The 234,127-nt window shown below is 48.2% G+C and overlaps 5 protein-coding genes and 1 long non-coding RNA gene across 20 annotated transcripts; 4 read left to right on the top strand and 2 right to left on the bottom strand.

The window, feature by feature from the left end:
* Positions 1-7,894: 7,894 nt before the first annotated feature.
* CHCHD6 (coiled-coil-helix-coiled-coil-helix domain containing 6) lies at positions 7,895-130,281 on the bottom strand. 7 transcript variants are annotated; one of them, XR_011812439.1, is made up of 11 exons: positions 130,107-130,280; positions 128,770-128,893; positions 127,569-127,638; positions 126,129-126,273; positions 97,199-97,219; positions 92,160-92,243; positions 72,135-72,205; positions 56,578-56,713; positions 43,791-51,045; positions 33,897-42,130; positions 22,110-22,655 (listed from the first exon to the last, which is right to left on the bottom strand). XR_011812439.1 is itself a non-coding variant. In XM_027467501.3 (9 exons), the coding sequence occupies exons 1-9, from the start codon at positions 130,194-130,196 to the stop codon at positions 8,308-8,310; spliced, it is 759 nt and encodes a 252-aa protein (XP_027323302.1). In that variant the 5' UTR covers positions 130,197-130,279; the 3' UTR covers positions 7,895-8,307. The 7 variants fall into 7 exon arrangements, 3 of the variants coding, with proteins under 3 accessions (XP_027323302.1, XP_027323301.1, XP_071900342.1); XR_011812441.1 differs by lacking the exon at positions 43,791-51,045 and having other exon boundaries at positions 130,107-130,279; XR_011812440.1 differs by lacking the exon at positions 97,199-97,219 and having other exon boundaries at positions 130,107-130,277.
* Positions 130,282-132,405: 2,124 nt separating this feature from the next.
* Positions 132,406-149,603, bottom strand: TPRA1 (transmembrane protein adipocyte associated 1). Of its 8 annotated transcripts, none has more exons than XM_072044234.1 (11): positions 149,581-149,603; positions 145,557-145,759; positions 145,237-145,369; positions 142,659-142,745; positions 140,970-141,042; positions 139,884-139,963; positions 138,622-138,732; positions 138,173-138,233; positions 137,012-137,114; positions 136,319-136,399; positions 132,406-135,245 (listed from the first exon to the last, which is right to left on the bottom strand). In XM_072044234.1, the coding sequence occupies exons 2-11, from the start codon at positions 145,745-145,747 to the stop codon at positions 135,011-135,013; spliced, it is 1,155 nt and encodes a 384-aa protein (XP_071900335.1). In that variant the 5' UTR covers positions 145,748-145,759; positions 149,581-149,603; the 3' UTR covers positions 132,406-135,010. The 8 variants fall into 8 exon arrangements, with proteins under 8 accessions (XP_071900335.1, XP_027323347.1, XP_027323349.1 ...); XM_027467546.3 differs by lacking the exon at positions 149,581-149,603 and adding an exon at positions 148,992-149,149; XM_027467548.3 differs by lacking the exon at positions 149,581-149,603 and adding an exon at positions 148,914-148,937.
* Positions 149,604-152,638: 3,035 nt separating this feature from the next.
* MCM2 (minichromosome maintenance complex component 2) lies at positions 152,639-164,606 on the top strand. The gene is made up of 16 exons (XM_038186043.2): positions 152,639-152,771; positions 153,197-153,387; positions 153,887-154,062; positions 154,556-154,819; positions 155,810-156,029; positions 156,336-156,543; positions 157,170-157,304; positions 157,516-157,707; positions 158,725-158,818; positions 159,467-159,717; positions 159,896-160,022; positions 160,154-160,266; positions 160,389-160,631; positions 161,401-161,583; positions 162,578-162,733; positions 163,601-164,606. The coding sequence occupies exons 1-16, from the start codon at positions 152,766-152,768 to the stop codon at positions 163,709-163,711; spliced, it is 2,670 nt and encodes an 889-aa protein (XP_038041971.2). The 5' UTR covers positions 152,639-152,765; the 3' UTR covers positions 163,712-164,606.
* A 5,495-nt stretch (positions 164,607-170,101) lies between these two features.
* On the top strand, positions 170,102-202,080 carry PODXL2 (podocalyxin like 2). Of its 2 annotated transcripts, none has more exons than XM_038186026.2 (8): positions 170,102-170,129; positions 183,112-183,405; positions 190,348-191,243; positions 192,291-192,365; positions 195,001-195,157; positions 196,665-196,726; positions 198,201-198,380; positions 198,710-202,080. In XM_038186026.2, the coding sequence occupies exons 1-8, from the start codon at positions 170,117-170,119 to the stop codon at positions 198,917-198,919; spliced, it is 1,887 nt and encodes a 628-aa protein (XP_038041954.2). In that variant the 5' UTR covers positions 170,102-170,116; the 3' UTR covers positions 198,920-202,080. The 2 variants fall into 2 exon arrangements, with proteins under 2 accessions (XP_038041954.2, XP_027323314.3); XM_027467513.3 differs by lacking the exon at positions 170,102-170,129 and adding an exon at positions 173,338-173,650.
* Positions 202,081-202,953: 873 nt separating this feature from the next.
* On the top strand, positions 202,954-233,211 carry ABTB1 (ankyrin repeat and BTB domain containing 1). The gene is made up of 12 exons (XM_027467514.3): positions 202,954-203,193; positions 204,821-204,883; positions 205,977-206,032; positions 206,845-206,989; positions 208,973-209,132; positions 210,057-210,102; positions 211,113-211,229; positions 218,225-218,340; positions 223,499-223,597; positions 224,198-224,365; positions 227,562-227,762; positions 229,585-233,211. Exons 1-12 carry the CDS (start codon positions 203,138-203,140, stop codon positions 229,789-229,791), a joined length of 1,434 nt encoding a protein of 477 aa, XP_027323315.1. The 5' UTR covers positions 202,954-203,137; the 3' UTR covers positions 229,792-233,211.
* Positions 211,239-216,093, top strand: LOC140003582 (uncharacterized). The gene is made up of 3 exons (XR_011812476.1): positions 211,239-215,409; positions 215,764-215,815; positions 215,858-216,093. It is a non-coding gene; the product is annotated as an uncharacterized lncRNA (long non-coding RNA).
* Positions 233,212-234,127: the final 916 nt, after the last annotated feature.

Genomic DNA, 234,127 nt, shown 5'->3' on the forward strand with positions numbered 1-234,127 from the left:
ACACATGGCTTCCTCACGGCCCTACACACGGCTCCCTCATGTGTATAGGGACACATGGCTCCCTCACGGCCCTACACACAGCCCTATACATGGCTCCCTCAGAGCCCTACACACAGTTCCCTCATGGCCCTACACACAGCCCTACACACGGCTCCCTCACGGCCCTACACGCAGCCCTACACACGGCTCCCTCAGAGCCCTACACACAGTTCCCTCATGGCCCTACACACAGCCCTACACACGGCTCCCTCACGGCCCTACACACAGCCCTACACACAGTTCCCTCACGGCCCTACACGCAGCCCTACACACGGCTCCCTCACGGCCCTACACGCAGCCCTACACACGGCTCCCTCAGAGCCCTACACACAGTTCCCTCATGGCCCTACACACAGCCCTACACACAGTTCCCTCACGGCCCTACACGCAGCCCTACACACGGCTCCCTCACGGCCTCTCCATGCGGCAGGGCCCAGCGCAGCCTCCCCAGCCCAGCCCAGCCCGGCAGGGGCCGGGGGCGGCCGGGAGCCGCCTCAGCTCAGCTCAGCGCAGGGCAGCACCGCCAGCCCGGCGGCCACCCCGCCGATAAGGGCAGGACTTTGTTCTGCAGGGCTGCCAGCTCAGCATCTTCCCGCTGGCACCGCATCCGCACCGCTTACGGCTAAAATCACGAAGGGGAAATATAGTAAAAGCCATAAAAAAGATGAATGGGTGGTCTGAGTTAATTATTTGTCTTTTTAAAACACGTTCGGCGCCAGCCATTTTTATCATCTTCATTATCCCCCTTTCTTCATTTCGCCTTCACGCCAAGCCGGGGCATGGCTGCCCCGTGCCCACGTGCCCCATCCCCAGCACAGCACCGCCCCGGTGTCCCTGCGTGGGTGCAGAAACCGGTGACCATCCCCCTCTGCTCCTGCATCTCTCAGCTGGGAAGCGACCTTTTTAGAGGCAATCAGAACTAAATAAAGTCCTCATAATCAGGCCTGCACCTCCACTCCTTTCACCGGTGAGACGCGGGATATAAATGGCGTGGAGCTCTCCTGCCAGGAGATGGAGCGGTGGCTCGCTGCAGCATGGGGGCGAATGATGTCCCCCAGCTTGGGGCTTCAATCTTAGTAGCCCTCCAGCCACAAAACCCACAGCCGACCGAGGCAGCAGCCTCCAAACCCCGACCGCAGGACAGGTGGGCATCCAGGCGCTAGCGCCATGAGGGCACCAGACACAGCCCAGGCCGCAGCCAGCCAAATCTTCATCTCCACCGAATTGCATCACCAAGACACGCTTTGCCCTTCAGCCTCGTGCACACCGCTGAATTTTGGGAGTAGCCAGCCGTCAGCTCTGCTGCAGTAAGGCATATACTCACCTTGTGTGGACGTGTAGACGTGCTCAGGGAGACCTCAGCCTCCAAAACCGAGCCCGTGTGCTTGCCTCCACCTGTGCTAATGGTTACAAGCACGTACACAGCTCCTACCTGGGCTGAAGTAACCTTCATGAAGCCATGGAGAACAGGAGGCCTCCTTCAGCCAGCAAAGCCCAGAGGCCGCTCTGGCCCTTGGGAGAGGACAACGAAGGAGAGCAGAAGGTTCCTGGTGAACCTCAGGAGCCAGAACAGAGAAGAAAAGTAGACCTTGGAGGCTCCAGCGAGGGTAGGAAGAGAGGATGGGGTGGAGAACGGGTGATTCAGACAAGTACACCAGGCGAGGTGCTCCCTACTTCCAGCCCTCAGCACCAGTTGTGTCTTGTGCAAAGTCCACCTGAAAGCAAAGACGGCATCCCTAGGACTCGGGCCAGAGGTCCCTTCCGACTCGAAGAGAGCCCTCGTCACAGGTTTTCCTTTTGTCTATCTCCCCACCCTGCCCTCGTCAACATCTGTCATGTGGGGGCCAGGAGCTGGGAGCTGTCAGATTCCCCCTGAGACACCGGCGTCGGTGCCTGCCATTCTCCCACCTCTTATTTGTGCACAGGCACACATGGGGCCCAGACTTAAAAGCTTTTGAGACAGAGGAGAAAAGAACAAATCAGCTCACTCTGACGGCAGGGAAGCGGCTGGGGTTTGGATCACTTCCCCCAGATTGAAAGAAGCGGTTCTCTTTTTTTTTTTTTTTTTTTTTTCCTTCCCCTCCAAGAGACTAAATTTAGTGAATTCATTTCACATTAAAAACTTGTCAGGTATTCACATCCGAAGAGGCTGCTACTTGGGCCTCTCAGGGGAGTTAGCGAGACAGCGAAACCTCTTAAACGCATAAAGAAGAAGGGAGAGAGACTCAGGCAGGCTCCCACCGCCGCCTGTAAATCCGCTCGCTCCCGGGAGCGTTGCGCGGGCACCTTGCTCTCTCGGCCACTATCTCATGCTGCAGGCGTGGGGAAGAGGGGGGATTAGCCCTGTGCTCGCACTGCACGCAGGGCAGTGTCACACAGCCCCGCAAGGCTCCCAGTGTCTCCGCAGCTCCCCTTCCCCAGCTCAGCACCGGTGGGGAGGGAACCCGAGCGATTTGTTCTTGCTGAGGGAGAGGGTGAGGGGCTGACAGAGCGGTGAGGGATGAAACCAAGGTGGAGGAGCTCAGGAAAGAGGCCTGGCACCCTGGCACACCTCCAGCTTCCAGAGGTCCAGGCGTGACAGTGTCCCCTGGGGACAGGTGGGCTGTCCGGGAGGCCTGGGCAGAATGACGACTGGCCACGGGGCTGTGGTTGTACCTAGGGTTTTATTGAAGATTTTAGCCAACGGGGCAGCTGTTTGTCATCCACGGTTTCCAGTAGTGAGCACAGGTTATCATTGCAGGAGAAAATGGCACTGGTTATGCAGAACGTGCTGCTGGAGGTCAGCAGCAGGGGATCACAAAGAGGAATAAAAACAGGCAAGAAAAAACAAGAGCCCCCGTGCCAGGAGCCCGGGTGCACAGCAGGAAGGTTTTTGGGGTTCAGACGAGGTGGGGAGGAGCCGCAGGCTTGCAGCAACCCACAGAGCTCACAGCCCCCCATGGCTCCTCCAGCACCGTGCCCAGAGCGCGGGGACACTCCTCACTCGTGCCTTTCCCCAGGGTCTGGGCACCTCACCCCTGCAGCTGGCCCCCGGTTAGCTCTGCAAGCCTCATCTTTTTCTCCTGCCTCTGATGGCTTTTTAATTGCTCTGCTCCCCCTCAGCCCTCGTGCCTCCTCATCCCCCTGCAGCTGACGAACCTCCGGGGAGCGGCAGGCTCGGCCGTGCTCCCTCGTGCCCCGAGGACAGCCGGCGTGAGTGGCACCTCAAAGGCAACTCGGCATTTCAGAGCGCAGCAGGGCGCTGGGAGGAAGGGTTTGAAGCAGAAGATGACTCCGTTCTCAGCTGGACCAAAACCACAGAGGTTACGAGTTCGGCTGGCTCGTCCTCATTATGCTAAAAGCATGCGGCTGACTCTGCACTTCTTCCACAGAACTTTGACCAAAATTACATTTAGAGACAATCTGTTCTCGGTGTGTCGGGTGCACTCTCCTATGTTAGCGAAGAGACCGAGGGGCATTTTGTTCTCTAAAAGCAGCCTGACAACTACTATGTAAAAAGAAACTAATTGGGAGAGGATTAGATCGCCAAAGAGAGCCAGAATAGATGGGAAAGCTGTTCCGCGCAGCTCACTGGGTTAATCCAGTCCAACTGAGTGGTGAGGGGCTATAAATAAGCGGCTAAATTTGTGATTTTTCAACCATTTTCAGCTTCTGACTGCTAAAAATTTCCCGCTGGGAACACAGGCTCCTGCACGGTGCACACAGGTCTCCAGGCACAGATCGGCTCCCCTGTTCACCTCCCGGGGACCTCCTAAAAAGGTTCCCCAAGAGTCTGCGACCACAGGTTTCAACCCTCTGGGCTGAGCAGTGATGTGTGGGGATGGGATAAAGCCAGTGCCCCTTTCTGCTGTGACATCTGGCTTCCCGGAGAGCAAATCTGATCTTTGGGGACATTCACACCCAGCCCCTGCAGCTCAGCTCCCAGGGCATCCTCTGAGAGGGAAGGGGCCTGGAGAGGAGATCGGCTCTGCACAGATGTCAGCGGTGGGGCTTTTTCTCTCCTCCTGTCCTCGCAGACATCGTTGCTAATAAAGAACTAGGGAGCGGAAAGCCTGGGCAGACAGGCTGGGGAGGCAGCACGGTGCCCGAACAGAGGGTTTGTCAAAGTTTTCCAGGAGGCGTCAGCAGCTCTTTAGGCTTCTTGACAGCCAGGATAACAAAATGTGTCTGCAGAGCTCTGGGGATCCAGACTGAAATTAAAATGGGTAATGAATAGAGCCATTTTTCAGGGGATCACAGCTGCAAACGCAGGCAGGGCCAGCAGGCAAAAGGCACTGGAGAGGCACATGGGGAAGGGACGTGGGGTGGCACGGGGGCTGTCACTCCTCCTCTCCCCGGCCCGCCTGGCGAGGAGGGCACTTTGCTGCCTGCTTTTATCCCGTGCCTGCTGCTACAGACGCCCTCTGGATCCACAGGCGCCCGCAAAGCATCACTGATGAACGGCCCCTTCCTCCGCCCCGCTGTGCTTATGTTCCTTGAAATGGGGAATTTTCTATTAGAGGCCTCGGCGGGCAGGCAGCGCTGCCATTAATTACAGAGAGAAGCTCCCCCTGGCCGGGGCTGGGAAGGGAGAGGTCAGATGGGCACAGGAGGTCACCTCGAAGGATAAAGGGGGATTGGGAGAAAGAGAAGTCTGGGAGCCCTGTGATTTCTTCAGCTTGCTGGGCCGGGAGCGATGCACCCAGTGGTTTGGGAAGGGGGTCCCTGCTGCAAGTGATTTGGTGCTGGGATGGGTGTGAGATGTGCTGGGGTGCTCCTGCGAGGTCCCACGGGTCTGCAGCGGGAGCTCCAGGAGCTGGTGTGACCCAAAGAAGAACACCCGGTGTGGTGGGAGAGGTGGGAGAGGATGGGCACCCAGCAGGACGTGTCCTGAAGAAGCTCTGCCCCTCTCCAAGCTCCCTAAAGACTCGCCTGCCCCGTGACTGCTTATCCCTCACCTGACAGCGCCCTGACACGCACCAGTCCTTCCCACAGCTCTTCCCCAGGTGGGAGGGAGCCCCTGCAGAGCCCCCTCCCCAGCCATACCTTCACGGGTGAGCTTCTTCCCGGCTCCTCCATCCCTTTGCCCGTGCCTCACGACGGCGCTTAATTAGCAGGAAGGCTGATGCAGACACCTGTCAGCTCCTGGGAGACAACCAGCATTTCACGTTAGCTGCCCCGGGGCTGCTCGGCAGGAACAGCTCTCTCTCCGTATTGATATTCCTTCATCTCAGCCTATTTTCCAAGCCGTCAAGCTGCCATCTCAACCCTCCCAGGCCCAGGGAGAGCATCCTCATGTCCGTCAGCTCCTGGACTCCGAGCCCACCTTTGCAGCCTCTGCAGAACCACTTTTTGTGCTTCCTCCCGGCAGCCCGAGGGCTCCCTACTAAGCAAATCAGACATCCCTTGATGAATCACAGCCAGGTTTCCCCGCGCAGCAGGAACCAAAAGCAGACAGGCCTGACTTTGAGTCGGGGCAACTTTGAAGGGAAGAAAGAAAGCGAGAAAGTCCTGACTCCACCGCTCCGCAGAGAGCCCGAGAGGCACCGTCCCCCACCCAGCACCGTGGACGTGGTGCCACCGCCTGTTTGGGGGCTCCCACCCCGCCAGGAGATGGAGCAGAAGCCAGGCAGAGGTGCCCGCTGGAGCCCACGCGGCTGCTTTGGTTTGTTGCAGCCTGCAGAAGGGCGCAGCGCGATGGCTCAGCGCTGGTGGCATTTGGTGACTCAGCCACACGTCACGGCCGGCTGCAGCAGGTTCCCTGGCATTTTCCTGGGGGAGGAGGAAGGGAAGGAAAGGGGCAGGCAGGGGGTTGCTGCCGGCCTTGCAGGGATAGGAAAAGGCGAGATAGATTCACCCAACGGCTTTAAGAGAGGTGTAAAGAGCCCCCCTGCTCACTGCCACAGATGTTGACTCTGAAACCTAATGGCTGAGGATGGTGGCTGGAGGTCAGGGCTCACCATTTCGGCTGGGACCAGGCAGCGCATCCCTCCTGGGGAAATTCAGAGCCCCCTGCAGCCCCCGTGCTGCTGCTGGCTCCCACCTGCCCGATTTCCCCCCTGAACACCCTTTTCACGCAGCCCTTTCTCCACCTCGTGCAGAGAAGGCAGGAAATGACAATTAAGACCAGATGCGGCACGAGACTAAAACCGAGCCCCCTGTTCTCCCCATCACCTCCTTCCAGGAGACATTTGCCCTAGGGAAAGGACCCGTGGGTTTGGGCTATAGGGCAGCGTGTTCCCATCTGCCACAGCTGCCCCTGCCCCTAGGTGCCATGCTCTGTCTCCCGGGCTGGCTGTCTCCTCCACCATCCATGTCAGCAGAAAGACGAACACCAAATCCTCTGGAGCTGAGAAATTCATCTCCTCCGCGTGGGACAAGCGAGACTCCAAGGAGCCCCTTCGTTTTCTCCGGTGCCCATGTAAAATTAAAACGGACAAGGAAGAAGCTGCTGTAAATAATGCAGTTGCTGTGCACTACACGGCTTATAGAGTGCATATTCATTGTCTAGTCTTATTTAAAGAAACCCAGCCCTGCCTGCATCATTAAAAATGCATCCTGGTTTCAGCTTCACCCCGCACACACTCACCGCTGTGAAGCAGGTGGCTCGGTGGCTGTTTTCGTGCCTTCCTGCTCTCAGCTGCTCCTGGGCAGCCCCATGCTGGTACGAGCGAGGCCTCCGGGTCACATAAAAAATTCAGGCGCCTGGCACGAGGCGCTTTGCATCCCCCTGCTCCCCGCTCCTCCCTCGCACCTGGGCCTGGGCCGGCAGCAGGACTCGGGGCTGGCTCCCCGAGCCCCCAGCAGCATCCTCCAAGCCAGAGAGGGCTGAGTGGCAGAGCCCCAGCCCGGCCGAAGCATAAATCCCTCCACTTTCTCATTCTCGTAAGAGGACTTCGGTGCTTTGAGGTGCTAGGCTTAGCCAATACAAAGAGCACCACCTCCTGGCACTGCACCTCCCGGCCTGCTCCATGCACGCAGCGAGGTGCTGAGCATCGCCTGCACCCCAAAGCAGGGAGACCCCAAAGCAGAGAGGCCACTTTGGTTCCCTGTGCTCAGCACTGAGCACGGGCAGAGGTGTTCTCAGTGCTGGGGAGCCCAATTTCTGATGGGGCTGCCCCCCTGCCCTCCTTCTGGACAGTTTTAGCTCTCCATGGTGTGCTCGCCTTGCCCGCACCCTGCAGGGTGTTAGTGAGCGGTGGGAGCTGAGCCCCTGGGGAGGCCGTTTCCCTCCAGCCTCCTCCTGCCTACCTGGGGATGGCTGTGACAAATCAGGCCCCTTCGGAAACAGCAGGCTACGGCATCGTGTTTGCTCGTCATCATCATCCCAGGGAAACATCGCACAGCTCCTGGCGAGCACGGAAAATGAAGCACCCCCGGTGCTCCCGAAATGGAGCAGGGCTGCGTGCAGCGGGGCGAGGAGGAGCCAGGAGGAGCCCAGCACCCGGGCACCCCGAGCTCCTGAAGGGACGGGTGGCACACGCGGTGGCACTTTGCTGCAGGAGCCAGGCAGCCCCGGCACCTCGCAGCCACCAGGCTACCCCGCAGGGCACAGCACGGGCACCTCCAGGCACCCAAAACCCAGACCCAAGGGGGCTCCTCGGGGAGCTGGGGGAGCCCCGGATGGTTTCTAGCCCCGACCAGAGCCCCCATCCATCCCAAATCCCCACTCCTGGATCTGGCGCCTGCATCCGGCTGAGCCTTCCGCTTCCCCCCCGGAGCAGCTCCTCCGGAGACACTGCAAGAAAACCTGGGAGATAACGCATGCCTGCGACATTAGCAATTAAGGAACATTAATTATAATAATAATAATTATCACAAAATAGCATTTTTATGGCACAATATTATGCTGAAGGATTTACAACAGACTGAATCATGAAGTTCGTAATTAAAGTTATTTTAGTTTCTAATTCCGCTTTAATTTTATTCAATAAAAGATATGATAAATATACCTTAAAAAAAAATGCAGAAACCATTACTTAAGACAATTTGCCTATACAGGGATGTGTTATTGCAGCACAGAGATCCCCCGAGAAGCATCACACACCTCGGCGAGGACGAAATGTCCGGCCCTGTGAACTACACGGCAGGGTGTCCAGGCTCCATCTCCCATCCGTGAGCCCCCGAGGATGGATTTTTAAGTCACCGTGTTTCTGCTGCTGCCAGAACAGGGGGAAATGACGAGCCTGGCATCAGTGGGGCAGGTCCCCACAGGTTGCTGGGCCCCACAGGAGTCCCGGCCATCACTATCCCATTTGTGATGTGCTGCCCGGATGGAGCGGGGACGTTTCACTTCAAGCCATGCACCTGTAAGAGCAGGTAGGAAAGAAAGAGCAAAGAAAAAGGCTCAAATCCAATCCGCCCCAGTCTTGAGCTACTTTTTCCCCTCCCTCAACTTTATTCCATCAGAAAATGGTGACTTGCTAAAGGCTTTCACAAAATTAAATAAATAAATAAAAAAAAACCAACACCACAAACCTGCAACTGTTTTGATGAACATTCATCACCGCGGTAAGGAAAAAAAAAAAAAAAAAGAGACAGGAAAATTCTTTAGACATGGTTGAAGAGCCGTGTCTTGGCGGAGAAGAGTCTGCTATTTCCATTTTAAAAGGCTGTTTCATTTCCATTTTTTAAATAAACTCCACAATATTAAAGATGCCAAAAATCCGAGCAGGAAGGCTGGCGCTTACCAAGGCAGAAAGCTCCGGCTGCCCCGTACCGTGCCGCACGGGAACTTCACGGGGAAAGCCCGTCAGCCCTCTGTGCAACGAGACACATTTCAAAACCTCAGATTCTCCCCCAAAATAAACCTGCGCTTTGCTGGACCCACACCAGAGCCTGCCACCAGCTGAAGCCTCTCTGGAGCCGGAGCTGGGGCCTGGCACCGCCGGGAAGGCCGGGAGCCCCCACTGCCGGTGACTTCATTTCTTCCTCATTAATTTAAGTGCTTCTGTACCAAGCGCTGCCCGCCGGGGCCTCCCAAACACGGCTTATCTACCTCGGTGCGGACGCAGGAAACATTACAAGCGGGTCCGGGAGCCGCTGCGTCCTGGCGCTCTGACATCCTGTAATGAGGGCTGGTTTGGGAGGCGACCAGGGCAGCCCGGATTCCCAGAAAAGCAGCGGAGCTGCTGGCAGGAGACGCTGGCACCGGCAGTCCCAGACAGAGCGGGACCCAGCGGCAGCCGGCAGGGAAGGCAGCGGTCCCCGCAAAGCAGAGCGGGGATGGTGGGCGTGCAAGCGGAGGAAGGGCAGGAGCTTTAACTAAAAGGCGCCGAAATTACTAGCAAGGCCTCTAATTGATTCTGGGAGAGTGATTTCTAAATTATATCCTGACGTGTTCACTGCAATCAATAAATGCATTAAAGAGAAGGAGGCTGCGAGCCCGCGGCTTGCGCTGCTCGCTGCTGGCCCCGCAGCGGTGCCAGGAGGGTCCCCGCAGAGGTGCAGGCTCCCCAAAATGCCTTCAGGTCACTGCAGGGCTCACTGGTGGAGACAAAACCAGCCTGGTACTTCCCTCACCCCGCTCCCCATCTCCTGGCTACTCCTCACAGGGCTGTAGGGCCTGGAAAAAGGAGAGGTGCGGAGCCGTCCTTCCAGCAAGCGTGTGCCAGAAATCCTGAAGAGCTCAGCTGCCTGCGTATTTTGGGGATGGCAGATTTAGGGAGGGGTTCAGCACCCTCAGGAAGGGCTTTCGTGGTGTGAAGCGGCAGCCCAGGAGTTCCCTCTCTCCATCCTCGCTTCCCTGGCAAATCCCCGCCACCCGAAGGGAGCGCTGGGAGCCGGGGAAACAAAAGCGACTACAGACACTTCAGCCTATTTATAAAAAAAGTTTACAAAACGATGAGTGAAAGACAGTTAATGATGCATAGTACAGTTAGTGCCAGGGAAAATGCTCTAAATTAAAGTCCTCAAATATGAAAAGAAGCAGCATTTAATAAGACAGTTAATGTATGTTATTTAAATGTCACTTCATTATTAAAAGTGTATATTTTTTGAGGTTTAATAACCATGTAATTGAGGCATCTTTTCTATAGTTAAACCTTGGCAAATATGTTTTTCATAATTAGCTGGTATTTATTTAACATGCAATAACCATCCCATTAAATTTAATGACTTCAATTAATAGGTACAGAGGGGCCTTTTTTAATGTCAATATGTGTTCTTAAAAGACGGCTGGCAGCGCGGTGCCACGAGGGAGCTCGGCTACCTGGGGGTGACCGGGGCACGCAGGACACCATGGCCAGGGGTATTCATTAGCCAGGCACGTTCGTTAGCTGGGCTGTTAATGGGCACGTGGCCCCTGTCACTTGCAGCCAGGAAGGGGAACTGCGGGGCACAAGGAGGGTGATGCCTGTGGGCACTCCATGGGGACCCCAAACCTGCCAGGCACCTCCTCGCCCAGCCCCATGGCCAGGCACGACCCCAAAGGGCAAATTTTGCCGCTGGTGGTGAAACTGGAAAGGCTCAGCCCTGTACGGTCTCGGCCGAGCCTCGCAGCCTAAATTAGCAAATAGTCCAGGGTAAATTAACTCCTTTAACAAACCATCCAGTACGGAGTTATTAACCAGCTTGTAATAAAGCCCAGCACGAGGCCGCGTGCGCTGCAACCCGTCTGGGCTCCAGGCTGTAAAAACCCATGCAATTAGGGAGGGAATCCCCCATATATCCCCCAGCCTCCATCACCCCGGCACCTCCCAGGCCCCCAGGAGCTCCCCCCAGACCCCAAACACCTCTTCTCCATCCTTCGGGCCCCTGCAGCCCCAGTAGCCCCATGTGCTCCCTCCTGCCCAGCCCCAGTCACTCAGGACCCCACAGACACCCAGGTCCCACTGCTGGCTCCCCATGGACATCACCCGAGGACCAGGGACTGGGACTTGCCGAGTCCCTGCTAACCACAAACCCAAGCCCACCACCAGCTGCTGAAAGGCAGGCACCGAGCGCTTTTTCATTTTCTTCTTATTGCGTTTTAAACATTTGTTCAATAAAAATAAAATCAGAGGGATTAAACCTTCGCCCCACACGGGGCACCTGTCTCAAGGAAGATCAAACCGGCGGCGCAGCGCTGTGCGTGGGGAGGTCGGGATGCTGCTGGCGAGGGGGGCAGAAGCTTCCAGCACTCCAAGGGACAGTGCCGAGGGATGATGCGTCCCCAAACCTGGACTTGAAACCCACTGAGCTGCATTTTCTTCCCAGCCCCATGCTGTTGGTGCAGGTACCAGCAACCAGCCTTTCCCTGCCAGGGAGAGGGGCTGTGGTTAACCTCAGCAGGCAGGGCTTGAGCAGAGCCCGGTGTGGGGGTCCCAAAGCGACCCACCGGGAGGCAGAGTGGGGAAGGGTGCACGTCTCCCTGCCCTGCAAGCTGCAAAGCGCAATCAGGAACACGGAGAGCAAAAACCCTCAGAAACCAATTACTGCCTGTGAGATGCGACATGCTAAAAATACCTCGCCTTGCTGCTCCAGAGAAGGTGCCGGGGAGCAGAGCCGTGGCAGCTGGCCCCGGGGCACCCCAAAGCCCCATGGCCAAGGGCAGCACAGCCCCTGACCCCGGCCCCACACAGAGCTCGGGGACCCCACAGCCCCCCAGTGCCCCTCAGCCAGGGATGTGATGCTGGATGCGGGCACCAGGCCATGTCCTCCTGTGTCACCAACTGGTTAGGTCACACCAAATGGACCCGATCACTGCCTCAGTGCCTCTTTGCCATGGGAAACCCAACAAAAAGTACCTGAGGCCATTCCCAGGGCACGGCCACAACACCTCGGGCAGGGAGCGGACGGGGGAACCGCGCGTCCCCACACGGCTCCCCTCACATCCAGCGATGTCCCCTCAGCACCGTGCAAGGCAGCTGCTGCCCGCACTCACCTGCCCCATTCGCAGCCAAGAAGCAAGACACAGCGGTGGTCAGCAAACACCTTTTAATTACGGAATGAGTAATTAGAGATCCCGACGGCTGCCACAGGCATGGGGATCCCTCAGCACCTCCAGCTATCGCCTTGACCCTGCTCCCCCCGCCTCAGGGTTGAGCCAGCACCGGGCTCGTGGTGCTAATCGTAAATAAACCAAAAGCCTGAGCGTAATTCCTCGTTTAAACTCAAAAATGCCACACGGCCCTGAGGGAAACCGAGAGATTGGGGCGAGGCAGCGGGGGCAGCGCTGCCCTTCCCCTCAGCCCCAGCAGCCGCCATTTGCTCGGCCGGGGGCGGGCACCGCGGCCTCCCCGGGGCTGTGCCCTCAGCACCGGGCCCTGCCCCTGCCTCAGGCCGGGCTGGGGACCAGGAGTGGCCGCAGGGGGCTCGGCGAGGCCCCGGCATCGCCTCAGAGCCCCGCGGAGCTCGGCCCCGGGGTCCCGGCCCACAGCCGGGGCGGCAGCGCCATCTGGTGCCGGCTGCGGGGGGCTCCCCCATCCCGCTGTAGGGGCGCAGACCCCACACATGTCACCCCTATGTCCCCACAGCACAGCCCCGGGTCCCCATAACCCCGCTTTGGGGTACCCCAAAAGCAGAGGGGCCCCAAAAGGAGCCCCCCCAGTACCCCATAATCCTCCCCCCCCCCAGTCAGGATGGTGGGGAGGGAGGGAGGGGGGAAGGAATCTGCCTCGCAAATTACCGCTCGCACCAAATGTCCCTTCTTATCAAGACTGGACGGGTATTCAATTTTCTCTTCAAACGCCTGCCTTCTGAAATGGTAATAGAATTTCAAATCTAGGGGAAAAGGGAGGGGAAAAAAAAAAAACTGAATATGCAAGGATTAACAATGAGAGAGAGACAAAGGGAGAAATTATACCAAAAAATATATAGTCGGAGCCTTTGCAGGAATTAATTAAATACAAATTTAAAGAGAAAATTAACAGTCTCATGCTTCGGAGGGGGGAGAAAAGGGATATTTTCTGAGTTTAATTAACCTTTTTTTGCCAAGAATAAAGAGGCAGGGGGAAGGGAGAGCAGAGACTCCTAATTGTTCGGGCTCGCAGGAGATGCCAGCGGGGTCGGGGGCTGCCCACGCAGGGTCGTGGCTGCGTGGGTCCGGCTCGAGCAGAGCACGTGTGGGGGCCGTGTGTGCACACACAGCTCGGCTGCTCGGCCTGAAAGGTCGCTTGGTGTGGAGAAGAGGAGGAGGAGCAGGGAAGAGCCACAGTTCCCCTGCTGCCGGGAGGCTGAGGGGGGGCATAGATCCCCTCCTGGGGGCTGGGGAGCACTGGGTGGCACGGGGAGGGGGCTGGTGGCTGGGGATGGGTCCAGATCTCCGTCCCTGTACTCCCATCGGCCCTGTTTGGAGGTTGGGTACCTGTGGTGCTTGGTGGCGTCAGTCAGGGGGTAGGATGGGTGTTTCGAGCAGCTGGGTGCCAAATTAATGCCCAACGAGGGGCCCAGCCCAGTCTGCACCCAGGTGCTGCGGGGTTTTGAGCACCAGGAACCAGTGAAGCAGAGACATCACAAGGACTCATCACAGGTAATGTCCTTCAGCTGCCACCCGAGGAAGTCCTGCAGCCCTACACCACCACAGGGCTCCCCACGGTGCGTGCAGAGCCCCCTCCTCACCCTCCGCCCCACGACGGTACCGTCACCCATCACATACACGGGCGGTGATACCCAGGGACGCAGCCGAGCAGTTTTTCATGTGGAAGTCAGCTTTGCTAAAGCCTGGTGAGATGGAAGGAGAAATCCATCATTAGCAGCCCGGCAGTTTCGGAAAGGGCAGGACAAACAGCTGGGTATCAGCGCTGGTCTGGCCCCGCCAGCACGGCACCGTCGAGGATGAACACGCGGGATGCAGATTAGCCTGGAAGCGGGACAGGGTGATTAATAAGTTAAACCCAACACCAGCACACGTCTGTTTAACAAACTTGGCTCCTTATCTGTCCAGGAATAGATTGCAAAATTATTCAAGAGTCTTCAGTGTAAATTGTTCTTAGTATAAGGATTGTTTAAATTGCAAACTGGGAATATTACAGTGAAGTGTACAAGGTATGTGGTAAATTATGTAACCAATTTGTGTAATTTATAAATTGAGTTACATAAATTAGCTACACAACATACAGCATGAATGTCAAATTGTCACAATAATAGCTCAGCATCAGATTAACTTGAGGATTAATCCAGACAGTACAAAGTCTGGATATAACAAATAAATATCAAATTGTATACCAACAGCTCAAGCTAGAACGTTATTGGCATCAATAAAACACAAACACTCAATTACTCATGGGGCAGAAAAAAAAAAAAGGAAGCAGAGACAGCAGCAGCAGTTTGCAGAGCTATCCTCAGCCCCCATGTACCCTGGATGTTATTTTTCCCCAAGGTAACAGACAAAGGTTTATTTCTGCCACTTCTTTTCCACAAGTACTTTCTCACCTCTCCCAAAAACTCAGACTCAGCGTGAACAAGACAGCGCTGGGCCAGGCTTGGCCCTTTTGGACACACACAGAGGCATCGTGAGATGAAAGGTTCTCCTCTTGCAGTCTGCAGGTAGAGCCCTGTTCTAACTTGAAAACCCAGAAAGGTTTTTTTTTTAGGGAGGATTCATGGGGATGTGGAATAACAAGAGAAAATGTTACAGACCCCTTTATAAATTGCTTAACCAAAAATAGAAGTCTGGGTGGAAATAACTCCTCTGGACCAAAGCACAGAGAGCCAGGAGCTTTGCCTGGGGAGCCCTGGCTGACAGTGGCGGGGTTGAGCCACGTTTCCTACTTCTTGCTGCACTGCCCACATTCACAGCGAATGCTAAAGGCGTCCGAGTTTCAGAATCTTTTACCTTGTACTCTTTATTAAAATTTAATTTTCTTTCAAGTTAAGAATGGCAGAGTTCTGTCTCCCAAGATGAGCTGTGATTATATTGTCATCTACTTGCCCAGGAGTGCTGGAAGGTCTGTAGCAGCGTTAAAGCATCAACTTTCAATCCCAGGGGTGACTAGGAAGTGATCTACAGCACAGTTCCCTCTAAGCACAACTTATTACAAACCTCCTCTGCTAATAGGTGGCCTTGGTTTTCCCAGAGAGCTGTGATGGCCCGAGCCTCCCAGGCAATCGCCCAAGGTAAGCGCTGGTGGGCAGCGACCATGGTCGTGCTCAGAGGGATGATATAAGATCGACATAAAATTATGGTGGGCACCTGGGCCTCGTTTTTCTGTGAGATTCCTTGTGCTGCCAAACAAAGATTTTTAGCCAGCAGCAACAGAACCATGCTTTGAAACAACTGAGCCATTGGTCGGAAGGAAAAAGCAAGCGTACCTCTCTCTCCTGATGCCACATAAGTATACTGTCACCTTGACATCAGATTCCTATAACCTATACAGATCTATCCCCATTCACTGGCTGAAAATACCCTTGAACAAAACTACTCAAGTTTTACATCAGCAAAGAGCAACACAGGACCACCCACAGCACCCAGAGATGACGTTTTGTTCTTCGAGGAACTGAAGAACCAGACCCTGAAGTCTGAGGGTGCTTCCAAGAAGATTATCGGCTTAGACTCGAGCTGAATTTCTCTCCTCTGCCTGTTTGGACACAGACTCAACTGTGACCCTTTCCTTCAGGCTGCACAGTTCGTTTTCCTGGCAAAGGGGAGGCGAGGCCAACCACTGGCGGGGTGGAACCGACAGCTGGCACTCACCTTTCTTGGCTGGGTTTCATTAGGACTGCAGGGAAAGCAGCCACCGAGCATATTAAAGGCATCACTGTGGGTATTCCATTCCCTAAACTGCCCCCCCAGCCTAGGAATGAATATTTCAGGGGACCAGAAGTCACTACATAAAACAATGAGAACATAGTAGGAAAATAAAGAGCTGAGCATTTTCTCATTCTTTAATTTCTTCATCTCAAAGACCCCCCAACACCCGATTTAGGTTTGGAGTAAGCCCCCAGGTAAGCCTCAGGTTGGACAACCCAGCCCTACAAGGCTGCCAGCGCCACAACAGCCTTCTGCTGTGCCCTGTCCCAGTGCCAAGATGCGATCCCTGGTGGCAAAAGGTGGCCTTGGAAACCTGTGACACACGGGGATGCCGGGCTCAGCCTACGTGCCATGCGGGGCATCACAGCTGTGCGGCGCTGATCCACTTAATCCAATAAACGGCGGTCCAAGGAAGTTATCACGAGTTGGCAACGGCATGCTGGAAGCTCAGGGGTAGAGGGAAAAACTCGCAGCACAAAGAAGGCTCGCAAAAGAAAAATAAGTAAATAAGGATTAAAGGGACTATGAAGGCTGTTTCACTGAAGCAGCCCATAAAGAGCAATTTCTCTTTCTTTTGTAAGCTTTTATTTTTGCCGATATGATTTAAGCTAAGTCCTGAACTGGCATTTCCCCCCCGGCTCGTTAAGAGCCGCAAAGCTTCGTCACAGTCACCAGCCAGGCTTCTTCAGCAGTTGAAAGGCTACTGAAGGAAAGTAAAGAATTAATTTTTAAAAAGCCACGCTCGCTCACTGCTTTATCAAATGGCAAAAACTCAAATCTCTCCCTTGGTTCAGCCGCTCGGAGGGGGAATGCATGGCAGCCCTGGCAGAGTTCCTGTTTACTTGTTTTATGACGGTTGTAACGAGGAACCCATTAAATTAATAGCCGTGCTTTATTTTTAATGTTATGTTTAGCTAATCCTGACTTACAGTGGCACTCCCCATTCATAGAAAATAAAAATCAAACTCGCTATGACGATGGACTCCATCACCGAGAGAATGGATACAGAAGGATGTTCAAGCAGTCGTAGGAGGGAAAAAATAACACCCTTTTCATTCTTGCTGAGGGAGTGTCACTCATGTCCCTCAGCTGGTGCCCATTATAGAAATTAGCTCAGGCAGTTCAAGAACTAAATAATACAAAACCCATCTAAAGCTGCAAGAAGAATAATTGGCAGATGGAGCCATTCCAGCACCTCGGCGAGTGCCCAGCGCCATGCGGCAGAACAGAGCCCCTCGGAGCGGGGCTCCGGGCAGCCTCACGGCATGAGAGCTGAGGGTACCCCAGCACCGGGGGTGTTCTCATTGCCTGCAGGGTTTGAGTTCTCCATTCACACACCTCAGAGCACGTATGGAGGTTAAGGATGCAATCGGTCAAGGCGTACCCAAGATCTCGCACGCAGCTCCTTGCGCAGGGCTCTTGCAAGGCAGCGGCTGCCCCAGAGCGGGTGCAGCCCGTGGAAACGACTCCTTACTGCTGAAACCAGACATTTAAAAGGGCCAGCAGCAGAGAACCCAAAAGGATTCCAAGTTTCCAGTGTGATGCTCAGAAAGCCAAGGCAGAACAAGGCTTCCTAGAGCTGCGCCAAGCCCTAGGTCCTTTCCTGCTCCGCATTCTGGGTGACCCACTGTTTTTTCCAGACCTTAAACAGTGATGATAACTCTAAAAAAATATCTGTACAGAAAATAACTGGAAACATATTTAGCTGCGTGCCCCAGTTTGCTATAAATGTTAGCAGTAGGAGATGGGAGATGAAGACAACTTCCTCCACAGCTATCAACCCCCTGTTAACTCAATATTCAAGGAGGGTTTTGAAATTTAAAATTGAGTTTAATGGATCCATAAGGATCCTAAGTCTCCAAAAAAAGCCTTGTACGCCAACAGGTTTTGATTGGGCTATTGTTAATTAGTAAATCTGTCCTAAAGATAGCAGAAATTGTATTTATTTCTAAACAAATTTCCTGAAAACAAAGGAGGAGGCAAGGCAAGAGCCCAAGCTCCCCCCAGATCCCCCAGCAACAAGTCCTTCATGCTACAGCCCCCACAAAGAGCCTCGCAGGGCAGCAAGACAAGCACTATCAGCAAACATCTCATAATACTCTGCACAAAAAGGAACTGCTGGATCAAGCACAAGCTCCTCCACCGAGGGAGAGCAGGAAGAACATCTAATTTAGGCCATTTGCAAGGGGAAACCAGCTTCAGGTGCAGCTTGTTACATGGCCCGGAGGGAGCAGCTGATTTCATCTTTGACTTGGAAACTAAACTTTGTTTGCTGCTCTCCCAAGCAGGATGACAAAGGAAAGTTCTTTGCCATGTGCTTGCTGACCTGTGTAAAAAGTCTGAAAAGAGCACGTGTGTCATTAAATTCAAGGCACTTTTGACATGGAGCCCTCCTGAGACCAACAGCTGCTCCGTTTGCTCCCTCCAGCTTTGCCCCAGGCTGTGCAACCACCACTCTGCCGGCGTAATTAACACCGGGGCAGGAGGCAGAGGGGCATCATTACTGCCCTGAACAAGCTCAGCACGCAGACAACTGCTGGTCCAGGCTAATCACTTCAGTCCAAATCACCCTTCAGTCCCCCAGCACATCAGCCTAGGAGACCCAGGGAAGTGACGGGAAGCCAAGGCGTGCACAAAGAGCAGAGCGATAAGGCTGACAGATAAGGAGGTCGTGAGAATTGGTGCAGGAATATCACATCCATCCCCTCCCAGGACGATAAAAATGAAAATCTAAAACTAAAAGGGAGAGCAGGTGTGGGGCTGCGGACCCGCAGGGCTCTGAACAGCCCATCAAGGCTGCCACAAGTTTCCTGGGGTGCTGCGCCAGCTGAAAAGAGAAAAGGGTGCGACAGCTCCCTGGGGTGGCAGGAAGAGCTGCTGCAGTTGTAGGCTGTATTTTAACCAGGTGCATCTAATTACAGCAGCTGTTCGAGGCACTGGGAAGGGAGGAGAGGAGAGGCCTTGTATCCATACTGCTTCTAACCTGAAAGGAGCAAGTCACCAGGCAAACTGAAGAACGTGGTCCCGAGATGCGCAGAAGGCTGGCAATGAAGCGTTTTAAGGGCATCAGACGTAAACAATTCAGCGACAAGCTACAGACAAACACTTTTAACCAGTTTGGAAATAAAAAATAACAACAACCCGAAAGACAAATGGAAAAATTCCGCCTAGGAAAGGAGCGCACAGCACGAGATCACAGGATTCAGCAGACTATAAAATAGGAAATGAGACTTACTCTTCTCCCCCTACAGCTACACAAAACCCTCCTACATAGATTACAGACACGCTTGGCAATTGCCTTCCTCCTCCAGCCTCTCTTGGTGTGGACAAGGCAGAGTTGGTAGAAGGCTGAATGCAGAGAGGATATTAGATAAAACATCTTGCAAAGCCAAGTGTGAAATATTAACAACAGGAGGCAATGGGTTGTGTTTATATGCAAGATCACAAATTTGGTGCTTAGAGAGCCTGAGATGTCCTTGCACGCTGGAAACTCAAAGTGCTTGTTGAATGTTTCATTTAAAAAGCTACTGAAGCCGACTGGAAAATTTCTATCAGTTCTGTTATTTGCTGTATCTCCTCTAACTTTGCTGTTTGTGTTCTTTTTCCTTCCTGCAACACCAAGAAATGATGCACGAATAAAAAGGTTGTTCCTTCATTCATCTGGCCAGTTTTAAAACAATTCCTACTTGTAAAGCAGGCTCTCCGAAAACCTGTGTTTTTACATGAAATTACCACAATTGTGCACGCTGCAGCTGAATTACTGGATGCACTCGTACACCCAATTACCCAATTTGCACACAGAACTGCAGAAACCGGGCAGGCAAAATGGACATGCAGCTGTTTGGCTGAATGGAGCATTGAGCCGAACTGCATCTGGCACTGGGCCGTTTGGGTTTTAGTAGGTGAAAAAGGTCACAGATATTCCTGGGCACGAAAGAGCTCCTTTTCATCCCGCACGTGCAGCACAGACAGCAGTGTGGCTCGCTGCCCGTACCCTACCTCAAACTTGCCTTGGAGGGAACTGCCTCCAATTCAGCTCCTACAAAAGCCTCAGCCCGTGCTTATCCTTGTTGTCCAAGCTTCCCATTAGTGCCAACTGCGACGGGGGCTGTGTCATAAGGACATCTATTCAACACCGGCCACCAGGCACCAGGAACAATGATCTCTGCTGCTCTGGAATGTAACTGACACCTGCTGTCACAATCCTGCATGGAAAAAAAATAATAATGCTCTGGATAGCCAACAGGCAGTCAAGGAGAAACGGAAGGAGAGGGAGCCTAAGAGCAGATGCGGGGCTTCTTCCTTCTTTGCAAGGGCCTCAGTAATACGGTAGCAGAGAAAAAAAAAAAAAAAAGAGTAAGAATAGTAGCAGGGGGAAAAAAAAGAGTAAGAATAGTAGCAGGGAAAAAAGAAATACACTCAAAGCTGTACTACCTGTAGATTTTTCACTCAGGTGGCTTCTGAGGCTCTGCAAATTGAGCTTCATCTTTGGCAGTTTCCTATTGACATCTCTCCTCATCATTTTTTTTTCCCCGAGGCTGAGATATTCAAGCTGATGATCAGGGCAACAGCAGCAACAAATCCACTCGTGGGCCCTATGCAACACCAAAGGAAGGGGCTGTCTGGAAGGCAGACGAGACCGCAATCCCCACAGCACAGGATCACCAGGAGGTTTGCAGACTTTCATCAGAGAGTTATCCAAAATCAAACCTAGCGTGACCAGACAGATTTTCCAACTCTAAGGCTACACGATGAACCAACTTGTGGCCTCAGAGGCTATCAGAGACCGAGGGTTAGGCAAGCCAGTACTGAAGGGGGATGATGTGCAAGAGGTGTATTTTCAACTAATAATCGAGCAGTCTCTCGTCTGGAGGTGCTGGATGGCCTGAGAGTGCCTCTCTGTCCTTGTTGGGCTGCAAAACAGCCGCAGTGCACCTGGCCAACATTAGCTGGAGATGTTACATTTATGATTTTATGGCTGATTTTTTTTTCCCCTACCCTCTATCAATTGAGTTCACTGTCTGAACGATCACATCTGTTTATGTTCCACAGACACCTGCATATCTTGAGATGACAGCAACTCCCTGAATGCTGTAATCAGTTATTTCTCAACAGAGGAATTGCCAATTTGGTAAATAAAGCTCATTATAAAAGAACATGGAAATGTATTACAGTTGCCTAACAGAGAAAATTGTCCAGCGCCGCCACATAATCAGCCCTGGCATCATAGTCCCCCCCAATTTAGGGCAGCTGAAATAATGACATGCAAATAACTCATGCCAAAGCAACACTGGATGGGGGCAAGAGGAAAATGAGGAAGAGACAAAATAGGTATTTTTCTCTTCAGACCAACAATAATTTAAAATCTCGTCAGCGACAGGCCTTGCTGCTCCAAATTTCCACACGTGGTGTCAGAAGTCCTGCGGCTCTGCAGAACCTGACTATGGCAAGCGGATCCAAAAGCCAGCACGGCAGCCACAGCAGCAGCCCACCCAACGCTGCTACAAACAGGTGTGAGCGTACAAAGTGTCCTACTTTGGTTTGGAAACTTCTCTTTCTTCCTCCGGGGACAGCAAGTTTGACCTGCACGGTGATAAAAAGCTGGAGTTTTTGCAAGATCTGAGACTAACAATGAGCCACGGGTAGGCAAACACTTCTGAGGGAGGAGAGAGCATCAACGATCCATAAGAAGGAAAGGAAATTTGTTGTTTTAATGAAGAGATGAAGCTCTAAGTTAATGCCTAAAGGAAAGAGACGAAGCAGGGAAAACAGTTTTCAGCCCCCCTCATTCATTAATCATCCTCCATCCATCCATCCTCATAAACACTGCCCTAAACTCTGACATGACCTCCAAAAATTCACGTTCACACTTCAGAGTCCGTCAGCTACAGTCAAGGAGGACACGAGCAGCAAACTGCCAAATGGAGGAGAGGCCACAGCCAGAGAAAGGGGATGAAGTTACCAAGCCAGACCTGCTCCCCTGTTTTGCTGACAGGTCTTCAGCAAATCTGTTGCACCTACCTCTTGGGGGATGAGATGTCAGACACACAGCTCCCAAGGCTCCACAAGGAGGGCACAAAACCAGCACAAGGCTGAAAGGGATGGCGTTTTGTGGCAGAGAAAGGAGCTGTGCACAAGAGCTGGTGCAAAGAAAGATAACCAGGGCCCTGCATTCAGCAGGAAAAGGGTTTTTCAGTATGATTCACCAACACCAGCCAGGACTTTGCACTCTTCCAAGTACTTTCAAATAAGCCAAACTCATTCAGCCTGAGACCAAAACGAACGAGTTCTGTGATTTATAAACTACGACTGGAAATACTTCTATTCCCCACACTTGGTGGGAGTTTTTGTTGGCACAGGTAGGAGGCAGAAAATGGCAATCTGCAAACTCATGGGACTGAAAGCATCTCACAGCACGCAGTGACCATTAAACACTTTATTGTTTAGGAGGGAACCTTGGAAGGGAAGGAACGAGCCTGCTGGTGTAACCAATGGGAGCATGCTAGGAACAGTTAATCCCAACAGGCTAGTCAGGGTTATTTCCAAGTACTTCAGACCCTTTTTTTCTGGAGCAAATGGACAAAGATAACAGCTCTTGAAACTCAGACACGGGTTGGTGAAACAAAAGCTAGCACAGGGTGAACTAGGCCTGTGCAGGGCAAACCTCCAAGCTACAAGCTGTGCTGGGGTCAAGACAACTTTTTGCATTGTATTACAGTAAAAAAAAGGAAGCAGTAGTGTTCCCCTCTCCCAGGACCCTCCTCCCAACTCCAGAAGCATCCACCGAGACCAATACATGCAGGCAATCAGAAGAGGAATCACGTCGTTGTCTTGGACCGCGAAGGGCAGAAGGCACCAGATTTGGTCAGCGTCTATCCAGAAGGGTGCTGGGCCTTCCAAAGGCGTCTGTGGTCCCTGTCCTCTGCTCCTTGGCGGCTGACGTTTACCCAGAGTTAACTAACAGCTCCTGGAAGGAAAAGGAGACAAAGGAACAGGCAGCAAGTTAGCTATGCGGCTGTTGACCTTGGACTGCTTCTTTCAGGAACAAAGGAGCGATGCTGGCTGGGGTGAGACCCCAGAGAATCCCTCAGAAAATTTATCAAGTATTGCCTTCTGCAAAGCACAGTAAGACACTCAGGGGGACAGAGGACTGCAGAAGCAAGAGAGCAGGTCATGATATCAAAGGCAAGACTGATCCTGTGAACTAGAATATATGGTCAGTTGTAAATGATTGGGACTTATAAATCTGATGGCCTGCAGGAGGAAAGGCTGCAGGTTCTGCTAAGCGGTAGGAGTAAACAGAGCTCTAAGTCCCAGCCTCAGCAGGACACGGGAGCACTTTGATTAGCTGCTGCCAAATGTGCAAACACCTCTCATACCAATGCTTGGAGCAGGACCAGTGTAAGAGTGAGCACTACACAGGGGAGAGAAAAGAGAGGCACTCAGAGACTGCCCTACTGATAGCCTTCTGCTTAAGACCCAAATTTTCCAAAAATTCAAAGTAAATTCATGTCTGCTTTGTCCACACAGCAATTGCCTGTTTTGTAAATGATACATCCTCAGATCCTGCAAGTATGTGCTCATGAGCTGTGGCCTTTGTGGGGGTAGAAGCAAGAGGCTTTAGACCTTTTGAGATGGAGGTTGCAGAGCTAGCTGTGGTCTCTTCCTATTTTATCTTCTCACTCCTAAAATTTCAAAGAAATAATCCAATAGCACTATCACCTGTGGACGAGCACACACATGGCATCAGCTGTAACACCTCTCCCCACTGGGGATCTGTGGTATTGACGTTGGACCCTACCCCAAAGCCCAGGTAATCAGCTCTCGTGGGGCAGCACCGACACCTCTGTGACAACGACACTAACAGCAGAACCGTATGGGGTGATCCCATCAGCTTGCTACCTTCTTCTCATGCTCTGCGGGAGGCAGAGCAGAGAGCACCTACCCGCATTCAGAGGACCTTGCTAAGGCCAACTACAGACAGATAACCGCAGTGAGCTGCAGGGGATTTCGTCACCCAGCTGCCTAGGGCTGGACTGGTGCTCCTTCTACTCCTTGTGTAACAAGACTTTCTTAGGAAAGAGGCCGTGCTTCCTTGAAAGTGCATCAGAAAGGAGAACATCACAGATTAATGCTGCTACCACACTCGGCAGAAGGTGATGGTGTCATCTGGGCTACGTGTGCACAGCAGGCTGCTATTCAGTGCCTTACGCCTGCAGAGTCAGCGCATTCAGCCCACACTGACCATGCATCTCCACAGACAGCCCCGTCTCTAACAACAATGAACTGGAAAGGCTTCAAAGGATTTGAGAATTAAGAGAAAATTGTTTGCCAAATTATTTAGACAAAGCTTATCCAGAAATCTGACAAATGAACCATCAATATTACTCGACTGACTCTAATTTCCCAGGTAATTTTTCTCATCATTACTGACTTACAAGTTTTGCACAGAGCAATACATTTTAAAAACTCCAACAGCATTCAGACAAATTGTAATGAGCAAAGCAGCAACAACTCACAATCAATTCTGCAATACAGTAATTTGCTGCATTCACACTGTAACACTTCAGTTAAGTGTCAAGGAACGCTACATTCTGTGACAAAGCCACCGATGTGGCCACTCCGCCGTTAACCCTTACAGAAGGCAATAAAGCCTTTTATTTCAAGCAATTTAAAAAAAAAAAAAAAAAAAAGCACAGTTACACAATTTCATGTTCTTAATCATAACTACATTCTTCTACGTGTTTCAGGAGAAAACGCGAAGAGCCAGCACTTAACCTCAATCAATTCTTTCCAGCCCAGCCCATCCACGTACTGGGGACACGTCCAGCTGGAGGCTCGCAAGCGCTCCTCCTGCAGAAACACCAGGCTCCGTCTCACTGGGGATGACTAAGCTTTCTGCAAACCTTTCGCACAGTGAGCGCTGGCCCCAGAGCTGATGAGATGCCAGACAGGCGAGACACCAATTTCCTGCCGTGCAGCTCGCACCAAGGGAAGTTTCTGTGAGCGAAGGATGCAGGTAACGATACCGTCAATCAGCCCGCACCGATCCCAGTAGCAGCCAAATCCAACTGCCTCCAAGCCCAACCTGCGCTGGATGGAGTGAGTGATGAATTTCCCTTCCCTCCTCAGGGCAGGGTGCTCGGGGAGGTTGGCACTTCTCGGGGACTGGAGCTAACAACGTGGGGGCCAGAGGCAGAGAGAGCAGAGGTCTCCTCTGCCAGCCACCGCCGAGTGTCACACAGCTGCTGCACGCTGCATGGAGGAAGCTCTGAAGGCCTCGTGGTCTGTTAGCACATCGTATAAGAATATGCTCGTTACCATATGCACATCATTGTCTTCACTGTTCCCGGGCCATCAGTTCATAAACCTGTGGCTTACTGCTGAAAAGCACAGTGGCTCTGATTTCATGCCTTGCACGCTGCGTAGGAGGATGCCACAGCTCCAAGACCAGAACAACTCCTCGCTCAGCCAGCTGTTTACACGTGTTTCATTTCCAGCTGGCTCTGCAACCACGCTGAGATGGATTCGGTGCCCCTCGGTTCCCTTCCAACCTGGAACCCTCCGTGCAAGATGCCACCGGACTGCCACAACACCTACCTTGGGCAGGAGGAGCCCAGAAAGGGAAGGAGAAGCCTTTCCTCCAACACACACCCTTATCTTTAGGTCTGCACCAAGTTGCGCATGCAGCAAGCCCAGGCAGCTTGCAACCACGAGCTGTTCCCACACAGCGGGATGCTCCCGATCAATCGAGTTGAGGCTCAGCCTGAAGTTGAGATGCATCACACAGCTGCCCCACAGCTGGCAGCTAGCTGGCTCTGCTGCAGCCTCAGAAAACCTTGGAGAGTGCCCTGTGCTCAGCGATGAGAGGGGACGCTGCCCTTGCACAGAGAGGACTGATAATTTTTAATGCTGCTGCCAACGCAACGCCAGGCAGAGCCCAGGTTCCAGGCGTGAGGAACTCCAGTGCCTCTACACACAAGAGCTGTGTCCGTGCAAAAGGGATCGAGGCAATTTGCCACGCTGCTCAGCCCCACAGCCAGTCCAGCTGGAGGGCAGGCAGCGACCTCCTCCACGCCTCTCCTGGCACGCAGGAACCCGAGGCACCAGTCCATGCTCTTCCACCCCTCTGAGACCCTGGTTTTGAACTGACCACAGTCAGAGCTGGCATGTGCAGCAGCTGAGGGGAAACCAGTAGCTTCCCAGTGCTGGTTCCAGCTGAATGAGGAGGAAGGGTCAGGCTCAGAAAGCACATTTGCTCCGCATTTCTTGTTTCCCTGAGAAGGGAGCCCAAAGCCCAGCACTGTGCTTCTCCCACAAGGGACAGCAGCAGCCTCAGGGCCAGCGAGCCTCAGCGAGAAGATTTGTCAATGCAGCACTCTCGTGTTCTTCCTCCTTCGCTGTCAGCTTGCATCCCAGAGCCACAGCTCGGGCTGCCCGGTGTCCTCTCCACCTTTCCCTGTGCTTTGGCTCTTGGCCTCACCTGCCAGCGAAGGAACCTTCCTCCCCAAAAGCCAGGCCTCGAAGAGCGTCCTCCCCCTAGGCTCTCCAGGATGCTGTTTGCCAAGCCTCAGCTGTATTTATTTACCCAGCCTTCAGGCTCACAGGGGCAAACCCTGCAGGTTTCCTCCAGCGAACACGGCGCCTTTGCTCTGATGCTCCTTCAGGCGGTCACACCAGGGCGCTCGCACATACGGGCTCTGCGGAGCTACGAGGAAATCAGAAGGCAGATCCCCATGATTAATGACGCCGTGCACTCGGGGTGTCAGTGACAAAGTAGAAATTAATCTCCACAGCTCCCAGCGCTGCACCGTGCGCAGGGAGCTTTCTCCAAACCAGAACACCCGTTGGCACGCGGCTTCAGGAACACGACCGCCCGACTTCTGCACCTCTGTTAGTCTGGGAAGAGGCACTAACAAACTACCACAGTCCTCACCTGTCCTAAGGCGGGTGTTCAAGGCCTTTCAGCTGGGGAAGGCATTTGTTGTGTGGCTATTAGCGCCCCGACGCCTTGCAAGGGACATTTGAGTCACTTTGCGGTGATGGATGCTGGAGGTATTTTTTGGTTATGTGCAATTTGTCCTGTTGCACGCAGGGTACTGGCCATTTTGCAGAGCAGCTGTGCTGACGGATGGATCCCAGCCCTTCCCTGCCATGTAGCTCTCGCGCACAGAAGCCGCTCCGTCTCCCTCATCCTTCAAGAGCCCAACACTTGCTGTCCTTGGGCTTGGAATATGAAGGGGCAGCAGGACGCCAGGCAGCAACAAAAAGCATTAATTCAAAAAGCTATGAAGAGAGTTTTGTTTTCCCTCTTCTCTGTGCTGGTGTTAATGGCTTTGCACAGCAGAGAAGTTCACCCCGTGACTTCTTGGCTGCTTCCCCAGATGGTGCCTCCAAAGCCAGCCCACCGGCGGAGAGGGCGCCTTCCAAAACGCTTGCAGGACGCGCTGTCACAACGCCCTGGAGTGCTTCCACATGCAAGTCCCCCGGTCCAAATACCTCACAACCAAGAAAGAGAAGCAGTTTTTCTGGTCGCCTTCCCCCTCCTCGTTTTCTCTTGACTCATGGAGCCGCCACGCTGTTTGCTTTGCCCTGCCCTGACGCCTCCCATCGCTTTGCATTGCCGCATCGCAAGTTATTTACTAGCACGGCTCGTCCCTGGCAGTTCGGAGACTCACCTGTTTGTTCACGCATTATAACATCGATTTCCTCCAGCCGATTGTTCTGATCGTTGTTCTAACTCGGAGAGAGCTCCCGTCATTAGCCTTGCTTAACGGGAAATGTTTTGCCACCGACCGAGCAGCTCGGCAGTCACCAGGCTGCAGGAAAAATCAGCCCAGCTGGGGGCTGCACCTCCCCGCTGCGCCGCGAGCCCCGGCCCTCGCAGCGGGGAGCGGGGAAGGCAACGCTCAGCTCTTTTGATTTTGGACACGTGCTGGAAAATAGCGGGGCCAGGAGGAACAAACAGCCTTCTGCGGAGGGTCACCACTGAAAGGATGGCTGTTAATTAATCAGCGTACAAACCGAGGACGGGTTTTTGTTCGATCGGTGTTAATTGCGTTTAATCTTGTTCTCACCGTTAAGAAAAGCCACCGGGCCGGGCTGATGTTGCCGGCGCCTGCCCTGCAGATTCCACCCACGTTCAGGAGGCGAGGCAGGAGGAGAAAAGTAGCAGCAAGAAGGGAAATAACCCTTCCTCGCCCCTTCTGCATCGCTGCACAATTCCATCGGGGCTGTTCCATTATTTAAACAATTTTTGTTTTCCAATAAAATTACACAGGAGCTCAAAGGATGAGAATCAGCCATGGAGCATTTCACTGCTTGTTGTTCTTGCTCTCCTGGGTACCGGCTCAGAGCTTGGCTAACCCGCACAGCTCTGGCTATCCGGCCTCCGTAAAGGACTGAAATGAAGAAAATCACTTCTGTGAAGCGGTGCCTGCTTTTCGGGGCCGGGCTGATCCCAGCAGACCTGCCCATGCCCCTCCGAAGGATGTGCAGCTGCTGACTGCCACGGCTGTCAGCTCAGCCACAGCATCCCTCCTCTGCTTGCTGCTGCCCACAGCTCCACCACGTGCCGAAGGATGCCGAACTCTGCCTTCCACGAAAACACGAAGCAGTATTTGCTACTGAACAACCTCTGAGCTCATTTGCCTCGTAACTCAGGGCACGTTTGAAGCCTGAATGTCTGAGGCAAACCAGCAGCACATGCACAAGCAGCTTGGCTTTGATTTCGGGACAGGACCCTGTGCACAGCTGCCTGCTCGGGAAGGGAGAGGACCCGCTCCCACCTGCAGGAGCCCAGCCTCAGGGCACGGGGACAGCTCATGCACAGCACGGGGAGCCCAGGGTGGCAGATTGCACACCTACCCTCTTATTGCTTCTGCGAGGGCCTTGCATTTTTCCAAATCAGTCTCAAGAACAATAACAATCGAGGCTGGGCACCGTCTGCACCTTTCCCCCGCGGCAGCACAGCACTTGCCCAAGCCGGTGCTGCAGTTGATCAGATTTCCCTTATCCCTCGACGAGTGTTAGTCCCATCGCCTCTCGCCGCATAAAGAGGACGTAGCACAAGTGCCGGGAAGGACTGGCTGAGTTTTAAGTGGTCTGAAATGGCTCCACTAGACTTGGTCAAGATTGCTTTAAAATCATTTCCCTTTAGGACGGCGACCCTCTCTCTTTACAGCCGGCATAACGATTCTGCCTCGGGGGTGGTAATTACATCCCGCTATCTATCCCCATCAGAAGTGCACACTGCCAGCACAATACCACGCTTCTGCAACGAGCTGAGAGACAGGAATGCAAGGGGAAAGGGAGATAACCCTGGGCACCCCTCTGCTCCACAGCCGGAGGCACCCCTCGCGTTTTGCAAGCTCAAGGATTAGCCCCCGGGAGGGAGGAAGGGCTCCAGGATACGGAGCGCGTTTCCAAAGCGGAACAACGGGAACTTGTACAAATTCAGCTCTGGTTTTGTAAGAATTAAAATGAACTTCACCCAACTGTGAACATCCGTTGCCAGAGCCAAAAGGAATGGAAAACCACTCACTGATGCAACAGAATTTCATTATTTCAAACCCTACGCCCGACGTAGCCAAAAATTAAGGACAGGCAACAGTAGCGTCGTTGCTGGGGACAATTGGCTGCAGGAGTCTGACTGCGGAGCTGCCAAGCTGTGCCCTGAGCAATGAAATACAATGAAACAGCATACACAAAAAAAGGCACCTTCCCCCTACTCATTCCTGCTCTTGCCACCAAGCCCCAGGATAACCAGGGGGAAAATAAAAGGAAAAAAATAATCCCAGAAAACAAGAGACTTTGGATTAAGTTGTATAAATGACCTGTTACCTCCTATCAGGGGGAAGAAAGAGATGCAATAAATACCTGCAAAGCCATTCCAGTGCTTCAGATTGAATGAATTCCAGAAATGGAAAGTACATGATGCAAGATGTACAAAACAAGGTGCCAGGAAAGTGCAGGAATTTGAATCAAGCTAGCAAATGATCCCAGCAGACTACTGAGGAAAATTAATAGAGAGAAAGTGCAGAGAAAGGATACGGTAACAACACTGACTGATGAACACTGCTGTTAGGACGTGTAAATTCAGGATGTCAGACTTGTATCTACTTCAGTCCTAGAACAAAAACAGCAAATCCTTCCAAAGAGCCTTGGAAGTACAGAAGTCGGATACGCCAAGCCTCATCTCAGGACAGGTTTCCCCCCTGTATCCCTCAAGATTGAAGTTTGTGACTTTAATTACTCCTGGAACATTGTGTACGCAGGGATTCAACGCAGGGATTACTGGCAGGATCCTTGTTATGAGCACCACTTCTCAAACAAATTACACTTCACTGGATGTCGGTAACACACACAAGAAAACAAATTAGGTGAAGGCAGCAGGACAGCAAGATACGGATCTGGTGCAAGGAAATTTCACAAGGTCACCCAGAAAAATAAATGCACTTTGAACACAAACTCATACAACAACGTTTCTAATCCCAGAGTGCATTAAAGCTTCGTGTGCCCCAGACACCATACATCTTCGACACACTGGTGGCTCCGTGCAAGTCTGAGACAAAGCGCAGCTCAGACGTGATTTCTTGTGAAGAAATGCCTCCAGGACAAGAGGGAACAAAAGAAAAGGAAAAGAGAGAGACAGAGACAGAAAGAGCAACCCTGTTTGTCCTCTGAAAGCCTAGGGTTCACCCCCCTCATCTCCTGCCTCTCACTTGTCACACTGAACACACACCACTGGGAGGAGAGGATGGCCTTTGGCTTGGAGGCAGTGAGAGCAGCTCCTTCACTGCTGGACCTGCACAAGCTGATCCCAGCTTCACGTGCTGTGTTTTGCATTTCCAGATCTCGCCCTGGAACAGCCTGCCACCTTGCACTGGTTCCACCGAGCACGTCTTATCTCCGGGGATTTTCATGAACACGAAAGCAGAGGCCAGGCCAGTCCTTGGGCCGAGGCACAAAGAGCTGCTGAGAACAGCTCCCAGCCCTCAGCCGTGGCACCGCGTCTCCTCGATGGGAACTGGAGTGTTTGTTCAGTTCTCGCAGGAATTTCACCTGCCACTTGTGAGTGCCACCAAACCTTGCAGTTGTCCCTCAAGCTGCAGCGAGGTCAACTCTGCCTGGAGGGCGTGAGCGGGAGTCCTGGGCTCTGCTGTCAGGCTTGTCCCAGCAGCTGTAGGTAAATCCCCATCTGAATTTCTCTTCCTGTACGTACATGTAAGAGCAATGCTACTTACCAACCACACAAGTGTGCAATAACACGAGCAGAAGATGCTAAAGAAACGGGAAATGAAAGAATGAAAGGAAATCACACCGTTGAGGGATTGATCCCCTCTGTACAATTTGCACTGAGGTTTCAGAGGAAATCTAGTGCTTTAACTTGGCCCTTCCTACCTTCCTTTAGAAGGTTCCTGCACTGGATAAAGAGATTTCGTCTCCATGTCAAGGGGAGCAAGTCCACATCCACTCAGCCCTGTCTACTCCAGCTTCATGCACCAAGCACGGCGAGGCAGGCAGAGATGACTTCTGCCGATACCCTTTTTCTGTGTCTAATTCTATTTCTGCTCAGAGATACAGTGAAATTCCACGCAGAAGTATTATGAGCTTGACTGGCTTTATTTGTTTAACAGTTCACATTTTCATTAAGCTGTTGCTACTCGGCAGCCAGTAATTTTATTTGTGTGATAGCCATATTCATCTCGCCCGTACGGGTGTGGGCGTCACTCTCCTTTTCTTCTGGCAGAAGAGACAAAAATCAGCTGTGATGGAGCAGGGGGAGGACTGCGACTTCACACACCTGTTGGCACGTCACTGTGGGTCACAGCTTCTGCTTGGTTTTGGGCCACAGTAAAGAGACTGCAGGTAAATTAATTAAATAAATAAATGCAGAGGGAGCCTTCCTCAGCTGTCCAGGTGCAAACCCAGAAACTGAAATGGTTTTGAGCAGATTCAGCCCCTTTGACTCACCATTGCAACCAGCTGAGTGTTGCTGACCAGGCGTTTATGCTATTCGAGTATCAGATTTTTGAGAATTAATTATATGCCTAGCTCTTGGCAATCCTTAAATATCTTCAAATACCTGGTTGCAGGAGCTGCAAGATCTGCGTAGATCCCAAGGAAGAGAAGCCTGGTTGTTTAGCCTGCACCGATTTGACAATCCTGCACCAAGCTCAGGCAATCAGAGAGAAAACCAAGAGACGTCCTGGGATGTTAACGACCTGCGCTGAGACAGCCAGATGAGTCAACCACACCTCTAGACAGAGATATCAGAAGTCACTCAATAACCCGAAATATTTCACCCTGCCACTCCCCTTTTACAACACGACACCAAGGAGCCCAGACGTGCGTGCGCCATCCCCGCTGCCAGGGCACAGGGCAGAGGATCCGCGGGCCAGGCAGGCGGGTGCTCTGCCGGGCACGGCGTGCGAACAGGACTGGAGAGGATGCAGACAGATTTAAGGGCCGTGGAGACATGCAGCCGTGCCATTACCTGCGGGTGCCCAACCACAGGCACACCCGGCAGCAGCACGCATGACGCCTTAAGCGCAGGAGCCATCCCCGCCAGGATTTCTGCAGGATGGATTTGCTCTGAGCAACTGCCCACCGGCGTCCCACAGTGCTGACGTGGTTAAGAGGAGTGCAGATAAGATGCCCCACGACCTTACGCACGGATCTGAGCAAACAAAGGGGGAATGGCGAAGGCTGGGAGCCGCGTCTCTATTTCCCAATCAACGTCTCCCCACACAGAATCCCAAATCCTTCTTTCAACATCAAAATCCTTTCCCAAGTGATAAACAAGCTCAGCGTTTCTCTAGCTCCTTCCTGCCCCTTTCCCTCCTCAGAAGGTGCCCTGGTAGAATGCCAGATGCTGGGAAAAAAAAAAAAACAACACAAAAGCCTCCTAAATAATTATCTCCCCATCTTCTCCGCTCCAGATTTATAGTCCTGCATCTGCGTCAGGACAGAGACCTGCTTCCATCTGTCTAGAACACATCCTTTACAAACAGGACCTGAGGTGGAATGTTTAACCGGAGCTTTTTACAACGTATTAAGAAACTGGAAAAGAAAATGACAGTTTCTGAGTGTTCTGCTTGCTTGTCTTCTGGACACCGCTCAAGTGGAGGGGGAGAATTTTTATTTTTTTTTCCCTTTATGACAAATGATGCCGGGCCCATCCTGTAAGTTCTCTCACCGTGCAGCGTGTCTGTTCATGATAGATACCGGCACAGCTGCTTAGGTGTCGATTTATCTGCTAGAAAAGTATTGTCTGCTTGGAACTAACTCATCCTAAAAGAGTAGCCCCAGAGGGGGAAGAGAGAAAAAGGAGGGGGAAAGAGAGACGAGGAGCTGTCAGCTGGGAATATGGCCATGCTTCTGCTGCAAAGGATTTGGCAAAAAGCAGGCATCACATTTAGTTTTAGCTTCATCCTCTCTTCCCACCTCCTAGGCCATTCTTTTCTAGTGTCACTCAGCACCTCTTTCCACCCTCTTCCCACAAAGGCCTTACCATTAACATGCGTTTCGGTTCATACTTGCAACCTGTGCAAACAAAAAGCCCACAGCTTTCTTCCACGGGTCCGTGCCAGCGCAGCGCAACTCTCAGGTCCCAACCTGAACGGTTCAGAGCTTAAGACAAGTCGTGCTTAAAAGAAAATTAAAAACAAAACCAAACAAAGGAAGTAGAAGGAGATAAAGGGACAAAAAGAGAGAAGGAAAAAATGCCCTGCAATCACAGGGTATTTATATTTTGTGTTTAAAGAGATTTAAAGCAGGAACTTGCCAATTTTCTGCAAGCAGGATTAGAACAGAACCACCTCAAACCCTTCGCCCTGCTGCAGAGCCCTCCGAGCTGAGCTGCATCCCCCCCAAAATACCCAGTACAGGAAGAAGCTCACAAATCCTTGCGCCCTAAGTAACTTTGCATTACTTTGGGAGAAACAGAGGCAGGGACAGATTCGTTAATCCAAGTAAAGGACGCTGTGGAGCAGCCTGGCTTGTTGAATCCCCACACAACAAACAGCATTCGGTAGTCCCAGGGCCCAGCAACTTCCATGCCACCCTGCCTGGCAGGAGGCAAAGCAAGAAACAGGAACAGAAGAGAATGTTTTTAGAAAGGAAAACCTATGGTCATTAACCACAGCTGGTAAGCAAGTGTTCCTATTAAAACATGTTTCATTACATCAAGCCTTAAAATACCTACCACCATTTCACTCACTCCATCATTAGTCAAAGACCAAGGTCACATCTGTGGGCCCTGCTGAGCAGCAGGCAGCTCCAAAACCTGTCTGAAAAGGTGGGTACATGTTCCAGTGGCTCCACACCGCCAGGTTTAGCCTGCTGGTGATGCCAAGCGAGCACGGTTAGAGCTGGTGCTGATATCTCATGGCCACTCTGCAGCCTCGGTATTTCTGGAGGATGCTCCTACAGGCTGGTCCTCTACCTCTGGTTTACTGAACACAGTTTCCACGCGTGTGCTGAGGGAAGCTGGGTCTTTTAAAGCTGTTCAGATAGATACACGTGCACAAAAAGCTTTGTGAGACGCTGGAGTTAAAGAATTGCCAGAGCCAACACTGAAATAAAGACTTGACTTCTAACGTAAGAAACTGCCCGTTCAAATCTGCGGGTTTTCTCTTTTCCCCACAGGCAGGGTGGGTTTCTAGGCATGTTTGTTTTGAACATAATTAAATTCCACATGTTAGATGCTATCAGTCGGTTGAGCTTAACTTGTGGAAGGTGGGTGTCAGTGCCGGCTGACTGAGACCCGGGGCTTGCACTCAGGAAGCTCAGCATTTCTTGTGCCGGGGAACTGAAGCCAACAGAGAAGACCTGCAGGAGGAGGGCTAATCCCACCGTCTCTTACCACCATCAGTCAACAGCTTCGTTCTCACACACCACCAACCTTCAGCGGATCCACTCCCAGCTGCCAAAGCCCCATCCTTGGACGCCGCCGACCAAAACCCCGCGGGCACCAGGCTCTGAATTGCACAAACCGAGCCCAGCCCCGGTGCTGCCAGCCAGCCTTCGCTTTTCACCCCACGAAGGCGAGGCAGGCGGGCAAAAAAATGCACAGGCACACACAGCCCAGCCCACCCAGCACGTGGGGGACAGGACAGGCCCTCGATCTGCAGAGAGCTGCTCCACTCGTGCCGCTCTTAGCGCGGCGTTGGAGCAGCCAACCCGCTCCCCTTTCAGCCGCTCCGCGGTGGCCGTTCCTCCCGAGCTGCCCATCATTTCCTTATCAAGCGGTAACAACGGAGATCACTAGAGACGCGGCTCAGCCTTGCTGCGATTTCACTCTCGCAGCGGGTTGTAAATGCCCCTATAATGTTGGCTTTTTTAATCTCGTGTTATTATTACCCGCGGCTGCCATTCAGTCTGCGGAGAATAAAGCGCCGAGGCTTTCAGGACCCGCACAATGGCTCTGTGCATTTGCCAGCGATTGGCCAAACAATACCTCTGTGTTTCAGCTTTATTGGAAACCTTTATGTTGTGGCAGGCTGGCTGCATGTGCCCCTCCGCTCAGGCAGCGCAGAGGTGCGAGTGTGTGCCTGCAAATCCATCTGCAATTTCCAGGGCACGTGCCTCCGCGGCTGCCTGTAGGAGCCTCTCCCGAGGGACAAAGCCACGGGTCTGCGATGTCCAGAGCAGCCACTGAGACTTCTCCATAGCTCCTCTGAGGGGCACAGAGCCCAGCAGGCCCCCTCTGTGAATCACTGCCTTCAGCTCCGCGTAAATGGTGTTGCCAGCTCGCGTGAAGTCTGCTGCTCTATGACATAACCACGGAAATGTCAAAGCTCCGGCGCCCAGAATCATGTTCCTACATGAAATCTTGGCTCCCGTTGGAAAGTACAGAGCCTGAGATCCACACGCTTGCAGGGAAAGCTTGGGAAGCGGAACAACTGAAAAAGCACAAATTAGAATGCAAACGAGATGTGGAAACGCAGGGCTCCTCGGATTTGGGGAGACGGATCGCTTCGGTCGGTTCCTTACGGCTTGCAGGGGACGCCGCAGCGGTGGGAACCCCTGCATAGCTGCAAACACTCTCTCACCCAAGCAAATGAGCCCTGATGCACACTCTTCACATACTCCAAACCCAAGAGAGAAGCAAGAAACTCCCCCAGAACCACAAGGTTGACTTGTAAAACTGTTCAGAAATGCTCTGGGGTCATTTCACTTGCTTTCTGCTTGTAAGCACCTGAGTCATTCTCAGACCGCTGCCTTCTAGGCAGGAGGGTGAGAAATACATTTTTTTTTTTACTTAGTTTTTATTTTTGAAACAGAACTGAGGCTCTCGTATATTTGTAAAACTTCGGGAACAACTCTACAAAACTAGGGCAAAAGAAAACATGCCAAATACTTCAAGGCTTGGCAACAGCGAGTGCCTGCCTGCCTCTCCGTGGCAGGAGGAATGTCTGTCTGTCTCAGCCAATGTTTCTGAGCAAGAATGTCTAATCCCGATAGCCCGTGTACATATAAAACACCTATCCTGTCAGCTCTCTAGGAAAAGACCTTGACATTTTGCAGAAAACCACATCCCCATCTCCCCCCGAATATCAGCATAAGGCAGAAAAAAACTCGGCAGATCTGAGAGGTGTAAGAATCAGGTGCTGCCTCCGGCAGGAATTAAAGTTAAAAAGGGAGAGGCAGCGGGGAAACGGGCACGGGATGAGCTGGAGGGCTGAGGAACCAAGTGCCAGGTTTCCCAGCACCGTGACCACAGCCGGCCTGCCCATCTCCCTCTCATGAGCCCAGGGGGGAGATCTTGAACACGAGGAAACGAGCTCGCTCTCTGCACAGAGGGTAACGGGGCTGCACCGCTCTCCTCCAAAAAGGGGCAATGAGGTGCCCAGAAACACGGGTTAAACAACTGCTCAAGGTCATCCAAGGACTACGAGACAGACGCACAGGCGTCTAGCAAGTGGATTACTCTTCCCTTTTGAAAGGCACATAGGCGCACGCACAGGGGGATTGAAACTGCTTAGCCAGGTGTGGAGCCTGCTGTGATCAACGCAGCTTCACTGAGCAGCGACTCCTCTTGCTGCTGTTTCACTGGTGCTGAAATGTAAAAACCAAACCTTTGTAACGAGATTCCTTCAAACAGATGCAAATAGGGATGGGGGATTTTGCATCTGGGCTAAGTTTCCACAGTCTATACGTCCTATTTGTCTGTTAGTTATTAAATTACCCACAAGCCATCAACAACTCAAGTCTCTCCGAGAGGCAGAGATTAACTAGGAATTGCTATGCAGAAATGCTGCTCATCTCTCTCTCCAGCGAGATCAGCCTCATGATGAGTTGCGGACATTTGGGAACAAAGGTGAGCCTCCCTGCGAGAAACGAGTGGCACAGAAAGATGGGAAAACACGGCTACAGGGAGGAGAGGATTTGCAAAGCAAGAATCCATCAGGACTGGCTTCCTACACGCAATGCAAAGCAGAAACTTCTATCAAGCACACACAAAGCTGGAGCGCAGAGAGCTGCGCTTCTGTCCAGGCACTGATGCAAATGAGATTTTCCGTGAAAGACAATGAAGCCAGTATGTAAATATTAATTTAACAATCTAGTTGACAAAGCCTCGGCTGATCTATAAATAGCTGGTTTATTAGCAGGTGATGCTGAAGGCAGCTATCCCGGCTCCTCTCCCCGCAATCCCCCGTGCCATCTCGTTTTTAGTGACCCTGGAGACGCGACGACTCTCAGCTGTATGCAGCTTGCTTCTCCGCTGCTACCTGCAGAGTAGGTACAAACACTTGACAACACAATACATATTTATCAAGGCCCTTACAAGATGAGGATCCTGCGGCACTACGCACACAATGGCTCCCAGCGCTCAATTAAAAGAGAGCAAAAGGTTCAGAAAAATAGAAAAATCAGGCAGCCTCGCTTCGAAGCGGGAGGTGGTTGGGGAGCTGGTCATCAGGTGCCATCAGGCATTTAGGAAATGATTGAGAAGGATCCAGTGGCAGGCACGTACACTGCAGATTTGGCAAAAACGCTTCTTTGGTGGCCTAGAGTTATTAAGGTGATGCTGTCCTAGGTGCTTAGCTTTGCAGGAAAAAAAAAAAGTCAAAATCCCAATCTCTTGTCTCAATTATGTTTCTTCTGGAATTATTATTTCATAATGCATAATCAACCCTATAGCTCTTTCCCCTCTCTTTGGGCTGCACACCCAGGAAGCCCTTCTTTCGCCCAGGTACAGGACAGCTGTTTTAAAATGCTCAGCAACACCACGGACGAGTTTGGGGCCAGCAGTCAGGACCACTGCGTCCCGGTAAATCTGCTGCGGCATTTCCATGGGCACAACAGAACTGCCCACACTGCGTTATGGCCAGCATCCATGGAAACCATGTGAATTATCATGCTTTAGGCTATTCACATGGATTTGTATATATCCTCCAGAAGTCTTTTAAAGCTTCAGTCTTCCTCTTGCTGCAGAGAACAGTGACAACATACTTGACGGGCTGGGCTTGTAAATAGGCAGATTGAATTAGAGGAACAGAATGGACTTTGTTATCCTTCCCTCCCACTTGCTGCAAGTTTCTAAAGAAACCTTCTGAACACAAGAAGTCACTATGTAGCTGCTTATCATATGGCTAGGAAAAGGAAGGGGGAAAGGAAAAAAAACCACCACACAATCAACACTTTTCTTCCATAGGGTCCATCATATTCTTCCAGCTTGCGCAGCGGCGCGCTCTCCAGTTACCCGACGGGGATGCTCCTGGGCCGGGCACTGCACCACCCAGGCAAGGGCAGCAGCTGTGCTCAGGTAGGCAGGATGCATCCAGAGGGGTGCTGGAGCTGTGTGGGCGCAGGATCCATCCACAGCCCGGGCACACGGCTTGTCCTGCTGCTGCACCATCGCTTCTCAGCACCACGGCACGGCAGACGCGCTCCAGAAGATCGCAGTCACCCATGCCAATGGGCGTCAGGACTGCCGTGCAGCCAGCTTTGGATGCCGGGTTGTTCCTTCCTTTGACTGGATAATAAACATTCATAAATTGTGTTTTAAAAAGTTTTAAATGCAAGGGTTAAACTGGTGTTTGTTTGATTGAAGCCCTGTGACAGTCGCACAGTCTGACTTATGACCACCAGGTACCGTGGAAAGGAAACTTTCGCAATGAAGTTCACTCAGTAAACAATCTTTTTCGAATGGACTTACTTCTGTTTTCCATTATTTATGGAAAATAGGATAGACGAGTTTGGTTTAGCAGAATAGAAACTTAAAATAAAGCCATGTTGAGAAACCCTGCAGAATTTAGCAAGAGAAGTGCTATACACTGCCAAATTGATCATAAATAAAGAAATGAGTCATTCTCATTAATCAACTAGAAAAAGACTAGTGTAGTAATAGACTTGCAATCATCTTTACTGTATTATTTACTCTAATAAAACTTTCATAAATCTAATAGCAATAGACGAAAGCAGTGCCAAGGAAAAACTGAAGCATTTTTATGTCGCTCAGAAAATGGAAGATGCTGCAACAAGGCTGCAGAAGAGCTTTCCCAGGAGAAATGCAGGCAGCTGCTGACTCCTCCGTCTTTGATGTGAAGTCCCATATAAACCTGCAGTGTTAAATGACCCAGCAGAAGCTTCTTCTATTCCCCAGACCTCTACACATGCCATATCCTGTAGCTCCTGCAAACGTGCTGCTTCCCTTTGTCCGGGGTCTCCTTTCCACACCAGCACATCCATTACCCACATCCTTCACTTAAGAGCCCAGCAGTTCTTTAAACCAGGACCCGAAGAAAAGTTTAACTAAGTTTGGTTCTCTCAAAGTACATTTCAAGCAACTAGAGCAGAGACGAAATCCAACTTATCCAGAGTAATTCGTTCTTCATGCTTGTTTAAGCACGGTCACTCACCGCAGACAGGCTGGCAGCCTTCTCTGTAGGTTGCAGACTCCGCTGCACTGCGAGGAGCTGTGCTGAGACAAGTCCACATCACACGTCAGTGGAGATGGACTGCACCCTTCAGCTCGGGGATGGAAAGATCAAACTGCTAGATAGGTTCTCTTCCTTGCCAGGTACCCTGATTTTTATCAACGGGAAAAGCCAATTAAAGTTGATAAAGACACATCCTCTGCTGATTTTTCCTTACTGCCCACTGCTCAGTGCTAGTATAATGGATAATGTTCCGCCTGTGGGTGTATTTTCTAAGATCTGTCAGTTCTGACAGCATTTTGGCACCTGGATAACTCAAGATTTATACCAAGGGTCCAGGAATGCACCATTTCTCAGTAGCTGATGGGTACATTTTTCAGCAGGGCTTCCCTAATTAAAGGGCTAGAAAGAGATGGGATCAGATTGATAGGTTTTGCAGTCAGATGTTCTACGCTTAGTTTGATCAAATATAAATCACCTCTTGGAACTTTCTGAACACGTGAGAAAAGCACGCGAGAGAAACTATGGCAAGGCGTCCAAAGTATCCCAACATAATCACTTAATTTCAAACTCCACCTCTGTCCCTATGGCAAGGCCATTACAGACACACTTCAGAAAAGCGATGGTCATTGGGGGAAAGAAGAAACAAACATGAAAACCGGTGCTATGAAAGGAGACCTTGCTGCTCTAGAGGTTCACCCAAAGTGTTTTGCCCCAGACAGCACACAAAAGGTGCTGCCCTCCGAGCACCACGCGGGGCTGGGCACACCGTGCTTTGCTGTCTCCTCCCTACATACCGTGAAATGTCACCCGGAGAGGTCAGTGGCAAGGTCTCTCTGAACAATCCCCCTTTGTTCTGGTCCTAACGGGATCTGCAAGTCCTGAGCTCCACTCTTGGGGTGAGAGGGAGAAAAAAAAGAATCGACAAGCAGGGTGTGAAAGGCCAGTACCACATAGCGGACGTTCACAAGTTCCTTACTCCCAGGGTCTTGCTCAGACCGACCCCTAAAGCCACAGAGAAGAAAGTCTCAGAAGAGCCATCTGGAATAAGGAAAAACGTTTGTTGGTAATGTAAAACACGAAACCAATGAAATACAATGCAGAGCAAACGGGAATGTGAAAAGCATTTCCAGACACTGAGAGGTTAAAACAATTATTTGAACAGCTGGGAAAATTAAAATGGTAAAATAATAGCTACCCTTCAAAATTCTACAGATGCAAAGAGACTCTTCAATGAATAACTGATAAAGGGGAAAAAACATTTTAGAAGAGAAACTGTTTCATGCATGAAGGTCATACAAGTAACAGCTCCTCGCAAGTACCTGGATTTTCCGACCAGGCAAGAGATGAAGGAGGGGGGTTCATACAGCAGCCTTTCACCTCTGGACATCCAGTGTCAAATCCCGAATGCTGTACGTTACACATGAAAGCGACTTTAGATGTATCCTTTCTACCAGTTTTTTGGAAGCGTTTCCACCCCGCAGCCCAAAAGGTCGCATACCATGCTGCCCGAGCTGTAGCAGTTTGTTTGTTCCCCAAGGACTCCTCCTATCTCCAGCACAGCCTCCATGGGTGCAGCGGTGGTGGCAACGTTTGAGCAGTTCTGGCAATTTTACCACCCCGGCTCCCCCACGTACAGACCCGACGCTGGGAAGGACGTGGTGGTTATGTCGATTTTCAGAAAAATCGAGTCTGTAAAGAATAGCTTCACTGTTCAGGAAAGGTCTAAGAGGAAGAATAATACCAAGTCAGGACTGCAGTGTGTGAGCAACAGTTTTATGTCAGGACAGAGGACATGGACAGGCACCTCCAGGGGGCCCAAGGCTCCAGCAGAGCCATCTTCAGGGTAGAAAGGGGCTGAAAGCACACAGCTGGGGAAGGTCTCTCTGCCACCTGGCTCCAGCAACTCTTCTCGCAGGCAATGAATCCTCTTTCTCCACTTGCTATTTTAAACCACAAAACTAAAAATTTTCAGAAAGTAGAGGAAAATTTGACAACTGAGCGTGTAGCACTGCAGAGAAGAAATCAGCTGTACAGTGCCAGCTCTTGTTTCCATTCCCCACCCACTTCAAATGCACAACCTCTTCCACAAATACTGAGCAAACTGCTACAAGGACAGCAACCAAACACACCTCTTCACAGTCCAAAAACCACGGATCCTCTGGCAAAAAAAGGCAGAAGCAGAACAGGAGGCCAGATCCATCCACCCCAGCAGTCAGTTCTTCTATCACTCACACACATCTTTTCGCTAATGGAAAGCAGTCTCCAATTGGGATGTTTTAGCCACTACTTTTTTCCTTAACTAAAGGGAAGTCAGAACAAACTGAGGTCCTACAAGAGTGCTTTTTCTCCAATTTATTAGAGCATTTCTGAAGAACTGAGAGGTAGCCTCCTCCTTCTGCATATTTCTTCTCTCTCCAGAGCAGAACCTACTTTATTTAACCTACTCTGAGCATGGTCATTGTCTTTCTCCAGTTGGCAACCACCTGGTATTGAGTCCTGATGCTGCCAGGTATCTCCTCAGATGGGTTAGGCTCCTCACCAGTCAATGATACTAAAAGAAAACATGAAAAGGACGAGCTTGCAGCCTCTCCCCCACTTCTTGCCGCAACTACCTTGAACACCCTCAGTAATGCAGACCATTTTGACCACCTGAAGAATCAGAAAGTTCCAATCTGTTGCAGAAAGAAGTGTTTATTCCCCTGTGTCTGTGCTAAACCAAAGCAGCCCATGTAGCAGAAAGTACCGTGGCTGGCAGAAGGTTTCCAGCAGAGGTCTTGACCTTCCCATGCTCCTGCAGGACTGGGACATTTTTACAAGAATCAGGACCCTGCTATTCTGCCAAACTATATGCATTTGGTCCAAACTAAAATTATGGCTGCAGCTTTAATTCAATATACTGTCCTTCTGATCCTAACGTGCTGGTGAGAGCTGCTGAACCATTGCACACATTTTTTGGTTTGTTCTTTAGGTGGGTATGTCGCGGTGCTGCCTGAACAGATGCCAGCAGCGAGAGCTGCACAGCAAAACCATTTGGGGAATACACCAGCTGGGTACGTAGCCTGCCTTAGGAGAGTTAGTATTCATCCCAGGAAAGCAGCAAACCCATCTCCTGCATCTTGCCATGGCACTGCTTGTGGGAAGGACACAGAAGAGGGATACCCCAGCTTGTCTCCGTACCATAGGAGCATCACCTGCCCAAGGTTGGTATGCGGTTAGGTAATGCACTTTGGGATCCTTCAGGGTTAAAAAAAAATGCATTTAAATCTGAAGAGATGAGAAGGAAGCTGAAGCAGAAAAAGAAGGTGTGATGCTTACACAAGCATGCACACCGTTCTCCCCTCCTTTGACTGGGAGTCTCTCAATCTTACCCGCGGTTCCTGGAGCCAGCCTCCCCCGTGCCAAGCAGCTTTCATGTTCACTGAGGGGCGCAGGGGGATGCAGAGGATTACTCTACGTCATTATGAGCTTCCAGTACTCAGAGCCCAAAGATTTCTCTGCTCCTCTGATCAGCCATGTTAAGATGCACATTTAAAATAAGACAGATACTGAACTCTGCCTTGCCCCTAAGTGAACTGCAGCCTCCTCTTGCCAAACCGCCGGCTCAGTGCTGCAGGGAATAGGCAGGCTGGTGTCAGCTCCAATACTGATTTTAAAATGAAAGGAACTCAAACGAAGGGGACAGAAGAGAGGAAAGGAGGGAGGGAGGAAAGGAGAGGGTGCAGAGACACTGGAAGGAAGCAGGTAAAAAGATGAACACAGAGGGAGAAGAAAAATCTGAGCCTAGACTCTAAAAAGAGGTGAGTAAAATAATAGAAAGCAGACCCCTGGTTTGAGCTCCCATCACAGAACAATTTACCCCTGCCCATAGCTCAAACATTTGCTATGCACTGTCCTGAGCTAACGGAGACCCCCTACAGTGGTAGCGTGGCATTCCTAACAGACCTGAATTCAGCATACCTCAAAACAGTCCGAAAACAGCAGAGAGAGTAACTTGGAGAGAGTAACTTGGCAGTCCTACATAGCACTTGATTGTAGTGCCAGTGGGTCAAAGTTGGGGTTCCTCAGTGACGCACTGCTCTAGATCCTGATCAACAGGAATGGCAAATTTCTGGGTGCTTTAATCTAAAGGCAATTATTCCAAGTAGTTAACTTCAGGGAAATGGCTTTGAAAACCTTAAAAAAAAAAAAAAAAAAAAAAAGCAAGTGCATACCTGAAAGTAAGCTTGCAAATAATACATCCCAAATCAGAAATCAGGACAGGTTCTTACAGCTCTACAACCTGCAATTAAAGAAGCCTGTCAAAACTTCAGGGGCACTTCTTGAGAAATTTGTGCCAAGATAAAGAAATGCTTTCAAATGTTGATTCTAAAGCAATCATCAAGAAGAATGTGAGCTTGATTGAGGTGTAACATGCAGCGTGGCATCGACTCACCGACCTGCTGTCAGGATGGAAGTGCAACCAGGTACTGTGGTCAAACAGACCAAGACTGACAGAGCCAAGGAAAGAAACAACAGACAGAGCGAGGCAAGAACAAGAGGGAGCAAGAACCAAGGGTGGTGAAAAAGAGCAGGCGGGCCCTGGATGCACACTTAGAGCCCGGAGGCTTGTGGAGCAGTTCAGAGCTACTGGAGGAATTCCTTTACATACCTGGCTGGTGGGTCCAAACATCAGCCAGATTCAAAACGATCAGAGAGATTAATTGCAGACTGCTCCAGATTAATGCCGAATCCTTATGGCCTTTTATCCACATGACAGTGTACTAGGCTGCTGTGCTTTGGAAGACACTTCTCAGGGGAGGATGTCTACTTCAGCCTTCAAGCAGCACAACGCTCCTACTGCTTTGTGTTGTCCCCTAAGAAAAGCTTTTCATAGCAGCAGTGAAAGCTTTTTGCCCTGAACAGCTGGAACCAAAGTCAAAGCACAACCTGGCAGTTTTCTTGGCTGCACAGAGCTGCCACTGAACCTGAATCACAGGCAAAAAGCCCATGTTGACAAAGGTTTGAGACAGCAGTTCAGGATGCTAAGAGAGTCAGAGCTCCAGTTTGCAGTGTTTACAAGAAGAATATTTTGTACCCTATCCTTCTGCCACAGCTGCCATCCAGGAATTATCTTGCTTGCTTCTGTTCTTTTTAAGTATTTTTTTCCCTAACACCTATCAAAGCCACCATCTTCCCAGCAGGAGCAGTCAGGACTTGCTGTCAGGTCTCCCCAGGAGCTCAGACTGCTCTCTCCTCCACGTGGGATCCCACACACCCCACAGCTTACCGATGCAAGAAGCTGGATCTGAGATTCAAGACGCTACGAGGGGATTGCTGTTGTCAAAGCAGATCTGGTTCCAGACACAGCCACTGTGAACTGAATCCTCTCCTCTCTAATTCTGCCGTGTGATCTCGCTCTTCATTTCTTCGCATCCCTTTTTTCTGTAGTACTGCAACAATTCATTGATTCAACACAGTCAACAAGGGAGCAGGAAGGCAGAGGCAGACTCTCAGATTGGAGCAGCTGGTTTTCTTGATGGTATCACGTCCCAAAGAGAGGTAAGGAATCACAAGAAAAGAGACCGCTTATTCTCAACAGCAAACAACTCCACACCAGAGAAGAAAGCACAACCCTGCTGACTGCGAGAGAAAGGCTGCGCTGGGATTTTAAATATATTTCATACTCCTTGATGGATCACGCCTGAAGATTTTGTGGGAAGGCGAAGCGCGGAGGAAAACATGCTTCAAAGCCTATCATTGTACTCACAGGGGCTGTGAAAACTCCATAAACACCATCCCCTGTTACCCTGCCCGAAGCCCACGTGCAGACCTGCTGCCACCAGCAATTCCTCGACGGCCACGCTCCACAAAGCTGCTCCCCGCTGCCACGAAGCTTTGCGACACACTGCCGTCAGACACACCGAAGTGTGGCTAATGATAGATGGGTAAGGGTGACCAGAGGGGACCAAAAAAGATGCTGACAACTGACAGCTGAGCACAGGTCTTGGCAATGTGCAGGAGAAGGTGCTCCGGCCAGCAAGGTCTGGTCCAGGGCCTCCAATTCCCGGTGAAACATCTGCCCGGGTGGCACAGAGAGGTGTGCGGGGTTTAAAGCAGCTTGTGGTCTTGCTCCTGTGAGTGCTTTTCTCACACCCAATGCTGTGTCTTTTATCTCATCCTCAAAAACAGAACCTGTATTAAAGGATCAGGCTGTTAATGTGCATTAACCGAGGCTGGGCCCTCTCCGTAGCCCTCCCTTACAACAAAAAGTCTGCTTCCATTTCTCAGAAGCGAGCAAGGAAATTATTACACAGACAGAGAAGGTTTATTTCAAAGGACCCTAAAAACCAGGCTGCTCTCTCATTTGTACAGTGCCACCCTTGCCGAGCCCCTCAATGAAGCTGATAGCAGTGAGTGCGGGTGAGCCCCTACATTTAGGAAAGCCTAACACTGAAACAAGCCCTTTCATGAACAAAACCAATGTCTCTTGGATTCTTCCAGATTCACTTCTCAAAGTTAAGTTCCTCTGTGACCAAACTGATGTCTAATAAAGGGTCAGTCGATACAATTCCCCCTGCGCAGGCACCACTGGGGTCTCTTTCCTCCACCTAATTGCCTGCTTTCACAAGGTACACAGGAAATTATTACTTCAGAGCCTTTGTGCCTTCTGAGGAACATCGCCGCAGCTCACCAGCAGGTTTGGAGAGCGGGACGAAAAGCACGCTCACCGGCACGCGACACGAGTCCCGTTTTCTTAGCTGGGGTAAAAATCCAGACGTGGCTGCAGGGGAGCAGCCCAAACAGCCCCACGTGAGGGGACGTGCCGGCACATCAAGCTCAGAGCAACGTTACCCGGGACACTCGAGCAGGTTTTGCGCTGCTCTGTGTATGGCAACGCTCCTGACCTTCCAACATCTGTTCAGTTTTTATACCAAAGCAAGTCAGGGCCCTGTAAGGCAGCGCAACATCTCTGTTGACATTTCAGTCCCTGAGAGAGCAGCTCTCCTCTGGCTTTGTATCAGGCACCTTTGCCTGTGTCAGAAATAGCGCACAGCCTGTGCTCTCAAGCAAAGCCATTTGTGTGTGCAAAGGTTCCCAGCAAACAGGCAGAAGGTGGCAGCTGGAGGAAGGAGACCTGGGATCACTGCACACAATCTCACCTTTTATTATTTATCCACATTTACCGAGCACAGCCTGGCTTTAATCCATCAGTGCAAGAAACCTGCTAATATGCCTACATGATTGGAGAGACCTCCCCGCATTTTACAGGTCTCTGTTGCAGCAAATGTCAAGGCTCAGCAAAATGAAGCACGAGGAACGGTCTCAGGCAGCCTGGGACCTCTCTTGCCCATCTCCCAAGCAGCAGATATTCGATGCTGCATTGAACAAGAAACTTGAGACCTCACGTCCACGACAGAGCTGTGTGAGCGCACAGCTCCCACATCGGCACAAGCTGGAGCAGAGTAAAGGTTCACGTTTAACAGTGTCCAAAGTGGTTATTCTTCCTGAACAACGTGGTGCCCCGTGTGCTTGGCTTCTGCAGAGAGGAAGGTGGCCACTAGGTGCAGTGCAGGGTCACCACAAAATTCCTCAGGTGCACCCCGGCCCTATCAAAGCACCTTCCCCATAGCAGCTCATGGTGCACGCAGCTGGGATGAATCCCACCTCAATCACTGGGTTCTGTATTTCTAACAGGACTTCAGAAGATTTTTTGAGCCTCGGGACACTCCTAGCACACTTAGGCTCATGATATACTGGTACTGCCAGCATCCCAGGGCCCAGAAACCTTACCGAGCTTGTTGAACAACGGTAACCCTACGCAGGCCACCTCTAGCACTGCTGAAGACAAAAGCTCTCAGCTGTTCCTGCTAACATGGCTTAGGGCAGCACATCTACAGCATAAAGATCACCAGAACGCTTGCAGTCACCCTTGCTGGCACTCTCTAAGAGGAATCCAAGGAACAAGTAAATGAAGAAAATATTCTCCATTGCCACATGAAGCATTCAGACCAGGTAAGGACTGAAGCATGCTCCCCAGACAGAAAGCTGGATTGATCACTGTGCATATGCTAACCTGTTCAGGAGTCAAAAAAAATAGAACATAAATCTCATGATCTGCATTAACCAACGCTGAATTCCTTCTCAGAAGGGAGCGAGGTACATGCAAACGCACCGAAAGCCCACAGATGTAGCGGCTGTTGTTCAGAGCTCCCAGTCCCCCAATAAAGGAACAGCACAATAATGCTTCACCAGCAGGCTGAACCAAGTAACCCTTATCTCTCTGTTACACAGCTCGGTGGAGTAACCCAGCAGATGATCTGCTCCGAAAAATAAAACCAGTCCTTGCGGGCAGCAAAGGCGGCCTGATAAACCAAGTGGGAGAGAATGCAGAGGCAGATGGGTGGAGGTAATCGGAAACGACAGGAAGATAAGCAGGCAGAGGGCGAGCAGAGAGCTTGAAGGACGTAGGCAGAAGAGCTGAGATTTTACAGAGTATGGATATTTGAAAAGTTAAATCAACAGCTTTCCAACAGCGTTATTTTTAAAATCATTCCCCTTAATATATGCAGGGAGCCAGCAGCTTGCAAAATGACCTTTAAACCCTTCCTACCTTACCTTATTAGAGCAAATCGGAGCTGGAGGTTGGCTGATCCTAAAATCCACTTACACAGGACAAACAGGCATTCAGCAGGGACAAAGAGCGAACACATTGTCAAAATAATTTTGTCGGCATTTCTGGACACATTCAGGCTTAACCCAGCAGAGCAGCACACTTCTCCAGCTTCAGAAACAACGAAATATGGGATGCTGCACCACCACCCTGACTCAAGACTTCACTACCTGCTTCCCTCGCATTACAAAAATAACAAATCCTAACCCAAACAGGTGCTGGTTTTCTGGACAGTTTCTGTGAACGCTGACAGAGGTCTAAGAGCCTTTCCCCAACCCTTAAAACCCCCCCCAAAGGGCTCTAACCCAAAAAGAGGTTAGAACCTGAAATGTCTCTCGCCAACAGATCAGCGTAGCGGCAGCAGAGCTACCCTGTTACCAGATGCACATCGCTGCAAGGGGCTGTCTGCGACACGTCCTGCTCCTGTACCCGCAGCCCTGAAGCCCAGTAACATTACTTCACCCAGCCTGAGAAAGTCCAGCTAGGACTGATGGCTTGAAAGCGCCATGGAAGCACTCCAGGCATAGCAGGTAACACCTCCAGGCAAGGAGGCCTGCTGGGCACAAAGACAGGGCCACAAAGGGATGAAACCCACAATTAACACAGGCAGGATTCCCGAGGAACACTCCCCACTAAGTTTAGGTTTTGTAACAGAGGAATGCTCCCCGGCCTCGGGCAGAGAGGCTCTGGGAGAACAAATGCAAGCAAGCAGCATCACGACAACTTCCCTAGGCCTTCTCCTTCGATGTGCCATAGCTTGGATGAGAAAAGGGTTGGCATCCTGCTAGTAAGAGGGCTCGTGGGGTGCTCATTACCTTCCCACGTCCTCCTTGGCACTGCAAAGGTCTGGGTGGAGCGGCCTCGCTTGCTTGGCAGTAACTCTTCCACTTGATGAGCACCGGTGCCACCAGAATAACCCCTGTACATGCTATCCACACAGACAAATCCAACGGATTGGGGAAAGCAGCAAATCCCATTAGTCCTCAGGGTATTCAGCCCCAAGAGCTGCTCATAAAACAGCTGATGGATGGTGTGTGAGAACCGCGCGCTGCGTGAAGCAGGAGACCTTCCTGCACGGACTGAGACCAACAGCAAGCATAACAAATCTTCGGTTTCCCCAGTTTGTCATGAAGGCTTTGGCATCGCGGATACAATTTCCCAAGTTATGGCCAAGTTGTCAGGGAATGGATCTAACATTAGCACCAAGTTATGGAAGTCAGGGCAATTCGGGAACTTCCTGGGAGTCTGAAGGCATTTGACCATTGACCTTGTGCTTCTCACCAGCAGTTGCTATCGACAGCAATTTTTGTGGATCTGTTTCAATCTAACTTCAGCAGCAGAACACACCGTTTAAAAATTGGAAATCAACTTCTTTCTGTCCAAGACTGCTTGGTCATCAGTCTCCCGGAATTAATCTGAGTAAGAATTTCCACTTCCAACTTGCCAACACAGTGCTACAAATCTTTTGTGAAAAAAATCTGGCATTAAAACAGCATGATGTATCACAACACTCTCGCACCCCCGAGCAACTATTTCCCATAGTAGATAAGCCTGGCTGCAAACAGGCTACAGTCCTCAGGAAAACACTGCCTAATAGGCCATACAGAGAGCCCAGAGTCTGGGAAACCTCTTAGACGAAGTAGATCCACGTAGGTCTCATTAATTGAAGCTAATAAAGGAATAATTTTAAAAGACAGAACAATAAATGAAACAAATCCTTCCTTTTTGGGTAGTGGTTGGCCCTACTCTGCTTGAAATTTTGATGCCCCAACTTTAAATGCCCATTTTCAGATCCACCCTCCCAAAGACCACACCACGTAAAGTCAGCTCTGACTTCTGTTCCTCACTGGCCAGCTCTCACAGTATCTTTTATTACAGAGTATTTTTCAGGCTGCTTTCAAACAGATTCAGGCAAACTAAGTTTTAAATCAGAAAGAGCTGCAGCACAGACCACATTTTAAACGTAATGAGATGCCATCTAGTCCAACTCCAGAAACTGTAATGATGTTCTGACTTCTTTCCCTCTTTTAACAGCTTCCCTCAAAACCATCTGTGAAACATGCACATTTAGATTAACTTTACCTGTAAGTATATCTGAGAGTGGAACCATTAAGTGAGAAATTAGACCCAAAGGCAATTCTGCCTCGCTGCAACAATGTCAAAAAATAAACAAAAAGACAAACAAGCAAAAGACAGAGCCAAAATAAATAAATGTGGGCTGTGAATTAGATTGTTAGACAATGGATTGTTTCGGAGGAGAGAAATGGGGTCGGGCAGTCCTCCTTCCAGACCAGGCAAAGGCTACAAGAACTCAAGAGAAAAATGTTGGAGGGTATGGACAAAATATCTCTAGAGGAGGAGCCTTGAAGCATGGCCAACTGGGCAAAATAAAGTTTTAAGCTTATTTGTGCTCTTGTTTTCCATGAAGATGGCAAACTCCAGAATGTGTCATGTTTGGGCTTTATTTATATTTATTTATTTATTTTTATGTTTGGGCAAACAGCAGAGAGAGAAGGTAGTTGGGTTAATAAGTGCTGACGATATGCCAAGCTGTGGGGAACATCAGGGCTTTGTGAAGTGCTGAGATACAGAGCAAATAAAGAACTTATGCCTCCAGTTTCATGAATACCGGGTATATGCAGCAGCCATTTCCATTTTAAGTAGGCCAGCATTTTATTCCGGGACATGCCTCATATATTAAGATGGCGGTTTATGTCCTTCCAGGCAGCTCTGTATTTTTAGTTTATCAACTGATGAACTCCTGGGGATCGGAAACGTGGAAGGACCAAAGGCTCGCCGGAACCAGGAATCGCAGCCTTGAAAAAAAAAATCAAAACAATAACCACTTCCATCCTTTATAAATAGAAGCAAAATATGGATCATTTTCACCTTTTGCAAATAACAGGTCAGGGGCTGCTTGGGTACAGTTAATCCAGCGCCGCTCTCCTCTGTGTTTACGACTAAATAAACAGCAGCTGCCTGCAGCTTGCGGCCTCTCCACCGATTCCCTTGTGGGGGCCATTTATTGAGTCATAAACTCCTCCGATAGTGTTATCACCACAGCATTTGCACAAATAAAGGTTGGGAGAGAGAAAGATTAAAAAAGAGAATTGACTTGACGGAGAAAGCAAGGAAAACACTTTGCTGATATGTTTGCTTTGAACAAGGACAGACGGACGAGAGGCGGGGCGGGCAAATACCTGGCTGAGGATGGCTGCGTGCATCACGCTCCTGATCTGAGCACAGATTTATCTCAAACCACAAAGTTGGATTTCAGAAAGCTCAAACAACCCTAGAGCCTTCCAAGTTAGATATACTGTATTGAAAGCAGCATACCGTGTGATGTATTTTTATCTTTTCAGGGAGACTTCGACAGCTAAGATCTACCTCTGCAGAATCTCAGGGAGGGAGACAGATCCCAGCATTTCTCACTATACCTGGTCAAAGCTCCCCCAGCCACGCACGCTGACTACTGGTCTCTACATAAAGCAATCTGTAAAGCATTCTGGAACCCATCCGAATGGCAACAGCTCTAGACATGAGTCTAATGATACCTGCTGGCCAGAGATACCCGCAGCACAGCCCGCGGCACCCAGCGCCTCCTGGAGCTGCTTATCTTCAGCAGAGATTTGAGGTGTGGAAACTTCCCAGCAGGATCCAAAAAGCTTGAGCAGAACTGCTCCAGCAGGCTGGGACGCCGCACGGCTATCTGCTGTATCTGCTCAGTAACACCAACCTAGGTCACTGCCCACGGAGCAGGAGTCAACTTGAGGCAGAGCTGCAACGCTCTGCTCTGTGTGTTAAACGGGCTCTCGCTGGGATCGCTCGGGAAAGTAAGAGCAGTAAATTGACCACGTTGCTTTTTATTACAGCCAAGGGTAAAGGAGAAAGCAGCAGACTCAAGGTTACGTTACAAGGCTACCTCTGCTGGAATCTGGGCAGCGTTTTGCACGGGCTTGTTTGCAGAGCAGAGTGACTCACGGCAAACGAGGGCGAACGCTCCCGTCCTGCCATTACCAACCAAGACCGTTCACGTACAGCAAAGTTGCTGCACAATAAACTCGCTCGCCAGTTTATTGCATTGTAATTTCCTTATGTAGACAAGCCCTAAAGCCTTGATAGAAGTGGGTTTACCTTTGTCTGTTCTGAATAGCAGGCTTGTGAGAAGCTGGATGTAGAACAGGGAGAAAGAGCGTGGAATTACGAAGGGCTCCCAGCTCCGTGTGTACCCCTCCTACTGACAAGGGAATACATGTGTCTGACTATGCAGCTCTTTATAACTTGGTTTGGCCAGGAGCTAGAGCACAAAAAAAAATCACCTTGGTCCCTCTGCGAAAGACAGGCACCTAGAGACATTAAGGGAACACCTGGGAAAAAAAAAAAAAAAAGGCTACATGCTCCTTACCAGCAGCCATTTCTTCGCACGCGGTTGCGAGGAGCAGCACTCTTCCAAATCGCACCTCGCGTTAATTCGTGGTCACCAGAGGCCACAGTTTTCGAGTGGCAGCTGGTCGGAGATTCCCTCGTACAGCCACCAGTTACATAACAAATTAGCGAAGTGAAATCCTATGGAAATTCAGATTTGCCTTCTGGTGTGAAGAGGACGCGGAGGAAGCAGAAGGGGGTCACAAATATTCGGCAAAGCTCGCATGTGAGCGCGCCTTCGCAGGGTGGGGGAGCAATTCAGTAGTAGGGCTCTGACTTCAAAAAAAAATAATTTGTTTTTCCCTTCCATCTGGGCTCAAAATAAGAAATTACGCAGATTTCCACTGCCCACTCTCCTTTTTCCTTCCACACCCTCTTCTCATTGGCACAAGATAAAACCTCGGGGAAACAGCAGCAGCAATTTTCAATTCTCATTATCTAGCGGCAGCAGTAGCTCTTGGTGAAACTTGCGGTCAATAAACTACAGGCAATTTTAAAAGACACAATGGGAACTGCCCCTCCCACAGCTGTCCCATTATCCCAGCTTTTATTAGATTTAAAACCAGCGATTCTTAGGCTGTAGCTGAAGTTCTGCAGAGCCACGAAAACAGACCACCAGAAAAGATAAAACACCCCTAAATTAAACAGGAGACATTACGGCAACGTCCTCTCAAGTCAGAGGGCTTCAACATAAGCAAAGCCCAGGATGCAGAAAGCAACCCAGAGCCCAAGCAGGCTGCTGCTGCAGCGAGCCCGTGATGACACAAGCAAAATTTAACATTCAGGAGAGCAAAACCAGAAAAGCTCGTGAGCAGGTTACACAGAGCACGTCGACAGCGTGCTAGCCACATCCAGGAGAGGATCCTGCTCCCCTAAGCCTCGTAGCATCCAACTGTACATGTTAACTTTGGAGTTCACAGGCTGGGTATGGCTCCTGTGCAGCAGGGAGGATGCTGCTCCTACTCACCCAAGGATGAAATTCAGCTGGCCTGTTTTATGTGCCTGTTTTAGGACCAGACACACCGTGCTCTAGCCGTGCCTCTTTCTCTCCCGTGACTGCAGAAGAAGCCCTGATGACCACATATGAACCAGGTAACACCATTTACGTCTCCATCCTGCACTACAGTATGTAGCAACCTGCTCCAGTGCGAGCGCCTCTACAGGAAACGGGAGCAGAAAATCAATTTCCAAACTCCTGAAATTATTTCCTCGTCTCTCCGTCCGTGGGGCTGAAGTAACCGAGGGTGCATCTCACCTCCCGGACCAGAAACGCGCACTGCGATAGGCAAAGGGAATCGGGTGCCCAAAGGAACGGTCTCGGAGCAGCACAGTTCGGGGGAAGATGCAAGGAATTACAGTAATCCGCCGTAAACTGTAATTTTCAGCCTAGAAATCTAGAGCTTGCTTTCTGTGAGCCTAATGTATACCATGCCTTGGAGACATTTAACCAGCCATCAAAAAGAACTTGCAGAGAACCAGATGCTTCATTAAAGAATATTCACCAAGCCTTATAAAATCTTTAGTAAGAAGCAGAAGAACAAATCACCAGCATGCAAGTGAGCTAAGTCCCGCATCCAGCTTTGATTACAACATCCTCTATACTGGCAAACGTATCATGTTAAAAAAAAAAAAAAAAAAGGAAAAGAAAAAAATATCAAGAGATTCTGACCCTTCTTTCCCACATTCCTCCAACCCGAATTTCCTGAATGAGGAATGCGTGAGACAGAAAGCCATTTGGTAGAAGATGCTAATTTAAACTTAAAGAAAAATAACAGCTTAAATGGGGAAGGGAGGGGGGAGTTTTATAGTCCTTCATGAAAAAAACACAACAGCTTGTGATCGTTACATACATATCTCCCGAGTCAGAGGACTCGGTGAGAGCAGTAAGGCAAAGTGTCAGGGCTTGAGCTGTCCTGGGATAAAGGAAACCACAGAAGATGTATTTCCTCGCACATTTTTTGGAATTTGCACTTGCAGAACCCTTCAGTGCCTATATCCTGCTGTAAGATTTAGATACCTGCACCTGAGTATCTCTTGCCCCTTCTTAAAGCAGGGCAAGGAAATTCTCTGTCATACTGCCATCATCTGCAGGGCAATTTAGTGTCCTGTGTACTGCTCCTTCCAAGAAGTTTCCAAAAGAGCGTGGAAAAAAATTTCTGAAGTTCAGTGAACTTTGGGAACCCAGACCACCCCCAGCTTTTGGTTTATAAAGAAAGCATGCCCCCTCCCCCTAAAAAATAAAAAAAATCACACAAATCCAAACAAGCTCCAAGTTAATAGGATCTTTCACTGCCCTCTGCTGTTACCAGTCATTTAGCTTCCAATTTACTCTTTAATAATGTCGGGCTGGGGCTCGGGGCTGGCAGCATCCCAGCCCCTTTCTCAGGCGGCTTGGAGCCGCAGCTTGCAAATATGCTGAAGTTTAATGCAATCTGTCTTCTTTGGTAATCACATTCCGCCCGCACTGCATGCAATAAAGATGTATTGGTAAATGCATTTGCTAAAGATATACTCCACCGAAAAGGCTACAAGCCTGATTTACAGGAGGCAAGGAGGAAGCATCAGGTAACGGAGGCTGGCAGTAGATGCGCCAGCGCTCTGCACACAGCAACAGAGGGCACGGATTGTGCAGCAGCAAAGGCACTGCTTTACTTTAAAGCTGAGAAAGAAAAAGAAACCACACGTTTTGGGAGCTGGGGACTTTAAAGATATCAGAGAAAAGCCCTTTCCCTGGCAGCTTTAACCTTGCTGATTTGCAGACATACAAAGACCTTCTTTGTAAACAGGAAGGAAAAAAATTCCACCAGGACTAGCAACAACATTTGGTCTAATATATCCTGACAATTTTCCCATCTCCTTCTGTCGGGCTTCTTCTGGGAGCCGGCTGGCAGCTTGTTTCATATTATACTTAAATCAGCCATACAGCTTCCCCTCACAATGCTAATGCGACAGAGAAGGACTGCTTCGACAAGATCTCCACCTCCCCCCACCCCCTGCCTCCATATTAATAATCCCAGGAGAGGAATCTCAGCTCTCTATTCCCAGGAGGCTCTATCCTTTCCCCAAATCCATCTTATTACAGAGTTTCAATACCCTTCGAAGAATTAAAAAAAAAAAAAAGTCTGCCCTTGAGGGACAGCTGACTGAATTCTCACATGGAGAACATCCTTTACACTTTGGACATCCCAAGCAGCAGCTTGTCCTGCCATGCTCTTTTTTCCAAGACTATATCCTCATTGTAACATTCAACTACTGTTTTTTTTTTGTTGTTTGTTTGTTTTTCTTTCTCCTTCACTTGCTTTAATAGCCACAGATTTTTCCAAGGTGCTGAGCAGTCACTGTCCTAAGGCATCAACAGAAGCTAGTAGGGCTCTGCAGCTCTGACGGCAGAGCCGTGGCCTTGCTGGACCTCTGCACAAGACAAAGCTTTCAGGAGCGTGCAGTTCTCTCAAGAGACAGCACCTCTGCCCAGTAAAGCAGCTTTCCTCATGCAGCCACGAAAGGAAGCAAGACCTCCAATTGTGAGGTCCCAGAATGGGAGCGAGGTTGTTCGGAGCCCATTCGAAACATTGCCAACACTGGCAAAATGGATTTGCCTACCACTTGCAGAATGCAGCATCCAAGAAGGCAAAACTTGGGAAAATCACCGTGGCTGACTTTGAAACCTAGGAGCATCAGTGCTAATGTTTTGGTAGCAGCTTGGGACCCCAGGACCCACTGCTGGGACACACCACAGCACGACTGAGAAACGTGGAATGAATGTGAATGCACAAAATGGATCCCGAGGAAAATTTGTCTCGTATGAACAGCACAGTTTAACTATCGGATACTACATATCTCAGAGACATTTCCCAGAAGAAAACACCATGCAAAACAAGTCAGCAAAGCCCACAAGTATATCAGATCAGGGAAGCTTTTGTTACCTTCTGAGCTGCACTAACACAGCGCTGATACTCCTTAGCCAGTTCCGAGCATTTGAGCACCTCACATTTGTTTTCTTGGTAGCACTTCAGGATTTCAGACTGCAGACTTGCACAGACAGGATCGGTGTTCCTCCTCCTGCAGGGAAAACAAGAACAGAAAGATGTGTGAAGGGGAGTTTTCACCCACTTACAACTACATTACTAGTGGCACAGTCACTAATCTTGTGCTGGAGTCACCTAGCCCTAAGAAATAAAGAAACCAGTAAAAACAGAGATCACGGAAATGGGTTAAATGACCAACAGTGTCTTTCGGCTGAAAAATCCAGAGTACTGAGCAGGAAGAAGGAACACATTCTTTCTAGGTTGGTGTGGAAGGCTCTAACCCAGAGATAAAACATCATATCTCCTCTGCAGTTAGGAAAAATCAATTCCAAGAGGTTCAATGATTTCCCCAAGTCACATTGGAAATCTTTGGCAGAACTCTGGAGTCCTGGCTGGGCCTGCGCTGGATCTGTTACAGGCTGACAGGGAGCTGAATGGACTTGTTGAATGAGCCACCTCCACCTATCGAATCCTCATCTAGTTAAACACTTCAAAAAAAAAATCCAACATGGTTGGAAGTACTGTAATTCTCCGAGTGACTAGAAAAAACACAGAATAATAGCGAGAGCAGATATCTGTTTGTTTATTTCTGAAGGAAGTGGTACTCAAACCCCGTAAGTGGCAATGACAGCTACCCAGGAACAATTAGGGAGGATGCTCTTATACCATCACATGCCTGCGTGCATATGGCACAGCACAAGCAACCGCACCGATAAAGGGAAGGTCACTGTAAAACAATACGGGCAGCAATGGCACAAGCAGAGTGACAACAGTGGCATCAGCTGCACAGCCACAGACGCAAATTGCAGGAATGTGCAGCACAATCGCCCCGGTACATTTTAGCAGAGAACATACGCTTAGGTGTAGCAGCCCTCAGATGCTGCCTTCTAAACCCTAAATCCATTTAATTCCTTGCATTTCCTGCCCCAACGTGCTTAAAGAGATCTGTGCCCAAATATCAAATGCAGCTCTTCTTCCCAAAGCACCTGATGCTGCAGGCAGGCACGAATGCCATGCCATGATGTATTCATTTCCCCGGGAACAACAACAGGCACTCATTCAGCAGCAGCGCCTCATAATCAGGCAGGAAGAAAACATGACCTGTTCCTGGGCACGTCTCATTCTCTCAGGTGAAACAGATTTCTAAGAAACACGAAATCTTCAAGCAAGATCATTGCAAAATTTTTGGGGAGAGCGCGGATATGAGTTTCCAAATCAGGCTCGTTTCTGGAAGGTGCTCAGGAAGGCAAGTGGAAGGAGCAAAGGAAGAAAAAAGAAATTGTCCTTTCCATATCAGCAACCCCGCTGCTTCCTCCACATAGTTTGGCAGGGACGTACTCCAAAGGACGTTTCTTCAGCCCTCAGCCCTCCTCTGCCAACAGACATGGACAGGCTGAGGCTTCCTCAATACCAGTGTGACAGCCACACCCTAAAACACCAATATTTGGATCAGAAACCACCAAAATATGACACAGACTTCTTTCTCCAGCTCTTGTCTAACCTTACAGCTTTTAGAAGAAACTCATTCTGCACACAGCCCCTAGAGGTTAGCATGCATTTGTAATTTCTATGTTCTACAGCAAATCACCTTTAAATCCCCTAAAAATCCATATTCCAAAAAATCTTCAAATTTTGGAATAGGAAAGAACTCAGAGGGAGCTTCAGAAATTCATAATGTTGGCATTTTGCTTTGTCACTAACTTTAATATCACTCTAATCAAATCAGCGAGACAGTGGAAACGATACCAAACAATACCAGGTCAGGAAATACCACCAAATCCCTCCATTCAATGAAGAAGTTAAGACTTTTAAAATTAGTTTTTTTTAAACTCAGCCATGTTAAACTGAAGGGCATTTTGTAATTTTCATGCAGAGGGCTGGGGGGAGAAAAAGGGAGAGCCCGCCACAAAACGCTCTGTACCCATCACAGCTGAACAACACGGCACAGATGTCTTGGAGAAATACAGAGAAGAATGCTCGAGGTTGCCACTGTCAGCACGGAGAGCTATCATAATTAAGCTACCATAATTAAGGGGTTTTCTATGTTTTCATTCACTGTGTCTCCTATGGCATCAGTCTGCATTACCAGGAGTAACAACAGAGGTAGGAGCCAGCTGGGGGTCAGACAGGAGCGCAAAGTCGGTGCCCCTCTGCTCTAGGAGCCCCCTGGTAGCCAGCCTGCAGCCCAGAGGGCTATTTAAAAGCTAAAAAACGATAAAAAAGAAGCCACCGAGCACCTGCTACTGCCTCAAGCCTACCAGAGGCAAGGGATCACTGAGCATAAAAGGGCAGGTTGCCAAGCCAGCACCTTCACCAGCACTGGTACATGGGTCTCACCACGCAGAGGATTTCTTGGGTGACTGAAAGGTGGGTACCCAGAGCCATAAACAAAATTCTCCTTGCATCAGTAAGGTGCTGTGTCTTCAGAATAAAATCTCCAAGTCTAGTTCTGCATCAATTGCACCATCTTCTCAAAGGAGATTTAGAGAAACTGATCAATGCACCACGAAGTCAGCCGGGGTAATTATCAATACGAATCACACAAACCAATTTACGCGTGCGTTCGTAAGTGAACTGGAAACTCAAGAAAACCAGTTAAATCCTACTGCGAATGACATTTCACTTCGAAACGGGACGTGACTGCTGCTCGGGGAGAACTGTCACCATGCCCCACCATGCAGGGGGACCTACGACACGAGGGGATGAGAAGTGAGAGCCAGCTCGGCATGAGGAACCACTCATCCATGACACAAGTCATCCATGTCCAACAGAGCGGTTCCTATACCCATTTGGACCCCCAAAAAAGGGTATTTGGACTGCTCTGGTGAGCAGTTTTGAGAAGTTTTCCTCCCAGCACAGCATCCACTACTCTTGTCCCAGCTACTGACTCAAAGGGACGTCACCCTCCTGCTCCCATTAAGCCTTTTTTTAATTTTAGGTTGTGTTTTAGGTGGGAACTACAGCCCCACACACCGGTTGCTGCCCAGCTCTGCATGTCTGTATCTGCAAGGAAAAAGAACACAAAAAACCTGGCGGAGCCCAGCAGCATCTAACTGCAAACATCTTTTATTATTATTTCTTAAGCAGTGATGGGAAAGGAACGCGGTGGAGAAGGGATGAGCTTTGAATACAGGAAGAGCAGAACAGCAGCAAGCTTTGACCCTTCTCCTAAAACGGGGCACGGTTTTAAGCATAATATGCTCCCACCAAGAAAGGTAGGCAATTAGCCTCTGTCTAAAATAAAATGCATTGTAATTGCTGCTGCTATTATGAAAACAGATGCAAGAGGCTCATTTGTAGGAAAAAAGGTAAAAGAGAAGGGCTGGGGTGGGAAGGGTAGGGGAATGCACAGGCGGGGAGGTAGGGGACGGTACCTCAGAAAGAAATGCAGGTCATACAGAATAGGGAAGATGAAACCAGTAATGCAATGCGTGCTCTCATCTGTTTAAAGGAAGAGAAAAGGAAGAACGGAGAAAAGATGACAGGTGGAAAAAGACAAGGATGAATCTAGGAGTAAAACTCATTAGCAATGCCTGCCCCGTCACAGTGGGGAAAACCTCTGCTGCTCTGCAGCGGGGCAGAAGGCGAGGTGAACGGGGAATCCGTGATTGCAGATCTCGCTCCCCCCTCCCAGTGAGGGGGCTAAGCCAGGTCTGACTGGAAAAGAAGGAAGAGGTTTTCGTAAAATGAAACAAAGGGCATCCTTCTCTCTGCTATCCCTCGAGGTACGACAGAACGAGTGTGATCTCGCTGCATTTTGACACACCAAGAGTTACCAAATCCTCTCTATCACCGCGTATTCCCTTTACTTTATTTAATAAATGAAATCTCATCAACTTATCCTTCTTCTATTATCACTGCTGACATCAATCTGATAATATTGGCTTGGCGTGGAATCGTGCTATTATATGTCCTCTTGATATTTAATTTAAGAGAAACGTCTGCAGTGGGGTGAATATGTGAAGCAAGCTTTTTATTACTGGCAGCAGTAAGGACGCTGGGAGTGAATTAGACATTCATCTTAGTCGGGGCCAATCTAGTGGCTCAGAAGAGGTTTTCTTCTTAACCCTCTCCTACCTGTTCAATAGCGGCAGGTAACTGCTGCTCCAGTCAATAACTGCATTCATTTGTCTTGGCAAATTCCTTTCTACGTGGCTATAAACCCCATGAAGAAGTGCCGAGCGTCTGGGAGGTTAAAGCAAGGTTCTTCGGGAATTTCCATCATGAGCTCTGCAACAGTAGGCAGAGTGCTGGTCTAAATGTCCGCCGATTAATCAAGGAGCCACACAGCACTCGAAGACAAACATACAAACTCATTTCAAGAGCTGATTAAGGCAGTATCACCAGGATACAGATCCCACAAGCAGGTTTCAAGCATAGCACGATGGCTACTACCTAGTGCTGCTGACAGCTTCCCTTTGGGGAGGAGAATTAGGGACAGAATTGGAATGCAAGGGGAAGCTGGAAGATGCGTATATATTTGCTAGTGCTTCCACTCTGCTGATGGATCACCCTAGCCAAGTGGAGATACAACTTTAAAGCGTTAGGACTTGGCAGCTCCTTAGACTAGTGCAAAATCAGGAGCTCCACGGTGAGCACCGCACCGCCGCTTGGCTCTGCCGGGTAGAACAGCGATTCCAGATGGAGGTAAAAGCAAGATCCTCTTCTTACCTTTTACTCTGGGAAACTATTCAAGCTGAGAAAAAAATCAAGATAGAGACGGAAGGTATCTAAACCTAGACACATTTAGATACCTCTACTCAGTAAGTGAAAACCAAAGCTACACAGGGTCCCTTGTACGAGCCAACTTGAGGGCAGCTAGCTCCGGCACGTAGCTGCAAGAAGCAGCCTACACGGTGCAGCAACCTGGAATTTCCTGTGGGCTGCAAAACCCCACAACAACAGGCTGAGCTACTTTCGGCTGCATTATTTGACTGCAAGCAGTGCCTGAGCTAACTCGAGCAAACCACATTAGTCACCACGGTTAGCACAGCGCAGAAAACCTCAGAGGTCAGCAACGAGGTGCACAGGTAGCACAGAGCAAAGCCCAGGGCAGGCAGCAGCAGCTTCTGCGTGTCAGGAAGGAAGCAGAGACGTGTCAAAGAGTTGGTTAGCACGTCTGCACATCCAGGGTAGGCCACACGCGTTTCCGAGTAAGCTCGGTGATGTTTTGGTCACATAATGTGGTGTGCAGCCACGCAGTACTGTACACACACAAAAGCCGCTAAGTGGTTAACTGACCTGTAAAACTGCTTTCTCCCCTGGGTAGCAGTTGGCTCTGATGGCTCCTCTTTAACATGTCAGGGAAATAACTCCAGACAGATGCAGTACACAGCACATAGAAAGGTTCCATCCTCTCTCATTATTGCATCCTTGACATTTACAGCAGAAAATTAAACACAATTGAAGCATTTCATTCACATGTAACAAACTCATCAGCACAGAACAAACAGCCAAGAAAGCTCACTTCCATCACAGGCTCCAGGATGCGGCACCGTCACAAAGCAAACACGATGGCCTCACCACAACCGATGGAATTCCCTGACCCTGGACGTCAGACTGATAATGTGGCTTGAATGAAAGAGGGATGAGCCATTTTGCCGCTGTTTGACAAGAGAAGTAAGAGATGAGGATGCCTAATAGATTAACCGAATATCTACTAAAAACTCAGTAATGTTTTAGCTAGATAACCTAGCAATGTGTAAAAAAACTGCATGCCTCGTGAGAATAACCTAACCTGATCAGGAAGGAAGCACCTCTGATCAGCCTCGTGGACTGAAAACACTGAGCACCAGGCTTTGCACTGGTCCGGATGGAACACACGGCGCGTGGAGGTAACGTTGTGTAAAGGAATAGATAAAAAGGAAAGGTGAAACCTCATGACAATTTTCATAATAGGGGCACCATCTCCAAATTTCAGCTGTATTCCTAAATCCTCCCCACATGTCCTTCCTCGCTGGCTGCAGCACGCCACTGCACGGTGCACTAATTCCCCTCTCCCTCTCTCCCCCCTGACAGCTGCACTTCAGCACCAGGCCACCTGATTCTCTTTTTCCCTACCTTGTCCGTGGAGCTGCCTAATGAATACATATTCATGAAGCACCGTGCGTTTCTGTGTGACTCTGTGATCCTAGAAAATTTGTCACTCAAGCACTTCCCAGTCTCCTTTCCTCTCCTGACAGCTTGTTTGAAGCTGTCACACAATTCCCCGCTGCAATTTGTGCACTCGCTGCACCCTTGTCCTTTCCAGGACAGATAACTCCTTCCCTTCCAATCACGGATACTCAGAAACTGTTCTGAAATCTTCTCCCGTGTAACTAATTAGATTCTATCACCGAGACCCAAAGCTAAAACAAATATCCAATCTCAGTAGTGTCAGCAACTTGTTGTGTCACCGTGCTGCTCAAACGGTTTGGCTGTCAGTGCAAACAGCCGAACCCAGCCACATTTTCTTTATAAAACAACAAAACCCGCTCCAAAACATACAGACTGAAGTGGAATATAACTAATAGCACTTTTATATAACGTGTAATTTTGAAACGTCCATGGAAGGCAACAAGTCTCTCCATTACGGTGACGAAATTGATGTAACGGGGTAGTGTGACCCCTCCAGTGCAGGTCCCAGCTGTGTCTCACTTACCCCAATGCAGCATCAACTCTCCTGTCATCCTACGTGGCTGAACCTCATACACAAGCAGTTATTTCCTATTTGACCAAATAGTCCTAAACATCTTACACTTCTTTGTATAGGTGCAGTTGTAGCCAGATTTAGCTGGCTTGCCCAGAAGCACCCCGAAAGCCCCAGGTCCTGGGGTTTGGCGGTGGGCTGTAGGTCTTCTGGGGTGGATGGCAGGGAGAGCAAGATCCCACTGAACCTGCAAACCCAACAACCACCCAGCCCTATTAGTATTCCGCACGGGAGATGGCAAGCGGTTTGGAATAATGAGAGACTTTTCCCCACAAGTGGATAATTTCAGCGTGCGTTTGGATGTGAATTCTTTACTGATTATGATGGCAGAATACTGAGTTATGAGAAACTGTCAGCTTGGAAGATGAAAGGAAAACTACAGCCTCTTCCCTGCCTTGCCAAGAGATCCAGAAGTTATCAGAACTGGATCTCCTGCCCACAAAGCCATGCACCATTTTTTCCCCAAAGATGCCAAGCTACAAAAAGTTGACTAGCAGAGATGAAGAGCCTAAAGTTAGCAGCAAAATGGTCTCTGGAAGCCAAGCAGGAATGAGTCAGAATCTTGTTGCTGGAAGGAGTTCTCTGAATCAGAAAGGAAGCTGGCTCAGCTCCCACAAGGCAGAAAAGCAATATAGCAAGCAATAACTGCATCTGAAAACAACACACAGCCCAACAAGTGACCCGAATAGGGATTTTCTTTCTCAAGATAAAAAAACATCATCTAAAAACTGGTTAAGATCTCAGGTCAGGAAGCAAACGCATGCAGCTTATGGAATGCATTCAGCGGTGACCCTAGGAACATATGGGCTGTGATAATGCTGTGTGATCTCCGGGTTAGCTGGGGAACTGCCTGCTGAAAGAATGCTGGACCCGTGTTCTTTTTGGTATATTAAGCCCCTTCCCAGAAATATCCTTAGGTATCTGTTATGCTAATTTCATATAACCACAGGACATGAGGGACAGACAGGTCCAGTACGTTTTTTTTTATATAAGATCTTGTAATGATGTCAGACTGCTAACAAAACCCTTCTTTTTAGAAGCTCTGTTACTTCCCTAAATTTTCCAGCAGTTACTTCCCTAAAATGCCCCCAAGCACTGCGCTAGGTCCCTTCACTGCAGGCGTTACAGCAGGCTACACAAAGGGACACCAGCGATGGCCAAAACCACGGCTCCGTTCGGATACCCAGCGCCGACAGCGACGTAACCTGCTGGAGATGCAGAGAAATCCTGGGAGGAGAAGGAGGCTGCCAGCATTCGAGTTCAGGTGGGATCTGAAGCTAAACATCCGCCTTATTAAAACATCCCCTCGGTTCCGTGCGCGTGCTCTAATCCCCGAACCCGCAGTGCCCCCTGGCACCACGCTGCGCAATTTGCCGAGCACTGACTCAGCACGGTCCCCATTAAGCAGCCACTCATCCCCCCAGAGAGCGGGGTAATGGCGCTCTCACAGAGGAAGCACAAAGCCTTCACGTTTGGGTTTGGGGGAGAGGTTGGGATTTTTTATTTTTCTTTGGTTTTTAAATAAATATTATAATTTCGAGAAGCCCTCGGAGAACTGAAAAAGCCCTTATTGAAAATCATTTTGATGATTAAATTCCTTTTAAATTCCGAGATGATGTGAAATGTCTCGGGCGTGTTAATGAGGCCAGTGCCCACATTGAGCTGCCCCACTGCGTTGTCTGTGGGGCTCACAGGCAGCTTCAGCCCCTGGGAGCACATCTCGGTGTGCTCTCTCCAAGGAAACAATATTCTCCCCCGAACAAGGAGTGCTCCCGTCCTCCAAATACTGCTGGTTTGGGCCAAATCAGTCACAATTCTGGTTGGTGTGGTGTACGTATGCTCCAGACAGGCAGAGGGGAGATGCTTAGGCAGGCAGGAGATGCTTCCAGGACTAAAGAGGAAAAAGGAAAGGATGGAAAGGAGGAAACAGCCCCAGCAAAGTGCTCTGGCAGCAGGCTGAGCATCGCCTCATCTTGACTTCAGAGCTGACGGAGCCCCTTAGCTCATAAACCGGTGGTGTCAGAGTAACCTCAGGAATTACCAAAAGCACACCAAATGAAGAAAGAGAAGACATCGAAGCCTGGTGTGGTGGCAGGGATGTTTTTTCTGTCCCTTTATAAGGGTTGGAACAGACCTCAGCCTCTCAGCAGCCTCTAATATCAAGCCCCAGCACCTTCCTCCCTGCAGGCTGACCACCATGGGGTAGGGTGACCACAGCCATCCCCGTCCTGTAGCCATGGTTATCACCCGGCCAGGTGGAGCAGAGCAGCTCTGAGCCACAGAACCAACTATTTCTTCAAACTTCCCGCTCCAACACTTGCCTTCGGGCTCTGCCCGCATCCCCCCACCCCTCCGGGAGGAGCCTGGCTCAGCAGCAGCAGCGACGTTTTGCACGGAGCGTGTAATCCAGAATCGGGAACACAATTACTGCTCAAAACAGCAACACTGCCCTTGAAATCAGTTGTTAGTGAATTAATGACCGGATTGGTAGGAGCGTTACCTCAACTTTGCTTTAGGCTGCTAATTAGCAAACAAGTCATTAATTCACTGGTAACAAGTGGTTTCTCAGGCATTATTGCTACTGACATCTTTAATTCACCAGTCTTTTTGGAAAGCTTCCCCAGACAACTGTAAACCTCAATCCTTTACAAATCAGCCCCGTGCCACTACCAGCAGCACGCGATGTAACACACACGCAGGAAGACAGAGGCACAGAAACACAGCGGGAGCGAGCGTGGCTGGGCCCTGAATTACTGCTCACAAAACCTCTCCGAACCAAAGCCAAGGGGAGGGATGCAGCAAAGGCACAGAGAACTCGTGGGCTTGGCTGCGGACCTGTCATTCCATCTAAAACCACAATAAAAAACTGTGAACCTTGGAGAAATCTCCCTTCCACCAAGGTACCCAGTGGCATATGTAATTCCCAAACCGAGGGCAGCGATCTGCTTCAATTTTCCCTGCGTTCACCGCGATGGAGAGCTTTGAACCGAAATACTTCGTGTACTCCGACGCACAAAGCACGGCTGGGTTTTGTTTTAACAGCTGCACAAATATCCGTGCTTTTGAAAACAATCTGCATCTGGCCTGCCAACAAACCCTGATCTAAGGGTTTTATAATGGCAACATTACTGCAGAATACAAGTGCTTTCCATGTAAAAATCGATAGTAATAGAAACATCCCTAATAGACTACATGCAGTCTTTGGCACCTCTTCCTTTGCTATTCAAGTCTTATTTTATAAGCTCCCAAGTTCTACCCGTGTACCTGCGAAGAAAAAAACCCTTGCAGATTTGAAAAGATGTATTAATATTTTACACCAGTTTTTCAGCACTAACAGAACTGCAATCTCAGTCATCGGGCTGATTTATTAGTCATCCCTCTACACACATAAGAGGAAAGATGATATTGTGAACGCTATTTTTTTTTATATCAGAACGTTATTTAACACTATTTTTTATTAGAACATTATTTTACTAAGTGGGCAAAAGGAAAAAGTTTGAAAGCAGCAGCTTTGTAATCTTCAAGAGCTGGATTTCAGAAAGAAGATGCAACAGCTGGGTGAGGTATGCAATCCAATCAATTTTCAGGAATTAAAGATAAGTCGAAAAAAGGATAATCTGGCACAAGTGGAACATCTACAAAACTCTGTTAGATGTATTTGACTCTGTTACCACAAACTATATTCCTAAAGTAGTAGGGGAACAATTCAGCTCCTGGAAACCAATGCACTGGTAGACACAGCTGCTTAACAACACGCCTTCCACAATTAGTAAAGAAAATGTTTAGATACTAATGTAAATGAGACAAAATCATCTTCAGTTCTGCCTCACAAAGACCTGGAAGGTTTTCTTTCAGAAATACTCACACCATACAAAATGACACAAAGTCAAAACTGACCCTCCTCCTCTTTTACCTGCTGTTGCAATAACTCAGGGGAAGCTCGTACCGTATTGTCTCTGACAGCAACATTCCAATCTCCTACAAGGACCAACTTAATAAACGTGAAAAAACAGCAAAGCTTTGACTAGTAACTCATCTCTATTTAGAGATCACATGGAACAGACTCGCCACTGACAGAAGTAGGAACAACCAACACAAACCAAGCTCTGAGGGAAGAACAGGACTGGGATGGAGCCAAAACATTTTTTGAAGGTGTAATCAGTGCAGCGTACAAAAGCGCTGTGCTGAGATAAGGCTGAGGATGAGCTCCAAGTACTAATCAGTCTTTTATTCCTGAAAACTCTTAAACCCCTATTGCAGAGGCTCTTAATTTCAACATTGAATTAATCATCTATCTAATCTAACGACACAAGAAATCCCAGAGCAATTTTGTTTGAAAACTATGATGTCTTTACCCTTCTCCTCAGGCTTCATGGCTGTCCACATAACTATTTTAGAGCTTGACTCCTGGGCACAGCCCTCTGTTGAAATAGCTGGGGCCTTGGAGTAGATTTCAAGATTAATAAATTCAAGTTTCACCACGTAAGTATCTTATAAACTTTCCAGATCTACACAAAGGGGAAAAAAAAAAAAAAAGGAAGAAAAGGCAGTTTCTGGAACTGGAACAGTGAGGTTCCAGTTACTGATGCCATTTTATTTGAGGGACCATCAGCCTCATAAAATCTGTTGCAATTCAATAAAATCTTTGTTTCCGTGAGTACTGAAAGGGAGCCATAAATTCCCAGTTCCCAGCAGACAGTCCATCTCTGAACTTTCTCCCCCTACCCCCACTGAGTCAGTTTGGTTCTCAGCTCCATGCTCAGCCCAGGAGGATACTTACGACTTGCCAATTTTCCTAATGTAATCACCTTAAATACTGATGTCCATTAAATTTAAAGATCTCAGGACCATTAAATGGAACTCTCAGATACGAAGTCCCATATGGAGTAAATCTCCCTGGCAGTTTCTCCACTGGAAAGCTGCCTTGGATTCAAGGCTGATCTCTATCAGGATAAGATACCGGCGTTCTTTATGCGCTCCTCGATAGCAGCACGGAGCCCGCTCGCTTCTCTCAGCACAACACGCAAAGCAACACGGCCGTCGGTAAGCAGCTTCAGGGAGGGTTCAGCAAGCTCTAAGGAGATCTCGGAGGGAAACTCAGCTTCAGAACAATTTTATCTTTTAACAGCTTCCTAATCCCCTCACCCCACTCCCGCTGCTATACCTTGCAGAGCAAGTCACACCCCCGCCCCCGGCAATTCTTGCATCCAAATTTAACAGCCACGAAAATAAAATAAAATAAAAATATGATAAGGCAGCCTTCACAAAAGAAAATAAATCACATTAAAAAAAAAAAAAGCATTTTGAGGATAAATCTAGAGTGCCTGTACTAAGCCATAACCTCTTTACTGATGGTTTTTTTCCTTCCCCTTAACAGATTCAGGGACTGTAATAACATTTAATCCTCAGAAGCTAATCTAAATGTAACACTCAAAAGAAGACAAAGACAATGCAACAGAAAAAAAATTTGGCCACTGCCTTTTGGGAGTGCTGCTTTATCCCCGGAGCGAGCGCATTAATAGAGCTTGGAATGAAATGCCATTTTATTCTCTGTAGCAGGGAGGGGATTAGCAAGTTGTCTTCTCTAAACCCAGTCTGAGTCATGGCTCTATGAACACCGAGAAAAGGATGTGGAACGAAGTGAAGGGCGGAGAGCACTGGCTTTTTATTTACACGCTGCTTCTTTTGTGGGTGGTTACTGATGTGCAGTTTGCTAAACAGGGAAGGAAGGAAGGAAAAAAAAAAGTTCTAGGTCCCTAGACTTTAATTCTGCTGGTTAACAGAAGAGAAAAATAATAATGCACCAATTATAATAGCATCACAGAGACAATATGTCCGTGGCAACTGTCCAATTCACCACAGCATGTGAGCAACAAGGGCAAGTTGCTTAAGGTGCTGAAAGCTGTGTTCAGTGGTTTCTTGTTGCTAGGATCTTCTTCCTGGGAGAAAGAAACAGGTTGGAAAGAGCCCAGAACAAAGGACGAGATGCTGTGGTGGGGGAATGCAGAGAATGGAGCAGGCTGGGTTCAGGCAAAGAGATGGGGAATGAAGTGCATCACTCCATCGAGCCTAGCATCCTTCCTTGAAGCAGGAACCAAGAGCTGATGACCATGTAGTGTTGCAGTATGAAGCTCCACGCTTCTGTTCCTATAAACTGGAGCTGGTTTACCTGCCTACCTCACAGGCGTTCTGCAAAGGGTCGCTGGTAGAAAGCTTGCACGATATCCTCAAATGCAGAAATGCTTGATAATCACTAAGGAGAGGAAAGAGTCCACGGAGCTTGACCATTTGTGCAGAGCTGTAGGTACTGATAATGGAGTTGCAAAAGTCAATAAATGCCACGAAAACAATTTTGTTTCAGGTATTTCTTATCTTTGCTTCAAGACAGACTCTGAAAAAGCAGTGCACTCCCTGCAGAAACAGCCCCAACTCCAGCCCCCTCTTCCTCCATCAGCTACACTTCGATCCAGGGGCAGATGGCAACAAGTACAGGGTAGACTGGTCTCATCGTGTTCAAGTGCCAGAGGCAGGGCTAGGAGTTCACAGTGAAACACAAGGATAGTGTAAAGCCAGGGATGTGACACTGCAGAAAGGAGATGCATTCTTCCCGTTAGATGGAGAAAATGCCACTCCCGATTTCCCTTTGTTCCAGGAGCTGTCGTCACCCAGCACTGCGAGCAGGCGGACCTGTGCTTCGTTCTTAATTTGGCTGTATTCCAGTTCTTGTAATTTTCCTGGAGTTTCAGTTTATTCGTGTCATCCAAGTTACTAGATCTGCATAAATTAGCCTTACCTAGCTTAGCACTCACTGTGCTTGTATGTCTAACATGAAATTGCAAACCAAGATGAACAATTATTTCCACTGAATTCACAGGATCTTGTAATTTATGGCCATAAATAGGCTGCACAAAGACTTGAATGTGCAAAGCCTCAGACAAGTATTCACAACATTCAAGTCCTAGCAAATCAGCATGAATGCCAATGCATGAAGGAAGTCCCCTAACCCTGCCCCATATCACGACCCTCACCTGAAGCACGTGCACTCGGTGTTTGATCCATATGTTCTACACCTGAGCAACAATCCCAAAAAGAATGGCTGCATACTGCTGTAGAGTCACGCACACTGCGAGCTGGTAGGCTAAAGCAAAGGTTCTTCCTTCACATACAATTATCAAAGGGCATGATCAGTCCTAGACTGTGTGCTCCAACACACAGCTCAATGCAGTACCGGTTATGGCCGACAAGATCTACTGTAAAGGAATAGAAAATAACATCTCCTCTTCCTCCCTCAGCTTCACTGGTGCCACACAGCTTGTCTGCTTTCAAGACAAGTGGAAGGGACCCCTAAAAAACCATAAACATGTTTTTTGAATCTTGAAAGCAAGAAGTCATTAACATTTGTATTGGTCTCAGCCACTGCCCCTGGTGAGAAACACTTGTTACCAGAGGATTTCCTACATTGCCAGTATTCAACCTCATAAGAATCAGAAGACACCAAATAAAACCTCAGGAACCCAACTTACAACTGCTGTAAATATAGATTTGTTACAGTCTGTAATAGCAAGTAAAGAACATAATCCAAGGTTGTGCCTCTTCCTTTACAAAGTTGTAAGAATTGACATCTGATCACACACCTGTAGAAGCAAATTCAAGAGAAAACTGAACTGATCAAAGACTCTCAGAATGTTATGGACTATAATTTTTTTTTAATTTTATTTAAAACCAAAACTTAAGAATTCTACTGTGGAAAACCGTATGAAAACGCGTGTGATGTGTTAGCTGCCTTGTTTTGGCTTCTTTAGCAACTTAATACTTGACTGTCCAAACAAAAATGCGAAATTACAACAGGTTATGTGATGCTTTGGCAGCCAAACACAATTTTAAATAAAGACAGCACAATGTACTGCACACCCTACTAATATATTCATCATTGCTATATTATCTATTTATGCAATTAAGTATCATACAATCTGGACTGGACCCAACTGGACTACATATGTTGCTACTCCAGTTTACTGCGTGTTGGCCAACTGTTTACCCAACTGAGATCTGAGCGCTGCTCGTGACAGTGTAATTGCTTTGGACTCATTAATAATAAAGAATTATAGAAAATATTTTTTCTTGGACAGCTGTTAGTGCATGTGGAACAATAAGCTATGCAGCACTACGTGCAAATACAAACGGAATTTAGACACTAAATATGCTCCTGGTAAAAAGACAGCATTAAAGGTCCACTAATTATGCCAAGGCCAGTTAAAGAGGTCAGAAAAATCACTGTGGCCATTCTAAGAAAATATTTATGATAATTACAAGTCTATTTTGATTGAAATTTACAGGGCTGATTTAGGCTATTTACCTTTTTTATTCTCTGGACAATGAATAACTTTAGAATTGACATATTTCATACTCCTATATGCAAGCCCCGTGCTGCAACATGCAGGCTAAATACATTGGGTCAAAGTTTGAGCAGATTAAGCAGGTTCTATTGCCTCTTAGAAAACCCTGGTAAATATTCCCATTTAATTTCAATTTTCTATTCCACGTCTTCCTTCTTGCTCTCCCTTTGCAAGATCTAACATCTTTATACTACATTCTGACAAGTTTGGCACAGAAAGAAAGGATGCTGGCATACAGCTCCCCGGCCCCCTCACTACCTGACACGAGGTAACTTTGCACTCTGGTTGCAGGGATATCCAGGGGCTGTACACACACACAACGTTAGAAAATGCAACCAGAACTGTAGAAAAGAACAAAAATGGTTTCTCACTTTATCCACTCCTCTGCCTTGGTGGCTGCCTCCTGGTACTGCTCAGACGTCAGCTTGTAGATTTCGGCATTCTGAAACAAAGAACATAATGCTCAGCTCAAAAAATGAAAGGCATCTCAGATCTTATCCCGTCAGGTAGTTATCTTCTATAATTAATAACGATTTCCAACAACAAACAGCATATTCAGTTCAAAGAACACTAAAAAAATGCACAAAAAGTTCATTTTATTTCCAAGAAAACGCATCAAGGTTGCAACATGTCCTCCGTTATAAGCTTCACCTTTGTGAAGGAAAAGAGGGGGGGAAAGGTCGCCAACAACCAACAGTCAGCTTTGATTACTCCATGCAACCACCAAAACAAGGTGTTTCCCGCGCCACGTTATTTCGCGTTAGGCTGTGTTTTGTTCCCTTTCACTAATTGCCATGAAGAATGTTGGAAGTTACTGACTTGCAAGTATCAAAATTGGCTGCTAGCACGGGAAAATCCATTTTACATTTCAGTGCCTCTGCTTATGTTACTTATTCTTTAGAAGAAAATTATGCAGCCTGTTTCCCTTTTAACGACGTAGGGAGGCGTATCAGGTATCAGTTAAGGCTCTGCCAAACGGAGTCTGGAGTGCCTTGCTGCAGGGCTTAAGACGTTTGCATTAAATTCTCCTGAGCTTGCACAGAAAGAGTCTTAGTTCAGAGCTGCTCAGCCGCTGAGCATGGAGGATGAATTCCTTCTCTCTGCTGCACCGAGGCCTCCCAAGCACAGAGAGCAGGAGGGAGCCGCCGCACACCCCCAGCGACTTCGCTGCGAGGGCTCGTGTCACCGAACTGCTGATCAAGCTGCTTCAGGCAAAGCCCCTGGACTCCATCCTGAAATAGCTGCAATTGCCTCACTCAAAGCTCATCTGCAAGGCCCTTCGTCTGAAAAGGCACATGCAGAAAATATGCAACGATCAATCAAAAAAGCGACAAACTGGTATTGAAAGCAAGGACAGCTATTCATTTAGGGCCAGTCCTAGCTGCTGCCTCGTCTCTCCTCAAATTTGTGCATGCTATATAGAAAACTATTCTTGCCTTTCCTATTCTTGCCTTCCTTCATTTATTTTCCCACAAATGCAGCTGTGGTCCTGCACATGATGAGACTCCACATAAGGCTCAGTGGTTAGAAAGGAAAGGACAGATATAACTCAAGTTCTGTTAGCGGTTCTGCCACTTGGGCAAGCCACCGTTTTCCATCTGCAAGCTTGGGATAACAGCTGCCTGTATCGCTGAAGTTGTGTGAAGCTCAGCTAATTGGGAGGTTTATAAAGGTTTTCAAAGCCTAGACTTCAAGGTGCTATATTTAAGCATTTATCTCCGGTGCCTGAATTTATGTCACATACTGAAAAACAACCAGAGCAGGCTTTGCTCTGCCAAACTTTGACCTAGGAGACAGACTTAAAGTGAAAAATCATGGATGAGTAACCACTTCAAAATGCATTTGGCCAGCAAAATTGCCATTAATGTTTTCTTTTACTTGCTTGTTACATAATGGCCAAACTTCTATGCTGTTAAACCCATTTTACTCCTTCCTATAACGAAAAGTTCAGCTTTTAATGGAGCCTTTTTCTCTGTCCTGTAAACAGACCTCATGACTTTCAGATCCCTGCTGTTACTTATTCACACATGAAACCACAAGACCTGTGTTCCATTAATTAAATTTGCCATTAAAAATTAAATAATATGAATAAGTAGATGTAAGCGCTATCTCCATGGGTTTCGTAAGTCTCACCGTTCTCCAATTACTAACCAAGCAATTTTCATATTTCATACTGTCTGATTTCTCAAAGGGACTGGATTTGAGAGATCAAAATGAGAGAAAGTGGGAAAGAGAGAAAGCAAGGTAGTAAAATTAAACATTTTTCAGGCAATAGGAAGTAGCCCCGTCAGATACTATTAGCTTGCAGCACTCTGCAGTGAAACAGCAGCAGGAGAGGAAAACAGGAACAAATATGTTGTACGTGAGACCCAGCATGAGGTTGGCATTTAACCCGCCTAGGGAAAGAAAAACTAGCCAACAGATTCATTTGCTGGTTGCACCGCTGATTAAAGTGGTTGTGGCACAACCTTGCCCGGGTTATTAGAGGGAGCACTCGCCTGCCCGGTGCTATGGTCAGCCCCATCTGCAACAAAATCAACTGCACAGGGACAAAAAGAGCTGGGAAAGAAAGCAGTACGGAATAGCTCTGGATCCCAAGGCTGATGAAAAGAAGGCAAGTGAGAACCTGAACGGAGAGGCAAGAATCTCAGCGTGGGGAAGGAGGGGAGCCCTGGCCTCCAAGGAACCGCGAGGAACATGGCACGATGCAAAGATCAAAGAGGGGCACAGACCATGTTCAACCCAGAGCTCAAAGCTGCTCGGTCGTAAAAATAAAAAGGAAACATCCTTGCAAGCAATCCAAGTGACCCTCTTGTGTTGGATCAAACCTGTCTTCTTTCTTCTGACCGTGAGAAACCCAAAACCCGGTGAAGCAGTATTTCTAACGCTCTGAATCATTATCTTCAAATGCTTCCTCAAGTAAGAAAAACAGAGTTTTACCATTTAAACCCAAGTTTGTTCACCAAGCGGGCTTGTTGAACAGGTTTCCCTTTGCCTCCAGGCCTCTTCCTACCTTGGGAAAGGGGCACTGACTTCTGTCCCAAAGTGGGGCTAAAGGAGCAGCAGGCAGAGGGCTTCCAGCGTGGGCAGTCACAGAGGGCTCTGTGATGGGGGGCCTCTGCTCACAGAGAACAAGTCTCCAGGTATCCTCACCTACACAAGTTGAGATGCAAAATTTCCTTCGTTCCACTGTTCTGCCCCATCACGCCGCGGCCGTGCAGAGTGTTTCAATGCCGAACAAAAACCTAGGACTTATAATAAGGTTGCAAATGAGGAGCCCCGCCAGGAATCACCGCTAGACTTCTGGTGACTAGAGCAGAGCCACCTGCTCCTAAAGGCCGCTCGGCAGCACCGAGGGGTGGTGTTTGCACTTGAAATGAAGACTGAGCTGCCCATACTCTTAGTGAAGTCCTTCAGCTTCATAAAATGATATTCAGCCGCGCAGTAAAACAGAACTTTCAACACAAAATTACAAGACACCGACGCTGCTTTTAATTTACTCTCGCAATATTTGATGCTTGAGATAAAGTGGCAGCTCACAAAGAAAAAGTTGAACACGAGACCTCAACTATTATTAAATAATGCTCCTGGCAGTCTTAGTTGCAGAAATAAGTTTAAAAACATGACCAAAGGACACCATAAGGGCTCAAATAACAAGAAACAAAGAAAGAATGAATGAACCACCTAAAATGTTTCACTTCTCTCAATAAAGCTGAGCCTTAGGGGAGCCAACTCCAGAACATCAGAGGTTTGTCATATGGGGAGAGAGCTCTCCAGAGAGGACAAACAACCTAAACAAAGAAATGTTCGTTTGAAAGATTTTCCCCTGCTATTAAACGATGGTTCGTAGCAAATAATAAAAACACCGAGAAGTTATAAAAATACATAACTAGAGCCTAAAGACCAACAGAGCCATTTTGTTTTACGCTGCTGCTTTCCTACAACAGCTTTGCTGCTATGCCCTTGCTCCCCACTCTTCCCAAAAAACCCTGGGACTAAAAATTCCCTTTCCAAAGGGAACTGATTTTACAACTTAAAGCTAAATTTGGAGTAATTTTAATTCAGCATTCCTCCGCTGCTGCAAACACACAGAGAAACTCCGACACTCGCAGCTACATCTCACTACATTGCCCAGGTCTTTTCCACAACACACAGCAGAGGAAGCAAGAAAACAACACAGCAAAAGGAGTTCTCAAGGCTATTTCAGGAGGGAAAGTAATTGAAGCATAAAGAGAAAACCCTGCCAGCTCATTCTCACACTGACATTAAACCGCATTCCTTACAACTTCAGCAAAACATGCACTACTTGCGGTAACACGTAAAACAGAAAACCAAGCAACGTGAGCACGAGGAACTAGAAATGAATCAGATTTTAGGCAAAATCCTTTGTGAACATCAAACAACAGCAAAAAAAAAAAACAAGACCGGGATACAGATTTCTCCACCAGGTTCAGGCCGGGTCAATAGATCAGAGCGTGTTTGGATTAAAGAAAGAAAGAAAGAACAACCACCACAGCTATCTTCAGATATTTTGACACCTCGGAGTACAGAAGCTTGTCAGTGGTCACAGTGCTTAAAGATACAAAGAGGATTAGCAGCTGTTGAAACGCTGCCAGCCTAGATGATTGCTAGCGATACCTCTGGTGAAACGGAGCGGGCCAGCGGAGGCCTTGACAAATGCTGCAGACGACAGCCGGGGGATTACGCGGCGCAATCTGCCTCGCACCTGACAGGCACATCGCCTCGAGCCCCCTCCTGCTCGGCAGCTTCCAGCAAACCTCCAGGAACGAGCCCCAGTGGGGCCGGGAGGAGCACGAGCCCAGTGCTGTGTCACGGGGCAGGCACAGTGTGCCCCAGGGGAAGGGAGAGAAAAGGGAAAGGAAAGCAGAGGGTACTGCTCTGTATCCAACATCAGCTGGAAGACGTTCCAGTTCCTCCTTCCAGCTGCTTCTGAAGGCAGAAATAAGACCTCGTATCTCCACAATGAGCTGGTACAATTGCTGCCCGCCTGCCTGGGGACAGGGAACACGCACGTGCCTGGGACACGGTGGCTGCTGCGGGCAGTAGCAGAAAGGTACCCAAAAACCTCAGTTAGTGCAGGTGTTGGAAATCTGCTCGCATCGCTGCCGAAGGGAAGCGAAGGTACACCCAGGGCCCCAGACTTGCCCAGGCTGCTGGTTCACACATGCCATAAATCAGGCTGTTCGTTCTCATCTCTCCGAAGCCTCATGCAAACGGCTCCTAACAGGTTTGAAAAATTACCCCGTCTGCTCGGACCCCTCCCACAGGTACGCAGGCAGATGAGCTGAAGCGATCTTTTCGCCGGCTGACCCCTTGGATCTGTTGCAATCAACCTACACCATCAATCACTGCTATCGGCCTTGGTCCAGAACGGGGAGCTCGGGAATTTCAGGACACGTTGCAAGAAGCAATCTCTTCACCTCCTGAGCTCGCTCCTCCCGAGTTCCTGCTCAGCCCATTTGCTGGGATCAGCCGGCGTTTAGCTAAAAGACACCGCTCGCGTTTTCTCATTCCTATCAAGCACAAGTGCTCATACACACAGAGGCTGATTAACAAGGAAGAGAAAATTGCATATAAAGCACATCAGAAGAGCACAGAAGCCAAGGGTTAAACTGCTTTTATGAGAATTCAAGTGTTTTTTTTTTTCTCAAAAGGTAATAAAGAAGAGATGCAAGCAACTACAGCTTGCTGATAAGGAGAAAAGATTTTTTTTTTTAGCCAAAGCCAACTTCTAAACACAGCCCTGTTGTTTGCTGTTCATGTGTGGGTTCATCCACTCCTCCCGCTGAGACCAATAATGAAATGAGAGCATTGAATTTGTGTCATTCTATTCTTTCCTTCGGCAATAGGCTGTGAGATCATAAATTTTGGATTAAGATTCAGAGACGCCAGAAAAAGAGCAATGTCCACAGTAACAACGCAGGGAAGTTAAACTAGTTCTGGGCAGAACTACGTTCCTGTTCGAACAGATCTTCTCATGAATGTAATGTTATCTTGCAATTAAAGCAAAATATTAACTCTGTAGCATATCTAGACAGCGTCTCAAAGATAAGATCCCACAAAATACCAATCCTCACGAAAGTTTAAGGAGGTAGATCTGGAGAGACGTGCCACAGCCAGGTTTAATGCGTGGATAACAAGCTAGACACAAAAAGGTCAAGCTACTGGCCCTGCACCACACACTGAATCAACAAGGCTACACCCCAAAAACTGGGTCCCACGCTGAGATACACCATCAGGGTGAGAATGGGTTTATAGTCCCAGACCAAGTCTGCACACCAGAGCCTGACTGTCTCCACGCAGGTACCCTGGAAGGAGCCCAGTAAAACACGTACCTCATGGCAAGACGATAGCAGCGAGACGAAAAAGCTGCGAGCTTGGGGAGCGCCTCACTGGAAACGTGCAGAAAAGCCTCGCATTATCTTCACATCAGAAAGACAGCCAACAACATTAAGAAAGTATTACTATAGAAGTGATTAAAAGGCAAAGAAGCAGCAAAGAAAAAAAAAAAAAAAAACAGAATTAAACGCTGCATTTCTATGAGATTGCTTCATGGCACACTGTTCTAAAAGACTGCAAATATAGCATTAGTAATTCTTTAAACACAAACTCTGGAAGGTAAAAAGCACCTTCAAAGAGAAAGGCCATAAAATGCCAGCAGGCAACCCATGCTTTCTGACAAGGACAGCACTAGCAATGTGAAAGGCCCAGATTAATGTTAAAACCGTGCCGGGAGAGCATCGCTCCGCTCTCTCCTAGCAGAAAGTTTAATATAGGAGCAAGAAGTCCTAGGTGAAGAATTCACAGTAAATGCCCGAATCAATTATACCTGACAAGTGCAGGTAAACAGGCTTCCCAGGCATCGATTAAACATCAAGGGTTTTCAGCATCTGCTTTGGAGACCTCGGAAACCCGGCTGAGCTGCGCAGATAACGCAGTGCCCGCAGCCCGTGGGCACAGCCAGGGCTGCCGAATGCCCAGGCTGGGCTGCAAAGATGCACCACCACTCATGGACTGACGTACGGGTCCTGTCTGCAGAGCTGTCACAACACCAGGAGCAAAGTACAGGAGCACAGGATGCTGCCTCTACCAGCTAGGTGTTGTCTGGGAGAGACAACGGCAACGGAAGGGGAGGAGAGGGGAAGAAGCGAGGTACAAGAATATCAGCAGCACCAGAGTGAAAGTTTCACTAAGAGGCTGACCAGAGCTCCAAAGGGGAAAAAATAGAAAGTTGGCAGTCATCAAGTACTTGTCATACATTTAAATATATATATATATATATTAAGTACATTTCCCTGTCAGACCCATCACGGAAGCTTATTTTGGGAAGAAACAAGGAGAATATTGTAGCTAAGGTTTGCTGCCATCACGCCAAAGCTGGGATTTGACAGAGCCTCCAGCAGAACTCCCACCACCTCGGACGGGAAGGCGGCAGCTCAAACTCCCTGCTTTTGCTGCTGAGAATATCCCTCAGCCCGTTGCCGAACTGCAGGCAACTGGCCCTGTTAACAGCTCCTGTCCCGTATCTCAGAACCTGAGTTGCATTCGGGACTCCATCCCTTCCCACGGCGGGTAGCTCAGGGAAGCAACGCGCTGCAGTCCCAGAGGAAGCCAGAGCAGGAGGAGGGACCCAGGGCAGAGAAACGTGCAAGAGGACTACAAAATACTGAAGCAAATGCATCACATCCACGGGTAAAGGGAACTGCAAGGAAGAGAGTCACTGTAAGAAACAAACAAACACAAAGCCAGAAGCACGCCAAAGCCTGCAAGTCCCACCCCCCTCCCAGGGTCTTTCCTCTACCCCCAATCGCAAATCACTCTCCATGTGCAGCTTGCAGTAAATCAAGCTTTGCTAAATAACCCCGACATGTGCGGGGCTGAGAACCAGCCAACAAGCAATGATGAGATGTCCCTGAAATGATTAAGGAAAATGCAGACATCTCTCAGGTTACGAGGAAGCCTGTTGTACTCTCCCCTCAGTGCATATGCAATGCTGCAAGCACTGTTCCGAAAACCTCTGATATTCAAAGGCTCATTTGGTTGACAAGGAGCCTGTGGATTCGTGGACAGATTGTCACACAAACTGTCAGGTTTTTAGAGAGACTATCAGACCTCTCTTTGCCTACGTTATGGAGCACATCAAAGACACAGAAGATGAACCAGACGCAGACTGCACAGATCTGACAGAATGGTGGGTGTACATATTCAGAATACTGTACTGCTGGGGGGGGAGGCTTAATGTGAATAATCAGGGGCTGAAAGTTCCAGAAATGTGACAGTTTTTGGCAGCGATTCTCATCTTTGCATTTATTTATCGAAGGGAGAGAAACTGCCATACTAGAGGCAAACTTGGGAGAGGAAGAAAAATCATAGCAGCAGCAATTTATTTTGCCACCATACTTTTTCTTTATTATTATTACTCCCAGAGCATTTTCTGGAGATATTTGTATTTTCAGGCAGGTTTCTCTCACTCTGCTTGCAGCTTCTCTCCCCATTTTCTCCCGTAGTAGAGGCTGGTTTAATGATTACAGCCAAAAAGACCGCTAGGACTTTACAGGTCACTGTACATGGTTAATGACACAGACAAATCCATACTTTCAGAAGTGCCCACTGGCTCGTGGCTCTGTCTGGAGATGCTCAGGAGCTCATTATTCAAAACTTCAAGCTCAGGTTACTGGTAATCAGCACATCTAAAAAAAATAAGCTGCACACACACAACCAAAAAGTAACAAAAGCCATTATAGAAAATACTAACCTTAAGCATTGGGGTCTCACTTTTTTTAAAAAAAATGGAGACAATGTTCACTTATCTTTCAGTGAGATGGAAATCTTAGTTAATGAATAGCTGGAAAAAGCTCCCATCTCCACAGCTCAAAAGTAGTTTTACTAGGATGACTCGATTTCATACCCCTTTATTAAAAAATACATAGACAAACATCATAAAGTAAGGATATATTAATCTTACAGCTGGAAACAACTTATTAGATGATTTCTACCAAGAAACATTGATTATTATATAAAAAGGAAAACAAAATACAATATAAAATGCTGCTAACAAGAACAAGAAAATGGAGTAACACGTATTCTTTGGGCCTGTCTTTACAATACCTTTGTCACAAAATCGCCTGTTCTCCCCGCAAGGCAGCAGCTATTCCAGAGAAAAGAACACCAGTATCATTTTGTATTTATTTTGCTATTCAAAATGGATTGAAATCCTCCCCACAGTAAACTGAAAATAAACACGATGTTTATCCTGAGATAAAAAGCCAAGGAGGACAAAGGAGGAGGGATGGTGAAAGGGATAAGAAAGAAATCAGAAAGTATTTGTAAGCAATTTCCTTTCCATCTTTGGCAGTCTCATTCTCTCTGCTTTTAGTGATCTTTTCTTTCACGTGGTTTTCAGCAGAGTAGTTTTGCCTCCTCTGAAGAGGACAAGGCATTGAAGAGACATCTCCGCAGCTGGCAAAGAGCTTGTGAAGTCTCCAAAGAGAAGCCCCTCCGAGCAGAAGGACCGCGGGCTGCCAGAGAGCTGAAAGGCACCTTCACAGGGGGGCTGCTGAGAAGTAAATAGTAACATGGAAATCAAACACCCCCGGGCAGAGCACACGGGTATGTTCCTCTGTCCCCTGATAGACTGCTCCCTCCCAGACAGAGGCTGCTACAGCCCCGGTACACGACATCTCCTCCAGCCTCGAACACCATTTGGGCACCACCAGCCTCGAAGTGCCCAGTACAGAGCCTGGGCGGAGGGACGGGATCGAGGCATTTCTCACTTTTGGCCCAGCACAGAATAATCATTTATTAACTTGACACCAGAAAAGTATCCCAGACTTAAGCTAAATCTGCTCGCCAAACCTAAGCCCTGAAGGATCTCTCACAGCAAGGTGTTCCACATGCAAACTGCACCGGGCTTTTTCTTGGGGCCTAAATGAGGCAGCAGTGAAAGGAAGCTCAAAGCTCCCAAAGAATTATTTTGGCATAAGCATCTGTATTAATTGGGGTTTGTTGCCATAGCTGATAAAGGATATTATAGGAAAAGACTTGGGAAATGGTGCTGTAAGTGGATTTTTCAGGCTCATAAACAAAATACTTTTTTTTTTTCCCTATAACTATTGACCAAGAGCATCCTGACCCTTCAGATGGGGGTGGCTTGAGCCCAGAAATCAGGTAACAGGAACATTAAGAGGGGACACAACTATACTTTTGCTGGAGACTGACAGGAAGAAAACAAGAAACCAAGACAAACACTGCAGACCTGAAGCAAAATCCTCTCTCCACAGAGCAAACGCTCACACACTTCCAACCCAGCCCTGTCCTAGTTTCACCTCGCAAGGACAACCTCGGTATTCCTCACTGGGACATGTGCTGCCTATCACAGAGAACAGCCAGGACACTTTTTTTCCCTTGCTGCAACAAACACTTGCCTCTAACTGGAAGAAGAGTTATTATCTCGGTGCCACCCAAATGACTGATTAGCCCTCAGGATAATGGCTTTTTGCTGCTGCCGACGGGAGCAGTGTCTGAAGGAATGACCTAAAGGTGAAAGGCCTCCCGTGCTGTTCTTAATCCCCTGAGAGGCCAAAGGAAATTTTATGGTATACATAGCTGCCATGAAAATGAAAGTTTAAAAATAATGGCTGTGTAAAGCAACTGAAGGTTCTCGATTCATACACAGGCCCAGGCGGGGACACGACACAGCAGTTTCATACAGCCGTACATGAGTCTTCTTCCCTGGTTCAGAAACCACGGCCCAGCCAGTTCAAGGCTTGCTGCATGTCGGGGCAAATTAGATGATTTCTGTATACCAGCCAATACATCATGAGACATCTCCAGGGGAAGAAAATCCAGGCACTCCAGGACTGACCCAGGCATGCGAGCTCCCAGCAACATCACAGCTTGGAGTTATATAAGCAAAAATGTGGCTTCTGTTGAGAAGAATGGGGAGGGAAGAGGAGGGAGGAGGAATTAAGCCTTTTTTCCTTATGAAAAGACCTGAAATGCAGTAATTGGGAAGGAAAAGCAAAGCTAGCTCTTCTCGTAAAATGACCTACTTATTACAAGTCTCCTTAAATCAGGGCTGAGGGCTTTATCTCAGCTCCTACATTTACTTCTCCCCTCTCTCACTCCCCCATTGCCCCTTGCAGACAGAGAAGTGGCCACCCGGCATTTTCTGGCTCTCGCTTCTCCCTGTGGTTACCCCCCGTGCAGGGCAGCTTCTTCTACCTGGTGGCTACTGGTGGGCACATAACGGGACAAAACTTCCCTCTCAGCGCTCGTCAGGGTTGGACTCCGCACATGGGTGTCTAAGACACGTTTATCTTCAAAACAATATAAACACCAAACAAAATCAGTCGTTAGTTTGGATTTATTTATAATGGGGCTAGTCTGAGAACGGGTGACTCGGGTAATCCTCATTAGAGTCAAGGTGTTTAATGGTGAAGGGAGATGGGAATCATTTGGGGACAGCAGAACAGGCAGTGAAACAAGCAGCTACCCCCCCCCCCCCCCCCGAAACAAGCACGCAAAAGGAACCCAGCAGACATCATCCCGGGGTCTGGAGATTGAGACAGGCAAAACAAACACAAGTTGTAGTGGTTCAAGACCTCACAGTGAGCCTGACGGTGCCCGTATATTTCAGAACATTAAAACATGTTATTTACAAGCTCCTTCTGAGTCATTCTGGGAAGGAGCATTATATGTTCAAGAAACTGGAATAGCTCTTATTTGTATGTTTCTCTAAAATGACTGACAGATGGGGGAAAACCTTCGGAGAAGAGGCCCTGGGCTGTCATGAAACATGTATTTAACACACCCACGGCAAACCACTAAACACCCTCACTTCAGGAGGTAAAGCCACTGTAAATGCAGAGTAGTCCCTTTTTAAAGCTCCATCTCTGGACTGCTTAATTCAGCACAAATTTGAGATGTTCTGTGGAGTCTGCCCAATTTTCAGATTAATTATTAGCTTCATTTTCCAGCAACATGACGAAAGCATATTCCATAAGGGCAAAGCTAGAATTTCGTGGACATTTTCGAAATGGACCTGGGTCTCGGTCTCAATATCGATGCCTTTTTTCCTGCCACACGCGGAAGGCACGCTGCGGGCTGAAACAGAAATCTCACATTCCCCAAAGTCAGGGTCTCATACAAGCGGATTCCGCACACAGGGAAGTTTTGTCTACCTGAAACAATTTCCAAGACCAAGTCTAAATCCGGAATGTCCCAAGAGGAACGCAAGCTTCAATCATCCAAATCCCAGCAGACACACAGACTCCAGCCTAAGGTCTGGAACATATTTAATCAATTCACTGTGCTAACTCTCCACAGTTTCATAAAGTAGCCAATACTTCAGTAACAGGGCCAAAAATTAATTGTACACTGGTTGGCCAATTACACAGAAATAACAGGCAGCACTGGTATTTATTGCAGCAGGATAATGTACTTGGTGCTAGGGTACAACTACACCACAGTAAAAAATAGCTGAGAGAGTGCGTGTGTGTGCGCATGTGCGCCCTGCTTCCCACCAGAAAGTAGCTCTGTCTTCACTGCTAATAGTGCGCCCTGTATGTACACGCATTTATAAATACCTTTCTGCTAATAAACAAGCTCATCAACAGCAAAAAGACAAAACAGAAGTCTACGCTAATAGGCAATAAGCAAATGAATGAATGAAGGGAAAATCGGGGTGAATATAAATGGGGGGTGGTATCAGAAATGTCAGGTAATGGACAAAGCTTCCAAAGAGAAGACAAAATCAAGGCTTGTTTTGCTCTTTTTGGACCAGACTGGACGCACACTCTGGTGCTCGGTTCTAACAAAGAGGCAAGATTACATTCTAGGTCTTTTTGTTCTGCCTTTAACAAGTCTTCATAGTGATACACTGATGAGACCAGATACCAGATTGTTATCTAAATTCAGCTGCTAAATTCAGTGTTAAGACACTAAGTTCAAACCACACGTTGCCACATTTATTTCACAAGTCGAGCCTGAGGATGGATTCCTTCAAGATGAAGCAGCCCATAAGCATCATTCTCCCTCTGCAAAGGTACTCGAAATGCCAGGGAAACAAAATCACCCGTGAGGCTCTGACAGTTCACCCTTCAGCACACAGACTGCAAATGCATCTCTCCACTAATCGTGGAGACTGAAAAGGAAGCAAACACTTAGTTGCTGTTTGCATAGAGGCTGCTCGTAATTTGATGTAATGTACTGTACATCAGTCAACACATATTGAAGAGAGAGCGCGCACGCTGCAGAGAAGGCAGAGAGGCAGCGCTGACATCTAACACATTTTATTTACCCTATTATAGATGTTCTTTGAGCTCATCAAATTACCAATCAATTTATCTGATCTCTGAAAGCTGGTGTACCGAGGTATATTAACTATTAAACTTTACAAGCTTTCAGCAAAACAACCATTAAAGGGCTGGATGGAGCACAGGGTACCCAAGTCAGCTCGCACGTTGGCCAGTGGCGACAGCGAAGCGACCTCTCCCTGCAGGCAGCGATGGAGAGGCAGCTCCTCGCTGTGCTCTTCAGCCCTGCCAGACTCCAGGGGAAAGGGGGAATTAGGGATGGATGCTGTGTGCCCTCCTCCTACCCTGTATGATGACATTTAATGTCTGTGAATAAGTGAAAAGAGGAAGAGGATGGGGGTCAGGAGCAGTTCAGACGGCGATTCCAGGTTCATTCTGTTTTTCCATTTTGTTCCTGCTCAGAAATTTAATTCACAAACAGGACAAAATCTTCCTAAATACAGTCCTTCTCTAAGGACCGAAGGCTGTGCCCTGAGAGACTGCTAGAGCCACCCGAAAGGGAACGTCACAGCCTCGGACGGACAGCCCAAGCACTGGGAAGTGATCTGGATGATTAGGAAGGATCTTATCAGCCCACTTCAGCAAACCTTACCGGGGATTATCCTTCTTGTGCTCAGAAGATGAAATCAACAGTTCGATGAACTGGGTGCTTCGCTGCATTGCTCCACTGGCCTGAAAGGCAAACCGCTTTTTTGGATCGCAGCTGTTGCAGGTTCACATAAAACTGCGGTTTTAGCGGGGGGAAGGGTTTGTAGCAGGCCTGAGATGAAATTTCAACAAATTCGGTTAGAAAAAAAAACAGAAATTGTAAATTCAGTAAGACTCAGTTATGAAGGAGGGGACAAGAACTACTTCCGAACAGCAGCAGCTCACGTGCAGCCCCAAGAAGTTACAGGCCATTTTATTGAGAAAATAAGTGGTGTCTTGGCAGGTGACACCTACCAAGACGTATCATCTCCTTTCGAAAAGGGCACTGAATCTTCAACTCCTACCGAGAGGGCAAGGGGCCCAGCTGAAGACTGACACCTTAATGCTGCTTTCTTTTTCAAACCAGGTGTGTGCTCTTCAGGTCTCGTGGATACAAATGCATCCGGGGATCCCAGCTGAGGAACAGATTGAATTCCCTGTGCCCTTCAACAGACACCCCCCTGCCAGCTTTGCCAAGGGCCATCAGTTGGTTCAGCCCCACAGAACGGGTTGAAAATCGATTGTGAAGAGCCCACATGAACAGATCCATCCTGGAAGGTTTTTTTTTTCCCCTCAGGGTACTGTCATTTTCTCTGGCAGGATGTTTATTGAGAGGAGTTACTGGCCAAAAGGCTCAGAAGTGACAGGGGACTCACACGCAGGGGTGGCCCTGGTGCATCTGAAGTGGGAAACAGCTCCAAGAACAAGCACCAAGGCCAACAGCAACAAGCTTATTTTGATAAATTCACCTCCTCCCATTCTTTATGCACGCTAAACGCCTTACAAACGCGAATTAAATGCTAAGTGCAAGGGCAAAAGGAGATTAATTTAACCAAAACAAACAAGGTGAGCACTACAGACAAAATTACAAGATTTGTGAAGCTGTGCAGAGAAAGAGGTGCAGTCTACCTTATTAATAAAAAATTGTATTTGTTTAATGCATTCCTTTCCCCCTTGCATAAATACACTACATCTTGTGAATGCTTTTGCTACGGACTGCTCTGAAAAGCTACGAGCAGAAAACGTTGCATATTAATGTACCCACTGCTCACAGTAGTCCACAGCCACATAATAAAAGATAACGTGGGAGCTGGAGCTTAGGAAAATCCAAACAAAGAAGAGACATCAATTTATAGCACGGAGTTCCACTTCATCTGCTGAGATTACCTCCAGCCTCTTTGCTGTTTTACGTGGCTCCAGAGAGCTACCCGGGTTTTTTGGTAGTAGCACCACCCTTACCTTTTGTGAGGTTAAAGCGAGTAAGAGGCCAAACAGCAAAACAAATCAAACGTATTTATCTGGGAGAACACATAAAACTAATAGGCCAAGTGAAATCTCCTGGTACCTGCATTTCCTTCTGACTGTACTTTAAGGATGTTTCTACCATTAGGAGATGGCAGAGCCACAAATACCCAGCATCCCGAATACAAACACCAGCTCTCAGCAGTACGTATGCTAACCAGCGCTACCGAGCTCCTTTCACCTCCTTCCTGCCCCTGCTTCTCAGTAACATATACAGGCATGAAGCCACGTCAGCTTAAGCTTCTCCAGGTGCATGTTTCTAAGGTTCTCCTTTCTGAGAGCCAGGCCCAGCTCACATCCCTTCTACCCAGAGGGACTCCACAGTACAAAGCCGCCTTCAGAGCAGTTGAGACAAGATCCACGTTTTGGGAAACAAGCCCAGATTACATGGATGACGTGTAAAATCACTCTGACAAATTAGAGTTAGAAGTTTAACCACTTCTACCAAATTACGCAGGTCTCATTACTGTATTACTTACTGGAGATTAAGAGAGCCAAACTGGAAATATCAGCCTGGAAGGGAATGTCTGCATCATCAGCTTCAAACTCCGCCAATTATACAGTCACGTAAGAAATGGTCGGTTCAAAGGATCCATTTCCTGCAATTTTCCCAGTTACCAAAATACTTCAGGCACTCCAAAACAAAAACTTCCAAGCAACCCAAGAGACTGAAACCCACAACTACAATCAACTACCATGGAAGATCAAGAGCACACCAGTATCCCGATCGTCTGCAAAGTATTTATTCAATAAAAGTTGCATTTGTTTGTTTTTTAAAAAAGTGAAAAGATCTAAAAAGCATCCACTGCAGGCAAAACAAAATCTAGCAGCCCTTCACACACCTACAATCCCTGAAAATATGATACATAAGTCCACCCTAAATAAAGGTGGATTGAGGAGAATATCTCCCAACAACGAAGGACAGTCTGGGTTCAATCCTAGGACAGCTGCTTCATGCACTCAGAAGAGCCGAGTGCTGCTAGGAGCAGTGGCGAGCAGCGTTGAACATTTACTCAACAGAAGTCAGAAATGCAAATCAAGCATTAGGTACCCCATAGGAAAGAAGCAGAACAGTTCTCATAAGGCTACCGTATAAATTTATGGTCCACTTGTATCTTGACCACTGCACATGCAGTTCTGGTTCCCACCTCTCAGAAAGGATTAAGTAGACGTGGAAAAGTTTCATACATGAGCAGCCAGGATGATTAAAGTATGGTAAGACTTCCATAGGGAGTAACTAAGAAGCCAGAACCTTTCAGCCCAACTGGAGAGGGCATCAGAAGATACGGCAGAGATCTACAAAACCATGAGGCAGGAAGGAGAAGAGGACTTACTGTCACTGATCCAGCTGTCATGAAGAAAGGACATCAAATGAAATTAACAGGGTCAAGCTTTCTGGTTCAAAACACGCAGAAGGAAGCAATTGTTCACACAACACAGAGCCGTGCCAGGAACTGCTTGCTACAGAATGAGCAAGAAGAGACTAGGCAACTCTACAGAAAATAAACAACCCACCTAGGATTAGTAAACATGCAGACATCTGAATCACAAATGACCACAGTCAGAAGCAGCATGAGGAACAAGTATCACACACACCTGCACTCAGTCCCTGGACATCCTCTTTTAGCCACTCAGGACCAGCACATGGAACTAGAGGCATTTTTGCTGTGACAAAGCACCACGTCTTACTTTTTCCAGGGCTTTAGTAGAAGATGTAGGGAAAAACTCCAAAGTTGAAACGCTGAAATCATTTCTTAATACATGCCCTTTTCTGTGAAAACTTTAATAAAAGACTGTCTAGAGAAGCCGTGTTTAAGGTCTCTTTGAAATAAGGTACACCCATAGTTCACCTCATGCAAAACTGAAGGCAAAGCCTTTTTAGCATTTCTATAGCTTTCCTGTTTCACAACGCTTTGCCCTCCCATTATAAGCTATTCCATCTTGCAGATGGAATAACTGAGATAGATGGGCTAAGTAATTGTTTCAAACTCCCCAAAGAGAAACAACTATTAGAAAATGAGGAGTTTTTTGCTTCCAATTCTGTGCTCTGTCCAGTAGATTACAGTACTCTTTTAGAGATTACAAACTAAAGGGATAACATATTCACACAATCTGCTGCATTCTAGGGAACTACTGAGTTCAATTCTGGTCAATACATCTCAAAGACAGAACTGCCAGAGGAAAAGGGCTCAAAGACAACCAGGTAGAATGAGAAACCTGGAAAAAAATCATACACAAGCAGAGGCTGAAAAAAGGTGAGGACTGCTCAGCTTAATGGGAAGGGAACAGAACAGAAATCTACAGATAATGAATAATGAAGAGAATTCCTTTTATCCCTTTCACATAAGGCATATGAAATGACAAAAAGTATTTGAAATTGGTAACAGAATTTATAGAGTACGTAGTTAACCCGTGGCACATAATGCCACGTGCTATCGAGGCAGAGAGCTAAACAAGTTCAGAAAAAAGTGGCTGAGACACATAGAAGAGTGCTGGCAGTAATCCAAGCTCCATTACAATGAATCAAAATACTGAATGAAAATAAACCGTTTTGCAGCAGGGCATGTGTCAGCCTCTGACTGACAACACTTCGGAAGACTTCTCTCCAAGTCATTCTCCAAGCATTATTTTTTTTAATTTTTAATTTACTTAGGGGATTGGGGATTATTTGCATCTTCCTGCTAAGTCTTTTAAACTGACCATTGTCAGAAGAAGAACAGTCTGCCTGATCCGGTGCAGCAGCTACTGCGTTGTAAGAAAAATGCTCCTCGGACATAATGCTATTGTTCTTAGCATCCTACCAGGAAGGTACTTGGTTGTCTCCATCAAGTGTGCTAAGGATCCTTTCCAAATGAATCTGCAGGACTTGTGTTCTTGAAAACAAAGTTATGGAAAAGGTGAGGAGAGGGGGAATTCTGACAGTCTCCTAGGAGGAGAAATTTTGGCTTTTTAACTCCACACTGAGCCATCACAACCATTAACTCCTAGCCCGACACCTCCAAGCTGTGCTCCAAATAACCATCCCCCTGAAAAGAGAAAGTGAATTGCTACTGCTGAGCTCCTCCTCACCTCACCCCGGTACTTTTTTCTTTAATAAATACATCATAAATATATCCGTATGTTTATATGTACATTTTTATATATAATAGTTGGAAGGTTTTCACACAGTGGAAGGAATAAATAAATAAATAAATGTCAAGGTCTGCGTGTATTCAACAAATAAAAGCAGAATTATATAAAAGCAACAGCTAATAAAAAAGATTGTTCTGCGCTGTGTTTTCCATCTTTCCAACCATTACAGGAATAAAATTATCCACAGAGATCGAAAACCTTTTTCAAAACTAATACAATTAAGCTTTATTACACTGTTTCAAGTACATTTCTCTCTTCTCTCTCCTAGCCCCCACCACCTCCCACTCCAATCCAGACTAACAGTTGAAGGCATTCTTCCACTTTATTACCAGCAAAATGCTAGTGTTTAAGGGTCAGAAACTATCTAGTGTTTCAAGAGAGAAAAGAAACCCTGTAATTTATATCTCCTTGCTTTTCTACACCTAAGAACTGGGAAGCAGTTTCTGTGCACCTCCACCATTTGAACAGGACCATGGCCGAGCACCTGACCCCTCCGAGAAGATCCTGCGCTAAAATATCCATCTCCTTGTTTGAAAGGTTACCCGTAAAAGGGATACAGCTCTGAAAAGGAAACGCAAAATGCAACAAAAGACCTCACGACTATGACAATGCAGACTGGACACAAACTTCTCCCCATTCCGCTGTCCATAAAGGACAGACACACATACAAATTTTCCCTGCGGTTTCCGCTTCGTGGGACCAGATCTGGAGAGAAGAATATAATAGAAGCACACAGCATGAGACCAAGAAATTGCAAAAATTCCCTTTGCGTATGAACATATGGACAACTGTGATAATTAGAACGATAGCTGCTAGATTGTTTGCAATTTCACTGAACAATCCCCATTATCTAGAAATAGAATTTAAAATCTGAATGCAACGCTGAGTGGTAGTTCTAATAGTTTATTTTTTAATGAACTGTACGGATTAAAGTGTTGCAAAATCGTATCACGTGAAATTGCTCGTGGGCATGTTTTAGCATCAATGGCTTTAAAAAAGAGCTGCATGGACAATCATGCAGTAGCAAGGAAGGAGAAGGGGAATAGATATCCCAACAGTTTGCTTCCATTTCTATAATCTGTAATTTTCCGGCGTTCTATATTCACCATCATGCCACATATTGGTAGTAAAGCTGATTGATTTCTCTGTCTCTTTACGATCCACCTTGTTCATTGCTTTGCATTTCTTTTTAGTCACATAACTACAAGTCGGATGTATGCAACTCCCTGTCAGGAGGTCTAATTGTTTCAAATTGAAGAAGATTATTTTCCACATTTATTAAAAAAACAAAGACTACTTACAACATTATTTCATTTTGCCAGGAAGTGAAAACCACATTAGTTCATAAGGAACAGCATGGCTGCTCCTATTTTTAAAGCATCAATTTTTAAAAACTCATCATGGTAAACAATTAAACAGAGAAGCAAATCCCACGTTTAGGGGAGAGATTCAAATCCCTAAATGGATTTTCAAAGGTCATTTCAGGCTTAAAAGATGCTTGACGGTGTCTCTTTAAATCATGTTCATTTCAGAGGCTTATCCAGCAAGCAGCAGTGTGCTGCAGCAACATAGTTTGAACTGTTGGGGTCCCCAGAGAAAAATTAATAATACGACTTTAATTCATATTTATAGCAAGATTTGTGATTTTTTTTTTAATTTAGCAAAGGATTTCTAACAAAAGGAATAAAAAACAAAGCACACCTAGCTTTCACCTAAACCCTGTGCTGAAAAAGAAAAGAGTTTGAATTACCGTAAACCTTTAAAAAAAAATCATCTAGTTTAAACAGCTTTTTCATTATTTAATTATGTAATTGGGGAGCAGATAATGGGTGGTAACAGTTCCAGGTTTCAGCACAATGCTTCTTGTTTCTCTGCTCAGATCTACAACTGATCCTGTTAGCATTTGGAGGCCACAAATGACAGACAAGGTAGCCTTACCTTCCTCTCAATGCGGGCCAACTGCTCTTTATAGAAGGCTTCTTGCCTCTTCAGCTCTGCCTCCCTGCCTTGCAGCTCCATGGCCTGGGAAGAAGAACAAAGAAGCATCAGTAGAAGAAGCAATTAAAGAGCGCGAGGGCAAGGAAAGCTCATGGGATGCAGGCTGGAAGGAACACAGAAAATCCACATTGCTCAGGCCAGGTGTACGGGATCCCTGCCAGTGGAACTGCAAACCTTCAGTGCTCTGGGTCTGAAACACTCCGAATAGTATCATACTCAAGCTCATTACCTTGTTTTTATTTCTCCTTTTTAACTGAAAACCTATAATTATAGAAGTGTGATTTGTCTGGACTTTACCACCATCTTTTTCAGAAGTCCACCTTAGCAAAGCGTGTTACATGAATCGTGATGTTTATTGCTCCACTTCAGCGTTCCTCACATTGCCTTAAAAATAAACCTCGAATCCTCCACTTCATCAACACTTGTTCCTTGGAGTGTCAGCAAACTCCTAGAGATATAACGCACCCCTACGATCACGACGGAAACACCAAACACAAGCCTACAGCAGCACTTCTGTAAGCAAAACATCCTCACAGCTCATGCTTGTGCTTTTACACACCGATATAAGACTGCTGCGACAATTACGTATTCTCTTCATGTGCTCTCTGCTCAAACACCAGAGCTCCTCTGTTTGGGTGATGCAGATTTGGAGGGGAGATGGGAGCCAGAATTTCTCTTCATTCTTCCAAGGTTTAAGTGTGGCAGTTCCACAACGGCACACTTGGTTTATGAAAACATCCTTAAAGCCTAACCTGGCCGTCATCTAGACAATGCCCATTTAAAAGAAAATCAAACCCCAAGCTGTGTTTCTAGCAATGGCTTTTGCCTTTCAGCTCTTTAAGGCCGGCAGCTCTTTGCGGCATTCCCACCCCTAAACTGAATGAGCATTAAGAAAACATGGCATTGATGGAACTGACCCAAGCTTTTTAAACCTAAAAATAAAAAGCAACAATAGCAAGAGGAACAGCACTTGTGTTTCTTCCTCTACCCCACCCCAAGATCTCTGGGGCCTCATAAGTTACCACCAGACAGAAGACCTTTCAAACTGACTAATAAGGCTGGTGTTAATGTGAACACACACCTTGCTAACCCACAGTGTCCCAGCAGCACTGCTCCTAACCTTAAATGATGGCACAGTCACAGAAAATGCTGGTCTGATGTGATAAAGCAGCTGGGACAGCAACATTCCCGTGCCACTGTTAATGCAAAAAATTCCATCTGAAAGCAAGCTGCCGTGTATCTCCTCCTTCCTGCTCCCCTGCTGATGGAACTGCAGTTGTACAATAGGGCTAAGAAGAGACGTTAAGCTAGACAGTGAGGGATGGTTGATGAGTAAATGAGTAAAGTACGAGCGCATGAAATAGGTGTTGGGGGGGCAGTTTGTTTTTAAAGGAAAAAAATCATTTTGGTTCTCACGTTTGTCATCCCAGCCAAAAGGGCCAGCGTAAGGCACAATCACTGCAGGCTCACATATAAATCCCCTTGCTCTCAGAGATGCTTGATCCATGGCAAAATCTCTGGCTTTTGTTTAACCAGAGCTGTTCTACATCCTCCAGCTTGCAAAGCAGCTGCAACAGCAGGCAGGGGGAGGCCAGGGCAGCAATGAGCTTCAAGGAGAGAGCCCAGCACCCAGCAACAACAGGGGCACTGCTAGTAGGCACTTTGTAAGTGCCAAAATTATTACCATTTTTCTCCTAAGAGAAACAGAGCTGTTCTTCTGCACCAAGATCCATCCGTCCTCCATACAGGACTAAGCAATTTCAACTGAAATGAAACAGACGCAAGGCAGCAGAGTGGTCTGGTGGATAACCAAAGGACCCTGATTCTCTGGCTGCTTTTCTGCATAACACCCATAAAATCAGATTACTGAACAAGTGCCTTGCATCTCCTTAAGGAGCCAACAACTAAGGAAAAGGCAGGAGAGTAACATAGCACTGTTCCTTCAGCACAACTCAGGCGGAAGGTGCTTTCAGCGTGAAGCGTAATACGGGGTGAAAACAGTCAAAGGATCAACTCCTAAAAACACAAGAGTCTCTTTAGTCTGAACAAATGAATTACGCAGCAGTGCTGATCTCCGGGGGCAGCAGACTTCTCCGGCAGCGTGAAAACAGTACACGTAACAATGCTGGTGTGCAAGAGCTCAGTACAGATACCGTGCTGCTTCCTAGGTAATCTCTCCCACGTTATCACCATTAAATTGCATGATGAACCAGAGGGAGCAGAGAAGACTTTTACTTGCAACTCAAACACATTTAAAATGTTTTGAGAGCTGCTGCTGTTTCAGGCTGTTCAAGTACACTGAGAAACATTCTATTTAGCGAAATCTCTGCTTGAAAGTTGCTGTCTGTCTCCCTCTCCCCCCAGCTGTTATTACTAGAAACTTTAGTACACTCTGTGATGGTGTTTGAAGTATGAATGGTGCAGTCAGAGCATGTGTCATTTGAAATATTCACTGTTCCAAACTGGGTTAGGCAACAAGGGACGTTTTGTCTGAATACAGGATATTTATTAAGAGTTCCTCTAGTCCTGCCTCTTATTCCCTACCTGAAGTCAGAAGCCTGTGATGTCCCAGGCAGAACTGGCTGCCATGGAGATGATAATAATTTCACAGGGGATTGAGATTGCAGGTGGCAAACAAAGCATCAGACACACGTCTCGCATAAAGGCCTTCAGAAGTAGGGAACGGAAGGAAAAGGGAAGACATGCATGACAACACACTGGTTTGGAAACCACACATCGGAGAGCAGCATTTCTCATCCCCACTGCTGAAACTACACCTGAGCGTGAACATGCAGCAGATGACCGAGGTCTGGAGATGACATCTAAAACTGCAGTGCGGAATGCAGCAGTGTCGTGTCAAGGAGTGAGAAGACACAAAACAAAGAGGGAAGGGAGGCAGAGCGTGGTTAGTTGTAGAATACAGGAACGCACCCAAAATTTTGAAGAGTAGCTTGGGACAGCCAAGTATTTGCAAAACAGAATGAATAAAATAGGCAATTTCCCTCTGTACAAAAACGAGCTATAGGATCTATTTAGGGAATGCCCAAGAATTCTCGGTAACGGTGCCAGAAGTTAAAAGCATTACATTCTTACAAAAGGATAGTGCAGGTTGGCTAGAAGCACACTACTACAGCTTCCAGGGGCATAGATACGTGTGGATACAGGGGCTGGTCGGGGGCTCTTTCAAGTTCTTCCTGGTTTTTAATCTTTACACTTTTTTTTTCAGAGCCCAAATTTTTTATCAGGTTATGTAGGTGCCGCTTTGAACCATGACAAAGAGCCGGGGCTCAGTCCTGCGCGACTCCCTGCCTCCTCCCCTCCCTTTATCAAGTAACCCACTTCGAACTCGCTGTGAAGGCACCTCTTTAAAGCCATGCATGACACCCTGGCTCAGCTAAGGAATTCAAGCACCGGCCTGCTAGCTGACAGACAGGCCAAAAGAAATATTTTACAAGCTTCTTAACTGAGGTAATGAAATATCATTGGTTCGCTCTCTGGGAACAAAAGCAAGATGCTCCTAGCCCCATCCTGAGCGACACACCAGGCTGTGCACCTGGGTCTTCCAGAGCCAAGCTTTGCTTCACTCACAGAGGAGCTCTGGTTCTCCCCTGTGAAATAACACCACATTTTTATTAATTTTAATCATAGGCCCTTCTCATCATTTTGTTAAACATGAAAGCTAAGAAGGAAATCTGCTTTAAAAGCGCTTCTTGGCAGGGTCAGGTTACAGCAGGGAACGTGGCTCTGAGGAATAATGCACAGCCCACAGCTGATGGCTGCCATCAGGACATGTCCCTCTGCAATACTGTTGGGATTTGGGGATTTAGGAAGACTACTAGGGAAAAAAAAAACTGTCTGCAAAGGGTGAGTCAAGCTAGAGGGAAGGGTCCACATCTCTAGCTATAAAGAACTTCCTCAAAAGCAAGTCACAGCTCTTGGCAAGATCAGCACAAAAATATTTATCTTCTTGGCAAAACACATCCACCAGTCCCAGATGAACTAGGGAGATGACGCCCAGAGAATCAGTCAGAGGCAATCCAAGGAAACAAGCTACAAGGATGAAGACAGGTCCTTAAGGCTCTTGCAGATGCCTTATTTCCACCTTGCTTTGTCTTTGCTGAGAGGAGTCACCAGCTTCCTCCACCTCTGCAGCAGCACAGCAGGGACGTTTAGACGGGGCACCTCCGCTTGCCACCTTCCCATCTGCAAATTCTTCCAGCTTATGCTCCCCCGGGGCTCCTCCAGCCCTGGTAGCAGCCCAGGTGGCAGGGAAGAAAACCAACGACTATTAAAAGCTCCAAGGGCAGACAAAGGAATTGGCTGTGAGGCACTGAAGAACAGAATGACCTCCAAAACCAGACAGTGGGCTCGTCCTTGACCATGCCTAAGGGGAAGGGCAGGGCTGAAAAGGCAACGCTGAGACAAGCAGGGCAGCCTGCACACACCGTGCCTGAGACCCAACAGCCCAGCTTGCCAGGGAGCTAGTGCCGGACGAGCAGCCTTGGGGAGCGTTCACCCAACTTCATTTGCAGCAGCAGCAACATCAGCATTACCAGGGAGCTGTCAGCAGCCGCTATCCCAGCCCCGTGGGACCCACGGCATCACTTGCTTTCTGTCCTCTCTCACACTCTCTCGAAGGCAGGTGACTGCTTGTTTTGTTTTTAGGCCCCAGATGCAGACTCGCAGCCTCAGAAAGCAGGACTGGTGTAACCTTAATTTCCTCCTGTTTCTGCTGCTCTCGTAGCCAACTACACACATCACCAGATCAAGTTTGGTTTCAGCAGCTGTAAGCTACACAAAAGGAACCAGTGAAAACCTTTATGGAGGAAATAATATGCAATTTTCTAGCTGAACACCTTTTAAAATGTAATGACAGAAAATAAAATCCTGCATCTGTGCTCAGCAATAACAATCTGTATGCGCACGGTAACAACATGACACTTGGAATAAGCAAGATCCAGACAAAAAAGAGAGCTTACCCAGGCGTCCAAATCCGCAGGCTTGGAATAAAGAGAGCGCAAGAGAGAAAAGAAGGGAAAGAGAAGAAAAAGAGAAATCAGTGATTTATGGAGGCCGCCTGCTGCTGCACAATACAGCTTTTAGTATGACAAGTTTAGAAAAGTTCCTTAAAAATGACAAGCATCTTAAACAGTGCAGTGCTGTCCCCTGTTGGGAACTGTGCTATTAAAGCAAAAACAAAAGCACGCGTTCCCCCAAATAAGAACACGGCAAAAGCCCCAAAGACGGGTGCAGGATCCCCCTTCCGAGCAGAAGCTAAGCACAGCCAGCTGTGAGGCTGCTGCTCCAGGGAGCAGACACTACCCCTGGTAGGGATGCTGGTACCCACAGCATACCCCAGGGAATGGGGCCGTGCTGGGTGTACTCGGAAGGAGGCAGCCAACAACAGCACCGTCTGCACATTCCCTGCAAGGACAAGCATTGTTTTGCAAGGCGTTTGCCTAACTAGCAAGGGATCTTTCCTAGACAACTTCAAGGAGTGCCTCCAAACAGCAACTCACTTGACTGGTGGGATTTCCAACCAGATCCCCCTCTGTAGGCAACCAGATACTTCGTGCACAGCCCAAACCCCTTTGCTAAATCCACGCTGCCTTCCACTGCTCCTTCGCCTGTTGGCAAGCCCATTTGAGCAAAAAGACAAGCAGATCGAGCAAGCTGCAGCACCGCCTCTTATTTACCTATTACTCCTTTTTACTCTCCCAGTAACCCAGCAGCAGCAAGGCAAGTACAGGATGATAAACGTTTCGTGCCCATAAACACCTCCTCCCGAAGCCAAGGCATTTACGAGGCAGGCACAGCTCTCGTTTGCTGTCAGGGGCTGCGAGCCTGCCCTGCCTCCCCGGGCCCCATTCAATCAGCAGCACGCTCGCTAAGCGGGAACTTCAGCACGGCCAGCCTGCTTTATTCCCATTATTTATTTGACGGGGGCTGACAAGGCAGGAGGAACCATCCCCTCGGTCATAGTTCAGTGCCAGAGGGAGCAGACGGCGGCGTGCAATATGTTTATGGGATCTGTTATCACTTCCATGGCACTGAGCGGGCACCGCAGGTAGCTGAGGGGCGAGGTGACACCCGCTTTGTGCCTCGGCCATCCTCATCCTCTGCAACAGCTGAGAGGGGTGGATCCGAACACCGAAAGTTCAGTGGGGGAAGCCAATCCCCCCTCCCGCAGGCAGGTTTGATATACTGGCACCAGGTCGTTGGCCGAGCAAGCCAGCACACAGCAGGTGTTCACCCGTCACCGCTGACCGGTCCTGACAAAAGCCTGATTTGAATAACATTTTTCTTCCCACTGATTTTTACAGTCGGGACAGATGCGCTCAGTTGTTTTTACATTTTAGCAGTCGTGAGGCTGTCCGTCCTCAGCAGATGGGCAGGAAGAACAGTGGGCTCATTATGGTGGCCATTATTATTCCAGCAGGTAGGTCATGCACGCCGCTGGCTCCCCACTGGATTTGCATGTTATTCCTGGGACACCTAAGCCATCGAACCTGGTGGACAAGTGCTTATATGGCAAAATAATCACAGGGCACTGACTCAGTGGCACCAGGCAGTTGCTGAGAAGACGGCAGGGAGAAGAAAACCCACCACCGGGAGGTGGTCCCTCTTGTATCCCTGTAAACTCTAACACACAAGAGGAGAATTACACTTGCTAAGCATGGGGCATCTACTCTGCAGGTACTGCCAAACACGGTCATTTTGCCACCCTTGATGAGGGAGAAAAATTATTACCCTAAGTATAGATGGATATACTCCACTGAAAGGCAACGGATGCAATAGGGTATAACCCTGTGCTAGGAAAAAAAAAAAAAAAAAAACCTTATGGAGTGAAGCACACACTTAAAATAAATTACAAAAATAAAATCTCAAGAGGGCTACTGGCTTCAGTTTTGCTACCTACTTAAGCCTGTGCTAAAATCTTCTAGTAGACCTGCATTTACCACCCCTGGTAAATAGACACATCATGTCCACAAACATTTTCAAAGTTTAAGTAACTGTTCAATAAATTAGTAGTATCTGGGTTCTTTGCTTCTTAACCATGCACAAGTCGCTTCCAGCTCCCAGCTCGAGGCTTGCTAGTTTTACAATGCCCTCCCGTGGACACAAGCCATCTTTTAGCACCCTTGGTCAACAGCACTGCACTCTTCTGCTGAAGCAAGGGTTAGCTTCCCTTCCAGATAACCCTCTGGATAGCAATCACTGGAAGCTGAATAACTATTGAGCTTAATCATTTGAGGGCAAAATCAAACCAAGATATTCCCTCTGATTGTACCAGAAGTAAAGGGCTGTTATGGAAATGGGACCCGAGGTCAAACTGGCAACCCCTGTCCTCGGTATTTACACGGAAGACAAGACACAGTCTTGTCTGCAATCAGCCGTGTGGGTGGAAGGGATCGGTGTGGTGCAGAAGTGGCCTGAAGGAGGGCAACACCTCCATAAGCCAACTGGAACCAGTTTCACCCCAGAAGTCCATGTCCTCGCCACGGACACTAACAATGTCACATAATTAACCTCACTACGGCGTGACCAATGACTTAAGAATCAGCCTGCCAGCTTAGTGGAGCTCGCCTACTGAAGAACTCAATTCAGAATATTTTTAGGGGCACTGCCAACTTTGGGAGTGGAAGATAGAGTGGGAGATGCGAGAAGTGAGAGGCAGCAGGTGCCCAAAACCTAAGACAGCTGCTGGCAACAACTCTTTGCACTCGTGTCGGTATCTGAAGAGCTCTGCAGCACATATTCTAACATCTTGATGACCAGACTTCATCACTGAATGAGCAAAGAGTCATTTCTCCATAAGGCAATAATCCAGCTCTAAGCTTCTCCATGATGGTAGGAATTAAAGAATTTAAAGAACCTATCTAGACATTCGGTACCCACTGCAGACCCTTAAACACCTCCAGTTTAGCGGAAAATTGAAGCAGTACCACTATTAAATGTAATGAAAGTCAGAGATGTAACCAAGTGACACAGGAAAGGAAGCAGGAAGAGACAAAACTGAACAGCAATCAGTTTTGAGAAAAGGCTGAGATGAAATTGCTCCACTAATGTATACAGAGCATTCACAATCCTATAAATACGGAGGTAGGAAGTATCAGAAAAACCCTCTGCCCTTTTATGATTCAGGGACAACTGCACTTCTAATGCTTACGGCGCTGCTGCAAATAGGTTTGCGTTGCTGACAGTTGATAGTTTTCATTTGAAACAAAATAAAGAGAAACCTATTTTTATAAAATCCAAAGTAAACCATCTGCTTTCGTTGCTTGCTTTAATACTGCAGCCCATTCCCACATCCTCCTTTTCCTATCAGCACTGCTCCACACGCATACACACACACAGAGCTTTCATTCTGCAGGCTGCCAACACGCAAGGCACTCGATGCCTGTAGGAATCTCGCAGAGCGCTGGCTCTCCAGAGATGCACACTCAAGATGCTCCGAGCTGGTAGCAGGTGAGTCAACAACTCCCTCAAAATTTTTACCTCCTCGCTGAAATCCCTGCTCTGCCTATTAGACATAAGACTCCTAGTCCCTGACCAATTTAACCAAAAACACACCCAAAAAACACACGCTTAAGGGAGGGCATCAGGAAATTCTCCATTAATTATGACTTTCTATCCCAGAACGTCTTTCAGACCCTGCTGAGTCAATGAGGTATTTTCTCAAAAAGCTAGAATCAAAGGCCACTCAACTCTTCCTGGATTATTTCTAGCTCGTAGTCATTAATACCGACTCCCATTACGCCAGCCTAAGGGTGGCATATGGCTTTCTAGGGATAGTGCAGACTGGGGGAAATAACAGTTACGCATGCTTGCATCCCAATCTCATTTCTGTGCATGCATTTGGGGATATAGCTTTCTCTTGCCAGGTTCTTAAATACTAAATACATTAGCTCCCAAGTCAAACAGTCAAACATTACTTCAAACACAACCACTAGTTTGGAAGAAATCAAGACGACACGAGTAACCAACCTGCATGCCTCCAAGCAGCAAGAACGATGAGCCACGTGAGCTGAGAAGGAATTCCCAATCCGCACATGCTCCCAGACACTAATGCAATTTTTACTTGTGTCTGAACAAAACAGATATTTATAGGCACCAGCCACTGGATACACGTTTAATATAGTGCAGTGAATCCGGAGTTCCTTCCACGAGATTAGAAAACTAATTTCTTTTTATTTAAAAAAAGATTATCTCAAGTACTACACAGTTTAAGAGAAATTCAGTTGACTTTGAATCTACTTTTTAATACAGGCAAAGACTGTCTTAATTACATGCTTGAGCAAGAAAATTCTTGAAAACCTTCAGTCACGATCACGCATTCCCTGTCTGTCTCTACGAATCCTTCTGCAGGTGAAGACTCAGGACTTTCAAACGTCTCAGAACACGTCTTTACCCACTTTGATTTTGTGAATTTTCCTGCTCTCTCTGCTCCTTCATCCTAGACATGCACAAAGCGCACTTAATGCAGCATTACAGGGTCAGTATCTTTCTGGGAGTAAAATCCAACATCCCAGTTTGCCAGGACATACACGTGAAAGAGAGTAATCAAGATTTAGAATAAATCAACTGGGTTACAAAGCCCAACTGAAAGGGCCACAGAAAGCACGGACTTCAATGCAGACTCCTTCATTCCCATGATTACCGTAGAGAGACGAGCAGGCAGCACTACATTTCCCTACAACCACTTCTGAAAACGTATTTCTGTCTTGGCCTGCAGCATTCCCCGCATCCTAGGCTGTGGTCAGTGTTATGAAAAGGCTGCCAATTAAATTGTGGTTTTGAGCTACAGACAAAATGTCCACCAGAGACTCTGATTCTTGCTTCAAAAGCACTTGCATCCCACCGTGTGTTTTAGGAAGTGAACGTGCTGGTTCTCAGGTACACATTCTCCTGGCTCCCCACGAGGCTGAAATCGGAGATGCTGCTGCAAGGTTGCATGTTTTAACGAAGTCCAAGTAAATCACAATGAAACTATTTGCAAAAAGAAGAGTATAGATTCAGCAACAACAAGAATTTCAGGCTATTGTAAAACTGAATTCTTTATTTTTTCTATTGCAACCTCCGGGGCATGATTGTATCAAGAGCAACTTGCAAATCTATGTCACCGCCAGCAAAATTTTGATTTCCATTTGATAGGACAATTTGCAAACAGCAGTTTTCCACATTGTGCAAGTGCTTAACATTTGTAAGAACTACAAGGATTCAGTGCTGATTCAATGCCCATTTACCGGGTAATGCAACACACTCTTGCTCTAGGCAGGTGGCTTGGAAAAATCAGGGGGGAGACCATTCTCTCTCTACAAAGGAGCAGTAACTGTTAGTCTCGCAGCAAGGATCACAAGCCAGGTGTTGTTGCTATCGCAAGGAAGAGAGTATAGAGCGGGTGCAGCAGGAAGAGTTAAGCAGTTTGAAGAATTTTATTTAGAAAAAAAAAAGTAAAAAAAAATGTTGTTTCCTTCTCAGTGGAGCTCCTGAAGCATGAACATGATGCCACATGCTAAGGAACCAAAGTATTTACTCCTAGACCTTTTGATCGAAAGCAAGAAGCTTGAAATGTAGCTTTAAAATACTGTATGCTCTAACTATACCAGTCGGATGACCTGACAGAGCCAAGATTCATGCTTCACGAGTTTGCAAATTGAAAGAGTCAATCCAGCGCAGAGTATCGCAGAACCCTAAAGACAGATTGCTGTATTTATTGTACTAGATACTATTTACAAACATATCTCCACACTGTTTGCTCTCTAATTACAGTTGGAGCACATGCAATCATTTATTTTGCGAGCTCCTTTTGTACACTACACCTCCAAAGTCAATGAAAGTAATTTTAAGAACCCGTTGATTGATTTATTGATCAAATAAGTTGACCGGTGCAGTAGGCTAGAAATAAGCAGACTGCTAAGTGATTTGACAAATATTGCTGGAGACTTGTCACTGAAGGCACTGAAAGGAAAAAGAAACCCACCTCTCAAGGTAGGCTTGGGGTTTTTTAGACTCTCTGCTACGAGCTGGCCCTACAACTGCATTCTCTATGCAGGCCGCTTGGTCAAGTGCAGTCCCCAGGCAGGTGTTTGGGGTAACCCTGCCCAATCCAACACTAAATTCAGCAGAAGTTGAGCTCCTCTTGCCAAACAGCAATGAGGATGGACAGAGGGTGGAGTTTGAGAGAAGAAACAGAGACTTGTGCCTAACCAAGGCCATGGGACAGCAGAAACACAGGCAGTGGTCATCTCCCACAGGCACATTGCAATGCTCTAGACAGATTTTTGGGAATTCTGTGGTGGGATTTCACCACAGCCTTCAACGAGCTCCAACAGCAAGGAGCTGATTTACTGGAAACCATACATCTCATCAATCAAGTGTTCACTGTAACAGCTTATTTTTTCCTATAGATTTAATTGTGATTTAATGAGGTTTTCAATGAAACATGTTGGCAGCTTTTCATCAAGCAAAGCTGAGTACAACTTGTACTCATTTACACTGTCCACCCTGCCGTTAGAAGAGCTGTCACCCAGCTGAAGGAGTGGTCTCCTAACAGGTAGAGGAAAGGTACGCAAACAAAGCAGGACACAAAGGAAAAAAAATGCATTACTACTATTGCTTGTACAATATTTCAGATAATCTTTTTGCATTGTGTCACTGCGGAGTTTAAATTTAACCCCAGATCAACAAATGAATTAAATGTCCAAGGCTAACAACAATATCTTTTTCCACTAGCATAAAGCTAAAGCAGGAAAAAACACCCAGGTGCGGACAAAATGAATTAGCAAGACCGCATTCCCTGTCTGTCAGAACCTCTCAGCACTTTTGAAAGCGAATGCCACACTTATCAAAACAACCTTTAAAATAAAAACCTTTAAAAGCCTATTTATCTCATAATATTCTCTTTCCTGTCGTGTAACATATATATTACACATATATAAAATTAAAAAGAAAAACCCATTCAAAGAGCCAATGCTCCAGTGCTCCATTTTCCATTTAGTGTTGGTTATGCACCTACAGAGACCTTAAAACATTTTAAAGGATCAAGCTTTCCTCCTCATTAGTACCACCGTCACGTTGTTCTGAACTGTGGTCATATAACCTTTTGCACCTTTTCACTCTATTGAATCAATCTCCCCTGGCAACTTCTGGTGTGGCACTCTGCTCCCCCTGCCTCTGGCTCTTCTTCCCTCGCTAATTCTGTGTTCAGAACTGTGAAGCACAAAATTAGACGTTTCAAATTAAGCAAGGAGAGAGAATGAGAGAACCTTATTAAATCAACATTAGCATCAGAGTGTCTTTAAAAGAGAAACTCAATTGCAAAATATTACTCGTCGCTGTAAAGCTCTTTGCATTGACAGAAATGAGAGACAGGCAGCAGCCGAAGTCGTCTTCCTCTGCCCCCAGCCTCCTCTTGCTGCTGGTCACAGTGCTTGAGCAGTGAGAGCAGGATCCTGTTCAGACCACAGCCCCAGAGGAAGCAGAGCTTACCTTGAACTCACAAGCTCTGGAATTGCCAAGTGAAAAGGACGAGGGCTATTAACATCATGGTGGAAAAAGGGGAAAAAATGATAAAAAACATCCACATAGACAAAAAACACTAACACACAAAAGCAGGTTCCCTTCTCCTGCCAAGCCTTCCCCAACATTGGTTGTTCCCTAAGCCACAATATGGGTTGGTCATTTCTTTATTTTGTACAATAAAAAGAGCCAGTTCAAGTTTCGGTTTCCATCTGCAATCCCTAACAATCAGAATTACCAGTGAAGGTACTTTTTGGTGGGAACCTGCAGCTCCTGTAAAGCACTGGAGCATCACACCACTCCCTCTTTGCCGGATAATTAAACGTGTTTTTAAAGCCAGAGATCACCTGGGAGCCTGCATGGTCTTTAAATACAACGTTCCCTTGGCACTTTTGAGGAAGAGCTGGTATTTGCACCTTGTGTCTGTGGTGTAAATGCCTGAAGTAACTAGGAAAATAAAACTAACATTCACATTTTTAAGGAAAAGGTACAGCTTTGAAGAGGCTTTCAGGGTAGGGCATAACTGCATTATCTGAGCATTCCCTAGGCTCCCAACCTTAGATGCTATCGCGCTGGGGAAACTTGGTGTGCTAGCTCTAAGGAACACCACGGAGCGTAGAGTGGAGTGGAGACACCACGGCTAGGCTCTGTAATCAGGTGGGGCCTCGATTGTTCTTGTGCACAAAGCAGCACTTTTTGCCACCCTAAGCCAAAGACCTGTCATGTTTTGACAAATGCTGTACCCTAGTGTTCTTTTTGCTCATTATAATATCATTATAATACCAAAACACACCTCCATCCCAAAAACTACCCGCCTCCAAGGTGCGACCACCCCTCACTGAGCATGCGCTCTGAATTTCTCGGAGTCTATTACTTTAAACGGAGACGGGAAAACTTTACACCAATCATAACTAAGATATGCTTGACTAGAGCCACTCAAGCTCCACCTAAAAGATAGAAAATAATATAAATTGGCCCAAGAGAGAGGGGATGTTAGGGAAGATACCATCGTCAGGGGAGATACCATCCCAAGGACATACAACATCCTTAGGACCTCCTGACTCCTGGGATCAGTCGACGGGCTGAGCCTCTCTTCCCCCCCCATTGGGACGCCTTTGGGTGAGATCTGAATATTTGCTTATAAATCTCTATAGAGTCTTTGATCCTTTTAACGCGTTTATTTCTAGGCTGCGCACCTGTAACACCTAGAACACCTACAACACCTAGAACCCGCACCTAGAACCCAGCACCTAGAACCCAGCACCTAGAACCCAGCACCTAGAACCCAGCACCTAGAACCCAGCACCTAGAACCCAGCACCTAGAACCCAGCACCTAGAACCCACACCTAGAACCCAGCACCTAGAACCCGCACCTAGAACCCAACACCTAGAACCCAACACCTAGAACCCGCACCTAGAACCCGCACCTAGAACACCTGTAACACCTGTGTATTTCATGCATACTAGCTTGCTTTTGCAGATAGTCACTATCACCGGCAATCCAAAAGAACCTGATTATCTGTTGCTGTAATAAACCATACTTGATTGCATTGTGATAGCTCTCATTAATGCAACTAGGGTGAGGGTGGTTATCCGTGATAGTTCAGTGTTCTGAATCTAACCAGACCCCCAGACGGTTAATGCATTGTTGGTGAATGTCTGAGCGGACCCCCAGGTGGTTAATACGTTTTTGGTGAATGTCCGAACGGACCCCCAGTTTTGGTGAATGTCCGACTGGTTCAGTACTCTGAATCCAACCAGGCCCGTAACGGTTAATCAGCTACACCCCTTTAACGCGACAGTGTCAGTAGAAGGAGTGAACGCACCTTACGCTCCTGTGACACAGGCTATGTGCTTGTCTGCCGGGCTGACACCTACAACAGCGAGCAGTTCACCCTGCAGGGAGAGCTTGTAACAGGGGCTGCTAAGGAGAACTACAGAAATAAATCTGACTAACAGAAGTTTAAAAAAAAAAAAAATCTACTCCAAAACTATTTTAATGCTTATTTCTGTGTTTAGAGTACCCACTTCGCTAGGAAATGTTATCCCAAGGGCAAGTGGTGTGAATCTGAAGCTCGATTCCTAAGGACAGCACAAAGTTTTCAAAGCATTTTTGGGTAAAACAGATACTGCTCCAAGAGAAATAAAGGCTGCAGCGTTTGATTGCTCCAGTCCTATCACACAGTGGAAACTTTTGTATTAGTCAGGCACGACTGAAAACTTTGCATCTCGCAGACAGACTTTTTAAGTGCGTTCTCCTTACAAATAAAACAACATTTTGAGGAGCCAGGGCTGCTGGCAGTTCTGGTATCTCTGCAGAGCTGTAGTAAAAGCAACCACTTCTTCATCTGACAGTCATGCTTAGGGGCCCTAAATTAAGCGCTAGACAAAGTTGCTCCTACACCAGAGAATCAAGATAAAGCGCACCAAGGAAACAAGAAGAATGAGAAGGAGGATAAAAGTAACACCCACGAGAACCAGTGACAAAAAACTAACTTGGTTGTTAAACAGCCGTCTACTTGTTTTGTAAAATGAAATGCTTCATTTTCACCCGAAAGGGCAACAGTAGCAACACAGGACTGCTTGGAGCTTTCCAAAATGAAAGGGCCCAATGAAAACGAGCAGTTTACCATTGAATTAGGGAGCTGAAAAGTGGGGAAAAACAGAGAAGTCAGAACGAAGCGCTGAACCTGCAGTCCTAGGGCTGCCCCCGCTGCCTTTTCAGGCTGGTAAGAAGTCTTTACCACAGTCAACTAAGTGTCTGCTGCATGCTTTCCCTCCAGGAAAGGGCAACACTAAGCAAAAACTGAAAACATTTTTATTTAACCTATTCCCTGCTGCAGCTATTTTTCTTCTAAGCTTAGCAGCCTGAACACAGAACTAGAAGTGGCCTCCAGCAGCCTTCAACTCCAATCCCTCTCTGTAGGGGCAATCATTCAGTTCCTTTAATGCAGCAGGACAGTAACTGCAATGAGGGATGTCTAAACTGAACTAAAACGATAGTGTTTTATGAAGCTAAGCACTAAACAATGATCAAAATTAACAAACTAACGATCTTCCCTAATACAAACTGCATGTGTCTCCTGCAAGACCTCCTCTCTTACACACAGAACATTGAGATGTAGAAGTGAGAAGCACCACTTCAGCTTAAAAAAAAAAAAAAAAAAAAAAAAGAAAAAAGGAAAAAATGAGAGCATTCACCAAGTAATAGTCTCTTTTTCCAGCAACACCAAGTAATAGCCTGCCATTTACACACCCGCTTTCAGCTCTTTAGTCCACAGCCCCATTCTGAAAATTTTTCAGGGAACAGCCAACTTTTACCTGCCACGCAAAATGGACAACTAAAAGACGAACGAATAGCAAAGGCTGAATTTCTGTGCAACTTCCACCATATAATTATGTTTCTTACACATCAAAGGTCAATTTGATAAGGCAGCAGATAGCAACCCGAGAAGCAAACAATGAAATATGTAGGCATTTGAAGTCATTTATAACTGAAGGCTTGGAAAAGCTTTGAAAGAAATTCAAAGAAGTTTTAAAACGCTGCAAAGCACCAAGATATAAACAAGCAAAATGTTCTAAGGGCTGGGGGGGCTGCAATTTGCTTTGTTTAAAACAAAAAACAAAAAGCAATCTGTTCACCTTTAAAGATCTGAATGAATATCAGCACATCACAACAACACTTCTCGAGGTAACTACTGTTCCAAGGAAGCTACAGCACAAGCAATAATTTGTCCTGGTTCACGCAGAAAATACAAGACAAGATCATGACTGATAACTGAGACCCAAAGCATAGAAGTATTCTCATCAACCATGCATTTGTGCAGATTACTGAAAGGCAAACAGTCGCAAGGAAGTGATGCTCGCCTGTTAACATCCTTCCAAGTTGGCACAACCAGAAAATTGCTTTGAAAGATTTAAGTAAAATGGAACGAAAGGTTACACACATCTGAGAGGAAGAGAAAGAGCTGGAGCAGCAAGAAAGCAAGCCCTGTTTCACTCCAAAGTCTCCAAAGCACTCGGGAAGCAGCCGTGAGCGGAGGCAGGCCATGCACCACGGCCAGGTAACAGCGCTGCCTGCAGTGACTAACTCGCTCCAGGTGCCAGCCCACCGCCCACTAACATCAGTATGGAAAAGTTTGCTGTAAGCAACAAGAGGGTTCTGAGGAAAGGAAGAGAAACACGGAACAAGAAGAGGCAGGGCTGACAACACAACGTGGTCACAGCACCGCTCCTTTTCAGTACTAACTCCTGGCGGCAGCACTTAGCCCGCTTTGGAGACACCAGGAGAACGGAGCCGGCTCATCGTTGTTCCATTTTTCAAGCAGCAAAGCAGGAATTAATATTCACGGGTTCCATGACTGACATAATTGCAATTTAAAAAGGGCAATTAATCATCAGCCACACTGGCAGCTGACTTGCCAGGCTGGGGATCCTTTCTCTCCACACCTGCCAACATACAGCAGGCAAAAACATCGCACGCATGCAGAGCCAGGACGCGCCATGCACCTCCTTACCCCACTTTCCTTTCACATCCGCAGGCTTCACAAGGTGTGTTGCTTTATTACTGCCTTTACCCCATAAGCACACACGACCCATCTGAATAATTTATGAACACTTTTCCCAGGTGATTCCCCCCAAGGTCAGCCAAGCAGCCACGTGGATAAGGAATGCTCTCCCTGTGTTTCCTCACCCATGCCAGCCCAGAGAAGGGAGGCAATGAGCTCTATCCCCTGCGTTACGTAGCCCTCCTTGTCTCCTCATTTTTATCTTTGCATGAACTAGTACTTTTAAAAGCGACATCTCATTTCATTCCTATTTGGAAAGTATATTACAGCACTTCAATATGAATGCAGCTCCAAAGAAATTACCAACAAAGGCTGGTGAAAACTTTAAACCCGACAAGTGATTGTCACAAGATGAGTTCAAAAAGCCACTGAGGCAGTATTTACCTCCGTGCCTTTATAGGGAGGTTTTCCAGCATGCTTTAAGCAAAACCAAAAGCCAAAGCACCTGTTCTGGGATTTGTTCTGCTACCTTTAAAATGTGAACAGCCACTGCCAGATGTGAAAGGCATTTCAACCAGTGGTGTTTACAGAAGAGGCATTTGGAAGTTAGGCAATGGTGTTTAGGTTCCTGGCAAGAAAGCTTGCAGACACTACATTACCAAAGGGTGAGTATATAACCTCTGGCAGAAAATATGGTTCTTAATATAACGTCCTTTTCTGAGAGGAAGAAAGCCAAACTGACCACTGTACGCCAACCTCCTTTATCTGCAAAGTACATAAAGCACTGTGGTGATAAATAGCACAGAAAACAAGCATATCACTGATGGAAAGATTTAGAAATCAGCAAGCTGTGAAGTCTTCAAGTGACACACTTAAGACGATGTCCTTGGGACAAAGAAAATATATGACATACATCTAGGCCACAGAAATCTTGCTTTAACAGGTGCAACTGCTGCCAGCCAAGTGCAGCAGATACATGGCGACTGAGGATGTTTGTTGTAACACAAGCTGTGAAGTCCTCCCCTCCTCATTCCTGCCAGTCAGCAACCAGAAATTGACTTTCATCGTAACAATACAGGAAAAGATTTCAGTGCCATTGTATATGAAAGAGTAATTTCAATCCTAAGAACCGTCAGGATGGAAACTGGAACACAATTACGTATTGCACGCTTTGGTCAGCGCTCCAAACAAAGGTAGTTGGCAGAACGTCTCTGCCAGCAGATAACACCAATAAATGGCCTCATTTCCATCTATTAAAAGATAATACACAGACCTTGCTTCCTCATACTGTCCTCGTTTCTATCAGGTCCTTCTCACGGTTTGCTACCTCTGTGACACATGCTCCAGGTTTTCTTCATTCACAAGCCTCAGTGCATCGTTGCAAGTTAAATGAGGTGTCTACAACCCACTTCTCTTAGCTTTCTGGAACTAGACAAGTGCAATTATAAGTCCCCTCCATCTTCTTCCGCATTCAGATTTTGCAAGGTTTTCAGACATCTCGAAGAACATTTTGTTCCCAAGCAGATCTTTACCTTCCAGGGACACAGCTTTCATGCTGCCCACTTGCCCTTTGTTCAGACAGGACTGACCACGTCCTCTCTTCTAACAAAATCACTCCTTAACAAGCAAGGGAGTGAGGGAAAAGCAGGTATTTCACTCAAATATGTATCCTCTCCCAACTTAGGAGTAAACAACCTGTAGCTCAGTTGCATTTCCTCATTATGACAGACTGCATCAAAGACTTCTGCCGGGCTCTTCTGCACTCAGAGAGGGTGTTTACAGAAAACAGAGCTGGAAGTGAAGCTTGAAGGCTAAAAGAAAAAAGAAAACGCGAAATACAAAGAAACTCTCTCAAACACAGCCAGGGCTCCTGGGCTGCTGCCCAAGATCATGGTCACCTCATTTCTTAAATTTCTTCAGAAGAAAAACAAATACTTGTGCTTCCAAGTTTTCTGAACACCTTGAAGTGTAATGCCTCCAATCAGCACTTGCTCACATCTTCATCTTCAAGCCCCTATTATGACATTTTGATAAGCTTATTCCTTCCCAACGTCTCGCTCCACATCAGTGAGAGCCACTAATAGAAGACAGAGACCAAAATCCTCCCTTCTCTATTGCCTACATTTAGCAATCAGCGCCTGCTTGAGTATTGTGAGGGACCCAAAGCACCGCCGCGTTATTACACACTTATCTCTGCAAAACCACCCTGCACAAGTGACAACTTCCAGGCAGGGGGGAGGGGGGATTGTGTGGCTTTGTGATAATTAAAGCACAGACGAGTGTCACTGCTGTAGATAATTATGCATTAGCAGTGAAATTACTTAATGGAATAAAATAAACTAAGCCAAATGTTTTGTTTTTAAAGGGAATTCAGGGTCTGCAAAAGGTGCCCAAGTGACAGCCCTGGGAGAGCGAGAATGGCAGCCCTGTGCCACTCACAGCACTGATACGCCACCCAGCAGGCTGCCACCGTCCACCCAGGCATGGAGGGGAACGGAGGAGAGCTGGGGAACATTTCAGCCTGCCCAGACACCCAGTCTCTCATCTGTCTGGTGAGCGCCCACCTAGGGACCAGCCAGTCACTAACTAGTGACAACTGCCTGGGGTCACTTCCCAAGTGAAGGCATGGCATGGCTGCGTCAAATTAACTCAACCCGCAGGTCTTCCATAGCCAATAGACTCCTGCCAACAACAAAAACATTGTGGTAAGTAGATACCTGACCCAAAACACAGCCATCTTCTCTCACCAAGTGCACGAGGCCTCCTGCAGCCTCTCCTCTCACCTTACCAGGGGTGCTCCCACACGCCCTCCTGCTGCCGCTCTCTGGAGATGGCTCTCCACAGCGTCCTCCTGCTTGTTAAAACAAGGACTCTGAAGGTCAGTCAGAATTTATAAGGCAGCCATTTCATCTTTTGTGCTTCTCTGGCTACAGTCCTTCCTAAAAGCTGCTGAACATTGGAGATTCTGCGGGGTCTGAAAGCCCTGCCAACACTGAGGCCAATTAGGAGTTTCAGGATGATGCATATTAAAGTTATTATAGGAGGCAGTTATGCAGCCAGAATAAATCTTAACTGAACCTTTAAGTGGTTTTTATAACTCTTGTTTCTCCTTCTTGAAAACAGATGAAAAGATACAAATCTCCTCCCTAAGAATCTGCAGGGATTCAAGCCAGCCACCAACTTCTTGCTCAAGAGAAGATTCTGCCCCAGCGCAGTAATTCACTTTGGCCACTTTATGTGGATCGTCTTTATGTTTTAAACTCCAAACCATTCAGGTCCATCAGAAACCTGCAGTATCAGTGAAGACCAACCTGAGATCCTGCTTTTACAACAGGACAGCACGTACACGTGTAACTTCTGCTGAAACTTCAGTGTTTTCTTGGCATAGGCCTTCTTAGTGCACAGTCTGACTGCAGGCAGCCAGAGGGACAAGGCAATTCTAGTCCATTTCTTTTCCTTTTGTTTTTTTCTTCCTTTACACACCAGGTTTCACAGATAATATCAACACAGCATATCTTGAAGAGGATCTGAGGAATGGAGGCAGACGTGATACCAAGCATAAGACATCATCAGGGCAGCATCTGCTGCTGTCCTCCCACCACTTCCAAACCCCAGCTCGCTGCCCGCAGCAGCTACCTCCCCCTCCGGAAAGTATTAATGGAAACCAGCCACAGAGCTGGGGACCAAAGACAAATCTGAGGTGGCTGAGGACATCCCACATCACTTGTGAAGACACCTGCACTGTCCTGACAACAACCTTGCCTGTTTCCTCCGCAGCCTGAACACAAAGCAGCCGCACGAGCTGCCAGACCCCACAAATTTAGGCATGACAGCGAGCCCCAGCAAGCACGGTGAGAAGACAGAAGCAGGTTCATTCAACACAGATCTCCAGTTTGTAAATTATGCCAGCGTGCAGTGGCCTCGCAGTTCTAAACGATCTATTTCTACAGGAACCAATGGACTGCAAACGCACAGGGTAAACTCATTCTGAAAAATATTACAGTAATTCCAGGAGAAGCTAGAGTCAGAATGAAAACAAATAAGTAAAAACTTTGAGACATTTCATTGGTATGCAAGCAATTTGAGAGCTCAGCAGTTCCCCGTCTACTCCTGGCAAAGTCTTCACGGGTGTCCCTTCACTGCCACCTTCTGGAAATACTCGATGCTTCCAAACTGCTCTCAGCAGGAAAAAAACACGAGCTCAGCTTTGGTAGCAGCAGTGGCATGCAACTGAGATGCTTATTAAAAATCGCCCATCACAAAACAGGAGCACTGCATCTGGAATCCCATCCCAAAGAAGTGAGCAGCAGAACAGTCTGCAAGATCAATACACAGAGCAGCCCAGGCTGAGCCGTGGTTTTGACCCCGAATACTATACATAATTCATCTCCCAGATTCTGCATGAGGTAGAGAATGGATTTTTTCCCAGATCCTAAAGTCAAAGGGGAATTAGTGAGGATCTGCTGACTCCATTTGCACCAACACACTTTAAAGACTCGCTTGAATGGCCAACAAACCTCCCTCCCTCAAAATAAATAAAAATAAAACCTGCTTCACTGAAAGTGAGAAGTTTCCTAAGAATTCAGAGTCAGTAATGAAATTTAAAAATGCAGGTCAAAAAGAGCCTTTCTAATGCCAGTTCTTTAACTTCACACACAAGCATACCTGACGCACCAGTATATTGATTTGCCAGTAGATGACTGGAATTATCAAGCACGAAATTTCGGTCCAAATCAGTGAGCATTTTAACTCTTACAATAGGCAAATGACTTGCTGAACTCTACAGAGAAGCCTAACCCAGCTCAACAGCAACATCTGCTGGCCAGCGAGCAACAATATCAGATTAGTTTAATTATATGGAAGGCTTTGGTTTTGTTCTAAACAAAGATGTGAATTTTCACTGCAATTTAAGAATGCCCAGTAAGACATATTTCATGTGCAGAAAACAGATCTAACTGCTAAAGGCGTGCAAACAACAAAAAGGCACAAATCTACATGCACACACAGCCAGAGAAATGTCACCTACCATTACCTACCCCTGAGATATTTGACATCACAACACTGAAATTAAGAGGAAGTAAAATTTATGTTGGTAAGACTGTTCTGGAGAAAATCCCTTCTGTCCAACTGCTTCAGTCCCATCTGAAGAACACCCAAGGTACCTCCTGAACTGCTTGTTTTCCCAAGGGAGCAGCCAGCATGTGAAAGGCCTGAGGCAGCACGGTATTTTCCAACCACGCTAGTCCCACCTTACAAAAGAGAGTGGTAGCTAAGGCCATTAGAGCTCATTTCCCTCCAGACACCTTAACACATTCCTTATTAACCTCAGAAAATAAGCCTGCTACAGCAGAATGACATTATTGGAGCATGAGAACAGCTAATGGTCCTCACTTAATTTGAGCACCAACTGACACTCTAGATTAATTACAGTGAAAACTCTCATTTTTACCCCAGATGCATAAAACTTGGCAAACTACTCCTTGCCTTTTCTTTTCTTTAGAATAGCTTAGTTGCTGTTAACAACTTCAAGACTGCACTTAGACCTTCTGCATCACCTGGCACAAGGCCACAGTGACCTGGGAGTCTGGTAGTTAGTTACATGGCAGAGTAAGAGGTGCTGGTGTGCTTCACTTCTGTTACCAGTAAAGGAACCAGATCACGTTCTTAAGGGAACGCTGAGAACCACCTCTTACAGGTCACCCTGTAACAGGAAATCACAGGAAAGTAGGGTTTTAACAGAACTCTATGATAGCCTTCAGTAGCACGGAACTCAGAAAAAATACACTACAAATGCTGAGCCTTGAACTTTTTAAATAATAGAAAACTGGAATGGCTGGAATGACATTCATTGTCTTTACAAAAATCAGTTTGCTTTGCAGTTTAAGGTTCTCATGCTTTTTAAAGTTTTGTATCTGAAATATATATATATATTTATTTATTTTTCCCCTGAAAAAATCAGAGAAGAGGATTTAGGAAATATTAAAGTTCAAATGCAACTATATGGTTTTGTTGTTTAAAACAAAAAAGCATTCCCAATCCCCCTTTCCCACATCTAGATGTTGAAAAAGGAGAGCATATCATAGGAATACAGAAAAATGAGTGATTGCTCAGGTCCTCAACAAGGAAGAGAACAGCTTTTATAAGGAACCATTTGTGTATTGGAAATTCAGAAAATACAGAGCGGAGCTGGTTTCACTTTGACAGTGCCAACTTACAGCTATAGCAAGATGAACACTGAGAAACGAATCCATTCTGCTCAGAGGTTGGACAGAAGGGAAAAGGAGAGAAGAGATACGAGCCTGTGTGTTTAGGAAAAGAAAGGGGCTTGAAGTTATCTGCTTGGAAGTGAACAACATCTTCCATGGCAAAAGCATTAGACCGAGGATACAGCGAACGTACATGGCAAGCTCTCGTTCCTAACTACAAGAGCAATGCTTATTTAACAAATGTATCCTTACTCTGAAGTGCTATTTGAGCAGGTATTAAACCATGGAGCTTTTTTCTCTTGGACAGTAATTATGCGTAGCCCTGCTCTATCTGTCTGTTTGATCAATTTTCACTCTCAGCTCATACAGCATCATCCTTCAAGTTTGCCCATTATCACAAAGTCTTCAAGGCTAAAAAGGCTCCAACCCCCCAATGCAACACGCAGACAGGAAGAAGAAAGCCAGTTAATTCTCTAATTCCTTCTCTCCCTCATAAGCTTGCAGGTGTTCTATTTTCATTGTCTAAAAATCAAAGAGAAAATCATAAGCTCATTTCCTCTCCCTCAGTACAGTCCCTTTCAAGAAGCTACTCTCCATCAAGTTTTACTCAGCCCTCATAAATAATACAGATAATTGCAGATGGCCATAACAAACAAGCGAAAAAGTGTACATATATAGTACAAACAGGAAACAATAAAATTTCTGAGGTGCTCCAAAAGCAGAAGGAATTCCTGGCAAATAGCAGCAGTTGCATCCAGGTCATGTTTTTAGTTGACGTAAGGCAATCAGAGCCAAAAATAATACAGAGACAGACTTCAGACGAAGTTAAACAAGGCTGCTGGCAGCTCGCTCCCCTCTGAAGCATTTCTTTCCTACCTCCCCCCCATGTGCAATATGCATAGCTATTTCTTCTCAATACATTTGCATTAGGAAGCGGGAATGCTGCTCATGGAAAGATAGGTTTAAAACTGCTGAAACTCCAAAATACATCAGCACCGTGCAATTAGGAAGATATTATGCTGACTGTAATAAGAAACTCTAAGAGTCCAGCCAGCTGCCCAAGAGTTAACATAATGCGTTTCTCATCAAAACCTCTTCCAAGAGGTTAAGCACACAATAGACTATCTAAAGCACAGCTAGAAAGGCTGCTTGAAATTCCACACATGTGCCTCAGCAATGTATTTCTATTAATGTCCAGTGTGTGTCAGCGTGAAGATAAGGTACCAACATCATGTCCAACCAGCCAGCTAGAGAATGGGACGCCGTGTAAAACATTGTCTGATACTTAGAATCGCGGAGAACAGTGGCGCTTGCAATCTCACCCTCTGCACACGCAGCTGATAACGCCACCACCGAGAGCGGCAGCCGGAGCAAAACGTCCTGCAGATCGGGACACTAAAAGGCAGAGAGAGACGGGGAGGGAGAGGGAAGCAAACAAGAATTAAAATAAACTTCATCAGTGAACGGAAGCATGCTGTAGGATGTCCAGCAGTAGCAGAGGGTATAACTGAACTGGGAAAAGCCTCAGTGAAATTTGCTCTTCGTATCAGCTTGCTGTAACTTTCTTTGAAGACGACAAATAAAGAAATAACCTCGGTGCTTATTTTGCTTTTTCCCATCATACCATGTTCTCTCAGCTGCATCTCCTAGTACGATCCAGCAAGGCTATTTGTAATGGGAGCTTTGTCAGAGACATTTTATTCGAGGAGCTGTGATCCTGAACAGGGCACAACTGGTCTGCTGGGCCTGGCATTTAAGGCTCAAGAAGCCCACACGGCAGCACGAGCAGCTGCTGTATGGGAACCTACTGGAACACCCCATGTGGGCTGTGCTGTATGCAGTTGGGTGTTACACACAGAAACGTCCAGGGGGTCAGGGAACCTACTAGCTGAACAGCTCACAAGGATAACCTGCAGCGTAACTGCCCATGGGTCAAGGCGTGGAGCGCGGTGATCCTAACCAGGAGACCGCTGTGTATTGAGGAGGAAGAGACCAAACCCGAGCAGGCACAGAGCTGCTCATGCAGTGTGGCCTTCAGGCCTGTGCTGTGCTGCAGGATAAAATCACCCAGCTCAGCACAACGCAGGCGTCTGCGGGCAGCTTGCCCTCGGGACCGGCAGTTACAGCACCTTTATCTAAAAGCACAGCAAGAAGCTCTCATGTGAACATCCTTTATGAACAGTTGCTTCTTAAACAGATGAATTACAAGAATGTAATAGTTATAAGAATATAATTGTTTGACTGACCAAAAAAGAGGAAGCTCTCTGCAGACGGGATCTGTGCAGCATGCCATGTGAAGATCTGGAGAGGGTCCATGCTGTGTAAAGCAGGGTTCCCAGCACACATAGGGATGTCAGCTTCACTTGCTATCTGCACTCCTTTTATTCTGTTTCATTAAAACAGCTGCTTTACTAAGCCACTGGCCAGCCCCTCGTATCAGGATCCAGAAAGAACCCTGCACCATTTCTCTCCCAGCATCCCTGGTGCAGATCCCTCTTCCCATCTCAGGTACGAGCAATTTCCTTGCCACCCCCTCCGCTGCCAGCAGGGTCACTTCAAGACATGCACCTAAGGCTCCAAGGCAAGGCAACAGAAGCATCAAAAGTAGTTTTCATGGCATTTAGGGAATGTGACAGAGATGACATCCAGCAAGCAGTCACCTACCTCACATCCCCATCATCCGAGTGGGAGACCAATCTGATTACCATTCAGTGCAAACTTATTTCCTAGCTATTATATCAGCCCTTTAAATTTGTAATCTTGCTCTCTTCTTAATAACGCTTTCATTCTCAAACATCTCAAGGAAATTTTCAAGCTTGTTTCTAAGGATCATTGATTCAGGATTCAAACACTGTCCTTCTGCAGACAGAACAGAATGAACGCTGGAAAGTTATAACCCAATAACAAGGGAGATGATCCCAAATACATACAACAGAAAAATCAAACAATAATCCAAAAATAAGAAGTTTAACCAAGCTTGTGCAAACTATATTTTGTACTTTGCACCTACAACAATCTCATACCACAAGTCATGCTGGCTCGTACAGAAGGGAAGGCTACTGAAACACCCCCATGCATTATCAAATGTAATATCTCGTAGCAGATAGGATTAGTCTTCCTTTCTCCCTATCTTTTGCTTCTTATACAACAGAATGGCTTTACTGTAACCCTTAAGTAGAATAAATTAATCTAGAAGTTTCTGTGGAATGTATGAACTTTGTAGACAAAAAGAAGTGAAACATGGGGAGAAGAGAATTGAAGTCGAGACAGGGGAATTAGGCAGCACCACAGACAACTTCAATTTGTTGCAGCTGTAGGATTTAAAAAGAGGCCAACCTTGTGATAACGTCCCTTAGCCCAAGAGACTACAAAAATGAGAAGCTCACAAACGACCATCAGCTGCTGAAATCTGCAAAAACTCTCCAAACACAAATTAACCTTCAGAGCCAGGAGATAAAAGACTAGCTGCAGAAATTGGAAGTTGTTCAAAAAAAATGCTATAAATGTCTGACAAATCATAGCAGCGGTAGCAGGGAAAATAAGGAGTACAGATGTGGCATCTTACCCCCAGCCAGATAACACCTTTGCCTTTCCTCAAGAGAAGATGGAGAAAGAATTTACCCTTTTTAAATCCTGGTTGGTTGCATTAAACATTCTGCACGATTGTCTTAGTTAAATTTAGACCTCACTGGTGCTTCAGAGGCCAAAAGTTATTAGCTTGCTGGAGGTTACACACACGTAGATCCTCGTCATGCCAAGTTTAAATTTAATGCAAACCTTTCCAAAGTCCATCATCTAATACTGCAAGACTACTTTCTACAGGGATTCCTTAAACATTTAATGGTTTCATAAAAAGAATTAATTCTTTCACTGCAGAAGTGCACCCACCTCTGCTACAGAACACAGCAGCCAGAGAGGAACCCAACCGTGGAGGAGAACGAGGGATGTTCTGTCCGGAGGCCATATAGATTAACAGGCCACTAACTTTCAAGACTCTGCTGATTAACATGCATTCCTCAAAGTGCAGAAAAGAAAAAAAAAAAAAAAACTCAGAGAGTGAGAGGAATAGAAGGAACGAGATCTGAAGCTACTCACAATCCAGCTATTTAACTCCCCTATCGATGGCTTGCAACGTAGAAAACAACACATGGAGCTACAAAACCCAGCCCAGAGTCCTCACCAGGGGAAGAAAAGCAGACTGCTTCCAAGTGCTTTGACTCTGCCTCGTGTGCAGCAGGAGGGCTCCACATCAAGCATCAAAAATGCAGAGAAACGGAACACGTAACCTTATTAATGCTGCTACTAAATAGACTTTTTCAGGCCAAAAAATAATCTAGAATATAAAAATAAAGACAGGAGGCTTGGAGAACTAAGGGCTGTCTGACTCTTCAGCACACAGCTCAGAGGCCAAGGCAGCCTTTCGTAAAGGCAAAGGAATATTACACCTCTGTTAATTACCAAGTTCCAACCCAAAAAGAACTTTAAAAAGCATTTAAAAAAAAAATAGGGCTGTTTAAAAATAAACACCAGTTATGACACTACAGGTTAGGATCTGAAGTTCCTCAGATCTGTTCAAATACTTCAGTTGTTCAAGGCACGCGTTTGTTTCTGAAGTTGTGTGCGCCACAAGCTCTGAGCTAGCAGCAGTGACTGCCTCGGGGGATCGGCTTTTGCCAGCAGGAGCCCCTTGCAGAGGTGCCGTACCTTCAGCCAGCTCCACTCGACACGCAGCTCTTTGCAGAGAGAAACCATCTGGGAGTATCACATGTACACGTGCCCTATTTTTGCTTCAATATACACCTTAGGAGACCATGACAGAGCCTTTCTTTTTTGGTAATAAATCACTAAGGCTTAAATAAAAAACCAAACTACATCTTTCCATGTACATCAACATTTTTAAAAGGTAATTTCACTCAGTGAAAGCAATCAAACAGCCACATTGCACCTTTTAGCCAAAGACAGCACCACTCATGCTAACCCTGGCAGATTTCCTAGCTGGTTATGCATGCAGTAAGGGTATGTGAGTGCTCTGCAAACAGCCAAACCACTAGGAGATAATGCTCCTACCACCAGCAGTACCCAAATTACACGTACAAATTTGTGTTCTAGTGGCTAAATGCACCAGTCATTTTCCAAACAAAATATAAAAGTGAATCTGAAGAAGGCATCATTCCTGTAGTAAACACACACAGGGACTTGTTGCTAATCACAAGTGATAACATCACCAGAAAAATCAAATGGGAAGAAAAATAACTGGACTTTTTCCTCATTTTGCACTATTATTTCCTGACTTAAGTCAGTGTTTTCTGCTTCAGCCATGAAAAAAAAGTTTCAATCAAGAACAATTTACAGAAAGAACAACTGAAGACTAAAAACCAACATTTGTGTTAGCAAAGTCTCCCCCCAGCACCAACTATTTCCTACCTACAGACTTGCAACTCTTAAAACAGAAGGGTTTTAGCTCAATCTGCTACATTTTAACTGCAAAGCAAACAGACCACAGAACTGCCCTGAGGTGAGCAGCACCTAAAGGGTAAGGCAAAGCTCACAGGGGCGGTACCTGGGGCTTTCACTAGGTCAGTTCATACACCCAGGGAGGGGAAAAACACAAGAACTAAGGCCGAGTGTTGGTGATAGAGGCCTGACCTTAAAAACACAGCCTCACCTCACTGCTGTCCCTGTGCTGTCACAAACACCCCGCTGCTCCTGGGCCTGGGCTGGCCACTGCTGCTTGTTGTCACAATGGGGAGAGATTATGTGCAACAAAAGCCCAGCCTGATCCAGGTCTGTTTACCTGCGGGTTAATCAACCGGGATGATGCTGATCCCCAGCTTAACACAAAGTAAATGAAAGCCTCAACAAAACTAAATCGTGTTCAGTACCATGTTTAAAGCCTTCTTCAGGCCCAGTTCAGCTGCAGCTCTATACAGCTGATACTGGTTGACAACAGTGGGCAAAAAGCATAAGGTTGGCCAGAAGCTTCATCAGTGCCTAGAAACATAATAAAAACTTTCCAGAAATAGGTCAATTGGCTGACTCCTTTCCTTCCTATGAGTCAAACCCCTCAACCCAGCACTATTCCAGCTGATCACTCCCCTACTATCACCAAATTCTCTTCCTCTATAGCAAGCAACGTACAGGTTATTTGTGTAGCTTTCACCAATTTTAAACTACTTTACCTCCACATTCTTTAAGTTGGAGAAGAAAACATAACAGTTAAAACGGCGACAGGCATTTTTAACAGGTATGCACTAAATATATACACTATATACACTATATACACTAAACCAAGGCTGATTGCATCCAGTGCACTCCATGTGGAAAGCCCAAGAATCAGAATCCCACACACATGACCACACCGATATCAAAACCCACTGCCCTGATCAAAGTCACTCCTGCTCGACACATGCCCTTCCTCTCCCACTGATACAGGAGGGCTCTGAAGAGCAAATAGGTTATTTCTGGCCAAGAAATCATTCAAAAAGAACCCAGCAGCCTATGACCAACTATCATCAGCTGCTGGAGCAATGGGACAGACCCTTCCTCCTGTGAGGATTTCCTCCCACACATATCCCAGGCCAGACTAACCACAGCGGTGCAGAGCTGGAGCCACCAGACAGCAGGGGCTGCTGTCCTGCAAGCAGAGCAAGTTACTTATTTGTATATTTATAGAACTCACCAAATTCCCAGGAGCGCTGGGAATGGTGAACCATTTGTCAGCAGCAGCTGGCAAACGGCTTCCCCAGCAATTTAGGAGTTGTGTCCAGGCTGGGTTTGCACAGCAAGCAATGCCCCTCAGTCTTGCCTGAAACAGCTAATTATGGTGCCAAGTTTGTCCTGCCATCACCCCATTTCTGAATTCATTCTTTCAAAGTGGTAAGGAAGACGACGACTCTTGGTCAATAACTCTGACAAAGCCATTATCCTAGGGGTATTAAATGGGGAGATAAGAACTTCAGGGCTTTGCACAAATCATATTAGTTCAATTCTGAAATCCGCGTAATGCTTCTTTTCAAAGTATTAATTTCATTTATTCTATTTGCTCTCCCTCTGTCCTGATAACACAGGCACACATGGCCCCTAAATGAGATCCTCCTATTTTATAAGTTATAATCCTCCCTTTCTAAAGTAGTAATGAGATGTCTTTGCTTAATCGCGTTTATTCTCCCCCCCCAGCTTCTGCTTTTCTCCATCCCCATTCCACATTGATTTGTTTCAAGGGTTTCAGCAAAAACCATCAGGCTGAGAGTCACTGGCTCCAAGACGAAGGCTCATGGTGCATATGCTGCACAGCCTTAGGAGATTACAAAAGCAGAAAGGAAAAAAAAAAAGTTTCTTTTGTTGGTAAAAAAGGGAAAAAAAAAAAAAAAAAGAAAGCCTGAAGAACCAAGAAGTTGAGAGATTAGGTTTTGATTAACTGGAAATTAAATAGGAAAGATTCAAAGTTTAGGAAAAGGCAATACTATTCACAACACATCCAAGCAATTAAATAACTTGACTATGACAACTTCAGAAATTTCTTGTGCTAGAATTAAAAAATAAAAAAATAAAGATGGCTGTACTGATTCTTGTTTATTTCACACGAGACTTAAGTTATGCTACTAGCATCAGTTAAACATCCTAGGCACTGCTCTGAAGTTCTGTACGTATTATCCCTGTTGTACTGTAAGTGCTCATGGCATTAAATTATTTAAGAACCCAGCCAGCACCATGATCCTGCAGCGATGTACAAACAAAACATGTTCTCTCTAATATAAACTGGTGAGAGCTCCTCCACAGGAGCTTAGCAGACTGCTTCCATCAGAGCCAGTCCCACGTGGTTAATCAAAAGCCATATTCACTCCAAGAGTGAAGTGAATGCTGCAGTGTTTCTACTTATAGAGGTGTTTAGCTTCTTAAACTTCATAGAGTTTTAGTCCAAACCTAAAGGTATCTAGAATCTAAGTACCCTGTTCAGAAGCTAAGTACCTCATTCAAAGTCATAAAAAAAGAACAAGACAAAAATGTAAAACAGAGCCCATGTTCTTAATGCTCAAACCCTCTTGTAACCAGTGAACCACAAAGAAATAAAACCAACCAGTTTTAATCTGCACTCCCCTGCCCCATCAGTGATGAAGTACCTGGCCCCAGAAACTGGCAGCAAGCTCCCTACCAAATGTTATTTGTAGTCCACGCTCTCAGCAAGACACTGCACAGCGTCACAGAAGTACCTCACAAAGATGCTGTTAATAATAAAAGTCAGGAAAAAAAAAATCACACACACAAAAAAAAACCACACAGATTAAATGACAAGTCTTGTCCAACACAAGCAAAATCAAATCGTTTCAAAATACAGCTACTGTATTTGGATTTATGGTCCACAAGTGGTAAAGTTACAGGAGAATACTGCAGCACTACTAGAGACAACTGTACAAGGGAAGGCTACCAGTGACCAAGCTATCCATACAGTGAGGGCACAGAGCAGCACAAGATCTTGCTGCAAGTATCAAAATAATAAAAAAACAAAACAAAAAAAAAAAAAAAACACACCTTACTACTGATACAGGGCATCATTTTCAATACTTACTAAATTAAGTGCTGTTAGAAGCAAGTCATTCATCTGTTATTTCCTTCATGGGACTTGCCCCATTTTTCGATGGTTTCCACAGTAGGTCATAACAAACAAAACAACCAAAAAACACCACAAAAACACACTAAAAACTGGAAGTACTTTCCCTTATAAACTTCAGCAGATAATTTCCAGTTCCATCTGCACCTAGACTGCCACCAGGTACACCTAATTCCACTACTGTTTTCTGTTTGAAAGAGAAGACAGATACAGATGAGATGAAAGAGCAGCTCACATCCATTATTTGCCTCATATTCTAGGGCTAGAAAGCAAAAAAAGTGAGCAAAAACCATTCAAACACTACTCCAAATAAAGGAAGAAAACAATACTGGAAGACAAAGGACAGATACGATTTGAGTAGGATTAAGAAAGTAGAATAAGGTGACCATGCCTGAAAGGAAACTGAAGCTGAGATAAAGCAAATCTGATAGGGACTCCAATCATTTAAAAAGGCTGGCAAGAACAGTTACTGCTTAGGAAGACACCTAGAAACCAACAGACAATAGCTTTGACCTCATCTTTGGAAGGACAGGCTAGACTATTCCATTTTTAAGGATCTTAAATTTATGACTGATCAAGAGATAGTTAAAGAGCAATGAAATTTAACAGTTTCTCATTCTTGCACCGCATTCCACGGCCACTATTTATCTTTTATGGGTTACACAGAGAGAGCCTGATCAGATTTTTGCAGACCATCAAGTTTGCAATATCTGGGTATGCGACACTGCAGGATTAAAAGCTAATTCAGGTAATAGAACAGCTTCTGTATGTTAGAGGTCAGGTCCCTGCTCATTTTAGAGGTGCCCTCCTCGCACTCCACAAATATTGCCTGCCTTTGCTAGTCACACATCGCTGAGGTTACTCTCTGCATCTCCCTGCGGGAGGACAGGCTCCTGCTTCTGAGCTGGGCCTTACCTTTAGGCTGGGTACTAAATCCACCGGCTCCCCCCACCCTCCCAGCCCCCTTTACAGAGCTCTGTTAATTGTGTTCATAAAGATAATACTCCCTTTCTAGAGGGAAGAGAGTTAACCTTGTGTCCGCTGGCCCAGACCTGCTGTTCGGGGAACTGGAGTCACCTGCCTCAGATGTGGCTCTCCTAAGGCTCAGCACTCACGCACGCTTCCCATGGTCAGGGTACAAGCTGCCAAGAAGCTTCCTACAATGCAGCAATTCCCAAGATACGCCCAGCAGAGCAACCTGAGACCTTTCAACACAGCCACATGCAGTAGGCTGCCGGAAAGTCAAAGCATAAATGGGTCCAAACCCCAAAATGGACATCCTCACAGAAGGCACGTTCATCAGTGACTGATGAGCACCAAGGCAATAAAACAGTCTGTTGTCCAAGAAGGCTTTAAACCCCAGAAGTTGCCAGGGTATGGAGGTGAGAAGCACCACTTCGTGTCTGCCCTGTTCTCACATTCTGCATAAGCATCTGGTGTGGATCGCTGTCAGAGACAGACTACAGCTAGAAGAACCTTCTGTCCAAACCCTTGCAGCGATGCTCACTTACATTTTATTTATTCACCCCCCAGTATTATAACCTCAAACTGCTTCCCAGCCCAGTCAGGTGCCCGGGTAAGCCATGCCTGTTGCTATTCACCAGGCAGAAAATATGCTCACAGAAGGGCTCTTCACTTAATTTAAGTGCGTGCAACACATCGGGATGGAAGGACTCCAGTAGGATGGAAGAAACACAAATAAAGATAACATTCCTCAGGTCTGCCCCCTTCCTAAACTGTCCCTTCAACATGCAGTAGGCAAAGAGAATTACCTTCAGCCTAGCTCTCCCAACAAACTCTTCCAACACCACAGCCTGTACTGGGAGGGGCTGACAGAATTAACTTCCTCCCCAGCTGCCCGTGTAGTGCCGTGCTCTGCACCACTGACCAGAGCAGCGCTCACATCACACCACTGCTCTGCCCGCTGCTGAGCTCTGCTGGCACTGCACCAAGACCCTCTCCACACACCCCCAGAGTCAGGTCCTAAACTCATCACACCAGTGGTATTCTGTGGAGATTTCAGTCTGTCCTGCGTGGGAGCACACTGGAGGTTTTGTTACTCACCAGCTGGGCTGCTCTCTGCCTTTCTTCATTGGTGCTGTTCCTCTCCCGCTGCAGGGCAGTGCTCAGCGCCTCGCCGGCTGCTTCCCTCTCCCTTTTGGCCAGCCGGAGCAGCTCCTCTTGGACCAGGGCCTGTTCTTGCTCATACCTGTAAGAGATCAGCGAAGGCGATCAGCAGACTTCTGGCAATATCCCTGACCAGAGCCAAAGCGCAAACACATTATTGATTTGGTACAAAGCCTGCTCACAGCCCCTCCATTATCAGCAGGAATTCCAAGTCCAACAAACTGTAAACACGACCTGCAAACTTCACTGTCACACAGCACAGACAACAACAGTAGACTGAGCACCTTACAAGCTTATATTTCAGTTATATTTAGCTCTATTAAGCGCTTAATTATCACCTGAAAACAGTGATAATAGAAAGTAGTTAGCTAGATAAATAGGTACCGCTTTGGAAAAAAAAATCAAGAAACGTACTACAATAAGAGGTGTCAGTCTGACAGGGCTTTTTCTACTCTACAAGTGGAAAAAAAAAAAAAATCACAGAACAAATACAGTGACAGTGCCGAAAGTGCATCCTGTCATGTCTATCGCCTAGGCACCTGCATCTCAGAGACTGCCATGAAGGAAATTCAGTCTAATTCGAGCCTGGTGAATTCTACAAGCAAGCACCTTCAGCGTCTGTGTAACTCAGTGGCTTTCTGCTACAAAACTGCTGGCCTACTCTTCAGGAAAAGACCAAGCCAGCAGTTTTGTAGCAGAAAGCCTCTGAGTTACACAGACACTGAAGTTCTCACACGGCCCTGCGTACCTAGAACTAGGAGTAGACTCCTGTGGTTAGAGGACACAGATAGAGGACATTCTTCTTGTACATTTCTCCTCGCTCTTATAAATATCTTTAAAGATAAATAAATATAATAAATTTAAATACCCTTGAATGAAAAATTCACAGCACTCTAGTACTGGCTGACTGGCAGTAAGTCTAGTCTATGACAAGGAATCAGATACATAAAATGGATCTGATAACGTTAGGTGTAAGCTGAATCAAAACCATGACGACATCTGAGATTTAAGAATCCCTTAGTATCAAGCACTTAGTTTCCTTCATTTGTCTCAGAAAAGGCAACTGTACTCAAATTTAGGCTTAATTGGTCCTGCAATGCACATAATACACATTTTCTACAGTTACCAACTCTTTACATTGGTCCTCCCTATCTGTTTTTCCAAACACCACTCCACCTGCTCACAGCTCCCCCAGTTGCTCCTTTTGGCTAAGGTACAGGCTTCTCTAAAAAAATGTTCAGTAGCCCTTAGCTGAACACGGCTTCAAAGAGGATTCCCAGGCACTAACATTTACAGTCACTGCACTCAGAGTGAAATAAATCATATATACAGTCGAAAAGGAGCTGAACTGTGTCTTTTTCACAAACTTCACCTCACCTCCTGTACAACTCCTGCTCCGCAACTGAAGCCTTCTGACCAGAGTTACTTGCTGTTGGTGGCTGGATGCCTAGAAAGAAGGACAGAAGCCTGTGACAACTGTAAGAGAAAACAGTCCGTCATCACGTCATAAATTATTTGATAAGAAGATAACACTTCATATGCGAGTGTTATCCCAGCAAGAGAAAAAACAATACACCTAAAAAAAGTCTCAAGAAAATGGAGATCTGGTAGAGTTAGAATTCAGAAAAGAAAGATCCTGACAACACTGCCTTTCACAAGGCATACTATAGAAGTATCTAGATAAAAATGTTAACCTCCCTTCCTCAAGCCCTGTTTTATACTGAAACATAAGCATAGTTTTAGTCCTACTTTCTATTTGCTTCTTCCAGCTCCACTAAGTCTTTCCCTCAAGCTCCTGCTTTCCTTATAATTAGCAAGATCCCACAAGTAACAAATCTCTAACAGCAAAGGCCTGGCTCATTACCTTCACGTTACTTTGGATGCCTTAAATACATCTAAATAATGTTTATCGACAAAGTATATTTGAAAACTAACAGAAATCAAATCAGTTTGTGACTTGTAACGAAAGACAAGCTCAGAAATCACGTCCTCACCATCCACTTGGAGTGTCATGTAAGCTGTGCTTGGTCAGTCCATCCTGCCCCCACAGCATGAACTTATTTCCAAAGAACAAGCAGTATTTTCCCACCCATCCACAACATACTGCCTGGGCATGGAAAGGAGACAATAAATCAAGTTTAAAGATAAAAAATATTCTGCCCTGCTTACTGCATGCTTACTTTAAATCATTTTTAGAAACGTTCACAAAGTGATAAAAGTTCATTAATGCGTCTAAGAGGGGTGGCATTCTGAAGCCAGAGAAGGAAAGGACCAGAAAAACAAGCTGTCTCATGGAGGTCACACCACAACAGAAGGAGGACAGCATTTCAACTGCTCCGACAGCCAGACGATACAGCCACCTTTCAGAAACACGTAAAATGTCACAGGACTGCAATGTCCAAGATGTTCGATGATGCTGATACCTACATACATGTACGTAAATGTGTTAAAGGCTAATCAAAGAGCTCCTCTCGTAACAGGGCAGCCTTGAAAAGATACACACATGCTATGTAACATCCAACAGCAGTGCTATTGAGAGGTGTGAGAAAAGAGTAGACCTGACAGGGACTGACAGTACCTGTAGGGGGTTTGGGTTTCCCTTCTGCAGCTGGTGAAAACGGAGCTGTGCCATTGGATGATCTCTGGCTGTCCCTTTTACTTTGTGGAGTTTCTTTCATTCGGTTTACTACATCTTCAGAGAGCTGAAACATGCATACAGGAGAAAGGAATCGATTTAGCACTTAGCCTACATATATTTCAGTATAAAAGTACCCAACTTGTTAGTTTTCATGTTACTGCAAGAATAAAATTGAACACAGAATCGAATATAGAACAGAGAGTGCCTTCAAAGCCCATCTACTCCAATTGCCTGTCCACGTCAGGGCTAACCAAAAAGGTAAAACATATTAATGAGGGCATTATCCAAACATCTCTTGACCCTGACAAGCCTGGGGAATTGGTCACCTCTCTAGAAAGCCTGTTCCAGTGCCTGACCACCCTCCTGGTGAAGAAGTTGTTCTTTCTCCCCAGTCTGAACCTTCCCTGACACAGCTGTGTGCCATTCCCCTGAAAACCTGCCTTCAGTTCCCAGGGAGCAGAGACCAGCACCTTTCCCTCTGCTTCCCCTCCTCAAGAAGCTGCAGAGAGCAAAGAGGCCACCTTGAAGCCTTTTCTCCACATTAACGTACCAAATTCTTGGGTGTTCCGTCTCCTGCATTACACTCTCACTATTTACAACCACGTATGTGCACAGTACCTTTGCCATAGGATTTGGTGAGAAATAACCCCAGATACGTAACGCCTACCACAAGAGAAACAACAGGGCAGCAGGGCAATGACCAAGCAACGCCAAGGCATCCCACAGCTGGGGATGATAATGGGAGAACTCCCAGCATCAATTCCAGTACAGCTGAAGGCTGGGGACAGCATCTAGTGGTTTTAGGCATTTAACCTTGTTCTCTAAGGAAAAGCAGTCTTATTAAGTAACACACGGTACTAGACAGTAGGGATCTCAAAAATAATTCAGTTCTACATTAATTTAATGGAAATTCGTGGTGGTTGAAAGCCAGACGCCTGTATCAGCGTCCTGTGGGAGCGAACACGGACAGCAGCCAGCCAGGCAGCGAGCCCACAGCACCCATGGGCTTGTGGCCTCCCACCCTGCGAAACATCCAAAGGAACAGCGAGAAAAGGGCTGATAGGAACTCGCATTTTGCTCTCGATCAGCACAGGCCTGTCCAAAGCCCGGCTCGGTTCCTGCAGGGCCCCTGCCCAGCTGGAGGCCGCCCTCAGCTCCAGCTCCCCTCAGCCCTGCGGGTGCTGAGCGGGGGGCACCGGGCAGCCCCCGGGGGCTGCTCCCCTCCTCCCCTCCCCTCCGCTGACTCCTCAGCCCCCATCCCCTGCGTGTCCCCTCACCCTGACGCCCTGCAGCACCCGGACCCGGTCGCGCTCGTCCCGGCCGAAGGAGACGCTCCTGCCGCCCGCCCGGCTGCCGCTGCCCCCCATGCCAAGGGGCGGCCGCCGGGGACGCCGCTCCGAGCCCAGCGGCAACACTCCCTCTCCGCCGCCTGCCAACACGCCCGCCTGCCATTGGTGGATGGCTTCCGGGTAGCCAATGGCGCGGCGCGGTGCTGGCGGAGCGGCGCGGTGCAGGCTGGGGGTTGTAGTTTGACGGCCAAAAGGCGTGCTGGGGGTGTTTTCCCCTTATCCTTCACTGCCCGATGTGCACCGTTAAGCGCCGTTTTTCACGCGTTTCTGCTCGGCGTAGCCAGGGGGTGGTAGCGGGGTGTTAGACCGAGCGGTAGTGGGTTGTGTGCTGGGTTGTGGTGCTGAGGAGAGCGGTTTCGCTCGCCCACAACCACCTGGCTGCGCCGTAACCAGCCCTCAAGGCTCGTAACGCCACAGAGCAACCCCTAAAGATGAAAAATCAAATAAAGTTTTCATCAGGGCACCCCCACATCCCTCTGTGACCGCTTTCTGCAGCGCGCACCTGCACCAGAATGCCTGGGTTGTGGATTCAGCCCCAGGCCCAGGCCTCCTCCTTCCCTCCCTTCAGAGCAGAATCCCAGAACCACAGAATTTCTAGGTTGGAAGAGACCTCCAAGATCATCGAGTCCAACCTCTGACCTAACGCTAACAGTCCTCCACTAAACCATATCACTGAGCTCTACATCTAAATGTCTTTTAAAGACCTCCAGAGGTGGTGACTCCACCACTTCCCTGGGCTGCCCATCCCAATGCCTCACAACCCTCTCAGTCAAGTTCTTCCTCATATCCAACCTCAGCCTCCCCAGCACAACTTTAGCCCATTTCCCCTCATCCTGTCACCAGGCTCTTGGGAGCAGGACCAAAACACCCCCTCAGGCTTCCACTTGGACACACTAAACATGTAGGGGGGGTCTTTACTGGGTCAAAGTTATAGAAAGAAAAAAATCCAACACGCCTTACCACACAGTAAATGAAGTATGAAGGCATGATGCGCATCTCCGAGCCCCAAGGCTCTCCTCCAAGTTGCAGGAAATTGGATGAAGCAGAAGAGTGGCCCCATATCCCTCCCCTGCCCCTCCACCACACATCTCCCTGAGGCAGAGCAGCTCAAACAGAGGGGACATTCCCCTCTGTCACCCCAGGAACACCTTGCCCGGCCTCATGCACTGCTCCAGATCACACAGACCTTTGCAGACATGGGCCCTGGCTCCAAGGGAGAAAGCTAAAGCAAAAAAAGATATAACAGAAGTAGCTGGAGCTAGAGACAGCAGCTTTGGAGGATCTTTTCCAAATAAACTTTCTGGATTCCTAGAAATACAGGCTACATGATGACCTATTCAAATTTGTGCATATGTGACTAGATAGATAATAGTTAATAAAGTCTTAGTGTCTTAGTTCTGCATCAGAACATTTTTAACTGTTTAATACTTGCCCTTCGCTGTAGAGCCGCAGCTGTCTCATCAACAGGACCCTGGCCAGCCCTAAGGGAGTATCTAGGATGCTGCTCTGCAAGATATCACTATCTGTGTTCTATAGCATGCTCCCAGGAGTGGGGAATATTCTGTTACTTGTGCAATGCCTTGTGCTTTGGAAGCTTTTCCTATTGCTTGAGGTCTTAAGACTCCAGAATGGCAAAGCAGCAGTAGCTGTTTGCACAGCAGTACAGAAACACTGCACACATCCCCCTAAAGAGCAAAGCTCTGGGTAAAGCCAAACCACGTCTGGAAAAGGCCAACAGCCAGCACCAAGGAAGAAGCATAAGTGAGGCAAGTGCATAATGATTCCTCCCAAAACCCCCCTCGCATGCCTCTATTTCTAATCTGCCACCTTCTCATTTCATTTGATGGCACACTGTTCTTGTACTGAAAAAGCCCATGAACAGTCATCCCAAAGCCCAGAATAGGAACTGGGCACCAGTCAGTGCCTACTCCCACACGAGCCTTTTCCCAAGCAACAGGGGAAGACTGTCCTACAGCAGAGACCCCTGATGCCAGGCATGGCTGGGAACAAGACCCAGTTATTGAGAAATTCACTCTGTTGTAGACCTGGAAACCACTCTCTGTGCTGCCCTAGTAATAGACTTCCAAAAAGGAAAAGTCTGTCTCTGACAAAAAGACATCATGTAACTCCATTATTATCTGCCAAACTTGTTCAGGGTTTATTTTTATTTAATCTGAAATATTTTTTCTCCGTAACAGGGATCATTTGAAAAAGAGCATTGGACCACTTATGCCAAACAATATTATTTCTTTATTTTACAAAAAATATATATACATTTATTCTATATTTAATCTCTTTGCACCCCCCACACAACACTTCTGCTCGAGGACCATTGTGGGCATGGCCCGAAGCGCTATATACATATACAACAGCAAGGTCAGTCCGTGACCCAGCACAGGAGCTCCTCAGCAGCAGAACACGGGACACTCCAGAAATCCTGGAGCCCTGCCAGCAAAGGACAGGATGGATGTGCTGACCACCTGCACCGGTGATCCTTCAGCACTGAATTCAGCTGATGAGGAGGCAAATTCAGGACCTGCTCTTCACAGCACCAAGGAGGGCAGATAAGTCCTTGCACTCGGTGTTAGTCAGCGAATACTCCTTGGGATGAAAAAGCTTTTGCTCCTTTATTTCTCAACTGTTTAGACTTTCAGATCTTTCAGACCTGTCCAAGGCCCACCAGCTCCAGGGAAGCTCTGCAGGTTTCCCCACACTTCCAAGCAGCAGCTCAGGATCAGTGTTGTAAGCAGCATTAGGAGCAGGAGGGCAATTCAGGCACCACACCATCCATCCCTTTTAGAATAGGCAAGCAAGTGTGGCTCAGGCTGACTCACAGCAAGCAATGGGAGGAGCACAAAACATTTCTCTCATGTGGCAAGGACTGACTTGGCCAGTTGCTTGTCCACCCCTTTCACAGTCATTATGAGGAAAGGAAATGTGAAAGGCTATTGATCCACATGGGAAAATTTAGTTCTCACACATGGAAGCCTTTTTGTTTTTTTTTTTTAAAATAAAGTTGTCAATGCTACTTAAAGGCCTGCAGGGCAAGGTCCACAGGCAGCAGAACAGAGAGGCTGCATTGCTCATTAACGAAAAAAAAAAAAAAAAAAAAAAGATAAGCAGAGGGCCTGCATAGTTTCGGCAACTGATACGAACTTTGTGTTCTTATCCAAACTGTTTCTTCCCCTATGGAGGGAACACTGAGTAGCCAATGCTTCCCCATACCTACTCGTGACCCAAAGCAATACCTCCATGCTGCACCCTGCATGATGATTTCACAGAAACTCTTACATCAATATCCTTTTTCAGAAATAGCAGTGAGTTGTGGCAAGAGCTGTACACAGTACTCAAGTGTTTCCAATTTCCTCTTTCTACCATTTTTAGTGGGAAGTTACTAGAGCAGATCTCCGCCTACCTGTAGGACTCAGGTAGGAAAGCACCCCCAAAGCTAGAAGAATAAACCTCTTCATCCCTGGAGAGCACAATCTGCCTCAGAAACCAGTTGACTGCAGCTTTCAGCTAACAGTCCCTGGATTAGAACACAATGTTTTGGAACTGCATGCCAGACAGCTCTGACAACAGTCCCCATTCCAGTGTGGAAGGGATTAATAAGTCCCAGACAGTCTTTAAATGAACCACACTCCATGTGCACGTAACTATTTCCAACATAACAAGCCGTAAAACCTATTCAGACCAGAAGAAATCTGGGGATCTGAACTGTAACATAACAGAAGCTGTAGCAGAGCACCCACCTCCCAACCCAGAACACCAGCCAGCTTGATTCCAGAATGCCTGTGGTGTCTGAGAGCCCCCAGTCACTACATACTGACAGCTCAGATTCATCAAGGACTTCTGCTCTGCCTCCGGCATCTGAATTTCTCTGAAGCCTTCATCTGCAGAGTCAGCTTCCCTCACAGCCCTCTCCATGACCCTGCCAGAGCCATAAAGCAGGCTGCAGATGTAAAACACCCCTACCTCACAGGTTTTATTCTTAAAACTTCACCCAGGCTCAGTGTTGTTACCTAGCTGTCCCTGTGAACTCAGGCACACAGCAGTGCAGTCTCCACGCTGTTTCACAGCCACCTCAGCCCAGCCGTGCTGTCTGCCCTGTCTCCCCATTGCTCTGTCAATTCACATCCATGCTGCTAAGCTACTAGCCTGTGCCCCCCAAAATAGTCCCAGGGCACGCTGGACAGTTAATTTCTCTTCATACTTCTCTTCTCCTCCCCACACGCTCACAAAGTCCTTTTAAACCCTAGCAATTTATAGCTTTCATTAGCGTTAGCTGAAATTAGAGATGAACCCTGCTGACTGGCTTCCCTCTCTAGAGGCTGCTGTTGCTGCCCGTGCTGTTACATTATGACAAGGCCCAGACAATTGTGCTGCTTGAGATATCCCAGGAAGACCATCTTTGGTTCACTAAACTCTTTCAATATGTGTAGAATACAGCAGTCAGATCAATAGCATCATCCCTAAGTGCCGTTCCCTTAATTGGCAGACAAGTGCTGTAAGTCACTGCAAGGCAGGAGGTGCCACTCGGGGCCGTCTTCTGGATCAGGTTGGCATCTGGAACATGGAGGATCACAAAGATTTGGTGTTCATAGCTTTACGAACAGAGCTGTTCTAGATTGTTTTCAGGTAGTGACGGTGTTCTTTCCAACAGGACTTGGGCTGCCAACTTAGTTCCACGACAGGTTTCAGAAATCCTAAGGAACAGAGGAAAGCCACGGCAGATAGCCAAGGACAGACTTCCAATGGACATCCTAACAGCTGTGTATCAGGGTGTTTAGAAGGGAAGGAACGAGGCATCATGTGAAGGGGGCAGCCCTGCCTTAGGCGTTGATGGCTTTCCAGCGGTCACTGTCTACGCTGTTGATGCTGCCCACGTGATATGGCATGGAGGCTACGTCATCCAGGTATGCTGTGGTGTCGATCTGAGTGCTGGAGTAGAACCCAGAGTCCATCCCCTCCTTCTTGGCAACAGCATACGGGTGGGGTAGGTGCACATCCACATCTTCAGGCTCATCCACCTGACATTTGTAGGAGAAAAGGATCTTCGGCTCAGACCTGGAGTTATTAAAGATTTAAAACACACATTAAAGCAATGCAGTGTCTCATCACAGCCACCTATCTTTACCTGAAATTCAGCAGCACCAAAACCCATGTAGTCAGGTCCTAAAGAACCTTTCACATGAGCACTCAGCCCTGAAATACACCTAGTGGAGTGACTGCCATGAATTTATGCTAAATGTAGCTTAGGACTGGGCTACTTGGGAGAAATAAAAACAGCAGAGTCCTGACTTCAGTGTGGGAAGCAACTCTGAGTTCTGAAGCACTGAGAGCAATCCTTAGCATCCAAACACCACTGGACTCCGCAGCAGGCCTGGATACTGGTAAAAACAGGATTCCACTTCACATTCCATTCGTGTGCATCCAGAAAATCAAAATACAAGTACTTCACATGTGTCTCCACCTCACGGAGATTACATGCCTCTGTTACAGGTTTAACTCCAGAAACTGTTCCCTTCTGATTTCAGAAGGCAGAAGAAACACTTTGATATTTTAGGAGTACTTTTTGTTCTTGGTGGTTCAGAAGTCTGATGTTTCTTGCCCATGGACAATAGAAGACACAGCCTACACTAACACACAGTTTTCCAATCAAGATAAATCTCCTGAGTGGCCACACGGCGGCACCCTCAGCCCGGTAATAAACACTCCCGAGTGCTTTCACCTAGTGACTGCCTCGTTGTATAGGAATCCCCAGTCAAGGGGTTACTTAACCCCTCAGATCCTTACCAAAAACCTAACAAAAATCCACTCAGGAGCCCGATTAATCTTTCATTCGATCTCTCACTCACCACTTAGTTACCAACTTCAGCTGCAGAACTCTGCACTAACAGGATGCAGACACTGAAGTGACCCTCCTCAAATGTTTGAGAGGAAAACAAGTATTGGCTCAACTTTGCATACAAAAGAAGTGACCAGCCCTGGGTCACACAAGAAAAACAGCAAGGCCAGAAATAAAAAATTGGTTCCTTAACTCACATTGTAGTCACTGCCTTTCTCTGCAGACTGAAAAAACTCAGGTGTCAAACAATTAACAATATATATTCCCTAAATCCCTGTTCCTGGCTACTCACCCAAAGAAGCCTTTCAGGAATGCCACGTAGATGAGAGGTGCGAAGAAGCTGAAGTAAAGGAACGTGGTAGCATCAACACAGCTGCAGAAGGGAACATGAAAGCATTTAGTATTCAAACACAATACAACTGGATAACCCCAGCCACATCCACCCAGAGGATACAATCCCACTTCCCTCCAGCATCCAAACAAAGCACAAGAAGTCTTCTGCTAACCAATTTCAGACTGATGCAAAATCAGACTCTGCCACCAACGCATCACCTCTCCTAGAGGCTCAAGAGGAAACCATGCAATGTTCCCAGTTCCAAGCCTCAGTGCTGCTAATTTTGACTCATGGAAAGTGACTGATCTCTACAGAATGAGACTCCAGATATGACCAAGAGCACTCCCATGCTATTCCCAGCAAACAAGCTATTTACTCCCTTGTTATCTATGAAACAAGCCAGTGGCCAGGCATCAGTGGAGTCAAACGACTGGTCTCTCTCACCACCTCAAGACCACTGCATGCACTCCAGAGACCTCCCTGCTTCAAGCTTCCTGATGATTTAGAACTCTTTTGGCATGAAACCGAACCAACAACTTTATTCTTCCTTAGGAACATCATAGAAGTGTGTTTTCTTGAGACAGGCAGTGTTAACGGACACAAACACAATGTGAGAGACTGGGCTGCAGCCCTCCCTCCCAGCATACATACCACAGTCCTTCAATGATATCTACACAGAGAAGGGCACTGCCCAGGCCCTGCACCAGGTTCAGCAGCGCCAGGATTCCAGCATAAACATAAAAACTCTTCCTGGCTGTAGGAAAGACATGAACACAAGGATGAATCTCAACCCCACAAATACCAGCAAGCACTGTGAAAATAACAAAGCTGTCTGACAGAGCTGGTAAACCCAACTTAGGCGTCTCAGCATCTTGGTTGTTTTATGAGCTCTTAAGAGTTAAGATCACATTTTTCTGTCCCATACTGCCAGGACTGATGGAGGTATAATGGGCTAAACCAGACCCTCCTGCATGTGTATACACAAAGCCACACACAGAAGACAGGTTTTGAAAGCACGTGGCCATGGCAACACGTGCAAAGATGTTACAAGTAAACATCTGGGACCACTGTCACTCATATTTGGACATAAGAAAAAAAATTAAATTCCCCAGCTGAATCAGAACTTGTGCCCTTTTGATCTACAGTCTAGAAAAACTGCTCAGGAGACCCAGACAGGAGCAGTGGGGTATGCTGGACTAGGCACACCAGGCTCAGGATCGCCTGCTTGTGCCATGTGCCACATACCCACTCCCTCTGGGTACCCACACTACACAGAGAAAGTACAGTGCAATATAAGTATCTCAGTAGCAGCCTCTCTCCCTGTTCAACTGCAGATATTCCGCAACCACATAAAACAGCACACACCAACAACAGAAAAGCATCTTAACGTAAATGCCCAGATAAAACTTATTAAGCAGCTTCAATCAGCCTCTTTCTCACAGGCTGACTAGCATGGACACTTCAACATCATATGTGCATTTTAAAAGGAAATCATTATTAAGGCAAGGATTCTTATTGCTCTTGGGAGATTACATATTTACATCTGTATCAAGAATCGAGTTACTGCATCTTGTTTCCTTAATGTAACTGATTTGCTGTTAAAGTTGCAATGTAATTCCTCTCACCCTACCCTCCAAAATGCAGAACATCCTACTTTCTAGTGATAGCTTGTGTCCTTTGCCATGTTTCTGTACCCTTAAATAGGGGGACAAATCTGCAGCACAGTCACATACAGGAACCTCTTATTCCCACCTATGTTTTCATCCTGGTGCTGTCCCCACCTGTAGGATGGAACCCACTACTTTCACTTACAAGGCAGAGAAATCCGGTCCTTCAGAGGAGTTTTTGGAAGAATCACCACAAAGGAGTAGACCTGTTGAGACAAAGAAAGAACTGTCCCACAGCTGCAGAGGCAGTGAGTGGTGTCACACGCTTCCTAGATGTCTCAGGGCAGGGGCACAGGCTCCCCTGACATTAAATCCAGCGCGCATGTGAGGGCTCCACACCTCACCCCATCAGCACACAAAGCGTGGTCACTGAGAAACCAGGGAGCAAATAACATTTGAGCTCAGTTCAGATTCAGCTGTCACAGCTTACACAAACTTTTTTGCTTTAGCTTCCTTGTCTAATGAAAAGCACCATGCTGCACCGTATCAAGCAGGAGGTGGCCTAGGGCCTTAATATGCCCAAATCATTCTCCCTACTCCATTCAGGAATTATAAAGAGGCTGTCAGAGTGCATAACACGTGCCTCGTACTTACCAGAAAGAAGAAACAGGAGCTGGCAAGCCAGAAGTGTCTCCCTCCATGACCGTAGATGTTGAAGTCTTCTGCTGAGAGGTGGGCATCAGGGTACAGGATTTCCAAGGTCCCCTAGGAGAGAAGTGACACCGTTACTACACTAGGACAGTCAGCACCCTCACTATAGTAGGTGTGTGTATAAATGAGACTGTTGAAAGCTCAGTTAACAGTTGTCTCTGCCACACCTCACTGCTACCTTGCTTAGACCAATTTATGTTCATCCAGAATGAGAAAAAATAGAAAACAAGAAGTGATAGAAAAAAAAAGGTGGCAAGAATCAGCATCCGAAGAGAAACAGCATCACTGACATTCCAGAGAAGAGACTAAAGGAAGGGACAAGAGTAGCTATTTGAAACAGTTCCACTCCTATTTCCATTGCTAAAGTACACCTTTCCGGATGCAACATCCAGAATATAAATGCCTGCACTTGTGCAGGAGTTAGGAAAGGAGACTGTCTTCTTCACTTGAATCCCTGAGAAATATGAACAGAAGCTACCATACAGACAGCAGAGAGAAAACAATTTATAAGTATTATCAGCCTGATACGATTCTCAAACACTTGATACTTAATCAGGCTCCTCCAGGATATCATGTGGTAATGATCAGCTCACTGCCTCCACACACCAGGGCCTGATCACTGAACAATGATCTGTGTGTTGTTCTGGTGCCGCCCCAGATAGAGGCACAGAGCTGAGCACTTACATACCAATGAGAAAAATAAACCCAGACACACACTGCATTGTCCAGAGAGAGGGAGACCCAGCTAATAACTGAGCTAGCAAGCCAGCTGCTCGTTTGAAGGGATGCAAGAGCTCTCATCTCTCAAAGAGACAGGAGACAAGAGGCACAGTGCACAAGGGCACTTTGGGTGTCTCCATCTAGTTTTGATTGTACTTGAGGCTAGACCCAAGATCTGTGGCTCAGATGTGAAAAACACTCTCTCCTGTTTCAAGATTCACTGAACAAGGCAATCCATCTAAATTTCCATCTCATTTCTTGAGCTTGATTGAGGTATTCCTGCCATGGAGGCAACAGGGTGATAGGGTCTAGCACGTGCCCTGAGGAACTTCATACTCCACCGCAAGCATCCAGTCTTCCCCCAAAACTCTGTCCAGAGAGCAAAGCTGCCACTTTCTGCACATTCCAGGAATCCCACATGTAACAAACTCCATGGCAAGCCACCCCTTTTGCAAAGGCTAACTCTTCTGCTCCAACGTACTCACCTGGGTGACAGAATATGCCAGAGACAGCACTGTGGTGATTGCCAGAACACGTTTCACACTTGACTTGCTCTCCAGGTGACCTGGAATTAAGGAATAAAGAAGTGACTCAGGTTGCAATCCCATCCCTGCTAAAAATCAGTCCTCTCCAAAACCAATTAAAAGAAAACATTTGTATTTCCACAGGCCTTCGGGGGAAATTTAAAGCTTACTTAACCCCTGTCAACTGCTCCCATTTGGAGAGCTGAGCCTTTCAAAGGCAAACACTTGTAAAATAACAAGTTTTTAATTGCTTCCTTCTGCCCACGCTAATATACAGTGAGGAACCAAGTCCTGTCACTTGGATTACAAACAAAAGTCAGGAATGATTCTATCGTCGTCTACATGGACAGGTTTTATTTTCTTTCCAGGAAAAGTGTTGATGGGAGACTGGATTAGAGGAAGGGAGAAGGTCTTGCATAATTTAGAAAAATTTGCACTGAAATACATTGGAGCAGTCAATCTCCATAAACTCCTTCTAATCTAAATTACTCTTCAACCCCAAAGAGGAAAGAGGCAGCGCTCAGATGTCTTAATGGCAGATGTGATGGAGATGGCTACCCTCTCCCCCACCTTTCACGCACAGCAAGAAGTGCTCCAAACAGTATTTTTACTTGTACAACTGCAAGTAGAGTGACAGATTACAAGTAAGCTAAATGGACTGAATGAAGCCAGGATGGACTCAAACTAACCAAGGTGGGAAGCACACAGAATGACCCCCAGAAGTAACCATCTTCTTAAATGAAGAGCACTTTAAGCAAAGATCAGACAGTTAATCTCTGCATAAAGGTCTTCACCTAAGCTGAAGACTCCTTCACCACATGCATGCAGGACAAATAAAGCACAAATAAACTTTGAAATGGTACGAGCCATAGAATTGTGAATGTAATCAGGCTTTCAGCCATTTCTAACGAACTAATTTTTCCTCTGTCTTTATTCTGGAACTCTTTGATTTTGTAGGATTAGCATTTCTACAAGCTTACAGATACAGCATCTGTGGAAAGAAAGGGAATAGGAAACATTCAAAGCACTCAAACTCCTGGCACATACCAAAGGCAAGGCCTAGAATCACCACACTCAGCTCAATTGCCAGAAGGAAGAACCTCGTGATCTCCCACAGGATCTGAGGGACAACAGAAACCAGACAAACATGATTAGAAGGAGCCAGGAACCAGTTAGAAGTTAATACAGCAAAACTCCATTCTCTGCTCCAGGGGATAGCTGCCTCTGAATAGAACAGGTCATTTCTATAAACCTCCCTTGTGCTTTGTGGGGATGCTAACTTTATGCTTGTCCCAAGGCCTGATCTTGTCTGAACAGAAGAATTGTGTGACAAAGCAAACAGCTTGCCTGCAGATAGACAGAGTGGCCACGGTTTGCCATGCTTGTGGATCTGTCACACATAAAAATGCACTTTCTGCTGTACTCTCAAGAAACAACAATCCATGATGATCTTGAAAATGTAGCATCAAACAGGGCCAGTTCTTAATGCAGAAAATTCTGCAGTAAAGTTATGACTGAATAAATTCAGTATTATGCCCTCCTCCAGGGAGGAGGTCTGGATTTTGGTCCCCACATCCAGAGTGTATTCGACTCTAAAACTGACTAGTTTCCAGCTTATCATTTTTAATTCCCAGGCTTTATTTGGTGAAACAAGATCAGACAAAAAGCAGGTGAAGTTACTTTCCAGAAAGTCATACAATAAACCGAGGCCACACTTAGGACAAGAACCCTGATTCTGGCTTATGTATCCCTTTTCTCTGAGCACCGGTGCTCTCTTGAATATACACAGTATTTTAAGAGGCACACAATAAGACATCTCAGAAAATGTATTTATAGTTTCTGGGATGTTCTCTTGTGTATATGCATGAGAAAAATGCATGTACATATGAGAGCAAACAAACATAAGGCGTATTAGAACATGAGCCCACAGGAAAGACTAACTGAATGTCTGTCCTCCTGCATGACTTCTCGGCAAGGTGAAAGCACCTTCTCTCCTCTTCTTCATTTTTCGAGTCCTGGACATTCCTCTGTTCAACAGAGGTGGATGGAAGTGCTACAAACTTCCAGCTACTCACAACAAGCAATGCCTTAAAATGCTTTTACAGGGAAAGCAAGAGAATCACACTCAATCCAGAGAATAAAGGTAGAAGACCTGTACTCTGGGCAGCCCTTCTTCCTCCAACAGCTCAAGCAGCGGAGTTTTTTTTTGTTGTTTTAGGTAATATTCTGTTGCAAGTCAAACAATTACAAAGGAACAGCACGTACAAAGCTATTTCCTGTTTGCTAAGGGTTCACCCTCTGCTCAGAGAAACTGCAAGGACATTCAGCTATCAGGACAAAAAGGGAATTCTGTTTTATTTGCTTTCAACACAAAAGACTTCACTATTTTTCCAAGAGTCCCTCAAATATAGCAAGAGCAACAGAGGCCAGGTATTGCCTATCCACTAAAGGTATTTGTTTGTTTGTTTAGCTCTTGCAAAGCACAGCTCTCCATCTGCAGGAAAGTTTAACTGCCACTGTTTGTGTCTAATTTAGGAAGTCCATTGTTTTACAGCCCTGGATGTTGTGATCAATTAGATACAGCTATCAGAATAGGATTCCTTAGCCCACATAAGCTGTGAGTAGTGCAAACAAAAACACATTCTTCTTGCATGCAATTAAAAGGGAAGCAGTAGCAGAATGCTGTGTGGCCAGAACCGCATGAAGCAGAGCCTCTAGAATGCGAACTGTACCTACCTTATCAGCAACTGTGGCAGCATCAGAGGCACTCACAGTCATGGAGACAACAGCACGGGCGATACCAACCAAAGCCACCACAAACACCTACATGAAAAGGTATCAAAAATAAGCTCATGTCAAAAGACACACATGCAGTAATGATCAGACACCCTTTTGGAATACTGTTTCCAGGTCAGCTTCGAAGCCTGATAACGTGTACTGAGAACCTCACATAACAGATTCAGTTTAATTTCCTGAAGAAAATTCCTCAGGCTTGTCAGGTGTGAGTACTAGCTTACAATTTATGAAGGTGCACGTTTCCTCAACTGTCAGATTCAACAGTTCTGAAGAATTCTCATCCACTCCTTTACAACCATGCTTCTATAATGTAAGTCTTCCCACCCTTCAGTCTGCTGGGGCAGGGCAGGAGAAAAGTCAGACAAAATACAGCCCTCCAAGTTAAAAGCTAAAGTGCTTGGTATGACTGAATAAACCAATGGCATCAGATAACAGAAGCCGCTTCATACCAACTACCTCACTTCAGATCCGTGATAAAGCTGAAATCCACAGTTGTTTCCCTCAACACTGAGGACGCTCAGGAATGCAGAAGGTAAGTCAACACAGCCAGCAGCTTTAAAGCATCTCACCCCAGCACACAGAGCAGCATCAAGATACCCACATCAGCTCGTGCACCATTTAAGCATGGCAGCACAGAGCACAGCAAAGCTAATTTGCCAACCCCAGTGCTGTCACAACCATACTCTGCAATTAAGACCTCAGTTGGATAGATCTACCCTCTGCTGTGCAGGCTTACCCTCTGAGAAGGCAGATTTTTCCAGATAAAATTCTCCAAGTTAAAGGCTAATTTAAACTAATGATGAAGGTATGAGGCAGCTACATCTACCACAAAATGGAAGTCCAAGCTGATTCCAAGACAGATGGAGAATGCAAACAACCAGTACGTCACCTACTGCAGACCTCCTTAGAGGAAGAGGGGATGCAACAGCCCAACGGAATAATGTCACATTCCCTTCTGGGGTTAAAGAGGAAAAAACACTTACAAAAGAAAGAAGGGTCCCTGAATATAACGTGTTCTGGAGCAGCAACAGCTCAGAGAGGAAAACACACCCCTTTTGCTTCCTCTAAGAAGGTAGAGACTCTTCTAAAGCTATTAACTTAGCTTTAATCACTGACTCCACAAGAAAGCATTCCTTCAAAATGTGTCAAACAGCCATTTGAAAGGAATCCTCACAAGACACACTTAACATCCTCCTCTCCCAAAAACTCAATCCAGAAGATCAAACTGAGTGAAAAGCACTTTTCTCTAAGGCTGGTTCATCACATTCTACTTCTCGCTCTGTTCTGAAGAAGCTGACAGCGTACAGTCAGTTCACTTTTTTCTTTCCTTTGGTTTCTCAGTTTTACTTTTCAAAGCCTTTGGAATGAACTTCTTGCTGACCCCTCTGCGTTACTGGAAATGGAACAGAAGACTTCAATCCAGGCTGCAAATAGCTAGTAATATTTTTTAAAGTTGGAGCATTTGTGTATGACCCTGATTACCCAAAACTTTGCACAAGCTCAGTGCCCACACCTCGCACCTGTAAGAGCTGTAAGATTCCTCACCAAAGACTCAGCTGAGGCTACCAGCTTACATTCTGTTGTGATGTGCTATGGGTTTTGCTGTACCAGTACCCGTATGCTGCCTGAAGGATGCCTCCATTCTAATCCAGTTCAAACACACATTTACTTACGCAGCCTGTACTAATCTCCCTGAGACACAGCAGGCACATCATGCTGCTTGGAGGCAAGCTAGGATCTCAAAGTACACCTAGGATCAAGCTTCTGAATAATGCTTTACACAAATCCAAGCAGGTTCCTAGCTCCATTTACAATGTCCTGTGAGCAGAATCAGTTAGTAGGACTGATGTTCAGAGATCACTACAGAGACTACCTGAACGTGATCAGAAGTTGCCTGAGCTTTTCTGAATCCAGGAGAAGGGCACAGAAGAGATCTAGCATGTTTGAGAACTGGGACTGTATTGCCTATGTTTCCATCTTAAGTAATAACAGGAAAATCATCTAGCAGCCACTTTGATATGATGGGAAAAACTAACTGCATAAGGTTAGTGCATTCCCAAATTAACCAGAACCCTGTCACATCACTGTTTGCTACTCTAGATGACCAGGCTTTCCAACAAGGGAAACAAAAATCGTTCTCTAGTGTTTCACTTTCACTACCTCAGCGAGAAGCAAGTTTCATGTCATATGACTTACTGTAAGGAGGAAGGAAAACATAAGATGCTAGACCCCAAGACAACAAGGCAACAAATGAAGGAAAGTAAGTCATCATAGAACAAACACCACACATATCCAGATACGGACACTCCCAGAATCTGAAAAATAGAGTTCAATAGTGAAAGTGTCTACTTCTGGTAATATACCTCCAACTAAAAATAAATTTTATTCCTGGGTATAGGAATAGACAGACCTTGGTCTAGGCTAGCTCGCTCTCTCCCCACTGTTTTGGTGATACTGTTCATGAGTGGTAATAAAAAACACTCCTTCAGTCAGTTCAAAAGCACACAGTGGTACTCACTAGTATGTAGAATGTGGTGAAGATTGGGCTGGAAGTAACCCGGATTTTGGCCCTGGCAGAGGGCAGCTTCCAGAGAAGGAACATAAAGAAAAGCACATTGGGAACCAGGAGCAGAAGATCCCAGTAGCGGACTCTGCAAAAAGTAAATAAAACAGGTTTGGTTTTTTTTTGTTTGTTTTTTTGTTTTTTTTTTTTCCTCCCGTTCTTCAGCATCTAGAAGGCAATGTACCAGCCCCAGGCCCTTCTCTCCCAAACTCCGAGAAAGAAAGCTTTTTCCCCTGGCCCAGGGTCAGACTGTGATCCCATTTTCTCTTTCTCACCTGGATTTCCCAATGTCCTCATAGAGCAACAGCAGGCACTTGTGTGGCACAGTGATGTTGGTGTCATTGATCACCTGCATTGTTTTTGGGGACAAAGTTGTCACATTATCTAGGGCTGTCACCAGGGCAGTAGAGTGTGTGATGTTGTCAGACACGGAGAATCTCATCACAGACATCATGGACTGGAGCATCCTGCCTTCTTGCTGGTCCAGGTCAAGCACAGCACAGGACAACGACAGCAGAGAAAAAGGAACATTAAATCAGTTGTGAGTCAGAGCTCAAAAAGCACATCCCTTCCATTAGGCCCCTGGACAACTGCTTCCTGCTTGTTACAGCAAATTATCATCATCAGAAGGACAGTGTTACACAACAGAACAAATGCCACCTGCCCTGCATACAGCCATTTGGGTACTCAGTGGAAAACCAGGATCTTGTATCAAGAGCAACACGTACCTTCAGCACAGTGGCATGCTAAGCTGGAATAATTTTGTGATTTGAGCTTTGGCAGATTCACAGAAGAAATCAAGACTCAGCAGCAACACATGGCATCCTCAGAGAGAGGCAAACTCTGCTGTACCACTGATTATTCCAGTTCCCAAGACCAAGAAGTCAATGAATTAATTTCAACAACAGCAAAGAAAATATGAAGGCCTGTACCTAAAACATGTTGCTGTTACCAACCCTACAGTCAGAGCCTCACATACTTTTATCAGAAGGGACTGGACTATCTGCAGAAAACACCGGCAAAAGCCAAAATTCAGAACTTTTTCTTCTAACACTCCACAAGACACCAGAATTATTTTGATTTAAAGCACGACAGCAAGGATGTGAAGAGACAGTGCCTCTCAATGACCTGACCAGCATAAGGCTCTCCAGCTTCTTTACCATCAATCTTGATCACAGTGAATCTCTCAAACAGAGCAGCATCTGTGCAAACTGGCAGCCCAGGACCGGGTGCAGTCCCACCTGGTGAATTTCCTACAGTTAAACTCTCTGGAAACAGAGAGCTACACAGTCAGAACCACAGGAGTTGTGCAGCTTGGTTCTTTTGCCTGCCCTACCTTGTACTTCTCCAGCCACCTGGGAAAATGGTAAGAGAGTTTCCCATCTCCTGCTGAAACTTTTTGAGTTGCCTTTCCTGAGAGAACACTCACATGTTTTCTTCTATCTGTCTGCCCACCAGGCCCTACACTGCTGCATTATTCTGCTCCACTATCCATTAAATCCCACATGCTTTGTGCCCATGCCAGTGGCTTTACTAAGTGTTATTGCAGCAGAAGCGACAGCAGTTCAGCGCTCTCTTGGTTCCACAATCATCTCAGAAGCTCAAGCAGATGCTGGCACACAGTACTGTAGAGCAGGATTAGAGTTTTGACCTGATTTATATTACTAAGCCCGTTCCTGATTCAGTGCCACCTTCCACAGATCCTCTCTTCTTCATACCCCGAAACAGCAACCCTCACTGTTAACACCCTGCCAAGGACCTGAACGCCAGCACAGGGTCCTGCCACCTCTCCTGGCACTCCCCAGAGACGTGGTCACTGCTGACAGATCCAAAAAACCTCGACCAACTGCCCTCTTAGAGATGCGTGGTGCCAGAGATAGCACTCTAGCAGTCTGTGTGCTATAGTTAATCCAGGATTCACCGCAGAAAAATTCTCCCTGTTTGAATTTAGCCCTGGCTGGCACAGCAGACCCAGCAGCCTGAATGACAGGAGCCAGCAGGTAGCTTCCCTGGCAGATGCCGGGTGACTCACCGGGCGGAAAGAATCAGCACAGCCCTGCGTCATCCGTCAGGCAACTTGGGAGCACCTTCCCCACAGACCGCTCAGGACTGTGGCCACAAACCTGTCTTCAGAGCTGAGGCTCTTCCGAGGTCTTCCGAGGAGTCACTCCCAGCTGACAGACCCTCCCTTTGATTCACCCCCTGCTGACAGAGGCTTCGGAATGGGATTTGCTTTCGCGGCTGCCGTGTGCTGGGCTGCACAAGGGACATCACATCAAACACAGACACACAGACCTGGAAAGATCAACTTTGTGCTGAGGTGGCAATGTGTGTGCCAACAAACCCTAGCTTGCTGGAACCTCTGCTAGAACAACCTTCACAGGGCAGACCTCTCTGTGTGCCCTCTCCAGTTCCTCACTCTTCTGAATCAACAGTGTTGAGAATGATTTTCTCTAAATAATTCTGCTCCATTCTCCTCTGAAACGCTTCCCTGACCTCTGCGTCTCAGTAGCAGCAAGGACAAATACATTCACATTTGTCAACACAGAAGAAATTCTACCTACATTTAAAAAAAGGCTTGGAAAGGGTAGAGAAAAACCTCACAGAGTGTGGGCAGAATAACAGCAGCTGTGAACCATCACACCCTCTCATATCTTTTCTGGGACAAAGATTTGATCTGCTTGTCCCATTGAAAAGAGCCCAAGTATAAAGCTGAAGAAGAATTACCTGGGAAAGAACGCGTTCTTCTAAAAACGAACAAACAGGCTCCAATTCCTTTCCCCTAGAACCCCCACTATCACGCACCGGCAGCGAGCTGCTGATAAGGAGTGGGGTTGGCCACGTCCAGCAGCCAGCTGCAGTCCCAAGTTTCAAAGGGCAGAGCAGGACCGAGCTCAGCGCTGTGCCAGGCTGCTCGCCGTGCCCTGCTGCTGGGCTCCTGCTCCTCTTCGCATCCCACGGCGGGATACGCACAGAGGCACAGCACCGTGCTCACGCTTAGATCTGCCCCGGTATGGTGGAAATACCAGGGAAATAAAACAGCAATGGGGCTGGGAACTGGTGGCAGGGATCCCCAGCAGCTCCACTCCCTGTAGCAGACTCCAAACCCTCCAAATAAATGCTGTCAGCTGAGCATAGCCCAGGGATCACTCACCTCACCCTGCTGCGATCTGGCCCAGCTGAATTCAGCCCCAGCCCCATGAAACGAGCCCAGTGCCACAGCCACGGCCCCCTGACAGGAACCAAAACCAAGCGGTCCCCTATGCCCAGCCCCACCTGCATGTGCGATATCTGGAAAGAAAACACGGCGATGCCCGTCGGGTCACTGGGGCAGGGCGCTGGGCGCTGTAGGGCTGCTGCCAGCCCCTCAGTAAGCAGCTCCTGCCCCTAACGGTGTGGGGAGGATTTGGGGTCAGGTCCCGGCACGCACCTACCTGCGGGGTGGCCGTGCCCGAGGAGCGCCCCGCGCGGATTCACCACAGGGACCCCCCCCTGCCTGAACTGCGGCTGCCACAGCACCGGGCGGGCGGCGCTGCGACCCCACCGCCACCCCCGAGATTTTTTTTTAAAAAAGGTTAAAAACAAGAGAAAAAAGCCCTTTTTTTGTTCTTTTTAAAGCCAGATTTTCAAACCTCGCTGCCAGGAGCTCTCCTCCCGTCACCCGCACCCCCCCCCCCCGGGCAGGCCCCGCCGCCCCCCCCGGCTCCTACCCGGCCTCCCCTCAGCCGCGGGGCCCGGCCCGGCCCGGCCCAGCCCCACCAGGCCCCGGCCCCGGCGGGGAGCGTCGCGGAAGGTAGGCTGGAGCCAGGCGCCGCTACCAGGCCGGAGCCTCTTCGGCTGGGCTCGGAGGGGGGTATTGGGAGATGGTCCCTCAGCGGGGGAGGGAAAAGACCAATAGGGAGGCAGATAGGATGGAGTGGCAGAAAGAAGTGATGGGGACAGCCAATGGGAAGCGCGGGGAGGCGGGACTCTGGGGGCGGGCTCGCTGCGGTTTAAAGGAACCGAGTCCCGGCGGCCAGGTCTACCCAGCCCATCTTCCCCCCCCCCCCTATTTACACCCCATTCCCCAGGGCCGTGCTTCAGGCGCTCACCAACACCCCAGGGGACAGCAGCGCCCCGCAGCCTGCCCCGCACCCCCAGCAGTCATCCCCTCCCCGCAGGGCCCTCACGCTGCCCTCAGCACCAGCTGGCACCCACAGCCCCAACGCTGCCCTGGTGGGGCAGGGAAATGGCCGCCTTGAGCCCATGGGGTGGTGGCCGTGCTCTTGGTGCTCGCAGCAGGCTCTGGGCTGCACCCACTGAGTCGAATTTTCCACAGCAGCCCGGGCAAGGCAGCGTCAAACCCAGTTCCCAAGAGCACGGACGTGACCGTGGGCGCTCGTGTGAGCCAGCACCCGAATCGGTGTGTGCCCCCGGGACTGGGAGAGCGAGGATTTTAGGCTGCCTCAATAAAGGAATTGTTTGTTGAAAGCAGGGGAGTTAATAATTTTCTTCCGTGACCCGGATGCTGTAATCAACACGCTGTAGGAGAGAATGATTAACGAGCTGGAGAGCTTGGCTTTTAAAGAACGTTTGAAGCTGAACTAGGTCGGCATAGTTCGGACAACAGCAGCAAAAGGGGAATAGGAAAATTCATTAGACGGATTGGGAGGTGCAAACACCAGTTGGTGAGAAAAGATGTTCAGTATGGCAAATAGGGGCATAGCTGGGAGAAACGAGGCAAGATTTAACAAGGAAGTTAAAGGAAATAGCTGGCTAAATATCAGCAGGTGACTCTTGGCAGTAGGAGCCGTCTGACTGAGATCCCGGTTCCAAGGAGGATGGATGCCTGTTACCTGAGTCACCCCAAAGGCTGTAGGTTAAGCTGACGTGTTTTTTCTACCTGTGGTTCACCTGGGGCTCTAGGGATTGCTCCTGCAGGAATGCAAGGCCTTGGCTGTGTTGAACTTTTCTGTACACGGTCAATACCTTTTTAGAAGATCCCCGTATTGGAAAACTTTGCATGAACTGCTCTAGGGAACAGCAAGCACTGAGTTATTTTGGGACCACCCCACACTTGCATCTTTCTCAGGTTTAAATTTCCAGCTTCACTGCAGCAAACCTCATGGAGGGGACAGGATGTGTCCTGGACTCTGGTGCCTGCCTCAGCCCCGTTCCTCTGATTCTCTACCGGGTTGAACCCGGTTTTTATGCTGGTGTCATGCCACTGGAATGACACCCGGAGCAGCCGGTCCTCAGCTTGCCCGTCTCACATTGTCGTTCGGGTTAATGATATGTTGCAGTATCTTGGCATGTTCTGTTTACGGATCCAAACTCGAAGGCTCAGCAGGCCACAATGTCTCTGAGTTACAGAAGGGACACCTCTATTCTAGGAGAGGTGGAGCGCTTCTGACTAAAAAGTGCCTTGGCAACAGAGCCAGGAGTAAAAGATGCGTCTTCTCACTTCTAGCCTCAGGCTCTAACTAATTGAAGGTGTTACCTCCCACATTACTGTGTCAGAAGGAAAGATTTTGCCTTCCAATCCACATGCTCTTTCCATCTGATTCACTCCGAGGCTATAGCCCAGCCCTCGGGACACCAAAAGCCGTCTCTCAAATAGAAGGCTGCTGGGTGCCACCCCAAGGACCATGACAGTTTAGATCCTGCCTTCCTCGCTGCCTCCTTGAGATGGAGATGGGCAATCCACGCTTGTTTCCCTGCATTAAGGAGCCTTCAGCCCAAACACATGGGGTGCAAACAGCTCTGCTCTTCCCACCTCGGAGACTGCCCCATCTCCTCACGGCATGCTGAGAACCGCTGCCCTCTGACGTTTCCCCAGACCTGAGCATAAAGGTGGCAGGGCACACTCAGTTGGTCCTTGCTGTGACACTCAGCACTGCCAGGATGAAGCAAGACACAGGGTGTTATTTAACATGCTTTGGTATAACCCTGATGGCCCTGTCACTTGGTGCTTTACCTGCTATGCTCTGTTGCCCTTTGGCCCCAAAGCATCACCCAACTCGCAGGTGTTAGAGACAGACGGTGCAGGCATAGTTTCCAAAACATCACCGCACCCTCATATTGTCACCAAATCCCATTCTTTTCAGACATCTCTCTAAAATACGTTTCAGATTTCATTGGATCGGCTTCCTGGACAGGACATCCTAAACTGCTTTGCTGCTCAGCTGCTGACCAACTGCAGAGGCAGATGTGCTCACATTGTTTCAGAGCTACCCATGCCCAGAATTTTTTTTTTTTACCAATGCCCAGAAATTGCTAGGCCTGAATTTTCACCAGAGTGTTCCCGCTGGGCTGTACATCCATGCCCAGCTGCTCCGAGCTCAGTCCCACAGCTCCCCCTGTGCTGCAAGCTGACAGTTTGCAAAATCCTCGTGGTGTGCTTTGCTGGGAGGTTGTTATTTGGCTGCATTCACCCCAGGGACTCACATGGGACACTGGGCAGCTGGCAGGGAGTAAGAGTACGCAGTCCCTAGCACAGCGTAAGGAGCCCAGTCCCTTGCTGCCTGATTTTAGCAGCGCTTTTAGCTGCCCAACCCCAGCTCCAGCACAGGACCGCTCACAGCTGACAGCAGCACTGGGGTGGGCTGTGGTCCTCTGGGAAGGACAGACAGAAAAGCTGTCAGGCTGTCCGGTGCCTGGAGGGACAGTGGCACCCTGTGGGGAGGTAGCTCACGGCTGCATCCCTTGGGCCTCGCCAGGCAGAGCCACTTCACCGGCCTTCAAGCTGCTGTCCTGTTCGGCTGCCCCAAGGCAGGGGCAATCGTGGGCTGACCGTCCTGAGCTGCCCCTCCTGCTCCTGCTGTGCTGCATCTGCTTTGCTGTATGGGGCAGAATCGTCCCCCCGGCTCCTGGAAGAGGCCTTTGGGTCTGGGGTTGCCAGGTCATTTGGGCTCCTGCTGGCTCCTGTCTTAGGGTTTCTGTCCCACACCCGAGCACAGGTACTAAACACTGATTCAAAACCCTTTAGAGAAGATAACTCTCCAGAATCCAAACCACCTGCACTTGTGAAAAAGCCTGTGGCCGGGGCATTTTACCCCCTCGCATCCCTGCAGAGCAGCAGCCCGTGGCCACGCTGCGTCTCTCTGAGCTCCCCGTGCAGTTTGGGTGGGACAGGTGCCCCTCCTTGCTACAGGGAACTAGAGCCTGTGCCGAGTCGTTGTTAGGACAGACAGACTCATACCAAAAAAACCCTAAAAAGTCAAAAAAAAAAACCAAAAAAACCACAAAGCACTGGAACCAGCCCCCATAATTTCGGCGCAAAGCTCAATAAGGACAACGCTGGGTCTGGGGGCGCAGGGGGGTTCCCTCTCTGCCCCGGTGCCCCACAAACACGCCCCGCCCGCCCCCAGGAGGTGCCCTCATGCATATTCACAAGGAGTGGGCGTGGCCAGACCCGGGGCTCATTCATTATTCATGAGGTTTCGCGCGCTTTTGCCGCCCACGTGAGCTTCTTGGCGCGGAACGCGGCGGGGCAGGAAGGAGCTATGGCGGTGAGCGGCCGGGGGGGGCTCGGGGTGCCACAGCCCCTAGCCCCGATCCCCGATCCTCCCGACCCGGTTACTGGCCTGCAGGGTCCGGGGATCGGGTTTTAGGGGTTGGCGGGGGGGTGGTCGCTGCGGGCACCCCGAGGTGCTCGGGGCAGGGGGTGGGTGCGAGCCCTTTTCTGCTACCCTGGGGGTGGGTTCCCCCAAATTCCCGTGTATCCCCTTTAATATGTGCTAATTATTCCCATCCCCCCCCATCAGGAAGGGGGATCCACTGCCCACTAGCCCACCCGCTGTCCCCCTTTTGCCCCCCAGCCCCCGTCGGTGAGGCTCCTGGAAGCCCCGAGCCCCCCCTTTTCCTGCCCCGGTGGCTGGGATGGGGGTGTCCCCCAATCCCCCCAACCCTCACCACCCCTCTTGTCCCCTTGCAGGACTCCTCTGAGTCACAGGCAGCGGCCACCAGCCCGGTACGAAGCTCTCGGCGCGGCGATGCCTTCACCTCCAGCCCCGGCCGGGACCTGCCCCCCTTCGAGGATGAGTCCGAGGGGCTCCTGGGGACCGGGGGGCTCCCCGAGGAGGAGGAGGAAGAAGGGGAAGAGCTCATCGGGGAAGGGATGGAGAGGTAAGGGAGCCGAGAGGAGAGGGCTTCTGGGGGAGGTGGGGATGGGGTTTTGCTCATTTTTGGTGCAGCTGACACCATGGGAGCTCGTCGCTGGGGTGGGTGCCTCTGCTGTGCTGGGGGGTTCAAAGAGCTTCTGGTAGGGGAGAAGGGGCAGGACGTGGTGTGGGGCAAGTCCTGGCAGCACAGAGCGAATTGGAAGCCAGGAGGAATGTGCTATCATCATCCAGTGGGGAGAAACGTGGATCTGTCTGGATATGGGATGCACATCCAGCACAGTTCCTTGCTCTTGCAGGCATAAATCTGAAAGTTTTGTTGCTCAGCTAGGGCTGTCAGCGAGCTGGTGAACTTTACAGCACAAAGACTCGAATGCTGGCACTCATAACCCTGGTGCTGGAGCCCTCGGTACCGCAGGGCATCTCTCCATGTGTGCCTGCACAGCAGTACCCAGCGAGGGGCTGGAGAAATGCTTTCTGCTGATTCAGGGCTGTGTTTTTGCTAGGGACTACCGCCCCATCCCGGAGCTGGACGTCTACGAAGCAGAGGGCCTGGCCTTGGATGATGAAGATGTGGAGGAGCTGACTGCCAGCCAGCGGGAGGCTGCCGAGAGGGTCATGAGGCAGCGAGACCGGGAGCTGGAGCAGGGCATGGGCCGCATGAGGAGGGGGCTGCTTTACGGTAGGTGGAGATGAGCTTTAGCAGCCGGGCTGCTGATCCCTGTGTGCTCAGCAGGCTGTAAGCTGGTCCTGGTGGGCAAGCTGGTCGGTCACCCTCAGAATATACTGCAGGGAGGACTCCAAAGCTCTGGTGTATTTGGGATCTTTGTGAAATCTGAGGCTGTGAGGTTGGCTGGCCTCCCCTGTGCACGATCCCTTTCACTTGGGTTCCCTAGTTGCTCATTTGATGTGTTCTCCTGGTTATATAGCTGCTGCTGAAACAAAGTCAGGATCCTGGGCTTAGGATTATACACAGTGTATGCTGTGGAGTTTGGGGTTGGTGTTCCTATAGAGACTTCTGCAGGCTGGATGGGTGGGCCTTTTGTGCACTTGCAGGTCCCAAGGTTTGTATCCCAAGCGCCAGCCTCTTTGCTTCCACAGCCTGCGTAGTCTGACCGCAACTAGTCCAAGGAGTGGGAATCCCAACCCTGACAATTTGTCTTCCTGACCCTTAGACAGCGACGATGAAGACGAAGACCGTCCTTCGCGCAAGAGGCGGCTGGCAGAACGGGCTGCCGACGGCGTCGAGGAGGAGGATGAAGACATGATTGAGAGCATCGAGAATCTGGAGGACATGAAGGGGCACTCGGTGAGGGAGTGGGTTTCCATGGCGGCTCCCCGCCTTGAGATCTACCACCGCTTCAAGAACTTCTTGAAGACACATGTGGATGACCACGGGCACAATGTCTTTAAGGAGAGGATCAGTGACATGTGCAAAGGTAGGGCTGGGGGATCACAGGCTCACTTCTCTTTATGTGGGCTGTGGTACTTTGCAGTGATCCAGCCCCCAGGGGGTATTTTGCTCCCTGCCCTGTTTGTCTCAGACATCAAGTCAGCACTTTCAGAAACTGATGCTGATGGAGATAAATGAATAATGGAAACATCGTGACTGTCATCTTTGATTCTGACTGACTAATTAGAAGGCCCCTGGCATCTGCTGTTCATTAATATTCATATCCTAGAAATGCTGGCAAGAAATATGTGGGGCAGCAGACAGTGGTCTGCAAGCTCGCGATGTGAAAGAGACAACAATGACTTGCTGTGTGCGCCGGCTTCTTTCTCACACTGGAGTCTGGATTGTCCAGCGGGGGGACACAAACAGAGCCTCTGACTTTGAAAATCACGTCAGTGTCGCAGCATTGTATTGTAACCAGTCACTGACAGAAGCAATCATTAGGGCTGTTACTGATAAATTTTAGAAGCAGAAATTGTCACGTCTAGGAACAGCTTGTGTAGCTGCAATTCGTATTTCTTCACTACATTGAGCCAGAAGCTTGATTACTGGATGTGGGTCACTGTTAGGCAGCTAGCAAATAAGATTTTGTCCTGTCCCTTCCCAGGAACATCAGAGGCAGAAGGGTTTTGCCAACTAGTCAGCACAGTTGTTTCTCCTATTAACTTCTGTTTCTTGGAGGTCAGTGGGAGAGTTGTGTCGGGCTGAGGCTTACAAATCTCGGGAGCACTGAGCCTGAGAAATATCTGTGCTGAACTGGAGAGGAACAATCGGCAGTTTAGTACTCATAGAGAACTTGGCAGAAAAAAATGACTTAAACTTTTTCAAATTGTTGTCCCCCACACTTTTCAGGGAAGGTGCGGACATCTGTGAGGTGCAACTTGCAGGAAACAAGCTTTTGCAGGAAACTATCTTTTGAAAATTCCTTGAAGAGTGAGCAGGCTGAAAATAAATTCCATCCCTTCTTTTTCTTCAGAAAACAGAGAAAGCCTGGTGGTGAACTACGAGGATCTGGCTGCCCAGGAACACGTCCTTGCCTACTTTCTGCCTGAGGCCCCAGCAGAAATGCTGAAGATCTTTGATGAAGCAGCCAAGGAAGTGGTGTTGGCCATGTACCCCAAATACGATCGTATTGCTCAGGAGATCCACGTCCGGATCTCCCACCTCCCGCTGGTGGAAGAGTTGCGGTCACTCAGGTGAGCAGCAGAACCACTAGCAGTGGCTGAAGGGCTTGCAGGAGGCTTTGGGGTGCTCAGAGAACTAGTCTGCAAGCTAAAGTTCTGGATAAGTCCAACAGAATGACGAAGCTTCTAACAGGAAAAAGTCAGATTAAGGATGAACTTCCAGTGTCCCCAAAAGCAAAATACAAACCTTGGGAGAAAGCTCCTACTGAGAGCTTTTTCTTAGGAGGCCTTTGACAGTTATGCCTTGGAGCAAGAATGTGCTTGGGGGATGTTCTGCCCTCCGTGCCCTGCAAGCATCCAGCATCTCTCTTTCCTCAGGCAACTGCACTTGAACCAGTTGATCCGGACCAGCGGAGTGGTGACGAGTTGCACAGGGGTCCTGCCTCAGCTCAGCATGGTCAAATACAACTGCATGAAGTGCAGCTTCATCCTGGGACCCTTCTTCCAGTCCCAGAACCAGGAGGTGAAGCCCGGATCCTGCCCAGAGTGTCAGTCTCTTGGCCCCTTTGAAATCAACATGGAAGAGGTAAGAGATGCGGGCACGGGGCTGTCTGCTGGTCCTGCCCTGGCTGCTGCTGTGCCTGTCCCTCCCTGCCCTGCCTAGGATCTCACCCTCTGAAGGGGCTTGGTGCTGTGAGAGGGGCCTACTGCTATAGCCAGGGGACTGTGAAGATCTTCTCTATTTGAGATGTTAACCTGAATCTGCCTGATTTAGCAGTCAAAAGTCATTTTTCTTGCATACACAAGCTGTCCAGCTCTCCTCCTTCCCAGGCTAGGTCAGTATTTCCAGAGCTACCAGCTAAGGAAATGAGGGGACTGTAGCAAAACCCATAGCTTCTGGCTCCTCTTCTTTGCTTTGATATTTTCAACTGTCAAGAATAGTGTCTTCCTCCCAGGAACTGCTCTGGGATGGACAAGCACCACAGAAGCTGAAGCCTAGGGGTCAGATGTGAGGGGAAAAAAGCTTTCTTGCCACCATCGTTGTCTGTCACAGGCTAGAATTTCTCCTCACAACCTCCATCTTCCCATAGTTCTCTACCCAAAATATAGTAAATCTTTTGAGTGGACCTTTTTAGTGAGGTGCCTTTGAAAAGCATTGGCAGTGCTGATGCTATCCAGACATGTTGAGTAACTTTAATTTTGTTGCTGCAGACGGTCTATCAGAACTATCAGCGCATCAAAATCCAGGAGAGCCCTGGCAAGGTAGCTGCTGGCAGGCTGCCCCGCTCCAAGGATGCCATCCTCCTTGCTGATCTGGTTGACAGCTGCAAGCCAGGGGATGAAATTGTGAGTATGTTGTTGAACTTGAGTATGGGGTGAGCACGGAACACTTCTAAATTCTCTGATAGGTACATCAGTAATTGTGTCAGAGGGGATGCAGGGACAAATCATCCTCAGATATGTTTGAGCGGCTACTTTCGAGACGGGTATCTTAAAATGGAAAAGGGGGGCTGGTTTTCACCGTGTAGACACTGATACACCATCTCCTGGTTCTCAGGAGCTCACAGGGATCTACCACAACAACTACGATGGCTCCTTGAACACTGCCAACGGGTTCCCGGTGTTTGCGACTGTGATCCTGGCCAACCACATCACCAAGAAGGACAACAAGCTGGCTATCGGGGAGCTGACTGACGAGGATGTGAAAGTGCTTGTGGGTCTGTCCAAGGATGAGCAAATTGCGGAGAAGGTGGGTCTGCCTCAAACAGCCCTTCTTTTCCTGCTGAGAGCCAGCCATTACCTGGTTGGATCAGAAAGTGAGGGAAGGTGTCAGCTGGCTAAATACTAGCTAGAAGAAGTTTTAGAAATCCCAGTTCTAAACGCTTTTCTGGTCCTCTGTATCTCTGACAGCTATTGACGAGCATGACTTACAAGAGGGAAGCAGATATGACACTTCCCTTGTGCTTTTGGGGGTCAAATTCTCTGTTTCTACCTTCCTCTAAGCCTTCCACGTCACAACAGAGCTGGAAGATGAGGGTGAGAGGCTCTGACACTGCTGGACTCTGATCATTATTTCCTCACACTTTGCTTTCAGGATACGGGAAGAGAAAGTATTCTGAGGGGCCAGTGCCTGCATATCCCTTAAGGAGGTGTTATTACTTAGCTAAGCTGTGACTGAGGTCTTGGCTTTGCTTCTCTCTGCATGCTGAGGCCTGAATCAGTACTCACAAGAAACAAGCTGCTGGGTTGGTGTGTGTACAAACTCACTTGAGTCAGGTTTAAGTTCTCTAGTAAAGGGACTTAACTCTGTTCTCTCAGTCCTGTAGTTCTTACATTGATGGTGCAGCTCCTGGTGGGTAGAGCAGCTTCAGGACTGCTTTAAAATCAGTAGTGTCTAGCATCAGCCTATTATCAGAATAACCTTGAGAAAATAAGCCAGTTGTTTGTAGTATTTGACCATGATGACAATTTGTGTACGGCACAGCCCATCCAACTACTGTTGTGTGCAGTGAGTAAGTCTCAAACTGAGTCAAGGTCTCCAGCTTCACGGCAGCTGGTAACAGCCCCTGTGGTGTGTGCTTTGTGCACAACACAAGTATGGAGGCAGTGGTGGCACCTTCCAGCCCTGAACTATGAAATCTCCCATGTTCCAGCAGTTCTGATTTTTGAGGCAATTTTAGGGGACTCATGATGGTTTTCATGCCATTTTCTGCCCAGACTGCGAAATGGCATTCCCTAGGCAACTCTCTTCTGCTCTTCCTTTCAGATCTTTGCCAGCATTGCCCCGTCTATTTACGGGCACGAAGATATCAAGAGGGGTTTGGCTTTAGCTCTGTTTGGTGGAGAGCCCAAAAACCCAGGTGAGCGTCCCTTGTGTTCTGTTGCTTGGGGCTGCTTCATGCAGCTGGAAGCAAATGGAAATGGGTTTGTCTGCACTGGTGCAGGGAGAGTGGTTGGAGTTGTCCGTGTGTCTTGGTGAGAGACAGGGTAACAGGCTGAGGGGTATCTCTGACTGAAGTGGCTCTTTTTATCACAGTGAAAACTCTGGTGTGGGAGTAGAAACGCCTAGAATAAAACCAGCTCCTGCTGCAAACCTGGGCAAGTTTTTATCCCTCCTTCTCTAGGAGGATGCCCCTTTAAAAGTTTGATCTTTTGGTGTCCTGATTTGTTATGTCCTTAGAAGAATGTGTTCAGCAGGCTTAGAAACACTGCCTTACACTTGTATTTAGAAAGCTGCTGTTGCAGTGGAAAGGGAGAAGCTCTGCTTTGGATTCCCAACACTCAATATTTGACCCTTCAGTACGTTAGTTCTTCTTGGAGCTCTAAACTATAACAAAACACGAGAGCATCCAAAGCTGGTTTTCTTTTTTCCCTCAGCTTCCCTGTGAGGTGGTTTCCCTGAGTACACTTTGCCGTCCCCTCAGCTTTGTGGTGGTCAGGGCAGGGTTGCTATCAGGCCACGTGCAGAGCACTGAGCTGCCTGTGTGTCTCTCCCATTGCTGTTTTAGGTGGCAAACACAAAGTCCGTGGTGACATCAACGTGCTCCTCTGCGGGGACCCCGGTACTGCAAAGTCACAGTTCCTAAAATACGTGGAGAAAGTGTCCAGCAGGGCCATCTTCACCACTGGCCAGGGTGCTTCTGCCGTGGGTCTCACAGCCTATGTCCAGAGGCATCCAGTCAGCAAGGAGTGGACTTTGGAAGCTGGAGCGCTCGTGCTGGCTGACAGAGGGGTCTGCCTGATCGATGAGTTTGACAAGGTGAGTCCTGGCTGTGCTGTGGAGGGCGTGGCTCCAACCTCTGTGGTGAGGAGACTGTAACTTGGGGTGCAGTTTGCTGTGTGTTCAGAGCACCCCACATGAGCTAATTCTCCTTGGTGCGTCAGGCAGTGGTGCATTAGAGTTTGGTTCACCTCACATCATCCTTGCTTTCTTGTAGATGAATGACCAGGATAGGACCAGCATCCACGAAGCCATGGAACAGCAAAGCATTTCCATCTCCAAAGCAGGCATTGTCACATCCTTGCAAGCCCGCTGCACTGTTATAGCTGCTGCCAATCCCATAGGTAAGCGCTGAGAGACCACAGGCCCATCGCAGGCCTCCAGCATCAGTCCTGTTGTCATGAGATCTATGTTTGCCTCAAAGCTTCAGCCCTGAAGCCCATGTTTGACTTGAAAGTTTGTCTCTGTGCCCCAGGTGGTCGATACGACCCATCGCTGACTTTCTCGGAGAACGTAGACCTGACGGAGCCCATCATCTCTCGCTTTGATATCCTGTGCGTGGTGAGAGACACGGTGGACCCTGTGCAGGTACAAGCGGTGCAGTGAATCCGAGTTTGTGGCAGTGCTGTTGGGATGCTCAGCTGCTGTTGCTCAGAGTTTTGCTGCCTAGTGGGCATCCTCAGTTCTGTTCCTCCACTGTTTCCTTGTAGGATGAAATGCTGGCCCGGTTTGTTGTTGGCAGCCACATCAAGCACCACCCTGGAAGCAAGGAGGCAGTGAACGGGGACTCCAGTGAGGTTATTCTTCCCAACACATACGGGGTCGAACCCATTCCCCAGGAGATCCTGAGGAAATACATCGTCTATGCCAAGGAGAAGGTCCACCCCAAGCTTAACCAGATGGACCAGGACAAGGTGGCCCGGATGTACAGTGACCTCAGGAAAGAGTCTATGGTGAGAATACTGGGAAAAGGGGGAAGAAGTATGCATCTAGATTGTAAATCAGCCTGTGGCTGCTCCAGCACATGTTGACACATTCTAGCTATTCGTGTCAAAAGAGTCTGTGCCACTTTTTTGTGAGAGACAGGCACACGCTACAGTGTCTGCTGAACAGACGATTCTTCATCTAAATGCAGAGGCTTGCCTGTGGGTGATCCACGGGCTGATGGGCTGGACACATGTACTAATTCCTGCCAGGGCAAAGTCCTCATGTTGTGACTCAGTCTGGCAGGCCCACAGGAGATGTTTCTATTTGTTCAGCCCCATGTGCTCCTGGTACCTCACGAGGAGCTGTTCTGTGTAGAAATACCCTCTTCTTGTCTGGGGGATCTTTCAGGCTCAATTCATCCTCTGCAAGTGCAAGTGGATTTTTTTGAGGTCAGAAGAGGATTATGGAACCTTGGGAAAACTTATGGGTTTTTAGAATGGCCTTTTATTTCTCTTCCTGGCTTTTTGTTTCTCCTTGCTGGAGGTAGCTGGGGATTGGTGTGCCTGGAAGGCCACTAAGCACTGGCAACGAGGGACCCCACGAAGCATTCCCTCATGCTGCTGAATTAAAATATTGACCACAGGCTCCTGCAGCATGTGCCAGCAGGTGGCAGTGCCTCCTTAGCCTGAGACAGTCCTTGAAGGGCCAGGAGCAGCTGCTGCCCCAGAAGCCGCGTGTCTTGCCCCAGGTCTTTTACCCTTCAGTAAGGAGCTGCTCCTTCCTCCCCCTCCTCAGGCGACCGGCAGCATCCCCATCACGGTGCGGCACATCGAGTCCATGATCCGGATGGCCGAGGCTCACGCCCGCATGCACCTGCGGGATTACGTGGTGGAGGACGACGTCAACATGGCCATCAGGGTGATGCTGGAGAGCTTCATCGACACGCAGAAGTTCAGCGTCATGCGGAGCATGCGCAAGGTGGGTGCCTGGGGGCTCGGCTGCAGCCCCCTTGGTGGTGCTGGCTGCGGGGAGAGGCTCCTCCAGGCCCTGCAGGGTCTGCCCTGCACAGGCAGGCATCGTGTCTGTGTGAAGGGTATCCTGAGTCTGGAGGCACTGCTACGTGACCGCCCTTTGCTAGTGGGTGGTGGGGTGTGCAGGGGCTCTCTCAGGAGCGCTGTTTTATCAGGGCTGGGGATGAACACGAGTCCTGACCTGTGCCCTGAGCCCCTGTGCCCAAAGCACAGTCGTGTCTCTCCTCCTTTGACACCTTTCCTCCTGTTTTGTCCCAACACTCCTGCTGCTACTGCTGCCAGGTGATCGAGCAGGCAGGCAGTTTCTTCACATTTTTTTTTAGGTCTTTTCAGGGGACAGTTAACCCCATTGCAGCCCACACCGTGACTCGGTGCACAAGAGCCTGCCTGCGCTTTTCTCTGCGTGGCAGGGCCTGGCTCTGAACAGCTCTTGGCTGGCTGCAGCCTGGCATCTGTCCAGAGTGCCTGCCCTCAGTCTGGGTGACTCGTGGCCTCTCTGTGTGGCTGCAGACAGCCAGCCGGGCACAAACGTCTGCTGGGCAGGCACGGGGTGGTCTGGGTTAAGAGAAGCAGCTCTACCCTTCCTCAAGGGCTGCTTCCCCCAGGGGCAGCACGCCTCTGCAGCCGTGTCCTCTCAGCCCCTGGGAGGCTCCTGGGCTGCTGCTGGGGTCCCTCCTGAGATTTTGGATGGGCGTCAGAGCAGCTGGTGGAAAAATACCTTGGCTGATACAGGGCTTTGTTGAAACTGCACTTGCAGGTGGCTGCTTGGCAAGGCTGAAATCCCTAAGGAGACTCTGAGGGTGCAGGTGACAGTGGTGTCATTTGGTTCCCCTTGTGCTTTGTGGGAGGAGGGGGTTGGTTGGTGTCAGGCACGGGAGACCTGCAGTGCGGCACGCGATGCCTGACCCTCCTGGCTCACCTCTTCTCCTCTCCTCTGCCAGACGTTCTCCCGCTACCTTTCGTTCAAGCGAGACAACAACGAGCTGCTGCTGTTCATCCTGAAGCAGCTGGTTGCAGAGCAGGTGATGTACCAGAGGAACCGCTATGGGGCCCAGCAAGACACCATAGAAGTCCCGGAGAAGGATCTAGTGGATAAGGTACGGGCTTATCCTAACAAGCCTTCTTTGGGGTTGGTTCTCAACCAGAGGTGCTGTCAGACAGGTAACTTCCTGAGTCAATGTACCAGAAAAAAATGGTGTTAATCAATTCAGCCCAGAATCAGGGCAGTCTCATCTGTCTCTAGTCTAGGAGTGCCGTGTTCTTCCTCCTTGCTTCTCATGCCCATCCCATAGAAGTTTGGGGTTGGAGCGGTAAATCCTGCAGTAAGGCTGGTGCTTTGCAGGTGAACGAGGACACAAATTCCCTGGTGCCCACATTTGAGGAAGCACTGAGTAGAAAAATCTGCTTGTATGAATTTTACCACTCCCTCCTGAGGCTCACTGTCCTCCTCCTTGGTGTGTCCCCACCCCGGTGCCAGGGCTGTGTTCCTGACTGTGCTTTTCTGTGCAATGCACTGACCTTGCTTGGCACTAAAGCAGTACTCGATTCCTGGGTTGGTGTTTTTCTGGTCCTTGCATTAAACAAAGAGAGTAACTGCTCCTTCCAGAGCCACCAATTTGTTGCTGAGAGATATCCTACAAGACTGTCTCCCACTGAGTGAGGACTGGGAAGTTTTGGATAACAGCTGTGTATAATAGTCATGTTCTACCTCTAGTGGAAGTAAAAGGACAAGCTGAGAGCAGGCAGATGCTGAGCCAGCATCCTCTCTTCGCTCAGCTCTGCCAATGCTCCTTCCTCCTGACCTGCAGTCTCCCCTTCTACTGCAGTTCTGGTTCCCGCTGAGCAGAGCAGAGATTGCTGACTGTCAGATTTTGTGAGGACTCTGCTGTGGAAAACCACATGGTGCTTTTTATTTATTTATTTTTGAATAAACATTTACCTCTTCCCTCACTCTGTCCTTTCAGGCCCGGCAGATCAACATCCACAACCTCTCCACCTTCTACGACAGCGAGGTGTTCAAGATGAACAGGTTCAGCCGGGATGTGAAGCGAAAGCTGATCCTCCAGCAGTTCTGAGGCTGGCACTGGTGCCCTCCGTGTGCTCCTGCAGGACGAAACCCCTGCGCTGCTGCCCCCTGGACACGCTGCAGACATCACCAGCCAGAGGGACTTGGCTCCACGTTCTCTTGCTTGCTTTGTGCCTTATGGATTAAGGAACTGCTGAGCTGCCGAAGCCCTTGTAAATAGTGCAGAGTTAAGTAGTTAAATGCCCAGCCAAGTCCGTTTAGCAACTTTGTTCGCTGTTCCGCCTTGTAGATGAGACCAACAGCGAGAGAATTGCTGCCCACATAGGCGGCGTGTTTGCTGTTTGTTTGTCCCTAGTTGTTAATGGGCTCATCTGCAGGAGGGACGAACAGGAGCATTTGAAAGACATTTGTCTGCCTTGCCCACGTCCCTTGGATTTCAAGCACCCTCGGGGATTCTCTTTTCCCAGCTCTGGCGACTGTGCAGCCTGCTGGGTGATAATTGAGACTGCTTTCAGCTCTCCACGAACCAGTCAGCCTCTCAGCTCCAGACCTTTGTGCCTGACACTTGACATTTCCCCAGGTGCCCACGTGGGCTGACCTCGTGCTTGGGTTGTGCAAGGGAAAGGGAAGACACAGGGAAGATACGAAATAAAACATAACCTGTTCTCGTGTTAGGGGTGACCTGAAGAGGCAGTGGAAGTGCCTTCCCAGCATGCTGGGGCAGTGTCCAGATGCCTCAGGGAAGGGGCATCCCCTGCCTCACAGGGTGTGAGCTCTGTACCACTGTCAGCAGATGCGAATTTACAGCTGGATCCAAGTGCTGGCACCTCACGAACAGCATCTCACACCCGTGTGCTGGAGGTGTTCCGGGAGGGTGGAATGGGCTGAGTATCCACATGCAATTTTCTTGCTGTGTGCAGTTTTAATACATTTTTTTCTCAATACCTTTGGTGTTTCCTCATTTTTATTTTATTTTATTATTTTTTGGAAACTCCTGCAGCCACACAGGGAAAGGAAGAACACAACTGCCCGCCCTGAGGCTGCATCAGCTGCTCAGCAGTTTGCTGCTGGGTTTGGGGCTGGGTACAAACACATCCTCTGTTTGCTCCTCGAGTTAGTGGGAGCTGCCTGTGCGAAGAGAGGGAGAGAAATCCTGCTGGGGCTGGTCTCAGCTATTGCACATCCTCGTGGAGAGATACCAGGATGCGGTTGTTCGCAGCACAGTCACATGAATGCTGCTGTTCCCATCCATTGCTAGCCTGCAGTGGCTCCTTCCCCATCCTGCCTGCCTCTTGGAGCTCTGCTCCCCCTGTGGGACTGTCCCGTAAATGTTCCTGTCACCTTGAGACTGCTCCATCACAGCATCCAGCTCCCAGCTTCCAGTTGTGGGTTAGACAGCCTTGATCTTACGTCTTGGATTCCAGCCTGGGAGAAGCAGTAAACCCTCTCCAGGGCTTACTGAAGTGAATGTGCTTTGCTTGGCTAGACATGGGGACTGTACAGCATCTCCAGCCTCCTCCTGCCTTTGCTGGAGACAATTTGTAAACTGGCTGCTGCGATTCTGGGCTGGCCAAGCAGACATGTCCCCGGCTGCCAGCATTGTAGAGTTTTGTCATGGTGATGTGCGTGTGTGTCCTCTCAGCCTGGTTGTTACTCGGGAGCTAGCAGTGCTTGAACCCTGCTGGGGGCTTAGCACATGACTCTCAGCCTGAAACTGGCTCCGCATGTTGCCTTTTCTGTCTGCCAGCTCCCTCCTGTGTATTTGTTTAACTGTTTTGGCTGTTTTTTTCCCTTCCCACTGGGTCTCTGTCTACCAGGGCTTTCCGCGGGCAGCCCACAGAGTCACTTTCCTGGCATGCGCTCCCTGCCTGAGCTCGCCCTTTGCCCCCCAAATTTGTGCGTGGGTCAGGTCTGTGCTGGGGATGGCAGTGCTGCCTTGTGCCTGGGGCCACGGGGTGAGGCCCTGCCTAAAGCCAGCGTGGCTCCTGAGGTCTGGGCACAGCACTGTCAGCACCTCACCTCCTAAAACCAGAGGACATAGACGGAGGCAGTTCCTGGGGAGAACAACCCCGAGCACTTTGCAAGCCATGTCCAGCTCCACGGGAACCCACAGACCTTGCTGGAGAAAGTGCTGGCCCTGAGACAGCAAAGCCAGCCGTGAGCAGGGATGCCACGAGCGTGTCCCACAACGGGATTTGTGTCATTGGGATGAGGGGTGGATGTGTGAGGAGAAAGGCTGTGTGTAGCACTGGAGAAATACAAAATGCTCCCTAAACACTTACAGCCTTATGAAGCCTCTGCTGTGCACATAGTGTCCTGGAGTTAAGCACGTGGCCAATCACATTACTGTGAACCATGAGAGAATAGCCAGGAGCAGATGATTTTCCCAGCTCCTTGCCCTGTTGCTGGACAGGGCTGACGACAGCCACCCTTCCATTTTGTCCTACGATTTACTCCTGCCTCGTGTCCTCCAGCCCCACCTCACTTGACACAAGATGCGAGCTGTGGCAGCAGAGAGGCGCTGCTGTCGGAGTCACTTCTCTCCCCCTGCCTCATCTCGAATCTTCACTGCAGAGGCAGCTCTGCCTTTTCCACCTTGTGCTGCCAGCATCCAGCAGAGCAATGAATTCTTGCAGCTGCGCCCTTGCTAATGTTGGCATCAGCCGCTCAGCGGAGTGTTAATGCCAGTCTAAAGGCATGCTCCTCCTCTCACGGCCACTGAGCTTTTCAGGTTCCCTGGAGCAAACTTTGGCTGCTGACAGCATCAGGTGTCTGCTCCGGACGGGTGCAGATGGGGTGAAAACAGACGCTGCTTTGAACAAGGGCTGCCTTGCCCAGGGGCATGTTCCAGCTGAGCGTAGCAAGGATTTTACTGCAGGGCTCCAGAGATCAGCAAGGCGAGCCACGCTCTCGTGAAAAGAGGAGCTGCTCCCCTGACAACCCTGGCTTTAGCCAAGCTTGAGTACTTGACTTCTCGCTGCTGAGATTCAAATGGTGCATGCTCTGACAACCTGGGGCAACAGCGAGGTCTCGGGGAGGTGAGGTTTGTCCAGAACAGGCTGTGCCTGGGCTCAGCCAGGAAGGTGATGAGGAAGCTCCCTGCAAAGCAGAGCTCTGCGAAGCCAGCAGTGTCCCTTCTGGTCATCATCGCCCCCCTTGGGACTGTGGCTGTTGGCAAATGCTGAGCCAGACAGGCTTGGGAGAGCACCTTGGTTTGAAAAGGGCACAGTGGGCCAGATCCTGAAGCAGTTCAATTTGAACGTGCTGTGCACACCCCTGGGAGAACAGCACGGCTCTCTGCTGCTCCTAAAAAGCTTTCTGACCTTAGCCCAGGATGGAGCATTCTGGCGACAGAGTGCAGTCCTGAATATATATATATACACACATACACAATGCGTACATACACGAGCATGTGTCTGCACATAACCAGCTAACTCGTGTGAGGGTATTTGAAGAAAAGGAGACAAACTCCTCCTTTTTGCCAGCCCTTTTTTATCTACTGAAAGGGTTTGGAGTCTCAATAGCTTCTGCTTTTACTGTGGTCATAACCACCACGCTGTATCTGCAAGCCTAGGGTTGTATCCTGTGTGCTAGCAGCTGTTGCCCAGTCTGCTTGTCAAATGGCAGCTGCTGGCTGAGCAGGGGAAGTTCGACCCATTTCCCCCAAACTACGCCACATTTCCCCCCAAATTAATGCCATAGCCACTTGGAAAAATTAGCATATGCAGCATTTCTGGACCACCATTGATTCAGTTTCTCCCATACCTTGGCTGGAACTTGACCTGTCCGTCTGTGTGCTTACTAAAGAGCTGTCCAGAAGCTGGTTGAGGACTTCTGCAGTGCAACCGTGCTCCAGATGGAGCAGTTGTGTCAGACAGTGTCATCTCCCTGTCCCAGAGACCAGCCAGCTGCAGCTCAACCAGGAGGGACAGTTCAGGCGCTTGTGGCTCTGTCTTTGTTGAATTCGGCTGACCTAATTAGGCGAATTCCAGCATGCCAGTGCTGAGCCCTGAACACAGGATGGGAATACCTTTACAGAGGATATATCTACAGTCACAGGTGAGCAGACAGACACCCCCCATGCCATGCTGCAGGGAGATGCACTCTGAACTTCCTGGTATTTTTCCATCTCCTGAGGTACTTTACTACTTAACAACGCAGAGCCAAAATTGGATCAGACTTCTGCTGTATTTTGCATCTATTATGCAGTTCATGCTGCCATGACTGATTTAATGTCTCCATTATCATGGAGCACTGGCCTGCCAATGACTCCAGCCATCCAGCACGCTCCTCGGCCATAACTAAACATCTTCAGGGAGCCTCGAGGGGCTGCTGAGCAATGCATCTTTAGAGCAAAAGCTCCTTGGAAGCAGGCTGTGCTTCTTTCTGCTCTGCTTGCAAGTCACTTCCCACTAAAGGCAAAGTGGGGCTGTGGGGGGGAACCCATGGGAGCTGCCAAGTTTCTCTTCTGGCTTATCTGGTGCTCAGGGGGACCCGAAAGTAACTGCTCTGTGTGAGAAATGCTGAGGAGCTTCAGTCCCATAAAACCACATGGAAATACAGCTGTAGGAGTGCCAGTGGGCCCTATAAGACAGGGCATGGCCCTCCTTAGAGGCAACAGAAATCAACTCTCTTCAGGTGCAGGCTACTCCCCAGACCCTGGGGTTGTCTGCATCCAGCTTAGCCAGCTGCTAAGAAGCCAAGAGTTTCTCTCAAGACAAAATTGGACTTTTCAGTTTACTAAGGAAAGATATAACCCACCTCTAGCTTCTTTCCCAAGACAATACCTTGCTCAGTAAGGGATAGAAACTCCCCTCACTGTGTGAAGGGGAAGGTTTATGTTGTCTGGGCCCTGAGGGTATTGGTAGGCCCGAATTGCTCTGACCAGCCTCACCTGTGCTCACCACCCCACACCCACGGCCCAAGGTCTCTATTTAAGCTCAGCCTGGGGGGTCCCTTACTCTTTTTTTTGAGTTATGAGGTAAGTGATGGGTTTATGATTAGGGCTGATGCTCTTAGAGGTCTTCTCCAACCTCATTATGGTGTTGTCCAGCTCAGCTATGCCTGGCTATGCTCTGCCTGTAGCTTTGGGCTATGATCTGCTATCTGGTTCTGTCTAATCACTGTGGACCTGCCCAGTGGCTGGTGATGGTTGCCTTCATCAGACCTCACTGGTCTCTGGACCAGTTCCCAGCTTTGGTATTGGACTGACTTCACTGACATGAGCTCTGCTCAGTGTGTGGGCTTCTGTCTGAACCTGACTGCTATCCCTGGTCAGCTCTGCTTGCTTAGGTGTCCCTGTCATGCTAGCTGTGTTACTGTACTCAGTTCCCCAGTGGATGATCCTTAAAACCTACATAGCAAGGATTTGGTGGTTGCTAATGTGGACCCAGGTTATGCCTCTAAGATATGCAAAGACCAGTTTTGTGCCTTGTCACTAACCTCCTTGTTCTACTGAGCTTTAACCTGCTTCTTCTCCTGTTCCAGCAAAAAGCTTCAGGAGGTCTGAGGTTTGCCTGCCCTCCAGGCATCTAGTGTTCTGCATTTCTGCAGATTTCTCCATCACTCTGCAACCCTTTCCAGAAGGGCATTTGGTCTCTGCCTAGGAACTGAGTTGCTGTGCTCAATGCAGAGATAAGAGTTCTCCAAGCTGTGTTGTGCAGAAACCCAGCTTAAATGATGTGAATAAGCCCCAAGAGACCAAATACTTTCTGCTTCCTAGCTGGAAGCTCAGTAGTCACCCCTTGAGTGAGCAGAGGGCTGTGACCACCCCTTGCATGCCTGCTGCAGCACAGCAATGTGCTTGGGCTGCTGCTTCTCTGGGAGAAGCCCTGTCCCTATGGCTGTGAGGAAACTTGCTTTGGCTTTCAGCTGGAGAGCTGTCTGCCTCTTTGCCTCAGGTGGCTCTGTTAAAGGTTATTCTGGCCCCTTAATCAAATTCAATATAGCTTTGTTTTCCTCTGCCCTCTAGGAGTCCGCAGGGGTTTGCTGTCAGAGCCTCCTGCAGGAGAATGGCCTGGCTGTTAATGCAGCAGTCAGCTCTGCTTTAGAGGGGAGAGAAATGCAGCGCTTCAGGGATGGGAAGCAGCAGGGGCATGTGAAAAGTGGGAGTAAAAGTAAAGCACAACTTGTGTGTGCTCTTTCACACCTTACAGCAGGGGCTGGGAAGCAGGCAGGACTGGTAACAGCGCTGTGTCCCAGGTGGGTAGCGTGCCTTTCCCTAAGGGGAGGAAGCTGGTGTGAAGAGATGAAGAAAGGCTCAAAGTGATGCAGAAAACCTTGCTCCCACTCCTGTGCTCTCAGTGGAACAGATCCCGCTCCCCTCTAATTACAGCACATGCTGGAAGGCATAAATGGCTCCAGGTCACTCCTCTCAAAGTGTTTATTATACATCTTTCCCCACAGGATTTTGGATGAGAGCAGAAGGTGTGTGTTTTCCCCATAGAATGCCTGCATGCCTGGGCTAGGTAAGAATGGAGTGGGTACCTACCCCTGCTTGGTGCAGTCAAAATCCTTGTGTTTGAGCATTAAAAAGGCTACTCAGCAAATAAGCTTATATAAATCTTGTCAGAGACTCTGGAATAAATTTAGGAATGCTGCAACATGGGAGAGGTTAAATCCTTCCTTGTTCCCGAGGAAGGAGAGGCTGGGCAGGGGACTCTCAAGCTTCCCTGTGAAGGGGGGATGAGATGCCAAAAGGCTGCGCAGCTTCACAGTAGTTGGGGTTAAATTGCGTGGTGTGCCACCAGCCTGCTGTGTCACAGAGTCTCTGTCCCAAAAAGCCAGAGATGGAATTAACTGGACATAGTCTGAAGGTAGTGTTTTTTGGTGTTTTCTTTGCACTGAGAATGGCCACGGATCCCTTTCTGCTGTATGATAATTGTGAGCATGCAATGGAAGAAGTGTTAAACCTTTTTCTTGGTACTAGTGACATCTTGCCATTTCTAACACTGCAAGAACTTAACATCTGACTGCTTATTTGTTTTGCTTATTGTTTATTTTCTTGCTCTGCTGAGCAAGGGCAATAGATCACTTTCATCTTTGTAAGTGAATTCAATTTTGCTGGATTTAGGAGAATAAAACATCTTACCAGCATATTTCAAATTAATGTGTTGCTTTTTTTTTTTTTCTAAACTGGAGTTTCAAAACAAGTTGTATTTTTGTTGAGATTAGACTTCTATTTAATTTGCTTTTAATTAACAAGTCCTAGGCAGCAAATTCTTTCCTTTAGCTATCACCTCATTCCTCTACTTCAGTAGTATTTGTTTGCAAGTATCTTGGAACAAAATGTGACCCTTAAATTGAAATCGGAAAGCTGGCTGAATTTCCTGGAGGCAAAAGCTGTTACGGTAACTTATGGGGAAAGCGGCAGCAGGATTTTCAGTTTTGCCAGCCTAAAATACACGCTTGCTTTTTGATTCGGTCTAATAGACGTAGCTGTGAAATTGAACAATTTGGGGGAAGAACAGCAAAGCACAGATAATGGTAATACTGATAAAAGTTCCTCCCAGTATCACTTCTCTGAATAGCTTTGAAGCAGCTATAAAAAGCATTTAGTGCAATTGCAAAGCCCCTTTTACCGGTGCTCTGAACGTCGTTGGAGAACGTACCCCAGGTAGGGAGGCTGGAGAAGATCAAATGAGAAATGACAAACCTTTGCCTGTAAAGCTGCCAATACCTCGGGAGAGCTGAGCCAGCCGTGCCTATCCAAGGGAGCGTACGACGAAGACATGGGCTGTGCTGGGTTTAAGTTCATGCTGTTTTTAAAGAGCACGGGTGTTGCCCATCTCTGCTGGCAACGCTGACCTGGCTGATCGATGCGGCCACAAATTTTGTCTCATTTTCTTGTCTAAGATGCATCTTCTCCTTTCATACTGCCTCTTTTTTGCTGCTCAGTGGGAGACCGATATGCGATGTCAAAATAAATCCACACGGCACCATGAGCCTCACAGTAAGCGTGCACAGTGCCGTGCCAGCGTGGTTTCCTCCCCTCTGATGCAGGGCCGGGTAATTCATGAGGGTGTCTGCGCTGCCTTTGATGCCATGGGGCTGCTGCAGACACTGGATCCAGTTTCTAAGATTTGGGGGCTGGATGTGGCAGGGTCAAGAGATCTGAAAGGCTCTTAGTTACCCACTTGTAGTAAGCCACCTGCATGCAGAGACAGCCAAATTACCAGCATAAAAGTGAAAAATGACAAGAGTATTCATTAAATGCCATGCCTGGGCTAGGATCTGAGTGTACTGAAGGGTTTTTATCTTGGCGAAGGGGTAGGAGGCAGCTCGGTAGTTCCTGCTGCATTTCCTGCGCAGTGGGGGCTGGGGGCTGCATTGATTCTGGGATAAAAAGGACTTTCAGAGCGCTGGGAGGACGTGGTCTGACAGAAGCCAAAAGCGAGTGGCTTGGTTCAAGCCTGCTGGCTTTGCCTTGCTGCGCTGGGGAACTGGAGCAGCCGGCCCGTCACCTGCCCTTGTCCCTGTTGGGGTAACCGCTGTATGGGAGCGGGTGATGAAGGGGAAAAGAGGCCAAAAAGGGCAAGCAGATGCTCAGAGGGGCAGTGGTGGTCTGGTAGGAGCTACAAAGGCCAGCACTGGTTATACCAGGTACTCAGGGCTGGTTGTTTGGCTCTCAGGAGGGTTTGGTGGCCTTTGGCATGCCACCTTCCTCTAGCTGTCAAAAAGCCATCAAGCTCATGACAGGAAAAAAAAATACCATCAGTGCTTGTTTCAGGAGATTCAATCTTCAACAAAAGAACATTCACTACTTGCAGGGAAAAGGAAAAAAGTCTGGAATATTTTTAGTGAATCTTTATTTAGGGGATAAGATCTAGATCTAGAATCCTGACCGCCTCCAGACCGACATGTTGCTGTCTCAGCCACATGCTGCATGGGCACCTGGGGCCCACCATGGCTCGTGGACCATGGGGAGGTCTGTGAGAAGCATCCAGCATGTCTTTGCCCTGTGGAGAGAGACCTGCAAACCATCGCTTCTCCTGACATCTTCACAGCTCAGAAAGCACCAAAGGTGGCCAAGGTGAAGGCACTTGGTGAGGCCATGGCAGCGCTGCTGCCTTCTCACTCAGGGCTTGAGGTGTTTGATGTCGGTGTTGCCTGCCCTCCTAGAGTTGTGCGATGAGAAAATTGTTCCGAAACCGAAGAAAAAGGCACCTAGGTGCTGCTGTGCAGGAAAGCTTGATGCCCAACGAGCCTGATACCCTATGGAAAGGGGCTGATTTCTTTTGGGGTTCCTTCAGCTTGGAGTTACGAGGGGTTTGCAGCCCTGTGTTGCTTGGGTTTTGGGTAGGTCTCTCAGACACGAGGCCGTGACTAGACTGGGAGCTGTGTAGCCCCTCAGCGGTGGCTGCTCAGGGGCTGGAGGCCTGTGGGATGTGAGTTAGAGAAACGAAGTTGCTCTGGGGGAGAAATCTTCCCTCATGAAGCGGCACAGATACACGCACTGTGCGCGGCTCTGTGACCCACAGGTGAGGCAAGGTGCGAAGCAAGACACCACCCTGCGTGCTTTTCCACCACAGGGCTCAAAGGGCCCGAGGTCTGATCCCATCCCCGTGGGGATCCCACTGCGGGCTCCCCGCTCCCTCAGCGCCTGAGGGGCACCCGCGGCCCTCCCCGGCTCCCACCCCCCACCGCCGCCACACGGAGGCGCGGGGGGCCGGGGCCCTGCAGCCGGCTCGGGGAGGGAGCCGGGCACCGAGCAGCGCCTCCACGGCCCCCCTCAGCCCCGTGGAGTTTTTTGGGGTGTGTGTGTGGGGGGGCAGCTCCGGACGCCCCCTCCCCGTCTCTCCGCCCCCGTAGCGGCAGGAGGAGGAGGAGGAGGAGGCGGTGCCGGGCCGGGCGCGGCGGCGGCGAGGGGCAGAGCCCGGCGGGGCGGCCCCGCTCCCCGTGAAGAGGCGGCGCGGCAGGGCAGCGGCCGCCGCCATGCAGCCGCTGCACCGGGCCCCGGCGCTGCTGCTGCTGCTGCTGCTGGCCGCCGGTGAGTGAGGGCTGGAGGGGAAGGGGGGGCGCCGCCATTCCAGCGGGAGGGTGGGGGCAGCCACCGGGACCCCCCCCCCCCCACATACACACACACACACACACACACACACGCTTCCATCCCTCCGGTGCCGTGCCCTAAACACCGGGGGTGATCCATCCCCGCCCCGGGGTGGTGGCTGGTTGCCCCCCGCTTGTGGGGTGCCCGTGGGTTTTGCTCGCCACAGGGTCTCCAGCATCGGTGATGGGGTCCCCGGTGGGGACCCTGCACGCTGTGGCCGGTGCCGAGTGCCCTCATGATGCCGTGAGGTGAGCTGCCCGCCTCAGAGGACCTTGCCCACACCAGGGCTGCCCCCCCCAAAGCTCTCCCTTGTGTTTCTGGCTTCTTCTGGCGGCGTGGGGATTTTACCAAGTACCGCAAAACTGCCACAAAGGACGGGGGGCACCACAAATTGCTCCCCGTTCCCCCCTCGCTTCCAAGAGCCTCCCCTTGAAATTTGGAGGGTGCCGGGGAGAGGCAATTGAGCTTAGGGATAATCGTACCAGGAATAGTTGCGAGGGCTTTGCGCCTGTTTTTAAATCATCTGGGGAAATTTCCCAACAAAGGGCTCCCCTCCCCAAGACTCGTGAGGCTGCGGTTGCGCTCGCCCTCCCCACCGCCGGCTCTTTTGTACCAAAATCTGGTCAGAGCGGAGCTGGGAAACAGGAGTTCGGAGCGGGGACATCTGAAGTGTGGGGGAGTCTTTGTCTTGAGTCATTCTGGCAGGGAGGGAAGGGCTGATTTCCCAACCAGTCGCTGTCTTCCAGCACGACCGAGCTGCGATACGGTGACATCCAGCCCCCTGGCACGTCTGTCTGATTGCCCCGATCTCCTGAAAATGTTGGTGGGGGAATGTGTCATCTGGAAGCTCTGGGGAGTCGCTCCGTCCCCGAGCTGTACGCACAGCGCCTTGCCCCTGTGGTCTGGGGCTCCCTAAAGAGAGGGGATAAAGGCTTTTAGGTTGGCAAACAATAGTTAGCTTAAAGAGCAAAATGGATCGAAAAACCTGTTGGGGTTCTGTGCCAATGCTCCGTGGCACAGAAGCCCCAAGCTTTTCCTGGGCTGAGCTGGGAGCCAGCTCCGTGTTTCCCTTGAGGCAGGCAGTCCACGTTAGGGAAAATCTTGGGCACAGCTCACAGAAGTCCTTTAGCTGCATCTCGTCAGGAAACCTGTGCCCCCAAATTCTGCCAGACCTCTGCCTCCTCCATGGAGCAGGGCACTGAGCATGGGTAGGATTAATCTATTCCTATCTATTCCTATCCCACCATTCTGCCATTTCAGGCTGGCCCCGTCCCCACACTTGAAAGCTGCATTTGCTCTGCGGGGAATGGACAGGGACCTCGTGGTGGTTTTAAAATCTGGCACCCGAGAGGTCTACAGCTGATGCTGCTCTGCTGAGGGAGGGTGTCTCCTCTTCTGCACAGACTGCGGGAAACTTTCTAGCATTGCTGTCCAGCTGGTGATGATACGGAGGATTTGGGTCCTTGGATTTCCCTGTGATCCTCTCTGCTGTCCTAGCAGGGAGAGGCGAAGGGATGGGAGACGAGGGGCAGCTCAGTTCCTCACCCAGTGAAACTGGTAATCCTGGTGCATTGTGGTGGCTGGACATGGATGGCCACGCATCCCTGGAGACCTGTTTTCCTACCTAGCTGGAAGGTCAGAATTAGAGACAAAGACTGCTGAGAATTTCTAAATTGAGCCCATTTTGGTTAGCAGCTTTGCTTGGTGGTTAAGGAGCTGTTCCAGTCTGGCATAATTCACTGCGCTGTGGCTTCGCTCCTCCAGTCCCACAAGACAGGCATGGTTAAAACCCGAGAGCTGCAGGGTCTGCATCCCTGGTGCCGAGGGAAAGGCATGCTTGCAGCTGCCTTCTGGGGTCAGGAGCCTCTGCAGACCCTTGGGACAGGCTGAAGGTGCCCCACATCGGGGTTCCAGGAGTAGGCTGGGCATCGTGTAGGTCTGCTGGCAGCGCATGGAAACATCTCTCCGGGCTCTTGGGTATCTGAGCCCCTTTGCTTTTGCAAGTAGGAAAATGATGTGGTTAAAAGCAGGGGAGAGGGCAGGGAAGCGGTCTTTTCCCTCTCATTGTCTCCCCAGGTGCTTGTCTGCATGTGGGCTATTTATTATTTTTTTCCCTCCTGCCTGCTTAGAAGATTCCTTGTTAGCAGTGTGTGAACAGCCGGAGCTGAGGGAGTATAAATCAGGATGGATGAAAATTCCCTGTAGTCAATTTTTCCTTGGCCTCTTCAGTGCCATAAGGAAATGTTCATTTAATTATAGGCATCAGGGGTAGAAATAACTACATTAAGCCCTCAAGGGGAAGCTGCAGGCGACAAGCTGCAGATCAGAGCACACAAAAGTTTTTTTTTTTCCCCTTCGCTCAGCGTGGGAAGACGCTCCGGCATTTTGTGGGTAAATAAGTGAGCAGGAGACACAAAGGCAGCTGGGCCGCGGTGAGAGGGGCTGCGGGGAAGGTGCGTCGTGGCCCGCAGCTGGCAGTCGGGTGAACTTGCTTCCAGTCCTCGCCGGCTATTGAAACACGTAATCCCGAAAGAATGGAGAGAGGCTATTTGTCAGCCACGCAGCCCGGGCAGAGTCGCACAGAGGCAGAGCAAACACGTGCGCTGGTTTGTTCAGAGGGCCCGGGATGCTGGCGAGGAAGATGCGCCCTGCTGGCGCTCTGACCGGACCCCACTGAGCCCTGTTGTGCCTCCTAGGATCTGGTTGCGCCTTCTGTGCTCAGGGTTGTGCCCGGTGAGTCCTCAAGTTCTTTGGGCTGAGCTGGTGTCAACGGCTTCTGCTCCGCTGAGGTTGTTTCTGGAGGGATGTCCCTCCTACCTGCTGCAGCAGCGCTTGCCCTGCCCAGGCAGGGAGATTTGCAGGCGGAGCAGCCGCGCACCTTTACTTGGTGTGCTGGAAACAGGACCGGGGCGTGCAGCCCAGACAGAGCGAGCAGTGGGAGCAAAGGCCTGGCAAGGTGACTTTTTGGCAGGCAGTTGAAATGTTTTGGGCAAAGGAACCCGTGGGCTGTGTTGTTTTGTTTTGCTTTGTTTGTTGTTTTTATTTTTTTTTTTTCCCCAGATCAGTTGCTTTCATCCTGTGGTCTGTTAACCCCTGGGGGCTTGCGGGCTGCTTTGAGGGTGCTGAGGAAAGGTAACCGAGAGAGGTAAATTCACTTCTGCTGCGTGCAACTGCCTACCTGGCGCTGCGTCTCCCCCCGAGCTGCGACCCGCCGCAGTTGATAGCGAGGAGCGCGGAGGAGCAGACGCGGCAGCAGCAGAGGAGGGAGGTGTGAAGGCTACGAGACGATCCGGGGAGGGAGCGAAGGGAAACAGTCTGCGAGGCTGAAACCAGGCACGGTTGTGACGCCTGGCGCGAAGGGCTGATGGAAGGGGGGAGAGGGGCTCGCCTGAGCTGCTGTGGCCTGGTTCTGTGGGGTCTGTGGGGAGACTGGCTCTGCTCAGAGCGGGCTGAGGGTCCTGCAGCCCTGCGGGTCAGACCCCGGTGCACGTCTGCAGCTGGCTGCAAAAGCAGGTCGTGGTACCTGCACTGTGTGCTGGAGGTTTTCCGTGCTCAGTGTGAGCAACATTCATGCCCTGCTCCCCGTGTTTGAGCTCCCTGGTTGTGCTGGCTGTAAAGATCTCTAAAAGCTTCAAGATGCTGGCACAACTACTGGGTGCTTTAGGATCTCCTTCTGAAGCATTGCCTCACTGCAAGGGCCTCGTGAGCTGTGCCTTGTCACCTCGTCAGTTAGTGCAGGACCTCTACGTGCTCCCCGTGTTACTTCCATTGCTTTCCAAAATGTACCAGGGCTGTGGCATGGGGGAAGGCTTTGAGGGACACCCGGTGAGGGACGTGCTTGCTGACAGTACCGGGAGGATGGCAGTCTGATCTTGTTTGCTGAAGTCCTAATTAGAGATGCTCTCGGATTAGGGACCTGGCTGGGTGTGTGAGGAGTCCGGTGCACTGGGGGAGCAGCAGGGCTGGGAGAGGTGCAGTGCTCCAGGCATAACTCCGAATTAGCAGCAGAATGACTTGTCTGATAAATGGCTGTCCTGTCTGCACCCTGCTGAGAGCCCGACTCAGGTGAGAGTGGGGGAATCAGCTGGGACTGCCCTCAGCTGAACGGCATCCCGCTTCTCCTCTTCCTCTGTCTGCAGCTGGGATTTTTTTTTTTTTTTGTTATTTAAATCAGCGCCGTGTTTTGTTATGTTCTGTGAGCATTTGTGCCTTGGCAGCTCTGCCCGGGGCCTCTCTCCTCCCTGCCCTCGGGCCCTGCTCCCCAGCTTCTGCAGGCGGTGGTCTGGGGGAGGGCAGATCCCTGGCAGATGCTTCCCTCATCTGGTCATTGTGCTCCTGTCCCAACCGATTATTGGCAAGTGACCCATTGCTGACCCAGCGCTCCGAGGAAATAACGGTGTGGGATACCTCCGGGGTCTGGGCTGAGCCTGAAAGGAAGGTCAACGGCAGCAGGGCCAGATGGACACCGTTGGGGCTGTCCTGTCGGCCGCACCGAGGTGCCCTGGCCCCCTCCCTGGTACCCGTGGTGTTGTGCAGGCTCTGCTAGCCGGTGGTGAGAGCCAAGAAAGTCAGAGCACGTGCTCCAGGCAAACGCTCTTCCCCCCAGCCAGGGCTGATCCTGCCTTCCTGGCGGGGTGTTACAGTCCCAGCGCTGGAGAAGGAGAGGTGAAACCAGCTGATACGGCTGGGAGATGGGCAATGAAAGGGCACACAACCCCTCTGTAGGTCACGCCAGTATGATGACATCTTATAGGATGTTGGTGTTATTTCCTTGGAGAGAAAACTGAGGCTTGCTCGTTGTTAATTAAAAAGCAAGAAAATTTTAAAGGCCGTTTGACACAGTTGTAGCCAGATTCCATTTCATGTCCCCAAGTCCCTCCTCTCATTTCAGCTGGATCCAGAAATGACTGATTTCCTCTTTCCCTGCTAGTCCTGCTCAATAGGCCGGTTGGGAGCTTTCAAGCAGCTGCCCCATCCCGTGGAGAGGTGGCTTGCCTTGTGGCAACGGGACGAAGTGGTTCTTGGTTGGCTAAGGTAGAAAACGCTTTAGGGTTCTCCTAGAGTTGAGCAGAAACGTGAATCTTTTATTCCCAGCAGTTCGGGAGATAGGCGGCAGATGTTCTTTCCTCGGATTTTTTTTTTCTCTGCTATTGAGCAAAACTCCTCCATCTGCCTTTTCGGGCTCTTATGTCGCATCCTCTGCTGAGCTGAGCAGAGCAAGCTCCACTGCTGTGAGCTGAAGCCATTTTCCAAGGCGCCGGTGGGATCAGCGACCAGCAAACTCCCAAACGTGTGTGTCCACCAGGCTGGCGCTTCTCCAGCGGCTGTGGCAAGGTAACACCAGTGCTCCCTGTTGTTGGAACTGCCCCGTTCCGCTCCTCGTGGAGGTGAAGCCTCTTCAGCAAGGTCGGTGTTCCCTCCACGTGTCACGTCTGTGGGTGCTGCCAGCTGGAGAGCTCGAGAGTTCGCAGCCAGAGCGGGAGCTCCGGCGCTGTTCCTGCCGCACGCTCCCTGCCTTTGTTCCCTCTCCTCGCGCCGTTTACCTCTCCCACTTCCCCTGCGCTCTGTGAGCTGGGGCTGGTGTTGCCTCCCATGCTCGCATCCCTGCTGTTTCCCCGAAGGCTGGCTGCCCTCTTTAGCATGCAGAGCCTCATCTCCTCCAGGTTACGCAGAGGTGCCGCAAAAATAGAAACGAGAGACAAACGCCCCATTGAAGCAGCTGGCGAGCCCTGGCTCCGTTCCCTGCTCCCTCCCATCTCCACTCGCAGGGTTTTATTCGCGTTTCTTTTTTTCCTACCGTTTGATTTGCCTTCTAAAATACCAGACTGGAGACTGATGGCTACTGGAAGTCGCCTGATCCCTGTTCCCCATCCTAGGAGGAGGAAGACAGCGAGCTGCTGATGCCTTGGGTTGGGTTTCTCAGCTGTGCTCCCCGGCCTCCCAGCTCAGCTCGGGCTTTGATTCTTTCTTTGCCTCTGAGTTGACAGCTGCATTGAGCTCCTTTATCAGATGCTTGGAAGAGAGAGGGGGAAGTGACAAATCTGTGTTTGGCACCCCAAGCCTTTGGGTCGGTGCTGCTGCAGGTGCTGAAGGTTTGAAGGTCAGGGTGCTGTCTGCAGAATGTGCCTTGTGACATTTGGGCTGGTGCTGGGGCAGCGAGTTCCCCCAGGCTGACCTCTGCACCCCGTGCCTGTGGGTCAGCCCCAGGCTGCTGTCCTGCCCCACATCCACTCCTGGAGAAACCCGCCTTGCTCGGGCTGTGTCTATTAATGCTTCCCTCTCAGGGATGAGGTGGTGTAGTTTTATCTCGGGCTGGGGAGAGCAGAGCATGCCAGTAAACAAGATAATGCAGCTTAAGGGGTTTTAACGGGGTAAACACTTCAGAGTTACATGAGGGTAAGCGAAGTCCCAGGACCTGAGCTTCCTGCAGGGCTGGGATTAGCTCCCTGGTCTGCCACGAGATGTCTGTTGTGGGGCTGTTGGGCCGGGCTGTGGCCTGGAGGCAGCACAGGCTGTGCGTGGCTCGGGGAGTAGAAGCGAGAAGTCATCCCTGAGCCATCCCTGGAGCTGGCGCAGGGCTGTGTGCTGAGGCTTTGCCCAGCTGGCAGGGGGACCTGGGCTGTGCATAAGTAGGATCCAGGCGGTTTTACTCCCAACTACGCCACATTTTCCACATCTCGTTGGACCTCTGCTGTAGTCTTTCCCCATCCTCCTGCTCCCCTTTTTCTGGATAACTTGGAGGATCACGTTCCCTTTGCACCCCTTGCTGCTCTGTCACGTTTCCTCAAGCTGTAAGCTCCTCAAGACAAGCGCTGTCCCCAGCTGGGCTGCTCAGGGCTCAGCAGTGCCCTGTTACAGCTGCAGACACTCCAGCTCTCCTGTGGCAGGCTGGGGAAGCCCAATTTGGGCAGCAGCGCTTCAGAGCCTGGTGGGCACCACTCCGTTGGTGGCACGGCGGCTGGCTGGGTCTCTCTGACCAGCCCACTCCTGCACAAGAATTGTCCAATCTCTCATTTCCTGCTGTGGATTTCACTGCATGTGTCTCCCAGGGAGCTGGCCTGCCCCCAGGGGTGTCTCGGTCGGCTCCGTGATGCTGCAGCAGCCTCCTCCTGCCCCCCTGGTGCTCTTTTGCCATTTGCTTTTTGCCGCTGCACTGGCCTCAGCTGGTTCTTGCCTTGGATCAATAGAGCAAAACAATCGAGGCTGGGGAGTACAGAAGCCTGACTCAAGTGTGTATGGGAAAGAGTAGCCAATGTTGGGTTTTGCTTGGTTCAGAGAAGAGCAGAGGTAGGCGGAGAAGGTCAGAGCACACACAAGGCTCAAGAATTGCATTTCTGGGCTTCCAGCCTTCCCAGGGCAGGGCTGGTAACCAGCCTGGCAAGCGAGCAGCAAGTCCCAAACATTTTTCTGTGCTAAGAAGCCAATGTTTTCAGTGAAAGCACGGGGGCCAGCCGTAACTCATCTTGGCACTTGCATTGATTTGAATTTGTCCTTCTGGACGTGGTGGTGGGAAGGAACCTTGGGAGGTCGCCCAGGCTGTGCCCTTGCCTGCAGGCAGATTCAGCTCTGCCTGAATCATTCCAGGCCACGTGTACCCAAATCTGCGTGCGGCATCCAGGTGATGTCTCAGCAGTGCTTTGTAAAATCTCTGTTTCTAATGCTTCAGGACTTTGCAAGCATTTTCACATGTGCATTCCAGTGATATCTCGGAGACACTTCTAACACAGGAGCTTCTCTTAAGACATTTCTAACGGATGGTTTCTTATCTTATAGCGGAGAATGTTTGGTGCTATTTCCCAAGGTGGTGACTTAACCACTTTGCAGTGTCCCTTTTTGTAATATTTCTGTTATTTCCATCCTTGGGATCACCTGGCTTTATCTGCAGTCTTTCTTTGTAGTGAGGACGTCTCCTAGCTTTGTTTCCTTGGCTAATTTCATTATCTTGCTATTAATTTTTTGAGCCAAGGTCACTTAGGAAAATGTTAAACACCACCAGGTCCAAGGACAGACCTTGAGGATTTCTACTAATAGCCTCCCTCCAGCACAAGCCCCTGTCAGTTTTTCTGTAGCCAGTGCCTTATGGTTGTCTGACAGTTTATCAACTAATTGCTGTCTTTTCTTGCTTCTCTTGTACTTCGGTGTGGGGCACATTATCTGATATTTTACTGAACTCCAGATGGAGTAGATCTGCTGCACTTCTCCAGTCTAGAAAATCAGTTATCAAAGCAAGATACCAAATGAGTCTTTATTTCAGCATATTCAATTAGTTCAGTTCAGTGACTAGTTCATTAAAAACTGAAAAAAAGACGAGTATAAGCTGAGAAAGCAGGAAAACTTGTCCTTTTTTTTTTCTTTTAATCTACAAATAAAAATCAGCTGTGAGAGGATGAGATCTTCTCGTTTTAATGCGCTGAAGAACAGAGGGCTAGGAAGCCCTCAGCTCACCCAAATTAGCTACTTCGCTTGCTTAAGAAAAATGCTTTAAATGCAAAATGTGTTTTGGTAGATGCATTTTTTCTTGATGTCCTCGTGCTTATCGTGGTATTTATCGGTTGAATAAAGCCACGTTCCAGATGCTGTTTGCCTGCATTTTGATGGAAGTTCAATATGCATGTGAATGCACCTTGACACAAATCACAATTAAAGGCTCATCTAGGAATCGAGGAGTGTCAGTCAAACTTCCCAATATGCAAAATGGAAATACCAAGTATATAATTGTTCAAACAAAAGTGAAAAATGCCACCTGCATCCCTGCTCGGCGTTAGGTAGCATTTGCTGTTAGTTGGATTTAATTCTTACCTGTGGCAGTCAGCCTGTCCTCAGGAAAACAAAAGATGTGAATGCAAAATGAAGTTCAGATCAATGGCTTAAAAATAGATTTCCAGCCTTTGGATTTAAAACCTGATTAATATTGATGATTTAAATAATTTTGGTTTAAATCAATCCCCCTGTATATAATACAGCTGCGTGTCGGGAACACTGGGGTGAAGTCTTGGCTGGGTGACAGTGGAATAGAAAAACTGGCGTTGACTCCGCAGAGCCAGGGTTTTATGCTGTCAGTACGAGCCTTTCCACCTCCTCTCCAGGATGGGTGACTCACAAGGCACCTTGTCCTTTCAGGGGGGGCAAAAAGCCCCGAGAAGGCTGCCCCATCACTGCCCCATTGAAGGGAATGCCTGGGGCTGAGCGGCTGCTTGGCAGCAGCTCCTCGGGGATGTGAATGCTCCTCTGTCTGGCTGTGAATGTTTCCCCAGAGAGCCCGATTTTCCTCATCAGCTGAGCGCAGCCCGTGTGAGGGGCAGGTTACCCCAAGGCAGGTTGCTTTGGCAGGAGCAGGTTGTCTGGAGACCGGCCTGCTGCTTGCCAGTCCTCTCTGATGTGGGTTTGTTGCCTCTGTACAGGGACTTTGTGCCTCTGCCTTGCCTCCTCGGAGGAATCGACCACTGATGGCCTCACTTCAACCTCCCTGCTGGAGTTTGCCATGATGTCCCATCTGGAGGCCGTGAATTCCCACGAGCAAACCAGCCCTGAGGCCACCGAGCCTGATCTCATCCCTGGCTCTCTGCATGCTGCCCCAGGATCAGGCTTTGCCAGCGAGGAGAACGAGGAGTCCAAGATCTTACAGCCCCCGCAGTACTTCTGGGAAGATGGGGGAGAGCTCAACGACTCCAGCTTGGACCTGGGACAAGCAACAGGTAGGCTATTTTTACCTTGTTCTTCCTCTCCTCTCCACCAGGGCTCTGGGGAGGCGAAGGGATGCAGGGATCTGTTTTCCTGCTTTGACACAACTCTTGCTAAGAGGGGTTGAGATTAAACGTCAGCTCTATTTTCTCACCTCAGTGCCTGATGTGTCCCCAGTGAACCCTGAGCAAGCACAGGCTTTAGAAATCAAGTTACAGCTGAGCCTTTATTCCTGAGCTGCTGTAAGGTTCCCTGAGCTGGGGGGGGGGGGGAAAAAGCATTGCATCCACCTAGTTTCCCATTTGCCTCACTCCCTTCTTTCTCTTTCACTCCTTCTCCCTTTTATTCTCTCATCTCCTTCTTTCCGTTGCCATCAATTAATTACGATCTAAAAGTCTCGAGACCCTGACTCAGAGATCAAGGCCATCTGAGGGTTTGACTCGCAGCTGGATCCCCTGGGCCAAATCCCGGATTCCTCACCCTGTGACTTCAGTGGGGATTTGGCCCAGCAGAAGACAACGTTTTTTTTCCCTTGGGCAGCTCTGCCCCGTTGCTGTCCTGTCTGCTCGCTGGAGAGTCCAAGGCCGTGCTGAGCTTTTAGTGTTTCTGCTTGCTTTCCTCCGCGGATGTTTTTGAGCCTTGGTCCCCTCAGTGGTCTCCCCTCTGAGTCCCTTGTTGGCTTTGAGGTGTTCTTGGCGAGGGATGGGAGAAAGGAAGAGGAGTCTCTGCAGGGTTTCCAGTAATTTAGGAGATTATTTTGCATACTCCTGCTCTTAAGTGTCATGTGGGGCGTGTATTAAACGTTACCCAGTGGCCAGGCCTTCAGCTTTCTCCCTCCTCCCTTAGCCAGTATCGCTGCCTCCCTCCCAGGTCTGGAGTTAGAAGGCAGGAGTCTTGTTTTGGTCTCATCTTCACACCCACGTCTGACCTTAGGAAGAGCTGTGCTCCCCCAGGGCCAGGGTCTGCTGCAGTGCCCCGACTGGCAGCGCTGTGCCTCGGGCTGCCTGCTGGAGCCCAGGCCGTGCTCTGGAGGACAAGGATGATCCCAACTGAGGTCTCTGAAGCCCTCTGCTCACTTCATTGCCCTTCAGCTCCTCCAGCCACACTCCCGTGCCCTGCTCGCATTCGGCCCCAGGGCACTTGCAGGGCTGGCCGTGGGGAAGCCGTGCAGATGCTTCCTCTGCAGCGGTGCTTGCGGGGGATGTTCCCACCAGTGCATCCTTGGGACATGCTCTGGCTTAGCCGCTCTGACGAGCTGGCAGCGTGCTCAGCGGCGCTTTTATTGGTGTGCCAGCAGGCACCTGCGTGTACTCCCAGATCTGGACGTGACTTGGAGAACAGCGTGTGCTTGTGCATTGAGAGCGAGACGAGCCGGGTACCAAACCCAGCCTTGCCTCTTGCACGTGCCTCGCCCCATTTGTATGCAGAACATGCTCGTCTCTCCTTCCGTTCTCGCCTGCAGTGCTTTCCTACACGAACAGATGTGTTCTTTCAGCTGTCCTTTACACATACCCTGCCCGATCCACTGCCCAGTGCCTCAGTGCGTCCAAGCGCTGTTTTTTTGTTTTTTTTTTTTCCCCTGGCCACTGCTATGTCCACAGCTCATGTCTCAGTGGCATTTCAGAACCTTGGTTAATAGAACAGTTTGAATTATTCAGGAGCTGGGAGCACATTTCTACTTAAAATTTAATTAGAAACCTGCTGTGTGTCATTTTACTATAAAGGATATTGTAATAGCATCCCTAAATTGGGCAGCCTTCTCCTGTCATGCAAAGCCTGCGCATGAGGCAGACACATAGCCAATGGTTCTTGTGTTCTGCATGTGTGACAGATGCCATGTGATACCTTGTGGAGCTGTGTAATGACATCTGTTAGGTTATTTTCAACCTATAAATCCATTAAACAGTTTCAAACAGCTGCTATTAAAAAAAAAAAAAAAAAGAAAAAGAATGTATACTATAAGTTCTCCTTAAGTAGGATTTCTCTCAGAATGACAGTGAAGTGGAGCCTGGCATAGCTGATATATCTGCCCCGGGCACAGATTTGAGACCCTGTATCAATCAAGGCACAAAACAGGATTGTTGTACTACCGGAGAGAGAAAAATTACTGCTCTGAAAGGAGACATGGAGCTCTGGCTTCCTTCCCTGTTTGCTCTAAAGATGCTGGGCCTGGAAGTGGTGGTCTTGCTGCAGATAGGCCAGATCTCCTGAGATTTCAAACTGGTATTAGTCATCTCTCCTTTTCTCTGTCCTTCTGAAGTCTGTGTGGGGAGACTGCTCTGCCTTTGTGCGACTTTGAGACTGAGAGAGATAAAAAGTAATAACAATCTGCAGCTGCTGCTCTTTTTTTTTAAAGTGCACTCAAACATCCTTTAAAAATATTTCTGGAAAACATGTGGCATCTACAGCCACCTGTTAGTCCATTAGAAAGTGAGAACGAACTCCCACTGGCAGAGCACAGCTCAGCTTGAGGCTCTGATTCTCTTGAATAACACGCTTTTGCTGATGTATGCTACAGAAGGGTAAATCTCTATTGACATCAGTGAACACCAGCCTATGGAAGGACCCCGAGATTTGTCTTTTTCTGTCAGAGCAGACACAGAAGTGCACACGTGCACATGTGATAACCCATCGCTACCTCTTGGCTTTACTCTTCCTGTACAGCTGCTACCCAGTAGAGGTGCATCTGGAAAAGACGGAGTTAGGTCTGTTGGGAAAACGGATGCCATATCCTTACGGAAAAAAGCAGTGGATAACTGGTACTTCAGCCAAAAGGCAGGTCAGAGGAGCTGTGAACCTGCTGCTTCTGCATCCCACAGCCCTCAGGCTTCCAGGAAATCCAGAAGCTGCTCAGGTTGTAGTTTGGGTTTGCCTGCTTTACTTTGCCTTTGGTATCTAATTGCCCCAAGTCACAGATCAACCCTAAAGACGTAGTGGACCTTGCCTCAGGCTTTTCTGGCCTTCCTTTCCACCTTTTCCATCTTGTTTTGCCTGGAGGCTTCCGTCTGTAGTGTTTTCTACTATCATGCTGGATATGGTGCAAAAAAATGCACCATCTCTTCTGGCTTTAGGGGTAGAAGATCAGAGTCATCAGGACTGCAGGTTCCTTCCAGTCCCTGGTTTCTCGTAAAGGCGTTGTGTGCTGTCACATCCATCCTGGGGTGCTCCCTGGTTTGCGTTCTCCATCAGAACACAGTGCCCAAAACATTCTGCTTCCAACAAAGGCTCTAGAATTTGGCAGCCTAATTATTAACTGGTGGGAAGTGTGGGCTCCCAAAAACTCGCCAGCCTGGCAGTGGGCTGGCAGCAGGCTCGCTTCCCTACGGCCAGAGCCTGCACTTCCAGCTCCTGGTTGTGCATTTGAAGCCCATGGCGTGACTGTGCTGGGAGCTATCAAATACACTCTTACAGCTGGTGATTCACCAGGGTGGCGTGCGGCACTTCGGAGGAGGAAAAAAAAAAAAGTAATCTTTTAATTATTCATAGTAATTAGTGGCAGGGATTTCCATGAGTGCTAGGATAAAGAATAGCAGGACAGATGAGCTAGAAGCACTGTGTCCAAAGAAAAATAAGTTTTCCAACGAACTAAAGGGATAAAATCTCTTCCACTCGCAACTCGTCTCTGATAGTGAGATTCACTTCTTTCTGTGATGAATTATGTGCCTCTGGCCAGAGAGATCCCAGTCTCTCCCAGCCTTACTGAAATCTGCTGCCTCTTCATCCAGACTGACAGCAAAGCTGCAGTAGTTAATACCATCTTCAACGAAGCCTTAATGAAATGAAGCACCTGGTAAAGGCTGTCTCCGTAAGAAGCTTAGCACTGAGCAGCCCCCTGCCTGAGCTCCGCTCCCGAGATGCCTCCTGTTTATGCCCTGCTTTTCTGTATGCTGACGCTCTGGGTGAGCTGCCCAGGGACGAGCTGTCTGCACCAAGCCAAGGCTGACCTGTGACTAACAGGGTTTCTCTGTGCATAATGTTATTTTAGTGCAGCTATCCCTGAGCGACTCCATGGTCAGGGGAGGGTGGCTTATTCCAGCCTTATTGCAGATCAGGCACAGAGCAGAAGAAAGGTGTGGGTCTTGTTGGGAACAGCTGTAGTGCTCTAAAGTTCCCAGTCTCCACCTGAAGCAACTTCCAAGCATAAGGAGAGGTAAAAGCTTTGCTGCCCTGGGTCTCTCTTTTAGCTGTGATTTCTTTGGACTTGCCTTGGAGTGGCAGCCAGTGACTTCTCCCCCCTCTTCTGGCAGATAAGGATATTAACCCCAACTGTTTCAGCTCCCCTCCCAGTAATTGCATTTTGCCTCCTTGTTATCCCCCTGCGATTCCAGTCAGGTGTAGCACGCCTTTTTTGCAACAAGCCTGGCTGCTCTGCACGGTACGACAGCAAGCAGGTACCACGGCAGAACTGGCTGCGTAGGAAGCAGCAGGTAAAACGCACCTTGTGCTTCGAGCTGTGTCGTGATGGAAGCCCAGGAATGTTCTTGTCTTTATTACAGTGCCGTCTAGTTATCAGTAATTCAATCACTGGTTAACGTGATCTCCCAGCTTAATCCGATAAAGACCTTATGGCCAGGTTATGCGCACTAAAAACGATGAGGCTCGCCCTTTTTCTGAGCTGTCTCGGTTGCTTTAAACAGTTCATAGTGGCAACTGCAGGTTAGGGGACCTCGCAGGGCAATAATGGAGCCTGGCTCTTCGGAACGAAGGGGAAGCAGAAGTGTAATGAATTAAATGTCTGGCTGGGAAATCAGGCTCTGGCAAAGAGCCAGGCCCTGGCCCAGCTGGTGTCGGGAAGTTTTGGGATCAATTTCAGGGGAAGCAGGACACCACCTCAATGGTGGCTTCGCAGAGGTTTGGAGCTCATGTTCGCCTCTCCCAGGGCAAGTCATCTCCCCAGGCAGAGGAAACGAATCCGTGCGACCTGGCCCTGGGTCTGCTGGGAGCTGCAGGGGGCAGGGGGGCTGTGCCAGATGGTTTCTGTGGGAAGCGGTGATCCTGGGGGTCTTTGGAAGGCCCGGAAGGGGAAAACCGGGGAGGTCTGGGGGGAGGAAGGCAGCTGGATGCTGCAATGTAATCCTGCCGTGGTAGGAAGCACGAAGGGGGCTGCGGTGGCCCGGAGGTGAGGTGGAGGTGTGGAATTTCATATCGGTGAGACGGGCTCCCGAGGGGCTGGTGTGGCAGGGACGCTGGGACAGGATGTGACCCAGAGGTGGGGCTGCCTGCTGCGCTCCTCTGGGCCATCCCTGCTGGGTTCTGGGGCTGAAGATGCTGAGAGTCCCGTGGGCAATTCCCCTGAGCTGTGTCCCTCTGGGAGAGGGCTGGTCCGCTGTGGCTTGGCTGCTTTTGTTGGTGGTTTGTAGGGGTGTGTGGTGGGCGCTATCTCTGCGTGTGGCCACAAGTTCCTCTCGTGCTCCAACCTCCTGCTGATCTCAGCTGCAAGGCGAGCAGCTACTAGCGGTCCTTGCGAGATGTGAGAGGAGTTAAGGTTACAATCAGTGGGCTCTCACTGAAGCAGACAGGAGGAGGATGCTCCTAACCTAGCACACGGGACAGCAGAAAGGCTGGTGGCAAGTGGGAATGTTAAATCAATTCGCAGCGAGTGTGAGGGCTCCTGCGTCTGCTTTCACCTCGCTGGTTTGTTGCCCCGGAGAAGCAGTTGGGGTTTCGGTTTTCAGCTGCCTTGTAAGACAGAAGCCTGCTGGAGAGTGGAGTTGGCTCTCCTGGGTTTCCATCACCCAGCAGAGATGGCAGAGGCAGCAGGACTTCGGGCTCCTGTAGATCTCGTTTGTGAAAGGGCAGCACGGCTGCACCACGCGGGGCTTCCACTCTCAGGAGCCAGCTGAGCTGTGACAGCACCTTAAGGAAAGGTCGGATCCGTGGCTTCAGGGGCCAGCTGACAAGCTAGGAGTGTTTCCAGCTCCTGTGGGGCAAACCTCACACTGCTTTTGCCCCGTTTGTTTTTATTCTGTGCCCATCTGCCAGTTCGTGCTCTCTTCCCTCTGGGAGGAGGTGCAGAGGAGTCGAGAATAGCTGCCAATGTCTTCAGGCAAGGGAGATGGCACACTGGATCACTGATCCCTTAAAATAATGCCTCATCTGACAGGGCCTTGTGTTAGAGGACGAAACCAGCATCTCTCACTTCACCCCAGCACATCAGGGCGGGCAGGGTTCCTGCTGAGGCTGGAGTTAAGCACACTTATCTAGCACTATCCCTTGTGTTCACGGTCAGAGCCACAGAACAACTCAGGGCTGAAGTTGGAGGGAGGGGAGCTGTATTCGGCTCCTGTTTCTGACTTGTGTATCCCTGCAGCAAAACTGCTCCTTAACAACATGGGAATCTCATGGTGCAGATATCTGTGGGATCACTTTTCTTCTGTGAAGCACTATACAAACTGAGGTTCTGCATTTCAGAGGTGCCCAGGTTGATTCAGGGTTTGGTGGCGTAACCTTGGCATGCCAGGGAGAAGGATGTGTTTTGCTGTGCTGTTGTTCTCTTCCCTAGTATTTCCCACTGAGCTCATGTCTGATGGCTCTTACAGCCCAGTATCTTTCTAAAACCCACACAGAATAAATCCCTGGGTCCCAGCCTGATTCCTAACACTCATAACCTCACCTGAGAGAACGCTGGGTGTCAAAGCTGCTATTTGCAGCCCTCGTGGCTAGCAGGTCTGTGACAACACCTTCAGGGCAGAAAGGAGTGAGGAGAATGAAGGTATGAATCTTCCCCAGGGAAAGCGGGGTTCACTGGGATGGGGCAGGGAGCTGGGTGAGTCCAGTAGCATACAGTGCATTTCCCAGTGTGCTACACTTACCAGATGGGATTGTTCTTTTCAGTGGCAGAATCTCTGCTGTTTGATCCCATCTGTGGCTAGCCATGTGCAGTGGGCCAGTTCTATGTTGTTCGGAGTTCACAGGTACTTAGTGTGTGACACGAAGTCTCTTGGATCTCTTTTTAGACTACAGCTTTCCTGCTGCCTCTCAGAAGGCCCTGCAGAAAGGGAACGGGACACAGGTAAAAGACAACTGGGAAGCAGCTACTGTCCATCCACCGGCAGAGTTTGTAGAGCCTGACTTGCACACGCCTTTCTCCAGCACGCTGGAGGAAGAAGAGGGGCTGCTCCCTATAGACCACTTGAGAGGAGGAGTGGAGAGCCTTCAGACCTCTGGGCCAGAGGTTACATCTTCTGAACCAGCGGGCCAAGAGGAATCCTTGCTCTCTGTCGTGTTTTCTACAGCTTCTGCCCGCCCAGGTGTTGTGACTGAGGCAGCTATGGGAGGGCAAGAAGAGGACTCTGCTCCTCCTGGCTTAGACCTTGGGAGCAGCATGGGGCCGAGTCTCCTGCCAATGTCCTCTGTTTCTTCTACTGCTGCTGCAAGGTCTCCTGGTATTTCAGAAGAGCCCTTTGAGGTGACAGATGGAGACACGTGGGCTGTCGGGGGAGCATATTCTGAGCAGACTGTGACTACCGCAAGAGCAGAGCTCGCAGAGCCCACGGTGGAGGCTGGTGGGGAAGAACATTCAGCCCGAGAGGAGTTCTTGGAGACAACGGTGGGGTGGGAGATGCTGGAGCCCACAGTGCTGACTGAGCTTGAGCAGCCAGCAGAAACGCCCGTTTGGACACCCTCTCCTGGTGGCAGCTCCATAGACACCCAGACTCATTCAGGTGGTGAGCAGCACCCCGCTTCCCCTGCAACTCCGTGGGACAGGGCTGAGGAGCCCATGCAGGATCCTGTCTGGAATGACACAGAGCCAGCCACGGAGGCTGTGACAGCAGAGGGGAGCTTGTCGCCGCAGGCTGGGGACGCCCGCATGGCCCTGCTGCCGACAGAACTGCCCTGGGATTCAGCACAGGTAGAGCTGGGAGGGGGCAGAGGATGGGAGGTTGCACTGGAGATACTTGGCAGGGTATTTAATCCCTTACCCTTACCAGCCCCCTAAGTCTGACTGGTGGAAGTAGCTTTTCCTGCTCATCCAACCCAGCTCAAACTGAATTTTGGAGGGTTTCTCACAGCACTCCTTAAGGTACCTGTGGTCCCTGGGGAAAGCCCAGCCCCCCTCACATCTTCCCTCCTGAAAAATCCTGCTTCTAATAAACACCTTCCCTCTGGGGCACACGTGGCAGCGAGAGCTCCTTGTTTTCTCAGACTTCATTATTGGAAGTGTCAGGACAAAAACGGCCCCAAGGATTTCTGGCAAGGGAGTGAGAAGGAAGTGCTATTTTTGTGGCTGCTGCCTGATGCAGTCACCAGATGCAGAGCAGGTGGAGCAGGGCAGAGCGAGCTGTGAGGATGGTAGCCTAGGAGAGCCCGTGGGTGAGGAGGCATGAGGTGAAGTACAGCTCCTGAATCCAGCAAACGGGCAGCTGGTAAAGGCAGGATAGCTAGGACGAGCAGGTTGGTGGAAAAAATACCAGGGAAAGCTTTTAATTTTTCTTTCTGCCCCCAAAGTACTTGGGACCCTGAGTGAGTGACTCAGTCCTGTGCTTCCTGCCCAGGCTGCAAGGAACTGTTCTCTCTCACCAGTTTAAGCTCCCCAGGGGCTCCTGGTTAGGTTTTGTGTTAAGAATTGATCACATATACAATAAGGCTGCAGGCTAGAGAGCTTTGCATCGAGTTCTCAACTCATCCTAAGCTCTGGATACGAGAGGAAGGTAAGCTGGGCTGTGGGAAGCTGGCACAGTAGCCTTGTGCAGCATGTGCTAGCACTGCAATGAAAGCAGCCAGTGTCCCACATTACAAATGGAAGGGTGAATCCTCCGAAGTGCAAAGGGAATACAGATCCTTCCTTTGAGAAGCATTTCTCTGGGGTATGGCGCAGCCCCGTGTGTACCCCGTGCTTTCAGCAGAAGAGCTGCATTCGCTATGCAAACCCATCTGTCTTTACGTCTTGTCTTTCCAGGTGATCTGCAAAGACTGGAGCAACCTTGCGGGGAAAAACTACATCATCCTGAATATGTCGGATAACATTGACTGTGTAAGTCAGTCCGCGGAGATTTGCTGGCATGGGAGGAACGGTGCTGAGAGGTGTGGAGGCAGGCACAGCTCCTGCTGTGTGCTTTCACTACAAAACATTTTAAAAGCACTAATTCTCAAACTCCCTACAGAGGCTGTGGAGAGGACAAAAATATTCCCGTTCTCCAAATGGGGAAAGAGTGGGTGGATTTCACTCAGTCTAGACCGTGTCAGTTCCAGATTGGATTTTGACTAAGTCCTGGCTGCCAGTTTGTGCGTGTTCACCGGGTCTATCAGGAGACATGAGAGCTTCTAACTTTGCACCTTTTGCTTACAGGCAGTGTGGCAGGATTGAGGTGTGACCCTTCCTCCCTGTCTTTCTTTTTCTTCTTTTCCTTCCAGGATATAGGAACATTCCTCTGATGGCTCAGAGGAAAAAGGATTCCCCACTTGCAGTGTGAATGGTTCAGTATCAAGCAGCTGTCTCTAAATCTTCCTTAAGTGCCTCTTGTTCCCACCCCGTTATCTTGTGTGTTATCTGGGACTGTTAACTAGACATGCTCTGCTAATCCACTGCCTGTCCATCCAGCCCCTTAAAGCTGCCGTTAATTCACGAGCCCAGAGCCCCTTGTGGATGTCTGGTAAAAGGGCTCATTCACCTCTGCCGGGCCTTTTAGCAGGCACTTTAAAACCAGTTGTGAAAGGCCTGGGGTCAAGGTGCCTTTCATAATTCTCAGAAATGATTACGAGTTTGACAGCCTGAGACCAAAATATTTCATCAGGGAGCCCCGCTCTGTCCTTGTGCGTCTGCACTCCTGCTTGTTGCAGCTCCTGCCGTGGGCAGGGGGGAGTGGTTTTGTTACTGCAGGGTGACCCTCCTGCACTGACCTATTTCCACTAGTGGTGAGCTTGTGGTGTGTCTTTTTGGGGCTCAAGGTGAAATTTCTGGGGGCAGTGCAAGCAGGTGATTTACAGCACAAAGCATGCTGCCTGCTGTACAGGCAGATTAAAAGTCAAGCCTCATTCCTCCTGACTTCAGGCAGACAGGTTTGCCCTTTGGAGAGCCCTAAGTGTTTCTGTTGCAGTTCGCAATTGCAACTCTGAAAACCAGTCCTTTTTCCTCCACATCCACCATTCCTCTTTCTACCATCTCTGTGGAGTTGAAGTGCTTATTAATTTTGCAAAACGTGGTAGCTTCCTTATTGTGGTCTTGTGTTGTTTAAACCAGTGGAAGGGCGAGAGCTGAAAAGCAGGCGTGGAGATGTCCCTTGACAAAACTGTGCCTTTACTGGCGGATCCTCAGTTCTGTCATGCTGAAAGAAGGAAGTGCCCTGGGATAGGCAGGCCTGAACTGTTTTTCTACTTGATTTCATGTTTCAAAAAATATTTCCCAATGGGTCATTTGTACTTTTTTCCCCTTTATGTTGACAAGTGTCCCTTAGAATCTGTATTTAACATGAACATTGCTTCATTCCCTGTCTCCCATTACCACTTTGCATGGCTGAAACTGGAACCAAGCCTCCTCCTCTCCACCACTGCTGGTTTGTTTCCTACCCATGGCAATTTGCTCACTTGGGGCAGTTCACCTGTCCTCTGCCTCCCCCTTTTGTTTTCTGGTTTCTGTGTCCAAGGCCTGCACTGTTTGGATTTCTGGGGCTGTGGGGCAGAACCTGCGCTGCAAGTGCTGTAGCTTGAATTAACATGAGGGGATTCCTCAGATATTTCCTCTGTTTTGATGCCTGATCTGGTGCAGTGCTGAGGGGGACAGGGAGGGTGCCAGCCCCTTGCAGTCGCACCGTGAGCTTCAGTGTTCTCCGTAGTGCCAGGCTCTCACCTGCTGCAGGGTCGATGCCTGTATTGCAGGGTGCAGCTGGCAGCTTGACTTCCTAATGGGAAGTTCCATCTTCCTGATGGGCAAGGCAGTCGCTTCAGTCCCTCTCGGCACATCTCCCACTCGGTATACCTGGGGATTGTGCCTGGGAGAGGACTGCAGGATCTGACCTGATGCTGGGAGGCGACTGCCACGTGGGCTCACGTGTGTTCAAAGGAGAATCCATCAGCGCTCTGCACCCTCTGCTTTCCCCGTGAGGAGAAATCTCACCCCCGTTGTCCCTTTGCTCCTGGAGCCAGGCCCCAGCCAGCGGTGTCTCTTCCAATTAGGCCGTTTTCGGCACAGGCCTGTGCCTGCCCTGAGCGCTTCGCATTGCCGTGGCAACGAGAGCTCTCCATTTTATTAATCATCTGTGCGGCCTTCGGGTTGACATGGCAACTGGAGATAAGAATAGAAACACACGAGTGGGAAAAGCAGCAAAGGAACCCGCCGAGGGATGGCTGGAGCATGGCAGGCTGAGCTGCACCCGCTGACCGGCGCTGGCAGCGGGGAGAAGCCCGGCTGATTCGTGCCTTACGTGGTGGTGGTGGTGCTTCATGGTCCCTGTGTGTCGGATTTGGTGTGATGTGGGGTGTCCGGCAGCCGCAGGAGCCCAGCAGGAGGGTTGGTTGATCTGTCCTTAGAGCTGTGAGGGGGAGCATTGCACCAGGTTTAGCATTACTGGCTTTGGGGTGCAGGGGTTTTGCCATACAGACACATCAGCCCTGTTGTGCTACACCTGTCCCGTTCCCACTGTGTGCTCACCAAGGTCCCTTTCCCATGGCAGGAGGAGTTTCGGCTGGAGAGGGGTCCCCAGCTGTTGGCGCTGGTGGAGGACGCCTTCTCCAGGCAGACGGATGGACTGCAGGACCGCTGGCTGATCTCCCTGAGCAAGCCCAATGAGAACGAAAAGCACTTGCTAATGACACTGGCGGGGGAACAGGGTAAGTGTGGGGAGAAGGAGTCTTCCTGTCATGGGGGCTGTTTTTAGGGGGCTCTCAAATCCCCTAAGCAGAGCTTTTGCTCTCCCATCCCCTTCAATCCCTTCAATCCCAAGCATTAAATGGACTTGAGTGATAAGAGTGGGCTCTGAGGACTTAAGACCCTTTTTTTTCACATCTTCCTTCTGGCTTGTCCCTCGCTGCTTGCACCAAGCTCTCTTCTGCACTTTGCTTCCTGCTTCACTCCCTCCCTGGATTGCCTTCACACATCAGCTTCCTCCCCGTGCTTCTGCACTGTCCTCCATGAGCAGGCCTCTGCCATGGCAGGACACGGCAGCCTGCTCTTAGGTCACTTCTTAACTTATCCCCAGAGAAACTAAAACTGATGATGAGAGGTGAATTGAGCTGGGGAATTTTAACACCTTCATCCCCTTCTGGTAGGAGCGTGCTTCTCCTGTACTGCTTCTGCTCTGTTCTACAGGCCTCTAACATTGACATTGTGGCCAATATGAAGAAAGCAGTATTCTAAAATGCCCTGTAGTAGTAGGAATGTAGAGCTAATGTTTAGAAGTTACTTGTTGTATCGATGCCTTAAATTATTATGTCTCTCCCAAGCCCTTAGGCTGGATCATGTGCCAATGAAAAGGCTTAGGTAAGCATTTGGTCTTCTAAAATAAAGCCTTCAAGCTGTAAGAGTGGACATCCCCCTTCCTGGAGGAAAAAAAAAAAAGTCTGAACAGCAGCACAGCCAACCTGGGAGATATCCCTGCGTTTAGAAACCTCAGGAACCAAAGTATTTTCTGCTTTGAAGAGTTGTGCTTTTGTTCAGTCCCTCTTTTTACTGCTTTGCAAGTGAATGTAGAAATGGGCCTCAGCCTCTAAATCCTCCCTGGCTGCTCATGCTCGCCTGGCTTGGAGAACAACCCAGGAACTGTTGGGGAAGGAGGGTCCCAGGAGGGGCTGGCTCAGTGTGGGCTGGCAACTCCCTGGCAAAAGCTGTTCCCTGAAGCTGTTCCAGCACACCTCCTGCAGCCTCTGCTGTTGTGTCAGGGATGCAGCCTCGCCAGGGTGCCCTGCCGAGCAAAACACACCTGCTAAAGGATGCAGTAGGTGAGCATGGTGCTCTGTGGGATCATCCTAAGTGCTGCAGCTCAGGATCAGAGCAGGGCAGCTGGACTGGGAAGCACAGGTACCTGCCTCCACGACTCTTCGGATATTGCTGCTCACGGAGCAGACACAGATCCTGAGAGCTTCTGTGGCTGTCGGAAGGGTACCTAGGTGCCTCCAGTATCAGTTCATGCCTGTTTGTTTTTTTTTTCCTTCCTTAAGGAGCATTTGAAGGTATCTTCGGTTATGGTCCTTGCATTCTTTTGATCTCCTAACATAAAGTACCAATGAATAAAAATGCGTGTTCCTCTTCCTTCATCCTGTTGGGGATTTTGAGTACATCTTAACCGAGTTAACATGAGCTGAAAAAGCAGCACTGATCTCTCCCTCTCCTTCTTTGCAGGTGTCATCCCTACAAAAGATGTTCTCATGGCACTGGGAGATGTTAAGAGGAGCTTAGCTGAGGTGAGAGCCTGTCTGCCTGCATCTACCCTTTAAGACTAGCTACACAATTAAAATAAGCACCTTGCAAACTGGGAGCACATCTCAGTCTAACCGAGTGCTGAACCCACAGCAGGCACACAGATGAGTCAGACTCTTGGCAAACTCCCTTCTGCCCTCTCTGGTAGTTGCCAGATCATCAAATGTCTGCTCCCAGGGAGAGAGTAGCTGTGGGTTATTCCCTCTCTGCTTTTCTGGCTTAGTTTTGAAGCTGCTTTTCATAAATTCATTTTGTTGGGATACTTGGTCTCATACTTTCCACACTCTTGCCTATGGGTGCTGCAGAGCCCCAGATTCAGCCCTGCTCACCCTACAGCTGGTTTACACGTGCTGGCTGCTCCCAGTTGCTCAGTCTTTGCTGAAGAAGGTGGGAGGGGTCCATTTACTGGATGGGACACATGCACAGTCCTCCTGCAATTCCAGGGTCTGTATTTCACTTCTTAGGATGAAGACAAGAACTGTCTCCACAAGGGCAGGCAATGGATGCCAGATTCCACTGACAGCTTCCTGTAGCCCTCACATATTCACTTTTACCCATAGGCAGCTTGGAAGAGGGCAGAGATGAGAACAAAACAGTCCTGTGATCTCTGAGTTTGCCCCTTAGGCACTGATTCTCCTTTTCAACATTCCTGGAGTAATTTGCTGACTTTAGCAGCAGAAATGGGCCACCACCTTGCTGGATGTCTGCTCCCAGGTTTTTCCCTGACCTAACAAACTGGTGCAGTTAGACAAAGCAAATTAAGTGCTCAGTGCGGTATTGATTGGCTTACACCAGAGACAGTGCTAAAAGCCAGCCCTGTAGAAATAGTGTGACTGAAGTATCAACACCTAGAACTGTCCAGAAAGAAGATTCCTGTTGGTGTAAGGTTTGACTTCTATGTACAACAGCGCTCCTGCATAAGCATGCATCCTACCACAGTAGCCCCACCACCTGCCTCTGGCTCTCCAGCTCCATCAATAATGAAACACTGCTCCCTGCCTTGACCTTGTGCTAGCACAAGCTTGGGAAGAGGTGGGAGGATATTTTCTTACACCCATCATACTTGTTACTGAATTGATGTGTAACCTGTCTGGAGTGCACCAAGTCACAGGGAATGGCATTGGGCTTTGCTGACAACCCCAAGGGAACTCTGAAACTTCTGTGGTTTCTGCCATGAAAGCCTCCTGTCTCACACATTTGTGTGAGCCTTGTGCAAGCAGCCAAGGCAGGGTTGTGCCTACTGTCATTTACTGATTTGTCAGCTCCCAAGGATGGTGGTGTTAAATTCGGTTGTGTTCCTTCTCATCATGCAAGACAGCGAACATCCTGGCTCCCTAACCCTGGCTTTTAGTTCCTCTGCCCACAGTGATGGTCCTGTACTTAAGCTCTGGAAAGTCTGAACAGGATCCCACCTGATTGCAGGCCAGGGGTTTCAGTGTGCCCCTTCCTTCCTTCCAGATTGGCATCCAGAACTACTCGACCACCACAAGCTGTCAGTCACACCCCAACCAGACACGCAGCGATTATGGAAAGCTCTTTGTGGTACTGGTGATCATTGGATCCATCTGTGCCATCATCATCGTGCTGGGGCTCATATACAACTGCTGGCAGAGACGCCTGCCCAAGATGAAGAACATGGTGAGCGCTGGGTGGGTGGGGAAGGTGGCTGGACTCATTCCTTGGGATGGAGGGGAAAACTGGGAGAGATTGTTTTCCCTGTGCACCTTCTGAATGTAGCTGGATACGCTGCCAGAGCAGCAAGGAAGCCCACTTAGGCATAAGAGAGATGCAAACCTGTGGCTCTTGCTGTGCTCATGTCTCCCAGGAGGCCAGGAGTAAATTTACCTTTTCCCATGGATGATCTGCAAAGTCCCCATGACCCTCATAACCTGATCCAATTGTGCCTTTCAGCATCACTAGGGCCTGTCCTTCCTTGTCTCCATTTGTGTTCCTCTCTTCCTCTGCAGTCGCACGGCGAGGAGCTGCGCTTTGTTGAGAACGGCTGCCATGACAACCCCACCCTGGACGTGGCCAGCGACAGCCAGTCAGAAATGCAGGAGAAGAAGCCCAGCGTGAACGGTGGGAACACCATCAACGGCCCCGACAGCTGGGATGTCCTCATCAACAAGCAGGCGAGCGAGGATGTGGATGTGTTTGAGGAAGACACGCATCTTTAGAAGGAAAAGAGAGAGAACCACCCCCTTAAATACACTTGTCTCTCTCCTGTCTGAACTGGTGGACCATGGGATCAGGTGGCTTCTCAGGAACTTTTTAAAGGCTTGGGACTGGTCAAGTCTTTGGGCAAGTTTTCCCGACGGAAGTCCTGAGCCTGCATCTGAGGCTTGGAGCCAGGAGGATCACCGAACAGAGGGAAGCGGGAGGGGTGGGTGTGTAGGTCTCTGTGTGTGTGTTCCTATCAGTAGCACCAATGCTTTCATCACCTTTCAAGGCACTTACTGTAGCTCTCTGGTAGTGGCCGAAAGTGGCTGGGCTTGAGAAACAAGGAGGTGAGGCTAAGTCTGCCACCAGGAGCTCTGGGGAGTAAGTTCACTTTGGGAGTCCAGCTGGAATTACGGCAGCCAGATCCTGACCTTGCTACATCTGGATTTGTATCTGTAGAGCTGAGGTGGCGTCCAGCCCCTGCAGGTGCAGTAGAACCCGTGCACCATTCTGGATGGAGAGAGCCACAGTTTGTTTGATGTCCTGGGCAGAGTTTGCATTCCACACATAAAAAGAGGTTTTTGGTGTTTTTGTTTGGTTGTTTTTTAGCACTCTAGCGTTCAGCTGCTAATTGGATGGGCCAATGTTTATATCTGGGAAGAACATCCTCCTGTCATCTCTTTTTTCCTCACACCCTCAAAGAGCTTCTCTCTATCCCTTTTCCATTTCACAGCTCCAAGCTGAGCTTGCAAAGTTTGAGCACTTTACCCTTGCTTCACTGATTGCAGAAAACTTGGTGCCATGGTGCAGCATCTCAGCTGGAAACTTGCTTTAGGCTGGAGAGTTATTCAATAAGGACATTTACCTGCCTCTTTCACCTAACAGCCTGTGAAATCAGCAGCAAAGTATCCCTTGTGTAAGTCTCAGTCCTAGATTGGCAGGCCTTTTCTACTCCTGTTCCATTTTCCAGGATAGTTTGGTTTCAGTTGATCTTTTTGAGGTAAATGTAAAGGCTATGGGAGTCTTTTAACAGGGAGAAAAGTGAAAGCTCAGATAATTTTCTGGTCCTTTTATTTCCTTTTCAGGATCTTGCCTTGGGGTGTGAAGTGTTTAATGTCACATTGGTGTAAATCAGGGTAACATCTTTAAAATTGCTGCATTCAAACAAATGTAAAAGCCTGTTTAGATGAGATGAGAATCAGATCTAAGAGCTCCCCAATGAATATTTCTCAGGCACGCCTCAGGCAACTTTGAGGCCCCAGCTCCCTGAAGATGTGTGATAAAAGGCACGTGAATATGCATAATTGTTCTCTGAGCCCTGCCTAAATCAAGACTCAGAACTACTTTCAAGCCTGAAATCCCAGAACATTTGTTTTTTCTCTCACTGAGGGATTGAGGGATTTACTTCGGTCAGAGGCAACAGTATTGGTCTCTGCTTTGGTGAGCTGCTTGCTTGCTTACTGCAAGATGCAGCTTGGCGTTTGGTATTTAAGGGAACCTTTGTACAGAAAGACTCCAGATATGCAGCCTGTAAATCTATCCCTGTACATATACGTATTTTTAGCATGCTCATCCCTGATGTGAGTGCCTAGAGTCAAGGTACAAAAGAGTCTGTTGTTTCATTTTGCATAGCGCTTTGCATACAAACTGAATCGCAGACCGCCTCGATGTAGGACCAGGTCAATAGCAGTCTATAACGCATTCAAGAGATAGCCTTTGGTTTCCTATCCACATTGCAATTTTCAGTGTTTATCCTGCCTCCTTACCTTTCCCTGCGTTGTGTAGGAGATGGTGACCATCAGCTCCTTCTGTATCTTGGTAGAGTTACAGAGATGCCCAGAGGAGTTCCTTCTCCTGCCCCAGCGGTTGGCAGTGGGTGGCTGGCAGAGGGGACAGTCCACACGTGTGTCCCTTCGCTGACCACCCCTTGGAGATGGCTCCTGCTGAATTTGACGGGTCCGTGCAGTGAAACTGCACAGGTTCAGTGGCTGTGTTGAGGGCATCTGGGGGCTCATGGGTTAAATGCAAGTTGTTATGATACGGTGAGTAAATTTAAAGCATGGAGTTAAAATTTGAGTTTGTATAGCACTTAGCATAACGGGGCCTGGCATGGCTGTGGCCTTTAGGCAGTTTCACTGTATAAATGTTTCTAAGTCCAATAATCCTCATTAAATACGTTTTTATAACCCAGTGGCTATTAAAAAGATACAGCCACCAATCAGATGTGAATTAGCTCACCCGCAAAACACTTTCTTGGTGCACTTCATTGCTAGGAGCCGCTTTGCTGCCTCATTTTCTCTCTGCATTACTAATTCAGACAAACAACAACATGCTGATAAAGTAATGCTTCTTGTTGAGCTCAGTACCTCCTGATCCTGTCTATGTCTTCAAACTTTGAAGAAAGCACCTGGGGGGCACTTGGGCTTGTTAAGGAGCTAGCAAGTTCTCCTGGCTTGCTGCTCTGGTTTCTTACAGCCTGACTGTATTCCAGGGACTGTAGTGGACTCTTCTGAATCTGGAGTGCTCCGGAGTATCTTGAGAGTGTCTAAGGGTGGCTGTCACGAAGGTGAGAACAATCTTCTGATGTCTCTGACTGGGTGCACTTAGCTGTATGATCTCAGTTTATCTCTGGAAATCTACTGGCTAATACAATTTCCTTGTAGTCTGGTGATACTTTTTATACCTTTTCCATTTGTTTTTTCTCTGTATCCTTTTTTTGCACTAGGCCTATCTTGTTAAGTCAATTGCACTGTTGTCCTCTCCTGCAAGCCCCGCAGATGGGTCATCTCCTGGTACCTGTGGGCTGGGAAGTGCTGTAGAGAGGCTGTCTGTAGCCCATTTCACTTTATTGTTCAGTGCTTGGATTTCCAGCTCTGTACCGGGAGGATTTGAAAAGGAAGAGAAACTTTTTGTTTTATCACTTGTAACGGGAAACTTTTCTATCAATTTAATGTAGTTAAACTTTGTAACAAAGACTGTCAAAGCTGGACTGCTCAGAGGGGTGTGCCAGGCAACAGAGCGGATAGAGAAGACAATGTAATTCCTGGAAAACCCTTTTCCACCTACTAGGACTTCACTGTAGTCCCATCTGCCAAACGTTTGACCGCACTGACACCTGGTGGCTGCTGGGAGTTGGAGACAAAAAATAAAACGGAACTTTTTTTTTCCTCCCCTCTTATCTATGGATATTTGTTTGCTGCGACTTGCCTAGGACACGGGAGGTTGCTGGAATTGCTTGTGAGCAGAGGGGCTGGCCCCAGGCACGTGAGGGATGGTTTGTGTGAGGATGTCCCTGTCTGCAAAGCAAGGAGATGGGATGCTTCGTGGAGGCACCAGGCTAGAGGCCCTGGACAGCCAGCTCAGGGTCACAGTTTTGTGTGCCCCCTTTCTCCTCCACTTGTCCCCTCTCCTCCCATGAAACATGGCCAGAAGTCAGAGGCTCTGCCTGGAAAGGAAGGTGTTTCATCCAAGAGCACAGCAGGGTGCTGGTGTGAGGAGCTGTGCCCCAGAAACATGGTGATGACAGTGGTTGGATGCACGGCTGGGGGCAGAGCCGCTCGCCACCTCAGTGGGACAGGGGCAGCCACGGTCTGGGTTGGCCATGCTGCTGCTTGCTTCCAGACATTGCTGAGATGTCAAGAAGAGGGTCTGTAATAGTACAGTTCTGTGTAGTACAATGTGCTGGGGCTTTGCATCCCACAGCCCTGTCTGTATTTCAGCACCGTGTCCATCCTTTTGGGGTCAGAGGCAGCTCAGCCCTTCAGCCCCACCAGCCGCGGTCACTTCGTCGCGGCTCATCCCTGCCTGCCTTTGCTGTCGTGCTTTTTCAGCCTCATAACCACCTCATAAACACCCCAGCCCCAGCTGGAGATCGCTTAGAAACACATATTTGGCCCTGAGAGCGCCACAACCATGTTTTTATTCCCTTCACACAACCCTCGCTCACTGTGTGCCCCAGCGCCTCACCCCGGGGCCGCCTCACCCCGCTGCCCCTCAGGCCCCGGCCGTTGCTCCTCCGGGCCGCGGGAGGGCGGCGGCGGGGCCTCTCTCCTCCCTTTTTTCTCCGCCCTGTTTACATCCAGCACCGTTTCCGTCCCCTCCGGTCCCTCTCGGTCCTCTCCGGTCCCCGCTCTCCCTTCCCCGGCCCGGCCCAGCCCGATCCGACCCAACCCGGCCGCCCTCCCTCCGCCCGCAGGGTCAATGCGGCGCCGCCGCCCCGCCGCCTGTCCCCGGCCATGGACACCAGCGACTTGTTCACCAGCTGCAAGAAGGGGGACGTGAGCCGTGTGAGGTGAGCTTTAGGGACACGGAGGGGACAAGGGGGGGCTGCAGCCGCTGCCAGCGGCTCGTCCCCGGCTCCCCCCTCAGCCCTCGGGCGGGCTGGGGCTGCCCCGCAGCCGGGAGGTGGAAGGGGCGTGGACGGGAGAGCTCCTTTCTGCGTAAACAGCCCCAAAATTTGTGTGGTTGCAGGGTTTTTTGCTGTTCCCTGGGGTTTGTCGTAATGTTTGCTTCGTTTCTTAAAATTCCCCAGTCGGGTGGTTATGTGCGGGTGCTGTCTGGGGTAAAAATGTCCTTGTGGAAACGCCTCGTCTTCAGTGATCTGTGTGTGGCTGGGCGCTGTGTTTGCAGCAGTAGGGAGCTGGGTCTGTGCAAAGTGCTCATCGTGTAGATACTCAGACACCTTGTGGAGTAGGCTGTGGGCGTGTCCCCAAGAACCTGGGGGGCTAAATTTCAGCCTCAGCCTGCTCACGGTGCCACCAGGTGCCGCGGTGCGAAGGCACGGGGTGACCCCGCACACCTCCGCTGCCTCTCACGGCCTCTCGGCTCCTGTTAGATCCTTCCAGCGCGTGGATCTTCCCCAATAATCAGACAGAGCCCCTCTGTCTCAAGGAGCTTTCTAACTAAAGAGAAGAAACTTGGTGGATGAGGTCTGGGAGGCGGTTTTATCAGTTGTGTGTTCACGTTAGCTTAGTTTATTGCAAGCGCCAAATCGCAGCATGCTGTAGAAGGAGAGGCCCTGCACATGACCTTGCGGAGGTTTTAGATAACCAGCGGAGAAGTGATAGTGGAGAAATCATTGGGCTGGGAATGCTGTCAAAGCAGAGATGAGCGCCGCATGGAGCCAGACAAAACGGGCTGAGTAGAAAGGATCTGAGCTGTTTGGGGTTTGGATGGAGTCGCAGGAAGCTGAAGTTTGAGGAAGGAAAGGCAGAAGGAGTGGAAGAGGGAACTGATGTGGTGGATGAGGAAAACAACTGAGAATCTGTGTGAGGGCTGAGGGGAACTCTCCTTTGTGGCTAGGAGAGACAGCTGGGGCTGTAATTGGGGGCAAGAACCAGGCTGGAAAAGAAACTGGCTGGAAAAGAAACAGCCTGTGCAAGGCAAAGGCTGGTTGCTAGAAGTGCCAAAGGACAACAGTTGGCAGCCTGTGATATAGCCTAAATGTGCAGGACAAGGAAGTGACAGGAATTAAGGGCAGTCTGGAGTGATACTGATGTTGTTGTTACTCATGGTAAGAAAAGCCATAAACAGGGTAGAAGTCTAGCCTTGTTCTTGTAAATTTGGCTACTTGCTGGTAAGCATCCAGGCTGTGAGCATTTAAAAAAAAAAAAAAGAAGGTACTGCTGAAGTGCTCATTCTTCTTTTTTGACTGGCCTTGTTATGGGTCAGCAGGAGGTTGATTTGATCACCCTCTTCCACTACTCACCACCTAAGATTGAAGGAAGCTGTCAAGCCACCCTGAAGAATGCTGTTCTTTGTTTGACTGATGTCACTTGATCCCTAGGTTGAATGCAAGATCTTGTCGTGCCTTTGGAAGTTACCACCCAAACTCAAAGCCCCATCTTTTTAAAGAGAAGAATGTGCCTGTGAGTGAGCAAGTACAAGAAGTTATGACTGTGCTCTCCCTTCTCTTCCAGATACCTCCTTGAGCAGCGAGATGTGGAAATTAATGTCCGAGATAAGTGGGACAGTACGCCTCTGTGAGTCCTGCAACCTAGAGCACGGCCTGGGTGGGAGGGCAGGGCATTCAGAGGGCTTTTGCTCTCTTTGCATTACAGCTAGAAGCTCTGTTACAAAATGTCCTGGGTTCTGCTTTGTGAGAGATTTGGCTGCGTATTTCTGCTTCTCTCCTCTGTGTGTGCTGTGATAAATATGTCTTTGTCTCCCCATCTGAGTGTCACTTGCTGGAGTTAGTGCTCAGAAGCATGGTTAGTGCTTCCAAATGACCTGGATTGAGCTGTCTGTTTTTGGCCTGGCTATGCTTTTCTTCCAAGTCTATGGCATCCAACTGTGTCTTTTCAGGTAAAGGTGTGACATGATAAAATGCAAAGTGGGATCGCTGTCTGTCTGGTGAGGTTGTGAACATGCAGTAGGTAGTGAAGAATCCTCAGAGTTGAGGAGGATTGTATGAGCTTTTTTCCTCCCTACATCCCAATTCCAAAGTGTACTTAGACGTCTGCAGTATATTTGGAGTATAGAATAACTTTGCAAAGTAAAAGTAGGGTCACATTTGCCTGCTGCAGTGCAGGATGCAGGATTCTCCTAGTCTGTAGGACAATTTCAAGTCCTCATGAAAATTAGTTAGAAAAGGTTTAGATTGTGAAAAGGAAAACAAAACCTATCACAAGCAAGACTTCAAGGGATGGGTTTTCTGTACATACATTAGGGGTGCTGTTCCCTCATTGTCCTACCATGCAGCAGTCAGATGGACATACCAAGGAGCAAGGAGAATTCAGCGGAATTGCTGAGTGCCCATGAAATGAACTCCATTAAAACAAGGAAGCAGATTTGGCAGCTAGTGATGAAACAGAAGATGCAAAACCCAGACTTGGGACCTTGAGATCTCCTTGTAGGACAGCAGTGCCTATGAGTGTTGGAAACAGATCCTGTTTATTCTATTGTTTGAGTCAGACTTGCATGGTATTCAGGAACAATTCCTCGTTTCTATGAGGAGCCATCTTCTAAGCTTATCATGGATGGCTCAGTGCTGAGGTCTGCATGTTGTGGTGTGCCCAAACACTGAATTTTGCTTCCCATTTTATCACTAATTTTCCTTTCTCTTGTTTTTGCTAGGTATTATGCTTGCCTCTGTGGACACGAGGAGCTTGTACGCTATCTTCTAGCCAATGGTGAGCAAAATTATTCTGGTTATCTCGCTCCCTACTGGTCTGTAGGGATTATATATTGTTCTAACTGTACCTTGTGGAAACTTCTACTTTAATGAACCATCTAATCACTAATCTCAGGCTTTAGGGAAGCTTTTAAATATATATATATAAAATATATAAAATGTTTTTGCAGTCTTCTGATAGCCTTGCTTCATATACAGGACTTGAAGGTGAAAAGCAAGGACTTTGGCTAACCTGAATCAAAGCAAGGCAAACCATCCAGGCAGTGTCTGTCCCTTTGGTTCTTGGCACCTAAGTTCCCTTACACAGTGGTGGCACTCTGCATTCTGGCAGAGGAATCAGCGTGCAGAGTGAGATCTGGAATATTTGTTTCTCTCACTGCATTTGGTGCACTTTAATCTGCCACTCTTGTACGTCTAAAATAGGAAAATGCAAGTGCCCTTCAAATCTGTAATAGAGTCTAATCTAAAGAGGCGTCTTTTGTCCTCCTGTTAAAAGTCCAAAAAGTGATTGTACTCTTTGTACAGAGAGATTCTTCTCCCCAGAACATTGCTGGAATCATACTGAGTGGCTTATTACCAAAGTCAATTTAAATGAGTCATGACATCTTCAGAAAGGAATTATGTGGTGGGAGTACAGCTTTAGGTTATGCACATGTAGTGGGAATTTAATTTTCATAATTGTGCTCAGCAGCACAGGAGATCACAGAGAAATGTGCCATCAGCTGAAAATTGTACTTGTTTAGTGACCATTCAGGGACACATGAAAGACACAACTCTGCCCTCCAGCATGTACCTGTTGTCATTTTGCAGGAGCAAAATGTGAGGCAAACACTTTTGATGGGGAACGTTGTTTGTATGGAGCTTTGAGTGATGCCATCCGACGTCTGCTGAAGGAGTACAAACAGATCACAGCGAAGTGCATGAAAAGAGACTACTACGATGTCTTCCTACAGCGGTAAGCAGATGGGACAGCTCTGTGTGCAGTGCATACTGTCATCCTTCCGTAGCTGTTAACCTGGATATTCAAGCTCCCTGTTAAGGGCTGATTTGCAAGGCAGATGATCAGAACCTTATCTCATTCCCGTGCACGTAGAGCTTCCTAGGGGCACATATTCCTATGTCACCCTAAGGCTGACTTCCAGGTACACATGCATTGAAAATATAGCCTTTGGGTACAGGTTCCAGAGCCAACAGAAAGTGGGACTTTCTAACACAGAAGCATTAGACTGTCATCCTTGACTGTCAAATCTAAATCAGGTCACCAAAACCACATCAGTAATTTAGGATAAATGACAGCTAAAATTAAGTTTCTGGCCTAAAGTACTATCGCCCGCAACCAAGGTTTCCAACAGTGATAATAGGTGTCTTATTTCTGAGATGCTCAGTTTGGGCTTCTTAAGGTGCTCTTACAGGCAGGTTGCTGAGCTCTTTCTTTTTGTTCATTAACATTTAATTAAAATGTGTTAATTTTAAGATGTTTCTGAAAGTTACCTGTCACACCATGTAGTCTTAGCCTAGAGCTCAAAAAGAAGCCTAACTTGCTCTACGAGTAGAGGAATAGTGTCAGTCTTTCTCTCGTGCTGTTTTTCTACCCTGGAAGTTCTTACATTATTACACAAACATTTTTTTTTTATTAAAAAAAGTAATAAAATAAAAATAATAATTAAAAAAAAAAACACAACCACAGATTTCAGCATTTATATCTTCAGATTTGGAGAGAAAGCAAGTCCTGGAAAGATCTGAAAATCTTCCCATTACTACAGAGTCCGAATTTCTAAAGCCGTGAGAAAAGAGTGGAGGAAGGAAACTTACTTGTCTAACTAAAATCAGATTCTGCCTTATGTGGAAGTAGAGTTTTGCAGGGTGATCTGTCACTTCCCGACGAGTTTGTGGCTCAGATAATGCAAGGTTACACATGAAAACCAAAATGTGCTGTTTTCCACTTCTCATTCCAAACAGATTTAGCATTAAAATTGAAACAAAGGGCAACAGTAGGGGGGCAAAAAATTAACACCTAACTGTTTCCATTTCATTTTGGACACGACAGTAGTAGGAGGGATGTAGTGGCAGGAGCTTGAGATCAGCATTCAGGACCCTGCTGTGATATCATCTGCTTGCATGACCCCCACGCCTTTTTGTTCATCAGTCCTGCTCTCTAAAGGGAGCATGGTGCTTATTTCTCCTGCCTCATTTGTGAGGGATGTTTGTGAGGATATTAATGCAAGAGGTGATGGATGTTAGGAAACACTGGTGAGGGATGCCAAAAATCTTTTAAGTAGCAATCTTATTTTTCTGCTTTTCAGGAGTGAGGGTATGGGCATGCAAACATAAACAGGGCTTCATCTCTTATGTGGTAATCGCCTGTGTTTCATGCCTGTAACATCCTTCCTTCTTCTAAGGGTGTGTGATCTCAAGTCCCTTCCTGTTTGGTGCATGGTTAATGCATGCACACTGACAGTGGCCAGGGAGCAGAAAAGTTATACCTTATCTCGTGGTGGGGCAATTCTTTTATGAAAATGTGTGCTTCTCTGGGTCATGAATGCTGGTTGTCATATGATAGTTTAAAAGTAGGATTAACCTTTAGAAGATGTGTTTGGGGGCAGCTAGTCCCTTGTTAAAATCCTCTGCCTGTGTTCAGGGGCTCACCTGAGGCAGGAAAGTTCTTCCTCAGTCTGCTTTTTACATATATTATGTATTAATCAAACACCATTCAGGTAAGTTTGTAACTTTTTCAAATTACTTTTACCGCGAAACATTAAAACTGCCTGATTTTTTAAAAGGCATCTAGGTAAAGCAGTCTGCCTTTAAACTCTTCCCCCCTCACTCTGTGACCTGTTGTTCATTTGGAGCTTAATGTTACCGGTGTCTCCCACTAGCTTTGCTCCATTCTCTCCTTTTTCATTTTGCAGCAGATTTCCCCTCTCTTTGTTCCCTACAGGTTGCTGGAGCAGGGTTACCAAAGCGACATCGTTTTCATTGTTCACGGCAAATCCTTCTGTGCCCACCGCTGCATTCTGAGTGCTCGCAGCGCCTACTTTGCAGAAATGTTTGAGACCAAGTGGAAGGGGAAGAACATGATAGTGTTGAAGCATCCACTGGTGAGCAGGGCTGTGCTTCCAGCCTTTCTTTTCCTTTTTCAGTGGGGTGAGAAGTGAGTGGGAAAGATGGTCTGAGGGTTAGCTTCCACAGTGGAAGTCTTGGAGCTCAGAATGACCCTAGGCAAGGAGAAGGACTTGCAAAAGCACTTTATGCATAAAATAGCATCTTATTGGATTAACAAAGGGCTGTAAGGCTGCATAGTTTGCCTTTGTTCCCTCTGTCACAGGCTCAAACATAGCTTAATTAATTGCAGTAGCAGGTAGCTGTTACCATCTGCCAGCTGCGTCATAACTCCTCTGTGAGTTGAGTCGCTCCAATTCCTGGTGGACAGGTGGTCTCTAGTGAAGACATCACCTCCATAATTGGTACTAATTGAGTCCCTTTTGTTGCTTTTACAGCAAGAACTAAACATGCCCTAAGTACATTCCATCCATTAATCACCAATACTCTGGCATATGTTTCCATTGCTTGATTGTGGCTGTGCAAAACCTCTCATGGCAAACACAGTTCCAGTTTCTCAAGACATTACTTAATGCTTCTCCTTTCTCTTTGTACAAGAACATAGCTGTCCTGTCAAATTAAGAAGAGGGTTTGGAAATATTTGTGACCAGTAAAAGAGGGGATTTTACAGAGCGTGCATTATAACTGTGTCTTTGGAGCACTTGCATTAGTCAGGTCCTGTCCCATAGGCACACGGATTAGTGTCAGCTGATACATTTGAAGAGCAGTGTAAACCAGGTGGCAGCATCAGTTATGCAAGGAACATAGAAATTAGATATTCAGATTGCTGTGTCTGAGTTGCCATTTGTGTGAGTGTTTTTTTTTTTCCCAACTTGTTCAGGATCATGTTGGTATCCAGGCAAGATTCAAGCTTGTTAAATTCCTGGGAATTCTAACGGTAACTTTCTTGTGTTTTATTTTAGATTAATCCAGCAGCGTTTGGCGCTCTGCTGCAGTATCTGTACACAGGTAAACGATTTACTGTCTAGTGCATGTATACGTGGCTGGTGGGTTGCTGTCTGTGCCTCTGCCATAGCATAGTTTGGGTGGCGCAGGCTTGCAGACAGGCATGTTTGGGTACATGAGTTGCCAACACATCCTTTCTGCTGGCAGAAGGGGAGAATGTGAGCAATCCACAGCTCTTCCAAGTTGTTTGTACCTTTTGCCAGTTGTTGTCCTGCCAATAACTATACAGTCAATTAAAAAAAAATCAGCTTTGGCTGGTTGGCTGGATGGATGGGGAGAATGTATTTTTAACTTAGAGAAGGTAAATTTATCATCTGGGGTAACAATCTCTGTAGTTGTTGAAAACCCAGCTTTCCACATAGGGCATTTTCAGTCTGGCAGACCTGATCAATGTGTGCTGAATGCTTTGACTACTTGCTGATATTTTTTTTCTGAGCAGCAGTGGATCATAAACCGTCAGTCAAAATGCCAAATGTTGCATTGTGCGCATGTTGAGTGCTGAGCTATTTCAGGCCAGGAGGTGGTGCCAGAAAATAACTTTATCTTCAGGGCTGTCTCCCCAGTTCAGCATTTTCAGAAATACTCCTCACGACATTTTCAGTGATGCTAAAAGATTCTGGGGTTACAGTTCATGAGCCTAAAGTGTTTTCTCACCCCAAACCAGACAGTCTGTGGTGGCAGTAATACATGATGCTTTTTTGCTGCTCTTTTTTATTTTTTGAGAGAACTAGCTACATTTTTGTATAAGCCTGTTACATCTTTGACTTCTTGAATGGAGCTGTTAGGATAGACGCTGGAAAGTGGGAATATGAATCAGATAGATGCCAAACTGAGATGGGGGTGGGCTAGCAGATCTTAGCTTCTTGGAATGAGCTGTAACTGGACACTGAAAGGTGAGGTGATGTCTCTAATTATTGCATTTCTGTGCCATCCAGTCTTCAGTCCTTGAATTTACCATTTTTACAGGTAAGTGATATGGGTTAAAAAAAACTGTCTGCATTTCTTCTTCACAGGTCGTCTCGATATTGATGTAGAATATGTAAATGATTGCAAGAGATTAGCCAAACAGTGTCGGCTGCAAGACCTCATAGATGACTTGGAGACCAAATGTAAAAAAGTCTATGAATTTGGTAAGCATCTTACATGCTGTTGTCTCTGCTGTGCAAGTGCCCTTTCAAGGAGAAAGAGGAAAGCGTGATGGTGGATATTTCATGGTGGCCCCCTTGGGGCTTCCAGAACATGATTCTGTTGTGGAATTCCCATGTTTGCATGATAGTTTTCAGTCATGGGTTCTCTGTGGGGCAGCTGAAGTGGTTTCTGGCATGTGCATGTTTATCATTTACATAAAATGTTTTCATTATAGTAGAACAGCTGTGGCAGCAGGACTTTGCTGTGGTTGCCGGCCATTCAGTGCAACACTATGGGGTATATTGGGAAGTGCCTTTCAGCAAAGAGTTTATTTAAATCCCTGGGGAGATAAAATATGTAGAACTAGAAGTCCTTTTCTGCATTTAGCTGACTCCTAACCAAAGTAAAACATTTGATAATTGGTTCAAAATGGATGCAGAAAGAGATACAATACTTTTAAAAACAGAGAAGTATTTCTGAAAGGATGTGTGTATTTTTAACACGTGTCTGTGCCAAATGTTAAATGATTCAATCCTCTATTTAAGGGCTTTTTGTTATCCAGAAAGCTTGTGATCTAGTCATGACATCAGCTTATTGCATGAAAGCCAACAGTTGGAGTTTATCATTCATCTCTTTAGCTCAAGAAAAAGGACACGTGAAGAATCAAAACAGCACAAGTAGGGCAAAGCAGTGTTAATCATTAAATAACAGAAAGGTATCTGGTAACAAAACCTTCAGGCTGAAAAAATCTGATTCTCATTTTGTGCTCTGAGTTAACTCCTTTACTTCAACCAAGTGAATTTTATTTCAGGAAGGTAATGTAGCTTGTAGCTTCTAAGTCAATAGCATCTTTTTCCTTGATCTAAGAGGTGAGGGTGTAGCTATTCAAGCTTTCTATTTTGAATTACAAATTCTGATTATTCAGCCTCCTAAAGTTGCCGGGCTTAACAGATAGAGATAATATTCTGACTCAAGAAATTCCTCACCTGCAGATCGCGTGGAAGATTTTACCATGTATACGTCTCCCCTTAGCCACGTGCAATTGTTTGTTGGTGATGGGATACTGGGTTACAACAGTGCAGCTGTTCCCATATAGACCAGGCTGCAAGTGGAAGCTGTGTCATAAGTCTTACCTTAGCTGTGTAAACACAAATGTTAACACATCTGCGGAGATGAGAAATGTATTTCTTGGTTTCTTTTTATGAAATGCTAAGTATAAGATGTCAATCTGTGTATTACATGGTTGGTGGAAAAGGGGAGTGGTGGAGAATACTAGAAGTGGGAAATAATAATTGCTTAGGCATCAGGTAACAGAATTGTCCTGTGGTATCTTTTGATATCAGAGTAATCCAGTGAAATGCAGGAGATCTTTTTTCTTTTTTTTTTTTTTCCTCCCAGGGTCTAGCTGAGACCCCAAGGGTGAGCATTCCACCTTAATACATTAAATTAGAATCTTATATTACATTGTGGGAGGAAAGTAAAGTGAATAAATTTCTGGCTGTCTAAAGCCACTCATTGGCATCTTAAGGATCATAAAGTCCAGTGGTTAATTTAGCAAACTGCCAAACTTCTTGGCAGGCTCAGAAAATGCAAAATGGTGAAGTAACATTTCAGGGTGCTTGGGAGTTCCCGGTGCAAGCTGTGCCTGCAAAAGTGATAAAAACCTTCTGGGTGGCAGAGAGTAAATCTTTTAATTTCCTTGCTCTTTGGCAGGAGAGAGCTGTTCTTCATGTGTAAGGTCTGACAGAAGACATAATCAATGTGTTTAAAGCACTGATGGAAATCCTAGGCTTAATTTTTATTCACAACAGGTTGGATTCAATGGAATAGACAGAACTGCTGATAGGTCTGTTAAATGTTTTGTCTCCTATCAGCTTTCAGGTGGAAGCCAGGAGAACTTGTTGATTCTCCAGAAAATAACACATGCAAGAATTATAGATGTTGAAAATGGGAAAGACCTGAGATCACATGTCTGGCACTGGACAAAGCATTACTGTTCTCTCTCATGCATTAGGAATCTCTGCTTGTTCAAAGTGTTTGCAGTGGAACAGGCATCTGATTTGGGTCTGCAGAGCAGGGTCATGTTCTGCATCTCTATTATAAAGTAGAAACATGCCTAATAAAACATGCGAGTTCAGGCCTGTGCAGCTCCAGTGGATAATAGCAGTCTTTGCAATGTCATTATCTAGAGTTAATCAGCATTTCAAAAACACTTAGTGACTTGGCACCCACAGGCAGTAGTTTAGGAAAACCTGGAGAGGATGACCCACAGCATTCTGCTGCACCTGAGATAGACTTCAGTGTGACTGCTTGCATGTGGATGGTGCCTACAAAAAGAAAAAAAACATTGCAGTGTTTGGAAGAGCTCAGACAGGGTTTTTCCAGACTAAGACATAATCCTTCCTACAGAAGTGAATATATTTGAAAATAAACATTCTGTAGTTATTTCTACAACTTCTACAAAAGGTTTAGAATAAGGATTATCATTCTGTGATGCTCACCTTCATGGCGGAGGCACTGGAGATACAGAATTAATTGTTGCAGTTTGCTGTGGCATTGGGAAGAAGAAGCATAAGGCATTACCTGGGTGTGACACCATTTTGTGAAGGTTTGGAAGTTTGGTGTTTTTTTGTGGTGCATTGACTCAGCTGAAACAAAAGAATACAAAGACATATTGAGCAGCAGAAGCAAAGGCAGCTGATGAATTGGGAGGTGATGTTCAGTGCTGTACAGCTGGGCTGGGCTGGGAGGGAAGACAAAATCGCTCCTTCCTCAGCCAGAGCTGGGTTATTCCCTCCAGCTCTTTGCATTGTTTATGTTGCCTCTTCCAGAAAGCCCTTCATTCCCACTTTTTGCTAAAGGTGGTGGTCCCTGCTGCTTGCTTTAAGCCAACAGCTTTTTTCCTGTTAATGTCACTTTGATTTTTTTTTTTTATTGTTTCTGTTTGGAGAGAGTTGCATGTGCTACCAAACGCTGTACTCCTGGATTTTGGGAGACACAGTGTCTGAAATGTCTCCTGGTAGATGTGCTTCTCAGACAAATCACCGTTCTTTCATGCTTCTGTGAAAGTGCACAGATGCTTTGCAGATCCCATGAGAAGAACTCTTTCCCTTGACTACTGCTTAAAACTTGCTGGGTCCATTAGTGCTCACAGAGCCTGATTGATCTGGCGACAACAGGCACTACACAGATATAAACGATTCTCTCTGCCATAAAGAGTTCCTAATTGCACAGTGAGAAATTTGCTTCTCTCACACCGGTCTGTAAGTGGACAGGGCTCTTCAAGCAACATGTTTGAGTTGGTGCCAGGTCTCCTTTTGGCTTACTTCCCTTATCTGAAGGTGGCATTCAGTGCTAACAGAGCAGCCCATCTCCCCAGTGGTGTAGCTCCATGTGTAGCAGTGATGGTACTTGGCTGTCGTGTAGATTACCCTTCCTTTTCCAGCATCCTCCTGGGATATTCGGCCTATTTGAGGCACGCTGGTAGCGTATCTGAAGGGTGCAGAAGTAATGCGGAGGAGGGGGCGGAGAACTTGTTTTGAGGCACATCATGGTCTTGTTTCGCCCACGGCCCCGTGAAGTCATCTGATGGAGCTCACGTAGTGCTGCGCAAAATGTCAGGAAAAATGAGGTCTCAAGGTGGCGTGATTCACCTGCGAGGGGTTTTAATGCGGTGAATCATACCTGTCAAATTATTCTGAGCGCTTCAGTGTGGGGCTGCTTAACTCTTCTGTCCTTGAGAATTAACTTTGCTTCTCCGTGGCTCTGTCGCGTTAAAGGGGTGTAGCTGATTAACCGTTACGGGCCCGGTTGGATTCAGAGTATTGAACCAGTCGGACATTCACCAAAACTGGGGGTCCGTTCGGACATTCACCAAAAACGTAATAACCGCCTGGGGGTCCGCTCAGACATTCACCAAAAACGTATTAACCACCTGGGGGTCCGCTCAGACATTCACCAACAATGCATTAACCGTCTGGGGGTCTGGTTAGATTCAGAACACTGAACTATCACGGATAACCACCCTCACCCTAGTTGCATTAATGAGAGCTATCACAATGCAATCAAGTATGGTTTATTACAGCAACAGATAATCAGGTTCTTTTGGATTGCCGGTGATAGTGACTATCTGCAAAAGCAAGCTAGTATGCATGAAATACACAGGTGTTACAGGGGTTCTAGGTGCTGGGTTCTAGGTGTTGGGTTCTAGGTGCTGGGTTCTAGGTGTTGGGTTCTAGGTGTTGGGTTCTAGGTGTTGGGTTCTAGGTGCGGGTTCTAGGTGTTGGGTTCTAGGTGCGGGTTCTAGGTGTTGGGTTCTAGGTGCGGGTTCTAGGTGTTGGGTTCTAGGTGCGGGTTCTAGGTGCGGGTTCTAGGTGTTGGGTTCTAGGTGCGGGTTCTAGGTGTTGGGTTCTAGGTGTTGGGTTCTAGGTATGGGTTCTAGGTGCGGGTTCTAGGTGTTGGGTTCTAGGTGTTGGGTTCTAGGTGCGGGTTCTAGGTGTTGGGTTCTAGGTGCGGGTTCTAGGTGCTGGGTTCTAGGTGTGGGTTCTAGGTGCGGGTTCTAGGTGCGGGTTCTAGGTGCGGGTTCTAGGTGCTGGGTTCTAGGTGTTGGGTTCTAGGTGTTGGGTTCTAGGTGTTGGGTTCTAGGTGTTGGGTTCTAGGTGTTGGGTTCTAGGTGTTGGGTTCTAGGTGCGGGTTCTAGGTGCGGGTTCTAGGTGTTACAGGTGTTACAGGTGCGCAGCCTAGAAATAAACGCGTTAAAAGGATCAAAGACTCTATAGAGATTTATAAGCAAATATTCAGATCTCACCCAAAGGCGTCCCAATGGGGGGGGAAGAGAGGCTCAGCCCGTCGACTGATCCCAGGAGTCAGGAGGTCCTAAGGATGTTGTATGTCCTTGGGATGGTATCTCCCCTGACGATGGTATCTTCCCTAACATCCCCTCTCTCTTGGGCCAATTTATATTATTTTCTATCTTTTAGGTGGAGCTTGAGTGGCTCTAGTCAAGCATATCTTAGTTATGATTGGTGTAAAGTTTTCCCGTCTCCGTTTAAAGTAATAGGCTCCGAGAAATTCAGGGTGCATGCTCAGTGAGGGGTGGTCGCACCTTGGAGGCGGGTAGCTTTTGGGATGGAGGTGTGTTTTGGTATTATAATGATATTATAATGAGCAAAAGGTACACTAGGGTACAGCATTTGTCAAAACATGACAGGTCTTTGGCTTAGGGTGGCAAAAAGTGCAGCTTTGTGCACAAGAACAATCGAGGCCCCACCTGATTACAGAGCCTAGCCATGGCGTCTCCACTCCACTCTATGCTCCGTGGTGTTCCTTAGAGCTAGCACACCAAGTTTCCCCAGCGCGATAGCATCTAAGGTTGGGAGCCTAGGGAACGCTCAGATAATGCAGTTATGCCCTACCCTGAAAGCCTCTTCAAAGCTGTACCTTTTCCTTAAAAATGTGAATGTTAGTTTTATTTTCCTAGTTACTTCAGGCATTTACACCACAGGCTCCCAGCAGTATCTCAAGCCTTCCTTACCTCAGCTTGGCATTCGCCAGTGGTGCGTCACGTTTTCCACATGCTTCCTTGTGTACCAGGGACTCCTGAATGTCTCACGTGCTCCAGTCCTCACCCAAAATGTGCTGACTTGAAAACAAACCTGAGGGAGGTGGCCAGGAAGAAGAGCGGCTGTGCCAGCAGCAGTAGTGTTTCCATCCAGCTATTGCACTGCCGCTTTGGTTTGCTGCTCGTTTGAGGTTGGAGCATTCCTCTCTGTTATTCACAAAGCTGAGCTTTCAAAAGCAGCAAAGATTTCTTATGGCTTGAATTTTACAAGCATTGCTTGATTAAGTTCAAATACTTGCTTGTATTGCCTTTTCCAGTGGAAAAAGAGATTGATTACAAGTGCTACAGCAGCCTGCTTTTCTTCTGACTGAGGGATGGCAGGTTTAAATGCTTGTCTCTCATGTGATGACACATGCAGTTCTCAGTAGTTTTGGGAGGGACTTCAGACTTCTCTAAGATGCTGGTGTTGGAGCAAACTGGAGCCTTGTGCTTTAGCATCAAGAAAAGCAAACCCTTCTGTAAAGGCATGGCAGCAGCCTGCTGGCCTAACAGTGTTCAGCAAGGCCGTTGGCTTCAGTGAGCTCCACCTCATTTTGATCATAGCAAGAACACAAAACTAAGGGATGTGTATTGCTTCTCCTTTACCAGGCTGTTTAGTGACAGGGCAAGACAGTAAGACACGCTAAGCCTGAAAAAGGCAAATAAAGTAGTAGTCTGTGTGTGGTTTATTTGGTCTTTTTGGTGGTGATGGCAGTGATTATTTCATGTTTGCAAACAACCAAGGCTTACTCGAGACCAGGTGTTTTGGGGGTCTTTGTGCTATGGGATCTCCATAGGTAGAGAGTAGAGAACAGACTTAGGAGCAGAGAAGTTATTATCTAAACAAGAGAAAATCCCTTTGTTCCACGGAATGAAGTTAGGATGGCACAGCTGAAACGAGACCCATGAAAGCACGTGGCAGAGCGGAGAGGCATGGGGACAGCTTCATTTTACCCATCTTATTCCTTGTCAAGGGCTCCACCATAGGTGGTGCTGTCAGTGGCGAGGATGGCCAGCTGGAGAAGTGACTGTATGGGTGACTCTTGCAGGGATCAGCAACCTGTAGGACAGTCCTCGGCTATACCTGATGACAAGGATTGCAGAGAACAAGCTTGAAATATGCCGGTAGCAACTTTGTGTTTGCTACCGTTCATATTTTGGTGCAAGGAATAAGTTTGAGGAGAGACAATACAGGCATCCCTTTCCTGCCCTGCTCCTGAGCTGTAGTGAGGGGTGCTGTGTGCATGTTCACGTAGGGCCATCACTTGTGCAGTGCAGTAAAAGCTACACAGCAATAACGCTGATGTTTCCTGCAGTCTCTTTCTTTTCTCTAAATGGGAGAAAATGTTCGTATAGGAATTTAGGCATCTCTGCTGTTTTGTTTTTTGCTTCTTCCAGTTTCTTCCAAGCCAGGGACCTGTGTGAAAGTGCTGACGATTGAGCCCACAGGTAACTGCCGGCTGCAGGAAGATCTGGCTCTTCTAGCAGACTGCGCCCTGCCAGCTGAACTGCGGGTAGGGAGCATTTATCTTACTTCTGGTCTCTCTGGGGCTGTGGTATGTGTTCACATGTGTTCAGTCTCATTCTCTCCATTTGAGTTTAATGCTTGCTTGTTTGCTGGTGTTAATGCTCCAAGCTGATTTCGTAAATGCTGAAGCATTTTATTGCTTGGAAATGCTGTAAAAGTATTTAATGAGGCTGTCAGTGCTGGGCCTTTCACTCGGATTTCTCCCCCGGCAGGGATCTTGGTAAATGAAACCCTTGCCATGCGCTTGGTGGGGATTTCCCCATTGACTACAATGGGACAAGAGTTGGCCCCCCAGCTCTTTTTCTTTCCCCCAACCACCCTTCTTGAATACCAGGAATACTTTATCAGTGGGCACTGTTACCCAAGGGGTGCATAGATGGAAGGTGTCTTGCTGGGCTTACTTGCTGGGAACTGACACCCTGCAGCTTCAAACCCTGCTTTCAAACCCTGAAATATGTTCAGCAGAAATGAGTCCTTCCGAAGCAAATTTAACTTGACTGGCAATAGATCTGTTTTTCATAATTATGTCTTGTTGATCCCTAGAAACGGTCCACAGACAACAGACTGATGATCATAACGTTAAAATACCATCAGGATTATTAGTTAGACTCAGATATGTGGATATTTGCACCTAGTTGTGGGAGAATAGGTTAAATATTAGAGGTCTTCATTCTCCTTGCATCTGTTGCTTTCTCTAGTACCAGCAGTTTCACTTGGCTTTTGTCTGCCCTCTTTTTCTTTCTCTTTCATACCAAGCACTGAATTTAATAACATGAACTCATCTTTGGTGGCTGCTATGCCCAGAGGTTGTATGAGTGAGTGCTGTAGCAAAGTTTATTGCCTTTCTTCTTTTTTTTTTTTCTTTTCATCTCCTGTTGAATAGACCTGTAATAGACCTGTGTGCTGCAGATGTCAGGGAATTTGATGAAGCAGAGAGGATCCTTTGCTCAGTGTGTGTGTGTGCATGCAAGTGCAAGAGTGTGAGTGATCAACCTGATGGACAGAGTCTTACCTGCAATATGCCGGTGTGTTTTGTGCTGGCTTTTGGCAGACACGTTTCTTTGAGTACAGAGCTCTTTATAGAGGTAGTTTTTCTCTGTCAGGTTTCTACCTACCAACTCAGGCATTGTTCCTATGTAACTTCTCTCCCCCAGATAACTGCATTTGTTTGTGGCTCTCAGTATGCTTTCCTATATGCTTGCAGGCTATAAAGAGAGGTGATACTAAAATAAATCCCTAGTATTACCTCCCCAGGAATTAAAATATGGATTGTGGCCCCAGAACGGTGAGATTTACATAAAATTTAAGTCACTCCACAAATAAATCTAATGCTTTCTGTTTGATTTCTTGTTCCTAGATCTTTATACCACAATCCCGTCAGAGTTAAGGTTTTCTCCTCAAGAGTTAGAAACACTTTGCATGTAATTCTTTCATGTAGAATAGGAACTGGAAGGAAAATACAAAACTTGGAATAATGCAGTCATCTGACAGTGCCGTGAATGCCTTTGTGAGTTGTGGTTTTCTTGCTATGTTCATAAACCAGAAAGAAAGCAGCTACAACAGCATTAGGGTTGTTAGGACTGTGAAAGTGAAGAAGGCACGGGCATATGCCTATTCAGTAGGGATTTTGTATGCTGTGCACAAATACGCGTGCTTCTTTAAAGTCAAATTCTAAAAGATTTCCATGTTGTTTCTCTCCATATTTTTTTCATTAATTTACAAAGAATATATAAACAAAGGTAATCATCCTATTCCCATTTATCTCTTCCTAACGTTTGCAAATTGGTAAATTCTGTGAATTAGAAATCTTTGTCCTGGACAGAGAATTCCCACTTCCTCACTTCTACAGGGTTTCACATCCTACAAGGAATAGTATACAAACCATTTAACTGAAAATGTCAGTGTCAACCGAATAGTCATGTTCAAGTATTGATGTTCTCTAGAGAAACATAAATGTTTTCTAGCATATGCAAAACACAATTGGTGTTTGGCTTCCAGGTAAAATCCAGCATTTTTTGATGGCAGTTCAGGTAATAACCAGAATTTGATGAGGCATTCTGAGCTGCTGCATACTGTGTAATGTTGTACCAAATGGAATTGGGATGTATACCATTTTCTATTTCACTATGAACAAATAATTTACATGTGATGTCTTTATCTCGCTCTTCATCTCATGCCTGCCCAGTTACCTCTGAGTTAGAAACTCCAGGACTTCCAGTACGGAGGACTGCAGGCACATCACTTCCTTGCAGCTGTTTTTTCATTCCTTTTTAACTGAAATCTTATTTTCCAACATAAGATGAAATCAGACTTAGAAGGATCAGCATGGCGTGAAAGAAATACTGTTCTTTCCATCTGTAGCCACATTTGGTGTGGCTACAAAAAATGTGGCCATTTGTCATTTTTGGCATAAAGGTGAATGTTGTATGGCTTAGAAACATTTGGAAGTAATGTCACTACAGCCATGTAATGGAGTTATTTGGTAGTTATTCCTGGGTTTTGCTTCCTCTGTTTGGCAGAGGCAGATGAACTGAACTATTAAAAACTTGCATCAAAATTTTTTATCCAGTCCACTCGCATCTGATTATGGGCTGGTAATCTCCTCTTGGATCGCTAACCCCTGTATTTTGTGTTGTCATTTATTTACAATTGAATCTTCTTGCTGAGCTAATCTCCTGGCCAGGGTACAAATTGCTGTCACTGAGCTGTTCTGCGTGGTTTTGCTACCAGCAACATTTCTATTTAAGCACTAATAGCAAATTCATAGCAGCAAAGGCTTGATCCTTGCGATGTCGGGGAGATCCTGTGAGTGTTCGCGCTGTCTTTTGCTGCAGAGGTGTCGAGAATATTTTTGTATGGAGAATGAGATATTGTGAAAGTGTTTGCACCTTGTAGGCTAGACTGTTCTGTGCCTCTTGGGCAGCATACTTAACTTTGCAGCTGTGCTTTGACTGAGCAGAAGTATGTTAAGAGGTTGCCTTAATGGGGGGGGCACGGGAATAAAATGTTTTTCTGCAGGGAAGAAAAGACGAGACGAAATTTCTGAAGTGTGACAAGGGAGGAGAGTAGAAGTAGAAGAGACTTAAAAGGGGAGTAAAAAGGAAAAAATCTGCAGAGCCACTTCATGCTGACTAGGAGTGACAATGACATGACATTGCTTTTGTATTTATGAATTGGAAATGACCTTGTAAACCTGAGCAATTAGAGTGCAGACCAGGCGAGGCTAGGAGCTGGAAATTGAGCCAGTAGGATTTTGTAATTTAGGAGACAAACTGAGCCAAACAAACTCCCATGTCCATCCCAGAGGGGTGAATTCTTTCTCAAAATTTATATTTGGGGAATGAAAGGAGCAAAGGATGGATGACCATAGGAGCTAGGGAGTTAATATCTCAATCTAAACTTGTGCTGCAAAGAGTGGCATCTCATGCAAACCCTGTTTCTAGTTGCCTGTGAAGTTTTTTTGTTTGTGTTTTTGTTGGTTTTTTTTTTTTTTTTTTTTTAATTTCATATCAGAATTTCTAGGAGAGGACATGGAAGCAGTGGGGATAGCAGCAGGGCAAACAGAGCAGGCAGTCACACCATGGCTACCAGCTTTTATAATGGGATGCCACAGAGCACCCCTGCTGGGGTTTGTTCATTGCCTCCAAACACAAGGCATGGATAACAGCAAAATAACAGCCCGGGGAAGCTACAGATGGGGCAGTTTGTCTCATCTTTGGTACTGGAGGTGTCCTTTGTGTTAGCACTGTGTAAGAAGCAGGTAATAGATCAGGTGTGGAGTGTTCCCTGGTGGCTGCATCTGTTCTAGGGGAGAAGTCCCCTGGTGGGGATGTAAGGGGAGGGCTCACAGAGGGGAGGAAGCATTACTGTGACAGCCCTGCATACAATTTGAATGTTGCTGGCTTTACTCTCATATGATTAGGAAGCAGAGGCTGCCAAATGTTGCTGTGGACAGACGAAGAGCACAGCAGATGGGGCCAGATTGCCACGTTTGGCGGTGTTGTGAGCTTTTGCCAGCCTGGTGCCTTGCCACATCCCAGGACCTGTGTAAGAGAAATCCCACTGCATACAAACTGAGCTCGTCTGAGAGCACCACCCCAGTGTATTGAGGGCTGGGCCTTTGTTTAGTCTTGGAGGGAGGAGTCATCTGGCTCCTTAGTAAGGCTGAAAGTGTGTTGCTTCCAGTTAGGATCCAGGCAGGCATGTTGGAAATGATGCTTAGGTAGGCTGTGATTGGAGACTGGTCTTTGAGGTCATCCCAGGATTTTCCCAGGTGCAAATTTGGGGTGTATCTTTCCTGGATGAGAAACAGGGGTAATAAACTCCTTGTCACAGGCAGCACAGGGGCATGTGTCTGGAAAGCAAGAACCAGGAGGAACTTTTATTTCCAGAGATTAATTGTCTTGGTTACGTGACTGTGAATACAACCTTTTTTTTTTTTTTTAGCAAACAAACACAGAATAAGGTAGAAGTGAAAATATTTGGAAGTGTCACTTTAAAATAACATAAGGCCAACAGATTTTTTTTTGTGTGTGCTGTCTTTGTTGGCATGTGGGACTGGGAGGAGGTGTGTTGGTGTTAAAATAATTCACTGGAGTATTAATACTGCAACAACACTATCTTTGGCTGCAAATCAAATGATAAATTTAAAATGTGCTTTGGAAATGTTAGATTATTCAAGTGAAGCGGTAATTGTAGCCAAACCATTTTAAGACGGTTTATACATCTATGTAACCTATACTTTACTACATCCACCTGGAGATCTACACAATAATGTGCTAGTCCTAAGCTCTCGTAGGCTTATGATACCGACTTTGTGAAATAAATGTCACCTCCACTTGGTTTGCTGCCTTGCTAGGTGGTGCAGAAATGCTTTCTGGAGGTGTATGGAAGGGTCAGGGAGTTTTCATTGAAAAGGGAAGCAGCTCTAACTTGCACCAGGAATATCTCTACCAGGAGTGCAAGAACTGGACTCCAGTCCCTCCCATTGAAATCTTTCTTCAGAGCATCTCTAGTTCTCTGTGTTGTGCTGAGCGAACAGATGGATGGTTGCATCTGGGAACAGCAGGAAGTCCAAACTCAGGTTCCTGAGCATGTTTATGGCAAGAACGGTAAAGGCAGGATTTTCTGGTTTCTTTTCCCAGGTTGGTTTTGGGGAGTTGCCGTTTGACAGCACCGACAACTTCAACAGTTGTTCTGACGTGTGTTTCCGGGTGGCAGATTACAACTTCTTGTGCCATAAGGTATGTGCCTGTGCTATATTTCGTTCTCCTGTTCTTTGCCCTGAGTGTAGCTGTCTTCCCCACTCATCCAGTGTTGGATACACTCAGCAGAAGCAGCATTGCCTCATCAGCTGGAAAACCAAAAGTCTCGCTGCAGCTGGAAACTGTGTTCAAAACATTTAATAGAACAGCAAACCCTGCCTTTCTTGCAGAAGTGAGGAGATAAATTTATGAATTCAGCTACAGCATTCACAGCTGCAAAACATCCTGCTGCTGGTTTGTGAATTCAGTGCCTGGAGAGGGGAATGTTTGATTTACAAGTACACACCAATAAGAATAGAATTTGAGATCCAACCTCAACTCAAGCTCCTGCCCTAGTCCCATGCTACTTGTGAATCTCTTAAGTTCATGAATGCTTTTGGTTCTGAGGTTAGGCAGGATTAGAAATAAGGTATGGAATAAAGGGAGGAAGAAGTCTCACCTGAAGAGTGAAAATGCAGCTTCAGAATATAGGGAGAATTGGAGTTACAGAGTCTGAGCTTCAGAAATATCTTTGAGCTGCTCCGACAGGTAGTGCTGTTTGGTGAATTGCTAGTGTTTTGGCCTTTCTTCCTTCTCTAGGCATTTTTCTGTGGTCGCAGTGATTACTTCAAAGCGCTACTTGAAGACCATTTCTGTGAGAGTGAGGAGCTACAGACACAGCCCAGCATCCCTGTGGTGACTCTCCACAACATCTCAGAAGACATCTTCATCCGGGTCCTCTACTACATCTACAGCGATGATACAGAGGTGAGGCCAGCCACAGAGCTTTTCCTCCTGCGCTGTTTAATTCTGGAGGTGTGCACAGCAGAGTTTTTCTGCAGCGTCCTGGGGATGGTTTCATAAATACTGCCCTAGTCTGCTACTTCATCTCTGTCTTAGGAACCCGTGTACTGGGACTTGCTGTGAGCTCTGCAGGGAGATGGCTTATGTGCATGACATTCAGAATAAATCCCCACTCTTCCATCCAATGACAAAAGTGTGGAAATTAGGTTTTGTGCTGTACGTGGGGCTGGTAAATGCAGGTCTTTGCAGATTTTCCCCCTTGGGCTCTGGAAGGGCAAGGTGGGGAGCTGCCAGTAGATGGCAGATCGAACACATTTGGAGATGTGGAAAGGTTAAGAGATTCCTACTTACTTACCCTTGGCATCATGGCCCACTTTTCCATTCGTAGTAATTATTGCCACTGTTATTTATTGCTGGGGTGGGCAAAGGTTCCGCTGGGAGACCAAGGCCTTGCTGTGCTCAGTATTGCAAGCAGGGACGAAAGGGCTCTAACCCACACAATTTTGAGTCTAGTGGAAGGTGCTGCAAATTTCACTAGTTAAGCAGCTTTGATTTTGTGGCAAATGCTTTCCACAAATGTAGCTACAAGATGCCAGGACACATTCAGGCATTAGGGCAGTGATCAGAGACTGCTGCACCTGCCAGTGTCAATTTTTCCAAAGCAGCTTTCATGCTCTGGGTTAGGTGCCATGTACAGAGAGCACATGCAGCTGTGACCTTGTTTCTGCTGATCTGTTCACCTCAGGGCAGCAGCCAGGAATACACGGTGGGGAGAGATGTATTTAGCAGGCAGCAAGAGCAGGATTGCCATTGGTGTGCCAGAGAGCAGATGCTTCCCTTGTCTGTGGTCTCCCCTCAGCCATGCTCTGAAGGAGCAGGAAGGGAGGCAAAGAATTGTGTTGTGGTTGTGAAGATGCTCCTGACCTTGAGACCACACTGCAGTGGGACCCTGTTGCCTTGCACCTCTGCAGTCTGCCTGCTTCTTGGTGGCTCACAGGAAGGACGTTTCCCAGTCAGCTGCCCCTTTCCAAGGGGTGCCTCAGCTGCCCTTGCTGGACTTGGGGCAGGGCAGACAAATAGCAATAGGTAGGAATGGAAAGGGTCTTGCTTGCATGTTTCCTGTGCAGGATGGTGCCATCACAGGCTCTAGCTTGGACTGTAAACTGAGCAGCCAAGTCTTGAGTTTCTCTGGAGAGTTCATCTGGCATGGAAAGAATGGTCAAGAAAACAGGAATATAGCTCAAGTTCCACACTTATATGTGGAGTGTTCTCCCTGGCCCCTGGATTTCTCCAGACAGATGTCAACACTCTTGGTTCCACTTTTCTTTCTCCAAATAATGTAAAAGTTTTTCTGCTCTGTAGTAGTGACAAAGCTTGCAGCAGGAGGGACGAATATGTACAGAGCCCAGGAAGAGTTCAGGTAGAAAGAGAAGCTGCTGATCAGAATAATTGTGTGGGCTCGAGGGGAGTTTATGGAGGAAGCTGCTGCCATCAATACTACTGACTCAAACACCTCCAGCTTGTGAGGTTCCTGGAGCTGTATGAAAGGACAAAGCAGCACTTGATTAGCAATCCCAAAAGCTTTGTTACATCAGTGTGGCACTATAGCATTCATGACATGCCTCTAACACATCCTTCTGCACAGCTGTTGCGGGGTGTTGTACTGCTGAGACATTTGCTGTGAGTAGACAGTCCAAACACCGGTGTGGACAGCTGTAGGGGAGGAAATAATCAGCGTTTTGCAGTTGTCAGAGTGAGCAACCACATGTGGAGCTGTGCATAGCAGTATTTTTGCACTAGAGCTGTAGTTCCTCAGTCTAGACCAGTGTGGCTTGGTCTCTAGAAACAAGTGATCTTGCTTCCTCCCCAGCCTCCCCTGTATCCTGCAAATTGGCTGTTAAAATGCATGTGGGTAAGTGCACTCTTTGCACTTCACATTAGCAGGAACAGAACTGTGCAGAAAGTGGCTCTAGCTCCAGGTTAGTGACGCAGATGGCTGACTAAAATAGGATTTGCCCAGCCAGGGAGGATAGATTGAGTGAAGCTGGAGGTGGTGTCTCCAGCATTACCTATGGCATTTTTTATCCTCCTATTGCAAGGAACAAAAGTATCCAAGAGGGAAATGGGAGGCTGGTTCTCTACCTCAAGAGCCTCAAAATGTTAAAGGCCAGTAACAGCGGTATGAACTTGAGCATCTGGTACATGAATTTAGTTCAGTTTGAATGCCTGTCAAAGCTTCAGTGATATTTGATGTGCAGTCTGTTCCACGGTTAGTTGGGCTTCACGTACAATTTATTTGGGGTACAATTTTCTGTGTGCTTCATCTAGCTCTGATGCATATGTCGAAATACTTGCTTGTGGCTTGAAAGCCCCACGTGATTTGACCTCCTTTTGATACTGCGATGCTTCCAAGGAGCCCCAGTCCTGACAGTACCTGCTGGGATTACTGCTAGCTTTGAGAGCTGCCTTTGAAGCCGAGATGAGTCGTGTGCCGTCCTTTTGCCTGTGGGTTCCTTGATCTTAGATCTCTGCAGTGCTTCCATCGTGCTTCTCATTCCCCTTTTCGGGGGCTGGTTTGCGCCTTCCAGGTGTTGTTTGATAAGATTGGGAGTTCCTGAAAGAGACAAGAATGGCAGTGGGGGCAGGAGGATATGCTGGCTGGCTTCACAGAGCCAGTTTGAGGGAGGAACTTAAGAGAATTTTGCATGTTTTTCACAAAATGGGAATCCAGAAGTAGAAAATGGGAGGAAAAGCCCGAGTATGGACAAAATTCTCTGTGCTGCCAGCCAATCTCTCTGAAGAGCTTTCAGTACCTCTGCTACAAGCTGCCTCCTTCTGTTGCCACGTTGAGTATTTCTGAGCAGCCAGCATGCAGCTACTCTTCAGTGTTTCAAATTGCTTTGTGCTTAGTTAGGGGGTCAGCGGCAGGATGGCAAACTTCTTGCTTTATGCTGAGCAAGCTGCCTCTGCGGCATTTTAAACTCTACAGTGACTGAGTGGCAGACCTAGCCCTGAAAGGTTGAGCTCCTCTCTTTCCAAAGCAGTGTTTGGGCTAAGTAACATTTCAGGGAACCTCTGCTAAGACACAGAAGAAGGGATTTTGCAAGGGACGAGTGAGGTGGGTGTCATTGGGCAGTAATTTCCCTCTTTTCATTGCCAGCTGTCCCCGGAAAATGCCTACGACGTGCTGTGTGTGGCAGACATGTACCTGCTGCCCGGGCTCAAGCGCCTGTGCGGCAGGACCTTGGCGCAGATCCTCGAAGAGGACAACGTTGTCAGCATCTGGAGGATTGCAAAGCTGTTCCAGCTGACCCGGCTGGAGGACCAGTGCACGGAGTACATGGCCAAGATCATCGAGAAGGTAGCAGAAACACTTCCTGCTGCGCTTAGCACATGTGCCTATAAATTTAAATGCACAGTGAGCTGTAGACTTAATGGTTGTGCTTGGTCTGTGATAAATAGTTGCCCTCTCTGGTTTTATGTGCTTCCTGAAGAAGAGCAGCTGTTGGGTAGGAATGCTCATGGTGAGTTAGGATGGAGTTTGGGAATGTCACTGCAGTAAGCCGAATGCTGGGGGCTGTCTAGCACAGCCCTGGGGGCTGGAAAACCTACCCCAGAAGTTTTTTAAGTGCTGCAGGCAGGTGACTTTCACCAAGCTTTCAGCCACCAGAGCCAAAGTAGCAGCAGTGTTGTCAAAGTGCATCAGCTGTAGCCTGGAGAACCCAATGGGGTTGGCAGGGGAGCTTGGTGCAGGAAATGTATGCAAGTGTTCACACATAGCCTGCTCGGGGTGGGGAAGGGTGGTCTTCCTGGCACACTGCTATCGATTGGAGTCATCAATATGATCTCTCTCCTTTAGGATGACAAATCTAACTGTAGAGGTTCTCACAGGGGAAACTTGTCTGTTGAGCAGCCAGAAACAATTAATCTAATGCTGCAGTTTTCTTTATGAGGCTCCATTTAAGTGTTACGCTTAGTGATTATAGCCTGAAGTGTCAGGACTCATGGATTAAGTTGCCATACAGAAGGACAAACTAGAATCCATGTGGGTTTATTTATTTATTTTATGTCCTTAGACAGGTCTCGCTAAGTGGCTTATACAGCTCACATGGGAATGTAACATTTTCACCTGCAGCTTGGAAGGTGTGAAATTCTTTCTAGCTTGTGAAAACAGTAAAGGGAGTAATTTTAGGGCTGTTATTTTGTTCAGTGGGTTGCTTGGGGATGATAAACACATCATTGTGCACCCAGATTTTGGCTTCAGAAAAGAGAATTCATTTTGAAAGCTGAATTGGTACCCCAAGTAGTAACTGGGCAAGGTAGGGCTTTGCTTGTATGTTCCTCTTCCTCTTTTCTAGCCTGAGTGGGCATCCTTGGACCCAGTACTGGCAATATGCCTTTCTAAGGGTGTTAGCACAAATGAAGCCAACCCCAGCTGTTAAAACATCAGCAGCTGCCAGCATCTTGTGGAGATGCACTGATGATGGCAACGGGGAGAAATTTTGGCAGAGTGGCTAGCACAGAGCAGGGCTCAGCAGCCCGCTGCGCCCAGGCACAGTTGGGTCGCACAGACAGACGGAAGCTGCCTCTCACCCTTCAGCACGCCACATGTTCCTGGGGAACTCGGTGCAAAATCATTCATGGGTGACCTGATTCTGTCAGGATGGGCACAGAACAGAGCAGCTGCACTGCTGTGATCTGCTGGTGGTGGTGGGATGAGAGCCGTGGTGGAAGCAGGCAGCTGGGTCTCCTGCTTCTGCGTTGGGCGCAAGCGCCCGCTGCCTTGCCTGTTGCAAGACGTTTCCCAAAGGTGTCTGGCAGAATCTCCTGGTTCCTGCTGCCAGTTCCTGCTAGGGAGCTTTTCTGGAAGGAATATTATGTATATTCATGTGCCCTGATAGCAGAACTACGGATTCTTAGTGGGTATTACAGTGTGCTGCTTGAGGTGCAGGTTACTCACAGCTGTGGCTTCTTATTGTTGGAGTATTACTGCCTCCTTCAGGTGGGTAGCAGGACTCATCTCCAAGTGGTGCCTGTAGCAGACACGGGAAGATTTGATGCCCTTAGGATTCCCTCTTCTCCTAGTGGATCTCTAAAAAGTGGATGAGCCCATTATCCAACAGTTAACATCTCTTTGCCTGCCTTCTTGTCTTCCTAACAATGCTTTTGTCCGCCCCATCCAGCTGGTGGAGTCGGAGGAGTTTGTGGCTGCTGTGAAGGAGAATGCAGAGGCTGTGGAGGAGCGGCAGGAGACTGACTCCATTCCCCTGGTCGATGACATTCGCTTCCACATCACCAGCAATGTGCAGACTTACAGTGCCATCGAGGAAGCCAACCAGAAACTTGAAGCTCTGGAAAACCTCCTGGCCAGTATAGGGCTTGAGTGCTGATGTGTGCAAACCCTGCCTGTCATATGCAGCCTGCGTAACCCCCAGTGGGTTGGCTCGGAGTGCAAGAACATCTGAGTCTCTGAATGTTTCTTTTCCTCTACTTTGTCCTCCTTCCCATCCACTTCCAGGCATGGTTTCTTTTTAATTTATTTACGTCTGGACATTTGCATGTCTGGTTTGTGTTTGATTTTATTTTGGTTTTGTGTCTCCTTTCGGAAGTAGCTCCCAAAGTTCAGCCTAACTCAGTAGCTGCTGCTTTGTACGATGCAATGCTGATAGGAGACTGCAAGCCGTGGGGGTGAGGGAGTTGCTCGGGGGGACTTGCTATGCCTGGTGTTAAGATCCATCCTGTTCTGTTGCCCAATAATACACTGCTGAAACTGGTTCATGCCAGGGTATTTGCTGAACTGCCAGCAGCAGAGGAAGAAAACTGGATTAAACTCTTCAAATAAGTATATTAGAAAGAAGATGGCCTTTCTTTCTTTCACTATCAGCATTATGAGATTGGCAAAGGTGAGCAGCACTTCCCTAACAGAGGGACAGAAGCACTTGGCTGTGTGGAAGCTGCTGTTTTCACCTGCTATTCTAGTTAGGTGGAAAAAGCAAAAGTGATTTCCAGGTCTTCCCTAGCTTTTCATCGCTTTGAAGTGTTGTCATTTGGATTTCCACACTCAGAGGAGTGGAAAACCTCAGATTTTTAAAATATCTGAGTTCCGACAGGTGGACAATGTATATGCAATCAGGAGGGGAATACAGAGCAAAGATTTGATATTTTCCTTGTGCTGCATGGGATGCACAACTTAAGAATTTAAAAGCTTTGCTGAACAAACATCTTTGGTAATACAGAAGAGACCAGAGACCTTCCATTCCTAGAAAGCAGTAGCTTTCGATACATAAAAAAGGGAGAGCGCCCCTTGACTCCCTAACAGAGGAAGGAAACAGCACTTGTTCTTGGAACCAGCACCTTTCTCTTTCTCTTGGTCCATTGTGGTAGAGAAAAACTGACTTGCTGGTTGGGCTGGGGGAGAGGGGTCACCAGAAGTCTTCTGAGAAAGAAGGGGCCTTTTGGGTCTCTCATGGTGCAGCTGTCCCACTCTTCAACCTTCTGGCTTTGCTCAGCCTTCAGCCTTGTAGGTTCATTGTTCTCCAGGAAATTCACTGTTTGTACTAATGAATGTTTTGCAATCTATGTTCTGCACTAGGTCATGTTATCTCTTCGTCTCATTAGACTCCTAATAAGGGTAATGAGGTTATTTCTCCTCAGCACCGACCAGCAGGTGATAGCCCTGCACAAGTAGGCTGCCCTGAGAGCTGTTTATCTCCAGAATGGCATGTTACCAGAGTCTCAGGTCTCCAGGGCTTGAGCCAGGCATACTTTCAGTGCTGTGAGCTGGGAGGACAAAAAGCATTGTGTGAAGCACATAGGCAATCTTGCACAGATGGTGGGCTGCCATCACCAGTACGTGTTGTCATTTTGGTCACACCATGCAGCAGGAGTTGAAAATCCATGACAAGTGTGCTTTTAGTGTTTGAGGTGAGGATTGGGCATGGGTTCCCTGCAGCTCCAGGGTCTTGTTTCCTATAATGGTGGTGGCACTACACACAGATGAGGAAAGGGTTTGGAGATGCAGTGTTTAGCAGGGACTTGCTAAAGTGCAGATATACTGGGAGGATGGGTCTCCCTTCCCCGCTAATCTCACCTGGTGAGGCACTCATGCTCCTGCCATATGAGAACTGCAAACTCTGCCCCTGCCCAGAGCATCTGCCCCTACATGGCACATGTTGCAGCTCACGCGGGCAGACTTTGGGCACTGCTTGCACTCAGCAGGCTGGGTTCAGCTGCAGTGAGAAGGTGGCACTGGGCTTAGCTGGTGTATCCGAGAAGCTGGGATTTGGCAAAATCACGTCAGGACGGAGTTGCACTAACAGAAGCTGCAGACAGAGCTGGCAGAGCAGGAATGAGGTGCAGTGCCACTAACTGGACCCCGGATGCCCGTGCACTTTGTCATCTGTGTTTAACTGGTTTCTCTTGCCCAGCAAGTCTCTTTGTGGTGGGAGATAGTGGCTGCATGGCTGCTTCAGTTCTGTTTCAAAAAGCTCGTGAGGACACATACAGAGTTGTTGTGGTTTGCTTTCTGCAGTCATACAAGGGTGGGGGAAATGGGTGTGTGGGCGCAGGGCGTGTTGCTGTTTGGGAGCAGCAGGGGTGCATCTGTTTGGGGTGGTGGCGTGGAGAGGAGCTGTGTGTGTGTTGTGTGATGTGTGGAACGTGTCTGTGTCCCTCTCCAAGCTTAGTTTGGCTTTGACAAGACCACCAAAGAGACCAGCACAACTTGAACTGGTGAAGGCATCTCAGTAGATTTGAGGAGGGGAATGGCTATTTGGAAAGCTGGAATATGAAGCCCCATATATTTGGGGAAAAGAAGGGTGGAAGAGCAGAACTGCCTGTTTTCTTGTTCAGTGAAGTGTCAGGGTCATGAAGCCTGCACAGAAACAACCGTCAGCTTAGCCCAGCTGGTTCAGTTCCCCTGTGCATCTCCTCCATTTACGGCTGAAGATGACACTGAACATAAGCAGGATGTTTAGTTGATCACGTCCCTTCTGCTTCTCCCGCATAAATTCCCCATCTGACATCTCGGTAGGCAGCTTCCCACAGCAACGGTTGTGACAGCCCTGCACGAGGCTCGCACGGAGCCCCAGAGAGCAGAGCGTGGCCTTTGCCTTCTGCTTGTACCGAACAAGATGTAGGCACAGGATTACCGAGGAATGTGCTCATTCTTTTCTCCGCAGATGCCTCAGCAGGATGGATGCTGGCAGTGGGCAAGGCGGGAGGGCAGCAGAGGAGGGGCAGCAGTGCTGGGAAGCGTTTTCCATGTGGCTGCTCTTAAATAATTCCATTCCCGTGTCCTTAAGTGTGGAACGAGTGAGGCTGCGGATGGACACGTGGGAGGAAAGGTCAGCGTGGCCTTTTGATCTGCTCCCCCAGCAGCCCCGTTCCTCACGGACCGCTGAGCAAACCCCTCGGCTGCCTGCGGCTGCTTCTGTGAGCCCTGCTGGATCGGCCAATTACCCGGGGTCCTTTATCCCCCCCCACCCCTTTTGGCAAAACAGGGCTGTGAAAAAGCATGCCTAAGCAGATGGTCAGCATGCAGGCAAGCTCTCTGGTTAACATGAGCCAGGTCAAAAAGTAGATCGGAATTCACTTTATTCTTGCTGCATATAATTTTATCACGAAATAAAAAACTTAGGATTTTTCTTCTGTTGCCGGCATCCTTTTTGTGTTCTGTTGCCTCTGTCCTTTTAATTTACTACTTGCCACTTGTCGAATTAAGGAGATTGTAAAGTTTATCAGAGCAACAATATATTTAAGAAGAAATGTATAAGCATGTGTGCAGCAATAAAATAGTATATTTCACTATATCCGTTCCTGCTGTAGCCTGTTTGTTACCGACTAACATCAGTGTGCCTTTATTTCTGAAAGCACTTGGTGGTTTCTTTGGCACTTGTTCCTGCACCTGAACCAGGGCTGGCTCTGTACCAAACTTCCGAGAAATGAAGAAGATGTGACTGCTCTCCTCTCCTGGTGACCTGTTCGGACAGTCTTGCCATTGGTGTGAAGCACCAAATTGTTTTTGTGTGCTCCTTTCTCCCAGCGTTGTGTTTTGTGAGCAGCTCCGTGGTGCAGACGTGGTCTGTGTGCTGGTGGCGTGTCAGGGAGATGATTTTTATCTCGGGGTGCTCCTCTTGGAGGTCAGTTGTCTATTCCTCTCTGCTCGTCACCCCCTGCCTTTGTTATTGCTGGCTTCTTGTTAAATCCAAGGATGGAGATTTCTCAGCCTCAGTGAAAAGCTCTTCCTGTGCTTAACTCTGACGTGTTCAGTGCACTCGTGGTGCCCTCAAAGCATGTTTTCTCCAATCCTCAGGCCTGCTGGAGTGCCAGGCAATGTTTCCTCTCCTCTCCGAGGACAGATTCTCCCTTCTGCCCTCTTGTATGCCTGTGTGGCTGCGATAGTTCTAGCAGCAACGAGCACAACGAGCTGCCTGCGCACAGCCTGCTGACTCCAGAGCATGCCTTGGCTTCAGAGAGCACGGATCCAAGCACCCCCTCTAGCTCCCTGCAGGAACGCGCAGCTTTCAAGGGGGGAGAGCAATAGTAACTGAGTGAGTAATGCTGCTGAAGGGAGGGACGGGGTTTGGCAAAGTTCAAGCACTAATCAGGCTTTTGGGACTCGAGGAGCGGTGCTTATAAGGAGTGTCATTGTGCTGCGAGAGCCTGGAGTACCAGACGAGTATCTGTCAGAGCTGTTGGCGCTGGTACAGTCATGGTCAAACAAAC

This window comes from Anas platyrhynchos, chromosome 13, assembly GCF_047663525.1.
Source record: "Anas platyrhynchos isolate ZD024472 breed Pekin duck chromosome 13, IASCAAS_PekinDuck_T2T, whole genome shotgun sequence".
Taxonomy (NCBI): Eukaryota; Metazoa; Chordata; class Aves; order Anseriformes; family Anatidae; genus Anas; species Anas platyrhynchos.

Bases quoted from the DNA above. Each gene is read 5' to 3' on its own strand.
- TPRA1 (XM_013092325.4), bottom strand. From the start codon at position 147,346: ATGACGCAGGGCTGTGCTGATTCTTTCCGCCCG. The intron at 138,234-138,621 runs GTAAGTACGAGG...TTGTCTCAACAG, and splicing joins GCTCCTGTTTCTTCTTTCTG to GTCTACTCCTTTGTGGTGAT. The intron at 137,115-138,172 runs GTAAGTGAAAGT...TCTTTCCTACAG, and splicing joins GGACCGGATTTCTCTGCCTT to CCAGGAAGAGTTTTTATGTT.
- MCM2 (XM_038186043.2), top strand. The intron at 154,820-155,809 runs GTAGGGCTGGGG...CTTTTTCTTCAG, and splicing joins GATCAGTGACATGTGCAAAG to AAAACAGAGAAAGCCTGGTG. The intron at 158,819-159,466 runs GTGAGCGTCCCT...TTGCTGTTTTAG, and splicing joins TGGAGAGCCCAAAAACCCAG to GTGGCAAACACAAAGTCCGT.
- PODXL2 (XM_027467513.3), top strand. From the start codon at position 173,596: ATGCAGCCGCTGCACCGGGCCCCGGCGCTGCTGCTGCTGCTGCTGCTG. The intron at 173,651-183,111 runs GTGAGTGAGGGC...GCCTCTGTACAG, and splicing joins GCTGCTGCTGCTGGCCGCCG to GGACTTTGTGCCTCTGCCTT. The intron at 191,244-192,290 runs GTAGAGCTGGGA...TTGTCTTTCCAG, and splicing joins TGCCCTGGGATTCAGCACAG to GTGATCTGCAAAGACTGGAG.
- ABTB1 (XM_027467514.3), top strand. From the start codon at position 203,138: ATGGACACCAGCGACTTGTTCACCAGCTGCAAGAAGGGGGACGTGAGC. The intron at 203,194-204,820 runs GTGAGCTTTAGG...CTTCTCTTCCAG, and splicing joins GGGGACGTGAGCCGTGTGAG to ATACCTCCTTGAGCAGCGAG. The intron at 227,763-229,584 runs GTAGCAGAAACA...CGCCCCATCCAG, and splicing joins TGGCCAAGATCATCGAGAAG to CTGGTGGAGTCGGAGGAGTT.
- CHCHD6 (XM_027467500.3), bottom strand. From the start codon at position 130,196: ATGGGGGGCAGCGGCAGCCGGGCGGGCGGCAGGAGCGTCTCCTTCGGC. The intron at 92,244-97,198 runs GTAAGCTCTCTT...TCTTCTTCCCAG, and splicing joins CTGCGGATTTGGACGCCTGG to GCCATGGAGCTGCAAGGCAG. The intron at 56,714-72,134 runs GTGAGAAACCAT...TTTTCCCTGCAG, and splicing joins AAGGCAGAGGAGTGGATAAA to GAGGAGGAACACCGATCCTG.